The sequence below is a fragment of the Cervus elaphus genome, chromosome 22 (genome assembly GCF_910594005.1).
Source record: "Cervus elaphus chromosome 22, mCerEla1.1, whole genome shotgun sequence".
Lineage (NCBI taxonomy): Eukaryota > Metazoa > Chordata > Mammalia > Artiodactyla > Cervidae > Cervus > Cervus elaphus.
In genome coordinates, this window is record NC_057836.1 from 1,742,714 (window position 1) to 2,027,707 (window position 284,994).

Here is a 284,994-nt window from a genome sequence, read left to right on the forward strand (position 1 = left end):
GATTGGAAAGGCCCTGTAGACATCTAGCACAGAAATGAAAGGCTCCTCACGTGAGGCTGGCAGCAGAGCAGAGACCACGCTGTAACCTTACTTGCAGAAAAGTTGGCTCAGAGGGTGGAATCAACAAGACTTGGGGTTTCTCAACAACACAACAGGAATGCAAAAGACAGTGATGTGCCTCCTTTGAGTCAGAAGGAAACAGTTTCTAACCAGAATTCTTTACCCAGCCAAACCCTTCAGTATGTTTTAATAGTCAACAACAAAATAAAATATGTAGAAAAAGATAAAAACCACTTTGGCAAGAAGACTCTAAAACCACTGCTTCCCTAGAGTGCTTTCTTGGGAGGCTCGGGAGGTTGTGAGCACCTGGCTGATCGCAGGAGCCCACTGAGGGCTCAGGCAAGCAGACATGCAGGGCAGAGTGTGGCTGCCACCCTCGGGAGGCAGGTGAAGGCCTCTGTGGACGGCCGTCCCCCAGACGCAGAGGTCACCACGCCCGGATCGGAGGGCATCCCTGTCAACGCGCACTTGGAGGCCCACTCGGGGGCCTCACTCCGACCATGCCAGCGTCGGACCCACACTCTGTGCCCCTGAACTGCTGACCCGGGTCCTTCTCTGTGCCATTCCTTGGCCGTGTGCGTGGCTCACCTCCTACCGGGATTCTGCCATCTGAGGGTGTGCACCCCACTGCACAGACGGGGCTGCTCGGGGCTCATCCCGGGAGTGGAGGAGGGTGGGAGCCGTGAGCACAGCTGTGGCTCTGGCCGTGGCCGTGCTCCTTCCGGACACCAGCTCCTGGTCTGCACTACAGCCTCTGCAGGGGCCCCGCACGGCGAGCCCAGGGTCCCCGCCTCGTTCACGGCCTGCTCGGGGCACTCTGCACAGGCCGCACTGACCCGCCGGGGTGCCAGGCTCCCCGACACTCTGCTGAGCGAGTTTTCCCCGGGTGCCGCCCCTGAGCGGCGGCCACGGTTCTCTGACCTTTACACTCAGCTCCCTGACTGCTGCTCTCACTATAAACCCGGGTATGTTCTTAGCTTACCAACTCTTAAAACTGTAAGAATGTGATTTCCACAGAGTCAGGGAGATGATGGCTCTGGGGAGAGGGCGGAAGAAGAAAAGATTGGGGCGAGGTGGTGGCGGCTTCGTCAGGCCTGGGGAGGCCCCGACTCTTCCTGGAAATGCTGGAAGGATGCGTGTTTACTGGGTTACTGCTGTTCGCCTGCATCGTTGAGTGAGTGGTGTGATACATCTCACAGTAAAGACATTAAAGATGAGAGAACTCTAGAAACACGTCTGTCCTAATAAATGTGCAAACTAAAGTCAACCTGAAAAGTGTCTGATAAACTATAACTTCCCAAAAATGACCCCCAAAGAAACAGCAAGCCTGAAAAGACCTATAAGAGCTAAAGAAACTGCACGGGTATTTTAAAGGCCATCTAGCCTATATTTTCCATTTAAAAACAGGCACAGATAGTTTTATGGGTGAATTCTACCAAATAGTCAATGAACAGAAGTCATTCCAATTTCATAAAGAATCATCCAGACAATAAAAAATGAAAGAACTCTTTTTATGAGGTATCGTCTTGATCCCAAGTCAGTGAAGGACAGTATAAGAGTAACGTAGGTCAATATAATTTATGAACATAGATTTAAAAATCAAAGTGTTAACAATTCAAATGTGGTAACCCATTAAAAATTACTCATGATCAAACTGAGTTTTCTTAGGAATAAAAGGATGCATTAATACCACATGTATAACTCACCACTTAAAAACATGCAGTTATGAGAACAGAGGCAAGAAAGTGCATTTAAAAAATTTAACTTCATTTTTGATAAAAGCTCTGAAAAAGCTATGAATAGGAGAGGACTTCCTTAAGTTGATATAGGTTATCTATAAAAACGGACCACAGACATCATGCTTCAGTATAAAACTTCTAGACACACTCCCTTTAAAATGTGGGACAAGTTAAGAGTATTTCAATTTGGTGGAGTAAAACAAGATAAATAGGAAAAGATTTAAAAGGGAAAATGTGACAGTACTGCCAGGCAATTTTGTGGCATCACAGACGTGTTATTCAAAATAAGCTTCTCAAAGTTGCTCTCTGCAAAACCTAGAGGAATGAACGCTTAGTAGATGAAAACCTGTTAAGGAGAAAATATCACAATGACAATGAAAGACAATCAGAAGATCTAAATAAATATTTAAATAAACATTATATTCATTTATGTAAAGTCTCAATACCTATAAAATGCCATAATCATTAAGTTCAATGCACGTCTCATTAATATTCTAATATTTTTGGTAGAACTAGACAGAGCGAATTTAAAAAGTTTATATTTGGATATGTGGTATTTACAACAGTTGATATTTACAGGGCACAAATGCGACACTTACAAAATACACATTTATTTCAAATCAATACAGTACATTCACTACGATAGATCATACAATGGGCCATCAAACAGGCTCCATTTCAAAGGGCTGAAATCATACAGAATACTTTCTTTGACCACAATGCAACTAATTTAGACCTCAGTAACCCTAAAATATCTAGAAAATCCCCCAATATTTAGAAGTTAAATAACCCATTTCTGAACAATCCATGGGTCGAAAATAAATAACCAAGCAAATTAGAGAAATACTCTGAACAGAATGATAATGAAAACACAGCAGACCCACACATGTGCGATGCAGCAGAACCAACTCTGGGAGGGAGATTCACAGCTTTAAGTGTTTACATTGGAGAAGAAGGAAATCCAGGACCAGACACACAGACGTTCACGTCAATAAGGCAGAAACAGGAGTGCAGCAAGCCCAGAGCAGGCGGAAGACAAGGAGAGACAGGAGCCCAGATCAGTGAAGCAGAAAATAGAGGGGTTCGTGAGGGCGGGGGTGAGGCAGGACCAGAGGCGGCTTTGGGTCTGGTGGGCACGTCCCTTACATTGACTGTGGGTGCTGGGAGCTGAATCGTGCCCCCTCAAAACCGCTATGCTGAATCCCCAACCCCCAACGTGGTGGTCCTTGGAGGTGGAGCCTTTGGGAGGTATTTAGGGTTGGATGAAGTCGGGAGGGTGGGGCCCTGGTCCTGGGGGATCGGTGACCTTCTAGGAAGAGACATCCTGTCTCCCTGTCTCCCTCCATCTCTCCCTCTTTGCCTCCCTCCCCGCTTCCCTGCCACCCTGTGAGTTCACAGAGGCAGCCACCTTTAACCCAGGGGGAACACCCTCCCCAGGAGCCCAACCAGCCGGCACCTCCATCTTGGACTTTTCAGCCTCCAGGATGGTGAGAGATGAACCTCCTCCCCCATCAATGAAGCTACTCTGCCTGTGGTTTGTTCTTACCACGGCCACAGCAGACTGAGATGGGGTGATGGTTTCAATGGTGTGCATACATGTCAAAACGCTGACATGTTCCACAGTTGTATGCTTAAAATATGTGCACTTAATTGCACATCCATCATAACTCTGTGTGAGCTTCCCTGATAGCTCAGCTGGTAAAGAATCCGCCTGCAATGCAGGAGACCTGGGTTTAAGCCCTGGGTTGGGAAGATCCCCTGGAGAAGGGAAAGGCTACCCACTCCAGTATTCTGGCCTGGAGAATTCCAAGAAGTGTATATAGTCCATGGAGTTGCAAAGAACCGGACACGACTGAGCGACTTTCACTTTCACAACTCTGTAAAGCTGCTTTTTAAAATGCCACCATTTGGTTTCCTTGCTCTTCCCTATTACTTACTCACTTCCTGTTTCACTGATCTCTGCCTCACCTGTATCACCTTCTTCCCACGTACATGGAGTTTGCTCGCGTGCGTGCATGCTAAGTTGCTTCAGTTTGTCTGACTCTTTCCAACCCCAGAGACTGTAACCAGCCAGCCTCCTCTGTCCATGGGATTTCCCAGGCAAGAATACTGGAGTGGGTTGCCATGCCCTCCTCCAGGGGATCTTCCCAACCCAGGGATTCAACCTGCATCTCTTAGGTCTCCTGCATTGGCAGGCGGGTTCTTTACCACAAGGGCCACCTGGGGAGACCCTCATGGAGTTTTCTCTGGTTTCTTAATGAGAAAGCTGATGTCAATCGCTTCAGACCTTCCCCCTTCCTAATATAATCTGGCTACACTGAGGAGATTTTCAGTGTAGTGTGTTTTTATTTTTATTCAAGTCAAAATGTTTAAATTAATTTAATTAAACATGTTAAGTTCACAGTTTTTCTTACCTCCTGGATTGTTTAGAAGGTATTTCCAAGTATTGGGGAATTTTCCCGATATTGTTTTCTGATTGATTTCTAACTTAATTCAGTCGTGGTCGGAAAGCGTGTATTATATGATTTTCGTTTCTTGAAATTTTTTGAGATTTGCTTTTTGTCCAACACTTGGTCTGTCTTGGATCATCTTCCATGTGTCTTGAAGAGAGTATGAGTAAAGTTAGTTCATTAGAATGTCTAAAGTTAAAAAAGTCTGATCAGACATGTACAACTACTTTTGAACAGAGTTTAGTAATTTGAGAAAATACAGGTACACAGCCCTACCAGGGGTCCCGGCACTTGCAGGGGCCATTCTGTTGGTGTAATTAGGTACTGGCTGATCTTATCTGAGTCATCCATGGCCTTACTGATTTTGTGTTTCTTTCATCGGTTACTGATGGCGGAATAATGATATCTCCGTTTCTAATGGCTATGGTCTCTGAATTTCCTTGCAGTTCTGTCCATTTTGTTTCATGTACTATGTATTCATTTTCAGGCACATATACATCTATAATTATTTTATTTTCCTGATATGCGGACACTTTGTCATTATTAGACTCCATCTCGTCTATTATTGCTCACAAATCCCCTCTCGACTTCTCACGCCTGTTGTCTGGATGGTACACGTTGTCCATTCTTTCACTGTGTGTGTTTTCATGTTAGGGTTTGTCTGCATAAAGCACATATTTTGTTCTTATTGTTTCACCCCATCTGTCCTATCTTGACTTTTCATTGGAGTTTATTCTATTTACATGTAGCTGCTGCTGTGCTTGGGTTTGGGAGCAGCTCACTGTCTTTTCCATGTTCTCAGCTCGTGTTTCTTTCTACAGCCTCCCCTGCCTGCCTTCCTGGGCTCACCGCTTCCCTTCCACTTCCGACTTTCTAGGTGAAACTCTGCTTTTAGCAGTTGCACAGTGGATTATACTATGTTATCATACCTAATTTAAGATTAATATTAAGTGACTTCTGAAAAAATAGGAACTTTGTAACAGAATATTTTCTATCTGCAACCATCATCTTTTGGGCTATATGCCTTTGTACAAGACAAATAAAACCTCTGTACATTTGAAACCCAACAAAATGTATTTTGAAGAAATTATGAAATTGTGTACACATTACACTTGTTTGTATTTATATGATACCTGACCATTTGTTGCACTGCAAGGCTACTGGCAAGGAATTTTCTTGGCCTTATTTTACTGGAAATGTCTTTATTTCACATTCTATTTTGAGGGGTAGTTTATCTAGAAGTAGATTCTTTGTTTGGTAGATTTTTTTTCTCCTAGACTCTTGCGACATGACTCTGCAGTGTCTGACCTCCACATTGGTTTTCTGTTTGCTTTTTAAAAGAATGGAATTATGGCTGGTTTTCAGTGTTGCTAGCTTCAGGCGTGCAGAAAAGTTATTCTGTTATAACATAAATACTTACATGTTTATAAATCTATCCTGTTTCAGATTCTTTTCCCTTATAGGTTACTGCAAAATATTGAGTATAGTCCCCTGTGGTGTCAGTAGGTCCTCGTTGGTTATCTATTTTGCACGTAGGAGTGTGTATACGAACACCCCAGCCTCCTAACTGACCCCCTCCCTCACCCCCTTGCCCTCTGGTAACCATACGTTTGTTTTCTATGTCTGTGGGTCTGTTTTCGTTTTGTAAATTAGTCCATTTCTGTCATATTTTAGATCCCACATATAAGTGACATCATACGATATCTGTCTTTCTCTGACTTACTTCACTTATTACGATAATCTGAGTCCATGCATATTGCTGCAAATGGAATTATTTCATTATTTTTCATGGCTGAGTAATATCCCCTTGTATACATATGCATGCGTAACACCTTCTTTACCCATTCCTCTGTCCGTGGCCTCCCTGGCCTCTGACAGGACGTCAGCCACGAGTCCTAGCACTGTCGGCTCTGTGAAATGGCTTGCTCTCTCTCGCTGTTTTCAAGGACGTCTCCTAGTCTTTGTCTTTCAGAGCTTTGACTAACACGTGCGTCACTGCGGTTTCTTGTGTTTGCTCCGCTTTGGGGTGTTGACCTGAAGGATCTGCGTGTTCATGTTTTCTCCAGATTTGGGAGGCCTTGGCCAGCATTCCTACAAATGCATCTTCTACACCACATTTCCTCCTCTCATTCCAGGAACTAATTCCACCTCTCTTGGACAGTTTCACATCATCCCCAAAGGTCTCTGAAGCCTTCCCATTTTCCTTCTATAGTTTCTGTCCATTTTTCAGATTGCCTCACTTTTACCGGCCCATCTCCAGGCTCACTGGCTTGCTCCTCTGCTGGCTGCCAGCTGCTATTGAGCCCATCTGGTCAATTTTTCAATTTGCTTCCTAACATTGCACTTTTCAGCCCCAGAACCACCATTCCATGTGGCTGTAGCTTCCTTTGTTGGCCTTCTCTGCCTCTCTACCAGTCAGTACCACATGGCATGGCATGGCGTCCACGCTCGGTCATGTCCAGCTCTTTGAGGCCCCAGGCTCCTTTGTCCATGAGATTTTCTCAGGCACGAACACTGGAGTGGGTTGTCGTTTCCTCCTCCAGGGGATCTTCCCAACCAGGGATCGAACCCTTGTCTCTTGCCTCTGCTGCATTGGCAGGCAGATTCTTTACCAGCTGAGCCACAAGGAACGTGCCCTGATACCACATTGTCCTTTAATTATTCGAGCATCTTCATAAGAGCTCTTGGAAGTCTCTGATAAATCCAGCAGTAGGCTGGTTCTGAGATGATGTCTATGTGTAAACTTTTTCCTGACTACAAATCACACATCCCTGCTTCTTGGCACATCTGATAAATTTAGGTGGAAAGCTCAAAGTGGTATGTTGTGGGCACTCTGAAACGCGCTATTTTTTGAGGGTTGTTGCTTTGCGTTACACTTGGCAGTTATTTTGCCTGCACTCAGACTGTGAAATCTGTCTTCCCTGAAGTGAGGAGCAGCTGATGCTTCTGCTTCGAGCTCTTGTCTTCTGGGTTCGTTTCGTGTTCCTTGGTTTCCCGCTCTGCTCACTTTAAATCCTGACTCCACGCGTGTGTCTCACACCCGTGTGGTCTAGTGTTCAGCTGAGGATTTGGGGGAGTCCACTAAGGTTTGGGGGCTCGCCCACTGTCTGGGCCTTCGGCTTCTGTCTTCCTTGGTCGCCATGTGTTCCTCCTTCTGATGCCTCAAGCTGGAGCATCTCGTCCGGCAGCAGCCTGGACCGTGCAGGTCGTAGAGTGGCCTTTATCAAGGGCACGGCCTTCCCGTACATCATCACAAGCCTTTGTCTCCCGTTTCTGCCCCAGGTGCCCTGTCGCCTAGTGACCAGCCAGGAACGCGGGCAAACTGGATACGCAGTCTTGGGTCTGGACCCATCTGTGTCCCCTGCTCACAAAGTGCTCTTTCCTCACCTTCCTGCTGCCTTGCCCTCCGAGGCTGTGCGTTTTCATTGCCGCAGCTGGGGGTGGGAGTGGCCCCAGGAAGAAAGCCATGACGTTGCAGTTTTCACCTGATCAGCAGCAATCTTCTGAAAGTAAACTCTTCCCCGTTTCTTCCTGCCTCTGTTCAGTGCCTTCGGAGCACTGTGTTGGAGAACCGGATTCAGGTTTTGTAGCTTCTTGGAAAGAGTTGCCAACCTTACCATTCTCCAGTAACCAGCATCCCACCTCCCCGGTCCGTCTTCCTTCCTGAAACGCCACGATTCCGGCCAGTGATCTGCTGAGGCCTGTCTCTCGAGGCCTGGGAGGGTGGTCTCCTCTTCGAATTCCTCATGCAGGCAGCTTGGCATTCCCCTTACGGAAGAGGAAATGTTTGAACAGGGCCCAGGAGATGATGCTCTGAATAGGCGCCTTTTTTCTGCCAAGGGCGCGGGGCGTCTGCAGCACAGCGCGTGGTGGTGACCCTGTGGGTGTGGCCGTGGACTGTCCAGCACGTGTCCTGCCGGTGCCCTGCAGTGGGGGGCGCCGACCAGGGCTGGTGCCAGGAGAGGCCACGTCATGTCACACCTGGGGTGCCGCCATAGGACAGGGCATCACCTAGGGCCGGGTCTGCAGGCGTGTGCAGTGGGTAGGGATGATGCTGGGCGTGGTGCGTGTGTGAGCCTCAGGGAACAGAGGGCAGGTCTAGACCCGACTCTCAAAACACCTGAGTGGAAAGGAGGGCAGAGCTGAGCTCCAAACCTCCAGTTCCCCCCATCCAAACAGAAGGCTGTTCTGGTTCAAGCCTTCATCCCAACCAAGTCAGGACAACTTAGGCTGTGATGGGCCCTGACCCCCGCATCCAGCAGTGCCCTCCCCACATCCCCGTGGCCCAATGGTGACGACGTTTACCCGTCTGCTTGCGGGGGTCGTCTTCCCTCCCCTCCCCTCCCCTGCGGCAGAGCCTGGACCCAGCACTGCATCTGCTCTGTTCCCCCCCCCCCACCCCCGGGCTCGTCCCGCGCTGGGTGGGCTGAGGTGAAAGCGCAGGTGAGTGAGGGAGGGAGGGGATCTCAGCCCTGGGAGCCAGGAGCCGCAGGAGCCGGGGAGGGCTGGACCTGCCCAGGCGGCGCCCAGGTGAGCTGGGGGCTGGGAGCCGTGGCCACAGCCCTTGGTTTCCGTGCGCCTGTTCCCTGCAGCATCTTCCCTTTGCACATGTTTTCTCTGTTTTCTGGAAAACCATGGTTCATCTGGAGCCCACCCCTGATGCTGCGTCCGTGCTCTGGGGCGGACGCTGCTGTCGGACGTTTCTGGGCCCCCGGGCACCCCTCCCCCGTGCCTGCTGGACTGTGGGACTCGTGTCTGGGGGACCTCTCTGGATGGGCCGCGTGGCCGAGTAGAGGGGTGTCCGTGCAGAAGGACGCTGGGCTGGGCCCTGCCCCACACTGCGCCAGGCCGGGAGCACCCTCCTGTTGCTGAGGAAACTGTGCTCCCCTGAGCCAGGACCCTCCTCCTAGGGATATCATCTGGGGCCGGACACAGACATCCAGGCTCTGACACACACTGTGGACACTCCCACAGACATATATGTGTGTGCACACATTCACACACACACGCACACACACACACACACATCCTGGGATCAAACAGCAGCTGAAAACCTAACTGGGAAAACAGAAATCTCTTTGACCATCTGGCAAAGCAGGATCCCATTAACAGACACCCCAGTTTAGCATCTGAGCACAACCTTCACCCACTGCTGTGGAATATTCGCATTTTTATTGCCCTCCTCCAGGCAGGTATGTCCCTGGAGCCTCACCGCAAGGGCCTCCGGGACAGCACTGACCAGCACGGGGAGGAGCGGCCCTGCTGCCCCCTCGGAGCTCCGCACAGATCCTTGCCCCCTCCGTACTCAGCTCTGCCCTGCAGGACACTGCAGCCCCTCCTCGACACAGAGTACATGCCCGCCTCCCCCGAGCCTGTGCTCCTGGGGTCGCTGGGGCTGACGGCTGCACCCTGGGGGCTGGAGAGAGGGTGACCACCCTGGGGCCTGAACGGCCTCCCCAAGCCTTGACCTTGACTTCACCTTGACCATAGAACACAGAGCCAAGTCACCTGATCACAGCAAAGGAGATCTTTTCTGGATGAAGGAGACTGTTCAGAAATTCCCTGGATGGGAGCAAAGTCCAGGAGCGTGGATCCCAGTGGCCACGTGGTCTCCGGGGGGCAGTCAGAATGCTTGCTGTCATTCCTGTTTCTTGTCTTCTTGTGAAAAGAGTGTCTGCACGTAAGGGGGCGAAGCAGGGCTGACAGGGTCTGGGGGAGCCCCACACGTAGGAGCCTGAGTGTCTGTACCTGGCTGACCCCCACCAGGATGCACCCCCCACGCCCGCGACACAGACTATTTCCCCAAAGGGCCGGGCCTCCTCAGGCCGCAGCTCACCCCCAGATGATTGAGGGGCTCTCACAGTCGTAATTAAGGGGAAGTTTATGAACCCCAAGCAGAAAAGTAAGTTTAATTATTTGCAAGTCAGAAGCTCATTCTCTCTGGGTGACTTATGACAGCCAGCCTCCAGCCTTGGGGATGAGATCGGTTCCGTTTTAGGCATTAAATTGATAACTTGACCAAATCGATTTCATTAGCGGCTCTGTCATATCCGCAGTTACTGATGGGCGCTCAGCCCCGGGAGCTGACCACAGCCCTGCGAAAGCGGGAGGAGGCGGCGGCTCCACACAGCTGGTGGCCTGCGTGGAGACACCCCTGCTGGACCCGCGCTCATCGCTGGCTCTGCCCTTTGCCCCCAGGTCACCTGGGGCTGCTCTTGTCCTCGGGGTTCACAGGCCCGAGGCAGTGGGGGCATCCGGTGGGTCCCGGGCACCTGCTTGGGGTGAGGCAAGGACCTGGGCCCCTGAGCAACACGGATGCTCCTGTGGGGACAGCGGCCTCCCCGGGCGCACGGCGGGTCTGAGCCGCTCCTGGACCGTGTGGATGCTGGGATGCAGTGCTGTGTTCACGCTCCTGAGCGCTCAGCCCGAGGTCCTCCGGCCTCCTCCTTCCACCTGCCAGGCTGCACGGGGGCAGGACCCCCTTCCATGTCCTGGGAGTCCCGGGCATGGGCTTTAGGCCCCGCCCGACGTGGCCCCACCCCCCCGAGCCAGTCAGATGGTCCCACGGTGGGCTGTGGGCCCCAGTGCGTTAGCTGACCCAGGCACGACGTGGCTTTTCTGGAACGAGATGGAGCTGGCGCACGGGGCCACGGACCCCACGCGGGCTGGGCTCGTCTGCGTCTCTCAGAAGGGAGTCCAGGCCGTCCACCTGTCTGGCTGGGTGAGGCCTCGTCCCTCAGAAAGGTCCCGGGAGCCCTCACTGATGGGGCCCAGGGTGGGAGGTGCAGCCGGGTCATCCTTGGCATGTGGGGCTGGGCCTGGACGTTCCCACTGGGTCACTGGTCACTCAGGGGCAGGCTTTGCTCCAGGGGGTGCAGCCAACCTCTGCCCGAGGACTGGCCCTGCCAGGGTCTGCGCAGTGTCAGACCAAGCGTCACCTGGAACATGCCTCTGGGCGACCCTCCTCCCTGCTCTCCCCGGAGCGTTGGGAGCCCAGTAGTGATCGCGGGCTCAGCAGGCGTCTCAGTATCTCCTTGGCAACAGGAGCGTTTCCTTCCTTGTCTGTCTTCCTGCAAGTGAGGCCAGGCTCAAATGGGAGGGCCGCACTGTGGAGGGTGGTGTGGGAGGTACCATCTCCATGCTCAGAGAGGCTCACGACCAAAACGCTCCCCCTGACCGAATCTGGCGCTCAGCCAGCCTGGCGTTGGGATCTCACGTGCGACCTCAGCACGCCCGTCTTAGCCAGAGTCCTGCCGTGTCAGTCTCGGGGGCCCCACCTTGGCTGACACGTCTACAGCAGGAACTCCCAGCCCCTCCGTGTCCAGTCCTGGCCTCCTGTCCACTCTGCTCCTTGGCTGTAAATCCCCAGCCGTCCGTCCGCTCTGCTGGGAGTGGAACCTGACCTCCCCTGTTGCAGTGGTCCTTGGTGGAATCTTCTTGACTGTTTCCACAGGCCTCAGAGTGAAAGTGTTCATTGCTCACTGGTGTCCGACTCTTCGCAACCCCATGGACTGTAGCCCTCCAGGCTCCTCTGTCCATGGGATTTTCCAGATAAGAGTCCTGGAGTGGGTGGCCATTCCCTTCTCCGGGGGATCTTCCCAACCCAGGGATCAAACCTGGGTCTCCTGCATTGCAGGCGGATTCTTTACCATCTGAGCCACGAGGGGAGAGTGACTTTTCCTTAGCGCTCACCCTCTGCAGAGCTGAGGTGCTGTGAGGCGGGGACACCTCCACGGTTGGGCTCCTTTCTCGCCTCCCAGGCTCACTCCCTGTCTTTACCATGGGACTGGATGGTGCAGCAGGCATAGATGGGCAACTTCTGGGATCCTCTTGCCCTGGAATAAAGCCCTCTCCTGGCGAGGGGCCCCCAGGGATGAAGGGCCACCGACATCACAGGCGGGTCCACTGGGTGCCGCCCCAGCAGAGGGGCCCCTGCACCCCACCAGGAAGGAGGCGGGCTTCCTCCCTGCGGTGCTGGCAGAAGGAATAAATGAGCTGACATCTATAAACGCAGAAAATAGTGTGGTTATTATTTTAAAGCAATTCCACGACCCTGGGTGCAGAAGAAGAAATAAAAGATGACTTAAGATTCAGTGAGTCCCCTAAGAAAGCCAGTGACTAAATGGAGAGGACACACGACCGGGAGATCAGCTGACCAGCCAGAAGGGGGCACGCGGGTCCTCCGGGCAGTGAGGCCAGGGGTCCCACCCCCACCTTCAGGGGGGAAGCCCGACGCCCAGGCTGGCGCCCGGCAGGACTGGAGGGGTGACGGCCCGTGCGTTGGGTGATCAGGCCCTGCCCTGGCGGTCTGGAGGGTGGCTGAGAGACAGAAGGACAGATGGATGTCTGGAACAGACCAGGGCTGTGAGCTCTGACCCGACCAGCGGAGCTGGGGATGCAGGGCAGCACCTGTGAAGGTCCGCACATGGTTCCTGCTCTGGGAGCTGCTGGGTTCCCCGGTTAGGACAGAGGGTATGAGCAACCCCCGTGGAATGAGTGCATCTTAGTGGGGGGCAGCCAGCAAGTCCCGGTGCGGGGTGAAGAGTGCCGGTGGGCAAACACGGGACGTGTCCTGGGAGGTCAGGCTGCTGTCCTGAGGTCCTGGAGCTGTGCTGAGAGACCCGGACACCCGTTCTAGCCCCTCTCCTTGCCCCCCGCCCCGGGGCCCCTGAGTCCACTTCCTCCCACTCCTGTCTGCCTTCTCTAGCCCTCCCTGAGTACCCACAGCCCCCATCTCCGCCAGGAGCCCCGTCCGCACCCCGGTGTTGCCTCTCTCTGGGCTGGGCTGACCCGGCCACTCAGGGAGCCTCCTGAGCCCTGAAGTGGGTCCTCTCGGTGGCACGCGGGCGCTGTCTCGGGTTCTGCTGGGGACACCAGGCCCACTGTCCGCTCAGACCAGCAGGACGAGAGGTGGCTCCCACTCTTCTTGCTGAGCCCAGCACCCTGGGAACCTCTGGGAACCTCCCCAGCTTCACCTCCACAGGGGGTTTCAACAGATGCACACTCTGGTGGGCGCCAGCCTCTCTGGGTGATGGTGTGTGACTTGGACCCCTGACCTAGGAAGTGCTCTGCACACGAGGGTGAGCATGAGAACAGGCACGTGTACACACACACACACACACAAACACACGTGCACACACAGGTGCACACACTCCCCACACAGGCATGTACAGCGGTCCTGGTTGGCTGGTCCAGGAACTGACCGTGGAGGGTGCGCCTGATCGCTGTAGAGACAGTCACGGTGGGATCGGCTTAAGAAGCCCTGCCCTGCCCCTGCCCCAGAACCTCACCTGCCCCTGTAGGCAGGTGCCCCCTGGACCCCATCACCCGCAGCCTGCTTCACTCCTTCCAGGAGGCGGAGCTGCAGGCTGATAGGCGGCGGTGGCACAGGGTTCTGGGAGATGGGTCACAGTTGGTGGCCCTGACTCACGGAGTCACCCCTAAACCAGCACCGTCCCTCCTGTTCGCTCAGGCCGCCGGGCGCCGGGTGATTCGCGTGCTCCCCCTCAGTCTCCAGGAGCCGGGTGAGCTCCGCCCAGCTCGCTCTGTTCCACCAACGGGAAACCCGAGGCCCAGAGCGCAGGCGCATCCGGGCTGTGCTGGCAGCGGGGCCAGGGCCCCCTCCCAGACTCCGGCCCCTCCGGACACACAGCCGGGCGGCCTCCGCAGGCCAGGGTCGTGTTCCTGGGGAGCATGGCCCTCCAGCAACGCTGTCCGGCAGGGGCTGGAGAGCAGTCCTTCCCCTCCTTGGGACAACGTCCACGCCCGCCCAGCCTCAGGTCACAGCCCAGCTGGGCCCAGGCCCCGTGGGGGGAGTGTGTGACTGTCCCCCACGGGGGGAGGCGGGCCTCACATCCTTTCCCCACCATGCAGGTGGGCAGCCGGGAGACCTGTTGCCTTTGGTGGGTCAGGAAACTGAGGCCAGGAGCTCAAGTCAGCAGACGACAGATGCAGAGCTGTTATGGAAGAGCCAGACTTGGCCCAGCCTGGGGTGGACAGGGCAGAGGGGGCGTGGCTGGGGCGTGGTCGAGACAGGGGCGTGGTCGAGACAGAGGGGTGTGGCCAGATCAGGGGAGGCATGGCTGGGGCGGGGGGCATGGCTCGGGGCAGAGGGGCGTGGTCTGGACAGGGGGCGTGGTCAGGCCAGGGGAGGCAAGGTGGGGCAGAGCAGGCGTGGCAGGGGCAGAGAGGCGAGGCCAGGTGAGGGGAGGCGTGGCCAGATCAGGGGAGCGAGGCCGCCGCCAAGGAGACAGGCAGACGCTGCTTCCACGTGGAAGGCTTTGCAGTGGGTTCTGGATGCCCGAGGGTCCTCACATCACGGAGGCGCGCTCGCGGGGCACCCTGGCTTGTGGCGGGAGGGGAGAGTCCTGCTGATGGGAAGGTCGGCCTCAGAGAGGTCGGCTGTCACTGCAGCGCCCCCCGGCCTGATCATCCGGAAGCTACACCAGGCTTCGCTTGGAGATGAGGGGCTGTTTTCACGAACCCTGGTGGTTACGAAGCTCTTTCTCTTTTCTCTGGCCTCACCATTCTGTTTTCCCCTGCTGTGCCCAGAAGGCTCTGGAATAGCTACGGGTGCACGTGGCTCTGGGTGGGGGAGGTTACACACCCCCTGCCCCCTTCCGGCTCATTTCTCCCTGCGCACAGAGGGAGGAGGAGAGGGCGGGTCCCTCTCCCGGCCACACTGCCCTGCCCGCTTGGACTCTGATGGCCAAGTCCCCCAGCTGCTTCTTGTCCCCGGAAGGCCCTGTCTGGCATGGACGCCCAGGCCCCCGACAGTGTAGGACACCCCTGGGAGGCCCTGTGGTGGCAGCCAGGCCTGCATTTTGTCCGTCTTCCTCCCTCTCGGGATGAGCCCGGCTCCGTGTGGGAGGGCGGGGTCTCCTTCACTCCCTGGAGCGGCTTCAAAGGCCAGTGAAACCTCCTTAAATCTAGCACAGACTTCGAGATGCCCACTGCCCGCCCGCCAGGCTGCAGGTCCCAGAGCTGAAATTTTATCAAGAGCAGTTGGAAGCTGACGGTCACAGTCTGCCCCGATTCGGAACACATCGAAATCTGCTGTTTGGAGATCCGAGCGGATTTCCCTGGAAAGGGGGGCCTTCAGACAAGGGTCTTCTTCTGGAGCCCCGAGCGGGGTTCTGCAGTGGGCCTGGGGGCATGAGCAGACCCGGGCTCACAGACCCCGGGGAGGGGTGAAGGCAGGTGGCTGTCAGCCTTCCCACGGGCTTGGCCGGGCCTGAAGCAGTAGCTACTGGTCAGGTGCTGCTCGCCTGCCCGGGGCTGGGCGTCCGGACCCTCCGTGGGGCCAGAAATGCTTGGGGGGCTCTCGCCTGCCCGTGGTCACAGGGCGCCTCCCGGGAAGGAGGCCCTGTCAGCACTGGCACCCTGAACGCTGTCTCTGCCAGCCACGCTGGCGAAAGCCCCTCCCAGGACACCGCGGCCAGCGAACAAAAGCCATGCTTATCAAAGGAGTTTCTCTTTATTTTCATAATTTAGCTGAATCAACACAAAACTGAATACTGTAAAACAAGGGGAAAAATGCTGCAACATATCAAACTCCCAGTCTCTGCCCTCAGAAGGTGTCTACACCCACTGTCGAAAGAAACAGGTGAGGGGGGAGGTGGTGGGGACGCTGGCAGGCAGGGCAGAGGTGCGCTGGGCCGGGGACCCTCCCCAGGCCTCCCTCCCCACTCCTGGAGTGACCACGGGTCGAGGAGCCTGGGGCCAGCCTGGGGGGCCAGCACCCTGTGGCCGCCTCCTCTGTGATGGGAAACGCCACCGCCAGCCATCCCTTTCACCCCAGGATACACGTGCCCGTGAATCTGTGGTGACTGAATGTAACTAAATACTCATGGACGTTGGAATGGGTCTTAAATAAATGGAGTTTCTCTCCTATCTTTAGTCTATGGGTGGCTGGAACAACTTCTATATAGATTTTTTATAACTTTTTTTTTTTAGTAGCATAGACCTAGCATAACACTCCTGTTAATTGGACTCTTAGGTAGTATACTTCAGCTGAAACTCAGGAAGATAAAGGGGGCTGGCACAGGGCAGCCGGGGGAAGGTAAACCTAACTGTCCCTTATCCGTGGGGCCTGGCGACCCCGCCTCGCAGGAGGGACATGGGAGATGCGGGCTCGGCCCGACCCCCACTGTCTCCGCCTTCTGGCATGAAGACTGAGATCACAGGGGGCATCCGATGGGGAAGACAAGTTCGGCTGCCAACTGCCCTCCAGATCTGTGAACGTGAGAGGGGTAAGAAAACAGGAAACAAAATTGGTTGGAACAGGCGTGATCCAAGGACTGGACACTCCCAGGACAGAGGCCCAGGGGGCAGGACCATCCAACCCAAACCAAGAGAAAGGCCACCGGCCCTTCTGTGTCACCGGCCAGCATGCCTGTGCCGCCCAGACCTGGTGCTCAGCCCGCTGCCCCCAAGTCCTGCCCCCTCCGCACACTGGGCGCCCCTCTGTCTGGGGGTGCAGGTCCCCAACACCCACCCCAAACCCTTTGGGAGGCTCCTGTCCCGGCCCGCCTCTCAGGGACGCCTGGGGCTACCACATGAATTGTTAAATAGGATTTTCTACAAATATACAACATATAAAAACTGTTAAATATATAACTTTCGGCTTTGCAAAATACATTTAATGATCTCTTTCAAACAAGTGTTACTTTCGCTTTCTTTAATTTGCTTTCTGGAGCTAAAGGGCGGTCGGATGAGACAGCAGTCATGGGAGACCCAACATGCTCTTGCAGATCCTGGATTGTCCCGCTATCTGAATGGGGCGGCGAGAGGTGCGTCGAACTGGTTAAAACAGAAAGTGATTTTAGTAGGAGAAGGTCCACCTAAGTACAGAGGAGCAGGTGTGCGCGGCGGGCTGCGGTCCCCAGCAGGCGTGCCCGCGGGGTCCACATGGGGACATCACAGGCCACGTGTCCTCCGGCCGCGTCCTCCGGCCGCGCGGGGCGGGGGCGGGGCCCGCAGTGTTCGTGGGGCGGGGGCCGCCTGGGCACGTCTCTGCCCCCGTGTACCCCCCGTCGAACCCAGGGACTCGGATGGTGAGGGCGAGTCCACGTGAAAATAGATTTTGCTCTTTGGTCTATTGAATATACTGAAAGGATAAGAAAATAAAAGCGATTCGGACAGTCTGGGGCTCGAGGAGAGGCCACGTCTGCGTCCGAGACTCAGTCCTCCCGGGACCCGGCGCTGTCCTCCACTCCCGGGCTGGCGGGGCTTCAGTCTCGTCCTCCTCGTCCTCCTCCTTCTCCAAGTCCAGGCCAGGAGGGCGGCCAGGCCAGGCTCCAGGGGTGCCCGGCAACGCGGCCCCGCGGTGTGTCCCCGGCCTGAGTCCTGGGGGAGGCCGGACAGACTCAGCGCGGGCGGCCGAGGAAGCAGGCTGTCCTTGACGGGCTAGAGAAACGGAGGGTGGGCGGATGGCAGAGGGTAGGTGGCGTCCACGACGGGCCGAGGACTGTGGCTGAGCTGTGGACTCTCCAGGGAGCCGGGGCCACTCCTGGCGCCCCTCTGGGGCTGCGTTTGTCAGGAGACCTGAGAAGCAGAGAGAGGAGAGCCGTCAGCCTCCACACTCACCAAGGGTCCCCGTCAGGAACGGCAGGAACCCAGGGACCCCACGAGGCTGGCCTCACTCAGACAACGTGCTCAAAAGACGCCAGCAGACTTTCTTGAGGACAAAAACTAATTTTCAGACCCAAGCTGGAGGAGAAAGCTATGCTTGCCACAAGGAGAAGCCCCTGGGAACACCCCCTTCCTCCGGGTGGGAACACCCCCTTCCTCTGGGTGGGTCCCTGCCCCCAGCCCTTGGCCGTGACGAGGGAACATGCTGGAACTCTCAGCTGCTGGTGTGAGCGACGTGTCCTTCGTCCTATGCTGGCCAGGCCCTCGGGTCTGGGTTGCATCGACCTGTTTCTTTAACTATGTACACAGAAGGCGCTGCATAATTGCACAGAGCAGAGCGTTGGAAACAAGGGTGCCTCACCCCCACAGAGCCCCTGAAGGGATGCAGAGCTGGGGTGAGCATGCTGGTTGGGGGGTGCACAGCACCCCGATGTCTCAGGGACACGGCAGAACATGCCAGGTCAGGGCCGTGAGGGCAGAGGGGTCCCCAGCCCCTGCTCTGCAGTGGGAGTGTCACGGGTGAGACAGCGGACACAGGACGGGGGTGGGGGTTTCCCCGGGGCACCCCCGCAGCCTCCCACCCAGTGTCCACGTCCACGCCGGGCCCACCCGCTCGGCAGAACGGGGCCTTCCAGGGGCTGCAGGAGCAGGACTGGTGTGGGACCCCAGGGCTGTGGGCATGTGTCCAGAGGGACAGTAGCCCCCGAGGGGAGCTCCAGGCGCCGCTGGAGAGGGGGATGGGTATGACGGCGGGCAGCGGGAGAGAGGCTCGGAACCCCTGTGTCTCCACTGATGAGGCCCAGCCCAGGAGGGGGGCGGGGAGCAGGGCCAGGGTGGGACACAGCCTGGGGTCACTGTCCAGACCGGCACAGGGTCCTGGGGGGTCACTGTCCAGACTGGAGCAGGGTCCTGGGGGGTCACTGTCCAGACTGGAGCAGGGTCCTGGGGGGTCACTGTCCAGACTGGAGCAGGGTCCTGGGGGGTCACTGTCCAGACCGGCGCAGGGTCATGGTTGCATGCTTCTCCCCATCTGACCAGCTGCCTATCAGCCCCGGGACCCGGACCCCAATCCGCAGCGAGCACCCCTCCCCTGGCTCTCCCACGTTGGACAGAGGGCCCCGTGCGTGCTGTGCTTGGCGCAGTGTCCTGGAGGGGTGGTGACCCTCGCCTGCCCGGGACTCTGCAGGCCACGTCCAGCCCACCCTCCACTCTGCTGTGCACAGCCCAGGGCAGCCGCCCCCCCCGACCTGTCCAGTCACGTCCATGACCGAGACCGTCCAGCCCGGTCACTCACTGGCTAGCTCGAGGGGCTAACCAAGAAAGGAAGCACCGAACCTACTTTTTCTACATAGAAAGTTGTATAAATTCTTATTCATGGATAAATGGGAAAACATAGGAGCATAAACAGAAAATAAAAATCCACCCACGTTTCTGCACCCGAAGGTAAATATTTTGATAACGTTACTGCATTTCCTCTGCACTCTGTAACAGCTCACACTCTCTGTGTTACAGCGACGATGAGGCTGGGGCTCGGCATGAACACTCGCGTTTTCCGGGGGCAGGCCGGCAGCCTGTCTGGGGGGTCGGCGACCCCTGGCCACGTCCGTGCTCACGCGGGACAGACCAGCAGGGACAGGGCCGTTTCAGCGCCCCCCCTCCCAGCGCTGCCTGGGCCGCCGCTTCTCACTTCTGCGAGCTCAGACAGCAGAGGCTCCCACGCCCCGTCATCCCACCGAAAAGAGGCCGGCTTTGGTCGAGGACTCCTCTTCACTTCTCGTGCCGGTCAGAGGAGGGGAACACGCTCACATCTATGTCAGTTTGTCTGGCCGGGCCGTGCGTTTCTTCCTGATCTGAACAGGGACGCGTGTTTCATCACGGGCAGGCCGGCAAGAGCCCCCGGCACGTGCCCGTGGGCCTGCCGCCCAGCGTGCTCCACCCGCGGCTCTCGTCTGTGCCGTGTTGTGGACACCCAGGTTTTCTTTTCAGGGAGGGAAGCAGGGCTGGGAGTCCATTCGGGACGCCCTCACGGCTTAAAGCGACCCAGTCACTACACACCATCCTAGGGCTTGTCACAGGGGGTCCCCCATCCTCAGGGGGTCCCTGCTTTCCCCCACACCCCTTGGCCTCTGGCCTTTCCTGCCCCTGGGTGGGCAGGTGGGTGGGGAAGTGTGGACACCAGGCCCCTGTCCGCTCCAGCCAGCGCCCCCCCATGGGCCCAGCCTGGAGACAGAAGCCAGGACAGAGGGACACGGGGGCCTGTCCAGCTTCCTCCCGAGCCCAGGGTGTCCCCTTCCTTCTGCGGCCAGGCCCACGCTGAGTGGGGGAGGGAGGCAGACCCAGAACCACCGGAGGGGAGGGGCTGCAGCCGGACCAGCCAGGCGGGGGCTCACAGGTCTGCAGCCTTTGTGGTCAGAGCTTGGGCTCAGCAGCCTGACCTCGGCATGGCCATCAGGAATGGATGGGCAGCCCGACATCCTCAGCGGCTGTGGTCATCTGGGACAAAAGGTCCGGCCCACCCAGCAGCACCCATGGGTGGGGACTGCCAGCTGGTTCCGAGGCCCAGTGACCGGGAGAGAGGCCGGGGAGTCGGGTCTGCAGCCCGGGAAGGCGGTCGGGAGCCCGGGGACCAGCTGCAGCGGGGCCGACAGGGCTCTTCTGGCCCCAGAGCCACGCTTCCGGGCGAGGGATTTCACGGCCAAGGCCCGTCTCAGGGTTCCCGCTCAGGGCCCTGCGCTGGTCCTCACGGCACCCGGCTGGCCCCTGTGGGCGGCGGGAGGCTGCTCTGCTGGAAAGTGGGTCCTCTGGTTCCCAGCATCCTTCCCTGGGGACAGGTGCCTCGAGACAGTAGGCCACACCCCCCAGGGGCCCCGGGATCTCCTGGGGGGCTGCCCCACGCCGGGGGACCACATGCCTGAGCTCTGGGGACACAAACGAGAAGGGAGGCAGGCCTGAGCTGGGGGGTCTCAGCCCCAGGGCCCCCTCCTCACACCTGCTCAGGTAGAAGCAGGGTCAGTGACCGGGACCCCAGGCTGGGCGGGACGTGGGCTCCATCCGCCAGGAGCTCGGGCAGCGGTCTCTCTGTCTCTGGGGGGGTCCAGCCTGGGGTCCCCTCCACATCTGTGCACTGGGGGCTGGTCTGAGCTGGCACTGTGGACCCGCTGGGGTGCCCATCCAGGGGAGTCTCTCCCACCAGCCGGGGAAGCCCGCGTTCCGAGGTGATGAGTTGGTTTTTCTCGGTGTTTGGAGACTATAAAGCTTTGTTCACAAAACACAGGGATGCTCTCCAGCTCCATGAGTCCATGGAGTTGCAGTCTCGGTTCCTCTGAAAGTTCCCACTGCCTTCCGGGTCTGGATGAGCCTTCTGTTCAGGAAGCGCGAGGTTCTGGATTGAACGCAACGCCCTGAGCAAAACGTCCTGATGAACTGCAGAAACACGGAAACCACGGGGCCTCGAGACGACCGTGGGCTGTGCAAGAGGGCTTGACCACGAAGGCTGTTACCGCAGAGAAAGTAAAAGCCTGGGGAGAAGCTTCTGGAAAGGCTGAGCATCGTCCCGTCCACACCCGGCCAGCCGCGTGACTGCGGCTCTGGGACCGTTTCCTGACCTCACACATGAGGGGTGTCGTTCACTGAGCCCCGAACCCGGGAGGTCCCAGACGCCCGAGGAGGGAGGGGACACGCTCATTCCCAGAGGCGCACAGATGCTCAGACGTGGCCCCCTCTGCCCGGGCGTGAGGGAGGCGGCCACCTGGAGACCCAAGTCCGGGTGAAAACTCACAGTGGTGGCTGGTGCCTGGGGCAGACAGGGCGGAGACGGGACACCGCAAACGGCGGGGCTGCAGACAAAGGCCAGGGCAGCTCGCGGCCTGGGGACGCCTGGCAGGAGGCGGCGGGGCGCCCCTTGGGGACCAGTCTGACTGCCCCGATCGCAGCTACTGGTCCCCGCGGCTGCCCCCAAGGCTGCCTGTCCCCGGCCCACCTGCCCCCCCTGTGCCTCCCTCAGGGGCTGCTGGACAGCAGGAGGGTGATAGCCACGCCGCCTCCTGATACTTAGGGTCCCTGAGCAGGCAGGGAGTGAAGGGCTTCATCCCCTGGAGCCCACAGCCCCCAAAGATCACATGAACTGCCCCAGACCAGCGGGGACACCCGTGATGACATGCGGCAGCACGGCCCGCGCCTGGGAATCTGTCCTGGAGGCTGCGGGGTGCGGGGGTCTTGTGGGACCTCGCAGAGCCGGTTCTGAAGGGCCAGGCCTCCACGGTGCCCCTGACGAGAGAAGCCAGGGAGGGGAGGCGGCCCGGCAGGGGCAGGGAACGCCGGGGCGGGCAGCTCGGTCCCTGCCCTGTAGCCTCCAGGCGCTGCCCCTCGTGCCTATGGAGCGGTGTGGGGTGGCCACCCCTCCCTGCATCAGGGGACTCAGATGGGCCGCTCCGCACATCACATCCCCACAGCACCCTGGGGGCCCGGGTCTGGGGCCCAGCCGACAGGGAGAAGCCGGGTCTGACCTCAGGGCCCCCTCCCCTGCTACCCTCACACCTCGGCCCCTGGCGAGGACTCAGGTGACCACGCCTGCCCTCCCGGGCTCAGCAGCGGCCGTGCGTCTCCCCTCCTGGGGTCTCTGGCTAACAAAGCCTCTGCGTGGCCTCAATCACCCCAAGCCGCTGGCCTTCCAGGGCCGGGGAGGCAGGCCCCACCTCTGGCAGGGCTGGTCAAGAACCAGCCAAGGGTGGGAGGGCGGGACGGAGGCCGGCACCCAGCCCTAGGCGAGAATGCGGGAGAACTGTGTGCTCAGCGGCCTGCCCCGGGCAGAGCCGACCCTGCGTGTCGGAGCAGAGGAGCTGATTTAGCACTGGCTTACCAGGGCGAGTCTGCTGCCCCGGTCACAGTGGAACCGGCCCTCGGGGGACAAAGCGATGTGTGTGTGTGGGGGGGGGCGGGGGGCAAACGCCGGGAGGGGCTGAGTGCTGACGAGGGTGTCCCAGTGGAACAACGAGACAGAGAAGACGGACGCGAGAGCCAGCGCTTAAAACACGCCAGGGGCCCCTCCCCGCAGACCTCTCTCCCCGCACTGGTCCCACAGGCCCGTCTCCCCAGTAGGCAGTGAGTGCCCGGCACTAGTCTCCCCAAGGCCTGCCTGAGGGAGGCGGCGGAGAGACCTCCGCTCCGCCCAGGGGAGGCCGGGACCCCGGCAACATCCTGCTCAGCTGCTGCCCGGCTCCTGCAGGGGTGCCCCCTGGATGGGGCCCCCAGGCTGAGACGGCGGGTAGGCCCCCACCCCAGCCCCCTCCAGCTCTGCACTGGGTGGTCCTCGACCTTCCCACCTGCTCAGCTGCCCCCAGAAGGGCCGGCTCGCCAGGCGGCTTTTCCGAAGGGAGTCTGACAGCTCTGGCCTCTGGTCTGTCTGCTCTGTCCCTAGGCAGAGGCAGACTCTGAAGTCCCTGCTGCCCCCCTCCCCGCTGGCTCCGCCAACGCCAGCATCAGAGGGCGACACATTTGGCCAACCATTGCTTGCAGCCGCCCCGCCATCCCGAGGTCCCGGCGATGCTGGAGATAACAGGGCATGGCGGGGGGCCTGTGAGGGGTGTCAGGCAGCCTCTCTGGTGCCTGACTGTCCACAGGGTGTGGGGCCCCGCGTGCCCGGGGAGCTCAGGGTGGAACCCCGACTCCACTCTGCCTGCGTGTCCGCTTTCAGCAGGTGGGGAGTCACTGCTGGACCCAGGCCGCGTCCTCAGGGGGACACGTGTCTGCAGATGGTGCGGGTGCCCTGCCAGGCTGCTGTCAGTCAGAGGCGTCTGGGGAGCAGGCCGAGGATCCGGCCAAACCCTTTGTGGCTCAAATATCCATCCACGTCCATCTGTTAAAAGGAGCTTCACTGAGGGACAGCTCACAGCCCACAGGTGCCCTCTGACGGGGTAAACTCCTCGGTTTGGTCCGTTCAGAGCCGGGCAGCCATCACCACGGTCAGCTTGCAGCACTTGCCAACATTCCCCAGAGTGCACCCATCAGCAGTGACACCCCCACCCCATCCCACCCCGGGGAGCCCCCAGGAGAGGGGTTCTGGGTCACGTGGTCTATGCATCTAACTTTCTGAGCAACTGCTAGACCGTTGTCCAAAGGCGCTGACACGTGCATCTCTGACTCTCTTGATGATGCACTGCCCAGCACTCTCCAGGAAGACCGGCAAATTCACACACCTCCCAGCATCCTTCGTGAAGCTTCAAAATGAAGCTAAAGGAGATCAGACCCAGCCCAGGGGCCCCGGGAGCCGCGCCCATTGGCGCTGTGGCGGCCGACCCCTGATGGAGAACCTCTCGTCACATGTTCCATCCACATTTCAGGCTTTAGGAAGTTTCCACCCCGAGCTGCGATCCTCCCCGTCTGCCTGCTACCCTGTCCCAGGCTGGGAACCAGCTCCCACTGGGCAGGCCCCCCACGCCCACCTTCCATCGGCCTCGGTTCTCGTGGAGGGAAGCTTGACTTTCAGAAGCTCAGGGCATCGGGGCTGCCCCTGAGGACGGGCCCAGTGTCGGCCTCCTGGTCTCTGGTGACCTGCAGAGGCCTCAGCTGTAAAATGGGGTGACAACAGTCCACGGTGACCACCCGCCTGGACAGGGGCCCCAGGGCATGTGCTCAGAACAGCGTCAGGGGTGTCTGCCGTCATCACTGCTGGTCTCTGCTCGAGTTCAGGCTGCTGGACCATTTCAGCGTCCTTCCTCCTGAACTCAGATGCCCACCTGGCCTCATCTCCAGCCATCTCATGGTTTCCGGTGTCTTATTTTAGTCTGTAATCCATAGGAAATTTAATTTGGGATGAGGGGTGAGGTAAGGGTCTCACTTGAATCTCCCCCAAATATAAAGTGGGTGTTCTCAGCATCCACTGTTGGGGGCCGCCCCTTTCCCCGGCACCCCTGTCCACGGACACCAACATCTGGGTACGTGTTGGCCACGTGGTCTGGTCCTCGGCTCAGAAAAAGCATCAGAAGAGGGAACACTTTCGTGGGTGGTAACTGGATCCCAGGAACTTCATGAAGCACGGTCCCGTACGGACTCACGAGGCGGGTGAGTGGATCCTGGGAACTTCATGAAGCACAGTCCTCTAGGGGCTCACGAGGCGGGTGAGCGGCAGAACCAAGCTGTGGCCGCACTGCCCAGCGCTGATCAGCTCACAAAGCTTTTTCACCCCCATGTCCCTCCCCAGCAGGAGGTGGACCCTGGGGCAAGTCCCAGAGCCTTGTTCCACACCGTGGCTGAGTCCCACCCGACATGAGACATGAAATCATTCTGTAGTGTTCCAGAAAAATTTCATTGGAGATTTGATTGAAATTGTATTAAATCTAAACATCAAGTCTGAAAGGACAACGTCATAATATTTAGACAATCCCTACCTGATCAAAGTGTGTGACATCTTTCTATTCATCTCTGCAAGTCTTTGTAAGTTTCCCATGGTGAGGCTTTGTCATGATCTTTATATGTGATTTTTCTTACTAGAGTTATTCCCAGTTATTTTATGTTTGCTCCTGCCATTAACAGAGAGCTCCTCTCTCTCACTTTCATGTCTTTATTAACTGCAATGAAACCATTATGCTTTCTGCACACAGCTGCTTGGAGGTAAGAACACATAGGCTTTTTTCCAGTCTCTCCCCCACGAGCCAGTGGGCGTGCTTCTTCCTTAAAGCTGCCTACAGACTTCACATTCTGTTTCCACCTCCTAAATGACCCATGTCTAAGCGACTGTGACTCTGTGCCCCAGCCCTCAGGGCAGATGCGCCTTTATTAATCAAGTCTGGGCTTGGCAAACTCGTGCTACCAGGGGCCAGGCAGTGTATATTTTCAACTTTACAGGTTGTAAGGTCTCTCTGCAAAGACTCAGCTTTGCCATTGCAGTGCGAACACATCCCTAGGTGATATATGGGTGAATAAGCCAGGCTGTGTGCCCATAAAACTTTATTTACAAAAACAGGTAGGGGGCCAGATTTGACCAGCAGGTGGTAGTCAGCTGGCCTCTGATCTAGACCAGAGCTTGTTCCTATCTATGAAAGTTTACAGCTGAACACAAGTAAAGGAACTTCTATGTTCCTAGTTGGTCTAATTTAACAAATTTTTAATTCATTTTCAAGACATTCAGGTGATCCTCTAGAGTTTAGGAAGTACCTGTTTACTTTCTGTAGGTAATAGTTATTGCATTTTCTCATATCAAATAGTTTTATGAGTGCATTTGCCAGAACTTCCAAAAAGTAACCAGTTCTTGGGGACTGTAGGCCAGCCTCACGACAGCCGCTGGCCCTCAGCCCAGTAAGGACAGGGTGGGGTCCACCTGCAGTGCAACGTCAGCCCTGGCTCCAGGGGGACACCAGGTTCTGGGAGGACCCACCTTCTCCTCCAGGTTAGCCTAGAGGGCTGCAAGCATCGCTCCTATAATGTTTTTTCTGAGGAATAAATACAGGGTTTGACTGCTGTCTTTTCCCGCATCTTCTGAATTAGAACACGTGTTGTGTTTGATCTCCTGACAGATCTTGTTGTCCTACCTGATTCTGAAATATTGAAGTGTTTGCATCTCATATAAATCTGCTGTGTGGTGGACTGCCCTGGGTTCTTTTGAAGGCCTGCAGAAATCAGCCTGCTGTTATTTTATGTCAGTGCCAGCATAAAATCACCCAGTCACCACTCACACCAGGGGCAGGGATCCCCGAGAAGCATGTGCACCCCAAAACAACGCTAAGTCCCAGAGGGCCTCGGGCACTGGCGAAGGGGCTCAGTGCTTGGCACACCACCCAGCCCACATCACAGACGCAAGACTCTCTACTGAACAAAACGACTCTCCGCAAGCTTTAACTTTGGGGACCTTTCTGGCACCAGGGTTTTACCAGCTCCTAAAATGACCTGGGTAATTTACTGCATTTTCCGATTTGGGGGAAGAGACACCTGTGTGCAGAATGCTTTCAAGAACATGCCAGTTAAAACATCTGGAACTTTTCCAGGAAAACATTAACATTTCCTACTCCTTTGGTTACTTTTGTTAATCCCATGCCCCCCAAAATATGATATATTTAATCAGATTTCCATGTGTAGTGATCAGTGGCCCAGCTATGCACACACTCCTGAATAATTTGAGGCCCCATTACAGGCTGATTTTTCTTTCTTCCTTTCAGGCTTATGTTCTAACTTTTAAAAAACCTATACATGACAGAAGTAAAAATGCATTTTTGTAGTTTTGCCAGAGATGCAATGATCAATTCCCTGTCTTTAAAAAAAAAATCATTAATATTTCTTTTTCATCTTTACAGGTTTTCTCCTCTCCTTTTGAAGGTGGCTTTTTCTATAGCTTGGGTTCTTCATTTTTCTTCTGAGTTAAAAACAAAGTGATTTAAGCCACAGTGTATTGACAAGCCCATCTTTCCCTGTGCCCACAGGTGCACTGGGCTGTTCTCATCACATTCTAAATGAGATTTAACAATAACTCAGATGTGTACACTGTACCATCCGGTAAGTGCCGGCCCCACATGACGGTGTTCATATTCTAACTTTCTGAACCCTTAAAGCAGCCCTGGTGGGGCTTCCCCGGTGGCTCAGATGGTAAAGAATCTGCCTGCCAACGCAGGAGACCCTGGTGCGATCCCTGGGTCAGGAAGATTCCTTGCAGGAGGGCATGGCCAACCACTCCAGTGTTCTTGCCTGGAGAATCCCACGGACAGAGGCGCCTGGTGGGCTGCAGTCACATTAGGAGTCCCAAAAGAATTGGACACAACTGAGTGACTAACATTTTCACACTTTCAGAGCAGCCCTAGGGATCAGGGAATAGCATTTTGCCCATTTTTATAGATGCAGAAATGGAAACGCAGAAATGGAAATTCAGAGAGCAAGGTCACGTGCTCTGAGTTAAGCAGACCAGGACTGCTCTGCCAGGGAATTGAGTGGGAAGACTGACCTCACACGCACATGACTCATGGGCGGAGCTTCGGGTTTTATTTCATCCTTGACCAAGAAGTTATAGGAAGGTCCTGGTTGCTCGGGTTATGATTATTTTGGGGGGTATGGTTTCAAACATATGCTATCGTGATTGGAAAAGAAGGCTGGCACATTCCTCCTTTTCAGTTCAGTTCAGCTCAGTTCAGTCACTTAGTCGTGTCCAACTCTCTGTGACCCCATGGACTGCAGCACACCAGGCCTCCCTGTCCATCACCAACTCTGGAGCTTGCTCAAACTTATGTCCATTGAGTCAGTGATGCCATCCAACCATCTCATCCTTTGTCATCCACTTCTCCTCCCGCCTTCAATCTTTCCGAGCATCAGGGTCTTTTCCAATGGGTCAGCTCTTTGCATCAGGTGGCCAAATTATTGGAGTTTCAGCTTCAACATCAGTCCTTCCAATGAACACCCAGGACTGATCTCCTTTAGGATGGACTGTTTGGATCCCCTTGCAGTCCAAGGGACTCTCAAGAGTCTTCTCCAACACCACAGTTCAAAAGCATAGTTCTTCAGCACTCAGCTTTCTTTATAGTCCAACTCTCACATCCATACATGACCACTGGGAAAACCATAGCCTTGACTAGATGGACCTTTGTTGATAAAGTAATGTTTCTGCTTTTTAATATGCTGTCTAGGTTGGTCATAACTTTTCTTCCAAGGAGTAAGCATCTTTTTATTTCATGGCTGCAGTCACCATCTGCAGTGATTTTGCAGCCCCCAAAAATGAAGTCTGCCACTGTTTCCACTGTTTCCCCATCTATTTGCCATGAAGTGATGGGACCAGATGCCATGATCTTAGTTTTCTGAATGTTGAGCTTTAAGCCAACTTTTTCACTCTCCTCTTTCACTCTCATCAAGAGGATCTTTAGTTCTTCACTTTCTGCCATAAGGGTGGTGTCATCTGCATATCTGAGGTTATTGATATTTCTCCTGGCAATCTTGATTCCAGCTTGTGCTTCAACCAGCCCAGCATGTCTCATGATTTTGCTTCCTATAAACTTACTTTAATCAGTATGCAAAGGTTTATGTGACAGTTCCACTAGTTTGAACTGCAGTGAATCATTTTGTGTCAATAATCACATGCACATATGTGTCAATATATGGCACCATATTGTCCACTTTAATCATTTTACCTGGATTCCCAGATGGCTCAGACAGGAAAGAATCTGCCGGCAATGCAGGAGATTGCAGGTTCAATCCCTGGATGGGGAAAATACCCACTCCAGTGTTCTTGCCTGGAGAATTCCATGGACAGAGGAGCCTGGCAGGCTACAGTCCATGAAGTCAGAAGAGTCAGACACGACTGAGTGACTAATACACGTTCACCTACTGATTTCTTTTCCATTTCATTTGCCTAGCATCTTTATTATTTGCTTTTAAACTTCTGTTTGTAGGAGTGTCCTTAGAAGGCAACACATATTTGACTCTTTAAAGAAACCTGATTAGATAGTCTCTGTCTTTTAGCAGAAGAGACTAACCCGTCTACATTTATTGTCACCACTGAAGCGGCATTTCTGCCTTGAGCAGCAAGTTCCACAGAGTTTCTCTTTCTGCTCCTTTCAAGGTTCTTTTCCTTACACACGGTCTTACTTGCTTTTCCTTCCACATTGGTTTAGAAGAAATCATGTTCTTGTTTCTACTAGTGGTGGCCTTTATGTTAGTCAAGTGCACTTTTAATGATTAAGCCATTTCCTTAGTAATGGAAATTCCTTCTTTCCACAAAGAAACACTCAGTGACTTTTTCTCTGCAGTTACCCCCCTGCAGCTGTTGTCAAATTAATCAGAAGTTACAAATCAGTTTATTATTACACAAAAATATTCTTCACAACATATGGAGCATATTAAATAATAGGTTGTCAATTTTGTGTTCAATCGTGTAACCACTGTGATAGGAATAATTTATATCTAAGCTCCGTGGAGTTAATTGGCGTCCAATCCCCACTGGTCTTCCAACCTACGACCTTTACAGTCATCAGCCATTCATTCGCATTTCTTTGATGGGCTCCAGGGCATCTTTTATTGACTCTTTCAAGAAAGGTATGTGAGTGTACACTTTCCAAATTCTTACAGATTTAAAACTGTCCTGTTTACTTCCTTTGTCCAAAACCACAGAGATAGAACTGAACCCACAAGTAAAGGGGAGCGACAGCGGACGAGATGGTTGGATGGCATCACCGACTCAATGGACATGAGTTTGAGCAGACTCTGGGAGATGGTGAAGGATGGGGAAGCCTGGCGTGCTGCAGTCCGTGGGGTCGCAAAGAGTCGGATGTCACTTAGCGACTAAACAACAACAACAACACAGATAAAACTATTTTTCGACAAAACCCTGGAGATGGTGCTCAGAACTTCCCTCTGGTTCTGGGTCTCGTAGGTTCAGAGGCAGATTGTCTACACCTTTGGAGGGAGGTCCGTGGACTTTTCCTACTGCTTTTGTTTTTTTTTTTTTTTGCCAATACAAACTGGAAGATTAGAGAGTTTCCCTTCCTTCTGCCAAGTCCAGATACTGCCATGGATGGTTGAGTTCCGGATGCTTTTGTTCTGCCTTAACTGGGGGCTCCCTGGTTCTTGACCACCCTCTCTTCTCACCTTCACTTGGCCTTGATCTCACCATGTGGCTTCCCCCAAGGGCGTCCACTTCCACAGGCTGGATTTCCGTCCTCTGTCCTCACAAGTTCTTTCTCTTCGGCTTAATTTCCTCCATCTCTTATGAAGTGTCTCTTGGTGTAAGATCGGTCCAGGCCCCCGTGCTGACCCTCCGCAGCGACACCTCTGTCGTCTGCAGCTTCTGGACCCATCTCCGTCCACTCTGCTGTCTTGGGCCCCTTTGTGTTCAGCCGCCACTTAGTCCTGCAAACTTTTGGGTGCTTGCCTGCATTTCATCCCAGGCTGTCATTTCCTCCAGGCTCTTTGCTCCTGGGTTGCGGAGGTCACAGCCTCTTGTATCTGTCTGATGCCAACAAGCAGATGGTTCCCAGAAGTCTCACATTTACTGCAGAGCCTATTTCCAGAGCTAATCTGCCTTTAAGTCTCCAGAAAGCATTCCCTTCCACAGAGAGCTGGCGTTCTTTTACAGCCTTCTGTTTATATTTTAGACGTGATGCTTTTAAGATTCCTTTTTAAACAGGCAGAGGCTGATCCCACCTGGGAATGTGTCAGCAGGCTTGGGAAGAGCAAGTCTGATTCTCTGAGCTTTTGGGGCCGTGGGAGGCCCTGCCTGCCCCAGGCTGGCCCGGAAGGTTGGGGCCATGTGCAGAGACCCCAAATCTTCATTGGACCCCAAAGGCAGCTCCCGGGGGGGCCTGTTCCCACCTGGGAGGTCACACTTTCTGTCTAAACGGTAGAGTTTTGAGAAGGAAGGACTGAGGGGACGTCACAGCCTTGGTGTGTTGGGCAGGCTTCTCCTGCCCCAGGCGAGAGGCTCTTCTGGCTGATCATGCCCCTTCCAGGGGGCTCACCTGCACGCTGGCATCTTCTAGTCCTGCTGCTGCAGCCATGTACTCACAGAGTGAGCTTCCCCCACCCATCTCTGCCCCTGATGGGTAGGCTCCACTTCTGCCTGCTTGTTGGGTCTCTAGGTCCAAGGTGAGGTCCAAGCGTGAGGAAGAGACCCCAGGCTCCACACCTGGGGGAGGCCTTCTCCTCCTTTATCTCCCTTTCCCCACACCCCAGGACCTGTGAGGTCGGACGGGGGTGTGCTCCCCTCCGACACTGGGGAAGCTGAGGCTCACGGAGGGGAAAGTGGCTCCTGCAAGGCTGTGCGTCACACGGGTCCCGCCTGCAGGAGGTGGGTGGGGGGACGGACCTGTCTGGGCTCAGCCGCGGAACAGGACTGGACAGACGGGGGGCTCGTGAGGTGTGCGCCCACACAGGTCCAGGTGAGCCTGAGATCACGCTCTGGTTCAGGGGATGACGGGGGGAGAGACGACCTGGGGACAGGACCGCAGGGATGGCAATGGCAGGCTTGGTACCAGCCCAGCACCTACGTCACCCTGTGGACCTGTTCAATGGGGAGCTGACATTTAAAGTGATCTAGATTGAGACACAAATCCTTCTATTTCATTTTTCAAGGCTGATCTGTGCCAAATGCCATATTTCACGCCCACTGCAGCGCCCAGAGGCCATCAGAGCTGCCATGTGGGAGGCGGAGCCGGGTGGGGATGGGGGTCACACCAGCCGCAGCGGAGGGCAGAGCAGGACGATATGACCACAGGGAGAGGTTTGGGGTGACCCGACCAGGCCCTGGGCGCGAGGGTTAGGCCAGGGCGGGCAGAGGGGAAGCCAGGGGCCTGGCTGCATCGGAACTGGAGCTGCGCTGGGTTAGGAAGAAGGTCAGCACCCTGACGACTTCTGTTGCGCTCATGCCGACTTAACTTCCGTCTTGAATATGTGATCTGACTTTTCACAGAGCAGTTAAGAAGGATCAGACTTACCTTTGTCTTTTAAGAAAAAATAAATCACTAGGCAATGAAATGCCACGTGTAAGGTTACAAGGACATCGTAAACCAGCAGGAAAAAAACGTGTTTTCGATGACTTTGCCAGTATTTCTGCCCAATTAGTTCATGAAACGTGGAATCAACAAACAGTATTAATTCCAGCAGCTCTGCTGGGACCTGGGGATGACTCTGAACTTTATCCATCCTTATCAAAAGCTCACGTGGACAAGATGAAAACTTGCATGCTTGCAGGACCTCAGGTCAGGGGCACTCCTGGCCAGGAAAGAGGGCCAGGGGGAGGTGGAAGGCCCTGGGCAACCATGGCGAGCGTGCAGGCTGGCTGAAATGGGCAGCGTGCTGGGAGCCATGTCTGCTCACTCTAGAACCACTGTTCCGATCATCGAGAGGGCTCTCTGCAGGTTCCTCTGTGGGGACACACGCCGCCAGGCTTCCCTAAGGGTCACTGCGATCTGCGACTCTGGAATTCTCAGATCCCCACCCTTACATGAGTCTGAGCGGCGGGACTCGGGTACTTGGCTATTGCCCACTGCCCCCCACCCTCGCCCCAGGTTCTGCAGAAAGTATTCTCATCTGTTTGGTCAGCAGCCACTTGACCTCATGTTCCAAGCACCGATCATCCCTGCAGCCCCTGAAGAGGCCCCTCCAGGGTTTCCTGAGGGGCACATGCTGACGCCCTTAGATCCGGGGGCCATGAGGGCTGCACCCCAGCATCCAACACAGCCCACAGAGGCGGGCAGGGCAGTGGGGGGGCGGGGAGGAGCTGGCAACACTGCGAGCTGATCACGTGACCCAGAGGCCCGTGCGGTGCGAGGAGGGGCCACCCCAGGGCCTGCTAGGCGGGCAGAGCTCGGCTGACCCCGCCCTGGCCCGCTGCTCTCTGGCAGGCCGCCTGTCAGCTCCGTGGGGTCAGGAGCACCCAGCCCCACTCGGCCGCCCGTCCAGCGCCCACTGGCTCTTTCCACTGGACATGCTTCCTCTCGTTTCAACCCTCACCACTGAAGTATTTAAAATCAAACAACGACTCTTCTGAAGAACACTGACGCTCGCAGCACGATTACGGTAAAGAGCCACCAGCAGGAAACGCCCCCTATTTCAGAACGGGCCAGGAGTGCCCAGGAAACACGGTGGGTTTGGTCAGACCCGCTTTTCGGTTCGGGGGCGCATTTCCGCGGAGGACATGAAGAATGTCAGTGCTCACGACGCGATGGTGCCGGGCTGCCATCTACGTTTGTGTTTACACACGGAATCTATTAAAATGTCCAGCTATTATCGCTGTGATGAATAGCAGTGATTCGAATGAACACAAAATGGATTGCAGACAGGGATTGGAGTCACGACGGGGTATTTTTCATTGTTTGGCAGAAGGAAGAATCGGTGAGGGGCAGGTACCAAGTTCCTTCTGCGGGGCACCCACCATCTGTTTGCCTTTTGACGGGTCAACCCCAGACCTCCTGCACAAAGGCCTCTCGCCCTTGGGAAGGTGTCTTGTGCACAACGAGGAGGGCTGCAGCCTGACCTCCCTGCTGGGCAGCTGGGTCTGCACGGACCCCAGCCTCCCCCTCTGCCCCCGTCTCTCTGTTCCAGCACCACCCAGGACGCAGTGAGGCATCTGGACCCAGGACCAGGTCAGAGGATCCCAGCGTGTGTTTCTCGGAAACAGAAGAGGCAGGAAGCAGGCCTAGGTGCGGCAGGACCCTCAGGAGGAATCCCACCTGCCAGACACACCCTGGGGGCCCGTGGGCCCTCCCTCCCCAAGTAACCTACCTCCGGGGGCTGCACTGGGCAGAGGGCGGCAGACGAGAAGCCCCCAGGGATGGGAGGTCCTGGAAGAGCCCTTGGCGCACAGGGCTAGTGGGGCCTCTGCAGACACCCGCCTGGCTGACCCTGGGAATTCAGGACAGCCCACCTCTTCCCCAAGGAAACAGGAAAGACAGCCCCAAAGCAGCTCACTGTGGCCTCTGCTCAGCAAGGCCACAAATCACCTTGCTCCCGGCTCAGAATCAGTTTTGTTTCATTGATTCTCAGAAGAGCAGTGGGAAGGTGGTGATAGAGGATGAGAGGGTTGGGTGGCATCACTGACTCCATGGACGTGAGTTTGAGTCAACTCCGGGAGATGGTGATGGACAGGGAGGCCTGGCGTGCTGCAGTCCATGGGGCCGCAGAGAGTCAGGCACCAGGACCAGACTGCACCAGGACCTCAGTCTGAGCGACTGAGCAACAACAAAGTGGGAAGGCTCAGCGACAAACGCTTCTAACTGCTGGGCCGGCCCGCTTGGGAGCAGAGAGGAAACTGACGTCACGAAACGTCTGCAGGAGCCCTGGCTGGGCCGGGACAGCCCCGTCCGTGGAGACCCACCCCCAGCTGGGAGGCTGAGGCCCGGAAGCCCTGGGTTGTGAGACAGGCCAAGCGCGTGTTCCTCCGTGAAGGGGACAGAGTCCACTGCTCCCGGGGCCCGGGGTGGGCTGACCTGGGCCGACAGTGGACGGATGGCCAGATGGTGCGGGAGAGGGCCTTCAGCTGTGACGGGATTGAGGCCTGCAGGGTGTCAGTCCGGGGAATGACGCACCGCCCACAATGCCCCCAAAGTCCTGGCCCGGGGGGACAAGGCCCTGCCACCTTGACCGTGGAAGGAGCCCCCTTCCCAGGGAAGGAGGGAAGGACTCACACAGGAGACAGCAAAGCAGCAGGTCACCCCCAGACACCACAGCGCATCAGAAAGGTGGTGGGAGCTCCTGGGTGCCCAGGGGCCTGGGGGGTGCCTGGGAGGGTTGGGGGCACCCTGTGGACCAGACGGGAACCCAGAGCCCAGTCAAGCTGTGCTCTGGGGAGAACGCGAAGGCACGGCTCCCCGGGGAGGCTGGGGATGGGGCAAAGGGCACAGTGCAGGGCCCCCAGGCCCTGAACCACATCCTTCACCCAACGCGCGGTCAGCCACCCAGGGTGGATGTCAGCTGCCAGGACCTCTGGGCTCCCTCCAGGACCACGGCCGCCACCTTCCCTGCTCGGGGGCCTCCACGCCGCCCCCACAGGGATGCTGAGGACCCGCCACCTGGCCGCCTCTGTCCTCAGTGACTCTTGGTCCTTGTTACCTGTGCATGGCCAGGCCTGCTGTGTGCAGCCAGGAGGGGTCAGGACGGGGCCACCCGACCTTCCTGACGCTCATCTCTCCTCCCCACCCCTTGCACCCGCTGGGTGCCCCTGGGTCTCCTCCTGGGCACCACAGAAGTCTCTGTGCTGCATCCTGGGATGGTTTCCCTTCTGGTTTTCCTGGGGAATCTTCAAGGTGTTCCACTGCCTGACTCCTGTGCATGAGGGGTCTACCCACAACTTTCTGGAAGCATCTTCAGGGTGGCCCACACTGTCCTCCCAGGAGGAGCCCTCCTGGGGCCTGTCTGGCCGCCGTGGCCTGTGCTGGGGGTGCATGGTGTCCCGGGTTCCCTTCATCCTCATCCCCGTGGACCACTTCATCCACAGCCTCCCGAGGACGGGGCTCCCAGAGTGGGGAGCAGGCCCACGGCTCCTGAGCCCGGGAGGACCGTCCCAGTTACGGACTCCAGGCTGGCGGCCCCCGCCCCGCCCCGTGAACTCAGGGCTGGCGTGGAAATCCACCGGGTCCCCGCTCTGGAAGGTCTGGGCTGCTGTTTTCCAGCTCCGAGCGCTTCAGCTGAGAAGCCAGATCCACTCTGATGTCTGTATCTTTGTAAGTGACCTATTTTTTTCCCTCTGAGTTTTCAGGACGCTGTTTTCATCTCCACGGGCTTGAGATTTCACGCTGACACGCCTCGGGACGGGGCTTTCTTCACTCATTTCCGGCCGGCGGTGAGTCCCTGCACACTGGAAACCCAGGCTTTGAGTCCTGGGAATTTCTTTAGAAAACACTTCTTTGATAATTCCTTCTTCATTTGTCTCTATTTTTGGATCTTGTAGTCTCTAGACCCCCTGAATCGATCCTCTAATGTATTTTTTTTTCTTTCGTACTTCCTACTTCTTTTTTTTTTAAGTTCTCCTCCTGGCTTTATGAGGTCTCTTCAATTTTATGTCCCACACATTTGCCAGAGTTTTACCAAATTCTGTTACACACGCACACTCATACAGGTAGGTGCTGTCTGCAAAGACAGATACACTCATCACGTGTGTGTGTGCAGGTGTGTGACCTGAGTCTCACAGTTCTCGAAGCAAGTCGTCCTTCCAGGAAGCCGCAGCCTGCCACGGGCGTGGTAGGGGGTGAGCGCCCTCGGCCGCGAGCCTGGCGGGCTCACCACGCATCTGGTGTCTGAGCCACCTCTTCTCCGTGGCCTGGGTGCTCCTTCTCCTCTGAGCCCTTCGCCCCCGCCTTCAGCTTCTGTGTGTCTGTCCTCTCTCTCCTCCCACTGGTGAGGATCCTGCCGCTTGAAACTGAACAAATGGATGCGGGCGTCACAGGGGGCCTTGGGCCCCAGCTCTCAGCACCCAAGCTTCTGCACTGGTCTTGGCTGGCTGGGGGGTGGCAGAGAGTCCTCCTACCAAGTTGTCGTCCTCCCGGAACGTCAGAATACGACCTTCTTCGGAACTGGGTCTTTAAGACGGAGCAAGTTAAGGACTTTGGGATGAAATCACCCCTTGGGGAGGGTGGGCCCCACATGTGATGCTGGCGTCTCTACGGGAGGAAAGAGGGGAGCTCAGCTGCCCAGGGAGGAGCCGGTGCCTTCGTGGAGGGACGTGGCCTCAGCCCGGGGCCACAGGCAAACCTCAAGATTGGAAGGACTGTTGACCTTGAACCTGTGGCCTCCACGCTGTGAAGGAAGGTCTCTGCGGCCGTGGGTCACCCAGCGTGGTCACCGGCCACAGCAGCGGTGGGAAGCTGAGACCCCGGGTTTGCTGGAAAGAGGCCCCACGCCCTGCCTGTGTCCCTGGGAGCGGGTGGGTCTCACATCTCGGGATGTTCCTCTTCACTCAGCGCTGGCCTTCCGGGGCCCAGAGGCGGCCACCTGTGAGTCATCCAGGCATGAGCCTTTTGGGGTCCAGGCTCCCACGGGGCACACAGCCCCCGGGCTGGTGCCTCCACTCCACAGGCGGGGGCCCTGCATGCTGGCTCCTGAGGCCGGGGGTCCAAGGGCAGGCCCGGCCAGCAGCTCCTCGGGGGTTCAGCCCCCTGGGTCCCCGAGATCACGGGCCTGCCCTGCTTGGCTTTGCGGCTGCCCCATCTCCCACCCGCCCCGAGCTGGGGACTGTGCCCCCACCCCACGTCCCTGTCCACCCAGGCGTTCCAGGGCATGGAAGTGGGAAGCGCGCCTTTTGCTATCATGCTGAAGAGAGCCTGGCATGGGCAGCTGCAAAGTGCCCCCGAATGCCCTTTGAGGGCCTGAGCCCCTGTGCGCGGGGTCCAGGGCTCAGGGACCCGGAGCCTCCTTGTCCTGCGAGTCCAGCCCTGACGGGGGGTGGCACACAGACCCTGGCAGGTGGGAGGCCTGAGCCACTGCTGCCCCGGACAGGCCCCAGCCAGTCCCTCTCGGGAACCTCAGTGGGGGCCACAGGAGACACACATGAGCCCTCGGTTGGTACATTTTGAATCCAAGGGTGCAGACGTTTCCAGGTTGATGCTGGGCTTTCCGAGGACTCCCAACTGGCCCCTTGCAAATGCTCTGAGCTTCAGAAAAAAGAGACATGAGGTCCTGGGATGAGGGGGTGCTGAGCCCAAGGGTTCCCAAGGCAAGAATACTGAAGTGGTTTGCCATTCCCTTCTCCAGTAAAGAGAGTAAAGCTCAACATTCAGAAAACGAAGATCATGGCATCCAGTCCCGTCACTTCATGGAAAATAGATGGGGAAACAGTGGCTGACTTTATTTTTTGGGCTCCAAAATCACTGCAGATGGTGACTACAGCCATGAAATTAAAAGACGCTTGCTCCTTGGAAGAAAAGTTATGACCAATCTAGACAGCATATTAAAAGGCAGAGACATTACTTTGCCAACAAAGGTCCATCTAGTCAAGGCTGTGGTTTTTCCAGTGGTCATGTATGGATGTGAGAGTTGGACTATAGAGAAAGCTGAGTGCCGAAGAATTGATGTTTTTGAACTGTGGTGTTGGAGAAGACTCCTGAGAGTTCCTTGGACTGCAAGGAGATCCAACCAGTCCATCCTGAAGGAGATCAGTCCTGGGTGTTCATTGGAAGGACTGATGCTGAAGCTGAAACTCCAATACTTCGGCCACCTCAAGTGAAGAGTTGACTCGTTGGAAAAGACCCTGATGCTGGGAGGGATTGGGGGCAGGAGGAGAAGGGGACGACAGAGGATGAGATGGCTGGATGGCATCACCGAGTCAATGGACATGGGTTTGAGTAAACTCCAGGAGTTGGTGACGGACAGGGAGGCCTGGTGTGCTGCGGTTCATGGGGTCACAAGGAGTCGGACAGTTCAGTCAACTGAACTGAACTGAGCCCAAGGGGGAGGCCTGAACAAGGCTGGCTGTCATTGGGATGGTGAGGACAGACGACCGGAAGGGCTCCCCCTCTCCCGTGCTGGGCCAGCTCCTCAGTCCTGGACCAGGGCTGTGGAGGCTGGATGCTCGGTGTGGTTGAATGACAGCAGGATCGGTCTGAGCTGGGATGACTTGGGGTCAGTGTGCAGGGTGCTCTGGCGGAGAGCGTGGCTGCCTGGCCCAGGGACGGTCGGTTCATGACAAGATGAGGGATGCAGGGTGATGACCCAGAGGCCACTGGGCTCCTCTCCTGGCATCTAGGGGAGCCCCCTGGGCACCTGACCACACCTCACCACCATGCACTCCAGAGTCAGGGACACCTGGGCTCAGGCGGAATTCGGATGCCCAGGGTGCCTCCTGGAAGTGCTCTTGGTGTCAGGAGTTTCCATGAAATCCAAGGCCCTGAGCAGACTGTTCAGACCACACCCCCCTCAATCCCCCAGCCAAGAATGCCGCTCACCCCCCAACCATGGTGTCCACGCACCACAAGATTAAAACACGGAGCTTAATCGCTGATTTGAGAGACGAATTCAACCAGCTGGCCTGTCCTGGTCCAGCAGGCGCTCCTTAGAGCAGCTACCAAGGCGCAGCTTCAATACGGAGACAGCGCACGTGGTGGACGGAGCACAGGTCACATTGCCCTGAGCGCCGCCAGCTCGCAGGCACTGCTTCAGCCACTCACGTCCGCGCGGAAGCCACGAAAGGGCGGGGCGCTCACGCCCACCGGCCCCAGCCCCGCCCGCCCCTTCCGCCTGCCCAGTCAGCTGCTGTCGGAGGCTGTTTGGTTGCCAAGGAGAGGATGCTGCTTGTGACCTTGGGAGGGCCAGCGATTTCACTTTGCCCCATGCGGACCAGCGTCACAGAGCAGAGGCAGGTTGTGAAGGGAGCCCCTGGAACAGGGATCACAGGAGAGCCACAGGAGCCAGGCTGCCCCCACCCCGAGTACCCCCAGGACCCGGGTCCCCAGGTCTCCATGGCAACTGGCCCTGGTACCCGCAGTGACCTCACCCAGGGGCCCTGTGTGCGTGTCACCCAGCAGCTGTCACCCTCAAGACGTGGATGCACCCGAGCAGTTTTATTCTATTTCTTCCTCCTTCTTTTAATGCTAGTCGTGAGCCACTAAATTAATTTCACGACCCACTAATGGGGTGATGACCTGCACTTTGCAAAGCAGTGATCCAGGAAACGCAGGCATCAGCATGCGCCCGGGGCCTGGGTTCTGCTAATCAATTCATCAATTGATCACAAGCATCTACGTAAGACCTGAACGGGGGATGGGGATGGTGAGACCCCCAAGCTCGTGCCTGCCCTTGGCTTGCTCACAGTTTGCTGGGGACACGGAGAAGGGAGCAGCCACGGCCACATGGAGAAGAAGCTGGGGCATGACCAGGTGGGACTGGGGGCTGGCGACTTGTCGACACAGCCTGGCTGCAGGGAGCTGGGCTGAGGACCTGGCCGCTGGGGTGGAATTAGCAATCTTGTGGCCAAGCAATCCTGAGGTCTCCTAGAGCCTCGCCCCCCCAGTCCCTGCCATGGAAAACCAATTTAAGGTAAAATGTGAAACTCCACAGCGTTAATTTGCCAGCTGTAAGAGGCCTTCAATTCGATCTTAGAAGAGGATTATGTGCTCCAACTATAAGGCCTTTGGGTCAAGAGCTCGGGCCTTCCCTTATAACTCAGTTAGTAAAGAATCCGCCTGCAATGCAGGAGACCCCGGTTTGATACCTGGGTCGGGAAGATCCGCTGGAGAAGAGATAGGCTACCCACTCCAGTATTGTTGGGCTTCCCTGGTGGCTCAGCTGGTAAAGAATCCGCCTGCAATGAGGGAGACCTGGGTTCAATCCCTGGAGAAGGGAAAGGCTACCCACTCCAGAATTCTGGCCTGGAGAATTCCATGGACTGTATAGTCCATGGGGTCGCAAAGAGTCGGACCTGACTGAGCGACCTTCACTTTTCACTTTGGGTCAAGAGCTCAGGTAAGCGTTTAAGACAGCTTGGAAAACAGGTCTCCGCAGGCCGAGGTCACCTCTGCAGACTCTTGGGAAGACGACGGAGCCCACCAACCCCCTAGGGTCATCGCCCAGCCGCTCAGTGCGACCTGCCAGTGCAAGGACCCAGAGCCCACTTCCTGGGCGGGGCTGTGACACTCAGGGCCAGCACGTGGGCGGGGGTGCCTTAGAGTGAAGGCCCGCCCCCCAGGAAGTCGAGGGTCCCTGCGCGTGCGCGCCCCTCCCTGACCGGCCCCATGCCTGCCGGGTGCTTCCGCCTGCCGGGTGCTTCCGCCTGCCGGGTCCTTCCGCCTGGGCTGTGGGATCGGCGTGCTCCCCCCGGGTCTAGCACCAGGCGCCCCCCACCCTCCAGGGAGGGGGGCTACACGGGCCCCAGGAGACACGCAGGGCTCCCGCAAGGCCAGGGCCGCGTTTGAATTCCGCAGACCTGGCAGATTCAAGCCTCAGCTCCACGGCCCACCGACCCCTGGCCATCGGCATCTCTATCTCTCCCAGTTGCAGTTTTCACGGCTGTAAAACCGAGATGACGGTTCTGAGCCCGGAGGCCTGGGGGATGGAAATGAACGCGTGTCCGCACCTTCTCAGCAGAGGTCTTGGAGTAAATCAAGGACTCGGGCTGTGCCCACGGGGAGGGGCCAGCCTCAGAACCCCCCCCCCCCCCACCCCGCGGTAGGGCGCCTGGAGGGGTGGGGGCTTGATGAGAGGGGCGCCCGATTCACCGTGACGACACAGACAGGTGCTGCCCGGCGCATGCGAGGGAGCCTGCGGCAGCGCCCAGGGCCTCTGGAGCCCTGCCCGAGCGGCCCCTCTTCCGGTGTTCATTCAAAACCCCCAACACAGCCTCACCCGCACCAGGGCTGGCCCAGGCCCGGGCGCCCACTCATGGACCCCCGGCCCCACGGATCTGGGGCTGGTGGCCCGGGGGTGCCAGTCTGCTTGTCCCCAAGGCTCCGTCCCACAAAGGGCTCAGCACGCAGATGGGGACCTTGGAAAGGTCACCTGCCTCCAGGACTCTAGGGGAGGTAGCAGCCCCAGCTCAGAGCCCCTTCCCCTGCGGGAGCGGCGAGGCAGGTTCAGGGAAGGGGCTGGCAGAGCCTGGCACACCTCGCGGGTGTGGTGACAGTCCCCGCCTCCATGCTAAACACAGATAAACAAGCGCAGCTGACGCTCAGACAAGCTCACGGGTGCGGCTCCAACCGGAGACCCAGGGATGCTCGCCGCAGCCCGGCTCCGACACTCATGAGGGGCCGCCCTGCTCAAGACTCCCGCCACCCAGGCCTGCGAGGGGGAGGCTGCCGACAGGGCCCCCAGGCCCAAATCCCCGCAATCACAAGCGGCTGCCAAGGCATCCGTGGGACAGCGGGGGGCCTGCATCAGCTTTACAGCCCTGACCTCGGAAGGTGCCCAAGGGGCCCAACTCAAGCTCAGCGCTGACCTCGGGGCCGGCCATGGGGCAGGGACCCACGGCTCCCCGCAGAGCAGCTCCCCAGACTGGTCTCTTGATGGAGCTGCTGAGAGAGACTCCCTGCGACTCACTTGGAGGCCGCGAGAGCGGGAGGGGTGGGTTTTCTTCTGGTCTAACTCCCCAGGGGCCGCGGCCCCCGCCTCTCTGCCTGGGGATGCCAGCAGAGAACTTCCAGGTGCTTCCATGAGGCCCCGGCTCGCTGACCTAATGCTCCCCGGCATCGAGGTGAGCGTTGTAGCCTGGAGCCCACGCCAGCCCTCAGCTTTCTATGGAAACCTCAGGAGGACGAGCCCGGATGAGGCGTGATAATTGGCTCGCTGAGGGTGCTGGGCCTGTGGAGCCCCAGAGCGGTCCCAGTGGGTCACGGCCAGGCTCCCCAGCTCCCCTGGCCCTCACCGTCCCAGCCTGTGCTGGGGGAATGTTCGCTTGGAAAAGGAATCTCAGAGAAAACATCCCCGGGACCGCTCTGCCGTTATCAGACTCCCAGCCCACGGGAGTGAGCAGGGGACCCAGCACTCCACTCAGTGGGGTCCAGGAGGGACAGGGCCCTCTCAGAGCCTCTGCTCTAAATGCCTGCCTGGGGCCGGGGGGGCACCTGCATCAGACCCACGGCTCCCCTTTCTTTCCTCTTAAAGGCCATCTGCCCAGAGGTGGGGTCTGAAGCCCCTCTGTGGGTTCCAACCTTTCCTGCAGCCTGGGGCTGGAAGGATATCCCCCCAAAACAAGACAACCCCCCCCCACAAGCTTGTGTGGGCTGAGTGGCCTGGAGGTGCTCTGTGTGGCCTCTCGGGCCGACGGGCCCTCAGTGACCCCCTGATGCTCTGAGCAGCCAGGGGACAGACCCATGTGGCCGCAGAGCTGGCAGCCCCCCTGAGTCAGGAAGCCAGGGGCCGCCTTCTCGCTGTCGCCGGTGTGGGGTCCACCCCGGCCCGCCTGCTCGGCCCCCCCGAAGCCCCGCACCCCAGGCCAGCCCGGGGGCTGCGTACATACCGTGGTGGTCTTTATCCGCCCGCCGGGCTGCGTGCACGTCCAGCCTGACCGGTTGATCAGCAGGTCGCAGCCCTCCCCCTCCAGACACGGGAGCATGTCACACCACTGCTTCGTCCTAATGATCCGCGCTGTGGACAGAGGACAGAGGTCAGCGCCGGCCGGGGGTGGGGGGCTGTTCCCACGCTGCCCGGTGCCCAGGCCCAGCCTCAGGGACGGGAAGGCCGGGTGGGCAGCCCCTGGGACCCATCAGGGGGCCTGGCCAGGCGCCGCCCCTGCCCTGGCTCCCAGTCACCCACTCGCTGTCCGGGGACAGCTCTGCCGTCGGTCACTCGGTCACTCGGTCAGCACTCATCATGTTTCTCTCTTCCTGGGAAACCCACCACCTTTCTGTGGCTGTGGGCGGGGGGGCTGCAGCTGGGGACCCCTCACTGATGGAAACCCTGGAAGGAGGAGCTATGTGATGGAAAGAACACAGATCATATTCATGGACATGTCGTTAAAGGAACCTGGGAACTGCGGGTCGTTTCTGAATTAGGACCAAGTGACCCTCGTCCTTCCGGAGTCGATCGCTTTGGTGGCTGCAGACACGGGCAGGCAGGGCGTAGCCCACAGGGCCCCACGCTGCTCTTCCTGGGCCTCGACAGTCTTAGGAACTTTTAAGGCATCCTGCACTTCTCTTTGCAGAGGCCACCAGGCATACCACCAGCCCTGACGGCTGTGACTGTCCCTGCATAGGCGACAGGGGGCCTGGGGGGCCTCACCCCGTGGGGGCCTGGGCCTTGGGGCCTCTGCAGGGGAGCAGGATTCGGTGAGTCTTAACAACAGGTGCCCTGGGAGGTGGTCTGGAAGACAGACAAGGATGGTATCCCAGGTGACCCCTTGGTGCCAGTTCTGACAGATGAGCAGGAGCTGCCTGAACGCAGGGGAGAGCGTCCTGGGGCCAATTAGTGGTGCCCGCCCTGGGCACAGCGGAGGGCCCTGTGGGCTGTGCTGCCCCACGGCCCCACCCCGGGTATCTCACTGTCCACGGTTACTGGTCAGTCATCCTGAGACCAGCTCCTTTCTGGGCCCAGCTATGGACGGAACTGCGACCCACCACAGTCACAGAGTGACCCCAGGGTGGCTGGGCTTGGAGACGGGATCTTCAGCGATCCCATTCAGCTGAGGTTAAACGAAGTCACAAGGGTGGGGCCTCCCCCCACCGCGTTGGTGCCCTTAAAAGAGAAGCAACCTCAGCGAGACCAACCTTCCCCGTGCGGACACAGTCAGGAAGAGGTCCTGCCAGGGGCCCGTCAGTGGCCCTTGCACCACAGCCTCCCGTCTCCGGAGCTGCAAGAAAAGGAATTTCTGCTGCTCGAGCCCCACGGCCTCCAGTTGTCACTGCAGCCTGAGTGTGAGCACAGACGGCCCGGGAGACCTCACGGCTCAGAAAAGCCCCTCATCCAGCTGAAGTCAGAGCGGAAAAACAGTCCAGCTGAGCGGCAGCTCCTGCGGAGGAGGAGACGGGCTCTGCTCCCCCAGCGGGTGTGGGGGGCCCCAGAAACGGCTCCAAGACACACGACAAAGGCCACCCACCACCTCCTGCCCCTCAGAGCCCCCAGACCGGTGGGGACAGACGGCTGCGCTCCCCAGCACGTCCCCCTGGGGCCTCCTCTCCTCGTCTGCCCTTCATTCCTGCGGAAGTCCCCAGCCCAGTAAAAGATACACAAAAACCTTGTCATTGCAACAAGCGCAAACCTTAAACCCATGAAGAAGCAACGAGATTGAAACACACACCCTGCCAATCCCTTGAAGTCCTACGTGCACAGCACAGAGAAGATGGAGACGAATTAGAGAAAGAAGGGAGGGTTTCTCTGGGATCAACCAAGACAGACTGGGTGACAAGAGGCTCATGTGTGGTTAGAAAAGTCTGAATCTGTGCTCCCCTCTGTGTCCCGGGGCTACGCCCAGGGAGACGCTGCCAGACCACTGTGCCCAGCTCAGAGACCTCCATCACAGGGCGGGGTGGGGCGGGGACCCAGCCCCTGGTGTGCCCAGGGACCAGAGCAGGAACTTGGCCTTCTCAGGCAACAGGCCTGCTCTCCAGTTGCAAGAGGGACATGTGGACCTGGAGGCAAGGAGGCTGGGGTCGGGCCCTGCTTGGAGAGGCCACAGCCATCCAGAAAGCAGTCATCGCACACCAGGGGGCAACATCAGAAGCCTGGTTCTGACGTCGATGCTGCCCTGGCTGGTCTGCAGGACCAGATGACGGAGAGGGGATGGGTTCAGTCTGCCCTGCTGTGCCAGCCGGGACCTTGAGCCCGGGGTGCCCCCCTCAACCCACCATGGGCTTCATCCTCCCCGGGAAGCTCAGCAACCGTGGGGATACAGGAGAAGCCGGCCCAGGGCTCGGCCAGTCCACGCCCCAGACACACGTCCTTCACTGTCGAGTGAGGACAGAAGCCACTCTCGGCCGCTGACCATGGTGCTGGAGACGTTGGACAGATGCTGGGGGAGACAGAGCCAGCCTCCCCACAGCCAAGCGCTGGGACGCCCGCTGGTCCCCTGGAGGCCGCCCCCAGGCTGCAGTGGGCACAGCTCCAGGCCCTTGGTCAAGGCCATGAGCCCCGTTCATCTTGCCTGAAGCTCACGTGGGGGCTGCTTACCCCAAGCCTGCATCCCCTTTGGGAGATGGGGCCACAGAGCCCCCACGGTCATGGGGGAGCCCCACAGACATGACGGGACATTTGAAGGTCAGGGGGAGGGAGGAACGCTTGCGGGGCGGGGGCCCCAGGGCCTTAAGGTAGGGGAGGGACACAGGTCCTGCCCAGGCTGCAGGCACAGAGCCGGGACACATGTTCACACACACACACTTGCACATGTGGAAACCGGCACAAGGATGCAGGGTCCTAGATGGAGCACATGCACACGCCTGTATGTGGGAAACAGCTCACGTATGCACGGCTACATGCACAGACATGCACACACATGCACATGAATGTGGGGGCTTCCCAGCTGGTGCTAGTGGTAAAGAACTCGCCTGTCAAGGCAGGAGATGCAAGAGACATGGGTTCAACCCCTGTGTCGGGGAAGATCCCCTGGGGGAGGGCATGGCAACCCACTCTAGGATTCTTGTCTGGAGAGTCCCATGGACAGAGGAGCCTGGCGGGCTGCAGTCCGCAAGACTGCAGAGAGTCGGACATGACTGAAGTGACACAGCTTGCACTCACACACACGGATGCTTGAGCACACACATCACCACCACACATGCGGGGCCACCGTGTGGGCCTGCCTGGCAGGCAGCAGGCACATGGATGTGTCTGCAAGACAAACAGACACACTGATTCCCTGACCACCACCCCGTCCCCACCCAGCGAGGTGGCCTGGGGTGTGGGCACTGGCCCCGCTGAGGGCGCTGGCCGGCCAGTACCGACCACACAAGGCCTTCTGTCGGCCTTGGGAGGTCGGCTCAGCCAGCCCCAGCCCACTTCCTGTGGGGGGAGTCAGTGGTGCAGGGCTGGGCCACCGTGTTCCAGGGACAAAGGGGCCTTTCATGCCCACACGTCACCACCTCATCTCTGGTCCTGACGTCATGGCAGCTCTCAGCTGGGGAGGGCATTCCCTGGGGCGGAGGGGGTCCAGCGAGCAGAGTGACGTGGACGACAGCTGGGCAACACAGAACAGCCCATTCCGGTGTCACGACCGGGGGCCCTCAGCCTCTGCAGGCCCAGGGCGTGGGTCTCCTGTGGCTGCATACCCAGTGTCTTTCCGAGGCACAGGGGAGGGTGGGTCCGTCCAGGCTGGGCCTCGGGGCCCAAGACGGACCAGCTCTGCCAACCAGAGCCTATGACGGGCGCTGCACCCGGGGACCTGGTCACACTCCTCTCCTTCCGCCTCACACACACACATTTGCACATGCACACATGTTTGCACACAACGCACCACACAACTGCACATATACTTGCACTCACACACATCTGCATGCACACCCACATGCACTTGCAGACACACTTGCACACATTTGCATACACACAAATGCTTGCGTGTGAGCACACACATCTGCAAACACACGTCTGCACACACAACACTTGCACATGCTTGCACACACATGTCTACACATGCTTGCACAACACACATCTGCATGCACACACACTTGCACACCACATGCACTTGTGCACACAATTGCACACATGTTAGCACACACCACACACATTTGCACATGAGTACACATGTCTGCACATGCACATGCGTCTGCACCGGCAGCACTTGCACATGCATGTCTCACATGCTTGCACAGCACAGTCTGCACATGCACACACAAGCACTTCTGCACATGCACTCATGTCCACAGGGTGCATGTGAGAATGTCAGCCTGCAAGGTCACCCTTCCCTCCTGCAGCCGTGTGGGGGCAGGCCGAGACTGGCTCCTCCTCTCCGAGTCCCCCTCGGTGTGAATACCCAGGTAATTCCAGGCCCAGAGCCTCCTTCCCAGCCTCCGTCTTCCTAGAAGGAAGCTGCCCCTGCAGCCCCGGTGCTCGTGAAGGACAGAACACACCTCCTGGGACACAGAGGGCCAGCGTCTGGGGCAGGGAGGGACCTGGAGCCTGGGAGGGGAGCAGGGCAGGGCCCGGGGTGTCCAAGGCGCTGAGAAGCGGGTGGCCCGGCCTGGGGGCAGGTCGTGAACACATCACGGACTGGCTGAGGCAGGTCCCGGTCAATCGGCTAAAGGGCCAGTTTGCCAAAACTGTGGGGGTAAACCGTGCCTGGACTCAGAGACAGACCCCAAGGGCCGCAGGGTGACGGGGCCGCAGAGGGGCCTGTGGACGTCTCCAAGAGAAGATGGAGTGCTGCAGATTCAAGGGACAGGGCAGCACAGGGCCCATGCAGAACCCAAGCGGGGACCCTCAGGACAGGTGCCCACGCCTGGGGGACCACAGGGACCCAGCACACCTGCCTCGGAGCCTCCTGGGGGAGCCAGCTCCTTCCTCCTTAAGAGATGAATGTACCTCCCACCCCTGGAACCCCCACTCTGAAGATCAGCCACCTGGGATCAGCAGAATTTGGGGCCAAATTCACTCAGATCCGTGGCCAGCCCGTGAGAGATGGGGCTTTTCTTGAGAGCATTACACCCTAAAAAGCTAGTGGGGCTTCACACGTGCCATTTCTCTGGAACCTGCGGAACACCCAGAGTTGGGCTTAACCAGCAGAGACTAGCAGCATCTCTCCTGGGAAGGCCCATGAGACTGAGCCTTTGTCTTATCTGCAGACAGCTCCTGAGTGCTTGCCCTCACCGGGCCCGTGAGGGGTCCCAGCTGGCTTTGGAGTGGCAGTGTCCACCCTTCAGGGCCACCACTCTGGAATTTTCCATCTCAGGAAAAAGGACAGCCCACGTGAGGCAGAAAAAATGTGGGAGGGGCCAGGACTGAGGCAGAAGCTGCAGGAAGGACCTGAGCCCGGACTCACTCTGCTCAGAGAGGACCCTGAGCTTTCCCCAGCATGCTCCTCGACTGGGCCAAGCACCCCCTTTGACTGCTCTCAACCCTCCAGACCACGGTCTCGAGGATGTGAGGAAGGTCTGAGTGGACCTCAGACCAATCAGCTCACCAGCCATGAGAGCCTCCTATGGAGGCTGTGTGTCCAACTGTTGACCCCAGTGGGTGTGTTTGTGTATATGTGTGTGTGTGCGTGCGCGTGCACACACCCATATGTGGTGTGCACAGATGTGCCCCTGTGTGACACCTGAAGCTCTCTTGCAGGGATGAGCTGCATGGATTTGCAGCCCCTGCCCTTCCCCACCAGGACATGTGCAATTCTGGAACCCCCTTCTGCTCACAGCACACACAAGCTCCAAAGACAGGGAAGCTCAGAAACGCACCCCTTCCAGATGCCCTTGCTGGCCCTCCCCCCGTCCGCTCCCACAAAACTAAGGACCTGGACAAGCAGGACGACCTTGAAGCCACCCGGGTCTGGCGGCTGGCACGCTTGCTTGGACAGCAACTGTGGCAACGAGCGTGCCGCTCTCCGGAGTCTGGACAGATGGACGGGGACGCGCGGCGCTAATTGGCCCGGGATCACAGAGACCATGCTGCTCCGCTCGACGCCCGCGCCCTTTGCTGCTCATAAATTGCATGGTTCCCTTCGGAATAAACTGTTTCTTCATTTCCATTAACACACGAATCTGCTTACTTTACTCAACAGCTCGGAAAAAATGCATCATCCAGAACAAAACCAGTGGGATTCCAGAAATCTCCGGCCACACTCTCAGATGCAGTCATAAAGGGACCGCGTCTGTCCAAGATGGGGAGGCTGCATCTAGCAGCGACATCCCTGGCCCCAAAGTCCCCCAGGTCTCGCTGGTGATGGAGGGGTCAGGCCACATCCACACGTGGGGGAAGGGGCGGCTGGCATTTAATATGAGCATAGAGACACTAACTGTATACACACACAGCCCATGGGGGTCAGACATAACTGAGATGTACACAGGTTTCCAGAAGAGTCCACCACAGGAGGGGCTGGCACAGGCCCTGAGGATGGAATCGAGATGTTTTGCTGCAGGAATATTTGGAGGGTCCCCAGAAGGCCCGTCTTTCTGCTCCTCAGGGCAGCACGTGAGGGCCCCTTCTGGGAGGGTCACCAGCTGTGGCAGGAAGGCCTGGGGGGTTGGAGGTTAGAGGGCACCTAGGGGGGGTGTTAGAGGGTGCGGGGGGGGGGGGGCGCTGTTTAAGGGTCTTCCCTGCCAGGCCACTGTTGGGCCAGCCCTCCCGGGGCAGGAGGAATCCGAGGAGGGGGCTGGAGGCCCGCACAGGGAGGCCCCACCCGGCCTGGGGAGACGAGAAGGCCCAGCTGGGCCTTCCGATGGGCTCTGGTCTCCCTGCACCCCCCGGAGATGGGCGGCCCTGGGCTCAGGAAAACTCCAGCCACCGTAACACCCGCTGGGACCTGCACGCTTCTGGGAGAGATCCATTGTACCCTCGCCCACTCAGAAGCAGCCTCTGCCTTCCAGAAACTCCCGTTTGAAACGTCAAAGCCCAGGCACACCCAGTGAGCCCAGCTGGGGGCCGAGCAGGCCGGGTCTCCTGGGGGCTCCGGATGAAGCTGCGGGGCCTCGCGGGCTCTGCTGACCAGGGGGCCGGCTTGCTGCTCCTCCCAGGGATGCACAGGCTCCCTTGCGGGTGGACGGACGGCTGGCCATCACTCACGAGGAGGCGATCTGTCCGATTCCCTCATCATGTGTGGGGACGCGGGAGCTCAGAGAGGTCAGGACCTGTGCCCGGGTCACAGAGCTGCCAGAGGGGTGAGGCGGGGACTGGAGTCTGCTCGGCCTGACCGCGGGCCCCTCTCTCTGACTCCACATGGACGAGGCCAGGACCGGCTCCCCGGGCGGGCCGGCCGGCAGGAGGAACGTGACCCGCCCAGAGGGAAGGCCGGGGCGTTCAGAGCCCGAACCCCCTCCCGCCCACCACGCGGGGCCGAGTCCCAGCTCTGCTGCTCACAGCCGCGCCCGCGGGAGAGCCGCCTGCCCCGTCTGGGGCCTCCGTTTCCTCACCGCCCGTAGGATGAAGGCGCCTAGGGGGTGGGGGTTGGGGGGCTGCTGCAAGGATGGAGCTGACGTAAGAGCCAATCAGAACCAGCTGGCCAGGGCACCCCCGGCCTCCCGCCCCGCCGCGGTCCATGCTCTCAGGGTCATCACAGGCTGGGACAGCAAAGATAGCGGCCAGCTCACAGCGCCAGCTCCTGCGGGCGGGTGGCTGGCAGGGGCGGGGGGCACCGGGTCCTGGCTGTCTGTGCCAGCGTCCCACGCTCTCAGGGGCAGCCCAGCCACAGTGAGGACGCCCACCCCCGCCCCCAGGCACGGTTACGGGTCCCCACACAGCCGCCTGCCCCCACCTCCCCCCGCCCCAGCTCTGCTGGCCCGCGGTCCTGCTCCGCGGAGGCACCGGCCAAGGCCAGCTCAGTCCCCTCACCGTCCGCCACGCCGTTCCCGAGAGAGAGCAGCTCAGCTCGGCCCTCATCACAACATCCCCCTTGTTTGGAATTCTTTTCTCAGGACGCACTCCTGAGAGGGGAATGACGAGATCGAGGGTCTGAGCATCTCCACGGTGCTGGACATGTGTGGCCGGGCTGCCCAGCAGGTGGATGAGACCCTGCGCGTGCCTCGGACGACCTTCTCGGATGTCTCAGTTGCGGCCGGTCAGGCTGGAGGCCTCTCCGTGTCCTCCGTCCCCTGTCCCCGGGGGGAGCCGGCACTGAGTCGCATCCGGCAGGCGGGTCTGCGGCCATCACAGGAGGGGGTCGGGAGCAGCTTTACGATGGCCTCGGGCCTGAGTCAGTCTCGCCACAGAGGTGCACCCTCTCAGCACCCGCCTGACCGCAGAGCTGTGGGCAGAAACGGGGGTCCCTGCTCCTCACTGGGTCAGCCCAGGCCTGGGCTCCGGGGCTCTGCACGGTGGGGCGGCCCTGGCAGGGGTCACAGGCGATCCGGGAGGCCTGTGTGTGAGCACCCTCCCCCCATAGCACCCGGGGCTGCCGGGCTGGGGTGGTGGCTTGTCCCCCGCTCTGTTCCCAGAAGCATCCCGACGGCAGAGGACGGATGGGGTCCAGGGACTCTCACTGCGCTGGACCCACAAGAAAACCCAGGGGCCTCGCATCTCCAGGGGCCTCCAGGCGGGCTCTCCAGAGACCCAGGTGCCGGCTCGGGCTGCTCCGGCCTGGGGCCGGCTGGGCCTGGGTCAGCGGCCCGAGGACAGGGAGTCGCTTCCCAGGCTGACCGCTGGGGTCTGCGCTCTGCCTGCCACCCCACGAGGGTTTCCGGTGTTCACGCAGATGATGTCCACGCCACACATATCAGGAGCTTCTGGGTGCTCCAGGGCCCCGCTGGGTCCCGGATAATCAGAGCACACAGCAGGCGTCTGCTGGGTCTGCGATTGTGAGCGGGCTGAGCTCACAGCCACCTCAGTTCAGAGGACTGATTTCACCCCCCCACCGCCCCCAGCGCTGGGCTGTGCCGATTCCTCTTGTGGGAACCGGGTACGCGAGATTGCCGCCAACGGGCCCAAAATAGGCTCCGGGCCTTCGCCACGTTGATTACGGCTGACAGCCGGAAAGGGGGGTCTGTGAAGGCACCGTCGCCTTGAATCACAAGCCCCGGCTGCCCACCTGGCTCCAGCATGTTCTGTGGGTCCAGACGTCCCTGCTGGGAGCGTGGCAGGCATCCTGATGCATTTGGCGGGGGAGGGCCAGGTCTGGGGGGCGGGTGGCAGGGCTGTGGGAGGGGGTGGGAGAAGGATACAGAACCCGAAGGGACCCGAGACCCTGCTGTCCTGGCCCGGGGCCCCCTGGGTGCACCCGAGGGATGGAGTTCTGGGCAGAGAACCCGTCCCCCCCGCAGGGCCGGCCCCGCGCACGCCTGCTCCAGCCCCCAGCTCTGGGGCCCACCTGGTGGCCACTGGACCTTGGCCCCAGGATGGAGGGACACGGGGTGGACCGTCTGTGGGCCCACAGGGGAGGTGTCGTGGGTTCTGTTGGAAACCGCGCAAGGAGGCAGAGGAGAAACAGAGAGTGCCCTGGGCGGGGATGTGGAAAGAGCTGACGCAGCCACACGTGGTCACCAAGCGCACGTCTTTAAGGGACAGCACGGGTCCCCGTGATGGTTTAAAGGCCCCTGTGCTGCGGGGCACAGAGGGGTCCCTGTGGGCCCTGTCCTCCCCCGGTACCGGGACCAGCCCATCAGAGAAGCAGGCGGGGCGGCAGAGGGCACAGCTCAGCTGCTGGGACCCCTGGGCTCAGGTGGCCTGTCAGCCTCTACCCCCCAGGTCAAGGGGGCCAGGGCCGCTGGCGCAGGCTGCGCTCAGCCCACCTGCAAGGCTCGCCCAGCTCGAGCACGCGGGCCTGCGCTCAGGACCGACCGGCAGGCAGGGAGACCCACTGTCCCCGGAGACGCCCGGGGTCCAGAGGCCCCAAGGCAACGCTCCGCCCTCCCTGTGGGGTCTGCGACAGAGGCCAGGGTCTTGGGCCTCCCCAGGCTGGCACACGCCACACCCAAGACTCGGGGATTTGAGAAGAAAAGGCGAGTCCTCCTCCTGGTCACTCAGGCTGAATCTTTTAATCATCCGGCAAAGAAAAATCTGCAAAACCCAGATTATGTTTTAAAATTAGACAAAAATTTTCTTTCGACAACTTCTAGACAGCGTAATTTAGCAAGCACATTCTCGATAATTATTTTTTCTTTAAATAGTTACAGTAGAATGGATTAATTTCCAAGACAAGTCTCTGATTAGCGTGATTCATTAGCTGCCTGGGTGATGTCCGCACCAGAGTGCAAGGTCGGAGAAGTCCCCTGGAAGACTGGACACCGGCCCACGCCCGCAGCAAACTCTCCAGATTTGGGTAATCAAATTAGATTGAGAGAGAAAAACCACAGTTGTCGCGAGCTACCTGCTTCATTATCTCATTAGGATCAAGAAATGTACTTGGAGGGGGAGGAAAACAATACTCCGGGCATCTTTCTTGGGCAAATTCCCATGAACTGACAGAAGCTCCTTGGGAGAGCAGACAGGAGAGGCAGCTAGGTTTCCAGTTTAACTCGTGACGGGCAGAGCGTCCCTCCTGGTTCCGGAGGCCACGGGGCTCCTGGTGGGTAGCAGGGGGGAGTCAGGCCCTGGCTGTGTGGGGACATCACACATCCGTGAGCGGAGATGGACACGCCCTCGTTTAGGGCGGCCACAGGGCTGGGGGCTGTGCTGGGGGCCCGTCTCCAGAAAGTGATGAGGCTGCAGTCCAGGGGACACGTCCTGCCTCTGCAGGAGACACTGGACATGGTGGGAGATGCTGAGGCTGAGAATGCCGGCATCCAGGGAATCCAGGCCCCTACTAGGACTCAGACCTATTATCTTCCATGGACGACAAGGCCCACGAAATATCTAGAAAACCACACTGCCCACTCATCTCTCCTCTTGTCCATCCACCCTCCATACATCTACCTATCCATCTACCCATCGATTTATTGACCCACCCACCCTCCCATCTGTCCATCCATCCACCCATCCATCTATCCATCCATCCACCCACCTATCCATCTGTCCATCCATCCTCCCATCCATCTACCTATCCATCCACCCATCCATTTATCGACCCACCCATCCATCTGTCCATCCATCCACCCATCCATCTATCCATCCATCCATCCACCCATCATCCATCCATCCACCCTCCCATCCATCTGCCTATCCATCCACCCATCCATTTATCGACCCACCCACCCTCCCATCTGTCCATCCATCCACCCTCCCATCTGTCCATCCATCCACTCAGCCTCTAGTGTGTGCAGTACCATGAAAGTCTTGAACTTGCCTTCCTTTGCCCGACGGTCATGCCTACTGAGAAAGGCCAGATAACCCAGTGCTCAGGGACCCCTTTTCCTCCTGCCCCCCGGAGCAAACTTCAGAGGGAAGCGGGGAGGGGGACATCAGTAGCTGAGTTGACCCTAGCCTGCCTCCCTCTGACTCCTGCAGCGCGCACAGCGGACATGTAGCCAACACACGGCGTCCCAGACTTCCTGCCTCTCCCTCCTCTCCTCTGGTCCATGGGGAAGGCCACTCGGCAGTGACAGGAGGAGCCAAGACAGCCCGTGGGCACCTAAGACTCTGCCCAGGCTCTCTGCCCCCTGATGTGAAGACCAGCTCATTGGAAGAGACCCTGACGCTTGGAAAGACTGAAGCCAGGAGGAGAAGGGGGCCACAGAGGATGAGCTGGTTGGATGGCGTCATCGGCTCAATGGGTGTGAGTCTGAGAAAACTCCAGGAGATGGTGAAGGACAGGGAAGCCTGGCATGCTGCATTCCATCGGGTCGCAAAGAGTCGGACATGACTTAGCGACTGAACAACGACAATTGTAAACAGGGAACCAGTGAGTTTTCACCCATGAACTGGAGGTCCCAGAGGCTTGGAAGGTTTCCTCCAGAAGGCTCTCCCCATCCTCCAGCATCTCCTCCCTGATGGGGTCAGAGCCCCTCTCCCTGTCCCCGCAGGAAGGCAGGCTGAGGCCTGGGGAAAGCAGGGGTGGGGAGACGGAGCCCCAGAGGCGGCTTGCAGCCCTGCAGTCCTTGCCTCCATCCGCACGCGGCCTGCCTCTGCAGCCTCTGTCTTCACGCGGCCTCTCCTCCTCCCATAAGGACCCCGCGCTGGAGCAGAGCCCCCCCGATGACCCCGTCTTAACCAGTCACCTCTGATTACACGGCCACCTGAGGCCACAGTCACAGGCCCATGGGTTAGAACTTCAATGCATCTCTGTGTTGAACCCAACCCACTACAGATGCCCTTCCTGGGGCGCAGAGCAGGGCACCCAGGGCAGGCCACGTCCCACGTCCGTGTTCCACGTCCCACACCTAGGAGTGAGCAGCACAAGGCCCCCCGGCCCCAGGAAATGGACTGAACTGTGGGCAAGCTGCCAGAATCCAGAGTCACGTGAACTCAGCACGGAGCCCCCGAGCCGGAGGGTGTGGGTGTTGGATCAGGCACAGGGGAGACGCTGTGTTCAGACGCCACGCCAGGATCGATCAAGTTGGCAAGAAGGATAGACTGCTTCCACACACGCGTTTTATCTTAGAATTTGGGAAAGGTGTCTCCACTGGAAGCATCTCGCCTGTGTTAAGATTTATAAACCTCGATTTACGGAGCGGGAAGGAAGCCTCTCCTGATGTCTGTTTATCCACTCGATGCTTTGAGCCCCTCACGGTCCGAGAGGCTCCGAAGCCGGGCAGACTCAGCCTGGGCATTCGGATGCGGTTTCCTTGGTTACCACTTTGATCTGCGTCCCCAAGTCTCCCCATAACTTTGGGCTCAGTTTTGGTCCAAGCAGAGGGCTCTGCTTGGCATTCCTAATCTTGCTGAAATCCCCCAAGCCGGGAGGCTGCGCTGTGGTAACGGTGAGGCCCTGCCAGCCACCCGGGGCGGGGGTGGGGGGGTGGGGAGTGGGGGCGAAGCTGCTGAATTAGAAAGAAAAGGCCCAGGGAGTGCAACGCCCACAGGAGATACTGGAATCAAAGGCTCTGGGTTCACAGGCTGGGCTGGAGTCTTCTGGAAGCCCCGGGGGGCTCACTGAAATGAGCCCCGTGCCCCGCCCTGCCCGCCCTGGGAGGTGGGGCTGGCGCAGGCCGGGGTTCTGGGGGGTCCCCATGCATCACGCTCCTAGGGCTGTGGCCGCTGTGTCCCCCTCCCGCCCCAGGGTCCCCGTTCCGGGCTCTCCTCACTGTTCAGGGCTGTCCCGCCTCACTCAGCGCAGGCTGCCTTGACCACCTTGGGGAGCCCACGGCTGGAAGGGGTGAAGCGCCCAGGGTCGCAGGAAGGCGGCTTTGGGCAGCAGGGGGGCTGGAAGCGAAGCCCTGTCTCTGCCTTTCTTCCTTTATCTGAGCCAAGAATCCAGCAACTGCTGATGGCCACCTGGGCAGCTGGATGAATGGCTCCCGGCCTGGTATCCACGGAGCTGCAAATTGGGCGTTATTTATAGTCTGCCTCCGCCAGGGTCAGGGTCTGGGGAACGGAGTGGGTGGGACCGAAGCCTCGGAAATGGACTCCCATCCCCTGCCTGGGGCTGGACCACCGCTCCCTCTCGGGGCAAACGCCGTCAGATCCCGCTGCAGAGGCGAGGCCGGCTCGAGGCCTGCCCAGGCCAGCGGGCTCTGTCCTGCCTTCCTGCGGCCCCCGAGGCTCCTGGGGACAGAGCCACCCTGTATCTGTCTCCAGAGCCTTTTCAGTGAGTCAGGCTTTCATCCCGTGGGCCGTGCTGGAGACCCCCTCTGACTGTGGGACCGAGACCCCCGGGCCACGTGCCCTGGCTGCCCGCCTGCAGCCTGTCCCCCACCCCCACGGCACGCGGGTGCCCCCCACGCCTCTCAGGCCTGACCTTCCCTGGCAGAGGCCTCTCCTGCCCCCTCCACTGACCACAGGCCCCAGAGCCTTCCTCGGGAGCCCTGACCCTCCACGAGGCCAGTGACACGCAAATCCAAGTGTGGATTCGGGGAGTCTGTGCCCCACAAGGGGCTCCGTGAGGGTGGGGCCGGCCTGCTCAGCCCCCTGGCACAGGCCCTGCACAGCTCCTGGTGCAGAGAAGGTTCTGGAAAGAACCCCTAGAGGGTGGGGGAGGAGGAGCTGCTCTGGGAGCACTGCTGTTTCTAGAACATTCCACATCCTTCCATCACCAGGCGTGGCTGGGCCTGGCCGCTGCGGCCCCGGGAGTCGAGTCTCCCGGGCTGACCTGTGTCTCATTTCCAAGCTTCCAGGAACGTGCCCGGCTTCTGCTGGGCTTGTCCATCGCTGCCCCTTCTGGCAGCTGCCCTTGTTCAAAGGCAGGACCAGCTGCTGGCTGTGGCCACAGGGTGGGCACAGGGTCAGCCTTCTGCGCCTGGGGTCCCCGCTGCCAGGAGAGTCAGCAGGAGGCGCTAGTTTCCGGGTTTAGACGCGACGCCAGGCAGGGGCAACCTCCCCACCTCAGCAGGTGGACGACGCCTTTCCTGTCCCTCCTGGGCCACCACAGACAGGGCACCTACACACCCCTGAGCTTGTGCCGGGCAGCTGGTACCCGTGGGTGCAGGGTGGGCGCGGGCCTTGGGCCCCCAGGATGCCGGCTCAGCGCCTGAGAGGACGGCCCAGCCCCGTGCCCCAGCAGCGTCAGAGCAAAGGGGTCAGGTTCTCCCCCAAGGGGGCTCCATCACCCCCTCACTCTTGTTGGGCTTCCCAAGGCTCAGAGTTCATCCACCCCCCACTCTGAGGGCATCACTCTGACATGCCTGGCTGCAAGTTCAACTGGCTTGGTTACAAAGGTCCTCAAACCCATTTCCTCCTTTCCCGGCATATGTAGCAAGAATGCACTGGAGGCTGTGGCTCAGCCGGAGGACCTCAGGGAAGCCGAGAGGCCCTATCCAGGCTCGGCCCAGAACCCGCCTGCCCTCCCCAGCCACACGTGGTTCCTGCAAGACGGGGGTCCCCAAGGTGTGGGGGATCCCAGGCCAGCTAAACAGGGGAAGCCCTGCTATGATCTTGTGGTTGTTGTCTGGCTGCTCAGTCGTGTCTGGCTCTTTGTGACTCCATGAACTGTGGCACGCCAGGCTTCCATGTCCTTCAATGTTTTCTGGGGTTTACTCAAACTCGTGTCCATTGAGTCGGTGATGCCATCCAACCATCTCATCCTCTGTCGTCCCCTTCTCCTCCTGCCTTCAATCTTCCCCAGCATCAGGGTCTTTTCCAATGAGTCAGCTCTTCACATCAGGTGGCCACAGTATTGGAGCTTCAGCTTCAGCGTCAGTCCTTCCCACGAACACTCAGGGTTGATGGAATAAAACAAACTTGTATTACAGGCTTCATCATCAGCAAACTTTTCTTAAGCCAGAAAGTGTCCCTGGAGGCTCAGTGGTAAAGAATCTGCCTGCAATGCAGGAGACCGGGGTTTGAACCCTGAGTTGGGAAGATCCCTTGGAGTAGGAAACGGCAACCCACTCCAGTATTCTTGCCTGGAAAATCCCATGGACAGAGGAGCCTGGCGGGGTCCCAATAGTCGGACATGACTGAGTGAGTGAGCACAGATGCCCAGGACGTCTCGCAGCTGTAGCCCCAAATGCGGTCCTGACACCCCCGGAGGCTGAGCATGGAGGGGACCCCGTGAAACTCTGCCAAGCCGGGCCTGCCCTGAGCAGGGCGGACGCCTTAGCAGAGCCCAACTCCCCTTGGGCTCAAGGCCACTGCCCAGCAGGCACGAGGAGCAGGGTGTGGAGGCCTCTCTCCCACAGCCTTTCTCTACATGGGGGTCTCTGCGGGGGAGCAGGCTGGCAGGGGACCCCCACCCTGTCCCTGATCTAGGAGTCGGGGTGAGCCACGGGCAGAGACACCCAGGAGGCCAAGATGCAGGGTCCGGCTCTGATGTCAACTCAGGGACCTCAGGTTCTGGCTCTGCCCCCCGACGCTGTGCCCTAGTCGTGTCAGAAGCCTGCACCCCACAAAAGCCCCGTGATGGGGGGAGGTTTCCAGTGTCGGACGGTTGATCAGGCCCCCACCTGGGCTTCCACAGAAGCTGGACAGGTCCAGGGGCCCAGGGTCAGAGCACCGAGGCCCCCACTCCACTCATGACCCTGGTTCTCCCCGCCCCCTCTGCTGGGCCACGTCTCAGGCAGACGGTGATTAAGGCCTGGGATGCGGCGCCTAACTGCATTGACCTGGATCAGCCCCAGCGCTGATGCTGACGGCGCAGTGTGCAAGCCACACCCTTCAGTCCGTGAAGCCACAGTGACCTTTGTGGGAACCGGAAGGATGCACAGGAAGGTCACGCCCATAAAGGCCGGGAAGGCGCCCTGGAGTCGGGGAGCCACGGGCCTGAAAACTGCCCCCCTGCACCTTGGGCTCAGGTGAGGGCGGGTGTGGCAGGCAGGAGGGGCCGCAGACGCAGACATAGACACGACGAGAGGTTCAGCTGCGTTTACTCCCCGGCACTCACAGCCGCTGGGCCGGCGTCCCAGGAAGCGGGAACAGGGGGAGCCGTGACCACAAGTCCACAGTGAGAGCCCGGGGGCTGGGTCCCCATGAAGTCCTGGAGGCCAGCTCACCAGGGAGGGGCCGGTCCTCCCAGCCCCCGCCTGGTACCCACGAAGCATCTACTGCAACATCCAGCCCCACATCAAGCCCTCAAACGACCTGTGGGCTGGCCAGATGGGGAGGTGGGCACATCCACGGAGAATTGCAAACAGTGGCCGTCAGAGCCTGAAGCAGCGCTGGCCCTCGGTCACCCCATCTTTCTGAGTCCCTCCCCCGACTGTCTCACACATGAGCAGACCTTCGGAGGCTCAGGGGCTTTGGCGAGGAGGAGACAGCCCACCTCCAGGACGTGTAAAGCTGTCCTGGCAGGGCAGTGACAGGGCACCCATCCTCCACCCAATGCCTGGTACCCGAGAGCTGTCCCATTCTCCAACTTAGGGGACAGGCTGCTGCGGACGCAGGGGACCCCAAGCCGTCCACCTGGGCAGTGTCCCAGTGCTCCCGGCTCAGAAAGAGGCGGACGTCTGAGGGCAGCCACAGGCTGGGGGCAGGACCGAGAGGAGCAGGTGGGAACCTGCCCCGGAGACAGCACAGAGCAGAGACCACGGTCGGCCCATCTCGAAGGACCCCTCAGAGTCACATGGATGGACACGGCTCACGTGAAAGGAGAGTGGACTCTGGCGACGGGGAAGCAAGGTCACAACAGCAGCGCCCTCAGGAGTTGGAAGCTGCATCGTGAGCGGGGAAGGCAGGAAGGACAGAGGGCGCTGCAAGCGCCCGGGTCTCTAGACCTTCTCAAACACCCCCGTGCCTGGGAGCTGAGCTTCTCAACGCTGAGAGCAAGCAACAGGAAGGAGCAAGGCGGAGGCGGGGCTGGGGGTGATCAGAGATCATACAAACGTTTCCCCAGCACATCTGGAGTCTCCAAGGGCCCGCCGAGTGTCGGCACCACGGGCTGTAACCCAGGGATGCCTCTGAATGCAGAAATTCCAAGGAAAGTTTCAAAAGGCTCTGGGAGGGAGGGGAGGAAGGATGCCCCGGGCGTGGGCGGGCACAGACACAGGACGCCCAGCCACTGAAGGTGTGAGCGGCCCGTGGACGTGAGCAAAGCCTGGGGAGCCCCGCAAGGAAGTGAACCTGAGCCGCGATTCTGCACCAGCCAAGACAGCACCCAGCACAAGCCACTCTGCAGGAGACACGTACCTGACTCGCAGCCGCGTCTCCCACACGTGGGTTTTGTTCCCTGATACATGAGGAATACAAGCACTTTCAAAAGAGCTAACAGCAGTATTTTTTGCAGGGGGGTATGAAAGGAACATCTCCATCTTCTTCTTCTGTCCAAATGACCTACCACAAATAATTAACACGCAGAGCTAGTTTTAAAGATAAGTGTTCAAGGGGATGGTCGTTTCACAGGCCAGTGCAGGCAACACAGGTCCACAGACCAACCCTTCCCGGGTCCATCAGTCACGGCCTGATAACCGAGTGCGGAAACACAGGTGAAGAACAGGAGTGTTTGCGGTCGAGGTCTGGGGAGGGAAATTCACGGGCGAAAGTTTTCAGGTGAGCCCAGACTGACAATCACCACCCCTCAGTCGTGCCACTTCTGGTCCTTGAAGCGGGCCCTCTACCCACTTGATGGATGGGAAAGCAGACTCAGGAGGCTTAGGAGTTTCTTCAGAGACACACGGTTACTCTGCAAGAATGATGACGGAACCCAAGGGACCACATCACACTCTGGGCTCACCCCCTGGTCATCAGAGATCATTGAGTCTTGGAAACAGGCAGCTTCTTTTTCTTCCTGCGAGCCTGGCCAGGGCTGCAGGAGCCAAGGGTGAGTCGCAGGTGCGGCTGGCTCCAGGACACAGAGATGCTCGGGGAGGGACCCCCGTCATAGGTCCTATGCGTCCAGGGTACTTATGGGTCTCATGGGACTTGGGGGCCTGGGTGGTTCCCTGACAAACACACCTGCCCGTGTAGGGTGTGCCGTAGGGTCATCCCACGGGCCGCAGGTCTTCTGGACGCCGCTCTGCCCTGAGAGCAGAGTCAGCACAGACCCCGAAGGCCTCGTGCCCCCCTGCTCGGGTGGGCTGGACATCCTGAGCCCCCTGCAGGAGTGGAGCTCCCGCCCGCTGTGGTCACGAGCCCGGCAGCCCCCTCCCTGTCCAGCTGCAGACTTCTGTGCTCCTCAGCAGAGCACCTCAGGTCCGGGAGAAGAGAAAGGGGGCCTTACCAGAGGTGCCCTGGGTGGTCAGGTCTCCAGTTCAGGACGAGAGGGTGGCCCTGCAGCGGTGAGCGGACGGCGGGGAGGAGCTTGAGGTCGGGCCCACCTCCCTGCTGAGTTGCCTCCCACTTGGCTCATTCCTTGGGGAGCCTGGCCGGGGAGGACTTGGTCATGGTCATGTCACCAAGGCTACGGCTCTCCCAGCTTCTGCATCACAGACATATCAACCTCCAGATGTAAGCAGTGTGACCGAATAGCAGGCTCTGGTCCTCCCAGGCTCACCGCATCCCTGGGACACGGAAGCTCTCCGGTGTTTCACACTGGACGCCAGCAGGTGATGTTCCCTGGGCCCCTACTTTACGGGTAATGTGTGATGACAGTCTGACTCCCCGGGGTTTAGGGTTTTCATCTGAACAGATAAGTCAGGACCAGCTGTCCCAGCCTCTGGAAATGGTGCTTTCCCGTTGTATTTATGACCCAGGACAGTCACCAGAGGCCCGTAAAGTCCGCTGCGAAGAAGCTGCTGTTAATCACCGTCTCCATCACGTAAAACCTCCCTCCCTCGGCATGGGAGGTGCCTCCTTGCCGTCAGGACCGTGACAAAATGCCCCGGCCCCACATTCTCTACTCCTGATGAGCTGGCAAGTCTGCACAGTTGCTACCCAGGGGCTCCGAAGCGGCTCCGTCCTACCGGGAGCTTTGACCGCGGTGCTGCCCCGGCCCGGCCGCCCCCGGCAGACTCCCCTCCCTTCTCGCCTCTCGAGGTTCCTCTGCAGGGCCAGACTTGGACAGGGGGCTGCCCTCAGCCAGCACTCTCCTGGATCCGCACTGACAGCGGCCACGGAAGGTGGACAGAGCTCACTTGGGCGTGTTTATCACGTGTGCACTGGACGGGTCTCCCAGCAGCTTCTAAGTGGTCTGTCCACGGAGCCCTCCTCCAGCAAAACCCTCCATTAAAGAGAGCTCCAGACATCTCTGCGAGCCGAATCAAGACGCCCCGTGCAAGGCAACACCGCCCTGCATAACGGACTGTAACCAATACGGCATTTATTTATCGAAAAAGCCACAGTCAAGGAAGACCACCCTGAGAAGTGCACAGCGATTAGCAACCAATTATGGGGTTGAGGGCGGCTGGCCCAAGGGCACATTCAGAGCCTGGAGCTGCCCCCTCTGAGAGGAATGAATGAACAGTCCAAGGCCAGAGGCGGGGCGTCTGACCCCTCAAGGCCATCCTTCATCTTCGCCTGACTCGCACAGGCTTGGGCCGCTGACCAGGGCAGCCTGGCAGATGGAGCAGGGGCCAGAGGTCAGGATCCTGCATTCCCAACAAACTGGACGCAGAGGCCAGCTCGGGGCAGGAGGCAGCTTGCCTGGGGGGTCTGCGAGATCTGGCTGAAACCTGAGCTCCGTGAGGTCCTGCTTTTGGTCACCGGTGGGCAGGGACTCCCCGTGTGCAAAGTCCAGGAGAAACAGGGCTGGAGGAGGGGGCTGAGGGTTGTGGGGGACAGGATGGGGGGAGGGGGCTGAGCAGGGGGACAGGACCGGGGGAGGGGGCTGGGGGGGGGACAGGACCGGGGGAGGGGCTGGGGGGGGCAGGACCAGGGGAGGGGGCTGGGGGGGAACAGGACCAGGGGAGGGGGCTGGGGGGGGACAGGACCGGGGGAGGGGGCTGGGGGGGGACAGGACCGGGGGAGGGGGCTGGGGGGGGGGACAGGACCGGGGGAGGGGCCTGGGGGGGGCAGGACCGGGGGAGGGGGCTGGGGGGGGACAGGACCGGGGGAGGGGGCTGGGGGGGGACAGGACCGGGGGAGGGGGCTGGGGGGGACAGGATCGGGGGAGGGGGCTGGGGGGGACAGGTCGGGGGAGGGGGCTGGGGGGGGGACAGGACCGGGGGAGGGGGCTGGGGGGGGCAGGACCGGGGGAGGGGGCTGGGGGGGGCAGGACGGGGGAGGGGGGCTGAGCAGGGGAACAGGACCGGGGGAGGGGCTGAGCAGGGAACAGGACCGGGGGAGGGGCTGAGCAGGGGAACAGGACCGGGGGAGGGGGCTGGGGGGGGACAGGACCGGGGGAGGGGGCTGGGGGGGGACAGGATCGGGGGAGGGGGCTGGGGGGGGACAGGATCGGGGGAGAGGGCTGGGGGGGAACAGGACCGGGGGAGGGGCTGGGGGGGGGCAGGACCGGGGGAGGGGGGCTGGGGGGGGCAGGACCGGGGGAGGGGGCTGGGGGGGGACAGGACTGGGGGGGCAGGACCGGGGGAGGGGGCTGGGGGGGGACAGGACCGGGGGAGGGGGCTGGGGGGGGACAAGACCAAGGGAGGGGGCTGGGCGGGGCAGGACCAGGGGAGGGGGCTGGGGGGGACAGGACCGGGGCGGGGGAGGTGGCCTAGGGCAAGGGATTCATCGCCCCCCAGCAGCTGCTCCGAGACGGTGCCGCAGTCCTGCGCCCTGAACCGCGCGTGTTCAGACAGAGAGGCTGCAGTACCAGCTGACCCCTGGGAGGGGCGCCAGAAGGACACCGTCTTGTGGGTTCGTTTCCAAGGAACCTGCCAGGCGGAGCCTTGGGGACCCTGCTGGCCTGGGGCAGGTCACGGATGCTCCCTCCAGAGGTGACCTGAGGCTCGTGGGCGGTGACCGTGACCCAGGTCAGCCTGAGGGCACCCTGCCTGCTCTGCTCAGGGTGGCGCCGGGCGAAGGTCACCAGGAGGGAGACAGAGGCACACCGCCCTTCCCAGAACGACTAGATCTCCTGGAGGAACGTGACTGGGCTTCAGTCAGGGACCCCAAGTGCCTGCGGCCTGAACCGGTCTCTGGGTTCTGGCCAGGTAAGGTCCCGGGGGCTGAGCAGTGGGTCCCACTCTCCTTTCTCAAGGGTTTTGGAGATGAACCTACGCCCAATTAGACCTTCATCTCCGTTCATCCATTAAGGTTAAAGTTGGGACTTCCTGGGGCTGGGAGTCAGGGTGCCGTGGGCTTGGCCGATCCCAAGGACAAGGTCAAGGAGGACGGGGTGCAGCCCCCAGACCAAGACCTCAGGGCACCTGGAGACCCAGCTCTCGGAGGAGACTCTGTGGCCCTGGCAGCCAGAAGCCGATTACTTTTGTCAGTGGAGTCAGAACAGAAGGGAAATTGAATTAAGCGGGCGGCGAGTTATAATGCAGTGCTGGCGTGCTGACGAGCGTCGCCCTCCCAGCAGAGCCCGCGAGGTAACAGCGTCAACAGGACAGAGCGGCCGGGCTGGGCGGGGGTCAGCGGGACGACGCTGCTCACGTGCGGCCCCCGTGTCAGAACCAATACGGTGGCAGGCACGTCACCAGCACGGGCACGGCTATTTCAGGAAACGCAATTGTGTTAGAAGTTTTCCAATCTCTTCTCTCGCCTCCTAACTCTCGGGGGCTGCGGGCCCTCCTCCTGCAGTATGGGCATGTCTCCTGGAGAATTTCGCCATCTGGGGGCGCTAACAGGGCCAGGAAGGGGCGATTCTTGCTCCCAAGTTGGCCCTCTCGGGCCCTGGACTACTGGAACCCGGCTGCACACACAGGATGCCAGTCCGGGGCTCCGTCCTCCAAGCTCCTCATGGGGCAACCAGCTTCTGCCCCATGCACCCGCCTTCCAGGCACCCCTGCCCTTCTGGGCGGGCACAGTGGCTCTGCCCTGCTGCCCACTGGCTCCCAGTGCTCAGGGCCCCGGTGGGCATTCCCAGACAGACAGGCTGCCAGTGTGGACAGAAGCTTCTCCGGGAGCAGCTGGCCCAGGGGTCTCTGCAGCCTGGAGACTTTTTCCCAAACTGGCTTGGCAGCACCTGGGCACGGGCCACAGTGGGTGCTCTGGGCGAGGGGCAGGGGGCCAGGCCCCACCACCCACCCCGGGGGGCTGGCAGACGCTCAGTAGGGTCTCTGGACACACCGGGTCCCCCTGTCGTGGTGTCCGGCTCCAGCCCTGGCCTGACAGCTCAGCCCCAGAATCAGCAGCTCCTGCGAGGCTGGCTCCTCCATGGGGCCTGGGAGCTGGGAGGGTGGGCTGCCCTCGGGGACACAGACTAGGTCAGCTGATTGCCTCCCATCGCCCCGGCTTCCTGGCGTCAAAGGGAAGAAGTGGCCTCTTACCTGCCTTCCTGAGGACCTCCAGGGGGACGGTGCCCATCTCAGTAGGTGCAGGCGTACCCTGGGTGCCAGCTCCCTTCCACCTGCCACAGGGACCCCCGTCTTGGGGAACAGACCCCAGAGTGTGGAGGGGTCCCAGCTTGCTCCGACAGCAAGCTCCAGGGCAGAGCGACCATTGTGGCCGACGCCGTCCCCGTGGGTCCCTGACATGAACTATTTGGCAAAACCCGCCTGATACAAATGTGGACTTGGGTTAATGACAGTCTCTCTCTACCAGCTCCTCAACCGGAGCAAAGGCACTAGCAATACTATTCTTAATGCCAATAAGGGGGGCTTGGGGGAGCTGGGAACACTCTGTACTTGTTGCTCTATTGTTCAGTAAACCGAAAACGTCTCTAAAAATAAAGCCTATTAATTAAAAACAGACGAAGGAACAACACGGGCTCCAGCCCAGATGATGTGGAAGAAGACACGTGGCCCGATCCTCAGTGGGAGGAGAGACCTGTCCCCTCGGAGCACACAGCCCGGAGCGCCCAGCTCCGGGTCCTCGCCAGCCACCCGACCACACGGCCAGAAGAGACCGTCCCCCGCCCGTGGGTGCAGCGTGGCCCCAGGCCGACGGCCCAGGATGGAGGAACAAGCCAGACCCCGCTCTCTGCCTGTCTGTCTGTCCTGCCTTCACGCCAAGAGTGCAAGACGGCCAGGCCAGGGTCCCTCTACGTGGCCAGCACCTCACCCCGTAGAGCCTGGCCCTGCACCCCCATGGGAGGACCCACAGGCCAGGACTCTCTGGGGAACGAGCGGCGGGCCCACCACTCCCTCCCGTGGATTTCACCCTGAGATGCTCATCAAGGTGGAGAAGGACACAGAGGTGCCGTGGGTTTGTGAGCGCTCTGGGTGCGGGGAGGGGGGAGGACACACAGGGACGCACGTGTGACCTGAGCCCCTGCTCCCAGTGATCAGACTGCAAGAGATGTTTAGCTAACGAGGTGCAATACAATCAGAGGCATGACCCAGCTCTTCCACTCTGCTTCAGAATCATGTTTTAGAACTTCACATAATATTACCACGAGTTCCAAAGACTAGAACTTTTCAGCAGTGACACTGGAACTGAAATCTGAGCTCCATCTGAGACCACATAAAACATCAATGAGAAGTGTTCACACACCCACAGGTGTGATGTGGACGGCAGAGCTCGTAGAAAGACATGAGGCACCAGCCCCCGACCTGCAAAGCACATGGCCTAAGAGGAGAGACCGGTAAAAGAGACCTGCCTAAAACAGGAATTCCTGTTCATCCAGAAATTGCCTGGGAGCACCCGTGCCCCGATTGCTGGACACCTGTGGCACTGTGCGGGGAACAGTCCTGGGTGGGGGTCTGCACCAATCCACAGATCTGCAGGCCGTCTCCACCCTGCCCCCCTCCTGCAGCTCAGGGACATCACAGACCCCCATCCTCGTGGTGGGTGGACACACGGGAAGCCGGTTGACCACACCAGGCTGGGAGAAGATGTTAGCAGGACAAGCCCTCAAGGCAGGAGTCGGATGCAGAATAAAGAAAAGAGCTGCTGGGAATCAGCTGCTCAGCAAGCCTGAGGAATCACGCTCACCATCACTGCTCAGCAGAGAGACGCGTGTCAGCTCCAAAGCGAGACACCACCTACACCCCGGAGGATGGCGGAAGTAAAAAGACCCACAGGAACAAGTGCTGACGAGGACACAGGGCAGAGGCAGCTTGACTGTGTGGCTGGAGGCGGGTCCAATGGGAAGCACTTCGAGAAGCACTTCGGCTGTACCTACTATAAGTGACCGGCATCCCTGCCAAGTCCTGGGTGCACACACTGGGTATATATGCCCACGATATATGAGTGTGCACCTTACCAAGGCACACACACGTGTTCACAGCTGCTGTACCAATAATGATGAAAAATTCAAAATAACCCAAACACCCGTCTTCATTGAAACAGACAAATTACGGTATAATGATGCAATGAAATTCTACACAGCAGTAAAATAACAAAATATTACTCCACACAACAGGGTCAAGCTCACAGACATGGTGAGTGAACAAAGCCACACACAAAGGTCTACCTCCTGCCTGGTTCTTTTCGTGGGAGGCTCCAGAGGACGGGACGCTAGGGATGGGAGGTGGAGGGAAAGACCGCTGTCGGGGAGAAGCACCCATTCCCGGCTGGCCAGTTGTGTGCAAGCCTGTGTGTGTGTTCGTCTCAAAGTGTTTTGTTTTTTTTTTTAAAGAATAAACACTGGTTTGGGACTTCCAAATCCTACACAAGGTTATGGAATCTTTTCTGCACTTGTTACCCAGGCACACTTATGCATTTGTAACTGTACAGACACAGATTCCTTAGGTGCTGGAGAGGAGCCCTCGCAGGAGAAGGGGCCGCGCTCACTGCTCCCTGGCCTTGGGACACCCCGTCCACTATTCAGGCTCCCCAGGCGCACTCACGGTTAAAGGGGAAGCATCTCTTTACACACACACCTGCACCTCTGGTTTGCTGCCCCCTGGGGAACTCTGACCGCCAGGTACCAGCTGTTGTCACAGGTCCACACGGGAGGGACCCCGGTGCTCAGGGTGGAGGTGAGCGTCAAGGGAGGTCACACGGGCAGCTGGGCTCAGGACGTGTGAGGACTCGGGTACGTAAGCCCCCTGGGGCCCGGCGGCTCTGACTCTCAGGGGCGGCACCCTGCCCCCCAAGCTGCGGACCCAGCACGTGAGCGTCGTGTTCCGGATGAAAGCTGAGTCAGCTCAGCTGCTCAAGTGTCAGCTGAGGACACTCAACAAGGTGAGCGTAAAGCCAAACAAAGTGCGGCTGAAGCACAGGAGAGACCCCTCTGGCCGACCCAGAGGACCGCCCGCCCTGGGCGCCTGCCCTGGGGGCCCACATCCCTCCCGAGGCCCCTCCGACCCCCAGGCCCCGGGCCCCTTCTCGCCCATCAGACAGGCCGACTCGGCCTGGTCCTGCCGGGCCACTGAACAGTTAAAGGGAGAACTTGACTCACGTCTGTGGCTCGCTGACCAGGGGCCTCCTTGCTGTGCCGCCAGCCGCAGGGGGCAGGAAGGGGACACTGGCCCCTCAGCCCTCCGCGCCGGGCTGTGAGTGGCAGTCACCACCTGGAGTCAGGCTACCAGGCCAGCGGCAGATCTCCATCCTGAGCCGCCTCCCTGCTGACCTTGCACCTCTCCCCACCAGCCAGGGGAGCTCCCCGAGCCTGCCTCCAGGCCCCTGGAGACCACCCGCTCCCCCGCCCACAGCTGGGGGGAGACGAAACTGCCCAGGCCAAGCCCAGGTCCTCCCCGGTCAGCACAGACCCCTCTCTGAGCTGAGATCCCTGTGACACTGGGCCCTGCCCAGGTCCGCAGGGAGCCCCCAGGCTCCGCCCAGGCCGCTGGGGGGCAGGCCCAGCTCCCTCCCAAAGGGGCCCCCACACCTGCACTTCTTGGCCAAGTCCTGCCCTGTAACTGGAACGGCTCCTGGGTCCACTGCTCTATGGAAGCTGGGCTCCCAGGGAAAGGGCTGGCCTCCCTGGGAGGGGTGGGACTCTCCCTGGGAGGGAGGGGACCCTCGGCGTCCAGCTCCCACGACCCACCCTCGGACTCAGCCTGGATGCGACTAGGATGGAAGGCTGGGCGGCCTCCACTCTGCCCCTCCTTAAGGTCGACCCCAGGCAAGGCCTCACGGTGGCTGGGGTACCCCGAGGCAGGGGCCCAGGGAGGGGCGATGGACCAAGGCTGAGGACAGCCCCGGTCACCAGGCTGAGCGCTGGTGTGACCCTCTGCTGGGCACGTGGGCAAGGCGTGGGCAGCAGGCGGGGTCACTGCCTCTTCCCTCTGCAGCCACCACGCCAGGAAGGAAGGGGGACCCTCAGCCACAGGCTCTGCGGGGCACGTCTCCCAGAGACTGTGTTCACGACAGTATTCACGGCCTAGCAGCCGGCGAGCACCCTGGATGTGCTGCCCACCGACGCCCGCCTGCTCCTGAGAGCTGCGGCCCCGTGATGAGTGCTGGTGTCACCTCCTCCAGGAAGCCTTCCCTGGTCGCTGCAGCCTGAGTCCCTGGTTCCCTCCCCTGGGGTCTCATGCCCCTTCCAAGCCTCTCGGGGTAGGTCAGGACCCTTGGTCCCATCTCCCCGGGTCCTCGATGAGGCCGCCAGCCTGGGCCATTCTTACTCTGCACCCAGGACTGGACCTGCTCAGCCCTGCTGGGGTGTTTCCCAGGGGGAATTGCGACTTCCCTGGTGGCTCTGAAACCCTGGTGCCCCCACAATGTGGCTGACCACGCAGGGCAAGCTCCATCACCCAGATGGCCCAGTCTTCGGTCTTTAAAGGCGGGCGGAGGACATTGCTTCTCTCCATGGGTGTTTGTGGAAATTAAACCAGTGATTCATTTAAAGCTTCCAGCAAGGACCTGATACCCTTCTGAGGCCCGGGCATGCTGGCCTTAGGAACTGCTTACAAAGCTTTGTCACCCCCATGTCAACCGTAGCTTGGCTTTGGGGGTGCTGAAAAACATCCAGATTGAATGTCCATCCAGAGTTAGGGGGCTCCAGAGCTGAGGACCCACTTCACCCTCCTTCCCCGGGGGAGACAGAGACTCAGACACCTCAGGGCTGTGGGCCTTCCCCCAGCATCCTGGGCAGGGCCTGGGGGCTCCCTGGGGACCTGGGCAAGCCCAGGGTACCAGGCTCTCCTGCCCCCCTCTCCCACCACGAGGACGAGGGTCTGTGATGACCCTGAGCTGCAGGAGCTGGGCAGCAAGGAGGCGGCCTGCAGATCTGTCAACTGCGGCAGACCCCACCCCGGCGCCGTTCCCTGAATAGCGTGGCAAGTGCGCCCGCAATCAGAGCACCAGGGCTCCCACCGCTCGCCGGGACACAGCGTCGCCTGCTCCTGGAGAGAGTTTCCTCCAAGATGTTGCAAAGATCTTTCTTCTCTACGTGCTGATTATCCTCAAACGCTGATGAAAATGTATAAGATGAGGGAGGCGGCGTTATTAGCTCTGTTTTATAGCTTTCGGCGCAAGAGTCTGGCACTTCCATTGAATTTATTTTTGAGTATTTCACTCTTTCTGAGGCTCCTGTAAATGGAACTGTTTCCCTGAGATCATTTTCAGAGTGTTCACTGCAGAGTATTTCATTGCAGACACATTCCATTGTTTTGTAACCTCACCTTGTACCCTGCGACCACGCCAAACTCTTATTACTTTTAAGTGTGTGTATGTGTGTGGATTCCTTCAGATTTTCTTTGTAAAAGGTCACATGGTCTGTGAATAGACAGCTTTGCTTCTCCCTTTCCAATCAGGGCGACTTTTACTTACGTTTCTTGTCCAGCCACCCCGGTGAGGCCTGCAGGACAAAGCCAGATACCGCGGACAGAGCAGACGTCCTAGTCTTGCTCCTGATTTGAGGGCAGATGCACCCAGTCTTCCTGCTGAACGTGAAGCCCCCTGACGGCTTTCACAGATGCCCTGCGTCATGTGAGACATTCCCTTTTGTTTCCAGCTTGCTCAGTGTTTTTATCCTGGAAGGATGTTGGATTTTGTGAAGTGCTTTTTCTGCGACTATTGGCATGGCATAGGACTTTTGATCTTTATTCTATCAATACCAAATATCAGCAATTTTCATTTTTTGAATATGAAATAAGCTTACACCAAAAAAAAAAAAAAAAAAAACCAAATACCACAGCTGCTGGTTTGTTATGTTGAGCCATGCTTGCATCCTTGAGATAAATCACATGTGGTCACGACGTATAATGCTTTCCCTATGCTTTTGGACGCGGTTTGCTAGTCTTTTGTGGAGGGTTTCTGCATATATATCTATAAGGTCTGTTATTTAGTCACTCAGTCGTGTCTGACTCTTTGTGACCCCATGGACTGTAGCCCACCAGGCTCCTCCGTCCATGGGATTCTCCAGGCAAGAACATTGGAGCGGGTTGTCATTTCCTTCTCCAGGGGATCTGCCTGACCCAGGGACTGAACCCACGTCTCCTGTATCGACAGGCAGATTCTTCACCACTGAGTCACCTGAGACGCCCGCTGCAGTCTCCTTATCAAGTCTTTCCCTCACACTTTTGCTCTCAGGGTAAACCCAGCTTCATGGAGCAAGACAAGAAGTGTTTCCGCTTATATTTTTGTTGGGAGAGTTTGAGAGGAATTGACACGAATTCTGGTCTGAAGCAGGTAGAATTCAGCAGTGGCACCATCTGATCCTGGGCATTTCTTGCTGAGATGCTATTGGGTGATTACCTCACTGTCTTGTCTACACAGACTTTCCATTTCCTCTTGAGTCAGTTTTTGTCTTTTCAGGAAGGTGTCCATTTCATCTGAGCTTCCATTTCACCCGAGTCACCTAATGTGTCGGCAGTTCAGCTGTTTCCCAATTCGCAGTTTAAGCCTTTTTCTCTCTCTGATCAGACTAGTTAAAAATAAAATTTTGATATTTTTGTTTACCTTTCAAATAATTAACTTTGGTTTAGTTGATGTCCACTGGGTTTCTTCCTATTCTATTTCATTTATTTCCATTCTAATTTTTATTATTTTCTTCCTTCTACTTGATTTGGGTTTAGACTGTTCTTTCTTTTTAGAGTCTTAAGGTGAACATCTTTCTTTGGTATCTTTCTTTTTAGTATCATTTATGTACAGGTAAATGTAAATAACCTGCTTTGTGATAATGGCTGTGTGGGGCAGTCAGCTCACAACACTTCTGAGCATTTAGCAGACGGCCCTCACGGTCACTGCCAGCCTGCGGGGCACAGCATGGGGCGGGGCTCACGGGTGCCAGAGGGCAGGCGGCCCCGGTGAGGAAGCGCTGGGCGGGGCCGGAGCCCAGCGGGACTGGGCCTTTGCTCACCTCTGCTGTCCATCTGCCCACAGCTCAGAGAGCTTAGCCAGCCCGCTGGAGGCCACACAGCGGCATAAAACGCACATGCAGGCTTTAAACGCACACCAGAACTCACTTATCTAAGTGCTGAAAGACACACCAGTTGTCCCCCGAGACGGGGGCCTGCTGTCCACTCTGCACGTCCCCTTCAGAGAGACCGGGTCGGGGGTCTGCGCCGGGATGGCCATGGAGGTGGGGTGGCCACTCACGCACGCCTCCTGTCACAGGACCTCTGGGAGTCGAGCACAGCCAGGGCCATGGAGCGTGGCCGCCTCCCTGGGTCAGAGGGCCCAGCTCCTCCAGGAGGCCTTCCTGGATTTTCCCGGCCACCTCTGCCCGGTTCAGCCTCCGTCAGGCTTGTGCTGCCCCGTGATGCCCCCTCCTCTCACCTCACGCCTCTGCCTCTGGGCCCCACCCGAGCACTCCTGCATGGACACCAGGGAGAAGCGAGGTGATCGAGGGTTGGGGGCTGAAACGCCAAGGCTCCAGCCTGATGGAGAACCCGGGGTCACTCCGGCCTCCCAGGTACGGGCCTCCCGCTGGGCCTTTGCCTCCTCCCCGAGGCGGCCCTGGCCCCACTCCCAGGCTTTTCCTGGAGATTCCCAGCCCCGGCTTCTCTGTCTTTCTTGGCTCCCCATCTTCTTCACCCGCATCTAAGTGGCCTCACGTTTGCTTCCCTTTTGCTTCTGAGCATCTTAGCCCCGTCCCGGCTTCCTGCCCCTTCACGGGCCGTGATCAGGGGGCACTGACCACACTGCTCTTCACTCAGGGGGCCGGTGTGACAGGGAGGGGCCACCCAGGCTCCGCTGGACCTGTTCTAGCACAGAACACACTTGGACTTGAACGCTCTCTGCAAGTTTGTTTCCCAGATACGTGATTTTTACCACATCCTGCAAGACAGATGCTGGGCCCTGCCTTCAGTTTAAGGAACGGTGGTCTACACTCGCCTCCCCTGTCAGACCTTCTCCAACCTGAGTTCCAACCCAGCCGGGCTGCAGCCCAGCCCTCGTCCTCACCCCTGACCCTTGCCTCTCTATATGTTGGTGGTGCCAGTCCCGCACCGTGGTACAAGTCTGCCAGGCACCCCCTTCCCAGCTCGCCCTCCTCATCTACTCTGTTCACGTGTGGTGTGGTGGGGGGATTCACACATCTCACAGTTCCCGTCTCAAAAGCACACACCCTCAGCGGTCTCAGCGTGTGCGGAGCCGTGTGTCCACCACGCCAGTTTTAGGCCTGGTGGTGCAGACAGTAAAGAATCTATCTGCAATCCAGGTTCGATCCCTGGGTCCAAGGTCCCCTGTAGAAGGGAATGGCAACGCACTCCAGTATTCTTGCCTGGAGAATCCCACGGGACGGAGGACGTCATGGACTCCACAGGGCAGCAAAGAGTCGGACACGACTGAGTGACTAACACTTTCACCCCCCCCAACCCCCCAAAAGAAACCCTGTTCCCTCACCTGTCATTCCCCAGCCCCCCGCAGCCACTGACCAGCCCCTTGTGCCTCTGAATTGGCCTATTCTGGAAACTCCACGTGCGCGGAATCACACACCACGTGCCCTTGGGGTCTGGCTTCCTCACTGAGCGCCACGCTTCCCAGGCGGGTCCACGCCGAAGGTGTGACACTTCTCATTCTTTCCCACGGCTCAACAGCACCATTTACGGACACCCTGTGTTCAGCTGACCCGTTTTCCCACTGGCGGGCTGTTTCCGCCTTCTGTCCGTCGTGGCGAAGGCTGCTGTGAATGCGTGTGGACAAGTTTTTGCGCCGCCAGCTACAAACGGGCATTTGTCATCTACCTCCACAAGGATTAAACTGTGAGCACCTGCAGCTGCTGACCTTCCGCACTCCCCGAAAGGTGCTCAGGGCGGAGATCAGGAATGGGGTGCTCTGCATCCTGGGAAAAGACTGGCAGAAAAGGTCTCGGATGGTTAGGGTGTTTTCAGGAGGCTTTACGAGCCCAATTCTTGCATCTCCTTGTATCTAGAAAAGCACTGTAATCCTTCCTGGTGATGCCTGCTCTTTGTGACCAGCAGAAACCTTCTGCAAAAAATATGTGCTTGATCGCATGTACTCCCCTTTTCACCAAAATCACACAAATACTGACCTTTCCCTCTACCTCTCTGGAGCGAACGGTCTCTAGGAGCTAACTGAGGGCCTGTCTCCCAGGCTGCGGTCCTCATTTTGCCCCAAATAAAACTCAACTCACAACCGTCACGGCTGTACCTTCTGCAGTCGACACAGGGGAGGTGTGTTTTCATTCCTCCTGGAGAAAGAACTGGGATTCCCCTGAGAGTGGGGCTGTCAGCTCACAGGACAGCTCTTGTTTAATCAGGACCATTCTTCCGAAGCAGCTGCTTCCCGTCACCTCGCGGCACCGTGTATGAGGCTCTGATTACCCACATCTTTGGCAACACTTGCGATCATCTGAGGCCCAACTGCAGCCATGCTGTGGGGTGTGCGGGGCGTCTCATTGTGGGTTTGACGTGCAGGTTCCTGCTGACTCACGATGGCTGGCATCTTTTCAGGGACTTATTAGCTATTCATGTCCATCTTCTTTGAAGAACTGTCTACTCAGGTCCTCTGACAATTTTCAAAAAATTGTGTTAAGTGTTTGCTCATTTTTGAGTGGTAGGAGTTCTTTATATGCTCTGGATAAATGTCCCTTATCCGATCCACAATTTGCAAATGTTTTTTACCGTTCCGTGGACTGTCTTTTCGCTTTCTCCATGGTGTCCCCTGATGCCCCAAAGCTTTTCACTGGGATGAAGTCTCATCTAATCGATCTTCCCCTGCTGCTTGTGCTCCTGGCGTCCTACGTAAGGATCTTTTGCGAAACCCAAGGTCACAAAGAGTTCGCTGTTTCCTGCTACAAGTTCTGACGTCTTAGCCCGTGAGCACCGAGGACTCTAATCCACCTTGAGGTCGTCTGCGTACGTGGCGTGGGGCAGGCAGCTGACTTCATTCTTCTGCATGTGCAAATCCGGGTGTCCCAGTGCCGCCTGCTGAAAAGACGCCTCATTCCCCGTTGAGTGGTCTTGGCGCCCTTGTTGAAAAGCAGCTAGAGTGCCGTGAGGGTTCATTTCTGGACCCTTGACTCCTTGCATGTACCCACGAGGAGCCTCCTAGGGCTCCATCCGGAAGCTTCTCCTGGGTCTTCACCTGATCCCGAACCACAGCAGCCGTCTGGGCCCAGACCCCTCCAGGCCCACCTCCGCACGCCACGCTGACTGTGCAGGGCCCCCGAGGCCACGTCCGGACCCTCGAGCCTTTAAACAGCCGGGAAGGGTGCCAGCGGGCCCGGGTGGTGGCCGAGGCTGGAACAGCCACCGAGCGCAGGCCTCGGAGCCCCAGCAGCCCTCCCATCCACGGGGCTGTGACGCTCTACCCCGACCCGCGGAGGTACATGCAGGCACGGCAGGTGAGCGTGCACAAGGCCGGGGCTCCCCGGGAAGGAAAGGCCCACGACGTGGCCTGGAGGCATCCGGCCCCTGCTCGGGAGCACAGGGCGTGGTGCCTGGCGGACAGGTGGGCTCCCGGCAGGTGTGGCGGGCAGCAGCCCGGCCAAGGGCCCCTGTAGGGCCTTTGGACAGCCTGGCTGGGGACACTCCCCAGGCCGCGCCAGCCCCGGCTACAACCTCCTGCTGAGGGCCGCAGTGGCCCTCGTAACAGGCCTGCCCCCCGCCGCCCACAAGGCTCCGGTGTCCCCGCCGGGCCCGCCTGAGGCTCTGCCCTCGCCTCCCTGCACGGCCGAGGCAGCGCGGCTCTGGAAGCACCTCCGCCCTCCCCCCTGCCCGCGCCTGGCCCGGGCACCATGTGGCTTCCCCTGCTTTGATTCCTTTCAAAAGAGTTCGGGAGAATTCAGCTGGTGCGGGGAGGACCTCTCTTTATAAGGAAAGAGGCCAGTTCAGGGAGGCGGGCTGCTCGTGGATGGACGGCCTGCTGTGTGCTGGGTGGGGTGCTGCTTGGGGACGCGGCCTCGGTCCTCCCAGGGGTGCTGCGGGGGCATCGGGGAACCTGCTGGGGGGCGGGGCCCCCGGAGCCTCCGGGAGCAGCAGGGCTGCGGGAGGAGGCGCCCACCAGAGGGTGGGGGGTGCAGCTCTGTATCTGCAGGGACGGTGGGTTTGTCTGCTTGAGAACCTCCCTCCCTGACGGTTCCATGAGTGGGAGCGACCCCAGGCGGGGGCACTGGGTCACCTGGATTCAGGATTCGGGGGGGGGTGGTTTCAGCTTGTCGGGAAACAGTTCAGGCTGTGAGACATGGCCGGGAGCGCCCGTCTGACCACCAGCCTCTCCTTTCACACAGAGATGCTCTCCTGGTGAGCTCCTGTCCATCCTTCAGTACGCTGCTCACATGTTCCCGTGGAGATGCAGCTTTGCCGAGGTCGCACGCAGGAAGAGATGGCTGCACTCTGGGGTCCCACAGCCTGAACCCCAGCGCCCCAGCACCACACGTACTAGGTCCTGGGTACCCCAAGAGTCAATCTCCCTTCCAGCTCCCCTCCCTCCAGGTGCAAACGCCTCCTCTGAGTGAGTGAGTGGGTGAATGAATGGATGATCTAACAAATCAGTGAACGGAGGCAGCTGGGCTCTGGCATTTCAAGGCCCCATGTTTACTGAACTCGGGGTAGGGGGAGGGTCAGCACAAGCCCTCCCTCCCAGTTTAAGCCCCGCTCACACCGACCTCCAGTGCCACCCCCCACCACACACACATGCAGAGTGAGTTTCCTCTTCACCGACACAATCCACAGGTGAGGAAACTTATTATGCACACAGAGCAAGCAAACAGAAAAGCAAAAATTAAATTAGATGGCAGCCTGGAAATGCCCACTGTGCAAAAAAATGCCAGCTAACTGGTTTGCGTGGCCTCCACTGCAAACGGCCGGGTTTAATTTGGGTCTCTGGGACCCGGCTCCTGAGGCGCGGGGAGCTCGCAGGAGAGGGGTGCGGACGCGGTTTCGGATGAGCAGACCCGGATTCAATTAGTAATCAGTTCCGACCCGACTCCCTGGTAGGCGCGCAGAGCTAACGAGCAGAGTGGAGGGGAGCGGGGCCGTGAGCTCCCGCCAGGCCTGCGCCTCCCCGTCCCTGCCTCCCTCCTGGCCGGGAAGAATCCATCAACGTCAGCCAGAAGGCACCAGAAGGCCCTCCGGCCGCCTCGAGTTACAGGAGCTGCAGACACACAGGATGCGGGGGCTTAGCCCAGCTCGCTGGGGTCATGACGATCCACCCAGGACCCGAGGGGCTGACCAGGTCCAGGCTTGGCGTAGCGGCCTTGCGGAAGCCAGGTGTGTCCTCCCTCCAGAGCCCTGGTGATTGTTTCTGAGAAGGGTCCCAAAGGCGAGGATGCTACTAGCACCATGCACGAACACCTGGCTGCTCAATCACAGCCCGTCCACGGGATGCTGATGGGTTTTGATGGTCTTAACAAAGACAGACCAGGCTTCTTAGAGATAGAACCGGTTCCAGACTCTCAAAGGGTGCCAGCAGCCCCGGCAGCATCCTTCCACTCTCTCCAGCCCCAGACATGGCAGGTCCTGACCCTCCAGGCGCCCCCGACGGACAGGGTCCTGACCCTCTAGGTGCCCCCAACATGCCCAGGGAGCCCTTCTGGAACAGCGGCCATGGCCACAGGCCTGAGGGAAGTGGGGTGGGGCCTGGGGATGCGGGGGTGGTCCTAGAGCCCTGCGTGCCTCCAGGAAGCTTCTGGACACCCCAGGCTCTGCGGGTGAGGCCCCTGCAGCCAAAGGCGCACAGGGCACCGGGGCCTGGACCAGTGAGTCCTCACCGAGGGCTTCCCTGTCCTGCTGGAAGCCCGGTGGGGCCAGAGCTCCGGGCCTCAGAGAGGCTGCTGCTGACCTGGCGGGTTCCTCAGTCGGCCTGTCCCTGGGTGTGGGGCTCAAGGCTCTGCTGGTCCCTTCCTTGGGGGCCTTTCTGTCTGTGGGGGCCGCCCTGGGACCCGCCGGATCCTCAGAGAGCCCCCCACTGGGATGACGCGTCTCCACTCCCGACGCAGGACTGCCCCCACTGCTGGTGAATCTCTGGCCTCGGTGCCCAGAGCTGGCCCGTGTCTGCATGCCTGTCCCCTCTCCATCTCCTTCACCACCGTCCCCGCGGCATGGTCAGAGTGGGGCGGGGGCGCGGAGTGAGCACTCGGGTAGGGCCAGGAGACTGAACCAGGGGGCCTCCCCATGCCCCGGGTCAGAGCAGGGGGCTGGGGGGAGGCACCACTCTGGGGGGGTCAGGAGACTGAACCAGGGGGCCGGGACCCCAGAGCCCACGCAGAGGCCCTAGGGGAGCGAGGGCTCAGCCGGAAGAGCCCGGGTCCAAGTCCAGCTCCGGGTCCGCTGCCCCCGCGGGATGGACCGGCTGATACCTCGGAGCTGGCCTCACAGACTGCTGTGACCACGTCTCCCCCAGCCCCCTGCAGAACCAAGGCCACCCACCCGAAGGAAGCCGGACCAACACAGCAGGCCACAGGAGCCCCCAGCCCACCCGGAAGAGGGGGTCTGCCCCGCCAGAGGCACGGGGCAGGCGGGTCCCCTGGCCTCCCAGCTCGCCTGCTGCCCCGCCCCCTGCTGGTGTCGTCAGCAGACCCCTGCTGGGCCACCGCATTGGCCTCGGAATGCCCAGGTCTCCGGCTGGGCCCCCTGGGTCAGCGCTTCGCACCCCGCACAGCACCCATGGCATCCCCTGCATCAGGGGGTGCACCCACGTTGGGGCCTGACGGAAGGTGAGGGGCTCCTCTCTCTGTGAAGACCGAGGATGGTCCCCAAGGCAAGGATGTTAGCAGGACACATCTCGACCCCTGACGGCTCAGCCTCTGGGGAACCGCCAGCCCATCTCCCGAGTGCGTCGAGGGTCCCGGGAGCCCAGGGGACCTGCCTCACCTCACTGGGCCTGGGGCGCCTGACACCTGCCAGGCCCAAGGGCGACTGAAACCACACGGGCATTCGGGCCCCCTCACCGCACGTCAGCACCTTGAACTGCTCCACCCACAGCAAACCTGACCGGCCAAGAAACGCCCTCGGGCCACGTGGGGACCACGGTGCCCCAGCCCCCACGCCCACAGGCAGCCCAGGGCGCGGCTGCCACAGTCCTGCTGGGGGCCCCGTCTGGTGAGCAGGAGGCCTGTCCAGCGAGCAGGAGGCCTGGGCAGAACGTCCTGGACGGCCGGGGCAGGCGCCGGGGGCCCTGGGCTCTTACCGTCCACGCAGGCGGGCCGGGCTCGGGTGGTGCCCGCGATCTGCCCCTTTCTGCAGGCACAGCGGGCCGTCTGCCGGGCGATCGTCCTCCGCGGCTGGCTGCTGTCGCGGTCCAGCGTCACAATCTCACAGGTGCCGGCGGCCAGCTGACCTGCAAGAGATGCACAGGTGGGCTGAGCAGACGTGCCCTGGGGACCAGCCCACGCGGTGCCCACATGTGCCCACACGGCGCCCGCCCCACGGGGAGGACCCAGAGCAGCGAGGGGACGGAATCTGCTCCCCAAAGACGTCTGAACCGCCGCCCATGATGCCGTCAGCCCTACCCTGTGAACCCCACCGCGCAGGATACCCCAGTGACCCAACCGATCACGCGGTGGGGCGCTGGAGGCCCTGCCCTCGCAACAGGACACTAACTGTGGCCCATCTCGGTCACAACCAGAAACGAAGGAAGGAAGGGACTGACCTCCGGTCCTGAGTCAGGAGCGGGGCTGTGCAGAGCTCGGCGATGGGGGCCTGGGCTGACCTGGAGTGGGGGACCAGCCTGGACCCTCTCCCAGGACCTCTGGGGGCTGCGCTGGCCGCTCTGCGGAGAGCGGCCGCACGTGGTAACTCCCAGGCCAGGCCGCCCAGGGTCTCCTCTCCACCCCTGGTGGGCACACACACAGTTACACAGACGGTGCAAACACATACACTCCACACGCCAGGCGAGTGCACACGGGACAGCGGACACGGGTGTGGGGCTGAGGTGTGAACACGCCAGGGCCAAGAGGCACACAGACGCGTGTGCACACACACACTCACAAACACACACAAACATGCACACACACATTCTCACACACACACTCACACACACACACAAACGCACGCGCACACACACAAGCACACACATTCTCACACTCACACTCACTCACACACACGCACACACATGCATACTCACACACGCACACACACACACTCACACACACGCACACACTCACACAGACACACACCCTCCAGCGAGAGCAGCCGTGGCTCTGAGAAGCCGGCGTGGCCAGTGTCCCAGCAGCAGGGCCCGCCCCGTGACCCGTGAGCCCGGAGCGGTCACACTGACGGGCGGCCCAGCCGCTCGCCCCACGGAGGCCACACATGCTCCCTGAGCTCCGCCGGTGCCCCAGGTCATCCCCGCCGCGACCCCAGGCACCGCAGAGCTCCTGGTGACCCCCCAGGGCCCCCCACGGGCCAGCTCCCGCCCCGCCACGTGGCCACGGCCTCCACCAGGGCATCCACCCACTCTCTGCCTCACTCTCATTCCATCAGTAAATAACAAGCACCTACTGTATGCCGCCTTCTGCGTGGCCCTGGGACCACCATGGGAGAAAGTGGGCGGGACGCAGCCCCGAGGGGCCCTCCCAGCTCGGGGACATGGCCTCCTATGGATCCCAGTCCACCTCACGAGCTCGGCAGGGAGACAGGTCAGGGTGCACGCCGTAGCTCACGACAAGGGAACCACGGGGAGCTGACGCCCGGGAGAGGGGCCCCACCTGTGGGGGCGGGGTGGCGGAGTCCACCCTGCAGGCGACCAGCTGGTGGCCCCCTGGGGGCGGGCAGCAGTGTCCCCAGCCCTGGGGGTCCTTCTGAGGCACTGCGTCACTTCCGGGCCCCTCCTCCTGGCAGCCCCCATCCTGCCCTTTTGTCCCTGCGGTCACCTCCAGGTCTGCAGCCCGGCCTGGGGCCGGGTCCAGGGCAGCATCACATGAGCTGGCAGGACAGAGCCACCAGCTCTGCCAGCCAAGAGCTGCCAGGGCCGCCCTGACCGGGGGGAGCCGCACCTGGGTGTGACCTCACCCAGGAGGCCCAGGGGTGTCTGCATCACCCGGCCCAGGGCTTGGAAAGGGCCGTGCGCTCTGACCCCAAGCCAGCCTCCCAGGGCCCGTGGTGGGCACTCACGGGGCCACACAGGTGCAGGAGGAGGGACGCGGGGCCCTGGGCACCTCCTCCCCGACTGTCGGGACGCCCCCTTTCTGAGAAGAACCTGTCCTCAGGTCAACACTGCACAGCCTCCTGAGGCTGAGGCTGCGGTGGCAGGTTTAACATGCTTGAGCTAATTACCTGCAAAATCACAGAGAACAACAGGACCAGGGCGAAAACAGACAGACATGTTTGTCAGTCAGCAGACACACAGAGGCAGCAGGGAAGCGTCCCGAGAGGACAAGGAGGGCGCGTCTGGTGACAGGCGGGGCACAGCCTGCAGGGAGTGGTCACGGCGCTCAGGAGAGGACGCAGGTTCGCGGGCCAGCCCCACACTGCCCTGTGTGGTCGGCCGTGGTGCGGGCTCTGTCCAGCTGTTATTTAAGCTCAGTGGGGCCGCTCCAGTATCCCTGGTCCTCACTGTGGCCCACCCGGGCCCCAGGCACCTCTGGCCAATGTCAGCGGCGGGCAGAGGCCCGCGTCTCCTGGGGTCCTGAGCCCTGGTCGCTAACTAACGAAGCAACAAACTGACCAGCCACACACTCACCACCAGAGCTGTGACCTGACCAGGGTCTGGCCTCGGCAGCCCAGCACAGGAAGCCCCTGCCCTGGGCCCCTCATGCCTCTGGGGCCTGGACCCTCAATGTCAGAGGGTGGCCGGGCAAGACCACCACTGGCGGCTGGAGAGGGTTTCCATGTCTGTGTGCCCAGCCCCAGGTGGCCGTCAGCCTGACCATCAACCCCCGCCACCCCCCACCCAGACCTGGAGCTATGACCTTGGACCACACCCCATGGAGCTGGGGGAGGGGATGTCAAGGCCGCCAACGGCCCCACCCTGATTCCTCCGCACACGCAGCCACGTGGAGATGAGGCAGAGCGTGGGGCCACGGGCAGCGGTCCGTGTCCGGGACCTGGTGTAAAGAGCAGTGACAGGCTGGGGGCAACCCCCCGGAGTTTTCGCCAGCATGCTGGGGCTGTGCGTATGTAGCCGCGGCATCAGCAGGATGGCCCTGGCGGGGGACCGTGCTGCTCCCCGGGGCCTGGGGGCCATCCTTGCCTTGCAACCCCGGAGGACCCACGTCTGCCCCCAACATCACAAGGCCTCCCGGCATCCTGCTCTACTCATGAGGTCACTGGGCACTGGATGAGGGTTCACTTAACAATGTCAGGACTTCCCTGGTGGCTCAGAGGGTAAAGCGTCTGCTTGCAATGCGGGAGACCCAGGTTCAATCCCTGGGTCAGGAAGATCCCCTGGAGAAGGAAATGGCACCCCACTCCAGTACTCTTGCCTGGGAAATCCCATGGACGGAGGAGCCTGGTGGGTTGCAGTCCATGGGGCCGCAAAGAGTCGGACACGACTGAGCGACTTCACTTCACTAACAACCTCATCTTAGCTTGACCACAGCTGCAGAGACCCTATTCCCAAAGGCAGCCACCTCCCCAGGGACCAAGGCCCCCTGGATGTATTTTCAGGGATGCCATTAACCTCCAAAAGCAGGGAACCCGCCTCTGAGTGTAGAAAGCCCAAGGGGAACAGGCTGACCGGGATCCGTGAGCACACGCTCCTCTGTGCGCCTCCGGGAGACCACAGGGCCGGTTTATTGATTTATTCCCAGCGCAGAGCCAGGCACACACCCTCCGCCGTCTGTACCGGCTCTCCCTCTGCTGCCCCGGGGTCTCCCACCCTCATTTTCACCCCTCGATTTCACATTTGGGGTTGGCTGTCTGTGGACTCGGATTCCGGGCTTTCGCGTGGGCCTCAGCCTGCACTGAGACCATCCTCCCTGCTGGGCTGGGTCTCAGATCTCGTCCCTGACCGAGCCTTGGAGAACCTCACGGAGAAACGCTCGAGCCCTGCTGCCTCACCCCTGGTGACGCTGGCAGGCAGCACGCACTGAGGCTCCCCTGGGTGCGGCCAGGACTGCTGGAAGCAAGCGGCCCACGTGAAGGGCGCGGGGGCAGGGACACGGTGGGCCAGGACCAGCACACGGGCCCAGCACAGAGGCTCCGAGAGACCCGAGGCGCTCGGGGGGCTTGCAGGAGGCAGCTCCGAGAACCCCCGGCCACTGTTCCTGCAGCTGCTCCCCCCCAGCCCAGCGTGGACCCGAGGCCCTCTGGGGCTCTGGGGTGAGAGGGCCTGTGTGTACTCATGCATGTGCCTAGGGGTGTAAGGGGTGGCAGGCTGCTTCTGTGAAGATGGAAAGAAACAAGTGTTTGCGAGGAGCCAGGCAGCAGCACAGTCCTTTAACAAAGACCAGACGCCAGAGAGAAACGTAAGGAAAGAGTGCTCATCCCCCAGGGACGGGGCTGCCCTCCTGAAGCGCCCCACTGGGCCCCTGGACGGAGGCTGCAGTCAGGGTGCGCGTGGGGAGGTTGTGCAAACCCGCAGTTCTGCAGCCTGGCTTTGTCCCCTGACACTCGTGGGGACCTCATTCCAGGAAAAGAGCTGGCCACTGGACACTACCCTGGACACTGTAGTCTCTGCCTGCAGCTGGGGACCCCCTGGGACAGTCTGCTTGGGATGGAGGAGCGGGAGGCACCCCAGGAGAGGCCAGGTCACTTCTCAGCCCCATCATGGCCACCGACACGGGAGGCAGCCTTGCCCAGCCAGGGGTGCAGACGCCCCGTGACCTGCAGGGCGGGGGTCTGTGTGGGGGCCCAGTCCTCACCGCAGAGACAGAGAGAGGATGAACCACAGCCGCCGGGCGGTGGAGGCTGAGCCCGAGGAGGGAGCCCTGCTCGGGAGGGGCCCACCCCGTGGTGCTCACGGCCCTGTGGCTAAGTGATCCAGGCAGCTGAACGTGACCCCAGAACCGGGGGCTGGTAACGCCCACCACCCACAGGGCCCCGGGGGCCAGGAGCCCAGCAGCGCCCCTGCCGGCCCGGCTGGTCCCCGCGGTGCTGGGCTGGAGGGGTGAGAGCTGTGCCCGGCCCTCGATGGTCCCGCTGGGCGGTGAGCGCCGTCCGCACCCCCGTCTCCACAGGTCTGGACAAAGAGCTCACAGACGTCACGCTCAGCCCCGGGGCCCTGGCCGGGTGCCTGGGGCTCGGAAGGGACCCCGGGGAACATTTCTGTGGACCAGGCCCCCACCCTCGGGCCTCCTGGTTCCCGGGATCCTGCTGGCTGTGGACAGTCGTTGCCTTCTGGGTATTGAGGGGCGTAGCCTCCGCTGCGATGTTCTGGCCGAGTGAGTCAACTTGGCCAGGTTTCATTTAGTCCCTGCACCAGAGCAGACAAGATGGCTGGACACCAGGCCCTCGATGTCCCCAGGATGGTTCCCAAACCAGGGCGGCCACCACCCAGACCCCAAGCCCAGCCACTGGACGGTTCAAAGGCCCGTGATGCCAAACTGCAACGCAGGAGTCACTTCTCAGGGACGGGAGCGCTGTGTAACCTGGTGGAGGTTTGGGGGGACGGGTGGTCCACATGGAGAGGTCAGCCAATGCCGGCCTGAGGGGCGAGGGCTCCGCGGTGGCTTGGCTGGGCCGGGTCCTCCCAGCAGCGCCCGCCCGCCCCCAGGTCATTCCAGGAGCACCCACCCACCCACGTCAGCCGCTTTGTCCAGGCTGCACCAAAATCCATCTTGGAGGGTGTCCTGCAGGACGGATGATGGCACAAAGGTTCAGGCCGCCTTGACGGGCACTCAGAGAGGACGGCATTCAGCGATCACGGACGTCAGCCCGTGCCTGCATGAGGCCGAAACCAGGGCGGGCGAGGCAGCCGGTGGGGCCGGAGCTGACCCCCGGCTGGCTCACCACTCACCACACGCGTGGCGAGGAAGACCACGGCCCGGGGCAGGTCCCCGACAGGAGGGAAGGACCCGGGTGACGAGGCAGCTCTGCCCTTGGAGAGGGTCCAGGTGTGCCGGGGCGCTGGCTGTGGGGCTGGCCTGACCACCCCGGGAACTCCAGACCCTGACCCCGCCGGTGCAGGGGCCCAGAGGAGAGGGGGCCATGCCAGGGGTCAGCGGTCAGACCCCAGCCTGCAGAGGAGAGGCTGCCAGCCACTCCCAACGGCCCAGAAGCACGGAGGACCAGGTGCCAGCTGGGTGGGCGGACACGCTGCCACTCAGCGCCAACTTGACCTTTCCCCTCTGACCCTCTGTCCCACCGCCGGCCTCGGAGGCAGGGAGTCCGACGGTCCTGGCCACACCAGGTGGTCAGCACCTCTGCCCCGTCCTGCCCCAGTGACCCTGCCTGGCGCTGCTCCACCGGGGACCCATCAGGAAGGGCGGGGGTAATCGGGGGACAGGCCACGCTGATGGACAGACAAGCCTCAGGGCTCAGAGCATGACAGCCGCCTTCTCCCAGCTTAAAGACAAACCTTTGAACGAGCTCACCCCGCTCTGCGGATCAGCCCCTGGCCGCTCCCGTCAGCACAGCCGGGAAGCATCATCAAGGCTTTCCCAGCAAAGCCTCCGATCGTATGCAAGCCCCCAGCAGCCCGCTGACGACCCATCCCAGCCGGCTCCCCTGGTCTCCGCCCCTCCTGTCCACAACCACGTCCCGCCCCAAGCCCAGAACCCGAATGGGCTGGGACGAGGGTTTGTGGTGGCCCCTCCCATGGCCGGCGCACCTTCTGGAAACTTCTGTGCGAGGAGCCCCCCACGTGCCTCCCAGCCTGTCCCGCAGACTCCAGACACGGGAAGGACCCCAGGGGAGAAGGGGGAGGAGAGGGTCCCCTCACGGCCGCCAGCTCTGGGAGTGGCCTTTGCTTACAGACGCCCGCCCAGCAGGTCCTTCTGAGATGCTCGCCCGGGCGCCCCGAGGGCCCGACCTTTTCACCTGCAGGAGGGCGGGTGCAGGAGGGACCTGGAATACGAAGGGAAGAAGGCAGGCTGCGAACCAGCAGGGAAGCAGGTTCTCTGGGAACGAGACCAGAGCCTGCACTCAAGATCCCCCCAGCGGTGCCACGGCTGCCCCTCCAGTCAGCCAGTGTCCCACCCCGGCTGAGCCCCGAGCCCCCAGCACGCAGGCTCACCCAGGCTCACAGAGAAGCTGCAGGGGTCTGAGTGACCCGAGCTGGCGGAAGCCACTGCGGGCCATTGGAGACCGCCCCTGCTGTCTGCACCACGGCCAGCCGGCCGCCTGCAGAGGGCAGGGCGGCGCCCAGAGGCAGGATGCACGTCCTTGGGATGTGAGATCGCAGAGCCGGCTGCCAACGGGGCCTCGAGACGGAAACGCAGGAGCCGATGGAGGCCCCCAAAATGCCCCTGCAGCCAACACGTGGGGCGACGGACGCCTCCACCAGCAGCAGCTGTGGGTTCCTGGTTCTGGGCCCTCAGTCAGGCAGGGGAGGGTCATCAGAGGCGGCCCCGGCCGGGCCTGCAGAGGGCAGACGGCTCTAACGTCGGCTGTGGGCGTGTGGGTCTGTGCTCTGCCCTGGAGAACGCTGGGTGGGGACCAGGCCCGCCAGGACTCACAGGCCGGGCACTGGCCCCTCCCTGCCTGCATCGCCGGCCTTCCCGGGCCCCTGGCCTGCCCTCCTTGCTGTCAGAGCCCTGCTCCCCTCAGCTATGCTCCCTATGGGGGTCCACACGGGGCCTGCCCCGCTCACAACCACGGGTCCCCATGGAAAGGACACTTGCGGGCGTGCACCTGGTCACCCCACCTTCCAGTCCTCCCCGCCTAGCTGGGAGGGGACGAGAAGGCCAGGGAGAGCACTGGTGGCCATGCAGCCCACCCTCTGTGTCAGGACAGACTCCACAGGGGGGCGGGCGAGGCCTGCAGGTCAGAGCTGGACAAGCCCCCCAGGCGCCCTGTGACCTCTCCACCGGAGGGGCCATGTGAGCCTGGACGCCAGCAGCCAGGTTGCCCCGGGGGCCTCCAGGCACGTCTGGTGGGTGCTCTCGCTGTCTCCTGGCCTGATGCTGAGCGGGGCAGACCCCACCCCTCCACCCCACACTCCCTGGTGAGCCCGCAGGGCCCATGTGGGGTCACAGCCTGGTCGGTCGGAGCAGACTCCTTGGGGAAAAGCCGTGGACCCCCAGTGGTTAGGGTGATGAGGATGTGCATAAGCCATTCACTGCCATGGGCCTCCTCGCTAAGGTCATGCTGCCCGACGGGCTCCAGGGCCACAGACAGCAAGACCCAGAACTCAGTAAAGGGGTTACAAATGACCCCATGTAGCCAGGAGAAATACGGCCCCAGAGAGGCCCATGCCCTAAACCCTGGAGCCTCACGCAGGCGAGCATCACCTTCACTGGCGGAGATGTGAGTGAGGGTCCCGAGTGTGGCGGTAGTGCTGGTACCCGTGGCATCGCAGGGTCCCTCGGGGGGCGGAGGGAGCCTGACCACAGAGGGAGGTCAGGTGACGCTGGGCTCGGGCGTTGGAGGCAGGAAGCGGCCATGAGCCACGGAACTAGGGAAACACAAGGGACAGACGCCCTCCTGGGCCTCTGGGGGGACCCAGCCCTGCCTGCACCTTGACTTCGGCTCAGGGAGACCCATGTCCACTTGTCACCTGCAGGAGAGCAAGCGTGTGGTGTGTTCAGTCTGCAGCCCCGGCAAACAGGCCCCGGCCAGTGGCCACACCACCGTCGCCAGACCCGGGACCACTGGGGCTGGGCCCGGTGGGCGAGGCTGGCCGGCCGGGGGGAAGGGCCTCCAGATGTTGGTTCTGGGAGGCAGAGCCCGCGGCGAGTGGGCCAGTCCGTGTAGCCCACATGGCCCCCACTCCGGGTTTTGCTGGGGGTGTCAGAGGCAGAGGAGCCCCACATCTGGGTCCTGGAGAGCTCCCTGCCCAGCTTGGAGACACTTCCTCCCGGCCAGCTCCTTCCTGGAAACACGGGGAGTGGGTGTGGCCAGCCCTGCCCCCAAGGACAGGTGGGCAACAAGGATGGAGCTGGTCAGCAGGACGTGGTTCTGCCAGGAGCCAGGTGGCCTGGCAGAGGGGCAGCACCCCGGAAGTCTCCCTGGCAGGTCTCGTCCACAGCAACAGGGCTCAGGGGACCCTCAGAAGTGGCTGAGGCTCCAGGGACCCGGTGAGGGAGCAGAGCGGGGTGTCTGGGGACTGACCTTCCCGGATGTCCCCTAAGGGGACCACGAGACCCCTCTGTATTCTGAGCACAGGCCCCCGGCTGGAGACTCTGCAGGGCTCCTGTCTGCCCCACCCTCCCGCAGCTTGCCGGATCTACCTGACATCTCGTGTGTAACCTTCCCCCCACCGGCAAGGGGGGACGGTCCAGGGTCCGGTCCACGGCTCCCTGGGCTGGTCCTCGGCCTGGCTGCCTGGTTTCAGGCGGAGAAGCAGGGAGTGAGAGCCTGCTCCCTGGCAGACTGTACTTTCTGCCGCTCCCCAGCACACTGCCTGCCTTTACGGACAGTGAAGGGGGCCGAGCACGTCCACCGTTCTCCTTGAGGCAGCGCGCACAGCCCCGAAACGTCCGTTACAAAGCGCCCGGCTGGTCCAGCTGGCTCCCCGTCAATTATCCCCGCGGTTGTGTTTGTTAATGAGGCGAGCGCGGCTGGCGGGTCCCTGCGGCCCCGGGGGCCCGGCCCGAGCTGGACCGGAACGCTGTTGGCACAGCATCGTAAACATGGGGTAATTACGCTGCAGTTTACGACTTCGCAAAGGTCGATAAAAGGCACGCAGCATCACTCTGCATTGGAGCAGCCCAAGCCAGAGACGCCCGAGAACCAGGCAGACCCCTGCCTCGGGGCCCCACCCCTCCAGGTCTTGCTCCCCCGCCCCCCATGGCGCCCTGTGCCAGTCAGAGCCAAGCCTGGAGACGCCATGAACCATGGCCTCCCCTGCAGCCAGGAGCCCAGCACCGGCCTGCCAGAGCAGCCCCGGAGAAGCGGCACCTGCTGTGTCAGCAGATGAGGGGAGACCTTGGCTGGGCCTCTGGGCTCCGGCCCCGTCCCCACCCTGGTCCCCCGGGGCCCTCACCTCGGGCAGGCTCTGACCTCTCCTGGCCCCAGGCCCCGCACCACAGACAGGACACCCCGGGACTCCAAGGCACCTGGAGCCCAGTGGAGTCACAGGGTCACGCTGGGCGATTCCCTGGATGGGGCTGGGTGCCCAGCGGGACCATCCAGCTCGTCTCTGGTGAGAAGAGGCCCTGCGAGAGGTCCCCCTGCCCCACCCGACCAAATGCTGCCGCCCCTGCCCTTGCTCCTGGGATGCATTATCGCTGTTCCCAGGGACCGCCTCCGCCGTGAGCAGGGGGGCTTCTGGCAGGTGATGGGAGGACTCGGGCCACGAGGTCCCCGTAAGAGGGTCTGTCCCTCCCATCCTGACCCAAAGCTTCTCCTTGGGGTGCTGGCCTCCAAGCGCCCCAGCTCAGCCTGTGGCCCAGGCAGAGCCAAACTCCTTTTCCAAGAAGAGGAAACAGAGAAATGGGCCCAGCCGCCCCCAGAGGCTGACCTCAGCAGCCTGTAGATGCACCCCTGCTGTGGGGTGAGGCCCCCCTTCAAAGTCTCGGCTACCTGAGGAGAGTCCACAGGGTTCTGATGCATCGGGATGCTCAGCCACCCCCAGCCGCCTCCAGAATCGGGGTCTCCAGGGCGGCCTCAGCCGCATGCATGTTTCAGGTCAGAGGTTGGAGCCTCTGCAGCACCTGGCCAGCTGGCCCCACAAAGACAGGAGAATCTGAGGACCCGGGGCTGGGTTCACTTCTTGTGCGGCCTGGGGCGCTTAGCAGCTGTCACAGCAGGGCCTCCAGCTCGGCAGCCCAGGAACAGGCCCCCAGGGAGCCCATCCTCCCCGCCTGCGCCCTGGGGTCCAGTGGCCTTCGACCTATGCCTGCTCCCAGGTCCCCACCCGCCACACAGTCCTCCCCACGGGTGTGCTGCTGAGCCTGCCTGCCACTCAGCAAGCCTGTCTGCTCACTGCTGTTGGCACAGAGCAGGGATAAATGGATGGGTGGGTGGATGGATGAATTGATGGACAGATGGATTGATGAGTGGATGGATGAGGGATTGATGGACAGATGGATGGGTAGATGGATGGACAGATTGATGAGTGGGTGGATGGATGGATAGATGGATGGGTGGGTGGTTAGATGATGGATTGATGGACAGATGGATGAATGGGTGAATGGATTGATGAGTGGATGGATGGATGGGTGGATGGATGGATGGATGGATGGGTGGATGGATGGATGGATGGGCGGATAGATGATGGATTGATGGACAGATGGATTGATGAGTGGATGGATGAGGGGCTGATGGACAGATGGATGGGTGGACGGATGGACAGATTGATGAATGGGTGGCTGGATGGACAGATGGATGGATGGGTGGCTGGATGCATGGATGGACAGGTGGATGGATTGATGGACAGATGGATGGATGGGTGGATGGCTGGTGGACAGACGGATGGGTTGATGAGTGGATGAGGGAGGAAGGGGAAGCAGCTGACTGTGAGGTTCTCTGAGGGTCCATCGTCTCTGACCCAGGCCTCAAGGCTGGAACAGTGTGGGGCTCCCAAGAACAGGTGCTGGATAAATAACCTGGCAGGACCAAGATCCAAACCCCATGGGCTGGCTGTCTGGAGTCCCCGGCTCCCCTGTAAAGACACCCACACGAAGGGCTAGGAACGCCCGCCAACCATCACGGGTGGCCACAGCCTCCGTGACTCGCACTTGGGGATCAGATTCAACTGTCCTCTGCAAGAACAACAGAGCAAAGTCAGGAGCCGAGGAGGCGGCCACAGCGGGTCCTCCGTGGAGAGATGTCAGAGGCGCCCCAGCCTCTGCCCACTGACCGCGTGCAGCGCCAGGCGAGGGCAGCGCTCCCGGGCAGCAGCGGCGGGCAAGGGCCCCTGCAGCAGGTGGCACTCAGAAGAGCAAGGGCGGGCGTCTGCGGCAGGGCTGGAAGGCTGGTCTGGACCCATCAGACAGACCTGTCTGGAACCTGGGTTTGGGGCTCAGCCGCGGCGTCTGCTCTTGGGGGGCTCTGAGCCATCAGTCATGGGACAGAATCCAGCCTCTGGAGCTGGCGCAGGCACAGAGCAAGAGGAGGAAACGTCCTGGGGCAGAGGTGCTGGGGTCAGAGGCAGGCAGGGGGGCCTGTCTCCGCCCGTCCTCCAGCCTGGCCGCCCCGAACCCAGGCTCACTTTGCTTCCTTTTCTTTCTCCGTTTCCTGTTGGATCTGACATGGGGGTTTGAATAAGAGCCTGCAGTGCTGAGCCCCACAAACACCCAGGCTGCAGCACCCAGGGCCCTGGGGCTCGGACATGAACAGCTCAGAGACACGGGAAGTGGGATCTGACTTCAAGGAAGAGGGCTCTGCCAGACAGTGTGCGGCTGGGCCGGTGCTAAGGCCGTGTCTCTGTCCTGATGCTGCCCCTCAAGTGGACGCTGGGGCTGGCCATCCCTGTGTGAGCGCCTGCCTAGGTCACCAGTGTCCCCCAACTAGGCCTGGGACTCGGGGGTCCCGCTGTGTCCTGCACCCCTGGCTGCACCTGACCATGACCGTGGGAGAGAGGGCACCTCCAACACAGAACCTAGGTTTCCCAGGGCATGTGCCAGGGCTGGCTCGAGGAGGGGCCGTGGACTCCTCTGACCAGGAATGAGGACGCTGAGGCTGGAGGCAGGTCGCTGCCTCAGGAAGTCCTGACTCACGTGCTCATCCTTCATCCGTCTCTGCTTCGTTCTGCAAAGATCAGCAGAGCAGCTCAACCGGACAACTCGAAGCCCACCACCCTCGTGGGCAGGGGCGGGACGGCGGCAGGATGGACGTGAAGGAGCCTTGCAAGCAAAGGGGCTGGAGCACCCACCTCGCCAACCAGGGTCCGCCAACGGCCACAGAGACCAGGCAGCCCAGCTCTGCCCGCTGCCACGCACCCGAGCGGCCGGGTTGCTAACGACGAACATTAAGCCGGCCGATCAATTACTCATCGCGGGGCAGAGCCGTCCAGGGTATCTTTACAAGCAGGTAAATCCTGAGCTTGTTCCAATAAAGTATTTACGAGGCCTCTCGCTTCAAAAGCGCATGACGGCCTTTTCTAATGCAGTTGACGCGGCAAGAGTAAACATGAAGACGTGAGTTTGGGAACGCTGACATGGGGCGCCCCGAGCGGACACGGCGCCCGCTGCGGCCTGGGCACCTGGGAAGGCCGCTCTGTGCCCACACGGAGGGGCAGCCCCAAGGCCGGCAGACAAGCCCGCTCCCCTCTGAGCCCCTCGTCAGAAACGCCGCGGCTCCCTCTGCTGCGGACGCTTTCACACAGCCTGGAGGTCAAGCGCCAGGCCGGACTCCTTGGGTTTGAAACCTGGTGCTGCCTCAGTTTCCCTAGCTGAGAAATGGGCAGAAACAGCACCCCCGGGAGGAGGTGATCACTCACCAAGTGCTCCCCCCAGCAGCGATCTGCAGGGGCCTTCATGTGCCAAGCTGCTGCCCCCAGCGGCTCTCACGGTCACTCAGCCTAAGGAGCAATGGCCAGGGCTGGGGGTGAGGGTGGGGGTGTGCAGGGGCCCAGATCAGCTGTGTATGAACCTCTGTGGCTCCTGCAACAGACGGCGCCACCGCCAGGGAGGCCTCCAGCAACAGAGAGGACAGCCCCCAGCTTCCACAGGCCCCTGGGCCCCTCCCCACGGAGCTCGGACCCCTGCCCCCATCGTCCCAGCCACACGTCCTGCTCCGTGAGCTGCCTGCCTCCCTGTCAGTAGGACCCGCAGGGTGGACCCAGGGTACAGCAGTCGGCCAATGGCCCGGGGCGGGCACGGGTCAGGGCAGGCCCGAGCTGGTCCTGGCGCCGGTCCCCCCACCAGCCCCCACGGCTACAGTCGGCCACGACCTTGGACGTCAGATGGAGGACGCGCATGCCTGCCTTACAGAGAGATGCCACTCTGCCTGCCCTGGACGCCCCGACCCCAGACTCCAAGGCAGGTGAGGGTGCTGGGACCGTCCTTCCGGCAGCAAACGGCGTTTCCACACTGGGGTCATCGAAGACTTGGCTCTGTGGTCCGAAGGGCTTTTCTGTAACGAGATGGCAGATGTCCTGACTCTGCAGCCGTGGGCACCCAGGGGCTGCTCAGCGCAGGCTGAGGGGCCGAGGGGGCCCCAGAAAAATCACGGACGGGCCTGGGGTGCTCAGCCCACCCGTCCCTAGAGCTTTATTTGTGGCCGCTGCAACTTGAAACTCATGAAAGTGTCAGTTGCTCAGTCGTGTCCGACTCTTTGTGAGCCCGTGGACAGTAGCTTGCCAGGCTCTTCTACCCAAGGGATTCTTCAGGCAAGAACCCTGGAGTGGGGTTGCCATTTGCTTCTCCAGGGGATCTTCCTGATCCAGCAATTCGACCTGGCTCTCTGGCATTGCAGGCAGATTGTTTACCTTCTGAGCCACCCTCATTAGATGTTCTGGTTAAGTTCTTCAAATATTTCAAGGTGTGAGTAACAATTCTTATCTCATGAGGCTTGCAGGCAGGGTCTGCCCTCGTGGCTTTGCCCGCATTTCTGGGGGGCCGGGTGGGGGCCTGGAGCGTCAGCTCCCCTTCCACGATGCTGCTGCCCCCAACGCCCGTCAAACCAACAGCCCTCAGCGGAGCAGGCTTTCTGAAGGGGCTTCTGCGCTCCTGGTGGTGGGCTTGTTTTTCTAGTGATTGCACCTGAAGTCTTCTCCGTGCGGGGGTCACACACGTGTCACCGACAAGTGCCCCTCCTTCCTGGACCCTGAGGACCCCTCTGTGGTCTTTTCTGCAGGATGGCGGGGTGGGGGTCCTTCAGGCTCAGTGGGCAGCAGATCTCCAGGGCCCACCTGTTTAGAAGTGACGCCGTCCTGATGTCTACTAGACCCTCTGTCTCAGTGCCTCGCTGTGCCAGCCTACTGGGATCTCTGCCCTCCTCCTGAGTCAGCCCAGACTTCACCTCCACCAGGAAGCCCCCCACTCCAGCCCCAAACGTGGATCAGCTGCTAGCACCTGAGTTCCTGCGTCAAGGACCTGTGAAACCAGACGTGCCAAACCCCGCCTCCTGCCAGAGAGGGTCTCAGGGGAGGAGGAGCCTGCCATCAGACCTAGAGGTCACTCCCAGAGTCTGAGAAGAGGCCTCAGGCTTCTGTGGGACAGACTGTGCTCTGAAGGGACGGGGGGTGACCACTGCAGTGGTGGGCTGCTCCGGGCGGCCTCCGAAGGTCAGGAGGGCGGGGGGCACCTGGGCTGTCGGGCCGTGGCGGCGGGGCTGCCAGGGTGTGGGCACCCGGTCCTGCCCTTGCAGGGCATGGCAGCCGCCCAAGGGTGGGGTGGGCTGGGGGGCAGGCTCTGTGTTCACAGAGAGCTGAGAGAGGACGAGGATCCAAGCTCCCTGGACCCCGCAGGACCTCCACGTCCAGCGCGGAAATGCCCGGGCCTGGGCCACCCTTCCTGGAGCCTCTGGGCACGCGGGGGGTGTGGGGAGGGGTGCAGCGTCCTCCACTGTCAGGCCACAGCCTCCACTCGGGAAGGCAGCGCTGCCCAGGGTGCACGAGCCGCCTGCAGCCCCGCACCCTCCGCTGCACCTCGCTCCGTAAGTGCTGCCAGCTGGGGCGCTCCGCCCCCACCCCCAGCCCAGGACACACAGAACATCGTCCGGGGGTCCAGGGGTACCCCAGACTTAGGCCGGTGGGCCTCACAGTGGTGCCTGCGAGGTGCGGGGACAAGGAGGTCAGGGGGGCACCTGCCCTAAAGGTCGACTCAGACCCCACGGGGAGCCTCCGGGGTGAAAGGCTGGGAGCACCCACCTCACCCCACAGGCACCCACTGCCCTGCAGCGCTGAGAGGGGCCCCGCACCCCACTAGCAGGAGGGAGGCTGGGGGCTAGGGGCAGTGTGCACACGGGCCTGCAGGCTCAGGGGTGTGACTCTCTGGGGAGGCGGCTGTCCTCTCCTTAGTCAGTTAGCTCTTATCCCGGTAAAACGCACATGACAAGACTCTTTCGGAACCAAGTTTAAGCGCGCAGCTCAGCGGCATTAAGCGCATTCACACTGCCGTGTGACCATCACCTTCATCCTCTCCAGAACTTCCTCATCTTCCCAAAAGGAACTCTGCCCACACTGGACACTCACCCCTCCCCCAGCCTCTCCCCTCCCCTCTCCCCACCCTCTACCTTCTGCATCTGCGGCTTCGACGGCCCAGGAAAGAATCAGGCCGTCCCCACATGTCCGCGTCCGTGTGGGTGCAGGTAAGATGCAGGGTGAGGGGTGACGCCCCCCTTGGGAACACGGTGGCCAAACCCCAGAGCAGAGGCAGCAGCTAAGGCACTTTTTAATTGCTGCGTTTTTGCAATTACAAGGAAACATGATGTTTACATAAACAGAAGAAAGTCAGAGAAGAGAGAAAACAGATTTCAGAGATACTCATGGCACCTGAGGAAGCCGCCACGGTGGGCTCTTCAGCACACGCTCTCCCCGTGTTCCGGCTCTGTGTCTCACACACACATCCATGTTTATAAACACGGGTCTCCGGGGTGACCCTGGGGGTGTCGCACCTATGGCATAAACCCACTTTTCTTCAGCCTTGAAGGTATCACCTGTGTTCCTGCCTCCGCAGTGGGGTGGGGGCAGGGGGGGGTCTCTGTGTTAGAGATGCTGGGGGACCCTCCCCCTCTGCCCTCAGATGGGTTCCCACTCCCACACGACCACGCCAGGTCCCAGGGGAGCTGTCCGTGTGTCCCAGGACCAGCTCCCTGAGGCAGGATTTCTGGGGCAGATACCTTGGACACAGGGCACACACATCCCAGAGGCTGAGCCCAGGGCTCTGTGGCTGAGTCTGCAGAGGGCGATCAGGGTTCTCCCCGACCTTCTCACCCTAGGTGAAGGACGAGAGTGCTGAGGCCTCCTGAGGTCTGGCCTGTGCTCACTCACCGGCCACAGGGCTGAGCCTCCCCTAACCACCGCCCTGCTCTGTCTCCTGTATACAGACCCAGCATCCTACTCGGCAGGGAGGCTGCCAAGTCCACTGCCCAGAACTGTGATCCCAGAACCCGAGCCTTGTGGGGTTAGCGGCTGCCCGGGCCTGACCTTGTGGGCACTTCCGCCCAGGGTTAGCAATGCTCACCCCAGCGGTGGGCAGGGCCCAGGATAGTCCCATCCAGATACTGACCCCTCAGGGCTCCAGACACCAGCAGCCTCTCCTGCCACTCAGGCCAAATAAACAGATTATAATTATTTCCACTGTGTGCCTTGGAGTGAGAAAGGGTCTAATTTTGGAATCAGTCAGTCTCAAGTTGACATTTGAGGCCTGCCAAGCTATTCATGTTGAACCTTGGGAAACGTACTTCACCTCTAAATCCTCAAATACCTCACCTGTAAAACAGAGGTAATACCTGCCTTCAATCTACCAGGGCTCTTAGGATTAGAGGAGGTGCTGGATGAAAGGCACCTAGACATAGATTGGTTCCCACCACCATCACCATCATCATGATCACCATTGTTGTTTCGTCTCACAGTCACATCTCTTTAAGACCCCATGGACTGCAGCACACCGGGCTCCTCTGTCCTCCATTATCTCCCAGAGTTTGCTCAAACTCATGTCCAATGATCATTACCATCACCACCATCATGACCGTCATGACCATCATCACCATCACCACCATCACCACCATCACCACCATCACCATCACCACCATCATCACCATCATCACCACCATCACCATCACCACCATCACCATCATCATGACCATCACCATCATCACCACCATCATGACCATCACCACCATCACCATCACCACCATCATGACCATCACTACCATCACCACCATCATGACCATCACCACCATCACCACCATCACCATCACCATCACCACCATCATGACCATCATCACCATCACCACCATCATGACCATCACCACCATCACCACCATCATGACCATCACCACCATCACCACCATCATGACCATCATGACCATCACCACCATCACCACCATCATGACCATCACCACCATCACCACCATCACCACCATCATGACCATCACCACCATCACCACCATCATCACCATCATGACCATCACCATCACCACCATCATGACCATCACCATCACCACCATCATGACCATCACCACCATCACCACCATCACCACCATCACCACCATCATCACCACCATCATCACCACCACCACCATCACCATCACCATCACCACCATCATGACCATCACCACCATCATCACCATCATCACCACCACCACCATCACCATCACCACCATCATCACCATCACCACCACCATCACCACCACCATCACCACCATCACCACCACCACCACCATCACCATCACCACCATCATGACCATCACCACCATCATCACCATCACCATCACCACCACCATCACCATTATCATCCCCATTACCATCATCACTACCATCAGTCTCACAGACATGCGCTTCCTGGGCTGGCCAGGTGCCACTGAGCCTCTCCCACCTCAGGCTCTGCTCCTTGCCTCTCTCCTCCCAGATGGCCTGCCTCCACCACTCCTGAAGCCCTGCCTGTTTCCTCACGGGTCCCCTGCCCTGGCCTTCTCTCCACCCCTCACTCCTGTGCCACCCTAGGGCAGGGGCTCAAGAAGAGTCCACTGGAGAGGCCCCAGCTCACAGCGCTGGCATACTGTTGGCACAGAGGGGAACAGTAGGGGAGAAGAAGGAAGCCTCTGCCAAGAAGTCACCCATCCCAGGCTCAAAGAGTCCACAGCCAAACCCTCCTTCAGCCCTGGATGTGGTCTCCATGACAACCTTGAGCAGCTTGCCACTGAGGAGCACCCAGCGGGCACCCTGTGGGTGTGGACAGGCTGTTGGTGCCCAACAGGGACCAACTTCACCCCATGGGACCAGGTGCCCCAGTAAGCCCATGTCCTGGCACCACCAGTGGTCAGACAGGAGGAGGCAGGACCGTCCTACGTGCCCCAGGGATGCACCAGGCATGTCCACAATGTGTCACGACCCTGCCTGGCCGCGGGCCTTCTACTCGGTCAAGGACCCCAAAGCTGGGTGACCTCTGGGCTTCAGTGACCCCAGTATCTGCGAGGCAGAGGGGCCCAGCCTCAGGACACCCTGCCCCAAAATGCATTCTCCCGAAGCGACATCTGGAGCCCGTTCATCACTAAGGCCAAGGGCCCGCTTCCCCGTGGGGTGCGCGTTGCTGATCATCAGGGTGGCTGAGCCGTCACAGTGAAAATCGCCGTGTGTCCACCACGCCAGTTTTAGGCCTGGTGGTGCAGACAGTAAAGAATCTGTCTGCGATCGGGGTTCAATCCCTGGGTCAAAGATCCCCTGTAGAAGGGAATGGCTACCCACTCCAGTATTCTTGCCTGGAGAATCCCACGGGACAGAGGACGTCATGGACTCCATAGGGCAGCAAAGAGTCGGACACAACTGAGTGACTAACAGTTTCACTTTCATCCCCCCAAAAGAAACCCCGTTCCCTCACCTGTCACTCCCCAGCCCCCCGCAGCCACTGACCCGCCCCTTGTGTCTCCAAATCGGCCTGTTCTGGAAACTCCACGTGCACGGAATCACACACCACGTGCCCTTGGGGTCTGGCTTTCTCACTGAGGGCCACGCTTCCCAGGTGGGTCCACGCCGAACGTGTGACACTTCTCATTCTTTCCCATGGCTCAACAGTACCATTTACAGACATCCTGTGTTCAGCTGACCCGTTTTTCCACTGACGGACTGCAGCCCTCTGCCTGGAAGCCCTCACACCCAGCGTGTCCTCAGACACAGGAGCCAGAGCCAGGGTCCTCTGCGCCCCCAGCCCTTCGGGGTTCCCCCTGTGGTTGCTCAGATGGCAGCCCAGCCACAGGAAGACCTGCAAGAGAGGCCTAGAGCCAGAGTGAAAACCGCGGATGATAAAAGCTATGTTCTAGGAAATGAAGCCTCCCACCCATGAATACAGAGCGGCTGGCGGGTCTGGGAGCTGGTTTGGGTCAGCTCAGGGCCTTCTGCCCAGGTATGCCCTGTATCCAGGGAAGGTGCCCGCGAGGCACCTTTCTCCCAAACTGTGTGCGAAGTCAAAAGTGTTACCTATGTCAATACAGCACCTGCTCAGACACACACACACGCACACACACCCCACAGTAAAGATATGTGAATGCACGCACACGTGTATATGTACACATATGCACTTTTAAAGGACGAAAACCAAGGGTGAACATGCCTCATGGGAAGCACAGATGTGGCTGCAGAGGCCGCCGACAGCCTTGCTCATCTGCAAAAGCCTTCAAGCAGCCTCTGCTCTGAAGCACATGGCGGGTCCCTATGCCCCACCTGTTGGGACCCCTCCCTGGGCTGCCGCGCCCTGGAGACCCTGTGTCCCTGCACACCCCCCTCCTCCCCAGCTCCAGGCTGTCCCCAATGCCCCTCCAGGCCCCTTGCCGGCCCGCCCGCTCCCTGGGGGCGCCCCACGGTCACCAGTGTGGACCATGTGCTCACTGCTGCTTCATTCCACCGGAGTCTGGAGTCTGGCGGAGACGGGGCACTCCAGGGCCGCCCCAAGAGGAGGAGCACGTGACAGGGGAAAGCCTCGCACGTGGCCGTGCATGGGTAAGGGCCCAGATGACCGGCAGAGTGCCCCGCCTGCACAAGGAGCTGTGGGTGTCCCCCACCCCCAGGCAGAGGTTCTGGACCCAGAGAGGGGAGCAGGGCGCCTCGGGCAACACCTGCGGACTCGGGGCAGACTGCCGCTGGCCATGAGGGTGGGCACCAGGGCTGCAAGCCTCGATGACAGGATGGCCCCCCTGACGGGCACAGTGCCCGGCCGAAGCAGACCAGCCCGGGGGAGGGGACGGCACAGCGCTTTCCCACCGGGAGGCCACCGAGGCCCCTCCCCTGGACCGCGGACACCTTGGCGGCTGCTCGCTGAGCACGCTGTCCTGGCACATGTGGGGCTGGGAGCCGCCCCAGGCACGCCACCGCCCTGGACTTCCGAGGGGCACCCAGCCCGTCAGGCTCCCCGTCCACAGGCTGTGTCATCAGCAGAGCCGAGCTTCCCTGCCCCTGATCCCCGCTAACCTCTACCCCTGCTGATCCCCGACTCCTGCTGGCCTGCCCTGAGGGCACCTGTCTGGGGATGAGCCCATCACCAGGCCCCCGGATGACCCAGTCAGGTGGAGGCCCGAGCAGAACACAGGGTGACCCCATCCCGGCCTGAGGGCTCACTCCCCGTCCGTCCGAGGGAGGTGGGAGACCGTCTGGGTTGAGAAGCAGAGGGGAGGGCCGTCCTCTCCTGAGAGGCGGGTCTATTACTGGCCCTTCACAGGGAACAGTTATGTCAGCACCGCTTTCCAGTGTTAAAGAAAAAAGCGGTTGTAAGATAAAATGCTGGCGTCTCAGCTGTATCCTGTCCTGGGTCATAAGTGCCACACTGCAAAGCAAGGCAATAGAGATACAGCCTGGTTACCGAGGAGGGGTGATCCTGAGTCCCCTCCCGTCCCCGCCCCCGGGGACCCCAGGGAGTGCTCATGGACATGGCCAGGGCTCAGAGAGGCAGGCGCTGGGCCCAAGAGCTGCAGCCCGATGGCTCGTGATCAGAGCCCAGTGGTCAGACGAGAAGATGACAGATGACAGAGCAGGGGAAACCACCCTGGGCGACACACAGCAGTGGACACGGGTCGCCGTCCACCTGCCAGACCACGGAGCGCACACCAGCAAGACGACGGAAGCCCCAGGAGAACTGCAGGCCCGGGTTAAGAACAACTCAGGGACGTCAGCTCATCACTCGTGACGGACACCTCCCCCCAGGTGAGGCGAGGAGCAGCATCCCTGCGGCGGGAAGGCGTGCGGGGGTCCCTTTCCATCTGCTCAAATCTCCTCCAACCCTAAAACTGCCCTTGTAAAAAGGGGACATCACATTTTTTTAAGTGATAATATAACTACATGGCTGTCGCCCTTTGACCGAAATGAGAACATGCCTTATTTTTTTTTTTATTGTGGTAAAATGCACGCACAGAAAATTTACCATTTTAACCATACAGCTCACCAGCATTAAGCACCTTCACGCTGTTGTACGACCATCTCCAGAACTTTCTCATCTTCCCCAACTGAGACTCTGTCTCCATGAAACATCCTTCCCCCTCCCTGCCTGCAGCCCAGGGCCCCCACTGCCCACTATCTGTCTCCAGGGAAGTGACGGGTCAGGGACCTCACGTCGGTGCAATCGGACGTGACCAGTCCTTCTGGGTCGGGCTTGTTCCCCCGAGTCACACGGCGCTCTCAAGGTTCATCCGTGTTGTACCAGGCGTCGGGATTCCATCTTCTTGAAGGCTGTACAGTATTCCCTCGTGTGCCGAGACCTTGTTTACCCACTCATCTGTGGAGGCACGTCCAGAACGTGCCTTTGGACGGAGCCAGCGAAGCCAGTTCCCCACCCCGGCTGTGTTCCCCAAGCCCAGCACCAGGTCTTAACCCTCGGTGACCAGACAGGAAGGCCAGCCCAGGTTCTCAAAGGCCGGGTCGCCCCACATCCCCGGCCCTCCCCGAAACAACTTTATCTCAGTAACTTTCAGGAAAACAACACCTTTTTTTTTTTTAATTAGATGAAGAAAAAAAATCTGCTGGCACGCGACCAAAATATCTACAGATTAGTGGGCTTTGAAATCTCTTGTGCTCGCTCCCTTGTTAAACCGGGGAAACCAGGCACTGCTTTCAAGATACATTTCAAAAGCTTCGCAACGTGCCTTCTCAACACAAAAGTTAAGATTTAAACAGTAATACCACTAATTCCCCCGCAATCGAGCTTAAATAGAGCCGAATGGGAGATAATGAATGTCCTGTAGGAATCACATGGAAACTTGCATTATCACACGTAACGATTTTTTTTCCGCATAATCTTGCCACTTAATAAGGCTACACCATACCGCGCAGGAGGAGTTTTAATGGATGCTGCTCAGAACTCAGCTGCCGTTGAAGACTGTCTCTGTTCTTAAAGGATTAGTGCTTGGCGATGTTGGGGGCCTTGTAGACACTAATTAACCAGCGCGAGGAGGTGGGTGGGTCCCGCCAGGCTCCCAGGGGCACAAGATTCGCTGGTGCTCACTGATGCTGAGACCCACCACCCGCCCCCCGCCCAAAGAACACCGCCATGGTCTCCGCAGCCCCCACGGACTTGGACGTGGCCCAGCGGCTCCGGGCTCCCCTCCCTGGAGGATCTCTTTCCTGCCAGTGGAGACGCGCTGATCCTCAGGACAGAATGCATCCACCTCCCCAGCTTTTCCGTGCGGTCGGACCACCCTCACGCCATCAGCCACCTTCACTCCTGGAACCCGCCAGCTGGGGCTGATGGCACGATTGTGACCCCTGCCACCCCGGGGTCCACGGGAACAGAGGCGCCCGGGGAGGAGACAGTGACTGGGGGACAGGCAGTCCCCTGGAGCTGGAGCTGATCTCCTCTCAAGACCCCTGGGTGGTCCCCTCAACCTGGGAAGGCGGCAGGAACACCCCCATCAGTTGGGGCAGTGAAGGTTGGCGAGGCAGATGCACGGGTGGAAACACTCCTGGGGCCCCGGGGCTGAGTGCGGCCCGGCTCCCCATGCGCCTGGCACGGGGCTCAGGGAAACCCTGAATTCCAGACTCGAGGACCTGGGGCTTGTGTGCCCAGGGCCGATGGGGACGGCCGCTCCAGACAGGCCTGCAGCCGAGCCGCCTGTGGCCGAGGGAGCGCTCAGGCACGCCCGGGGGCACTCAGCCCACCTCCAGCTCCACCCCGAGGCTGGAGGACCAGCTGGAGCGGGTTCTGTGGTCTGAGTGGTCAGAGCCCCACGCCGAGGGGTGGGCACGCCCGGGGGCACTCAGCCCACCTCCAGCTCCACCCCGAGGCTGGAGGACCAGCTGGAGCGGGTTCTGTGGTCTGAGTGGTCAGAGCCCCACGCCGAGGGGTGGGCACGCCCGGGGGCACTCAGCCCACCTCCAGCTCCACCCCGAGGCTGGAGGACCAGCTGGAGCGGGTTCTGTGGTCTGAGTGGTCAGAGCCCCACGCCGAGGGGTGGGCACGCCCGGGGGCACTCAGCCCACCTCCAGCTCCACCCCGAGGCTGGAGGACCAGCTGGAGCGTGTTCTGTGGTCTGAGTGGTCAGAGCCCCACGCCGAGGGGTCCACCCATCACCTACAGCACTGCCTGCATGCTGGGCCCACACAGGCGGCAGGGACCCCGAGGGCTCTCTGGACGCCCACAGAGGCAGCAGGATGTCCGAGGCAGCTGCTGGCAGGAATGGTGGACCCCCCACAGCAGCCCCCCGACTACTGGGAGGAGCCCTGGATCCCCAGGCGCCAGCCTGTGTTCAGATAGACACGCACTCATCATGGAGAAAACCAAGAGGCTCCCTGCACGTGTAAGGCCTGCAAGGCACCCCCCACCCCGCGTGCCCCCGGCTCATCTCATGGGCCTTCTCGAGGGGTCAGACACACAGAGGCCTGCCGTTTTCTGGGCAACCCACAGGGCCATGCCTGGCCGGGTCCCAGCCACCCCCGAGGCCGCGGGGGCCCCTGGGGGTCGTCCCGGTGAGTCCCCAGCACCCCAGGGACACAGGCATCCCTCCGTGGGGAGAGAAGGACTGCTTCCAGGGCCTGGGGCGGGTCTGCAGGCCCCCCACACACAGCGGCTGGCAAGATGCTCCTGTCTTCTGGCATTCATCATCATCAGCCTCCTAGGAAACCATGGCTCTTTGAAAGAGGACTTGGGTAGACAAGAAAAATAACAAAAATAGCTAAAAAGAAGAGCAGCGTGGATCGAGGGCATATGCGATGCAGGCGTGGTGGTGTGCACTCCTCCCCCTCCCAACCTCACGCCACAGCCGGGGGGCAGCCGGGAGCACCCCCTTTTACAGACTGGGAAGGGGGGCCCAGGGAGTGAGCCACGGCCGCAGCTGGATGGTGCCCAGGCTGGCTGGTGGGGAGGACCCCACGGGGCCCTGTGGTCGGGCTCCCAGCTCCCCGGGCACCTGCCTTGGAGGCGGCGTGGAGGCAGGGGCCTGGGAGCAAACAGCACGTTGTCCTTCCAGCAGTGGGGCCCGCTCGGTCATGGGGATGCTGACCAGAGGGTCCGATGGAGCGTCTCTCTCAACCCGGTAACTAGACAGACTCAGCCCTGCCGACCCAGGCCCCAGTCTTTCCCCGTCCCTCAGCCCACCTGCACAGGCCCCCAGGCTGGTGAGCCCGTTCAGGGCCCCCACCGGTCACATGCGTGGACAGCCCCCGTAAGCCTTCAGCTGCACCCGTCTCCCCACCAGAAACCCACTCCCGACACTCGCCAACGTCATCCGCTGAGACCCACGCAGCCCTGGGCAAGCCCCTGCCCGGCTCAGCCCTCAGTTTCCCCATCTGTCCAACGGGCACTCGGTCCCACCAGGCAGCCTTCAGCACCTCCACCTCCAGCGTCTGGGGGAACCGGTCCTAAGGCTCTCTTTACAAACAAGCCCCGAGCCTGCCGGGGACACGCGTGTGGGCCCAGGCCGGCCTGTGCGCACGGGGCTCCCCAGGGCAACTCCACAGGAAACAGCGTGCACGCGGGCGACGCTATGGGCCAGCCGCCTGCTCCACTCCGGATGCTCCCTGGGTCCGCGTGGACACCCCCAACCGTGGCTGCAGGCAATGAGGCTGTCCTGCCTCCCCTCCCTCACCCAGCAAGCTCCCAGGACGACCCCGTGTCCAGGATGCCGAGGGTGGAATCTCCACACAGGGACCAGATTTCACACGAGATTGCCCCAAGGGCTCTGACGGCGAGCCCCAAGACAGCAACCCCCCAAGATCGGCCCCAGGAAACACAGGTGGCCCAGGGCTGGGGTAAGAGCATGGGGAACGCTCCCTTCGATGCGTGTCCTGCTGAGTTCTCCAGGAAACTCTGCTGACCCTCGGGCTCCCACGCCCCAGAGCCCCGGGGCCAGGTCCAGCCGCTCCGCCCCCAGAATGCAGCCGCGTGAGGGCTGGGGCAGGGCGATGCAGGGAAGCCCCCGGCGACCACCTGCCCGCCAGCCAGGGGCCGTGTTGAGAATCTTCACCCCAAGGTGGGGGAGGGGGCACAGGTGGCAGGGACCCCAGGCGGGGCGGGGGCCGGACCAAGGGCGGCCCCTCCCACTCACTCACTGTCCCGAGCCACGGGATGCTGGGGGCACCTGCTGTCCGGACCCGCCGCCGCCCCGGGCCCAGGCAGACAGCGGCAGTGCTCACGGGCACAGACCGGGAGGAGGAGAGCCCCGACTGGACCGAGAAGCCACGGGCTCCCACCCAGGACTCGGGGGTGCGGAAGTCAGTGCCAGATCGGACTGGACAAGCTGGTCTCTGGACGGAGGTCGGCTCAGGACCCAGAGAGCTTCACCCCAGGGCCCCGTGGGAGCACTCCCACCCCCCAGGGAGCCCACCACGCCTGCAGGCGGGCAGACACTGGCTATGCCTGGGCCACAGGCAGCGCCGGCCACACCCCCGGTCACTCCTCCAGCAGCTAACGGGCGCTCCGGACTACGAGTCTCACCTGACCCTCCTCATGGCCACCTCCTGGGTTCCTGTCCCCACCCCAGGCCAGCAGGAGACCTGTGTCCCCAGTGAGGGCACCCTCAGGACCTCCCCCACCTCTGCGCCCATCCCACTGCACGGTCAGAGCTTGAGGCATCTCCGGCCGCCCTCCAGGTAGACGGCTGCGTCAGAGGCCGTCTGATGATGGGGAGCAGGACCCTGGGGGGCAGGCTGTGATGGGGCCTGGGTGTCCCTCTCCTGCTCCCCAGCCTCTGGCTTTAATGGTGCTCCTCACCCAAGAGGAACCACCTTCCCTTCTAGAAGATTCCTCAGGCAGAGTATCCCCCCCACCATGAACACCTTCCCAGCCTCAGTGAGAAGATAACTGAACACCCAGAAGTTTGCTCACAACGCCAAGACACACACTTAATGAAAAAAAAAGAAATACGGAGGTTCAACCAACGTGAGTCAGCTCGTTAGGATGACTCAGAGAGTGAAGAGAATGAACGATACAAGAGACACGTTTGAATAACGTGCTGGGAAACTGCTAAGCTGGCAACCGACTATTCCAAGTGGAATCAAACGTGCCTCGTGGGAGGCCAGGCACCAATGCCAAAGTGGCTTTCACAATTTTCTTTAAAAAATGAAAGAAAAGAAAAAACAACTAAATTTCACACGTGCCGTCCATGAATAGAAGCAGAGTCCTGGCCCTGTGCGGTCAGCTCAGCCTGCAGATGGCCGGCCCCAGGGAGGGCAGGACACCAGGGCCTCTGAGGGCAGGATGCAGGGGTCTCCGGGGGCTGCCCCTTCCATCAGGGAGTGATGGGGTTCAGCGGGAGGAAGCCCCCAGCCCCCAGGAGAACCCCAAACACAGGCAAGGCCCAGGCTGGAAGGGGGCTGGTGCTTGCTGCATTAAGGTCTGCAAGGCCTCTGGTCCTGGGTGATGGCATCAGAGCCCAGTCATGGATGCATCATCTTCCAGCTCCCATGTGGTGAGCAGAACAGTGGACTCCAAAAGTAGGTCTACCCAGAGCCCCGGAAGATCTACCCAGAATCCCGGAAGGTCTACCAAGAACCCTGGAAAGTCTACCCAGAACCTCGGAACATCTACCCAGAACCCCGGAACGTCTACCCAGAACTCCGAAAGGTCTACCCAGAACCCTGCAAGGTCTACCTTACCCCAAAGGTAGGTCTACCCAGCACCCCGGAGGGTCTACCCAGAGCCCTGGAAGGTGATCTCATCTGGAGTAAATGTCCTTGCAGATACAGTGAAGCTCTCAGGATGAGGTCATCTGGATGCAGGTGGGCCCGAAATGCAAGGGCCTGCGTCCTGATAGAGAGGAGCAGGAGAAGGCCATGTGACACAGGCAGAGACTGGAGAGGCGGGCCCCGAGCCGGGGGAGCCAGGGCTGCCGGGAGCCACCAGAAGCTCGAAGGGGCCTGGAAGGAACCCCTCCCCCACCCCCGCAATGTCTCGGCCTAGACTTTCGGCCTCCAAAAGGAGGGGACAGTAAACGTCCATTCTTCAAGCCCCCATTGTGGGCCTGTGTCCTGCAGCCCCTGGAAAATGACTGCCCTCCTCTCTCTCCAGCGTCCCACATTGGAGGAAGGCCCCTTCGTTCTCCGTCGGCCTGGACACCAAGTAAGTGACCATGGCTATTAGAGTGCGGCTTGCAGTGACCCTCACCCACCTGCACGACCCTCCGGGGCCCCTGCTGCCCAGAGCTTCAGCCCCGTGCCCACCGGCCTCCTGCTGCCTGGCTCAGCCTGTTTGCCGGGCCCAGCGCACAGTAGGTGCTCCATAAACACGCGTCCCTGGGGCTCACTGCCTCCACCACGACCCCCCCACGAGCATCCCTGTCTGGCCGGAAAGGAACTCTCCATCTTCTGTGAGCAAGAAGCCAGCCCCATGGCCGTAAATAGAAGGTAACCATAAAAATAAACACACGACCGTTAAAATGAAAAATGCCCACCCAAGCCCACATAAAGTCATCTCGTATGCACAGCCTACGTGCCCTGGCTTTGGGAAACACTGATTTATGGATGGAGGCGTGTTGAGGACTTCCGGGCTGCCCCCAACCCCCACCGCCGGGAGACGCGGCTTCTGCCTCAAGCTGGGACTCAATGGCTGTCGCCTCTGTGGGCCCAGATGCCAGACGGGAGACCACGTCTTTGCCCGAACACTGACGGAGCGTCTGCCCATCTAGGCCTCCCTGGGACAGAGGTGGTGAGACCTCCGCTCCCCGGCACACGTGGCCGGGCTCCTCCAGGCACGCACCCCTCCATCACCCACGTGCGGCCTCCTGGTTTCCTGCGGCCGCCGTAACAATGAGAGCAAACCACGGAAACTCATCCCGCCAGTCCTGGAAGCCACAGGTCCAAGGTCAAGGTGTGGGCAGGGCCGGCCACTCTCTAGAGCCTCTGGGGGAGGGTCTTCTGCCTCCTCCAGCCTCTGGAGGTGGGCATCCCTTGGCTGGTGGCCACATCGTCCGTCTCTGCCTCTGTCTTCACAAGACCTCTCCTGGGTCTCTTCTCCTCTAAGGACACTTCTCTCTGGATGCAGGGCGGGCCGCATCCAGGACGATGGCACCCAGAGAGTCTTACATTAACCTCACCTGCAAATCACACCTCCTCCCCAACCAGGCCGGCCCACAGGTTCTGGGTGCACGCTTCCTTTGGGGGGGCATTGCTCAGCCCTCAGCTGTGTGCTTCTCCAAGAGCCCAGCTCGTCACGGACAGGGTCCCACGGGCACCAGCACACGGCCTGTGCCTGGCATACTGCAGGCGCTCAACGTGTGCACCACCCTGGGCCGGTATGTCCAGCAAGGCTGTCGCCCAGGCAATCGGCCCCGGGGGCTGTGGCCTTGCAGGGGCTCCCGGGGAAGGGGGGCTCAGGACGATGGCGGGGGGCGGGGGTCCTGCAAAGCATAGCTAAGCGTCAGCGAGACCGGGGCTCCTGTCTCAGTGAAGCGTGCGGAGCCTGTTCAGCCGCTCCTGCGGTCGGAGGAGAAGAGAGGGAACTGGCTCATACAACCCGCCTTCTCCAGGCAGAGGCTGACTTTGAAAAGACCGTGTGTTTGAAAGGCTGCACACCCTCCTCCAGACTTGGGAAGAACACAGGGCTGAGGGTGGGCATGTGTGACTGGGGTTGGGACTTCCCGCAGGGTCCTCGGGGACCTTCCAGAACCAGCCTCCTGCCCGAACCGGGGGCCCTGGGGACAGCGGGGCAGCGGCAGAGTCGGCCGCGCACGAGCTTCGGCATCAGCCCCTTGTAGGACCCACTGTCACACCAGGAGACCAGGGCCCAGACCAGCCGCTGGGACCCCGGGGTCACAGCTCCATCGCTGAGATCTCACCCCAAGTCCGGCAGGGTGGGGAAGGCGGGCACCACCATGCCGTCCACCCCGCCTGAGACCTCAGACGCTCTCCCGAGCCAGGGACCCAGCGCCCATGGGACTCACCAGGGCCACAGCTGGTGGACTGAGCCCTCCGCAGTGACCACCCCAGGCCCAACAAGGACCAAGTCATTATTGGCCAGGACACCAGGGAGCCCCGTGTACTGAAGGTGGCCCTCCCAGGACTGGCCAGGCTCCCCCAAAGCCTGCCCGAGGTGCCCCCTGACTGCCCACACTGTCCTAGGGGTGGCCAGCACGTGGCTGGACAGGCACCACCCTGACCATCCCATCCCACCCCAGGAAGGCCTGAGACGGTTCAGGGTCTCCTGGCCCCGACCTCCACCACCAAGAGCACCCTGGCCTGGATGCCGGAGGTCGCATCACACCTGCAGGGTTCTCATCAGACGGGGCAGGCTGCATCTTCTGGATTAGACACAGAGAATAAAAAGGGCTCCCGTGCACCCTGGGAGGGCAACAGACAAACATGGGCCCGTGGATGGGAAAGACTGATCCCAGGGTCACTGCCCTACGGGTGGGCTGTGACGACCACTGGACATACCCACAGCCCTCGGTTCGGCCTGGTCACACATGTGACTCTGTCCACGGGGCTGGGGGCTCAGCCAGGACACCTCACGTGGGTTCCCGGAGCACGGTCTAAGTCTGTGACTCACTTTCTCCAATCACATGTGGGACCTTCCTACTGAAAGTGGGGGTGGTCTGGGTGGTGCCCCCCGAGTTCCCCGGGCGGCCAGAGGGGCTGGGGCACAGGGCGGCCTCCCTCCTGCTCCTGCGAAGTCGTGTTTGGACAAAGGGCCACGTGATCCACAGGGGACCATCTGTAAATCACCACGGACACCATCAAGGTCACCCAGCTGAGGGCGGCAGGGTGCATGCTGGTGTCCTCAGAGACAGCGCGGGACAGGGCAGCCAAGCGCACGGCCCAGCTTCCGCCCTGGGCCGTCGGGGCACTGATGATGGGCAGCGGCAGAGGCTGTGGGGACGGCAGGAAGTGGACTGCCCTGCACAGCCAGGCGACCGGGGGCCACCCACCCACCTCCCACCTGCCAGCGTCTGCCCTTCCCCCGCCAGAAAAGTGACCCTGCTTCCCCCCCACCCGCACAACCACCCCCCAGCTCCACAAAAACACACCGGAGCCTGGAAGGAAGGGGCTGCTCAGGTCACTGCCAGGGGACCGTGTGGGCCAAGAACAGCCTCCGTCTACCGCCAGCCCCCATGCAGCCAGCTCAGGGGGTGAGCCTCCTGGCCGGCAGCCTGGGTCAGCCTCGTGGACAGCATCTCATCCCCAGGCCTGCCCCAAAGGCTTCCCGCCCTCGGGACCACGGAACACAGAGGAAGCAGGCTGGTCCCGGCCTTCCTGCACCGGACTCTCCGGGGCCACGTGGGGACGTCCCTCCTCCCCCGGGTGGGGGTCGGGGCAGGGCTTCACTCAAGCCTGGTCAGCGGCCGCCAAACCCCTGGAGGCTGGGGGCCACCCCAGCCCACCAGGATGTCAGGGCCCAGGCCTGCTTCTGGCTCCTTCCTGGACCGCCTCTGCCAGGAACACGCCCTGACCCTCGGTCGGACGGGTCCCGGAGTGGCCTGCGGGGCTGGGCGTGTCCCCTGCCCTCAGCCGTCCTGGGCTCCCATCTCCCTTGGGAAGCCCCTTGCCTCAGAGACGGTTCTGAGGGGCACAGGTTGGCTGGGTGGTCAGAGCCCTTGTGAGGGAGAGATGGAGGGCCCTGTCCCTCTCTGGGAACTCCCCGGAGCAAGGCCCAGTGTCCCAGCACGTGCTGGTGGCCGTGGCTGAGGCCTCCCAGGCGGGGTGACCCGGGGAAGGAACCTCGGGGGGCAGGGAGTGGGCGTGGACCGAGGCTGCAGCCTGAGTCCCTGGAGCAGCTCCATCCGAGACCCGCGTCCTCTTCAGCTCAGGAAACACGGGCTGGACCACCCTGCGTCTCAGGCCTGCGACCCTTTCCATCCTGCCAAGGAGCCTGGGGTCCCGGCGCTCCAGTGACTTGCCTGATATCACATGTCCACCCAGCCTCCCAATTCCAAAGGCCATTTGCCCAAGCACGTGTGAGCCACGAGCCAGGTGCGGGTCAGCAGGGTGCGGGATGTGTGAGGGGAGGTAGGTATGAGACTCCCGGGGGCCGCCGGGCTCCGGATCCAAGCAGAGAAGGAGAGGCAGTGAGCGCACACACCGGCCCACGTCCCCCTGACCTCTGTGACCCAGGCCTGTCCGTGGGTGTCGCCGGGCCTCACTGGATGTGGCCGCTCCCGACAAGGCGGCCCCAGGGTGCTGGGGGCAGAGACGGGACCGCAGGGCCTCTCCCCTGCTTCCTGCCTCCCGGCTGGGCGCTGCTGCCCACGTGTGCCTGCGTTTGTGTGTGTGTCCATGCACACACGTGTCTACATGTCTGTGACCATGTTGCCTGTGTGAGACAGGCTCAGGAGGAAAGACAAAAGGGAGCGGGCACAGCGGGCCGGCTGGCCACCAGCACAGAAGGACAAGGACTCCAGGGTCCCTGCGTGCAGCCCCAGGAGGCTCTGAGTCCATTCCCTAAACGTGTGTGAACAGCAGCAACGTTACACGCAGACGCACGGAGACAACCTTGACGCGTTACCTCACACACGCTCACGCTGCACCCTGCATCGCCTGTAACCAGCTACTGACCAGTAAATGCCGAGAATAAGGGCGGCTTCCTGATCCAAGAGCAGGCTCTCAGGGTGTCTCACTCACTTCACGTGCCTACGGACATAACCTGTGGTGAGCGTTTAGTGAACGTAACCACATCATCCAACCAGTCCATCCTAAAGGAAATCAACCCTGAATAGTCAAAGGAAGGACTGGTGCTGAAGCTTCAGTACTTTGGCCAACTGATACAAAGAGCCGACTCACCGGAAAAGACCCTGATGCTGGGAAAGATTGAGGGCAGGAGAAGAAGGGGGTGACAGAGGATGAGCTGGCTGGATGGCATCACCGACTCGATGGACATGGGTCTGAGCAAACCCCGGGAGACAGCAGAAGACAGAAGAGTGCTGCACTCCATGGGGTCACAAAGAGTCGGACGTGACTTTGCGACTGAACAACAAACCACCATCTCCACACACATACACACACACGCACATAGATGCACGCACATGCACACATACACATGCACACACACGCACAGTTGCACGCACATGCATACACGCACACACGCACACACACACATACGTGCATAGACATATGCACAGACACAAGCATGCACATGTACACACACATGCACATCCATGCACACATGTGCACACACATATGTACACACATATGCACATAGACATATGCACACACACAAACATGCACATGTACACACACACACACCCATGCACACACATACACATGCACACACACATACACACGACTACATCAGAGGTACCCCATTGCCAGGGACCCACCACCCGCTGCCTCCCGCAGCCTCGGCGGCCCTCCCCCAGCGAGGGGTCCTGGCCACCCCACACTGCCGGCGCCCGTGCACAGGGCTACGTCCCCAGGACAGGCAGAAACCCTGGTGTAAAAGCCTGGTGTGCACAGATGTGTAAATCAGACCCCGGAGCTGGCACTCACACGGTCTGCTGCAGGGATCCCCGATGCCCGGCTCAGGGTGGAGGCCAAGACGGGGCCTGAAAAGCTTGCAGAGATGAGGGTGGAGAGTCCGGGCAAGGGCAGCCCTCCTGAGCCTGCACGCTTGTGCCCGGCCCCGGGGCTGTGACACCAGCCAGCCAGGCCCGGTGCCCCGGCACCCCGGCAGAGTCACCCGTGAGCAGTCCCCCTCCGCGTTCACTCTGTCCAGCTGTCAGACACTCTGCAACGAGGTTCCCGTTACGGTGAGTGCAGGTTTTAGACTCTGCCACGCGGAAACGATACTACACGACGATGAGGAGCCGGGCTATTTTGATGCGGCCCCCAAGTGCCCCCCAGCCGGCCCCACGCCCCTGGCCTCAAAAAGGAACCCCGCTGAGGGGAGAAAAGGCAGTGTGGCCGGGCCCCTCTGGACGCAGCCGGAGGCTCCGGGAGAAACAGGCAGGCAGGGAGGTCCGGGCGGGTGGTCGGAAGAGGCTGGAACATGGGGCGTCTCAATCTTCTGCCGATGTGAACACCAGCCCCAGGCCTCTGTCCCGACCCTCCTTGGTCATCACAGCCTCTGAGAACAATCTGGGCACAGCCTGGGCCCCAAAACTCTCCTGTTCTTGGAAGCTCGACACGGGGTCCACAATCCTTCCCAACCCACGAGGGGCTGCCCAAAGGCGCCAGTGCCCTGGAGACCCCCGTGTGCGTTGTAACCGGGGTGATTTTCTGCTCCAACAAATATGTTTCTGATGGACCCCTGGGTGCCAGGAACTGTGCTCTGTCCACTTTTTAAAATAAGCCCACAGACGTAAGAGGCAGAGTTAACCCTGGACTCCTGACCTCAGGACGATGACAGTGATGACCGCCCGGCGCGCAGTCACGGCAGCTCACAGGAGACGGCGGAGGGGCTTCTCGGGGGTAAGCGTGCTGCTCCCCAGGCCCGGGCTCCCAGAATTCTGCTTCACTTCCAGAACGAGGCGCTAACTAAATAAACCAAAGTTGAATCCTGTTTACTCAACAGTCGGCCCTCAGAGCAGCTGTCCGATTCAGGAAGGACCTCCGGAATCAATGCCGGGTCCACGGCAAGCGTGTCCGGACGTACACACTCATCTCCTGAGACGTGCTCTCCCGCGGAGGCTGTGAATCACACACCCACCCACCTCCCAGCTCTGCGGCCCCCAAGGAGAGGGAGACGCAGACAGACCTCAGACCCACAGCTGCAGGAAGAGCGGACTGTTACTGCTCCAGTTACATCAGCAGCGGCCCGAGGACCTGAATCTGCGTGGAGACTGAAAGGCTGGGAGAAAAATACCTTCAGGTCTTTGGTAGAGGGAGATGGAAAATCTTTTTTTTTCTTTTTCCCCCAATTCCTGCCGTTTCCTTAAGGCCGTGTTCTGAGACCCAGCATCATCAGGGAGATAAAAGGAAGTCTCCCCTCTGCCCTTTTGGGGTACAGCACCACGCGGGCCCTCTGTCCCCCAGTTAAGACGTTGCATTTGAAATCGGCTCCCCAGACCGCCCCCCTCAACCCCCCGGACTAGTTCAGAAACACAGGGCGCGTGTGGGCTGCGTCCAGAGGCCAAGGCCAGCCGGAGCTCCCCAGAGGAGGGTTAGGGCGTCCCGAGGGGCAAGCAGGAGAAGGCAAGGGCACCCAGGTCCTCGCGGCCCCCGCCCCAGGCCGCGGCCCTCTCTCCCCCGCCCTCTGGGTGCCTGGGCCGGCTGGCCGCGGCGGGCAGGACGCTCTCACAAAGACCGGCCCGGCCAAGACTGCAATCAGGGACCACAATACGCCTCTCTCGTCCACAGCCCTATTCATCTTCGCCAACACGGGGAGACAGACTGGCCAGAGGGGGACGGATTAGCCACGGCGTGACCCGCATCTGCACACAAAAGGCGGAGTGTGGAAAAGCGGCTCCCGGGAGCCCCCAATTCTTCACCGCTGAAAAAGCCAGATTCAGGGAAATGGCCATTTAAACAGCTCTCTCCCACCCGTCCGCAGACAACAAGCCACAATTGTCTGTCCGCCTGCCTCGCTCCCCACCTCCTGGGGCCAGCGCGCCTGGAAGGAAGTGGCCTGGGGCCTGCAGCCAGAGGGCCCGGGGGTCCCGTGCATCCAGGGTGGGCCTGCCCCCAGTCCCCGGCCCCCGGCCCCGGCCCCCCAGCACCTGCCCAGGGCTCCTGACCCCAAAGGGGACAGTCAGGGAGGACAGGGTGCTTGCTCCCAGTATGACCTTTCAGAGAGACGGAGAGCAGGGCACTCCACCCTGGGAAGCAGGAATGTGACATTCTTTCAGGATGGACAGATGGCGTTTCTAAGAATTGTAGAGGGCTGTGCAGACAAACAAACTTCCCCCGAGCGCCTGCAGAGTGCGGACCTGCTCCGGGCCCCACGCCCCACCTCCCTGTGCCTACACCAGCTTCCAGAGCATCCAGGCGCCTCGCGGAGGTTGCTGCCCAGAGCAGGGCAAACGCGGAGGTTTCTGGGCTGGGCTCTCCAATAACCCATCCTCAGAAAACAGCACCCTCTCCAAGCAAGATGAGGCCCCGAAACCCTGCCCTGCCCTGCACCCAGAGTCTTTGAATCCAAGAGACAGAAACTCTTCTGTCGATGAAAACGTGTCTTGACCTTAAGACGTGGGGCCTCAGGAGGACGGCAGGGCCTCTGAAGACAGCAGGACCGGTCAGCTCCCACCGGGCGAGCGAAAGGCAAAGGCTCGGCCAGAGGCTCTCAGAGCTCCCTCTCTCACCACGACAGCTCTAAGATCACGGAGAATCTGTCTCTACACAGAACAACCCCCTCCCCTGGGGAACACACACACAGCCCGGCCCTTTCCACCTTAAAAGCAGTGAACTTCACAGGAGTCCCCCTTTCAAAAGAGATCCCTCTGAAAGCACAGCTTGGTGGGAAGGAAGGGTGAGGAACTGTGGTCCACTTGGTGGGCCCCAGAGTCCCCTGGCAGAAGGCACAGCTGGGATCAGCCTCTGGGTGGCTTGCTAAGCCCCCAGGGACCCCCCACCCCCAGCAGAGCCAGCCGCTCCTGAAGCAAGCTGGTGGTGGAGGGCGGGCCTCCAGTTCATCTGAAACTCACCGGGCCCCTCTCGGAGGGGCTGGGCCCCGGGGGGTTAGGGGGGTGGTGGGGGACTCCCCTCTTCCTTCAGGGCCTGGACCCAAAACCAAGGGCGGGAAAGGGACACCAGGCAGAAGAAGCAGGTGACGGGCGGCCTGGCCTCCCACACCTACCTGCTTCTGGAGAGCCAGAGGCAGCTCGTTAATTAGGCTGGAAAGCAGCTGAACGCTGCACACCAGCCCTTTGTGAGGGCCGGGAGCTAACGAGGATCTGCCTGCGCTCCAGGCCACGGCGGTTGGGAGATGGGCTGGCGGGCCCTGCCGGCCGGGGTGGCACCGCACAGCGCTGGGGGCAAGGGGCCTGGGGGCAAGGGCACGGCCGCCATGGCAGTGGGCGCTGCCCGGCCCGAGTGCCTGGGCCGGCTGCTCCACAAGCGCAGCCGGGCTGAGCCCAGTGCCCCCGGGCTGCCCTCCAGAGCAATGGCCTCCGAGCCAGCAAGTTCCCAGGAATGCCCCGGGTACTCGGGTCCGCACCGCCCCGCGAGCCCCGGGGTTCCTTCCCTGGACAGCAGGGGCAGAGCGGCCCCTCCCACAAATGCCTCCATCAACTTGCTCGACTCAACCAAGTCCCAAGAAAGAGACACACTGCAGCGGGAGCCCCGCTCTCAAGCAGGCAAGGACGGCGAGGGGCCGGACTTGGTGCGGGGCCAGGCGCTCTGGCGGGCGAGCCCCTGCTCCTGGAGCCGGAGGGCCCCGGGCTCGCCCGGAAGGCGGCGCGGAGAGCGGGGTGCGGGCGCGCAGGCCTCGTCCGGGGCTCCCTCCGCCCGGGCCCGCGCCTGGCCCGCCAGCGTGGAGCACGGGTGCCATCTACCGAGAGCCGGCGGACAGAGGCCGGGCGCCGCTGCCCACGAGCCGTGCGGGGAAGGGGACGGCACGGCAGCCCCGGAGCGGGCCGGGGCCCGGAGGCACCAGACGCACCGAGGCCGCCGCGCCCGCGCCGCCCGCCACCTCGGACCCGGGGCTGAGCACGGCTGCGGGATCCGCGCGGGGCCGGGCAGGGTGCGCGCCGGGCGCCGGGGCCCCGCAGTGGTGCCGGGCTGGCCGGGCCGAGCGCAGCGGCGGCGGCCGAACGTGCTGGAAGCCTGGCGCGCGGGGGTACAATTACCTTCTCTCAGGAACTGCGCGTGGATCACCAGGACGAGGAAGCAGCAGAGCGCGGCCCCCGCGAGTGCCCAGAGCGCCTTCAGGAGCTGCATCGCGGAGTGCCCACTCGGCCGACGCCCCCCAAGTCGAGCAGCGAAGGTCCAGGCGCCGCATCAGCGCCCCGCCGGGTGCAGCCGCCGCGGCCGCCCGCTCGCGCCCTCCATCCGCGCCAACGCCGCGCTCCGCCGCGACTGGAGGTGCCGCTCCGGGAGCCGGGCTGTGTCTTTTTGGGCAGGGGGAGGGGAGCGGGCGGGGGCGCGGGGAGGGGGCGGGCGGGGCGGGGAGGTTAGCACCGAGGCTCGGGCCGCGGCGGCCGCCGCTCCGGCCGCTCGGCCACCAGCGCGGGCTGCGGAGCGCCGGGGGCCCGGGCGCGGGGGGGTGGCCGCCGCGGCCCCATGAATCAGCCCCGCCGCCGCCCCCGGAGCCGCGCCGCCGGCAGGACTCTGACGGCGGGCCGTGGATTGCGCAACGGCCCGACCGCCGGTCGCCTGTCGCCTCCCGCCGCTGCCTTCCTCTCGCCGCCGCCGCGCTCGCTCCGGCCCGAGGCTCAGGGGGCCGCGATGCCGCCGCCGCCGCCGCCGCGGAGAACCGAGCGCGGGGCCGGGGCTGCGCGCCGGGCGCGGGGCCGCCGCACCATCGCCGCCGCCGGGGCCCGCGCGGCCGGGCCCAGCCCGCAGGCAGAGAACTTGCGCGGCCCGGTGGCCCTCGAACGGTGCCGGCCTCCTCGTTCCCGGAGCCTGCGCCTCTGCCGCGGCGGCCGGTCGAGGCCCGGCCCGGGCTCCCGCGGGCCGCCTGCCCGGCTGGGCCGGTGGCGGCGGCGGTGGCGGCCGCGCCGACAGGTGGGGCCGGCGACAACGCGCGCCTCGCCCGCGGGACGCCGCCGCTCCGGCCGGTGACGCGCGCCCGCCGCCCGATCGGCTCGGTCCTTCTGGGGAGGCGGCGGGAGGGGCCGCGCGGCGCTCGGACTCCGGCCCGCGCCCGCCGCCGTCTGCGCTCCTGCCTGCCTGCCGAGCCGCCGATGCGCACTGGGCCGCGGAGGGGACCCGGGGGACCCCTGCCGCCCTGCAGCGCCCCCGCCTGGCGCGCCGGCGGGTCAGGCGAGGCCGGTCCGGCCGAAAACCGCGGGTCGGGCTCCACCTAGGCGCGCAAGGGCCTCACTGCAGAGGCGGCCGAGGCGGGGGCTGACCGAGCGGGGATCGCGCCCCTGGTGCGCCCAACCTCCCCCCCACCCCGCCGTGCTCCGCGGCTCCCGGGGGACGGGGGTGGGGGCGGGGACCCGGCCCAGGACTGACCCGCGGCGGCTTCTGAAAATCTGCACCTCGTCCTGGAAACACACTCGCTGCACATTCCGGCCCTAGTAGGTGCCATCCTTCAGGCCAGCCCGCTCGGTGCGTCGGCCTGTCAATGCCCGGGGGCTGCGGTAGATGCAGGAGCGGGCCATTCCTGGCCCGGCCTCCTCCCACCTCTGGGAAGCGCTGGTATTCGCTACCAGCCCCTTTTCCTCACCAACTCTGAGTCCCAGAGCCAGGGTATCTGTGCCCAGTTCAGAGTCCCGGAGGCCAGTATCTAGGCCTCAAGGCAGTGGTTTGCCTGAATTGAATTTCAAATGCAATTCCAAATGCCCAGCAAAGAGCTTTGGCTGGGGATCAGAGTGGGAGCCTCTGCCTGATCTTAACCCCCACCGTGTGGGGTGGGTGGGGCACAGGAGAGGGTCCCCCTCCCAGAGGGTCTTGGGGAGCCTTAGGCCTGGAGAGCAGGCCCCAGGAGGCCCCAGAAAGCTGCTTTCTGCCTTCAGGGACATTGGTGGGCAGGAAGGGAAAGCGGCCAGTCCTGGGAGCGCTCCTGGAAGTCAGGTGAGTCAAGGCCCTCCACCCACACTTGGGGACACAGACACCAAGTCACTCCGGACCAGCACCGAGGTTGCCGCTGCCTACCTGGCCTGAGGTGTTGTGCCAGCCCCGGGTCGGAGGGGAGGCTGCCCCTGAAGCAAGCCCCCACACGGGCGGCGTCACTAGCCAGGACCCCTCCCTGGGGATGGTCCACGAGACAGGAACACCGGCTCTGAGTCCCTACCTGGAGAAGTGTCTGCAGCCTCAGACAGGCCAAGCAACTCAGACCCTGCCTTGCAGGTGGCGGGGTGGGCGGGCGCAGTCCTCTCTCCCCTTGCACGGACCCTCAGAGTCCTATTTCCTTTAACAGCCTCCTCCTTGGCCTTCACCCCCAGGCACTTTGCAGGAAACCCCCCCTGCAGCAGCCTCTGGGGAGCCACCCTTCCTAACAGAATAGAGCCTGACCTCCACCAAGGTCATTGGCGTTCAGTCCTCACCTGGTGTTGCGCTGTCCCGCTCAGAAGGCTTGAGGATCGCCGGGGGCTTACTACACACACACACCCCCGAACCCAAAGGGACCTCAAGCAGAAAGCAAGGCCAGCCTCCGACATCCTCTGTGCCCAGCCAGGTGGCTACTACTGGAAATTTTGAAAATTGCAAGTATTCTCCATTCCCCAGGAGAACTTTTACAAACTAACCATTTCGAAGCTCCTTCTGTAAAGAGAACTAAGAGAAGAGAGTTTATAAAGAGAACTATGGTGTAAATTTATTTTCAACAAGTGCAACAGGAGGGGCTGTGCCGTGGGGACCAGATTATCCTCGGGCTCCAAGACCCTCCACGGGCAACATGTGTGGCATTGCTTGTGCCCTGAGAGGAGGTGAGAGTGAGAACCGGGGGCCCCGTGACAGGCGTCCACAAGAGGGGATAGCCATGCACCCCGCAGAAGCCCACAGTGCCACTGGGAAGCGAGTTCAAGGTGTCAGAATGAACACCATCCACACCGCAGGAGGGGACACCCAGGATCTGGCCAAAAAGATGCATCAAAACAAATGATAAAGCCATGATGGTGTGTGTACGCATGCTCAGTCACTTCAGTTGTGTCCAGTTCTTTGCAACCGAATGAACTATAGCCCGCTAGGCTCCTCTGTCTGTGGGGTTCTCCAGGCAAGAATACTGGAGTGGGTTGCCATGCCCTTCCCCAGGGGATCTTCCCGACCCAGGGATTGAACCTGCATCTCTACTGTCTCTTGCACTGGGTGGGCTGTTTACCACTAGCACCACCTGGGAATCACCCCCCGCCCCCACCACAACCGGGACTCAAATTGAGGACAGTCTTCAGGCTAGGAAGTGTGGGGAGTCCTGGAGCCACTTGCTGGAAAGAAGGGAAGAGGCTGTCGCCAGCGGTGTTGGAAGGATGTCCAGGGCTCCAGAGCCAGCACATGTGACCCCAGAGGAGGAGGCAGCGCCTCCGAGGAGCAGAGGCCAGGCGCTCACAGGTGGGAATTGTGGCGCACGCTGCTGTCAGGCAAGCGTTGCTCAGGCCAGAGCCACAAGCGTGCTGTCCGAAGAGGGAGGAGTCGTCTGCCTGGGGAGGAGCCCAGAGGGCTGGAGGTGAGCAGTGGGAGTGGAAGACACGCCTTTGGTTTGATGTGTCTCTAACTGAACCCTGACAGTCCCTTCAGTTGGGCATGTAGGCAGTAAACACAAGAGTTAGGTGTAACTGTGATTTCTGTAGCTACCAGAAATTGCAGGAATCTTCATATCACATTACAGCTCATGCAGATAGCTTGAAATATCACCCTGACTTCCAATTATGGTTGTCCCACTGCCAGACATTTTTATGTAATGTTTTAATAAGGAAGCAAACATATTACTGTATCAAAATAGGTTTCCCAACATTTGATAAAACTGCATTTCGATATAATTGGTTTTCTTTAGTAATCTTGTATGTTTTTATGTTGTTCTGAGAAGGGTTTCGTAAGCATCACCAGATTGCCAAAAAGGCCCATGGGACAAACAAAGCCTGGGGTCTCCTGATCTCCTGAGAAAGGGAGAGTGTGAGAGAGAGACAGAGAGGGCAGAGTGGACATCTCTGGCCATCCACCGCAGGCAGGGAAAGGGGTCAGAGGCAGGACCATCCCCTGGGAGGGAGATGCACAAACATCCCCAGGCTGCAGCCGGCCATCATCAGGCCAGTCGGGGACCTGGCTTGCCCACCAGCTCCGCTGCCCCTTCCAAGGGTGCCAGTCTGTCCATATGCCCTGCCTGTTCCCAGAGAACCTACAGTCAGCTCTCCTGGTCAAGCAAGAAGCCTGCTGGGTCAACAGGACAAGAGTGACACTCAGTGACCAGTGACTATACTCACTTCAACATTTATTCCTGTAGAGAGAGGACCTGGCCAGGAGGGCCACCAGGCATTTGCAGAAAGAGAAGGAAAACCCAGGACATGCATACTCTTAACACATGACCCTGGGTCGGGGTGGGGGTGTGGAAATCACTATTGACTCAGAGAAAAGTAAAGTAATAAAAATAATTCAAATAGCATCATTCTAGAAGAAACTGGAGAGAATGTGCACTAGTGAAAGAAAATAAGTTACCGTGAAAAAAAGGGAAAGAAAACAAGAAGGAAATCTTGTGAATCAACAAGACTAACCCACTTGGGGCTCCAGGGGATACCCTGAGAAGTGAAACGGGCATGAGTGGGAACCAGGCGTGGAAAGTAAGGGATGCCTTGCAGAACAGAGTAGCTAGAAATAGATGAGAGGGTCGGGAAAAGCTGAAACAGGCAAGGTGTCAGACGTCTATCTACAGAAAGTGTAAAGGAGAAGAAAAAGGGCAACAGAGACGGAAATTCAGACAACTGAACACACAGCCTTGGATGGCAACCCCCAGACTCAGAATAAATCTGACTCAGCCCAGGACCCGTGAAATGCAAGGGACTCCGAGAAGCCGGCAGAATGAAGAGAAGAAAAAAGGTATGTTCTGGGAAGTCAGACACAGATGGACGCTGGGGTTTCCATTAGCCACACAGCTTCTAGAAAACCCCGGAGCAGGTCGTTCGGCACTAAAGAGAAAAGTTTTGGCACCTAGAATTTTATACCCAGCTAGACTATCAACGCGGTTCCCCATTTGAGGGCGCACAAGACTTTGGTTGACTGGCCACGTGTCCACAGCAGTAAAATGACCTAGGGTGACATCCCAGCAGAAAAAGGAATCAAGGAGTTGGATGTGGGAATATGGGACTGAAGAATATCTCGCATATTTGATTCTTTAGATGTGAAATAAGCTGTAAAGAATGTGCTTAAAAACACATTAGGCCCTCACACTTGGAAGAATCTCCTTTAACTAGTAACACCTTCGCTATAAAATGTTACATCTCTTTCTTCATACTGCTGGTCACAAATTTGCTATCTTTGCTGAACAATATTCATAAAGTAGTATTGTAAATGATACTGATCTCTTTGTTTGTTTTAAAATCTACAAGTAGACAAAACTCAGAAAAATGTTTACGGTAGAAAGATAAATACACATCTTAAATCTTGATTTTTTAAAAAAATTGTATGAAACAAGGGAAGGTGGTGTTGATGTGGGCCTTCTGATTTCTCCTGGCCCAGAGTGAGAGGTGCTCAGGCCCTGCCCTAGAACTTGCACTAAACCATCACGCATGTCTGAATATTTCCTGACAAGGCTGATCAGAAGCAGCGAGTCAAGGGGTAAACATTTAAGGAAGCACTTACCGCCACAACACTGGGCAAAAATAAATAAATTAAAATCACAGCAGGAAGGCCCAGATGATGAACAGTTTTGTCTCTGGGGAAAAGGTCAGGGTGTGGGAAAGACCGAGGCAGAATCTTGCTTTCCATTTGTTATTTGATTTTGTTATCTCTAACATGTGACCCATTTAAGCTCTGTGATTTGAGAAAACCTAGTATTATAAAAATACTGTAAATGAATCACATTCTGTCCATATAATGTAATAGTCTGCACTTGTTGAAGAGAACGAAGTGGTATTTATAGAGAGATATAAACAAAATAGAGATGGTCACAGCTATGTTTTTAAATATGTGTGAACACACTCTAACAACTCAAGACCACGAGAGCAGGAGGGGCTGGAGGGCTGGCTGTGGCTGGTGGAGAGAGGTCACCTGCGTGGAAGGGAGGCCCGTGGCTTTCTAGGAGGGCGAGGAGCTGGGAGACGCGACAGGTGGGAGGCTCAGGGCCAGGAGACCAGGGTCCAGAGTTCTCAGAGGGGACTGAGTTGCCAGTGAGCATGCCAGAGAAGGAAACGGGAGGCAACAGGCAGAGGAAGCCACGAGGGGAGCACTGGGGTCAGGATGGGGGTGAATCCAGTGCAGCCTCGGGCCGCTGATGCTGTGGGAAGGAGTAGGACTCTGGGCTGAAGTCCCGCCTCTTCCGGGCCCAGCAGGCGAGAGCAGGCCTGGAGGGCAGACTGGGCCCAGAGTCGGAGCCTCATCCTCACCTGGGACCAAAGCCAGGGCTGGGGGACCGCTGGAAAGTGACCACCACTGTGTGCATGGGTAAGCCTCTGGGTGACTTTAGAGGATCTAGCCCCAGTCAGCAAGAAGAGTTAGTTAACGCAACAAGGGGGCGGGGGAGCAAAGAGCAGTCTTTCGCTGGACGCACCTGCGGCCTGGGGGTGGGCTTGTCTGCCGAGGAGGGGCCGTCCTGCTCACGAGGGGACCCTGAGCTTTACCATCCCCCCGCCCCACCCAGGGCCCCGGTGTCCTTGGGAGACCCCAGCTTTACCACCAGACATCCATCCCAGTCGTCCCAGAACAGGGGGCGGGGGGCGCCTGGACCCAACTGCTGCTCAGAGCACACGGCCCCTGAGCGCTGAGGGCACGGAGAAGGGGGAGGGGAGATGCAGAGCGGCTCAGCAAGGGTGGGGCCGTGCTCGGGAATCCCGGCTCAGCCCTCAGGCCGCCGAAGCCTAGGACTCTGAACTCCTGGCTGAGCCGCAGCAAGGCTGGAACAGGACCACAGTGGCCGTCCTGAGGAGAAGACAGCCATCTGGAAGCCAGGCCTGTGTGTGTCCAAAGTGGGGTCCTGCTTGCCTCAGCCTTGTCCCCACCTTGGTGACTGCAGCCCCCCACCACCCCCAGGCACCCCTCAGTCATCAGGCCAGGCCAGACCCTCCTCGGGCCGCGTGTCCCCATTATCCTCCGAGCAGAGGTCTGTGTGTCCACCAAGCAAGGCCACACGGCCACTGATCTCCTGTGACGACCCCTCCCTGAGTACCCGTGGCCACCCTGCACCCTGACCATGTCCCAGGACTGTGCTAAGCGCTGTGCGAGGCGCCCGTGGGTCCTGCAGATGGGAAGGCTGAGCACTGGGGTGGGGCTGCCCGTCTCCACGCCCACTTACGCACTCTGGGGTCAGGCAGGGACGGACCCGCACCCAGCTGTCCCTCTCAGATGGCGTTCAACCGTGTGACCCTGCTGGGGACACACTCCTGCCCTGGGGAGGGCCATGGTGCTGGGGGAGGGGTCAGGCCAGCACCCAGGGGGGCCTTAGCTGAAGAAAAGCGCTAGGGGTCTGGGCGGGGGGGCCCCGGGCTCAGGTCAGCGGCGGTGGAACCACTGGCCAGCTGTCAGTCCCTCTGCCCCTCGATCCCTCACGAGTGCTCGGGACTCGGACTAGAGCTAATTGGGCAGATGGCACCCCTGGACTTGGCTCCCATCCTTCCGTCCCCTTCCACACGCATGGAAGGGGTGACACCCGACCCCCAGGGAGGCCGGGGCGTGGGCATCGCTGGGGGAGCCCCAGCAAGATGGGCCAGGCCACGCTGGTCTGGAGTCGCCCCGGAACGCAAGCTGTGAGCGCAAGCTGTGACCCCGTGTGGAGGGCAGATCCCCCGGCAGGGCCACCTCCTCCGTCCTTTATACCCGGCGTGGGGGGGCAGGCGGGGGCGTCCGGACCGTGTCTCTAGAGCAGGAGTGAGCGGAGCCGATGCAGGCTGGAGAGGGGGACATGGTGGATGTGAAGGTCGCTAGCGAGCGAGGGTGGTGGGGACGCTGGGGGGGGGGGCTGGGCAGGGGCTGGGCGGGGGCAGGGGCTGGAGGGTGTCTGCTTTCCGCGGGGCTTCAGGGCGGCCGGGGCCAGGGGCCAGGCTCAGCCTCCACCACACTCAGCCCTGTGTGGTCGGGAGTGCTTCCTCTCTTGGTCTCATTTCTTCTGTGGGCACCCAGCACCCCCAGAAGGGTGTGATCTCAGCAAGACCCCCCTTCCCGTCACCCACAGGCCGGCGCTAAGCCCCGGCGCCTGGCGCCACGGCCACTCACAGTGAGCCCCCAGGCCCTCATCTCCCTGCTCGGGGACTGCCGTGCTGCGCCCCTGGTGTCTGAGCTCGCCATCGGCCAGGCTCAGGCAGGAACCGCGGGCTGAGCCCTCCTCCTGCGTCCTCCCCCAGTCCCCAGAGCTGTGGCCGGGCCTCTTGGGAGCAGGGCTGAGTCCTGGAGCTTTGCACCTCATGGACCTCCCCACCGGTGCCAGGCACCGAGGAAGAACTCAGAGGATGCGATACGGGGGTGAGGGCTGGGGAGGCGGGCGGCAGGCTGGGGCTTCACGGAGGGGCAGACGTGCCCCCTGCAACAACAGCCTCCGGGGCTCAGCAGCTCCCCTTCTCCAGCCTTGCAGCAATGCCCGTACGGTCCTGGCCCTGAGCCCTGTGGTCCCGTCCTCTCCTGTGAAGCCCCACCTACTCTCCACACGAGGTGGCCCTCACTCTCACCCTAGGTGAACTTGATACCTCCCCTTTGCTCAGCGTGTCTCCTGATGAGCCCGGAAGGGAACTGCTGCCCACGGGGGAAGCCTGGCGCTCAGGGTCCCTGGAACAGCTACACACAAGCTGCCCTCCTGGGGCCTCGGGGGCTGGAGGAGGCCGGAATGTGGCCGAGCTCACAGCATCCAAGTGAGTGGTCACCTGCCACTGTAGGAAGCAAACAGGGAGGTTCTGGTTTCATTTAAAAACAATGAGTTCCTGTTGAAGAGTCCTTGAGGCAATATAGTCAAATTCAAGATGTCCCAAGCCTAAATCTAAAAGTCACATCCTCAGAGCACCTGGAGCAGATTGTGGGTGTCCAGCGAGGCACACAGGACTCGGGAGAGCCTCTCTTTATTAATAACAAAACCTCTGAAACGAAAAACCAGCAGGAGCGCCTTCCTCCAGGGAGGGGTGATGGTTGCAGCAGAGCCACGGGACTGGGCGCCGCGTAGCAGGTAGGAAGGGGGCAATGGGATCTATCGTGCCAACAAGCATGAGTCTCCAAGTCACAGAGGCAGGCAAACAGCAGACGGGACAACCCCCAGCGCAGGCAGGAGGACCGTGGCCACAGCTGGAGCCCTGCCCTGGGCCCCTTATCACAAGTGGTCCTCACAGTGACCTCCTGAAGCAGAGGTTCCCCACTTACTGCTGAGGAAACAGAGGCTTGGGAGCTCAGGTCCTGCCTCGAGCCAGGCAAGGAGGGGCTGGGCTAGGGCTGGGCCACCTGGCAGCCCTCGCCACCCAAAGAAGCTGTAACATTCTCAGAGCCGCCTCATCTCTTCACCCACCCATCACATCCACCTGTACATCCATCAGTCCACCCCACATCATCCAGCTCTTCATCCTTCCATCCATCATCCCTCCATCTGTCCACCCACCCATCCATCCTTCATTCCATCATCCATCCATCCACCCATCCATAATTTGTTCCATCATCTATCCATCCATCATTCATTCCATTATTCATTCCATCATCCATCCATCCATCCTTCATTCCATCATTCGTTCCATCATCCATCCATCCATCCACCCACACATCTATCCATCTACCCATCCATCTTTTGTTCTCTCTACCCAACGGCACATCCTATATATCTGTCCATACATGTGTTCATCCTTCTGTCCATCCACCCACCAATCCTTCCATCCATCTAGGCATCCATTGCTCATCTATTCATCCATCCATCCTTCTATCCACCCATCTGTATTTCCATCCATCTGTACATCCATCAACCCATGTCCATCACCCATCTGTTCACTCATCCATCATCTATCATCCTGTCCTCCATCCATCCATCCATCTACCTATCCATCCATTTACCTATCCATATTTCCTTCTATCCACTCATCTATCCACCCACCCATCCATCTATTCATCTATCTGAACTTTCATTATAATATATCTATCTATCACACATCTATTCATCCACCCATCCATCTACCTGTCCACCAATCCATCCGTCTATGTCTCCTTCCATCCTTCTATCCACCCATCTGTACATCCACCCATCCCCTACCTGTGTCTGACTCTGGTCCAAGCAGGGAGCATCCAGGTGGGAATGAGACCCAGACCCTTTCTCCAGAACCTTCTCCTGGAGGAAATGGACGCTGGTCCTGGGCAGCCCCAGCCCCGGGAGGCACATGCTGTGATCAGGGCCAAGAGGGGCTTCCTGGCAGCTGAGCACGGGGCTGGGCGGGTGGCAGGACCGAAGTCTAATAGGGCTGCGATTTCCAGCAGCTGAGACCCCAGAATAACGAGGCTTCTGTGCGGACCGAAAGGCCTTCACCTGAGGGAGAAAAATGCCAGATTCGGCTCAAAGCAGGCAGAGCCAGCAGCGGTGCGGGGCTGGCCTGGCCTTCCGAGCGCTCCGGTAGCTGCCGCTGGGACTGTGTCTTCTGCTGCTCAGGCCAGAACCGGAGGCTTCCCGGCAGCCACTGTGGTGATGGGAGCTGGTCCGGGGTCATCTCTTCCGTGAACATCTGCGAGCCCGTCCCCGCAGCCAGGACCGAGGCGGCCCCCTGCACCTGGCCTCCAGGGCAGGTCCTCTCATGTTCCCAAGTCCGCCCCCAGCCTGAGTCCAGGCGCCCATCCCGGGGCTCCAGCCAGTCTCCCACCTGCCCCTGACTGTGCCCAGCGTCCCCCAGAGATGTTCCAGCCTGGCAGGGGCTGGTTCCCGCTCCACCCCCATCCCACCACCCCAGGCTCCAACCCCCGACGTGCACCCCAGCCTGGCCACTAGGAGGCAGGTGGCATTATACAGACACTGGTCAGACCATACGTGACAGCCCACCCTACGGACATCAGTGACCCTCCACTTCCCTTATTTCTTTTCCCGGATTCCATCTCAGAACCAACCTGAGGAGCCAAACATGTCCCTAACCACTCACACGGATGCCTCGCTCTGATCCGCAGCCCAGCCACCCTGGACCCGGCCTCTGACCAGCCCCTGGAGGCCAGCCTTCATTCTCCACGACCGCCGCCACTGCCCCCAAGGTGCCCAGGCCCTGTACCACAGTCTCTGCTCCTTCCCCTCGGGGGCAGCCTTCCTCTGCCCCACCAGGTGGAGCTCAGCCGTCCCAGGCAGGGAGGCTTCCCTCCGACTCACCGCCCTCCCTCCTGATGCCCGTCTACCACCCCCCAGCTATTCTCTCCAGTCACCCCCAAGACCATGTGCAGGTCCATCCTCGTCTCAGGCGGCTTTGGGGAGCCCAGGCAGGGTGCCCTTTCCAAGAAGCACAGCCAGGGAGCCATCCGCACGGCCCTCCCAGCACTGCTGGGCTCAGGAACCTGCAGAAAGGAGCCCGACGTGGTCCTGGCAGGGGCTGCCCATGACCACTTGGCGGGAGAGCCGCCTCCACACTCAGCAGGACACCAGACAGCCACTGCCCCACCCCGGGGGGCTCCGTGCCCTTGACCTCTGGGGCCCGCAGAAGCTGTCCATCCAGGAGCCGACACGCCTGCCACCCTGCTCAGCGAGCTGGAAGCAAGACCAGATGTCCCGGGACCACCGCTGCCCAGGGGGCGGCCACTCCTGCGGCGGGTGGGGATTGCTCTGGGTGTGGGGGCAAGAGGCGACGAGAGCCAGGCCCCGCCTACTCCCAGGAGAAGCCCCTTCTGAGCACGCAGCGGCCTGCCCGGAGCTGCTCACCTGAGGCTGTCTCCGGGATGAGCCGGCCCCACCACAGGAAGACACTGGGGGCATCAGTGCCCCAGTCCTGCATCCAGGGACTCGGGCGTCTGGGCTGGCTTCCCCCCTCCCCCGAAGAGTTCAGTGCTCATCCCCTGAGCTGCTGGTGGGGCCAGGCAGACCATCCAAGGCTCAGGACACTGCCCCTTTGTCCTTCCAACCTAAACACCCACCGCCATTCCGTCTGGAGAAATGTGCAAATGATCCCCGGGGTGAGGATCAGCCCCTTGTCTGCCGGCATCCTCACGGAGCCTGCACAAAAGCCCAGCTGAGACTGAGGAGGAGGTGGCAGCTGACACTGTTTGCTAAATGTCAGAGAAATGGCTGAAGGTCAGGGGCCACGGCCTGGCTGGGGGAGGGGAGGCCAGATCCAGCCCAACATCCAGTCTGGATGGGGTTCTGCCCCCGGGACATGGAGCTGGCCCAGGTGCCCGACTGAGGTACACCCAGGGCCCCCAGCACCATGCCCTGAAGAGAGGCCGGGTCAGGAGAGGAGAGAAACGCCTAACCTGCCTGGGGAGTCCCTCAGAGTCTGGGAGGGACCCTTTCTTGCTGTGGAGAAGCAGTCGGCCCTGTGCTGACCTCTGATGATCAGACCCACGCCTTCGGGAAAGGGTCTAGAAATGAGGTTCCGTGGCCCTCGAGACTCTGACCTGGCCCCAGGGGACCCTGGCCCACATCCAGGCTCTACCTCCTCGGGTGTGATGCCCACTCTGCGGGGGGGCTGGGATTCCCGCTGAGCTGTGGCCACTGCCCACTCCCCCGAGAGTCACAGGCCACCCTGTGGGGTCTGCAATCCTGCTGGGGAACGTCCCTGCCTCCCACACACCTCACTTTTCTGAAAGGGCCTCCAGGGTGAGGGTCTGGGGGTGTTAGCAGCAGCGGCAGCGGAAGCAACGTGCTGACCTTCACTCGGCATGTCCTCTGTGCCCGGGTCTGGTCCAGTTCCTGCCTCGGCCCCAGCTGAAGGGAAGTCGCTCAGTCGTGTCCGACTCTTTGCGACCCCATGGACTGCAGCCTACCAGGCTCCCCCATCCATGGAATTTTCCAGGCAAGAGTACTGGAGTGGGTTGCCATTTCCTTCTCCAAGGCCCCAGAAGGGAGTTACTATTGCTAGTTCCTGATGAAAAGAAATGGGGGCTGTGCCAGGCGGGACCCCCGGAGGCCATCTGCTGAAGCCCCCCCGCGGCCCCTCCCAGGTCCCCGGCAAACGGACAGATTGTACCTGGACTGCATGCTGTGGGCAAGGCCCGGGACCCGACCCTGAGCGGCGACGCCAAGAACCAGCACATCAGCGGCTAAATAAGGTCAGAGCCCACGTCAGAGCATCAGAAATGGCTTATTGATTTTAAAAACGTGGGGGCGCCTGCTTGGCGAACGTGCTTTATTACACCTGCTGCGTCTGGAACTTTCCAGCGGGACCATCTCCACCTCGGTAATAACAAAACTCCATCATCCCAGCTCGGGTCAGCCTGCTGACTCTCAGGGGAGCGCGTGAGGGAGTGGGTGTCAACCTTCTATAAAGTCTCAGGTTTACAAACTGACGAGGCTCCTGTTTCTCGTCCACGGCCCGCCCGTCCCCAGAGGCCACGGCCGGGTGCCCAGGATCCCAGAGGGGCGGGCGCCTCTGCAGAGCAGGGTAGGGCCCAGTGTGGACACCAGGCCCTCGCCACACAGCCAAAAGCACACCTGGGACCCGGCGTGGAGCTTGAAAGCCGCAGTCATGAACCAGAGCAAGGCCACGAATGAGCACACGATGCCCGCGAGGGCCTGGCCCACGAGGCATTGAGGGTCAGGGTGCGTTTTTCAGCTCGGTGTAGGAGAAACGCGCCCAGGGCTGCCTGCATGCTGGGGGCCGACACCGGCAGCCCCCGCTCACTTCTGGGTCGGCCTCACTGTCCACGGGGCAGACGGAAGGTTCCAGCATCCTGCCTTGGGACCACGGGCGCCCAGCAGGGGCCGGTGTGCACGTAGGGACCCCCGGCAAGGAAGCTCCCGCAGCCCCGCAGAAAGAAGGTCCTGCTCCCCATGCGTCGCATCCACTGCAGGCTCTGTGTTTCTACCTCTGAGACGGAGGACGCTCCGAGTGCTCCACCTGGACAGGCCCGGAGCAGCGTCAACATCCCGCAGAACCGCCGAGAGGAGCACACGGACCCCAGGACAGGGCAGGCCACGTGGGCTGGACAGGTTCCCGATGAAAGGGCAGGGAGGCGTCCACTGTCCCTGTCCTTCCCGATGAAAGGGCAGGGAGGCGTCCGCTGTCCCTGTCCTCCCCGATGAAAGGGCAGGGAGGCGTCCGCTGTCCCCATCCTCCCCAAGGAGGGGCAGGGAGGCGACCGCTGTCCCCGTCCTCCCCAAGGAAGGGCGGGGAGGTGTCCGCTGTCCCCGTCCTCCCCAAGGAAGGGCGGGGAGGTGTCCGCTGTCTCGGTCACATGCACCTCCCCATCCAGGCTGCCCTCCCAGGACCCACGTCTGATGCTGCTGAGTCCTGCGACGGCCACGCCCACAGGAGCCCACTGTTTCCCACAACGGCCCGTCCCCCGGGACGCAGGGGCGGGCTCAGGACGGAACCCGTGTGTCCAGGAACCACAGAGAACGCAGGAGCCGGGACAGCTGTCACGGCCCCCCTCGGGTCTCGGGCCTCGGGTCTTGGGCCTCGGGTCTCGGGCGCACGCTCTGCTAAGTGGTGGGGGCCTCGAGTCCACGCTGGGTGGCACTCCCCCGGGCTGCCCCGCTCTGCTCACGCGCCTGCCCCTCTGGCTCCCAGGGACCCGGCCATGGCCTCTGAGACGGGGGTTGGGGGGTGAGGATGAGAACTCAGGTGCTCTGTCAGGGTCCTGACGGATCAGGTGCTGAGGAGGGCAGCTGGACAGATGCTGGGGGGCCTGCCTGGGACCAGCCTGGAGGGCCACGGGGACTACGGCCCCAGGAAGCGGCGGGCTGGGAGTTAGGGTCACGGCACCCTGCTGAGACGATGGGGACGCCCCTCCCACGGGGGTGCACTTGGGCTCTGCGCCCCCACCGTGAAGGCACTGCGGCCAGGCAGGTCCAGGGTCCCAGGAAGGAGACTGTGGACATCGCCTGTCGCCCAGATGCTCGTCTGTGAGGCTCAGGGGCCTCGTCCCTCTTGCAGCCCCGAGGCACTACGCCCGTGGCCTGTGCCCGCTCCTCGGGACCTCACTCTGGTCACCCCAGTGCTCCCGCCAACCCCCAGGGCGGTCCGCCCGACCCGCCTTCCTGTTCACGCCGTGTCCTCGCCTGGGCCCCACTCCATGTCCCTGACTGCTCCGAAGGCTCAGCTCAGACCGGTCCCTGGCTCCCGGGACAGTCCAGCCCTGGGTCCCAGGAGACCCCTCTGTGGTCTGCAGGGGCCGCGGCACGAGGCCCTGAGACCCTGGGAGGCAGATGGAGGCCAGTCACCTGCTTGCCTGGAGGCGGGGGGTGGGTCTCTGCTCCCTGGGGAATCGGGACCACCATCCTGACAGCATCCATCATTGGCTTTGGAGTGGATCCACTGCTGGGGGCCCACGTCAGGTGACAGAGCGCCCACCGCCCTGGGCAGCCGGCTGGGTGACAGGCGGCACAGATGGGGCTCAGACGGCCGGCTGCCCCTCTCACCGTCTGGAGGCCCGAGGTCCAGGCGCTGCTGGCCTGGTTCTGGGAGACGGCTCTCCTGCTGCGCCCCTGCTGGCTGCACACTGCTGCCTGTCTCCGTCAACCCTGGCGGGGTGCCCACTGCAGGGCCTCGTCCCCTCCCACTGCCGTCACAGCGGGGTCAGGACTGCAGCCTGTGACTCTGGGGACGCGACGTGGTCCGTACACAGCAGGTGCCAACTGTACGCTCTCCCTGAGCAGCCACTCACACGCCCTCCCTTGGAGCCTGGTGGCCGAGTGGACGCCCGCAGGCGGACCTGGCCTCTGCGGTCTGTCTGGCCCACGTGGCTGGCAGGCAGGGTCTCTCTGGACCTGAAGAGTGACCAGCCTGGCCCGGCACCGCTCACCCCGCGGTCCCTCCCACCCAGTCCCCGCGCCCCCGGGGCCTCGCCCGCCTCCCGCTGACGTGAGCACTGCCAGACGGGTAAACACTCACAGGACAAGACTCCTCTCCAGCCACCGCCGGTCCTGACAGCACCCTCAAGCCCTCAAGCCGGCCCCAGAGGGAGCGTGGAGAGGACCCATATGGGCCCCGACTCCGACTAATAACTTCATTATGGACTTTGAGGCCACGTCCCTGTAAGTAATGGGCTGCTCGGAAATGCAGACGATCCCGGCTCCGGCACCCCGAGAGGCGCGAGGGTGATTAGCGCCCATGATGTCAGCTCCGGAGAGGGGCGCCTTCATGTCAAAATTTAATTTGCCTGGTGGAAAACGCGCGACTTTCAGAAACACCCAGGGCCAGGAGCAAATGAGTGTGTGTCACCGAGGAGCCGGCGACGATTTGCCAGCTCCCGGCAAATTGAGCATAAGCTCACATTACAATGCAGCCGCAGAGAGTGGGACGCAGTAATGACGGCTGGGATGGTGCGGGGCGGGAGGGATCGGGCACCGGCCAGCCTCCGTCTGTCTGTCCGTCTGTCTGTGCATCTGTCCGGGAGTTCTTGTCCGCCCACCGAGCTTCCCCAGGACCGTGTGCTAATCCTTCGGGTGGGCGGGCGCCCTCTGCCCGGGCCGGGTTAGAGGCGGGACGCTTCTGCTGGTGGGATGGGGGTGGGGTACTCTTCCCTCCAGGAGCCACAGGCCGGGGGAGCGGGTTGAACCACACACACTCACTGTCCCCAGTCGAGGAGGCTGGGATCCCAGGCTGGTCCCTGCTAAGGCCTCTCCTGGGCTGGAGACGCCGTGTCCTCCATCCATCCCCACCTGGTCGGCCCCCTGTGCGTGCGTGCGTCCCAACTCTGCTTCTAACAAGGGCACCGGTCCTGTGGGGATGGGGCCCCACCCCTCTGTCCTCATTAGTCACCTGTGAAGGCTCGTCTCCGTCTGAGTCTGGGGACACAGTCAGCCCACGAGTCCTGCCCTCCCGTCCACGCGCTGTTCCTAGTGCTGTCACCCGGCCGTGGACACAGGGGCCCGGCTGGCTCCCGTGTGCTGTCTTCCTCCAGCCGGGGAGCCACTCACTGTGCGGGCCTCTGCTCCCCCCACAGGACCGAGCCGGGCGGGGATGCATGACCCCCAGAGCCGAGAAGGGCCGCCTGGGGGTCCGCAGTGTCTCCCACACCCGCTCCCCCAGGGACCAGCGGGATGGCCAGCTCCCCCTGCCTTCCCTGGGGCTCCTGGACTCCGCCCCAGATTCCAGTCCTGACGGCCTTCTCACTCTGCGAGGGTGTTTACTGCACGCTGGCCATGCTCGGAGCCGGAGCTCCCCTAGTGCCCGGGAGAAGGAAAGGTCATGCTGCAAGGTTGCCATGAGGACTCACAGAGCTGAGGGCGGCCCAGGAGGCCAGCCACGAGGGCGCCCTGCCCTCCTGCCGCCCACCGCGCACATGCAGCTCCCCTCGCCGCCTCCGGGGGAGATGTGCTGGTTGTTTTCTGAGAACTTGAGCCTGGGATCCCAGGCTACCCCCCCCACAAGGCATCAGGGGTCTCTCCCACAGCCATCTCCCCAGGTAGAGACCCTCAGAATGGCGACACGATAGCAAACATGTGCCAGCCTTTCTGCCAGAGGACCTGGCTCTCAAAGGAACCCCAGCCCCGGACACGCAGGGCTCCTCCCCACCCCCCTGGCCTCCCACCCCGCAGGCTGGCCTGGGGGCGCCCCAGACTCTCTGGACGGCTCACCCCTCCCCCGTATCTACAGAGCCCCTGCAGGGCTGTGTGGGTGACACAGCGGATCCGGCCCCCAAGGACAGACACGTGATCTCACAGGGGCACAGCACGGCCCAAGGCACCGGCCAGCGCTGGGCCGTGAGGTGAGAGGGCGTGGGCCCGCACAGCTGGAGGCGGTGAGCGGAGGCTGGGGCGGGAGGTGGGATGCCCCCGGGGGGCGGCTGGCCCTGCGTCCCTTTGGCAGTTCTGGGGAGCAGGCAGGCACAACAGGAGCGCGGAAGCCGCCGGTGAACCACCGGCCGTGATGCCAACGGGGCCACCAGATCCCCGCCCCAAGCGGCCCCCTCCCCAGCCCCACCGATAGAAAGAGCTGACCACAGCCTTCACAGGAAAGACCCCCACCTCACACCTGGGCAGGACCCTCAGACTCAGATGCTGTCAGCCTGGGCGCCCAGAGAGGAGCCGCTGGCTGCGCGTCCGGATACAGTTCTGTGCCGGCCGTGAGGTCCAGTGGGGGCCCTAGGGCTGCACCCCTGTTTGCATCACGGGCCTGGGCTGGCCACTCAGAGGGGGACCCACGCGCAAGGTGCCTCTGCGTCCTGGAACCTACCTGGTGTCCGGGTCGCAGGTAACTGAAAGAGTCCTTTTAGGACCTGTGGCTACTTCCCAGCAGTGACCAGCACCCAGAGCTGGGAGGAGGGTGACAACCAGCTGCCCGAGCGAGATGCCTCCTGTCAGATGCTGACGCGAGGCCCCGGTGGGCAGCACGCGGAGCCGGGACCTGCGGGCAAGGAGACCTAGAGGGCGGGAGCCCCCGTGTCCCTGTGGCTGATCCCACCATGGATCTGTCCCCCGAGCACCGCTGAGGGACCCGCATCCCGGAACACCCCCGACTGCCCCCCACCCGGCTGTCATGGGAGCAGCGTCCGCTGCGCAGGCTCACGGCCCCATCCCGCCCCTGGGAACTCAGCCCTGTGGCCCCTGGTCTCCTGCCAGCCTGGCCCCCCTCAGGGATTCCCAGCTTTCCCTTCACAAACCAGAGGCATCTCGACACAGCCCTGCCTGGGATGCGTCCCTCCCTGGATGAATACAGATGGCAGAGGCTGATTTAAATAAATCTATTAATTATCCACAGCTTAGCATGTGTGTGTATGTGTGCAAGCTACGGCTTCTAAATAATGTAATTCCGGAAGCCCCGGCATCTATTACATTTAATTACCTCTTCCTGCGGTGCTCGGGATCGAGATGCACAGATAGCGCGCCGCCCCCTGGGGAACCTATGGACCCAGGGGGCCGCTCCGCGGGAGGTGCCCACCCCCTTGCCCCACCTCCACGCGGCCCCGGGCCTGGGGCCGAGCGCAGGGGCTGGGAGCATGTCCCCGAGGGCCCCTGCCTCCTTCCCCGGGCCCCCGGGAGCCCCCCAGTGGCCAAGACACTCATCTTCTCTGCCCCAGACCCCCTTCTGCGCCCCGCCCAGGCTCACAGTGACAGACCTTCCACGGGTGGTCCCCGAGGTGACGCTTTCAAAGCTCCCAACACACCTGACCGTCCTGAGGAGCCTCCGAGTCAGGTCTCAGCCAGGACGGCAGGTCCGAGCACCTGCACCCCCAGCGGGCGGTCTCTCAGGCAAGGGGAGTGCAGGTCCGGCCTGGGGTGGGTCTCACAAGCAGGGGACCTCAGACCAGCCCCCCTGGACGTCTGACCTCAGACCAGCCCCCCTGGACGTCTAGGAGCCTCAGTCTGGGAGGACGCGCTCCTGCTCCTGGAGAGTTGGACGTGACCCCAGGCCACCGGCCCCAGGCAGGTCGCCCACGGCCCCCTCCCCAGGATCCTGGGCTCAGGGGAGGGGCTCAGACAAGGCTCTCTGAGTCCTTTGGCGAGGGGGTCATCTGGCTGCAGGAGAGCTCGGACCAGCTCAGGGCCTGGGGTGCTCCGGCCCGGGGGCACTTCTGGGGTGAAGCATCTCCTGCTTGTCTCTGCCTCTCCCTCCGGTAAAGACGGGTCCAGCTGAAGACACGGACACCCTGGAACTCACGCTGCACGCAGGGAAGGATGCCAGACAAGCCCACCAGGATGAGCTAGAGCTGATGCCCACCCCTGAAGCAACACCCCAAGACCCCAGAAGGCAGGGCCTGGGCCCCTGGCACTGCTGGAGAGGAGGGGCTGCTCTGACCTCACAGGACGGTGACCTGCATGTGGTGGGGAGGAGAAGCCAGCCACATCGCAGGGCCACCAGGAGCCCGCAGCCTGCAGTCACCCGAGCCAGCAGGCTGCGTGCCGCCCTCAGACGCTCAGAGCCCCACCTGCCCGCCTACACCAGGCCCTGGGCAGTGCCCGGGAGTCAGCAGTGAGTGGACGGTGGCAGGCTGCCCAAGGGCTTGGGTCTGGCGATGGGGAGCCCCGGGCCCTCCTCTGATGCAGGTGGCTACTTGAGCGTCCCCCTGCCTCTGCCTCCGTCTCCGCTGACCAGATGGAACGCCTGCCCACAGCGTCTCCACAAAGCCCAGCCCAGAAACTCGGACATCTGGGGACGAGTGTGCCCACACGTTTGTGAACGCGAACGCATGGGGGAGGGCGTTCCAGGCACGAAGGGGTCCCCAGCATTCGATAATTCTCAAATTACACCCCAAACACCTGGGAAGTTTGAAATAACAATCATTTGGTGGTCTGATCTGTTAAAACAATAGGTTTTAATATTCACTTGTTACTGGCAATAAATGGCCGTAATAACTTGATGATTAAGCTGCTGTGACCTTCACCGAACCTTGACAGTTCTCATTTGCATCCTCATTAAAATGACAGTTTCCCTCTCATTCTTTGAAATCCGTAATACTCTCCTTCCCAGAATTTGCAAAGCCTCCCTAAAGAGTAATTAACTCATGTGATTAAAAATGTAATATGTTGGGGACATTTTTTACTTTAGGAAGGTACCAGGTTAAAAGTTTTAATATGCACTGTATTCATCATAAATCATTTTGATTTAAAAAAAAAAAACCCTCCCAGAACGAGAAGTAAATGGGAAAGCTTCATTGTCAATGTTGGATTATGATAATTTCTTTCTTATCCTAATTTTTATTAATGGGAAAAAATGATGAACTAAACTAACCCGTCAAACTTCTGTACCTTCAAAGCCGCAGTCCAGGCTCCCAGGCGCTTTCCCCCAGACCCCGCCTGGCTCTGGTGCCTTTCAGAACATCTGGAAGTCACTTATCTCCCCGTTCTTCAAAGGCCCCTGCAGGCCCCCAGGAACCTCTGAGTAGCCCCCAAGGATGAGGACGGCTCCAGGGACGGGGGCTCCAGACAGAGGGTGCTCACCGCCTGCCGTCCTTGTTGCCCGGACACTCACAAGCTGAGGACCGGGCCTGGACGACACGACTGTCCCCCCAGACCCCACGGGTCCAGTGTGTCCCCCACAGGCCCTGACACCCGCTGAGTGCCAACTTCCCGGCCGGGTTCCGGGACCCCAGATGCCCTCTGAGTGGGATGCCCGAGCAGAGGAAGCTGCTGCAGTCCAGGCCCAGCCCGGGGTCCCCTCTCTCCGTCTGCCTGACTGTGGTCACCCCCTGACACCCCTGCGCCCGGCGGCCTCCACCCAGGGTGGCGCCTCCCACTTTCCCGTCCCCACAGGGCCCGCAGGGGAGGTTCTCGGGATGCCGGGAGAATGCACGAATGAGCCAAGGAGCTGTGAAGGATGGCCCCTGGCGGGAGAGCAGAACTGGGCAGCGGCCCCCTCCAGGCCAGGCCAGGGCTGTGAGCCGATCTCCCAGGACCCCAGTTCTCAGCCTCTTCCCTCGCGGCCGAGCCCAGAGGCGGGAGTGGGTGCCATGCAGCTGGACAGACCCCAGTGTGCACGATAAACATTTACTTAAGGTTTTTCCAGTTGTCAGTGTGATAAACGGACCCTTGACAAAATCAATGGATCAAGTAAGCCGAGTTAATCTACAGGAGACCCTCCTGAGGGCATGTCCCCCTCCGCCTGTCACTCAGAGCGCTGCATGGGGTGAAGGTGAGCTCTGTGGGCTCCGGGGCTGGGGGGCTGGGCTGAGAGGGGAATTCCCACCTGGGGCCAGGACGGGGCAGAGGGATGGAGCCAGGACAGGGCTGGTGCAAACACGTGTCTCAGGAACGCAGAGATCCTGATCACAGGTGAGGTCTAGCAGAGGACCAGCTGCTGGCAGGAGAGGCTTCCTGTCCCAGAACGGCCGGGCCGGGCCAGAGCCCCCGGGATATCGGGATGCAGAATCGGGGAGACCCCGGGGAGCCTGGGCCATAAGGATCCCTCCCTCGGCAGGGGCCAAGTCTGGGCCCAAACCTCACCCACGCGCGCTTGCTTCTATAGGAGGCTAAGTCAAGTCCAGTTAATTTCAGACCAACTCAATTATATCAACACAATTCAGTGGAAACCATGTGATCTGACTTACAGATAAAAAAAAAAAAGTCAAAAACCTCTCCACCACATTCCATCCTCCAGATTCAGCACCGCCTTCCCATCCGTGGGGCCCCCGTGGCCCCTGAAATGAGCCGACTGCACCCCCCACCTCTGCGGACACAGCGGTCCCCTGGGCGCATCTGTCCCGGAATGGAATTACTCCATCTCCTGCTGCCTGCACGAGGCCATGGCCTGTCCTTGCAAGTAAAGTTGCGTGCGCCTGTTCCTCCCGGCAGAAGGCAGCAGGTGGATGGGGCGATGGGGCTCAGGCCAGACCGCTCCCATCTGGCGGTCGGTTGACTCGCAGCTGCAGCCTGGGCTCTTCATCCCTGGAGGGAAGGGCCTCGCCTGGGTCACCAGCTCCCGGCCGGGCCAGCAGGTCGCTGTGCCCCTCCCCCCGCCCCAGCACTGCCCAGAGCCCGGGACCCCGAGCGCTCTGGGAGCCTGGCCTGAGGGGCCACATCTGGGGTGGGGGCTGTAACCGCTAGCCCCCACAGTGACGCACGAACCCCGCGTGGCCTTCCCGGGGCGGAGGCCGGGCCCCGTGCCTTCCTGCAGAGTCTCTGGCCAGCAGTCTGGCAGGGCCCGGGAGCCCTTGGCAGGGGCTGCCATCTGTGTCCAAACCCGTCCCAGGGGCCGCGGGCGTGCCAAGGCCCTGCCCTGACCTGAGACAAGAGAGGGGAATTGAGACCCAGAACAGGGAGGCCCCCCGCCGCCAGACACGTGGCTGAGGGCCCAGGAAGTCCAGCCTTCGTGGGGGCCGCTGGGCACGGAGGACTCAGGCCTCTGAGGGGCTGGGATCACAGGACCCCGAGCCGGGTCAGCCTGTACGTGGCTACTTTCCAGACAGCTCCGTCCCAGGAGGAGGGCCCTGGGGCCTCCCACCCTGGGGGGAGAGCCCCCTGGAGACAAATGGGATCACTTGCTAGCTCACAGCCCCCAGGCAGTGTCTCCTGGCTCCCAGCCCTGTCCTAGGCTGACCCAGGAGACTCATTCAGCCAGCCGCCCCCCGCTCCCCGAGCCTGGCCTTACCGCCGTGGAGACCTCACACACTAAGGCATCTGGTTCCCAAGCAGGGCAGCCAGGCCCCCTTCCCAAGACCACGCCCCCGGCCCCCCACCCCTGCCCCCACCGGCAGGACCTAATCCACACCCCAGCCCCTGCTGAGCGGGCAGTCACTCCGCGCCCCTGGTGGACCGTCCTGGCACAATGATGGCTCGGGGGACAGAGGCCGGCCTGGCCCTGCCTCAGCGGTCAGAGCGGCCGGCCTCCCCGAGGGTCGGCCCAGCCCCGCCAGGCCGCCCCTCCCCCCTGCAGGAGGCAGCACTGGCCTGGCAGATGGACCGGCCTCTGGGTCCCCGACTTGGGGACCCTCCCGCCGTGGCTCTGTTGGGCCCTGGAGGCGGAGAGGAGTCCAGAAGAGCCAGCAAGTCCCCAGGGCACCAGCCCCCCGGCCGTCAGGACTGGGAGCGCAGTCCCTAGGGGTCCGCCCCACCACCTGGCCAAGAAGGCTCTCAGATGGGCAGGACACAGATGGAGTGCCCTAGGCACTGCGGGTTCCTGGCTGTGACCCTGGGGGGCAGGCCTGTGACCCAGGGGCTCCTCTGATGGAAGGGAGGAGGCTGGCGCTCTCGGGGACCCCACACCCAAGAAGGGGACAGAGACATCTGCAACAGCAGCGGGCACGCGGCCCCCGGCCACCGGGCCTGTGAGTGCGTTGGCCACGAGGACCGCGCGCATCGCTGACCCCTTCCAGCACCAGCTGGAGAGTCAGAGGGCTCAGTTTCCCCCGAAGGTCCCCAGGCGGTGCCACCCTCCCACATGGCCTCACGCTCTTCATCACGCTGCCTGCTGTCCCCTCCAGCGTCCTCAGCTGGCCCCGAGGCCTCCATCCTGCAGCTCCACATGGGCAGAAGCGGGGGGGGGCGCTGGGGCAGGGGTCGCCCCGGCCTGGGGGGTGGGCCAAGCCGGCTGCCTGGCTCTGCTGGAGTGGCATCCCCAGGAACGTCCTGCCCCAGGGTCTCCGGCAGCTGTCTGTCTCCTTACGAGATGCTGCAGGGTGGGTGTGAGGGGGATAGCCAAGCCCTGCCTGCCTGCTACTACACTCGCAAGTGATCACACACACACACACCTCCCAGACGACATGGCGTGACGTAGCCCTGCGGTCTATATTTAGAGCTGAACTTTAAGTCAAATATCAAGGAGTTCTGGAGCGGAATTCTCGATGGGCTCGGAGCACGAGCCAGGCTGCTGTCACCCGCCTCACCTTGGAGGGGGGCGGGGAGCCCTGCCCCGGACTGTCAGAGAGGGCACCGGCTGTCCTTTCCCTGGGAGGCCCTCAGGCCAGAGGGGCCCCTCCTGGTCACCGAGACCCCTGTCCCCCAGAGCGTGGAGGGCTTAGAATGACGCTGGACAGGGGCCTGGAGCAGCAGCGGTGGCCGCAGGGACCGAGGGCCAGCGGGTGCGTGGACCCTCCTCACGACGGCCCGAGGCCCCAGCACCGGCGGAGACCTGAGGGAGCGCTTTCAACAGCCGCTGTTTTCTGCACAAACAAGTGAGTCCCCTGGTTCCCGACACACTTCGGTCTGGAAGTTCCTGCTTCCAAGGAGACGGTCAGAGGAGGTGTCCCCTAAAGCCGAGGGCCTTGGACCAGGATGCATTCTTCCATGCTCCAGGCCCAGCAAGGCCTCCAGCCTGGGACTGTGGGGGACGACTGAGTGGGCCTTCTTGGGAGGAGACCCTCCTCTCAAGCCGAGCGTATGAGTCAGAATCGGGAGTCTCCACGCTGAGTCCCTCCATCAGATGCATTTCTCTTCCTGGTGGAGAGGAGGACAGGGAGCCCAGACCTCAGCTGTCCCACCCACAGCTCGGTGGAAGGTGGGAAGGGGCTCGGTGGGGGGGCCCTGCACCATCTCCAAGGCAGCCCTGCCGAGACCCCCATCTCACAGCAGGGCAGATGGGCTGGCGCTGCAGAGATGTCATCCCCTCAGCCCAGGAAGAGCGAGCAGAGGGAAACCGCCCGATGCCCAGCGCCTGTGGGCCTCAGCTCTGCGGATGGCGGGGGAAGCTCCAGGGTGACACCCAACCTCCCAGTGACTTCTGCCCTGGACTCGGAAGGACGCCGGCTAAGTAAGATCAGCCCCTCCACCTGTCAGGGCCGCTGGGCAGCCCCCAGCTCTGAGATCAAAGCCGGCACTCAAACACCACCTTGATCGCCTCAGCCCGGCGCCAGGGCGCTGTCCAGGGTCCCAGGCCCGCCTGCCTGCTGCCCTGAAATAGCAAGGGCTCCAGGGTGGTTCCCCCATCTGCACCTTCAGCAGACATCGCTAATCCATCTCCTTCCGGGCCAAGAAGACGCCAGAACCCCTCCTGCGGGGCATCTGAAACCAGACTGGCGACCGCAGGGGATAAATGTGCACCACGGTGGACACTCACCACCCACCGTGGCTTCCTGTCCACCCCTTCCTCTCCCTCACCCCTTGCCCTGAGGCGTGTACGTGTGTGAGTTGTGCTACAATAAAAGCCAAAGTCGCTGTGTCCTCCCATGGCATGGCCCTGCGTCCCCGCAGTCAACACGGGCAGGCTGGCCGTTGGTCAACCCAGCAGCGACAGTCAGGACTGCACTGGCCGCAGGTCACTGCCTGCGCTTGGAACAGCCCACAGAGGCGTCCGCTTCTGTCACTCGAGCACACGCCGGCCACAGCATCTCTGACGACCTGGACTGGAAAGTCTGAAGTCCTGATTCCAGGCCTCCCGGGCCAGTCGGCGACGGCAAGTCTCCTGAGGGGCTCGTCCCTGTAGGCCGCCTGCAGGGGGAATGGACACTTGGAGAGGTCTCCTTAGGCTGAGATCACTCTCCTTTCAAAGGCCGTTTTAAGACCTTCCTTCCAGCAGCTCTGGGAGGGTTCCGGCCTCCTCCTGGGGCTGGGACCTCGGGAGACCATGTGCAGAAGCGTCCACTCCTGGAATCAGGAAGCACCCACGTCCCCGACTCGCCCCAGGCTGGCCGGACTCCAAAGTGCCAGGTCCTGTCCCGGCCCGGGGGACGCAGCCTCGTGTGGGGTCCCTTGGGCGTTCAGAGGGGCCATGAGCTCACACTGACGCCCCTCGCGTGGGGTCCCTTGGGCGTTCAGAGGGGCCATGAGCTCACACGGACGCCCCTCGCTTGGGGCCCCTCGGGCGTTCAGAGGGGCCATGAGCTCACACGGACGCCCCTCGCTTGGGGCCCCTCGGGCGTTCAGAGGGGCCATGAGCTCACACGGACGCCCCTCGCCTGGGGTCCCTCGGGCGTTCAGAGGGGCCATGAGCTCACACGGACGCCCCTCGCCTGGGGTCCCTCGGGCGTTCAGAGGGGCCATGAGCTCACACGGACGCCCCTCGCGTGGGGCCCCTCGGGCGTTCAGAGGGGCCATGAAGCTGACATGACTCTGAGCCTGTGGTTCCTGCCGCTGCGTGTGGTGGCCCGGCGGTGGGAGGTCTGGGGGAGGCCCTGCCCAGCAGCAGCGGGCCCTGTGGGCATCCTCACGGTGCTGGCACCGAGGTCGGCTCTGAGACCAGCGGGCCACGTGCTCGGTATGTACGCCCTGTGGCTCCGTTCCTCCTCGGGAGAAAGGGGCTGTGAGAGCGCCTCGTGGTGGGGGCGCCTCGTGATGGGAGCAGCAGCCGTGAATGAGTCACTCGAGGAAGCCGCCAGGACCCACGCCTGGTGCGCAGTGAACTGCCCCGGAGGGTCCGAATGTGGAGGGCACGCGCCCCGTGGTGGGCTCGGCCCCGCGGTCCCTGGTGGTGTCCGGTCCTCACGCCTGGGTGGGGGCCTGTGGCTCGTTCACCGTTCGAGGCCGCACGGGCAGTGGGGGCCACAGACGGATCCCAGCGCCAGGCGGTGGTCCCCAGGCTGCTGCGTCCTGGCCCCGCTCCGGCCGCGTCCTGCCCCCAGAACGCCCGGTCAGGCGCCTGCAGGTCAGGCCTGCAGGCGAGCGGACAGCCTGGACGCATGAGAGCCAGCCCAGGCCCTTGGGAGCACCAGCGCGCCGAGTTCCTGTAGCCTGCTCAGCACGGCGGTGGGTCCCGTCTCCAAATGCCGCTGCATGAACAGGATGAACGCGATTTAAATTCAGATGAGGGCCCCTTTCTGAAAGGCACGCAGAAGCGCGGAGGCACCAAAGTTCAGGATGAGCACAGTCCGGAACCACGAGTCCACCTCCGGCTCTGGGGCGAGAGGGACGTGCCCGCCGTGGTACACTCTGTTCCCGGCATCGCTGACGGGCCATGGGCCGCAAGCATGCAGGGGTGGCCTTCGGTATCAGGCCGGCAGCACGGGCGTGACCTTCACACCCCAGACCCCTTGGCCAGGAGTCTCTCTAACATCTGGAGAGAGCAGAGAGGCACTCTGCCCTCGGTGTGGGGTGGGGGGTGAGCCTTGCATTTGGCAGAAAGAGTGAGACCCGCTCCGGTCGGGAACGGACTCTGCGTGTTTCCATTTCAGAGACAATTTTAGACGGGATGGGCACTGCCGTTTCATGCCAATGAATTTACATTTGAAAACTTCTTGGGGTCAATTTGATTTCTATAAAGGAGGTCGCTTTCATCAGAAGCCTCCACGCGGGGGTGACGGCGCTGTGTCATCTCATTCCCAGAAAGACAATGAATTCAGAGAAAACGGCCAGCTCCCGGCTGGATCTCAGGCCCGCGTTAAACACCTGCCGTCTGACAGACGCCCCAGGGGCTGGATGGAGGGGCCAGAGCCGAGGGCAGTGCTGGGCAGTGGGGGAGAGGCCCTGCCCTCCCTGATGCCGTGCCCCCGGACGGCCTGCATTAGCCAGAGGGCTGTAGTGCCCTGGGGCCTGGCGTGGGCCCCTGGCGCTTCACACACAGAGCAGCCCAGAGGCTGGGGCCCGGCCTGCTGAGGGGTCCACAGCCCTGTCTTGAAGGCCTGGTCTGGGTCCAGGCTAGCCCGCAGCAGCTGACCCCAGACTCGCAGCTGGGACCACGCAGCCGACCCACAGACCCTGCCTGCCGTGCTGAGCCCCTGAACTGTCGGCCTGGCACCCAGCACCCCAGGGCAGCAGCTAGCTGAAGCAGACCCTTAGTTTCGAAAGCAGGCTAGCCGACACGCCAAGACAAGCTGACCCGAAGAAGGGGCAGGCCACCTCCAAGTTACCGTCTGTGATGGGAGGCGGGGGCAGGGGGCCAGAGAGAGTGTGGAGACGCGTGGCATCTCAGATCGTCTCTGGAGACGCGGCTGAAATCCCCAGCGTCTTCCTCATTACTTTCACTTGTGAGCAAGGAAGTGAGCATCCTCCCCAGGGATCTCCACCCCAGAAGCGCTGACCTGGTACATTTGGGGAACCCACTGGGGGCCGCTCTTGGCGCTTCCTCAGCTTGGAAGCTGCCCCACCCGGCGGCAGCACCAGGGCCCACGTCGTCCCCTGGGACAGACTTCAGGGTCCCCACCCCCGTCCAAGGACGTCAGAGGATCCAGCAGGGAGGGCATACAGAGGGCGGACATGGCAGGACACGAGGGTGTCTGCTTCAGCCCTGGAGGAGCAGACAGCCTTATCCTGCTCCCGTTTCTGTCGTGGACGAGACGTCAGATGTCAGGCAAGTCAGTTCATATCGACTTTCTCAATTGTCCCCACCCAGAAGACGGGATGGGGGACGTTATCCACTGTGGGGCAGCGACTTTCAACCTTCCATGTGCATCAGACCCCCCCGGGGAAAGATGGGGGAACCGGGTCCTACTGGGAGTCTCTAATTCAGGGGGTCTGGATGGCCCAGAGCCTGCATTTCTGACTGGCTCCCGGGCGAGGCGGAAGCCCCACTCTGAGGACCACCACCTAGACAGGGTCGTGAAGGTTCAAGGAGCTGATACCGTGAATGGCAGACGGAGCTGGCCGGTGACACAGAGCCTCCAAAGGACGGTCGCTGCCACCTCCACGGGGGCCACTGAGGCAAAGTCTGCAGGCCACCCAGGTGCAGCTGAGTGACCGGCGTCAGGTTCAAGGTCCCCTCTGCCCCTCTCGCCACAGCTCCCGTCCAGGACTGACATCTCAGTGTTTGGAATGTCACAGGTGCATCTTGAAAGGAAAGGCCTGGGATGGGGGGTGGTCCCCACACCCAAGAGCTCCCTGGACAGGTCCAAACCGTGGGGCCAGCATCTCCGAGGGGACAGCTCAGGGATCCCTCCATCCAGAATGCCGAGGGGTCTCCAGTGGGGCACCCCCCACACCCCACATGGCAGAGGAAGGGGGGCCCACCCCAAAGCGCAAGAAGCGCAGGAGGCGAGGTGGCTCCCAGGCTGCAAGGGGCTCGGCTGGAGGACTTGCTGCCTTTTCATTTGAAAATAGAGATACCATCAGACGTTTTGATCATTTCTATTTTCGTTTCTACGCCTCAATTTTGGCAGTTCTCTCCCGGGAGCTGGGGGGTGGGGGGGAGAAACACATTTTTCTCTACCATTTTTAATCTTCTTTTATTTATCAAACTTAGCTCCTCTTTTGGTGGATTAAAACAGACTTGGACAGAGTCTGGAACAACAAACTCTTCGGAGACAAGACGAGGACTGAGTCTGGCCAACTGGCTGCTCGCAGCCCTCTGGGAGCTTCGTGTGCGTGGGAGTGGGCCCCCTTCCTCTGCCATGGGGGGCGTGGGGGGTGCCCCGCTGGAGACCCCTCGGCATTCTGGACGCAGGGATCCCTGAGCTGTCCCCTCGGAGGTGCTGGCGCCGAGGTTTGGACCCGTCCAGGGAGCTCTTGGGTGTGGGGCCACCCCATCCTAGGCCTTCCCTGGGGCTGCGGTGGGAACAGCGGCTGCAGGTGCCCTCCTCCTCCCCACGAGCCCCGGGGGCTTCCTGGGAGCCTCCAGGACCACGGCTCCTGGAGCCAACCAGCCTGACCCCAGCACTGCGGGGGCGTCTTTCCAGAACCACAGACGCCTCTGCTTGGAGGACGGGCGTGTTGTTCGCTGGGCACCAGGGGATACGCACGGCTCGGGTGGCCCTCTGACCCCCCGGCTCCTTGGGGAAACAGGACTAGAGTGTGAGACCCCCTTCCCCATCCCAGGCTCGCGGGGAGCCCCGACGGCGGCGTCAGGGAGACAGAGGGCCCCACCCAGGCGTCCTTCCTCTGAGAGCCTGAGGCGGGCGGTGGGCTCTCAAGGGCCTCCAGGGACCGTCCACACGCAGGACAAGGGTTTACGGGTGAACCCAGACTCTGGGCTCGAGTCCCCGCGGCCCGGGACAGGTGAGCCCAGAACGAGGAGAGGAAACCCAAGGAGCGGCCGTGGGACGCTGTGCACCCACGCGGGGCTGCAGAGGACAGGCGGGGGTGCAGCCGCGGGAACACAGCGCCTCTCCGCAGCCGGGAGGGGCTGCCGTGTGTTTACACGATTAACACGCCCTTCCCACAGGCCCACACTAGCGTCCGGCGCAGAGCTTCCACCAACACTGCCTCCTCAGACGTCACCGCGACGGGGGTCTATGGCATCCCTGGGAAGTCCTCCAGGACAGCGGGCAGAGGGTCCACAGCCCTGATAGGACCCCCATCTGCAGGGCAGGGGTTCCCACTGGCCCCCAGGGTGAAGCATGGAGGCCACCAGGCCCAGACCAAGAGTTCCGGGCAAAGCTGGGGGCCTGGAGGTGCTCGGGAATCCTGGAGCCCCCGGAGGCTCTTCCTGCGGGGACCGCCGACCCCTGCCTCTGGATCCTGGCCTGGCGGGTGAGACCACTGCACGCCGGGTCGGCCTCTGGCGCACAGCAGTTTGGGGCTGAGTGGTCTCAGAACTCTCTGTGCCAACATCTCAGGACCCCAGGTGGCTCACGCAGGCCAGACCTCCGCTGTCAGATTCCCCCTCGCGTGGGCCACCTGGGCAGGGCCAGTCCAGCCTCCTTTAAGTGCCAGGGGCTGAGACGAGCCTGGCCTGGCTGCTAAGGGGCCAGTCCCCGCCGTGACACTCGGCCCCACTTCCCTGCAGTTCGGGGTCTGCTGGAGTCCTGGGGGCCACTCCAACCTCTCCTGGGGGGGGGGTGTCTCGTGGGCCCACAGATGCCAGCTGGAAGGGAGCCGCCCTCCTGGCCAGGGCCCACCTAACAGACCCCTGAGGGCCACATCTGAGTAAACCCGGCCCAGCCAGGACAGCGCAGGATCAGCCCAGGAAGGGGAGAGCGGGGCCCGCCGGCGATGAGAAGGGCGGGAGGCTGGCAGGCTGCCCCCCAGGGCCACTCCTGGTTCACAGCGAAGCTTCTGCCCCCAGTCCAGATGGCTCCTGGCCACAGGGCAGGGCCGGGCAGGGTGGCCTCGGGTCAGGGAGCACCAGGCAGGCAGGCAGGCTCTCCTCGGACGTAAGACCCCTCCACCTGCTCTCCTGGGTGACATTTCCTCCAGAGGAACCGGAAAGGTCACCTCCTGTCCACTCAGGCCGGCTTCCCGGGCAGGATTACATTTTATGATCCGTTTATGAACATTTTGTCTTTACGTTCCACAAATGTTATTGTGCAGAATGACTGGGGCCCGACCTCCTGCCCTGGGGAGGGTGAGTGTCTTGACTGATGGGTGTTGGGTAATGAGAGTTCATGATGCTCAGTCCTTGCAGCTGCAGAGCCAGAGGAGGAACTAAAGGCAGGGAGCCGCGACCCTGATGCTTCCCTGGAAGGAGGTGCAGGTGCCTGGCCTGGGCCTGGAGGCAGAGCCGCTCCCCCGAGGCTCGCCGGGGTGGTTGGGGTCTGTAATGGGCCGGGACGCCCCCCCAGGCAGGAAGTTTTGATGGAGGAGACGGGGTGATTCCCGGGCGCCCCTCAAAGCAGAACAGAGACGTGCCGGCCACACAGGGCTCCCCGCACCGAGGAGGCTGGGCTGCAGCTGGTCCTGTCCCCCGCCTGGGGGTGGGCTGTAGGTGCCTGGGCCTCCTGGAGGCTGGGTGGCCACCCCTGGCCCAGGGCCCACCTGGGGCTCTGCCCTGCATCCGGCCCTTGCACACGGCTTCATGTGATTGGGGGGCTCTCCTTTCCTGGGAGGGAGGGACTAGGGGAAGGGCATGGCCACCTTCCCGAGAGCACAACTGAGCATCCACCCCTGTGTCCTTCGAGGTCCTTCCCCTCCCGAGGCCGTCCTGACCCACTCGGGACCACCCTCACTCACCTCCACACCCTGAGGCTGGGGTCCCGCTGAGGCCCTGGCAGTGGGGCTGCTGGGAAAGCTGCAGTCCCCCCAGCTGGCTCATGAGGACCCCTACACCCTGGAGGATGGGGAGTGGGGCCCCACCACCGACCCCTGTCACATGGGGCTGATGGTAACACCGGACGGGTCAGCTCTGTTTGAAAGTAACAGATGTCACCTTCCAGCCAAAACGCGCCTGCATCACCTCCCAACAGCCAGAAAGGGTGGTGCTGTCCGAGGAAGCAGCAGAGACGTCAGCCTGCCTTGATGGGCTGAGTTATGTCCCCTGAGAGAGATTGAGTCCTGACCCTTGGAAGCCCCTGGCGCCCAAATGTCTTCATCTGGAAACAGGGCAGCTGCAGACCTGGCTGGTGAAGATGAAGCCTTCCTAGAGCAGGGAGGGGCCCGATCCAATGAGACTGGGTCCTCGTAAGAGAGGAGACAAGAGACGGAGATCTCCCTGCGAGTTCAGAGGCAGAGCCTGGAATGATGCAACATAGGCCGAGGTGCCCCGTAAGCTGGCAGAGATCAGACTCGCCGCCTCTCAGGCCTCCAGCCTCTTCTCTGAGCGCGAGACGGTAAAGCCCGCTGTCTGAAGCCACCAGTCAGCGGCGCTGTGTCACAGGGGCCCCGGGAAGCCACACGGACGGCTGGAGACTGTGGAGCCAGGCAGGATGCCCGGGCAGCCTGAGCAAGTGGGCTGAGCGGAGGCGCTCAAGAGCCAGTGGACACACGCCTCCGGGGGCCAGGGCCCCGCCGGGTCACTCGGGTTGCAGGGAGTGGCCTCCAACCACAAAGGAGCTGCCTGCCTGCCTGACTGCCCGCCAGTCCCCAGGCTGGGAGCAGAGCCCCACCTTGAGGGGCTGTGAGTCTGGGGCCAAGACTGGGGGGACCTGAACCCCAACACAGGCCGCCTGCAGGGACCCCCAGCACCTCCATCCTCACACTGGCCGACAGGTAAGTGTGGCCACATGCACAGACAGCCTGCCCGAGACTTTGCACCTGGGCCAGAGGCCGGGCCCGGGTCAAACAGGGGGTGTCCTCCTTAGGAGAAGCAGCCCCCGAGGCCCCCGATTCTGCATCTTCCGGCCAGAAAAGCACCAAGACCTCATCACCATTCTGGGTTCCCGCACACACACCCACAGACCTCGGGGGGATGGACCCACGGGTCCCTGCGGGAGCGGGGACGGGGGTCCGCAGCCCTATGCACCCGCTCCAGGAGGTTCTGGGGGGAGCGGTCCTGACCGCGGCCCCGCGTCTCCCCGCACGAGGGTCCTCGGACCCGCCCCTCAGCCCCGGGTCCCACCTCCCCGTGGGAGACGCTCTCAGCACCGGAGCGTCACACCCACAGGTAAACCACCACCAGGCCCGACACGACCTGCTGGCTTCTGATAAACGGCTGCTTCTAACATTGGCGGTGAAAAACAGGCCGCCAGGCAAACACAGAACAAACCCGGACACTGGGAGCCACAAATGTCCACCCAGACGTCGGAGAGAAGCCGGGGCCGGGGCCGTGTGTTCGCGCACGTTAGTGACTAAATTCTGAACAGCACCACGTTGTAGAGAAGGAATGACTGGCGAATTACAAGATCCTCACAGTCCAGTAACTTGAGGGAGAACTGCAAGCAAGCACACGGAGGCTTAGACTCGCGGAAAGAGCAAGGCGCATGCTTGAGGCCACACCGGGGCCGCAGGAGGGCGCTCTGCTGGGGGTCGGGCAGCGGCCGCGTCCCCGGCCCCTCCTGGGGTCCCCGGGTTTCCTGCTGTGAGCACCCGTCTTCCGGGGCACCTGGTCCACACCCGGCGGCCCCACCAGCTTCAGCCCGTCCGCCCCCTCCACGTCCCGCCTGCAGTCCTTGGGTCCAGACAGGCTTGTCCAGGCAGGACACCTGTAGTCTCCCAGGCCCGGACCCAGTGCTGGGTGGGGAGGCCCTGGCCTGGGTCCCGCTGAGGGGCTCGCTGGGGCCCCGAGGGAGCCGCCCAAGGGGGCGAGACACGGGCAGCCCACCTGCTTCTGGACCCGACGCCCCTCCCCGTGCCGGCCGCCAACGGCCCTCCGCGGTTAAAGCCGGGGTGTGTCAAAGCTCTCATCACCTCTGACCTGGAGCGTCTCCGCTACCACGACCCCCTGGGCAGCCCTGAGCGGGGCTGGGATGAGATGTCACGGACTCCCCCCTCCAGGGCCCACTTCTCCCCTCGCCAGGCACCGCCAGCTGCCCTGACTGTCCCCTCTGCCTCCCCGCGGGCCCCACGCCACCTCCCACCACCACGGCCCGATCGCCAGCAGCCCCAGGAGCCTTCAGAGGCTGAATCCGGCTGCCTTCCTCCGGAGGCTCCACTGCACGTGGAACCAAACCAAGGCCATGTCCGCCCCCAGGACTGCCTGTCTGCACCCTGGCTGCACAGGGCAGGGGCAGGGGCAGGGGCAGGGGCCCCCCACCCACCCGCCCCCCTGGGATGCCTGCACGGGGACCCTGAGGGCCCCTGCCCCGCACGCTGTGTGCGTGTGTGCGGGGACCCGGGGCTTGGCTTGAGGCCTTTGCGTTTTTCTGTCCTGAGGATGCAGGACCCGTGGCCTTGGAGGCCGCCTCTCTCAGCAACCTCACTCCTGGACGGGCTGATTGTCCCCGTGGAAGACCTGCTTCCTGCCATCCAGCCTTTAGCAAAGTGCCGCCTCTGGGGCACGGCCCTCCCCGAGCACCCACCCCTGCAGCCTCCGCACCACCATCAAGCTCCTGTCGTGATTCTCTGAAGGGACCGTCCAGGGTGGGATGGACCTGCTACGTGCTTGTTTATCTGCTTCTGGCTTCTCCTCCAGGGACCGGGGCCTCGGGTGGCCAGGCTACGGGTGAAGGAACCTAGGCTTTGCAGAAGTGCTGGCACCACCAGGGCCTCGGGCAGCCCTGCCCGCGTCACAGAGGCAGAGACCGCGAGACCAGGCCCCGCCGGCCAGGCAGCTGGCAGGGACCCACACGCTGTGCCCCCAACAGCCGCTAACCTCCATTCCTCATCGCTTCCTAACGCGCTCACATCCTTCCTAAACGCCGTCCCAGCTCCGAACAGAAAGGCGGAAGGCGGGGAAGCAAAGCTGCAATGACAGACGACACCCTCTCGACGCAGCGCCGTCTTTAGGAAAAGTCCACACGATGATTCTGTTTCAGACCAGGCGCCCAGAGGGAGATCACGTGGCTTTTCTTTTCGGGGATGCGGTAACCGCCACTTCGGAGGAGGCCGCCCGCCAGGCCCGTCCTGCGGGGCCCGGCCGTGCAGTCTACCCCAGAGTCCGTGTCCTATTACAGCGCCTTCTGTGCCTCTGATTACCTGGCAAATAAACCAATTTGGGGGCCCACCGGGGTCTTTCTGGCCGCCTCTCCAGGGCCCTGCCTTCATTACCACAGAGCCAGCATCTGCCGTGAGACACAGAAATGTCATTATGCGGCAAGAAAGCAGGGCCTGAACGCAGCAATTACCCGGCAGGTCACGGAGGGCCCCGGGGACTCCGCTCGGTGGAATCCAGCCGGGCCTGATCAGAGCTGCTCCCAGGACGCTCCACACCCGAGGCACTGCGTCTGACTCGTTACCGAAAGTGAACGTGTCCCCCTCCAAAATGTGTATCTATCCATGCCTGAGCACAGACATCTACTCCACAAGTTACAGAACACACCCTGAGAAGAGAAAGAAGGAGATGAACACGAGGGGGCTTTCCCTCTGGGCCCCGGGGCTCATCTCTGCGGCCCCAGAGGCCGCCCTGAAACCCCGAGCCAGGCTGTGCAGGCCACACGCCTCCCCCGGTGCGTCACGCGATCTCGGCCCTCTGGCGCTGTTCTAACCCTTCAATGATGTGAAACCCACTCCTGGTGGGTGCTCAGTACCTCAGCCGCGTCCGACTCTTTGCGACCCCAGGGACTGAAGCTCACCAGGCTCCTCGGTCCATGGGATTCCCCAGGCAAGGACACTGGAGTGGGTTGCCATGCCCTCCTCCAGGGGATCTTCCCGCCCGAGGGATGGAACTCGGGTCTCCTGCATTGCAGACAGAGTCTTTACTGTCGGGCCACCTTGGAAGCCCAGCTCCCTGCAAATACAAAAGCAGACCACGGGCAGGAGGGCCAGGCAGTGGGTGATAATGACACCTGTGTGCCACCTGGAAATCACGGGGCGTCCACAGAGACCCCCCGCCACGCCCGTCCTGACCCCCCAGCCCCCCTCCCGGCCTGCGGAACTTCTTGGGACCAGCAAGCCCGGGGTCTGCTCCCCGATCCCCCGGCCACGTTCACGCAGGCAGGCAGCAGCCACTGAGGACAGGATGCTGTTGACAAGGAACGCCCAGGCTAACAGCTCCTTGGGCGGCGTTTGAAATGTCACATGTTGAGAACCAGGCTGGAGTCCGGGTTCCTCCTGGGCAGGGTCGGGCGCGGCACGCCGGGCCACGGACCCCTGAGGACGCGTCACGTTGGCGCCCGGGGGCCCGTGTTTGCTCGTCACCAGGGGGTCTCTGGGCTCATACACCGTCAGCACCGCAAGGGCAGCTGCTGGGGGTGCTCCCTGTCCCGACCTGGGCTTGCAGACGAGCAAAGGAGACCCCTTACTTCCTGGCTCGAGGGAGTGGAAGCCCTAGGAAGGACATGTCTCCTCCGTGCGTCCCTGCAAAGCCTGGGCTGCCTGCCGGCCCTGAGCCGGGGTGAGGTGGGAGGAGTCCAGGCCCCGGGTGTGTGTGCGCGTGTGTGCACGTGTGGGCATGGAGGGGGTGCAGGCGATGCGCAGACTCAGTCCCTCACCCACACACACACGCTGTCTCTCCCAAGTTCCCCAGAAGAAAACCACCAGATGCTGCAAAACCCTGCTGGTCCGTCGTCAGCCTCACGGGTGGAGCAGAGAGCCGTGGGCAGCCCGCCCCACAGGGGTCGTGCATGGGGGTGCGTGTGCCAGGGCTCAGCGCACACTCACACGTGATCCAGTCCGAGCAGCCTTCGCACACGTGTGTCTCTGCTATGCGTGTGTGATGTACACACAGCCACACAGTTGAGTTCAGATGGTTCACCCCCACACAAAGGTGGGGCTTCCCTGATAGCTCAGCTGGGAAAGACTCTGCCTGCAATGCAGGAGACCCTGGTTCGATTCCTGGGTTGGACAGATTCCCTGGAGAAGGGAAAGGCTACGCACTCCAGAATTCTGGCCTGGAGAATTCCATGGACTGTATAGTCCATGGGGTTGCAAAGAGTCGGATAAGACAGCGACTTTCACTTTCACACAAAGGTGGCCGAGGCTCTTTGCTCCCTCTCTGCATGCACAGGGCTCATGAATATTTATCTACACACATATGCATGCATGGGTTAGATAATTTAAACTACCTGTGTGTGTAGAAGACACGCTCTTCTGAGTCACGGGCACGTCCAGTGGGACAGTCACCATCACACGACCCTGTAGAAACGTCCTGTCTTCTCAGGAGCCGCAGCTGTGCATGTTCACACACACAACCAGGACGAGAATGTTCCATGACAAAGGCTTGATTCCTGCCCTCGCGTCTGCTCCACCAGGCTGGGAGCCTGGCCAGGGTGTCTTCAGGGAGTGCCCTGCCAGGAACACGGGCCCAGGGGGTGGGAGCCCCGCATCCAGCAGACGGAACCAGGGAGGGGCCTCCCGGGTGGGGTACACGTGGATGGCAGGGCCTGAGCAGCATCTCCGCCTGCCCCCACCTCCCTGGCAGGTGGACAAACAGCATCGCCTTCTCCACGATCTAAGTGCTTCCCTCTAGATGGGTGGCCCCAAGGTTTTCGGCCGCAGGGACTGTCTCACGGAAGATGGCTTCTCCAGGGACAGATGGGGACGACTGGGGCAGGAATGGAGCGCTTCGCTCGCCTGCCCGCTGCCCGCCCCCTGCTCAGCAGCCCAGTTCCTGACAGTCCACGACCCGGGGATGGGGGCCCCGCTCAAGACACACGGGGCGACCACACTTCCTTCCCAGCGGCCCGTGTGGAGCTGTGCCCCTGGAGTCATTCTGGAGACAGAAGTGTGAGCGGGACACCATGCACTCTGCCTGCCCGCCCCACTCTGCCTCCCGACAGGCGGGGGGCCCTGTGACCCTCTCTGGGCGGGGCAGGGAGCCAAGACCCACTCAGGCCAGGCTGAGCCCGAGAGGGGCTGCCCACGACCCCAGGCTGTGGACGCACCTGTGGACTTCATGCTCTGCGGCCCACGCTCCTTGTGGGCAGAGAGCAGTCCCCGGCCCTCCCTGACGCATCGTTGCTGACTCGGCCCCAGGGTCAGCATTTAAACCTCCCCAACGGCCTCCTCCGGGAGGCCCCTTACATCAGGGGCAGCAGCCAGGCCAACCGCGGAAGCCCCTGGGCTGAGCGACACGGCCGGGAAGGGGTGGGCGGAGGGGCCGGGGCTCTTCGGAGCCGTGCGGGGGGACGGAGCCCCCGAGCCGTGGGCCACATCCATGCACACTCTCATATACACATGCAGTATACACATGTACCTACCATCTGCACACACTCCACACACAAACATGCACATTCACGCACACACAAATGCTCTCAGATGCACACTCATGCGTGCACACAGGCGCACACGTACACACATGCACACTTGCATGGGCACACACGTGCACACACACTGGGACGTCAGCTTTCCCCCACCATGGAGACTCCGGGGCCTCCAGGGGAATAGGAGCCATGTGCCCACGGGGGAGAAGGACGCTTTGCCAACTGGGGCCCCTGACAGCCCCCTAAACCCCAGTCCCCCAGGGGGACCAGGCGCACGGCTTCTCCCAGGAGCCCAGGAGGGCTGCCCACCAGCTGCGTTCAGTCTGGAGAAACCAGCCCCCACAGGTGGCTTCCACCCCCCGCCCCGAGCACCGGCCACCACATGCACGGCTGGCCCCTGTGCCCTCGGGGAGGCCCATCTCTGTCCAAGACCCCACAGCAAAGGCAGCCAGGGCAGGGCGGCTCACCCCTATTGGACGCACGGCAGGAGGGTGGAGCCCACCACGTCGGCTCTGGTGGTGGTCCTGGCGTCCACCCTCCCTGCGGAGCTCTGGCGGGGGCCCGGGGCCTGACACATGGTCAGCCCCACCAGGGTGGATGCCAGGACCACCGCCACACCCGACGTGGTGGGGTGGGGCCTTGTGGACGAGGCCCAGGGGGACCCAAGCATGCTTCTGGGGATCTGAGTTTCCTGACTGTGTGCAATGACCTACGCCTCTCCCTCACTCCAGAAAAAGAATGACTGAAACCTAATCATGCACAAAGCCTGTCCTCCCTGTCCCCTCCTCTGAGTTACCGCGGCCTCTGAGCCGTGACCCCTCCCGGGCTCCCCTTGGGCCCGGGGGGGAGGTGGCCGGGGTGATGCCGGGGTGGGGGCTGCCTGCTGCCCGCCGCAGCATCCGGATCAGGGCGCGCTGGGGATGTGAGCAGGGCGGGGGCCCGGCCCGCACCCTCCCGACTCGCAGTCTGAGCCACCCTCAGGTCTGCCTTCTGGAAGGTTCTGGGTTCCAAGGCCAGGCTGGCCGATCCTGCAGGCAAGAGGAAGGAGGAAGGACAGGAGGGACGGCCTGGGGGCAGCTGGGAGTGGCACCCGCCTCTGCTCGGAGCCCTGGGGCACACTGACCCCTGTTCTGGGTCCTGCGTGGCCTCTGGGATCCCGGGGTCTCCCCAGAAGAAGCTTCTGGGCGAGAGTGGCCCTGAAGGGATGAGGCGGGAAGGCTCCCGGGGGCTCCCGGGCAGGAAGCCACAGCTCCCTGGCCACCCTGCATTCATTCATTTGCTCATTCATTCATTCATTCATCCATCCATTCAGTCGTCACCCACTGGTGCAGACAGACATCTGTGTCCATGTAACACAAATGCATTCGCTCATCTGCTCTTGTGTCCCAGGAGGAACTCGGCTGGAGGCTCTGAAACACCGCTCTCTGGGAGGAGAGCTAAGAGGGCAGGTGGCCCGCACAGCCCAGCTTGGGGCCTAAGTACCCCAAGGCTGGACCCAGTCCCACAGTGGGGAGTGGAGACCCTGGGAGGGGCCTTCTGAGGCCTGAGTTCTCCAAACGCACACACCCGCCTTCCACAAAATGAATAAATACCGAAGTTACGAGGGGCCTTCATCACGAGGGAGGCAATATTTAAAGGCAAAGAAATTGTTCCGCAAAGTCACAAGGACAACATGTCCCTTTCAGAGGCGCGTAGCCCATCTCGCAGTTGATGTCACTGTTAATTTTTTCTAATGACACATTCAAGAAACAAAGCAAAACAAAAGAACCATCAACTCAGCATTTAGAACAACATATTTTGACAGCGTATTTTTAAACGAATCCCCTCTTCCAATGAAAGTGCCGTCTTGCAATCTTTGAAAGTCTATTCAGTATCTACCAACATGATTATCTCATTCTTCCCACGATAAAAACTCCCAGGTACATAATGACAGCACGATCAACATGCAAATGCATTCACGGGACACGGCCTCTTCCTGCGGGACCAGGAGGGAGGAACAACGCGCGATGCCCCCGGAAGCTCCCGCAGGCCGCCGTGCAATGCCGGCTCGCAGAGGGTTAAGGGGAACGAGAGGCGCTGTGATGCCCAACCCGGTCCTCAGGGCCCAGGGCCGGGGCTCGGGGCTCAGGGCCCGGCGTGCCACCCTCAGATGGGGCTGCAGGCGTCGGCTCCCGGAAGGCTGGGCCGCTGCACCTGCTCCCGCCCTTCCCATGGAGAGCTCTGGCGTCAGGCATCCCTCCACCCGAGGGCCCTGCAGCGGGAGCTGCCCCAGGGTCCTGGGAGGCTGCAGGGACGCCCGCACGGGTGCACGCACAGCCGGTGTCTCTGTCACCCGGGAACACCCGGGCGAGGCCCTCACAGCTGCGCCCTGTTGCCCACATGCACCAGGAAGCCGGTGGCACGGAGCCCTCCCACCCACCAGCCCCTGGAAGGCGGGTGCAGGGGTCCCTGAAGACCTCCGAGGCTGGCAGCCAGGCCTGCGTTCCCCAGGGCTCCCTCGGGGCCGCCTGGTGCCCTCACCCGACAGGGAGCCGAGCTTAGCCAGACGAAGCACCCTCAGGGGCCCCCAGGTGATGGCATGGGCCCAGGGGGCAGGAAAGGCTCAAAGGACCCCGTGTCATCAACCCAAGGATGGGGGACCCCACAAGCACCGTGAAGGAGAAAGGGCTGTGGTTCTCAAAGTCGGCATCCACCCCCAGGAGGGAAGCCCTGCTTCTGAGGCCAGGTTGCTGCAGAGACCCCGGGGGAGGAGCCCCCAGCAGAGAGCCCCCCCATCCCCCGGGGAGCAGTGTGGGGCTCCAGCCACTGAAAGGCCGTTTTCCATCCGTCGGGAAGCCCTGGGGTGCTCGCGGGTCACAGGACAAGCCTGCAGGCGGCAGCGGGTGGCCACGCCTCTGACCCAGGAGGCTGGACGCCAGGTCTCAGCCACGGGTTCGCCCTGTGTGTGCATGTGTTGAGTGCAAACGTCAGGCTGGGTACCTGCTTGGCGTGTGTACGTGGGTCGTATTTGTGCCCAGACGGGTGTGCACCGTGTGCATCCGTGTTGCCGGCACAAACATCCCTCCTGTCTCTGAGGGGCGGCTGTCACTGCGGCTGAATTCCGGCCAGGCGGGGAAGGGGGTCTTGCCACCTCCTGCCTTCCGCTCTGCGTCCCCCCGGCCCGCCCTCTTTTCTGAGCCTTGTCACTATCCCCAGGCCCTGCCCTGTGGCTCTTGGGGGGCGTGCTGGTCCCAGCCTGTGCCCCGAGCCCCGCCCCACTCGCCCCTGCAGGGTGGCACCTGAGGAAGCCAGCTGCCCAGGGGTCTCCTCACAGGGTCAGGGTCAGCCCTCCCCACAGCGAGGGAGACGGGGTGGTGGGGGGAGACGGAGGTGTCAGGGCGCCCGGCAGGGCTCTGGTGAGTGGGCGGGATGGACAGATGGACAAGCAGGTGGACAGATGGACAAGTGGATGGAGGCCAATGGAAGGCAGCCTGTCCAGGGCCACACTCGAGAGGATGGACGCTCTGCTCTTTGGTCGCAGGACAGATGTGACAGCTGACTGTAGACACAGGAGGGACCTGTGTGTTCTGTGCTGTCCTAGCCCAGCCCACAGGCCGGGCGGCTTGAATAGCAGACCTGTTCTGGCTCAGGCTGGAAGCCCAGCAGCGTGTTGGCCGGCCGGCTCCTTCCGAGGTCGTGAGGGAGCATCTTTTCCAGGCCGTTCCCCTGCCGCCGGGGCTCAATGGCCATCTGCGTGTCCCCGCCAGCCTGTGCGTTCACACCCCCGGGCGCAGGCCCATGGGGGCTCTGGGTGTCCCCGCCACGCAGGGCTCTCGTGAGGACATCGGTCACCCCGCATCAGGCCTCATCTTGACCAGTCATCCTGCATCAGTTCTCTTGCCAAGTATGACCCCGTCCTGAGTTCTGGGGATATGACTCAAGCGCCTAAGGATGGTCAGCCATCTGCCGAGTGAGTTCTCAGTTACGCGGCCGGGCGGAGACGCTGCGCCCGACACCGCAGGGCCCACAGAGCTTGGGCGAGTTTCTTATCTTTAGAGAAAGTGAGCGTGGAGTCTGATTCCGGATGCAAGATTCTGGGGAGGAGAAGCGGTATCACATGTGAGCCAGACCTCACGGAGCTGCCGGCCACAAAGCGGGTGGCGGTCTGAGTAAATATGCTTGCATCATTAAAGATGATCCTGACCCACCGGATTGATTTTACATCAAGGCAGGGTCACGAGCCACAGTTTGACAAGTGCTGGGCTTAGCGGATCCTGGGGACGAGGGACTCCTGGGGTGTGGGGGAGGAGGGCCTGAATTTGGGGGGTTCTCCTAAAGTCTATGCACCAAGATGTCAGGGTGGGAAGACTCTGGGTGCTGTGGGTGATGCTGATGGTGGAGATGACACACGGAGAGACAGAGAGAGAGAGAGAGAGAGAGAGAGAGAGAGACGGGGAGACAGGGAGACAGACACACAGACAAGGGGAGGCAGAGGGCCTGGGGAGACAGAAGGGTGCTCCTCAACCAAAGATTCAGCGCGAAGCCCACGCCCTGCATCTCCCCTGGGTGGGCCAGGGTGGGGGGCCGGGGCTGCACTCTTGAGCCCCCTGGGGTGCCTGAGGGCTGGGCTACCAGCCCACACGTGGGCATCACGGCCCCGCCAGGGTGAGTGAGTCCCCACCAGTGTCTACCGCGCTGCCTGGCCTGGGCCCGTGCGCTTTATCACCCTGTCGGACCGCTGCCAGGCCAGCCTTCAGTGGGAGTCGATTAACTCACTGGTCATACCTCCCATCCATCCCACCACAATGCTGACGGGCTGACGGGTCTGACACGGGCCAGACCTGTCACGCGACCACCTCCCAGACACGGCTGCCCGGGCACAGGGCAGGAGACAGGCCTGAAGCCGCCCGTGCCCCCAGCGAAGGCGCAGAGAGCACCGCCCTGCCCCCCCACCCCGCCTCGAACCACCGGCGCAGAGACCCACCGCCCCGAAGGAGCCCACCCGGCACTCTCGGCCAGAGTCATGCTCCCGCCGCGCTGACCCCGCAGCTTCGAAGACACACGGCCATGGCCGCTGCTGCGCCAGGACAGCTGGGCCCCAGGCTGGGGTCAGGTCGACCAGGCCGGGGAGTTGTCAGAGGACCGACCCTCGAGCCAGGGGTCTCAGCTCTCGGGTGGCCTGTGGCCCCGGGGCTGGAGCCGCCCCCCAGGCTGTCCAGTGCAGCCTCGGTCGCCCTCTGGGAAGACCTGCCGGCCCTAGGTCCTTCCTGCTGGCAAGGAAGAGCCATGTGTCCCCAGCCCTTCTGGGGTCCTGCTGTCTGAGCACCTGGGACTGCTCCTGCTCTCCCCAGGCAGGCCGGTTTTCCACCCCCAGGACAGGCTGGCCGCGAGCCGGCCCCAGGGGTCGCTGAAGGCCACTTCCGGCCTCATGGGGCCCCGTTTGCCCCGCTCTCACTACCACGCAGTCGCCTGGGGTGGCAGGCACCTGCCCCCGGACTCCGCCGGGTCACCCACAGTGAGCGGACGCCCGGCGGGACAGACTTGGTCTCCAGGGCCTTCCTGCATTCTGTCCGTCTCTGAGTCTCTGAGCATCTCACCTTCACTGGGACTTGATGGGGTGATGCTCCCAGGAAGATATAAGCCCACACGCCAGGCAGAGCTGGGCCCTCCTCTCCTCCAGGGCTCCCACGCACCCTGTAGCATCATCTCAGCAAATGGAAGAAGTGTGGCGTTTCATCAGCCTGAGCCCGTGCTAGAGAGGGAGACAGAAACCCAGACGGTGCGGGGATGGAGCGGCCCCCGGGCCTGGGGCTGGATGGGGGTGGGGGCGGGGGGCCTGCACCACCCTAAGACGGGCAGGAGGGATGGACGGGCCTTGCCTTCAGAGACCCCATCAGCCCCACGTCAGCTCTGGGCTGCTCACCCCGCTCTTTCACGGAAAACAAGGTCCGCCCGCTGACACCACTGCTGGTCAGATGCCGTCACTCCCCAGGGGCGTGGCAGGAAGTGACCGGAGCCTGGGAGGGCCTGGAGCAGCCCTGGCCCCTGCTCCCACCCGCTCCCAACCCCCCGCAGCCACCCGGCGCTGCCCGGAAGCCTGGGCTCCGTTTCTGGGACAGAGCTTCCCTCCAGATTCCCCGGGCTTCCCTCGTGGCTCAGGGCAAAGACTCTGCCCACAACGAGGAGACCTGAGTTCAATCCCTGGGTCGGGAAGATCCCCTGGAGAAGGAAATGGCAACCCACTCCAGTGTTCTTGCCTGGAAAATCCCATAGACAAGAAGAGCCTGGCGGGCCACGGTCCACAGGGTCACAAAGAGTCTGACACGACTGAGCGACTTCGCTTTCTTTTCCCTCCAGCTGGGTCCAGGGCCCTCTTCAGCCAAACCCAAGGCCCCTCTGGGCTACAAGCAGAAACAGAGATGGAACAGTCCGTCTCCCAGTGGTGGGCGAGGAGGGTCTCAGACACCATCCCGAAGACACAGACACAGGCCGAGGCCACCAGGGACGAGAGCGATGCTTCATGGCTAACCCAGTGCTGAACGGACAGCTCCAGGCGGGAGTTTTATCAGTACATCCTCGCAGCCCACTGCCCAGGCCTCACGGCCAGGTGTCTGCAGCCGCGCTGCCATGGGGCCGCTCCAGATCCCCAGAACCCCACATCTGTAGAAACACCACTCATCAAAGACACTCTGGAAACACAGCTTGGGAGTATCTTTGCTTTTATCCTCAGCTTAAGGATGACTAACACCCAGGTGACTTCCTCCTGCTCTCTCCTTGAGGCTCCGGGAACAAACAGCAGCATCAGCTCCTAGAACAGGACAGGCAGTGGGTGATGGAGTCGGTGGGGACAAGTTCAGGGGCGTCTGCAGGCTGAACCCTGAGGGCCTGCAAGCCGTGATCTGGAACCTTCCGTCCCTCACTGTTTGATGCTGCAAATAAAACAAACCCAAATCGGGGAAAAGAGTTCCCGAGATGCACTCACATTATTTTGTAAAAGTGCCCAGATGTGCATTTAAGAGCAGCGTCCTGCTGGGTAAATAAAGCAGCGGACTGCACGCCAGCGAGAGGCAGTAATTGCTGAAATGGGCCGGAGGAAACCCACTCACAACCCTGTTTCCTTGCCCTGGATTCTGCTTTGCTACAGCCCAGATGGGATGAATTCACCGGACAATTAATTTCCGAGAAAATTCCATCCACGCTCACGTTCCCCCACAAACAGACTTCTCCGTCAGTACAGGATCCACAACCCCCATCCCCCTCACTGGGCTCTTCCAGGAGCTGGGGTGGGAGCCGGACATAGCGTGTAGACGGGGTCGTGACCTCTGGACACCCACCCTCTTTGCACTCCTCTGCACCCAGCCCAGCCCAGCCCAGCCCGGCTTGAGATCCGATGGAGCCAAGGCAGGCTGGCCCTGATGGAAACTTCCAGACCGGGGTGTCTACATGCTCCTTTGAGCTGTGACCTGCCCATCCGTCCCTGGCCATCCAGTGAGCTCCATGCAGCCCTGCGGCTGGACCTCCCCCAGCACTCAGCAGCCCTGGGCAATTCGAAGTGACCGTTCCTGCTGCTCCTTCCCCAAACAAAGCTCAGGGTGGGCCCCGCTGGGTGAGGCCAGCATGGTCAGGAGGGCGCTTTCCAGGAACGTCAGGGAAACTGGCCACACCCCAGCCTCCAGGCTGTCCTGTCTCGGCGCTCCAGCCAGGGCGCCCCACTCAGCCTCTCCCGCTATCCACATCCTGCAGTGAGGCCCCCACCTCAATTCAGGACCACTCACGGGATCAGCCTTGAACCACAGTTCCACCTCCAGGGATAAGCCACACGCCCAGAGGTGGTCCCTCCAGCTCCGACTCCCCAGGGATGCTGTCCACCTAGGGTCCCACCCCAGACATGTCCTCAAGCTGCGTCGTCTCACCCAGCAGTGGGGGTCACTCCGCCCCGCAGAACACGAGCTGTGGTTGCTGGCACGACCCTGCCCCTTCCCTGCTCCACGGTGTTCAGACGTGGACCAGGGGCTCAGAGCAGAGCTGTGACTGGCCACGGCCCCCAGGAGGGATGGAAATGATGAGTCAAGGAGGCATGGATGCAGAGAACGATTTCCACAAGCTGCCGTCTGCCTGGTTCCCACACTAGCACACAATTGGCACCCTCCGGCTTCCCTGGTGGCTTAATGGTAAAGAACCTGCCTGCCAAAGCAGGAGACAAGCGTTCGATCCCTGGGTCGGGAAGATCTCTTGGAAAAAGGCATGGCAACCCACTCCAGTAACCTTGCCTGGGAAATCCTGGTGGGCTACAGTCCATGGGGTCGCAGGGAACCAGACACAACTGAGCAACTAAGCAACAACAGGCCAGCCCTGGGCGGGAGTGTCTGCCCCTTGGGGGCGGCCGCCGTGACGGCCCCAGACGGCCCAGCAGGAGCTCCGCTCATAGGTCAGCGCTCCTCCACCCGGGGCCTCCCCCCGGCTCTGGGGCGCGCCGGCAGCCCCGGCGTCCAGGGCTGGTACATGCATCGCTCTCATCCCTGCCTCCGCCGTCCCATGGCTTTCCCCGGGGTCTCTGTCCTCCCTTCGCTCTGCAAGGACCCTAGTCACCAAGTTCAGAGCCGCCCTTCTCCAGTATGACTTCCCCTTAACAATGGACACCTGCAAGGACCCTATTTCCAAAGACAGGCACACGCGGAGGTCCCAGGTGGGCATGAGCTGAGGAGGGGACACGACTGAGCCCACCAAGAGGCCACCCTTGGCGGAGGGGAGCCCACACCCAGAGAGGCTGAGCAGCTCGTCCAGGCTGGCACAGCTGCTGCGTGGTCACGGCAAGACCGACCCCGGCCCTTGTCCTCAGGAGTTCAGCCCTGCGGACGGGGACACAGGGCTGAGAAGGGCGCTGCTTGCGGACAGTCACGCGGTGTTCGGGCCAAGCGGCTCCTGGGACGGGGGTCTCCAGTCTGCTCCCCTCCCTGGACCCCAGCACAGCCACCCTTCAAGACGCGGGACAGTTCCACGGACGCCCGAGGGGCTTCTGGGAGCGTGAGCCGTTTCGCCCCTGCCACACGACCGCATAATCAATAGATTAGGGCATTAGGCGCCCGAGTTATTAAAAGTGAAAGATACTCCATGAGAAGGCGAGGGACGCTTGGAGCCTCTGTCTCCTACAAATATGTAATGAAATTTAAATTGAATCTGGTTTAAAATCATTTACCTTTTGACATCGTGTATCAGTGCACTAAGCATCGGCTGAGAAAGCAAATAACCTTTCAAGCAGAATGAAAAATTACTCTGTCTCTTTTGATTTCATGTTAATTTTCAAATTTAAACTACCCCAGGGCGCTCAGCTTGGGGTCAGCCCCTAAGAGCCTGTAGCTTGCACAAGGTCTGGGCCATCGCAGGCAACCCCTGGCCTGCTCTGCAGACCGGGGCGCAGACTGCCCTGGGGAAGGCAGTGACAGTCCTGGTCACTTCAGGTGACTGTCCGCAGAGGCTTGGGAGACCCTGGGCGGGTCTATTAGAGTGCCTGGGGAATCACTTTCTACTGGGGACCTCAGCTTCCTCATCTGCACAGAGGCCATCGCCACCTAGCCAGCCCACCCGGCCTCCGGAAGACCCTGGAGGCTTTAGGAATTCCTGGACAGGACTGTGCGGGGCCAAGCAGGAGGCGGGTCCAGCAGGAGGGGTCCCAGGGTCATCCCGTCCACAGCCAGGCACTCTTGCAGGGACCCCAGGTCTGGTAAGGTCACGGCAGTGATGGAGCTGGTGGGGACACGGCTGGGCTGCCACTCAGGTGAGACGGGGCGTGCTGAGCCCAGCACTCACCTCTGTTAACCTGCTGAGGCCAGGAGGTGAGCCTTGGGGAAAAGTGCTCCTGGACTCCTGCTCCCATTACACAGACCGGTACACCGAGGTCCCAGAGGGCGAGTAGCTCACCCAGTCCCGTCATTGCGTCTGCAAGCTGAGGGCTGGACAAGCTTCCAGGAGCCTGTGGGTCACGGGGCCCAAGCGCCAGAGCCCGTGTGTGTCCGGCGGATTCCGCGAGGTCGGAGGCCTTTCATCTCCAAGCAGATCAGGATCTGTCGGCCCATCCTCAGCTTTGGCCACAACTGAAGGCAGGGGAGAAAGGCTGGGCTCCCTGGGCAGGCCCTCCGAGCGGCGCACGGCCCTGCCACTCCCAAAGGCCACAGCGGGAGGTGGGACCCCCAGCAACCGCCACGGATGCCACGCGAGCCTCGCCGAAGTCCCTGGTCCCCGCCCCTGGGTGCACACGCTGAGCAGACGGGAGCGGGAAGGGACGCCTGGGGTCAGGGGTCAGCACACCAGGACCACATCAGGCAGATGCAGTGCAGAGACGGCGGCCCTGCTGGTGGTCCGCGCCTCGAGGGTCATGGCAAGGGCCTGGGAGCAGCCTCTGCCCTGCGGCCTCTGAGGCGAGCCCGCCCGGTTTCCCAGAGAGGAGCATGGGGCCTCGGGCGCGGTGCCCGGCCTGGGCTTCCAGTATGCATGGAGCAGTGGCCTCAGACGCTGGGCCTACTCCCAGGACCGCGTCGGCGTCCGGGCTTGGAGGAGAGGAGGCAGCCACTCACTGACCGGGGCCGGGAGGCCCCCGGAGGCGGCAGGACGCTCGGGCGTGCCTGGAAGATTCTCCGGGAATCCTGCTCAGGCCCTGGCCGTGCCTGTCCAGCCCTTCGGGACCCTGGCTGACGTCCAGAGAGGACCTGGGGCTGGGCCCCCTTCGAGGCCTGCTGCTACTTCTTAATTAGCCAGACCAGACAAAGGGGCTTTTCACGGGCACTGTCCCCTGCGCGGTCACATGTGGGCACCGCTGGGATGGAAAACAGAGTGAGCTTTGCCAGGCTTCACCCCCACCGAGCCTGCCCACAGAAGGCAGGCCGGGAGAGGTGGCACTGAGGAGGGGGCCGCCTGGGCCCCCAGGCCCGCCCCGGGCTGGCCAGGGCAGAGGGCCCCGGCCCCGGGGGTCATGCGGCAGGCCCCACTGCCGCCACTCGGGTGGGGCATCCGGGTGCCCAGGCGGCAGAGGCCTGGGGGCCACCGCTCCCCAGCGACGGGCTGCTTTCCACCGGGACACGGTTCAGGGCCCCCAGGCGGCCCGGCGCCAAGCCGCTGGGCAGAAGCCCCGGACGTCTGCATGCTGGGCTCCCCAGGAGCAGTCACGGCGCTGGCCCGGGCCTGGAGCCAGGTCGGAGTTCGCTGCTGTGGCAGCGCGGGGAGCCCGGCCCACGGCCGACATCTGGGCAGGGAGGCGGGAAGCAGGGCCAGGCGTGCACCCTGGGGGTGGGGGGTGGGTCACGGGGTGCCTCCACCGTGCATCTGCTGTCTGCAGGCGGGCCTGGGCACCCCCCCCCCCGGGGCAGTGGCCGATGCCAATGTGATGTGGCCTGTCGGACGCCCCCAGCACAACCATGCCCCGTATTCCTCCCACGGTCCGCGTGTCTGGGCAGCCGGGTCAACGCCAAGGTCTTGGTTTCCGTGATTGTGAGCCTCCAACTGTGAGGAACCGAGGGTCTCTCGGGCTTTGCGTCACCAAGCTGTGAGTCTGGGGGTTCCCGGGGTGGGCAGAGGGGGAGACAGGAGTGCCTGCTTAGAGTGCCCGGGGTTTCCTCCTGGGGCGTTGGAGGTCATGGCGACGGCGGTGGCAGGACACGCGGAATGCCAACGAAACGTGCGCGGAAAGCGGTTGGGTCTGTTATGTGAGTTTCACCTCAATAAAAAGTAAGACAAGGGAACATTTTAAAAGGCCGTCAGAGCAGCCAGAGTCTCCCTGAGAGAGCAGGAGGGAGGCCCGCTTGCCGCGGAGCAGGCCTGGATGAGGAGCACACACTTGCCGGGGCCCCCGCGGCCCCCCAGCAGGGTCTGACACGCGCCCGTGCCCCAGCACACCATCCGTGGGGCCATGCGCGCTGCTGGGACGCAGGGGGTGGGGGACCGGGGGGCCTGGCCGGGCTGCAGCCACCGCCCCCAGATAAAGCTCCGGCCTCTTGGGGGGGCCTCCCCTCCCTCTTTGACTGAACATCTGCACTGCCCGAGCTCAAAGCCCCCCGGCCGGGGACACGGCCCCAAAACAGGAGGACACCCGCGCACAGAGAAGGCCCACAGGCTGTCGGCACGTCACCACGGAGACAGCCATCCCCGGGGTCCCTGGGCCCGGCCAGGAAAGGCCTGCCAGCTCCGCATGGCCTCCATCCTGAAGGTCACCCATGGCGGTGACGCCCACGCGGGGTACTCTGCCGGCTTAAAGGACATCCAACCCAGATGGCCCCGAGGTCTTGGGGACAGGGGCCCGGGCACAGCCCACACGAAGCGGCCCGAGAGCTGTGAGCCCGTCACCAGGAAGGGGTCCGGAAGGGCCGCTCGTACATGCGTAGAAGGTTCCTAATCTCCACCAGCACACACCGTGCCACCTGACTCTGATCGACTTAAATGTACAACCGACTCCACACCCCCACCCGGGGCCCAGCGCCATCTGGTCTCATCAGTCCTCGGGCGGCACACGCAGCGCTGACGGCGGCCCACCTCGCCCACCTCACCTGGGGGGTCGGGGCCGAGATCAATGGGGACGCGGCGGGGAGTGCGGAGGGTCAGGGCCGAGGTTGCTGGGGACGCAGCGGGGGGCGCGGGGGGGCAGGCCTGGAGGGGGGCCTGGGGCGTGAGGCTGGACGCGGGAGGTCAGCCGCCTGGCTGTCCTGGGCAGGGAGGGGTCTCTGCACTCAGCCCCCAGAGGACGCATGCCTGTCCACAGGCTGGCAGAGCCCTCGGGTGGCCCCAACCCATTTCCCCCGCCAGGCCACAAGATGGGGCTTGGCAGGGGTGGGCAGTGCTCCCAAGATGGATGACAGAGAGGCCAGCCCGGAAGAACAAGGCTGGCTGCATACAGGCAGGAGCGCCCATGGGGAGTGGGGAGTGGGGAGGGCCGGGGAGGGGCCGGATGAGCCGAGCCCTGGTACCTCGAGGCCTCGGAAGGCCTAGTGGCTGGCAACTGCAACAGCGACCTTGACAAGTTCGACCCCTGGGAAGGAGCCCAAAGTCCCAGAGAACGGGTGATGGGCCCGTGGCGGTGGGGGAAGACGAGGGCATCCGGCCTGATGCCCAGGTGCCAGACGGTGGGGTGGAGATGGCCCAGGAAGGGTCAGGCAGGGCCCTGGCAGCACCGGAAGCTGCAGTCTGGGGGGTCCATCCCCGCGTGGCCGCCGTGCTGGAGTCTCACCAACCCAGAGCAGGTCTGCCCCGCGGCTCCCCGGCCTGGGAGGGCCTGACCCCTCTCTCGGGGTCACATCCACCCTGCCCCGTGAGAGGCCCCTCTTTGGGCCTCTCTGGTTTCAGCCTAAGACTGGGAGCAACACTGCCCACCTCACCCAGCTCTGGAGGCTGAAGGGTGAGTCACCGGGATGCCGGAACAGCCAGTGTGATAGCCGGCAGCTGGCAGCCCTGTTGGCGTCATCTCAACCTTCTGAGCTGAATCCCTAATGGACACTCAGAGCCCTAAACCCAGTGGATTTTCCCCTTTTGTCTTGTCTGCCAGAAAGCTCAGGGCTGAGCTCTGGGCTCAACTTCAGGGGCTCCCCTTGCCTGGGCCAGTGAGTCTCAGCTAGGAGGAGTCACCCGGCCCTGCAGGCTCCAGCTCTGCCCAGCCTGGAAGTCACCCAGGGAGATCCAAACAGCCCCTGAGACCTGGGCCATGTCCGGGGAGACGGGGCTGATGGAACAGACTCCTGTGCACTCCTGTAGGATGACAGATGGCTGCCAGGCAGGCTCACGCTCCCACTGTCAGCGCCCAGAGAGCCCACACTCAGAGGTCACAGGAAAGTTATCCCCAACAGCCCGAATTAAATTTATTAAGAGGTAACGTGTTTTCAGCGAATTTATTAATCAATTTGACAATGCCTGGGGACTGTAATATAAAAATAATCAGTTGGCCTTCTCACCAACGTGAGACGCCAGGAAGGTGTCATTTAATTTTCTAATGCCGACTGCCACCTTTCTGAGCTTATTGTTGCATTAATTGAGATGAAAACTTTGCAATTTGGAAGTCCAGAAGAGCATGTGTTCACTCCGTCTGGAGCCTGTGCACACAGATGCCCGTGACTCGGTCCGCATGGGGTTCCTTGCCCGGGGCGCAGGAAAGTCCCTGAGGTCTGCTGTAAGCTCAGGTCAACAAGGTGCATCCAAGAAGGGGCGCAATCCCCCTGGAGCCGAGCGCCTCATGAAAGGGAAGGAGGGCCGGGTCTTCCCTCCATCCTGCCCCACCCATGGCAGGCAGCTGTGAGCCCTTGTCCACACCAGGCCCACCCAGACCAAACCTCCCTCCCAACGGCCCCCAGCATCCCCGGGCCAGAGGTCGGCAGACAGATGAGGCTGTCCACACAGCGAGCCCTGACAGGACTAAAGGGCACCACGCTGAGACACGTGTGGGCCCCCGGGAGAGGCAGCGCAGAGACCACAGAGGCCGACTCGGCCAGGGCCCGGGATCAGCCGCGGCTCGGACTCGGCTCCGAGTCAGGGTCTCAGCCTCCTCGGCCTCCCTGCTGAGTCCTCAGGCTGACCTCCGGGCTGGGGAAGCCTCCGGTCCCCGGTCAGGAGAGGAAGGTGAGCAGGTGCTGGGCCCCGGGGACCCACTGGAGGGAAGAAGGGCACATGGAGAGGGGTTGTGTTAGGACCCACGCTTGTGCCTGTGCACAGAGACATACACACAGACAGACACACACAGAGACACAGACACACACACACAGACACACACACAGAGACACACAGACACACACACAGACATATAGACACACACACAGACATACAGACAGACAGACACACACAGACACACAGATGTATACACATACACACACTCTACAAACCATCTGCGTTCTGACACTGTCCTCATCTCAGACTTCGTCATTTCCCTGCAGGTCTCTATTAAAGTCGCCTCCTCTGAAATGACCGCCTGTCTCCGGGAGCAGAGCAAGGGACGATTTCCCGCTGGGGCGGCCGTCACAGGGAGACGGAGCAGAGGGAAGGCACGGGTCACCTTGCCGCCTGGACCACACGGGTGCAGGTGCGTGCGCGGGCGGGCCCCAGCCACCTTCCCCACGTCCAGCCTGCACCGCGCCCACCACCCCGGGTCAGCTCCTTGCAGCCCGCCAGCCACGCTGGGCCCGGGGCACCCGCCCCTTCCACCACCAGCTGCAGCCTGGGGATACCCAGCGGACACACCTCTCCCTTCCCCGAGCCACACAGCACCTGAGGACTTACGGGAGCCCCCAGCTGCGAGAGACCCGACGGCGGCCACCACAGGGGGTCGGGGAGGAGGCACTCAGAGGCAGCTTCCCGTCCCGCACCCCCAGCAAATCGGCCCCTGGCACCCGCACAGGCAGGGGCCGTCCCGAGACCCCACGACACCCACTCAGGGTCTTCACGAGCCCGCCTCATGGTCGGCGCTCAGAGCTCCAGGGGTCCAGCGGGCCTAGCAAGCGAGCTGGCCGGGCAGGGTCCCTACCATCCCGGGGTCAGCACTGAGCGTGACTTGGCCTCAGGAAGCGCATGCTGTGAAATTCACAACGATGAACAGTTTCTCTGCAGGCCCAGGTGCGGCTGGATCGAGCCATCTTCCAGCAGGATGGCCCTCGGGGCTTTGCCAACTGTCTCCCCAGGAACGACAGGCCCCTCGGGCCTAAAGGCACCCAGGAGGGCTGGACCCTGGACGGCACCACCTCCTGAAGCCTGAGCCCCCCAGCCGATTAAGCCAGGGCAGGAGCCAGAGATGCCAAGCCCGCACCGGGCACAAAACCAAAGCTCCTGGGGTGACGGGGCCGGGGAGCACCACGCCCAGCGCGCCCCAAGGCTGCCCGCTGGCCAGCTGGCTCCCTCCAGGGCAGCTCCGGCTGCTCCCAGTTCCCAAGACGCTGCAACCTCCGGCTCCCAGTGAATGCAGGCTCCTGGCCACCCCAGGAAGTGCTGGGTGTCACCCCACAACAGACGGCAGCCGTGCCCGTGCTCACGTAGGGGAGGATGGCCCGAGGACCCAGGTTTTATTTCTTTGGTCCATGTTGTACGACACACCCTCCAGCCTCTCGCACACCGGGCGGTTTGGATTCCCTCTTCCCTCCCCCGATCCTGCCCCCGCTCCTTCCCTCTCCTCACTGACAACCACCGGCTGCTTCTCTGTATCTGTGAGTCTGCTTTTTTGTTACATTCACCGGTTGTATTTTTTAGGTTTCAAATAAAAGTCATATCATACAGTATTTGTCTTTCTCAGTCTTACATTTCACCGAACACAATACCCTCCAAACCTATCCATTTCTCTGCAAATGGCATTACTTCATTCTTCTTTATGGCTGAGTACTATTCCATTGTGTATATGTATGTGCCACATCTTTATTCATTCAACTGTTAACTGCTTCCATATCTTGACAATTATAAATAATGCTGCTATGAACATTGGGGTGAATGTGTCTTTTTAAATTAGTGGTTTTTTGGGTTTTTTTTTTCAGATATATACCCGGGAGTAGGATTTTTGAGTCATATGGTAGTTCCATTTTTAGTCTTCTGAGGAAACTTCATGCTCTTTTCCACAGTAGCTGCACCAGTTTTCATCCCCACCAACAGCGTAGAAGGATTCCCTTTTCTCCACGTCCACACTAACATTTGTTATTTGTGCTCTGTCTGGTGATAAGTACTCTGACACGTGAGAGGGGGTATCTCACTCTGATTTTATTTGCATTTCCCTGATGATTAGCGATCTCTGTTCGTTTCCAAGGCAGACCATTCAATATCACGGTAATCTAAGTCTACGCCCTGACTAGTAATGCTGAGGGAGCTGGAGTTGAATGGTTCTATGAAGACCTACGAGACTTTCTAGAACTAACACCCAAAATAGATGTCCTTTTAATCATAGGGGACTGGAATGCAAAAGTAGGAAGTCAAGAGATAACCAGGAATAACAGGCAAATTTTGCCTTGGAGTACAGAATGAAGCAGGGCAAAGGCTAATGGAGTTTTGCCAAGAGAACGCACTGGTCATAGCAAACACCCTCTTCCAACAACACAAGAGAAGGCTCTATACATGGACATCACCAGATGGTCAATACTGAGATCAGATTGATTATATTCTTTGCAGCCAAAGATGGAGAAGCTCTATACAGTCAGCAAAAACAAGACCAGGAGCTGACTGTGGCTCAGATCATGAACTCCTTATTGCCAAATTCAGACTTGAATTGAAGAAAGTAGGGAAAACCGCTAGACCATTCAAGTATGACCTAAATCAAATCCCTTACAATTATACAGTGGAAGTGACAAATAGATTCAAACGATGATATCTGATAGACAGAGAGCCTGATGAACTATGGATGGAGGTTCATGACATAGTACAGGAGGCAGTGATCAAGACCATCCCCAAGAGAAAGAAATGCAAAAAGGCAAAATGGCTGTCTGAGGAGGCCTTACAAATAGCTGAGAAAAGAAGAGAAGCTAAAGGCAAGGGAGAAAAGGAAAGATATATCCATCTGAATGCAGAGTTCCAAAGAATAACAAGGAGAGATAAGAAAGCCTTCCTCAGTGATCAGTGCAAATAGAGGAAAATAATACAATGGGAAAGACTAGAGATCTCTTCAAGAACATTAGAGATACCAAGGGAACATTTCATGCAAAGATGGGCTCAATAAAGGACAGGAATGGTATGGACCTAACAGAAGCAGAAGATATTAAGAAGAGGTGGCAAGAATACACAGAAGAACTATACAAGAAAGATCTTCATGACCCCAATAACCACGATGGTGTGATCACTCACCTAGAGCCAGACATCCTAGAATGTGAAGTCAAGTGGGCCTTAGGAAGCATCACTATGAACAAAGCTAACAGCGGTGATGAAATTCCAGTTGAACTATTTCAAATCCTAAAAGATGATGCTCTGAAAGTGCTGCACTCAAATGCCAGCATATCTGGAAAACTCAGAAGTGGTCACAGGACTGGAAAAGGTCAGTTTTCATTCCAGTCCCAAAGAAGGGCAATGTCAAAGAATGCTCAAACTACTACACAATTGCACTCATCTCACATGCTAGCAAAGTAATGCTCAAAATTCTCCAAGCCAGGCTTCAATGATACGTTAACCATGAGCTTCCAGATGTTCAAGCTGGATTTAGAAAAGGCAGAGGAACCAGAGATCAAATCGCCAACATCCGCTGGATCACTGAAACAGCAAAAGAGTTCCAGAAAAATATCTACTTCTGCTTTACTGACTGTGCCAAAGCCTTCGACTGTGTAGATTACAACAAACTGGAAAATTATTCAAGAGATAGGAATACCAGACCACCTTACCTGCCTCCTGAGAAATCTCTATGCAGGTCAAGAAATAACAGTTAGAACTGGACATGGAAGAACAGACTGGCTCCAAATTGGGAAAGGAGTATATAACTTGCTTATTTAACTTATATGCAGAGTACACCATGCAAAATGCCAGACTGAGTGAAGCACAAGCTGGAATCAAGATTGCCGGGAGAAATATCAATAACCTCAGATACGCAGATGACACCACCCTTACGGCAGAAAGTGAAGAACTAAAGAGCCTCTTGATGAAAGTGAAAGAGGAGAGTGAGAAAGTTGGGTTAAAACTCAACATTCAGAAAACTGTGATCATGGCATCTGGTCCCATCACTTTGTGGCAAATATATGGGGAAACAATGGAAACAGTGACAGATTTTATTTTGTGGGGGCTCCAAAATCACTGCAGATGGTTATTGCAGCCATGAAATTAAAAGACGCTTGCTCCTTGGAAGAAAAGCTATGACCAAACTAGACAGCATATTAAAAAGCAAAGACTTTACTTTGCCAACAAAGCTCTGTCTAGTCAAAGTTTGGTTTTTCCAGTAGTTATGTATGGATGTGAGAGTTGGACCATAAAGAAAGCTGAGTGAAGAAGAATTGATGGTTTTGAACTGTGGTGTTGGAGAAGACTCTTGGGAGTTCCTTGGACTGCAAGGAGATCCAATCAGTCCATCCTAAAGGAAATCAGTCCTGAATATTCATTGGAAGGACTGATGCTGAAGCTGAAGCTCCAATACTTTGGCCACCTGATGTGAAGAACTGACTCAATGGAAAAGTCCCCTGATGCTGGGAAAGACTGAAGGCGGGAGGAGAATGGGATGAGATGGTTGGACAGCATCACCGACTTGATGGACATGAGCTTGGATAAACTCCAGGAGTTGGTGATGGAGAGGGAGGCCTGGCGTGCTGTGGTTCATGGGGTCGCAAAGAATCAGACATGACTGAGCAACGGAACTGAACTGAACTGAATTGACCATAAGTGTGTGGGTTTATTTCTGTGCTTTCTATCTCATTCCATTGATCTGTGTATCTGTTTTTGTGCTAAAGCCATGCTGTTTTGATAACTGTAGCTTTACAGTATAGTCTGAAGTCAGGACTGGTGATGTTCTTCTTTCTCAAGATTGTTTTGGCTATTCAGGGTCTTTTGTATTTCCATACAAATTTTAAAATTATTTGCTCTAGTTCTGTGAAAACTGCCATTGCATTTTGATAGGGATTGCGCTGGATCTGCAGATTGTCTTGAGTAGTACAGTCATCTTACCAATATTGCTTCTTCCAATCCCAGAATGTGATATATCCTTCCATCTGTTTGTGTCGTCTTCAGGGTATTTCATCAGTATCTCCTAGTTTTCTGGGCACAAGTCTTTTGCCTCCTTAGGTAGGTTTAGTCCTAGATGTTTTATTCTTTTTGCTACAATGACAAGTGGGATTTCTTCCTTAATTTTTTTCCAGTATTTCATTGTTAGTGTATAGAGATGCAACCGATTCCTGTATATTAATTTTGTATCCTGCAACTTTAACAAATTCATTGATAACTTCTAGAAGTTTTCTGGTAGCATCTTTAGAATATTCTATGAACAGTAGTATGTTGTGTGCAAACCATGACCGTTTAACCTCTTTTCCAACGTGGATTCCTTTTATTTCTTTTTCTTCTCTGATTTGCCACGGCTAGAACTTCCAAACCTATGTTGAATAAAAGTGCTGAGAGTGGACACCCTTGTCTTGTTCTTGATCTCAGAGCAAACGCTGTTAGCTTTTCGCCATGGAGTATGATGTGAACTATATGTCTGTCATATATGGCCTTTATTATGTTGAAGTAGGTGCCCTTTATGTCCACTTTCTGGAGAATATTTTTTTTTAATCATAAAAAGATGTTAAGTTTTACCAAAAGTTTTTTTTTCCATTTATTTTTATTAGTTGGAGGCTAATTACTTTACAATATTGTAGTGGTTTTTGCCATACATTGACATGAATCAGCCATGGATTTACATGTATTCTCCATCCCGATCCCCCCTCCCACCTCCCTCCCCACCCCATCCCTCTGGGTCTTCCCAGCGCACCAGCCCATTTCTTCAAAGAAGACATACAGATGGCTAACAAACACATGAAAAGATGCTCAACATCACTCATTATCAGAGAAATGCAAATCAAAACCACAATGAGGTACCATTACATGCCAGTCAGGATGGCTGCTATCCAAAAGTCTACAAGCAATAAACGCTGGAGAGGGTGTGGAGAAAAGGGAACCCTCTTACCAAAAGTTATCTGCATCTATTGAGATGACCATATAGCTTTTATTCTTCAATTTGTTAATGTGGTATATCTGCATTGATTTGCAGATATTGAGAAATAAGTAAACCCCGCTTGACCACGATGTATGATCCTTTTAATGTATCACTAAAGTCAGTTTGCTAGGATTTTGTTGAGGATTTTTATGTCTATGTACATCAATTACATTGGTTTGTAAATTTTTTGTGTGATATCTTTGTCTGGTTTTGATATCACGGTGATGCTAGCTTCATAGAATGAGTTTGTTAAATATTCCTTCCTGTGCACACTTTTGGAATAACTTCAAAGGGACAGGTATAAACTCTTCGCCAAACATTTGGTAGAATTTGCCTGGGAAGCCATCTGGTCTGGAATTTTGTTTGTTGGGATTTTTTAAAATTACTGATTCAATTTCATTACTGGCAATTGGTCAGTTCATACTTTTTAGTTAATAATTTTAACTGGAGGAAAACTACTTTACAACACTGGGACGGCTTTTGCCATACGTCAACATGAGTCGGCCACAGGCATCCATGTTCCCCTCCCTCCTGAATCCCCCCCACCTCCAGGCTGTCACAGAGCACTGACTTTACATTCTCTGTGTCATTCATCAACTCCCACTGGCGATCCATGTTACATGTGGTAATGTATACGTTTCAAGGCTATTTTCTCAAATCATCAAAACCTCTCCTTCTCCCACCGAGTCCAAAAGGCGGTTCTCATGTCTGTGTCTCCTTTTATTCCCTGCACATGGGATCACTGGTACCATCTTTCTAGAATCCACAGATATGCATTAGTATATGGTATTTGTCTTTCTCTTTTTGACTTCATTTTGAATAACAGGCTCTAGGTTCTTCCACCCCACTAGGACTGAGTCAAATGTGTTCCTTTTTATGGCTGGGTAATACACCATTGAGTGTATTTCTTACCCATTCATCTTTCTTACCCATTCACCTGCTGATGGACATCTAGGCTGTCTCCACGTCCTAGCTGTTGCAATTAGTGCTGCGATGAACATCGGGGAACAGGTGACTTTTTCAGTCCTGGTTTCCTCAGGGTGCATGCCCAGCAGTGGGATTGCTAGGTCGCATGGTGGTCTTATTCCTAGTTTTTCAAGGAATCTCCATAGCGTTCTCCACAGAAGTCGCATCAGCTTGCATTCCCACCCACAGTGTAAGAGGGTTCCTTTTTCTCCACCGCCTCGCAGGTCGTATTTCCTCTTTCTCCTGGTTAGGATCGAGGGGACTGGAGCCTGCCCGTCAAGTGGGCCCCAGCAACCACTCAGGCCCCAGGGCTCAGGTAAGCTCCACTTGGTGACACCCCAGGCGGTCCCACGTCCTTGCTGGGGAACTGAGTCCCTTCTGTGCCACCCTGGTCTCTCCTGGAGGCCGTGTCTCTGTGGACCTGTCCCTCCTGCCGATTTAATCTGGGCCCTTTCAGTCTAACAAGCCATCCCCATGACTGTCACAGCTTTCCTGAACCTGAGGATGGTCTCAGAGACCCTGACCCACTGGGAGAGGCAGCGGTCTGCACCAGGGATGCTGAGGCTGACGGTTCTGCCGACGTGGTGCCAGACGCCAAGGCTGCTAGGCTGCCTTTGGGGAAACACCTGCCCTCAGTCCCCAGACAGCACCACAGGCGCGGTGTGGCCCTGGTCAGGCAGCTGGCAGCCGCCCGATCCCACACCTCGGGGGGCAGCAGCTGTCTCAGAGGTCACCAGCGAGACCTAGAGCCAAGGAGTCCTGCGTGTGTGCGTGCTAAGTTGCCTTAGTCGTGTCCAACTGTGCAGCCCCATGGACTGCGGCCCCCCAGGCTCCTCCATCCATGGGATTCTCCAGGCAAGAAGACTGCAGTGGGTGGCCGTTTCCTTCTCCAGGGGAATCGTCCAGACCCAGGGATCAAACCCACATCTCTTATGTCTCCGGCACTGGCAGGCAGGTTCTTTACCACTAGCGCCACCTGGGAAGCCTGAGGAGTCCCGGACCCAGGTTCACCTCCCAGCCTCTGCCCACGGCAGGAAGACTGGGAGTCACGGTGGGAAGACTGGGAGGCCTCTGAGAGCCTCACTTTTTTCTTCTATAAAAAGGAAGTCACATTGCCCATCTCCCACTGGAAGGACTGGATGTCACGAAGCACAAGAAGTGACAGGCACCTGTCTGACACCCAGCAGCGGCTCAAGAAATTTCCTTCCTGGGAGGGCTATGGACTTTGTGCGGGTTCCTGAGCGCTGGGGCTTTCTAGATGCAACTGGTTCAACTCCAAAGGCAAATGTGTGTCCCAACTGCAAGCAGAGATGCCCACAGAGGGGCACGGGGCTCATAACTGCCCTGCCCAGTGAGCTCACGGGAGGCTTGGGGCAGGAAGTCTGCAAGGCACGCAAGCACCCAAAGTTTCCCTGGTGCACACCCTTGGCCCCAGCCTGCCAGCTGGAGGGACCCCGCAACGGCCTCCGAGATCCCATTTGGGAGCCCCCGCTGTGACTATGCTCCCCTCCCCGATCTCTCCCCCGCGTCACCCATCCCCTCTCCAAGCCTCCCGGGCCCCCTGGGACCAGGCTGGGGGCCCCAGGAGAAGGTCCTGCCCGGTAGCCACCTACCCTCACTGGGACCCTGGGTGCACCCCCTGACTTCCCTGAGTCCCACTCTCCTCTAAGATGAAGAGAAGGATGAAGAGAAGTATCGAGCTGGGAAGGTTGCCAGGTAGACCCAGGAGCAAGTGGACACTGTCTGCTGGGTGCCTGGTGGTCTGTCCGTCCACCAGGACTGAAGCTGAGCGGCACAGGAGGGCCGGTGCCCACCTCTCCCAGGACGGCCCGTGGGAACCAGGCAGCCTCACTGCGTGGACAAGCCCTGGGGTGATGGCACGCGGCAGGTCCAGCCTCGGTCACCAAAGCCCTGTGAGCTGGAGTCTGCCAGGCTTGGGGAAGGCTGGGCGCTTCCTGCGGGACCCTGGGGTGGACCCTGGAGGCAGGCTTCCATGTGGGGATCTGGATGGGGCAGGGTGAGAGGCGCCGCAGAGGGGAGAGTCCAGTGGCAAATGAGGCCTCCATCGGGGTTACAGGCAGGCAGAAAGACGAGGCGTCGGCCATGAGTGCCCCGGGGCCTGGACGACCTGTCTCCTCTCGGAACTTCATTGGATTAAAAAGTTGCTAAAGGACCTTTCCTCATGCAGGTAAGGACACCTGCCGGAGCCAGTCTTCCAGGTCAGGGTCAAAGCAGGTGGGCCACCCCAGGTCCACCCCGCCTGCCCCCGTCAGCTACATTCGCATCGGAGCCTTGTTCATACACACGTGTGAACGGCTGACCACAGGGTCAGCCCAGGTAAGTCACCTGCAGCAGCTGCTCTTTGCAGGCCCTGGCCCAGCAACAAGGACAGCATGACCACGGGGAAGCCCAGGTCCTGCCAGAGCGGGTCGCAATCCAGGGTAATCGCAGAGCCCACACGGCTAGGAGCCGGCGGGCCCAGAGCCCCTGCCTCCGGGCAGCTCCTGTCTGCTGCTGTGAATGCAGACGCCGCCACCTTCCAGACCAGCCCAGGTCACAGGAACGAGGCCTGGGCCTGCTCACACGTGGCCACGCTCGGCAAACATGGGCCCCGAGGACCCTGAGTCCGAGCCCACGAGGCCCTGCAGGGCCGGGCCAGCTCCTGACCCTCTCGTGTAGTGTCTGTCTGATCCCAGGAGAGGATGTGCTGAAGCTTCAGCCACTCCGATGAGAATCTGACTGGCGAAGGCCCTGGCCACCCAAAGCCAGAGCTGCGTCCTGCCCAGAGCCGGCAGGGGACAAGGCTGCACGGAGCGTCCACCGTCACAGGTGGCCTGGCCCGCCCAGGGAACTTTCTAGGCCCCAGAGAGTCCATCCAGGACACTCCGGTCTGTCCTGTCTGCTCAGCAGTGCGCAATCAGGCTTCTCTATTTCTCAGAAGTGCCTGCCCCTTCATGGCCCCAAGAAAACAGGGGAAGCACACAGGGAATCAGGTCTGAGGGGCCAAACCGGGGCCGTGATCACAAGGGACGTGCCTGTAGTGTGCAGACTGTTCTCTGAGGGTCCCGGCCCTGCAGGCAGGCTCATGGCCAGGAGACAGGGCTGACATGCTGAGGGGACAGAGGTTTCTGGGTGTCCTGCCCACTTCCCAGGGTGCCACAGACAGAAACCTTCTGACCACCTGAGATGGTGATGGCAACTAGAGTGTCTTGCAGATCTCCATGACGACGGCATCCAGTGAAGACATGTGCATCCCCTCCACACGCTCCCGGCTTTAGAGCTGGAGGCAGCCGGCTGCCACCCCACCACCCAGCATGGGCTCCTGCTGCCCCTGCCTCTAGAAGCTGCCCCCTTTTCATTCCGGAACCTTACGATGAACACTGAGCTAAGACAGACCGAACACCGACGGCCGCCAGCAAATGCATTTCTGTTGACCACAGAACACTAATCTCGATTCGGTCGGAGTCTCTGTAAAGAGGCACAGGGGCTGCCACATCGCTGGGACCTTGGTGTCGGGAGGCCTAAGCCTGCGAGAGGGTTTCAGAGGTGCTGGGTGCCCAGGCCAGCCTCCGCCTCCCCGCATGCCACCCCGTCAGGGCCCCAGAGCCCCCTGCGTGCGTAGGACGTGACGGATGCAGGGAAACTCGGGGCAGACCCGGCCTGGCTCCGCAGCCAGCCTGCTCCAGCCACCGGTGCTGCCGCGAGGACCATAAATTAGCATCAATTAATTAACACGAGCCCTATCAACCCATTAATGGCATTTAGTATATCCGGGGAAGTGCTACCAGGTAATGGAGCTGCTACAGAGAAACATAATTTAGAGACAGAGCCAGACAGAGGCCGCTCACCTGCGTCCAGCGGCGTCCAGGGTGGCGCGGACGCATCAGCATTTCAACTCTGCAGCATCCTCACAGGAAAGGCCTCCGGAGAACGGCCCAGGTTCCCCCAGACCCAAGGCTTCAGGCCGTGGGTGTGCTCTGAAACCACCTTCCTCAACGCTCAGCAGTAAGATGTGAGTCAGGTCCTGGAGAACCGGCAATGCCCTTCTGCCCCACGTCACCCAGGTACCTCAGGGCAGGAGACTCCGGACCTGGCCCAGCTCCAGCCGACCTGCTCACGGTCAGGTCAGCCAGGCCAGGAAGACCGGCCATCACCCCGTCATCAGTGGATTTTAGTAACAAGGGAGCTGAGATGAGCGTAAGGCTGGTGCTGACTTTCCGCAATGTCAGATGGACTCTCCCAAGTGAGCTCAGGAGAAAGCCGCCCGTCACAGGCCGTCAGCAAGGACCCCGGGGGCACCTGCCCCACCGCGTGAACCAGCCTCTCTTGCTGGACATTCGAGATGCCAAGATGGGTAGACAGGACCCACCTGGACGATGGGGTGCCCTGAGAAGTGCGGGGCCCTGGCTCCCCACACTGCCTCTGCAGGGACCCCATTCTGCCTGTTCTCTGGGAAAGCCATTATGCAGCCGTCGGGAAACCAGAGGTGCTGAGCTGAGCACCCCGCCCTGGAGAGGCCGACTGTGACCGGGACACGGGGGTGGGGCTGGGGCCGGCATCGCGCCGGACACGGAGCACGTGGACGCGCAGAGGAGGTGGCGTGCTCAGGGAGGCTTCCTGCAGGAGGAGGTCTCCAACATGGGTCCGGGGGTGTTCCGGAGACCAGCCCAACTCCAGGTTCCTGCCTTGCACTCGCGACAGCAGAGTGGGCAGTTACTGCGGGAGGGGCCCCGGGGCAGCAGAACATTCCCATGAGACCAGGTGTGAAGGAGAGAACTAGCTCACACACACGTTTCCACGGAGGGAGCCCAGGGTGCAGGCCCCAGAAGGACTCCGCCAGCCCAGGACAGAGGGGCGCAGAGGACCTCCCTGGGCAGGAAAGGTCAGCGGGGACGGTCAGGGGCCCGGAGTGATGTTCGCAGGGAGGAGTGGAGGGTGCGGCTCCATTCTAAGGGGAGCCGCGGGGGTGCTCCCGGCGGCCAGCCTGGAGGCAGTGGCCCTCCGAGAATGACGCTGATGTGTGCAGGGGGACTCCGCTGACGGTCCTGCAGACAGACCTGGAGGATGGCGAGGGGTGTTTTGGAGAAGGACTTCCAGGAGGCTGGGCACAGGGTCAGAGCCGGAGGCTGTCCTCAACACAGGGGCCCTGGTGGAGACGGGCAGGGCCAGGGAAGGCTCCAGGGATGGAAGGGGATTCAGGGCCAGAGCCTGGGGCCGAGGGGCTGGGATGGGCTGTGACCTGAGAGAGGCCGGGCAAGGACCCAGAACGGGGTGCCCGGCCCACCGGGTGCCCCCTCCTCAGCTGCCTTGACGTGGTGTGGACCATCTGGCGCCCCCGGGACGCGAGCCCAGGAGGCCACCATCTCGCCCGTCGCTGCGTCCACACACTCCCCAACTCCACGAACGCACAGAGGCAGAGATGCAGGGGCTGGCTCTGCACCCCTCCTGCTTCCTTTAACACGCTTGGAAAGACAGCCGGGTCCCCGGGTGGAGTCCCTCCAAGGCCAGCCCTCTCGGGGGAGGCTGACCCCACAGCGGGACCCGGGACCAGGAGGCGGGAACACCGCGAGAGGACTGCAGCGTCCCCGGGGCCATCTCACCACGGCACCGCCATCCCATCAGACCCAGGCCCCATGCCGAGGACACGGCGAGACCCCGGGGGAGCTGGAGTCCTGCCGGCCTCAGTGGAGACAAAAGCGACTCCACGCCCAACTCCTGCCAGCTGCTATCACGGATAAGGAAGCGCTCCAAAGCCTGCGGGCGCCCTCCACCACGTTCGCGGGGTGAAGGAGGGATGGGGCTGGCTGCCCAGATCCACTGCCAGCGGCCAGGACGTTTGCGGGAAGCCGGGCCACAGAGACAGAGTGTGCGGCCTGCTGGGAGCTTCCATCAGCGCCCCTGCAGTGCCCGGACCTGGAACCCGCGCTGAGGGGCGCCTGGAGGGAGGAGCAGGCAGCCGCTGGAGGCTTCCCGGGCGCTGTGGGCGCCCTGGGCCAGGCCGAGCAGTGCTGGCCCAGCTCCAGGGCCTACGGATGGCGTAACAGGCTGCAGGGACAGACGGACCCCCCACCCCCCAGGCACTCTCGGCCCCGGGAGCCAGCCCAGGCCACAGTCCTCCAAACACACACAGTCCGCAGGCCCGAGGCCGCCCCCAGGCACACGGGAACCTGCCCCACGGCCCCCTCGTCAGCCGCTCTCCCCCCCCCCCCCGCCACTCGGCCGGCACCCAGGGCTCTGGGTGACAGGTGGCATGCGGTGGAGGTCATTAACTCCAGAGCACCACCGCTTTAATGCAAAAACAAGCCCTTCTAAATCAACGCAGCTGCGGAGCTATATAAAGAAATGGGGGTTTTAATGTTTTGCTTTTCTTCCCTTTTCTAGTGCCACATTATCATAACATTTTCCCATAATTACGCCCATAAAAGTCACCTGAAAATACTTCATGCCACAGAGACCGGTCTCCATATATCACTCCGGCAATGTCGAGGGGCAGGTCTGGAGCAAGGAATTCCAGGGCACGGGTCAGCCCGGACGCCTGGTGCCCAAGGCTCGGCTGGCAGTGGCACGTGGCCTCCTTCCTGTGTGTGCTGATCCCTGGATTCGCTGCGAGGGGTGAGAGGCCATTCGGGGGAGTCCTGCCAGGGTGCGGCCCCTCCTGGCCCCGTCTGGGGGACTAGGGGACCGAGGGGAAGGGTGGGGGAGCACCGATCTGCCCGGCTGGCTTGCGGGGGCAACCCCGCCCCTCCCCACGCCCATCCTTGAGCATGGAGTTCCGCTAACACACAACCCACCAACAGGTAACCTATCTCTATGTGGTTGAAAGAAATACACGGGGCACATCTTCTCCTGCCAGAAATTCATCAAATAAAAAACTCTGTAGGAGGGAAAAAAACCAAAAAGACAAGAAATAAACTTCTGAATGGCATCACTTCATTAACTTTCCAGTACTTTCAATTTTACCTCTTGGAAAACCCCAGAAATAAAATGTGAACAGCAGGAAAGTGGCCTAATCTCTCCTAAATATGCAATAAATTGTATTTGTAAAGAACACGCAGCACCAGAGAGCCTACGCTTGGTTGGTATTCTAATGGATCAACAACAATTCAGAAGTTGTTTGTAGTTTCTTCTCGTAGTTGTGTGAGAACCATGACGTGAGATTTAACCTGAAGCTACCATTCAATCCTGATGAGATTTATTCAGAAAACAAAAGTCAAAACCAGAGCCACACTGCCTCTCCCACCCTGCTCCCTTGTACTTTAAAATACAGACTTTCCTCCCAACACTTACACGCTAGGAATGGCTGGCCATCACACCCGTGCAAACAGGGGACTCACAGTCTACATGAAAGCACAGCCTTCCTCACCTTCGGATTAAATGCCGCACACGAATACCGAGTCAAGGCTTAGGGTCCTAAGGCAGCCTCTCGCTCACCACTCTCCCCTCTCATTGTTATTACAGCCTGATGCGACGAGCTGACTCATTGGAAAAGACTCTGATGATGGGAAAGACTGAAGGCAAAAGGAGAAGAGGGTAGCAGAGGGTGAGATGGTTAGATATCATCACCGACTCAACAGACACGAATCTGAGCAAACTCCGGGAGACAGTGGAGGGCAGAGGAGCCTGGTGTGTTATAGTCCGTGGGGTCGCAGAGTCAGACACGACTTAGTGACTGAACCACAAATGCTGCAAGCTAGCACGAGAGACGGCATCTCTGAGGTCTTAGGATGAGCACGGCATACAAGCAAACCACTCCGGTTTGGCCAGAGCTGTCCCACCATAGCCAAGAACTGAGTCCAGACAGACCTCTTGGCTCTGGATATGCTAAGGGGAAGAGGACCTAGGCCAGCGCTTTCCAAGCCGCAAGGACAGAGGTCTCCCCAGACCAGGGAGAAGGAGAGTTTCAGGGTCTCATCCGAGCTCTTCACCTCCCCAGGACGCCTCTTTGCCGAGCACCCAGTCCTGCTGTGACGGGAATGTACACAGACACGGAGTACGAATCTTGAAAGAAAGCCATCGAGGGCCCCATTCCCCTTTCTGCTTCTCCTTGCAGTTCTTCCCCAACAGGAGAAAATGACAAGGCTGTGTCACTATAGCAACTAACCTAACTGGTGGACTGCAGGTCTTCCTCCAGCCGGAGGGTGGAGCCCGTGTCCTTAAACATGAAGCTCAGCAGGCTGCAAAAAAGCCAGGCTTTCAGGGGCCAAGAACAGCAGAGCACCCCTAACTGAAAACCAGGCCAGGAAATATTCCAGTTTTCTTTCAGCCGTGCCAGGAAGTGAACACCTTTTGTGCTGCAGCAAAATGCACAGACTGAACAGGCAGGATAACTGAACCCTGCATGGTGAGCTATCCGTCTCCCTAATTAATGACACAGATAGGTCTCCAAAACACAACAACATTGCGGGTAATAAAAATCCCGACTGATAACAAAAACAATTTACAAACGCGGATGCTAACTATTCTTCTTCATCCCAGATATACTGGAAAAGAGAATGAAATGCAACTGTTCCATTTGAATTTTATTTGCTTTATCAATTCTAAAAAAGAGAAGGGGGGGGTTCTTTTTCCTCCAAGACTGATGTTCCAAGCTATCAATTATTATTATGTCTATTTCGTATTTTAGTGCCATGCTTTAATTTCTCCAAGTGCATATGTCTACTTTGTATTTTACCGAAAGGTTTTAATTTCTCCAAGTGCCTTCTGGTGTAATGGGGTGTGTCCACAAACGTTATCTTATTGTCAATTATCGCATTCCATGGAGACAACCATAAAAATGTGGTGAACCCAAGCTTCTGCTATTAATGATTTCTGCCATTCTGGATAATAAGATTTTTTTTTTTTTTTACCACATGTCCTCATCCTGGTAGAAGAGCTGTTTCTAGAATGCCCGGGAGGCTTCCGAAAGGCAGCCTGAGTGCCCCACGGGACCTCAGGTTCCACCAAGTGTCTGAGCAGCGGGCGCCGTGCACTCTGACCCCCCCGGGAGCAGGCGGCCTCTGGCAGAGGTGTGAGTGTCAGGACGGGCAGAGAGAGGGTCCCCCTCAGGTTCCAGCAGTGTTGGCGCGGGGGCGGGGTGAGCAGAGGCTGCACGCAGAGCAGAAGGCGAGAAAGGAGGGCCCTGGCCGGTGCACCCGAGGTGGGAAGTGTTGAAGCCATGGGCGGAGGTGTCACACACTTAACAATTAGCAGTTGTTCTTTTCCCCACCCAGAGGGCTGCCTCCCCAGTCAGCCTGTGATTGCTGCGTTCTCATAGGGATATCGTCCCCAGAGCCAGCAAGGGACAGCGGCTGGCAGTCGCGGACAGGGACACAAATCGCCTCCCAACACGGCGGGTTGTGGGTGTGCCCCCTCCCCGGCCACCACCAGGAAGTGCATCCACATGGCACCTCCTCGGGAGTCGAGTCTACCTGCCTGCGGGACCCTGCCCCAGGGTCCCGAGATGGCCGCAGGGAGCTGGGGAGAGGACACAGGCCTCCTCCCTCAAGCCCCAGACCCCCTCCGCCTCCAGGCAGCCAGCCCGGGAACACACGGGGAGAGGCCCTTGGGGTGCACCCCGGGGATGCGGTGCCAGCGGGGCAGCAACCTTCCTGCCCGAGACCCCTCCCCACCGCTGCCTCAGCGCGCCGGCAACTGTGGGGAAATGCACAAGCCGGCTCAGACCGGCAGCACCATTCCCGCTCTGAGCACGGATTCCCCAGGGTTCCGGGCTGGAGGCGGGGGCTGTCCCAGGACTCGGCACCCTAGCGCCCAGGGTCTCCATGGCCTGCTGCGGTCCCATTTTGGAGAGCGCGAAGGCTCGGGCTGGAAGCGAGGAGGCCGAGGGAGGGCTGCGAGGTGGTGGCGGGGAGCGTGGTACACCGCTGGCCTCTCTCTCTCTGTTTTTTTTTTGTAAAGAATCCATATTTTTCCATCGCCTCCCGCGCCCATGGCAATTCTCCATGACAGGTGTTCCTCAGCGCCTGTCCCTTCCTCCTTCTGGGGTGGGAAGGGACCCGGACCCTGTGCCAGGCGGCTGGTGGGGGAAACCCACTCCACCCCCAGCCCTCGCCATTCCGGCTGGGAACCCATGCCCGGACGCTGACCACTCCCCACCCACCCCAACCAGCCGCGAACCCATGTCTGGAGCACTGACCACTCACCCCCACCCCAGTCCTTAGGCTCAATGTCCGACCACCTCCCATTCACGCAGTGCCCAGCCAGTGCCCCTGACACAGCGCACCCCGACGCACCCAGGCAGACCCCAGCCTGTTACTGGCACCCCAGCCCCAGCCTGTGCCCCGGGCGCCCACCAAACCGTGCCACCCCAGCCCCGAGCCCGCGGCCCCGCGCCAGACCCACGGGGGTCACCCGGCTCGGGTCCCCGGACACTACCCGCGAAATGCCGGCGGCAGCGGGCACCCCACCCCTCACTTCTCTGTTTTTAGGAGAGCGCCGGAGAGCCTGCTTCCCTGCAAGGCAGCAGCTCCAGCCGCGCGTCCTAGCTCGAGCCCCGCTCCTGCCCCGGGCGCCCCGCTCCGGAATCGGCCGCCGCGTCCCCCCGCGTTCCCCGCGCGAGTGTCGCCCGCGGAAAGCCCCCGGCAGGGCGCTCCACCGCCACCCCCGGCAGCGCTACCCGCCCGCCCCAGACCCTCCGCCGCCTCCGGAGCGCGCGGCTCGGCCAAGAAGCCGCCGGCTCAGCTCGGATCGTGGGCCTGGGCCGGGAGCGGCGGCGGTACGCCGGGCAGCCGCGGGCATCGCCGCGTAGGGACGCGCCGCGCCACCCGGGGCCTGGCGCCCGGGCCCTGCCCCGGAGTCGGGGGAGGGAGGCTCAGCGGCGGCGCCGGCCTCGGGAAGTGCCGGACCCCCGTCCTCCTGGCCCAACGGAGGACCGGCCGGGACCCGGGAGACCGCGCGCCCTGAGCTCGCAACTCTGCACGGACTCCGGGCGGCCCGAGGGGCGCCCCGCCGGAGCCACGGCCCGGGATCGGGGGCCAGGGCCGGGACCAGAGGGCCGGGTGGGGGCCCGGGCCGCGCGGTACTCACTGCAGTAGGCGATGAGCAGGCTGGCCAGGATCATGAACGCCCAAAAAGTTGAGGACATGCTGGGCAGGGCGGTCGCATCTTGCCGGCTGCCGGTCCTGGGCGATGGCGCCATTGAAGCCGCGGCGCCCGCGCGGGGGGCAGCAGCGCGTCTCAGCAGCCGGCCCTGCCCGCGCCCCCGCGCCGGCCTCCACGTGCGGGCCCCGCGCGCGCCATCCTCCGCCGCCGCCGCCGCCGCCGCCGCCGCCGCCGCGCCGGGCTCCGGCCCACTGCGCCCCGCGCCGGCCCGCCCCGCGCCGAGCCCGCGCCCGCGCCCGCCGAGCCCGGGGACGCCGGCCCTGCTGCTCTGGGCGTCGCTGCGCGCCCGAGCCAGGCGCGCGGGCTACCGAGGCGAGGGGCGCTCCCGAGGCGCGTGCCCGGCGCCGCGGGGGCCCAACGCGGGCCCTGATACAGGCGGGGGAGGCAGGCGGCGGAGGGGACGAAGCGCCCGAGCCGCGCCTCTGGATGGCGACAAAGACGGCCCGCCGCGCCGGAGTCCGGGGCCCCTCGCGGGGAAGACGGGCGGCCAGCGCAAAGTTTGCGGACCGGGCCGGGTGGCCCGCCAGCCCTCGGCGCCCGTATCCTCCCCTGCCTGCGGTGCTCGGTCCCCTACCTTGCGGGGGTGGGGGGTGGTGGTGGGGGGGCCGGGCTTCATTCCAAGCACAGGGGTCTTTGGACCCTTGCCCAAGATGGGCCTTATCATCCCTGCTCGGGGTTGAATGTTGGTGTCCTCGAATCCCCGGACAGCACAACCTTGGCCCCGCGCAGAGTCAGCTGAGTTCCGGCACCGGGAAGGCCGTTCCTTTCTGCAGGTGGGACTGGGCACACGTCCCAGGAGCCCCCCATTTTGCCCACCGCCCTGGCCTCGGTGAGTCGTCTTGGTGCCCACCGTTCACAAGAGCCCAGTCCTGGGTCTCCAGCTCCTCCTCCGGAGACTGACCGCCCGTGTTAACCCAGAGGATGGACCAGGGGCGTCCTCTGAGTTCAGTGTGGCCATCCCCACTCCTCCCTCTGCTGTCCCCTCAGCGGGACACGCTGGCAAGTCCAGGTGACCTCAGGGTTGTCCTTCCGCCCTGGGAGGCTCTGGCCCTGCAGCGCCTAGACTCACTGTCCACCCCAGCGCTGACTGCCCGCCCCTTTGTGGACCTGCTGCAGGAACCATCCTTCCTGATTCCGAGGGTCTTCTGGGTTCTGCATGAGGAAAGGGAGCTGGGCACCCACGAGGTCCCAGTGGAGCTGGAGACCCTTTCTCAGGAGCCACTGGAGGGCCGGGGCACTGACTGAACGGCTGGGAGGAGCGGAGGTGGAAGGTCACCAGTCCCCCTTCAGCCTGAGTCCTGGCTGGGGAGGCCCCCGAGGAACCAGGGAGCCTGCCGTGAGGGTGTGAGGATACGGCTCTCCCAGGACCATGCACACGTGCACACAGCATACACACACATGCACACCACGTGTGCACACACACACGTACACCGCACACAACATATATACACACATGCACGCCACACACACATGTGTACATACAGCATATACACACATGCACGCCACACATGTGTGTGTACATACAGCATATACACACATGCACGCCACACACATGTGTACATACGGCATATACACACATGCACGCCACACACGTGTGTACATACAGCATATACACACATGCACGCCACACACGTGTGTACATACAGCATATACACACATGCACGCCACACACGTGTGTGCATACAGCATATACACACATGCACGCCACACACACGTGTGTACATACAGCATATACACACATGCACGCCACACACACGTGTGTACATACAGCATATACACACATGCACGCCACACACACCCTGTGGGGGACCAAACAAGCAGAGAGGAGAAGGCTCAGGCCAGGTGGTTTGTCCGGTCCCAGAGGCCGGCTCCGTGGGCGCCTGGGCCAGGGGCTTGGACGAGGCTGGTGCTGAAATACGGTTGTGTCCAGGCAGAGTTTCTCCATGAATTTTCTGGTCTTGGTTAATCACATCCTCTGACTTCCCATTTCAGGGTCTTCCCAGCTGCAGCTGCCCTCTCCCTTAGCTGGCAGGGAGGTGCTACAGAACCCAGACCTCTGAGAACTCGGGGGACAGGAGGGCAGCACCTCGTGTCTCCTCTGCCCCCAACCCAGGGAGGGGGTCCCTCAACTGGAATGCAGGGGGCCGCCATGGATGCCTGCATCTCCACCTTCACAATTCATTCCTTTGATTTCAGCCTTTCATCCTGTTAAAAGGGTGTAGAGGATAAAAACCTTGCACCTTGCATTTCATCGTGTTCTCTCTGAACATCCTGGACACTCCTTTCTTCAAAGTCTGTTTGCTGAGCACCTGCGAGATGCCAGGTGCTGGAGGAGTGGGGGAGGAAAGTGGGGCAGACGCGCCCTTCTTGGCCCCTGCAGATGTCTGCTGATTTGGGAAAGCAGCCATCACGGTCCCCTGTGCAGCGATGGAAGCTGAGAGAGCTGCCTGGCGCAGAGGAAGGTCGCCCCAATGCGGGCTGTGGGCTACATACAGTAAGGGCGTCCCAGGAAAGCTTCCAGAAGAGCAGTCTTCAAAAGTGCTGTCCTTAAGACACACACACTCACTCACACACACAAACCCTTGAAATGAAAGTTTCACAGAACAACACTTACACCCTCGGCACTCTCTGACATGTTCAATTCTATCCTAATTCATTTCTTAAAATGCTGGTTGCCCACCCAATAATTTTGCTGACTGTAATTTTCTTTGCTTGACAAACACGGTTCCAGAGAGAGATGTGGTCTGTGTTGAACCTGGGCGGATAAATCGGGGCTGTCCTGCCAAAGGATGTAGGGGACGGCAGGATGGCTGGGGAGGGGCCCCCAGGCAGTGGTGGGGGCACACGGAGATAAACAGCCTCCTCCATTCTGAAACTCAGGCCTCGAGAGTTTTGTGCCCGCAATGTTAGGAGTTTGACATGTTAAAGATAAAAAAAAAAAATTCAAGGACTCTTGTTAAAGATGGTAAGGCAGACTTCATTCAGGACCATCACAGCATCCATGGGGAACACTGGGACAGGATTTTGCCATTGAGGAGGCAGACGGGGCTCCTTGCTACATGCAGCATGGTGAGTGGGCATTTATAGCCCAGAGCAGGGAGGGGTGTCAGGAGATGGGGAATTACTGAGAGGAATCAGCAGGGCTTCGGGGGTTTCTGGATAAACTGACCCGACAGGATTCTTGCCCCAGGCAGGCCAGGTGGTCAGAATACCCTGGTGATGGGGGGAGGGAAAGGAGCCTGATCAGATACGGAGGGGCTAGTTCTGAATAAACAGACTTGGTAGGACTTCCCTGGTGGCTAGGTGGTAAAGAATCCACCTGCAGTGTAGCAGACGTGGGTTCTATCCCTGGGTTGGGAAGATCCCCTGCAGAAGGGAATGGCTACCCACTCCATTTTTCTTGCCTGGAGCATTCGAAGGGTGGAGGAGCCTGGCGGGCTACCGTCCACGAGGTTGCAAAGACTAAGACGAGACTTAACAACTAAATGACAAAACAAGGATTCTTGCTGAAATTGGATCCTACAAGGAAGTGGGTCCTAGAGAAGGTTCTGGAGGCTGGCTAAAGATGGAGCAAAGAATCTTTATCAGGTGGAAAACTTTAGGAAGTCAGAGTGGATGGATGAGTTCACACCCGTGCGCTGGAAACTCTTACCAGGAAGAGGCAGGGGAATGGGGTTCTTGCTACTCATGACTCGAATTCAGGGTGACGGAGAGGCTAGGACCCAGTGAGGCTGGAGGGGGAGGAGGTGGGGCGAGAGACAGGCGGGGCCTCCTGACCTGGGCCACCAGCCCTGAGCTGATCACAGCAGTGCAGCCAGGATGCAGCCCCACTCCAGCGGCAGAAGCTGGAGGCTCCTGCAGTCCTGGTGAGAGACCAGGATGGAACTTGAGGACGGGGATGAGCAGGGCGCTGAATTCTGTTGCTAGGAAACAGAAAGCTCAGTCCTGGAGCCAAGTGTGCTACCCAGTGACAGTTTGTTGCTCTTGATTGGCTGCTTTTGATTACTGGCCAGAACTGATGGAACGTGAAATTTTGAAACACGGATAAGTTTATTAGAGAATCACACCACCTCCTTCACATCCCTGGGTTTTGCCCCACATCAAGCCGAGAGTCACGGGGCTGTGGAGACGTGGCCAGGGGGTATCCTGCCCAGTGGATGGCTCAGGTGGCCGCGGAGGCACCGGGATTGGACAGACCTCCTTGTGGAGGCTCACTGAGACACTCCTTCCAGGTCTAGGCAGGAACCCTGGCTTCTCCTCTCGGGGTGAGTGTTTCCCCCACTCTGCTTTTGAATCCAGGGACACCAGCTGTGGTTGTCCTGTTCACTCTGGGGGCTCTATGCTGGGTGGACTCTCCCAGTTGCAGCGAGCGGGAGCTCCGCTCCAGTTGTGGTGCGTGGGGCTCTCACTGGGGTGACCTCTTGTTGAGGGGCACAGGCTCAGTTGCCCCGCGGCAGGTTGGATCATCCTGGACCAGGGACTGGACCCGTGTCCTCTGCCTCAGCAGGTGGGCTCCCAACCACTGGCCCCCAGGGACGTCCCTCCCGTTCGCTTTTCACTGCTCCACTTTGGGTGTGATGTTTGTCACCCTAGTCAGGGGCCGCCAGGCTGGCCAGGAGGGCCCAGGGGGCCTGAGCCGAGTGGGGTGTGGGTGAGCTGCTGGATGTCGGCGGGGGCCATCGGGGAGGGAGGAAAGGCAGCCCTCTTTCAGGGAGAAGACACGTGGGTCTGGGTAGAAGGCAGCTAAAGGGCTGGACTGTGGTCGACCTGGCTCTTCCTCCTCTGGTTTCCCTCTGAGGGGCTGGAACAGGCCACACAGTCTCCTGTGTGCGTTTGGAAAGACATCGCTTCCAAAGTGAGTGTGGGGTGGGGAGGGGCGAGGGGCTGGGTGCAGATGGCAGCTGCAGCAGGTGCACAAGTCCGCGTGGGAGGCAGGCTGTCCAGGAGACAGCATGGAGGCGTGGGTGCATTCAGGGGCTCTTTAGGGGGTGGGCTGGGCCCGCCATGGGAACCGGGAGGCGGGGAGGTGGCACCTTGATGGACGTGTCCCAGGTGACTCCAAGTTTCTGCCCAGAAACCCAGGAATAGGGTAGCTGTGTCTCCATGTCTCCTCGGAGAGGCACCGGCCAGGCGCTGTGGACAGATGTCAGCGAGGTCAGCCGCTTCCTCTGCACGCTCTCAGATGGTGGGAAGCTGTAGCCCAGAAGGAAGCATCGCGGGCAGAAGATAGAGAAGCAGGAGTGGGCGCTTCTGCTGGTGCAGACTGTCTGCCCCGCGGGACCAGAGACGACCCGGCAGCACTCTCGGCTCCTGGAACAGTGCTTTCCAGGGACTTGGTCGAGGGAATCTCCATCTTGGTTTAGTGGACAATCACCCATCTTACCAGTTCAGCCTCAGTCACGGTAAGTGGTGTTTCTTCCGTGCCGTGTGCCAGGCACTGCTCCATTCCGGGCGGGCACGTGTGGTTGCCTTCGCCGGCGGGACCCATCCCGGGATGGACAGGTGGGACGGCTGGGCTGGGAGGAGCTGGGGCGCCCCTCCGGGCTGTGTGCTGTGAGGGCTGGCAAGGCTGGACCCCGCCGTCTCCTTAAGCGCTGCTGCTCCCCTGCTTCTCCTTGCTCAGTTAAGTTCGTTTATAGAAAGTTTTGTAAGACAGACGGATAGGTGGAAAGAAAATCAGATGTTCCTTCCTTCCACCACTCAGAGTTAGCCACACTTGGTATTTTGTTGGTAACTTATACGTCTCTGTTTGCACATCCAGTCCATTGATCTTTCCTTTTTCTTATTTTTGTCAAGGCTTTATATTAAGATAATTCACAAACCATAAGATTCACCCGTTTAACCGGTGTGTAATTCAATAATTTTAAGCATTTGTGCAATCAGTCACAGTCAATTGTAGAACGTTTTTATCACCCCAGAAGACGTCCCAGACCCCCTGTTACCCCAGAGCCCTTCATACCATTCCAGCAAGCCCTAGACAACCGCTAATTTACTCTCTGATTTGTAGATTTCTTTATAGATTCGCCTAATCTGGCATTTTGTATACGCGGAACCCTGCCACGCGTGGCCTTCGTGGCTGGCGTCTCGCCCTCAGCAGAATGTCTTCAGGGCTCATCCATGTTGCAGCCTCTCCTTCCCACGTCTGAGTACTCGTCCACTGTGCAGCTCGACACCTTTTGTTTATCATTCACTGATTCATAAATATTGGGCTCTTTCTTCCATTGGGCTGTGACAAATAATGGTGCTGGTGACTTTATGAAGAAGTTTCCATGCAGCCTTGTTTTCATTACTCTTAGATACACAACTAGCAGTGAAATTGCTGAGTCTGTCGTTATTTAGTAAACAGGCTTCTTATATACAGCGGGTGTCATTTCATGGCACCGTGTACTCTTCCAGAACATTCTTTCCATGCAGTTGGAATACAGTAGTGCATAAATGTCACCGTTTAATTAGCAGTTCTACTTTGGGGCATTTAAACTACTTCTAGTGCTTTACTGTTTTAAGCACTTCAGCAATGAGCACACTTGTACTTATATCATTTCCTTTATTGTAGAGCCAGATTTGTTAGGTCAAAATAAGGATATCAGTTTAAGGACTTGAGATATATATAGCCCCATGAATTTCCAAGTAATGTTGTATTAATTTACATTCCTCTGGACAGTACCTGACAGGAGCCACTTCAGTCAACTCATGTCAGCCTGCTTATTATTATTGACTCAAGTTTGTTGGACAATTACTTAATTGATAAAAAAATTCTTAGTTTTAAAATTTGCGTTTATTTGCTCTAACAAGGGTTAACAATATGTATATGTCATTTTAACATCTTTTGTGAATCAACTTTTTATATTGTTTCTCAAGTTTCCTCCTAGTGTTCTTATCTTATTATTGATTAATAACTCGTTTAACTTTGGAATTAATTTCTTTCAATTTTTTGAAATGTAGCATATACAGAAAGGTATAAATAAGACAAAAATGGGTGCCACCAATCTTACACATACATTATAAATTATTTTTTCAACTGTTGAATGAATCATGGGCCATTCATTTTTTGATTTGTAGATTTAAATATGCTGTCAATGGAAGTATGGGTTTTCATCTTTTGTATCTTTTGATATTTTTAATAGCTTTACAGATGTGGATTAGTCAGCATTCTCCAGAGAAACAGAACTATAAGAGAGAGGCAGACAGAGAGAGAGACTGAAATGTAAGGAATGCTTTGTGCAGGTATGGAGGCTGGCAAGTCCAGGATTTGCGGAACAAGGCAGGCTGGGCACTCTGGGAAACATTGGCATCACAGCTAGGACCCAAAGGCCATCCAGAAACAGAATTCCCTCTTCTTGGGGGACCTCACACTTCTTTCTCTTAAGACCTTCAATTGACTGGATGAGACCCATGCACATAATGGTGCATCATTTATTTTCTCAAAATCTGCTGATTTAAATGTTAATCATGTCTAAAAAACAAACAAACAAACAAACAAAAACACCTTCACAGAAATAAGTAGATTGGTGATTGATCAAAGAATTGGTCATCATAATCCAGCCAAGTGATCATGAAATTAATCATCACAGGAGATGCAATTGGCATACAGTAAGCAACACGCATTTGCAGTAGACATTTTTATAAATTTTGGCATCTGTATGCCTATGAAAAGGCTTCCCCGGTGGCTCAGTAGTAAAGAATTTGCCTGCAATGCAAGAAACACAGGTTCCATCCCTGGGTCAGGAAGGTCCCCTGGAAGACGAAATGGCAACCCACTCCAGAATTCTGGCTGGAAAATTTCATGGACAGAGGAGCCTGATGGGCTACAGTCCATGGAATAACAGAGTCTAACATGACTGAACACCTGTGAACATGCGTATGAAAAGTCATCACAATCAAGAGAATAAATGCATCCACACCCATCTGCCCAAGCTGTTTCCACTGGCCTTTTGCAACCCCTCCATCCTGCATCTCCCCATCCACTTCAGCCTGTGTTGGACTCATGATACATTAGTTTTCATATCCTAGATACATATTAAAAATGGACTTATACAGTGTATCTTCCTTTTTTCTGGCTTGTTTTACTCAGTAAAATTATTTTGAGATTCAACCATGTTACTAAAGCTCTTAGTAAATAGCTAATTCCTTTTCACTGCCAAGTAATGTTCCCTTACATGGATACAACGGTTTTCATGAATTCACCTCTTGAGGGGCATTTGGGTTGCCTACAGTTTGGGCTATCACAAATCAACCTGCTGCAAGCATTCGTGTGTAGTTTTTGTATAAGCATATGTTTTCATTTCTTGTGGGTAAACATTCTGGAGTAGAATGGCTGGATTGTGTCTCAGCCGCACACGTACCTTTGCATGGAATGGTGAACCCTTCCGGCGTGACCGTGCCACGTAACGTCACACCAGAAGCGGAGTTCTGTGTACTCTGGTTTCGCCTGTCCTGGTGTCTGCTTGGTATCATCCTAGTGGGTGTAAATCAGTGTCTCATACGGTTTTAGTCTGCATTTCCCTAATGACTAACAATGTTAAGAATCTTTTCAAAGGCTTGTTTGCATATGTGCAAGTAAATACTTCTGTGGAGAGGTACCCACAATTTTTACTGAATTCTTGGTTTTCTTGATTTTTGGTAGTTCTTTATTTATTACTACATAAAGCTCAGTTGGTAAAGAATCCACCTGCAATACAGGAGACCCCATTCCTGGGGCCGAGAAGATCCCTTGGAGAAGCGATAGGCTACCCACTCCAGTATTCTTGGGCTTCCCTTGTGGCTCAGCTGGTAAAGAATCTGCCTTCTATGCGGGAGACCTGGGTTCTCTCCCTGGGTTGGGAAGATCCCATGGAGAAGGGAATGGCTACCCACTCCAGTATTCTGGCCTGGAGAATTCCATGGAATGGGGTCGCAATGAGTCAGACACGACTGAGTGACTTTCACTATATATTAAGATGCAAGTCTTTTTATCATACATGTAGTTTGCAAATATTTTCTCCCAATCTAGAATTTGCCTGTTCATTCTCCAAACTGTGTAAAATGAAGAACAGAAGTTTTTAATTTTGATTTCTTGTTCATCAGTTTGCTTTATAAAGTACATATTTTGGTATCCTATTTAAGAAGTTTTTGCCTAACTTCAAGCCAAAAATGTTTCAGGTATGTTTTCTTCTAGAAGTTTTGTAGTTTTGGGCTTACATTTAGATCTATAATTTATTTTGAGATAGTTTTGTACTTGGTGTGAATTACACATACAAATTTATTTCTGAAAATGAATATTTCAATTGTTTTGGCAGCATTTGTTTGAAAGACTATCCTTTCTCCACTGAATTTTCTCTGTAACTGTGAAAACTTGCCTGGCAACATTTGCATGGGTCTATTTCTAAACTCTCTTCTCTTCACCACTGATCTATTTATCTATGTTTATGCACAAACTTGATTACTGTAGCTTTACAGAGTCTTGAAATGAGATAGTGGTGGTTCTTTACTTTTTTCTTTTAACTTTTCTAGATTATTTGCATTTCCACGTGAGTTTTGGCAATAGTTTAGGATGTGATTGTCAGCTTAATAATTTTGAATTTTGACCCACAGACACTGTGTCTTTCCATTCAGATTTTATTTAATTTCTCTCAGCAATATTTTGTAGTTTCTAGTATACAAGTCTTTTAACCTTGTGCCATATTTGTCGTACTTTGTTAATTTTTAAGTAATTTTGATTTCAATTTTTGACTGTTCTTACTTTATAGAAATTCTTTTGTTTTTTTACATTGATTTTTGATACTGAAAACTTGATAAACTCAGATATTAGGTCTAGTATCTTTTTATTTATTCCATCAAATTCCTACAGAATCCTAATTTCTGTGAACAAAGACAGTTTTAGCTCTTCCTTTATAATCTGGATGGATTTCATTTATTTTCCTTGCCTTATTACATTGGCCAGAAATGCCAGCACAGTGTTGAATGTAAGCAGCTGGAGCAGACAGCATCATCTTATTTCTGATCTTAGAAGTAAACCTTTATGTCTTTTCCATCATGCATCGTGTTCACTGAAAATTTTGAACAGGTGCTATTTCAGGTTGAAGAAGTTTCCTTCCATGCCCAGGTTTTGGAGTGTTTTATCAGAAATGGATATTACATTTTCTAAATATTGTTTCTGTGTTTCCTGAGACAATCACAGCATTACTTCCCTCAATTACTGTTTTAGTTGTGTTTTCATTTCCATTCAATCCACAGCACTCTCTCATGTCCCTTCCAATTTCTTTTTTGAACCATGAGTTATTTAGAAGTAGATTATTTAGTCTAAACATTCAGAAGATTTTCTAGAGATTTTCTTTTATTGATTTCTAGTTTAGTTCTATTGACAAAGAGCATATCTGACTGACTTGAGTCCTTTAAAATAATCTGAGATATGCTTTATGCCTAGAATAGGGTCTATGATTGTAAACGTTTTCCTGCGTTCTTGACAAGAATGGAATACTACTCTTGTTGGGTGGGATGTTGGACAAAATTCTACCACGCAGTTAGTTTTCAGTGCTCCTCACATCATCTGTATCTTTAATGATCTGTCTACTTGACCTATGGTTGTTCTGCAGCTGCTCAGTTGTGCCCGCATGTTTGCGACCCCATGGACTTCGGCACGCCAGGCTTCTCTGTCCTTCACTGTCTCCCAGAGTTTGATCAGATGCATGTCCATCGAGTCAGTGATGCCATCCAACCATCTCATCCTCTGTCGTCCCTTTCTCCTCCTGCCTTCAATCTTTCCCAGCATCAGGGTCTTTTCCAATGAATTGACTCTTTGCATCAGGTGGCCACAGTATTGGAGCTTCAGCTTCAGCATCGTTTACTGAGAGTCATTGCAATCTTTGCCTATAATTGTGGATTTGTCTATTTAAGCTTGCATTTCTATCAGTTTTTGCCTCAAGTATCATATTGTGAAATTCTGTAATTAAGTACATAACCACTTAGGATTGTTGTGTCCTCTTAATAGATTGAGTCTTCTGTCATTGCAAAATGGCCACATTGGTTCCTAATAATAGTTTGCTATGAAATCTACTCTTCCAGATAAACATTCCCACTCTATTAATGCAGCATGTCTTTATATTAATGTAGCAGGTCAGGATGCTGTAGGGTCTCACTTTTTCTATCCAGTCTGGCAATATTTGCTTTTTAGTGGGGTATTTAGACAATTTACATGTAATGTGAATATTTATTAGTCAGATTTAAATCTAAATATTTTGTGTTTTTCTCAGCTTTTCTTTTTTCCCATTACCTCTTTTTCTGCCTTCCTATGGATTAGTTGAATATTTTTATGATTCAATTTTATATTTTTAGTTCTGTTATTTTTTTTTTTGCTTTATTATATTAGTGTCTGCTTCTCACAGTGTAGCTACATTGTACCACACTGAATGTGTATTATTACACTACTTCATTTACGGTGTAAGTATCACACATACTAGGTGATGTCCTTACTTGAATAGATCAGTTGTTTCATTTGGTATTATTTCTTTCTGCTTGAAGTACCACTTTTACCATTTCTTACAGAGCAGATATGTTGGTAAAGCATTCTTCCATCTCTTGAGTGCCTTAAAAAGCCTTTGTTTCACCTCCATTCTTGAAAAAAAATTTAAGTGTAGGATTCTAGGTTTACTGGTATCTGCTCACTTGTGTATCTTTTTCTTCAGGTGTCTTGTCCGGGTCTTCCCGCCCGCGCTGTTTTCGGCAGGAAGTCTGCTGTCTCTCTTAGTGCCCTTCTGTCTGTGACGCATCCTTTGTTTCCGCCTGCCCTGCGGGTTTCTCTTTATCTGCGTTAGCAAACTGACTATTATAATATGTCTTGGTGTTGTTTCCTTGTGCTTGGAGTTCTCCGAGTTTCCTGGCTCTGTGCGTTCAAAGTTTTCCTCCAGTTTGGAAATCGCTTACCCATTATTTCTTTAAATATTTGTTCTATTTATATTCCTGGAGGATTACCATTACACACTGCGCAAAGCTACCCCACTGCCTGATAATTCTCTATTTTAAAATTATTTTCTCTTTGTTTCCTTTTGAATGGTTTCTACTGCTATTTCTTCAAATTCATTAATCTTATCCCCCTTCATTTCTAATCTATCATTAATCCCAACAGTGTAGTTTTCATTTCAGACATTATATTTTTATCTCTGGAATTTCATTTTGAGTCTTTTAAAAATATCTTCCATGTCTCCACTTAGCTTTGTGACCATATGGATTACTGTTTTAACATCTTTTAAAATGCTTTGTCTGCTAATTCTAACATCTGTGTCAGTTCTGAGGTGGCTTCAATGGATTGGTATGACTCCCCCTTATATGTTGAAATGTCCTCTGTACAGCGGTCCTGGTGGCTTTTAATTGGACAACAAACATCAGGAGTCTTCCTCGTGGAAAGAAAAATGAAAGTGAAGGTGTCAGTCAGTCAACCATGTCTGACTCTTTGTAATCCCATAGACTGTAGCCTGCCAGGCACCTCTGTCCATGGGATTTCCCAGGCAAAAATACTGGAGTGGGTTGCCATTCCCGTCTCCAGGGGATCTTCCCTACCCAGGGACCGAACTTAATCTCCTGCATTGCAGGCAGATTCCTTGCTGTCTGAGCCGCAGTGGATATTTTTGAATTTCTGTGGATATTCTTGAGTTTTGTTCTAGGCTGCAGTTCACTTGGAAGCAGTCTGATCCTTTCGAGTCTGCTTTTGGAGATTATTTCAGGTGGGACAGGAGCAGTGGATGGTCCAGGGTTATTTCCCATGTGCTGTGCTTTGCTATGCTTAGTTGCTCAGTCGTGTCTGACTCTTTGCGACCCCCCGGACGGCAGCCCACCAGGCTCCTCTGTCCATGGGGATTCTCGGGCGAGAATACTGGAGTGGCTTGCCATGCCCTCCTCCAGGGGATCTTCCCGACCTCAGGGTCAAAGCCAGGTCTCTGGCGTTGCAGGCGGATTCTTTACCAGCTGAGCCAGCAGGGAAAGCCAGGAGTGCTGGAGTGGGTAGCCTATCCCTTCTCCAGGTGATCTTCCTGACCCAGGGATTGAACCTGCATCTCCTGCATTGGCGGGCACATTCTTTACCAGCTGAGCTACCAGGGAAGCCAAATTATCTCCCACAGTTAAGGCAAATCACAGATTCTGAGCACTCTACCCATGGCTCCCTGAACCTTGAGGTTCTGTCTTCTGAAACAAAATATTGGGAACAAGCACTAATACCAGGCCCTGTGTGGACAATGAAAACAGTTACCTTGAATCCTCCTGTGGCTCCTCCCCTGGCCTGGGGCAGTTTCCAGCTGCCTGCATTGGCTAGTTCTCAGGGGAGCACTAGAGGGCAGAGGCTATGTCAGTCTCGGGGTTCTCCCTGGGCAGACCTCTCCTCCTGGGCATCCTGTGGGTGGTCTCTGGCCATCCTGTGCCCTCTGTATCCTGGATCCGTCTCCTCCATTCAGAGAACCAACGGGCTCCACCGGGCCCTGCTCCCTGCAGTCCAGCCTGGGACCTCTTTCCAGGCAGTAAGGTGGGGCTCCCCTCGTTTGTTTCCCACCTTTCAGGGGTCACTGTCCTTTGTTGCCTGATGACCAGTATCTTGCAGACCCCTGTTGCATGTACTTTGGCCATTTCCCAGTGGATTCGGGTGGAAGGGTCTATTCTATCACTGTTAGTCCATCATTTTTGAAAGCAGAAGTCTTCCTTTTGGTAATTTGAATAATGAAAACGCACGACCCTGTAAAATATATGATGAAATAGTAATCCTTGCAGTTACTCGGCGCTCAGTGCTGTTCTGAGCCCTGGAGAGGGACCGTCACCAGCCCAGCCCCTGCCCCAGGGAGAAGCCACGGCGGGTGTGACAGATGCTTCCGCAGCCCACAGGTAGGCACGTGGGGGTGTTGACACAGCAGCTCAGAAAAGGCTTCCAAGCAGGAGACACTACTGGCTGTTTCCAGAATGGATGAGAAAGTTCTGCTGAGCAGAGGGCCCTGAAGACAGAAGCAGCCGCCACGCAAAGGCCCAGGGGCAGAGGGGTGCACGTCCAGGCAAAGGTAAACCATTTGGCAAGAGTGGAACTCAGTGTGTGTGGGAGGGAGCAGCAGGATTTGAAAGCATCTGTCCATTTGTCGTTGACCAGAGTTAGTCCTGGAGGTCCTGTGACCTCCGTCACGTGTCCCGCCCGCGGTCAGACAGGGGTGCCCACAGGCGTGCTTGGTGGCTCGAGGCCTGAAGGAAGTCCCAGGAGTCAGGATGAGGGGCTCTGGGAGCAGCCTTCACCCTGGAGGTGCCCCTACGCCAGGTGTCAGAAGACGTCATCACGGCTAGATATTCAATAGTATCCGGCTATTATTTTATTAGTTGTGATTTGGTTACTGATTTTGTAATAAATGTGTCATTATTTTAGAGGCATCTACTGAATTGATCAGAGGTAGTTAACAGGATGCCGGAGATTTAGTGGAAAATGTTACAGGGGGAAAAAAAAGAATGAATACATACATCAATAAATGAGAGAAGAAGAGTAGATTGGTTGGTGAGTGTTGAAGCTGGATCCAGTCCATCCTGGCCAAATGAGCCAGCTCCTGCTGCCCTGCCCTCTCACCACTGTCCACCCCTGGGATCGTGGGCTGGTCATGCTGTGCTGCATAAATCCCAGAGCTGGGCATCTGCGAGGATCCGTGTCCAGTCCTGGACCCGAGGACCAGGGGCCCTCAGAGTCTCCCCACTGCTCCCAGTCCCCCTCTCTGTGGCCAAGACCTACAGCATCACCTTTGCACCTGGGAGGCCTCCACCCTGACCCACTGAATAACCCTCGCAGGCCATGTGGGACTCCTTGGTGTGGTCCACATTGCCTCGTTGGTGGGTCATCTCCTTGCCTCTAGTGGGCGATCAGCGCTTCTCAACTATTCTTCGGAGTTCCATTTTGAGCGTTTCCAAGAATATGAGCCCTTCCCCAAAGGGCTCCCGCCCACTTTGGCCCATCCAGTTTGTCCTAAGGCCCTTCCTGCACTTTCCAGAAATGGCCCCAGCACTGAAGCGGTGGACCAGCTTAGGTTCAGAAGCTCCGCAAAGCTGAGGACTTGTCTGCTGGGGGCCCTGGGCCCCATCCAGGGTGGAGGTGTGAGGACAGCACTGGAAAGCTGCCTGGCCTGTGGGCCCACGCTGAAGAGTGGACAGCCCTGCAAGGGTGTGTTCTCCCACAAGTGGCTTTTATTGAGGACTTTTAAAAAATCAACTCTTAAATTTTAAAAGACTTTCCGATTCACAGAAAAAGGTGATAATATTAGAGAATCCTGGGGCTTCCCTAGTGGTCCAGTGGTTAAGAGTCTGCTTGCTAGTGCAGGAGACACGGGTTCGATCCCTGGGCTGGGGAGATCGCTGCAGGGCAACTAAGCCCGTGTGCCATGGCTACTGAGCCCGTGCTCTAAGCCAGGTGTCAGAAGACAGTCCTCAGCCACGTCATCACTGGCTCTAAGAGCCAGGGAGCCGCAACTACTGAACCAGCCACGTGCCCTGGAGCCCAAGCTCTGCAATGAGAAGCCGGTGCAATGAGAGAAGCCAGTGCAATGAGAGAGGCCGGTGCAATGAGAGAAGCCCCTGCAATGAGAAGCCGGTGCCCGTGACAACAGCGTAGCCCCCGCTCGCTGCAGCTGGAGAAAGCCCATGAGGCAATGAAGACCCAGCACAGCCCAAAATAAATAAAAACAGAAAAATAATAGAAATAAATACAGAACCCCCATACACCCAGCATCTTGCATTGCTGCCATGCGTTCATTTCCATGTGGATACCTTAAACTAAAATCCATGTTTTCTTCCAATCTGCTTTGTTTTCATCCAAGGCCTTGTAAGCTTCAGGCCTTCTTTGCTGATTGCTTGGTCCTGGGACCCCCACCAAGGTTCTGCGTCACATTTGGTCACTACGTCTCCTTAGGTCACGGGGTCACGACTGTTTCTCAAACCTGCTTTGCATGTGTGACCTCAGGAGCTTTGAGGCACGCTGGCCAGGAGTTCTGTAGGTGCCCCGTCTAACGGGGTCTGTCTGGTGTGTTTCTCGGGGTCCGGCTGGGGTCCTGGGTTCTGCGGGAAGGACCTCCGAGATGAAGCGTCCTCGCCACATCGCATCAGGGCACGAGCCGCCCCCTGGCTGGCGGCAGGGCTGTGGCCTCGGTCACCTGGCTCAGCTGTGCTTGTCGGGCTGCTCCTCGTTCGCGCCTCTTTGGAGGCTGTCCCTGGAAAAGGCCCACTCTTACGGGCTGGAGGTTCTGTTCCGGCTCCTAGACCATGAAGCGTCTACAAACTGTTTAGTATGTTTCTGCCTGAGAGACGTGTCCCTTGTTCTCTTTATTTCCTCAGTTATGTATTTATATTAGCACAGACTCGGGGCTGTTTATTTACGCAGGGTGTGATTTAATGGTCCATGGTTTATTTCATTCTTCTGGCCGACGGGCACCCTCTCAGCAGCTCCTGAGTCCTTTTGGCAAACCCTCATCACAGCAGGTGTTTTGTCTGTAATGGCTTACTGAGAGTTCTCAGGTTATGTTTTTACCTGTCTGTCTACCTGTCTGTACTCAAAGCATCTGTGACAAGAGGAAGACAAGCTGGGAGGGGCCCCTGCATCCGGGCGGCCCCAGGAAAATCTCCACCGGTTTAGTGTCGACGGAATTATGTTTCTTGCTGGGCTTTTTCCAGCTCGTGAGACAGAACTGGCATATGAAACTGTGTAAGTGCAAGGGATAGAGCGTGGTGATTTTATACATGTACATATTGCAAAATGATGATCACAATAAGGTTGGTTAATATAGAGGTTCCTCAAAAAGTTAGAATCCAGCAATCCTACGTCAGAGTATGTACGCCAGGAGCTGAAATCAGCATCTTAAAGAGACACCTGCATCTTCGCCCTCACTGCGGCCCGCCAGGCTCCTCCGTCCATGGGGTTCTCCAGGCGAGAATACTGCAGTGAGTGGTCTTTCCCTTCTCCAGGGGATCTTCCCGACCTGGGGATCAAACCCAGGTCTCCTACATTGCAGGCAGATTCTTGACTCTCTGAGTCACTAGGGAAGCCTGGATATGTTTGCATGTACAACTCAATCACTTCGCTGTATCCCTGAAATGAACACAACGTTGCAAATCAAATATGTTTTGTTGTTTTAGTCATTTCAGTTGTGTCTGACTCTTTGCAACCCCATGGACTACAGCATGCCAGGCTTCTCTCTCCCTGGGATTCTCCAGGCTAGAATACTGGAGTGGGTTGCTATGCCCTTCTCCAGGGGACCTTCCTGACCCAGGGATCGAAACTGCATCTCCTTACAGGCAGATTCTTTACCACTGTGCCATCTGGGAATCCTCGTACATATGAACAATGGAATATTACTCAGCCACGAGAAAGGACATCTTGCCATGTGCAACAGTGTGGATAGACCTTGAGGACATCATGCTCAGTGAAACAGGTCAGACAGAGACAGACCAGTGTTGTACGGTCTCACGTGTGGAATCTGGTAAACAGCAAATTCAGAGAGACTTGATTAGTGGTTTTTCCTCTTTGACATGATGAAAAGAGACCCCAGCTCCATCACCAGCTTCCAGACCCCCAGCTTCAGGCCTCCGGGCAGGGCTGGAGGACAGTCCCAGATTACTGCTCTGGGGCGGCCTCCAGGTGGGGGTGTCCGGGACCTGAGTGCCAGGCACTTCTGTCTCACACAGACTGGGGTGCCCTCCACACTCTCGTTTATTTGCACTATGATGGAGGCAGGGATACGTTACCAGCTTCATCCTGGTTCATACCCACCCAGAGTCTAGGGGGTTCATACCCACCCCGCAGAAGGGGGATGGGAGGGACTCAGCTGGCCGAGAGGCGCCGCGGGCCGAGGGTCAACCTCCCGTCGACAGGGCAGCTTCTACTATCTCTGAGCCTGGAGTGGCCCTGAGATGCTAAATGTGGAAAGGCCCAGAGCCGCCGCTCTGAGTGCCTCCTGGAGGCCTTTCCACCCTGCGGTGGACGTCGTCCCCTTGCTGTCCAGTCCTGCCTCCTACTTACGTTTTTAAAGTTTTTTTTTTTTTTAATTTTTAATTGCAGGATCATTGCTTTACAACATTGTGTTGGTTTCTGCCATATGTCAGCATGAATCAGCCGTCGGTATACATGCGTCCCCTCCCTCTTGAATCTCCTTCCCATCTCCCAGCCATCCCACCGCTCTGGGATATCACAGAGCACCAGATCTGAGCTCCTGCACCACACAGTAGATTTCCGCGGGCTGTCTGGTTTCGCGTGTGATGATGTGTATGTTTCAGTGCTACTCTCTCAGTTGTCACAGCCTCTTCCTCCCTCGCCTGCCCCTCCCACAAGCCTGCTCTCTCTGTCTGCGTCTCCACTGCTGCCCTGAAAATACGTTCATCACAACCATCTTCCTAGATTCCATGTTTTCGTTTTGTTGTTGTTTTAGTTGCTCAGTCGTGTCCGACTCTTTGCGACCCCATGGACTGCGGCACACCACGCTTCCCCGTCCTTCACCATCTCCCGGAGCTTACCCAAATTCATTTCCATCGAGTCGGTGATGCCATCCAAACATCTCCTCCTCTGTCGTCCCCTTCTCCTCCCGCCTTCAGTCTTTCCCAGCATCAGGGTCTTTTCCAGTGAGTCAGCTCTTCGCATCAGGTGGCCAAAGTATTGGAGCTTCAGCTTTGGCATCGGTCCTTCCAGTGAATATTCAGGGTGATTTCCTTTAGGATGGACTGGTTTGATCTCCTTGCAGTCCAAGGGACTCTCAAAAGTCTTCTCCAGCACACAGTTCAGAATCATCAATTCTTTGGTGCTCAGCCTTCTTTATGGCCCAGCTCTCACATCTGTACAGGACTGCTGGAAAAACCAAGCCTTTGACGAGGCTATGCTTAGTCACTCAGTTGTGTCCAACTCTTTTGCAACCCCGTGGACTATAGCCTGCCAGTCTCCTCCATCCATGGGACTAGACAAAACTTTGTGGGCAAACTAATATCTCTGCTTTTTAACATGCTATTTAGGTTGGTCATAGATTTTCTTCCAAGGAGCAAGCGTCTTTTAATTTCACGGCTGCACTCACCATATTAGAACCCAAGAAAAGTCTCTTACTGTTTCCATTGTTTCCCCATCTATTTGCCATGAAGTGATGGGACCGGATGCCATGATCTTCGTTTTTTGAATGTTGAGTTTTAAGCAAGCTTTTTCACTCTCCATTTTCACCTTCATCAAGAGGCTCTTTAGCTCTTCTCTGCTTTCTGCCATAAGAGTGGTGTCATCTGCATAGCTGAGGTTATTGATATTTCTCCCAGCAATCTTGATTCCAGCTTGTGCTTTATCCAGCCTGGCTTTTCACATGATGTATTCTGCATATAAGTTAAATAAGCAGGGTGACAATATATAGCCTTGATGTACTCCTTTACTGATTTGGAACCAGTCCATTGTTCCATGTCTGGTTCTAATTGTTGCTTCTTGACCTGCATACAGATTTCTCAGGAAGCAGGTCAGAATTTCCCACAGTTTGTTGTGATTCACAGTCAAAGGCTTTAGCATAGTCAGTAAAGCAGAAGTAGATGTTTTTCTAGAATTCTGTTGCTTTTTCTATGATCCAACGGGTTTTGGCAATTTGACCTTTGGTTCCTCTGCCTTTTCTAAATCCAGCTTGAACATCTGGAGGTTCTTGGTTCACGTACTGTTGAAGCCTGGCTTGGAGAATTTTGAGCATTACTTTGCTAGTCTGTGAGATGAGTGCAGTTGTGTAGTAGTTTGAGCATTCTTTGACACTTCCTTTCTTTGGGATTGGAATGAAAACTGAGCTTTCCGAGTCCTGCGGCCACTGCTGAGTTTTCCAAATATGCTGTCATATTGAGTGCAGCACTTTCACAACATCATCTTCTAGAACTTGAAATAGCTCAGTTGGAATTCCATCACCTCCACTAGCTTTGTTCATAGGGATGCTTCCTAAGGCCCACTTGACTTTGCATTCTAAGATGTCTGGCTCTAAGATGAGTTATCACATCATTGTGGTTATCTGGGTCATGAAGATTTTTTTTTTGTATAGTTCTTCAGTGTATTCTAACCATTTCCTCTCAATATTTTCTGTTTCTGTTAGGTCCATACCATTTTGTTCTTTATTGTGCCCATCTTTGCCTGAAATGTTCCCTTGGTATCTCTAATTTTCTTGAAGAGATATTTAGCCTTTCCCGTTCTATTGTTTTCTTCTATTTCTTTTCATTGTTCACTTAGGAAGGCTTTCTTATCTCTCCTTGCTGTTCTTTGGAAGTCTGCATTCAAATGGATATTCTTTTCCTTTCTCCTTTGCCTTAAGCTTCTCTTCTTTTCTGAGCTATTTGTAAGTCCTCCTCAGACAACCATTTTGCCTTTCTTTTTCTTGGCGATGGTCTTGATACAGTGTTATGAACATGATATTTGTCTTTCTTTTTCTCACTTACTTCACTCTGTATAATAGTCTCTAAGTTTTTCACCTTATTTAAACTGAGTCAAATGCATTCTTTTTATGGCTGAGTAGCATTCCACTGTGTACATGTATCACAGCTTCCTTATCTGTCCATCTGTTGAGGGACATCTAGGATGCTTCCATGTCCTAGCTATTGTAAACAGTGCTGTGATGAACACTGGGGTGAGTGTGTCTTTTTCAGTTATGCTTTCCTCAGGGTCTGCCCCCTACTTCTGACAGTGCCAGCCCCACTGCATTCTCCCAAGGGGATTACCCCCTTGTCTTTGCCCGTGGATTTGGGAGGGGCTGGTCTGTGCCCCTAACCTGAAGTTGGCAGAACTCCTCACGAACCAGTGATTGGTTCCTATACCAGTCAGTTCTAGGGCTTTTGCAGAAATTATTGGGAAAGGAATTGTTCACAGGCACTACCACTCATGTGAGGCCCGCACACGCCCAGCGCTGTGGAGAGGACTCCCCCGGGACCGTGTCACCAAAACCCACGTTGGGGGCGTGGAGGGACCACAGGAGATGGTGATCAGCCCTCAGTCTTCACAGCCGACTCAGCCTGGAAGGAGAGACAGCCTTTCTCTCTCTTTTTTTTTTCCAATTGTGCAAATACATTTCCCTTTAGGAAGGAGTGGGTTTGAATGAGGTTGCTCACTTCCAATGAAAGCTTCCTGCCCTGAGAGGCTGGGCCCAGAGACCCAAGCTTGGAGAATCCAGGCTGCCTCTTCCCCCGCCCACCACGCAGGGGGAGGACGCACCCTGGGCATCACCGCCTCCCCATGCCGTGAAGACCCCCTTTGCTCCCACCCAGCCTGGAACACGTTCTCAGGAGGCTGTTTCACTTCTTGGACTTTGAGACCAAGAGATTTATGGGCTGAAGTTTTTTTTTTTTCCAGGGGAACTGTCTTTTGAATGATCGTGTAATTAAGATGCTAATGGCTGTTTATAGAACCTTCCCCTTCTGAGTCCAACTGCTTTCTGAATAACAAGGACGGTCCTCTTTGTTATGGTGGAGAGTAGCACTGAGAGCAGAATCCTTCATTAAATCACGGTTTGCATCTTTTCCCCCTTTCACGGTTTGCATCTTTTCCCCCTTTCACGGTTTGCATCTTTTCCCCCTTTCACGGTTTGCATCTTTTCCCCCCTTTCATGGTTTGCATCTTTCCCCCCTTACACTAAAAGGAATTTACTAATGCTCATTAATTTTTTGTGGTGTGAATAAATTGCAGGGAACACTTCTGCTCACAGCCCATTTCCTTTGTGAGTGAGGATAAACACCTTCCTTCCCTCCTTGCTGGGCCTTTGGAAGGTGCCCGAAGAGAACAGCTTCTTAATCAATGTCTTAAAAGAAGATGCTTCGCGGACCTCATTCAGGAAAACATGTCGTGAGTCGGGGGCGGGGGTGGGGGTGGTGCGAGGTCAGCCTGTGGTCGCGGCTCCAGGGCTGGAAGCAAAGCTCACCCGCAGCTCAGCCCTCCCAGGACCGGCTGACCCCCCAGGGGCAGGCCCTTCCTCGCCCGCGGGGCCCAAGGCCCGCATCCTGCTCCTTCTGGGGGCGGGTCTGAGGCCAGGGGGCCTGTGAAGGTGACCGAGAGCCCCCGGCAGGCCCGGGCCCTGTGCCAGGCCCCTTCACCACCCCTCCATCCTGAAGAGGCTGCCACATTTCGTTAGAGTCAAAGCAGTCACGTCCCTTCTCGAGTCCTTCTCCCTGGCTGCTTCCAGCCCAAACCCCACCACGGGGGAGGCAGCTCACGGTCACTAGCAGGGCTGCTGAGTGGTTTTATCTGACCAACAAAGGCCCAGTGAGCAGGGATGCAGAGACGGACAAAACCTCCCTGGGGCTACTATGTGTGCAAGGGGCCCCACCTACTCCCGGAAATGTGTTTTCTCCTGGCTCTGGAGCCAGAAGGCCTAAAGCAAGGTGTCAGCAGGGCTGTGCTCCCTCGGAGGCTCGGGGGAGGGTCCTTCACCTCCTCCAGCCTCTAGAGGCGGCCGGGGCTCCTTGACTTGTGGCCACAACACACCGGCGCAGGGCATGCCCAGTGCTGAGGCTTAATCAGTGTTCTGTGACCTCACCTCCCGCTTCCTTCAGAAAGCTTCCACTCTTTCAAAGGTTAATGTTTTTATTTACCCTTTTTTTCATTATAAATATAAGGATTTTTCTAATTGGTATACCATTTAGCCTGTAGACTTTGACCTATTCTTGCAATTAGAAAAAAAAAATCACCTGGACATTAAATACAATTCTTACTTCACTCTTCAATCTACCCAACTATCCCACACTCTTGAATTCCTGTCATTTTAGCCACACTAAAAATCAAAGAGAAATTTACCTAGAATCCTATAACGCCTACAAATTTTTCTTCATTTTTCTAAGTTCTCTCTCAGGTTCCATCCATACACATGTATAATTCTTATTATTATACATTCATTTTGCACTAATTCTGTATTACTTTTCAGGGCTTCCCTGGTGGCTCAGTGGTAAAGAATCCTTCTGTCAATGCAGAAGATGTGAGTTCAATCCCTGGGTCAGGAAGATCCTCTGGAGAAGGAAATGAACCCACTCCAGTGTTCTTGCCTGGAGAATTCCATGGACAGAGGATCTTGGCAAGCTGCAGTCCATGGGGTTGCAAAGAGTCAAATGTGATTCAGCAACTAAACAATGACAAATAAAAACTTAATTCTACAAAAATAACCATTCACTATTTTTGCTTTATAGTCTTCACAATCCTTTTTTGCTTGAAAAGGTCTGAATAAAAGACAGAAATATAAATCAATTAAAATCCTATCGTTTAAAAGCAATCACAGGGATTTCCTGCCAGGACAGGACGAGGTGTTTGTGTTTCAACAACTCCCTCTGCTCTGCACTCACAGAAGCAGTGGACAAGGTGTGAACAGAGAAAATGTGAAGACATCGCCTCTGAAACCAGGAGACACACCTGTGTGGCTTCACTTCAGGAGGGGGCAGGGGACGTGTGGCTGTTGAGAGGAGCGATCGAGGGCTGCTGGTCTCCAGGTCTACACAGGCGGACGAGGCTTGACGCCTGTGAGTAACGAGGCCAGAATATCAGACCAGAGGGAGCCAGGCTGTAGCCAAGGGGTGGCGAGGGGCCTGATGAAACAAGACTGGAAGCGACTTGCTCTAAGATCCAGCAACCCTAGTTGGAGTGGAGCGGCAAGCCTGGGGACATGACAACAGACAGAACCACGCAGCTGGGATCTGAGCCTGGTACCCGCCAGCATCTCGGATGAGCCTGTCCTTTCTCCAGCATCCTTGCCAGCCCAGCACATGATCCTGTGTAAGACCTGGAACCGGATCTGCTGCAGGTGGAGTGAAGGCCTGTTCTCAGATGGGAGAGGTGAGTGCAGGAAAAAGGCAGGAGGGGAGGGAGGAGAGAGAGACAGGAACAAAGGGAAAATGGCCCCAAACACTTGTGCTCAGATCTGAGGCCAAAACTAAGAAAGGTCTACAAAAGTGTGATTCTGAGAAATATAACCAAGAAAATGTAAAAGAAACCAACCCTGGATATTCTTTGGAAGGACTGATGCTAAAGCTGAAGCTCCAATCCTTTGGCCGCCTGATTCAAAGAGCAGACTCACTGTAAAAGACCCTGATGCTGGGAAAGATTGAGGGCAGGAGGAGAAGGGGACGACAGAGGATGAGATGGTTGAATGGCGTCACCAACTCAGTGGATATGAGTCTGATCAAACTCTGGGAGATAGTGGAGGACAGAAATGGTGTGCTGTAGTCCATGGGGTCACAGAGAGTTGGACATGAAGAAACAGATGCTTGTCATATCAACTGTGGTTTGGGGAGAAGGAAAATAGAAGTCCCTCTGAAAATCCGTATTTAAAACTTCTTGTAGGGTTTATGGCATGAATGAGCATTTTCTGTAGGGTCCTACAGCACTGCTGGAGGAGGAAATGGCAACCCACACCCCTATTCTTGCCTGGAGAATCCCATGAACAGAGAAGCCTGGCGGGCTACAGTCCATGGGGTTGCAAAGAGTCGGACGTGACTGAGCAGCTAACACAACACACAGCACTGTAGCTGATCCTTTATTTTTAGACCAGGTCCCAGGCTCACAGGCTGGAAGGTCCTGGCCGAAAAAAATGCGATAGTCTCCACATCACACATCCACAAAGCCAACCTTAGGATCTGCCCAGCGAGTGACCCATAAACACACAAAGACACAGAATACCACTGGGTAGAGATGTACACACACACACACGTGCAAACACGCACGCACACACATGCACACACACATGCACGCACACACATGTGCACACACACATGTGCACACACACATGCCCATGCACACACACACATGCACACACACACAGACGGCAGCAGCACCTTCCTACAGACTTCAGATTTGGGGCACTGGCAGACAGGGATTGTAAATACATATGTGTTGTGTGTTCAGTGTAGGAGGCCATGCAATTTAAAACACAAAATTGATTTGAAATGTGTGTGTGCTCAGTCATGTCCAGCTCTTTGTGATCCCATGAACTGTAGCCTGCCAGGCTCTTCTGTCCATGGGATCTTCCAGGCAAGAATATTGGAGCGGGTTGCCATTTCCTTCTCCAGTGGATCTTCCGCACTCAGGGATTGAACCCGCGTATCTTGCATCACCTGCATGGTGGGTGGATTCTTTACCACTGAGCCACCTGGGAATGTGGGCAGGGAACTAAACACTGCTAAAAATAGGAGCTTAGTAATCAAGCAAACAAAAACTCCTAGGTAATCCTTAGAAATGAAAACCGCTGCAACTAACATTAAAAGCCGAATGCAGGAATGAAATATCAGAGAGCTGGAGAAGGAGACGGATGTGGAAAGAGAGGAAAGAGCAAATCAAGTGGGAAGTGACATCAGGAAGGTGGATCCCACTGACAGATGAAAACTGGTTTCTGGATTTTGGGGGAGGGACCCGTCCACACACTTGGAGACGCGGTGAAAGCAGGTGGAGGGGCCCTGGGGAAGTGACGAGTCTTTCAATGCACCTCAACTCTCAGCTACGTTCCTGCTCTGGAAAAAGGGAAAGGCTTCTCACTGTACCCTTATCATATTTGTTTAGAAGAGTCCTGCTTGAAAACCCCTCTGGAAAATGAGGACACAGTTGCCTTATAAACTTTATTTGTGAAATATAAGATAAATTTTTGTTTATATTTTATATATATATTCTTTTTTAAATTAATTAATGTATTTTAATTAAAGACTAATTACTTTACAATACTGTGGAGGTTTTTGCCATACATTGACACGAATCAGCCACGGGTGCTCATGTGTCCCCCATCCTGAAACCCCCCCCACCTCCCTCCCCATCCCATCCCTCAGGGTCGTCCCAGTGCACCAGCCCTGAGCACCCTCTCTCATGCATTGAACCTGGACTGGTAGTTTATATATATTTTCTTAAACCCAAATTCAACTTTAAAACACTGCTATGATGTTTCAGGTTATATGAAGATTTCCTCAAGTGAGGGGCGTTTTTCAGGACTGGCGTTTCTTGGACACATGGACTGTCTGCCCTGACCGACGCCCTCCCCAAGGCAGCACTGATTTTACTCATATGCCACCTGCAGCGTATAACAGTTCCTATGACTTGCAATCAGATGGCTGAAAAGTGGTGGATTTTCCTTATTTTTGCTTGAATTCCACTACTTTTGAATACTTCTGAGCACCTTTCATGTATTCAATGAAAAAAAAAATAGTCACTTCAGTTGTGTCTGACTCTTTGAAACCCCATGGACTGTAGCCTGCCAGGCTCCTCTGTCCATGGAATTCTCCAGGCAAGAATACTGGAGTGGGTAGCCATTCCCTTCTCCAGGAGATCGTCTCTGACCCAGGGATTGAACCTGGGTCTCGTGAATTGCAAGCAGATTATTTACTGTCTGAGTCACCAGGGAAATGCCATTAATTTTGAATAATGCTGAGCATCCTTTCAGCATTCAACAAACCTTTGTATTTCTTTTATCTGAAAATTGCCTGTTTTGGTTCTTGGCCTGAATTTCTTTTGGGTTCTTCATCTTTTACTCTTGGCTTGTACATGCTGTAAATTGTAGCACCACCAGGCACTGGTCATATATATTGAAAAACATTTCCTTCTCTGTTATTTGTACTCTCTATTTTCTTCTGACATTTTTAATCTTAAAAAAATGTATAGTAATGGTGCACCTTCCTTGCGTCTTTGTCTAAACAAAAACAAAAAACAGTAGTTCATCCATGTAAGGGTTTGATCCTAGACTCTATTCTGTTCCATGGATCTATTTGAATATCTTTATATCAATAGGAGAAGGAAATGGCAACCCACTCCAGTGTTCTTGCCTGGAGAAATTCATGGACAGAGGAACCTGGCGGGCTACAGTCCGTGGGGTCACAGAGTCAGACACGACTTAGTGACTAAACCAACTATATCAATAGGATACCATCTTCATTACTATAGCTCTGGAGTGTGTGTGGATCACAATAAACTGTGGAAAATTCTGAAAGAGATGGGAATACCACACCACCTGACCTGCCTCTTGAGAAACCTGTATGCAGGTCAGGAAGCAACAGTTAGAACTGAACATGGAACAACAGACTGGTTCCAAATAGGAAAAGGAGTACGTCAAGGCTGTATATTGTCACCCTGCTTATTTAACTTATATGCAGAGTACATCATGAGAAACACTGGGCTGGAAGAAGCACAAGCTGGAATAAAGATTTCCGGGAGAAAGATCAATAACTTCAGATATGCAGATGACACCACCCTTATGGCAGAGAGTGAAGAGGAACTAAAGAGCCTCTTGATGAAAGTGAAAGAGGAGAGTGAAAAAGTTGGCTTAAAGCTTAACATTCAGAAAACTAAGATCATGGCATCTGGTCCCATCACCTCATGGGAAATAGATGGGGAGACAGTGGAAACAGTGTCAGACTTCATTTTTGGGGGCTACAAAATCACTGCGGATGGTAACTGCAGCCATGAAATTCAAAGACGCTTACTCCTTGGAAGGAAAGTTATGACCAACCTAGACAGCATATTAAAAAGCAGAGATATTACTTTGCCAACAAAGGTCCATCTAGTCAAGGCTATAGTTTTTCCAGTGGTCATGTATGGATGTGAGAGTTGGACTGTGAAGAAAGCTGAGCACTGAAAAATTGATGCTTTTGAACTGTGGTGTTGGAGAAGACTCTTGAGAGTCCCTTGGACTGTGAGGAGATCCAACCAGTCCATCCTAAAGGAGATCAGTCCTGGGTGTTCATTGGACAGACTGATGCTGAAGCTGAAACTCTAATACTTTGGCCACCTCATGCAAAGAGTTGACTCATTGGAAAAGACCCTGATGCTGGGAGGGATTGGGGGTAGGAGGAGAAGGTGACGACAGAGGATGAGATGGCTGGATGGCGTCACCGACTTGATGGGCATGAGTTTGAGTAAACTCTGGGAGTTGGTGATTGACAGGGAGGCCTGGTGTGCTGTGATTCATGGGGTCGCAAAGAGTCGGACACGACTGAGCGATTGAACTGAACTGAATTGAGAGTCAGTCTTTAAGTATTAAAATCAGGTAGTGCAATTCTTCTAATTATGTTCTCCTCTTTTGAAAATGTTTTTAGCTATTCTGGCCCCTTTGCTTTCTTATATAAATGTTAGAACAGGCCATAAAAATCTCTGCTGGCATTTTGATAGCAACTGTATATAAACCTATTGATCATTTTGGGGAGATTAAAATCTTTATTATGTTAGTCTTTCAATCCATTACCAGTGTATATCTTCCCATTTTGATAGGTCTCTTTTTGATTTCTCTAATCAGATTTTATAGTTTTCAGAGTAGAGTATCTCACATATATTGTTATTCCTATGTATCTTATATTTTTGCTGCTTTTGTAAATGGTGTTTTTAAATTTCAACTCCAGAGGTCCTTGCTAGTATATAGTAATGACATTCATTTTGTGCATGCATCTTATATTTTGCAATTTTGCTAAACTTACTTATTAGTGAAGGAGTTTCCTATAAATTCTTTTCATGGTGGTAAATTCTTTCAGCTTTCAAATGTCAGAAAAAAATTTTTCTTTTGTCTTCATTTGCAAAAGCTGTCTTGACTTGATGCAAAAATCAAGGATTATACTTTTTCTTTTATTATTTAAAAAATGCTGTCCTCCTGACTTCTAGCTTGGATGTTTACTCTCATGATAAATCTGCTGTCATCTTCATCTTTGTTCTTCTGTATGTATATGACTTTTATCTGGCTGCTCTTCAGATTTTCTCTTTATTGATAGTTGTAAACAATTTCACCAGTATGCATCTTAGAGTTTTCTTCTTATTTCTTTAACTTGGGGTTCATTGCACTTCTTGGATCTGTGGGTTTTTGGTTTCCATAAAATTTGCTTTTTTTTTTTCCATTTATTTTTATTAGTTGGAGGCTAATTACTTTACAATATTGTAGTGGTTTTTGCCATACATTGACATGAATCAGCCATGAATTTACATGTGTTCCCCATCCCGATCCCCCCTCCCACCTGCCTCCCCACCTGATCCCTCTGGGTCTTCCCAGTGCACCAGCCTCGAGCACTTGTCTCATGCATCCAACCTGGGCTGGTGATCTGTTTCACCCTTGATAATATACATGTTTCGATGCTGTTCTCTCGAAACAACCCACCCTCACCTTCTCCCACAGAGTCCAAAAGTCTGTTCTGTACATCTGTGTCTCTTTGTCTGTTTTGCATATAGGGTTATCATTACCATCTTTCTAAATTCCATATATATGCATTAGTATACTGTAATGGTGTTTATCTTTCTGGCTTACTTCACTCTGTATAATGGGCTCCAGCTTCATCCATCTCATTAGGACTGGTTCAAACGAATTCTTTTTAATGGCTGAGTAATATTCCATGGTGTATATGTACCACAGCTTCCTTATCCATTCATCTGCTGATGGGCATCTAGGTTGCTTCCATGTCCTGGCTATTATAAACAGTGCTGCGATGAACATTGGGGTGCACGTGTCTCTTTCAGATCTGGTTTCCTCAGTGTGTATGCCCAGAAGTGGTATTGCTGGGTCATATGGCAGTTCTATTTCCAGTTTTTTAAGGAATCTCCACACTGTTTCTCCATAGCGGCTGTACTAGTTTGCATTCCCACCAACAGTGTAAGAGGGTTCCCTTTTCTCCACACCCTCTCCAGCATTTATTGCTTGTAGACTTTTGGATAGCAGCCATCCTGACTGGCATGTAATGGTACCTCATTGTGGTTTTGATTTGCATTTTTCTGATAATGAGTGATGTTGAGCATCTTTTCATGTGTTTGTCAGCCATCTGCATGTCTTCTTTGGAGAAATGTCTGTTTAGTTCTTTGGCCCATTTTTTGATTGGGTCATTTATTTTTCTGGAATTGAGCTGCAGGAGTTGCTTGTATATTTTTGAGATTAATCCTTAGTCTGTTGCTTCATTTGCTATCATTTTCTCCCATTCTGAGGGCTGTCTTTTCACATTGCTTATAGTTTCCTTTGTTGTGCAAAAGCTTTTAAGTTTCATTAGGTCCCATTTGTTTATTTTTGCTTTTATTTCCACTATTCTGGGAGGTGGGTCATAGAGGATCCTTCTGTGATTTATGTCAGAGAGTATTTTGCCTATGTTCTCCTCTAGGAGTTTTATAGTTTCTGGTCTTACATTTAGATCTTTAATCCATTTTGAGTTTCTTTTTGTGTATGGCATTAGAAAGTGTTCTAGTTTCATTCTTTTACAAGTGGTTGACCAGTTTTCCAAGCACCACTTGTTGAAGAGGTTGTCTTTTTTCCATTGTATATCCTTGCCTCCTTTGTCAAAGATAAGGCGTCCATAGGTTTGTGGATTTATCTCTGGGCTTTCTATTCTGTTCCATTGATCTATATTTCTGTCTTTGTGCCAGTACCATATTGTCTTGATGACTGTGGCTTTGTAGTAGAGTCTGAAGTCAGGCAGGTTGATTCCTCCAGTTCCATTCTTCTTTCTCAAGATACTTTGGCTATTTGAGGTTTTTTGTATTTCCATACAAATTGTGAAATTATTTGTTCTAGTCCTGTGAAAAATACCATTGGTAGCTTGATAGGGATTGCATTGAATCTCTAGATTGCTTTGGGCAGTATAGTCATTTTGACAATATTGATTCTTCCAATCCATGAACATGGTATATTTCTCCATCTGTTTGTGTCCTCTTTGATTTCTTTCATCAGTGTTTTATAGTTTTCTATATATAAGTCTTTTGTTTCTTTAGGTAGATAATACTCCTAAGTATTTTATTCTTTTTGTTTGCAATGGTGAATGGTATTGTTTCCTTAATTTCTCTGTTTTCTCATTGTTAGTGTATAGGAATGCAAGGGATTTCTGTGTGTTAATTTTATATCCTGCAACTTTACTATATTTGTTGATTAGCTCTAGTAATTTTCTGGTAGAGTCTTTAGGGTTTTCTATGTAGAGGATCATGTCATCTGCAAACAGAGAGAGTTTCATGTCTTCTTTTCCTATCTGGATTCCTTTTACCTCTTTTTCTGCTCTGATTGCTGTGGCCAAAACTTCCAAAATTGTATTGAATAGTAGTGGTGAGAGTGGGCACCCTTGTCTTGTTCCTGATTTCAGGGGAAATGCTTTCAATTTTTCACCATTGAGGGTAATGCTTGCTATGGGTTTGTCATATATAGCTTTTATTATGTTGAGGTATGTTCCTTCTATTCCTGCTTTCTGGAGAGCTTTAATCATAGTTCAGCCATTGTTTTTTCAAATGTGCTTCCCTGTCTTCCCTCTGTGGGGATGTCTCAGGCTGCTGAAAGTTTTCTTACAGTCTACTGATGCCCTGTCAATATTTTATGTCTTTTCCTCTATACATTTCAATTTAGTTTCTATTGCCATATTCTCACAATCTCTAATACTTTCTTCTACAAATTCTAACCTACCATTAATCCCATTTTTTTCCCTCCTGCATTGTAGATTTCATCTCTACACATTCAACTTGTGTCTTTTTAGCATCTTCCATTTTTTATCTCCTGCATTGTAGATTTCATCTTTGTACATTAAATCTGTGTCTTTGTAGTATCTTCCATATGCCTGCTTAACATGGTCAGTCTTCAGTACTTAGAACTATGATATGCAGTTACAACGACTACTTTCAAGTCCTTTTCCATGCATCCTAATATCAGTGTTACTTATGAGTTGGTTTCCACTGACTGGTTTCTCTCTTCATCTGGGGCTGAAATTTCTGCTTCTTTGTATGCCTGGTCATTTTTGATTAGGTGCCAGGCATTATTAATCTTACCTTGCTGAGTGTCAAATATTTTTATATTCTTAACATGGTCTTGAGCTTGGTTCTGACGTATAGTTATTATACTTGGAAGCAATTTTATTCTTTCAAGAATTATTTCACATTTATTAGGCAGGACCAGAGCATCACCAAGTTAGGGAAAATTTCCCCTATTACTGGGGCATGACCTTTCAGAGCAATCGTCTAATGCCCCATAAATCAGGAGGTTTTTAGCTGACTGCTGGGAATGGGTAATGTTCCTGGCCCTATGTGAGTTTTGGATATTTTCCTCACTGCTGTCTTTGAATCATTCTTCCCTGAATTTAGGTAGTTTCCTCACTCACACGCACTGATCAGTATTCTGCCCTTCCTTTCTGTGTTACTCTGTTAAACACTGTCCTACAAACTCCAGCTGCTACAGTCAGCTTGGCTTCTAGGTTCTGTCTGCTCACCTTGGAGCATGTGCCAGGCTCCCTGTGGCTCCCCCGTCTCCATATTCCCCTTGGCAGGACACCCTCTAGGCTGGAACAGTTTAAGGGACACCTCACTGTTTCCTGTCTCTCACGGACTCCTGTCCTTCATTGCCTGATGCCCAGTGTCTTGAAAACCATGCTTGACTTTTTTTTTTTTTTTAATTTCTATTGCAATATAGTTGCTTTGGGCTTCCCAGGTGGTGCTAGTGGTAAAGAACTTGCCTGCCAATGCAGGAGACATAAGAGATGAGGGTTCGATCTCTGGGTGGGGAAGATCTCTGGAAGAGGGCACGGCTACCCACTCTAGTATCCTTGCCCAAAGAATCCCAAAGACAGAGGATCCTGGTGGGCTACAGTCAGTCCATAGAGTTGCAAAGAGTCAGATGCAGTTGAAGCGACGTAGCACACACACATAGCTGCTTTACAATGTGCATTAGTGTCTACCATGCAGCAAATTCAATCAACTATGCATAAATACACATGTACCCCCTCTCTTTTAGGTTTGCTTCCCCGTTAGATCACCACAGAGCATTGCCTAGAGCTCCCTGAGCTATACAGTAGGTTCCCATTCATTATCTATTTTACACATAGTGATATATATAAGTTGATCCACCATGTTTGTTTTTATTTATTTATTTTATTTATTTTTTTTCCTTGTTTGTTTTTAATTGTTCATGTATTGTCTGGTTTTATTGTTAATTCAAGCGAAAGGTTAAATCTGATCCCCTGTACTCCATCTTGGTCTTAATTGAACACTGACTCTACCTTTCATGCTGAATTTATTTTTAAGATGTGATGATGTAGAAAATAAACACACATGAGTCTTCATGGATGTGAATGAATGAATAAATAAACAAATGGGAGAGAAGAGAAAAGTCTTCACTGGAGAAGAATTCCAAGCACTGTATGTAGGTGATCTTCCCTCTGGAAGGTAAAGATTCATCCTCAAGGGTGGGTTAGGCTCGGGGACTGGTTCCCAAAGACTCGGCCGGGAAAGGAAGAGCAGTGAATGTACAGTGAGAAGCCTGGCAGGTTCTGCCATGGCCAAGTGATGAAGGTCAACATCGCCAACGACCAGTCGTGTGATAGCACTTGCCCTTGATGCGATGTGATGAGCGGGGCACTTCTCTGCACTATTATCTCCAGAAATTCATAGCCCTGTCTCATTACGAGAGAAACCACAGAAAAACCCAGGTTCAAGGACACTCTACAGGGTACATAACTGAACTCTTCAAGACTTTCAAGGTCATAAACAACAAGCAAAGACAGAGAAACTGCAGCAAACAGAGGGCTGGGGAGACAGGATCACGAAGCATCACGTGGGATCCTGGATTATATCCTAGAGCAGAAAGAGGACATTAATGTAAAAATTGGTGAATAAGCCAGAGTTTCATTTAAAAAAAATAATTTGAAACACAGCCCAAACGGCAGCACAGAGAGGAAAGGACAGACTCGCCAATAAATGGAGTGAGATCAATTGGATATCTGTATGGATTCCTATTCTTTACCTTACATGAAAATCAATTTCAGATGGATTACAGGTCTAAATGTGAGAACAAGGACGCTTTTAGAAGAAAGCATAGGAACATATCTTTACAATCTTAGTGTAGGCAGATTTCTTAACCAAGACCTAAACTGGGAAAGTGGATGAAGTGGATTATAGTGAAAATAAGAACCTCTGTTTATCAGAAGATCCCATGAGGGGAGTGAGAAGGCAGCTGGCGGACTGGGAGGAGATATTCACAACACACTTGCCCAAGACAGGACTCATATCTGCACTACGGGAGAACTTCAAATGAATAGAGAAGAGAAGGCAACCCAATAGAAAACGGCACATTGGTTCACAAAAACGGACTTCCAAGAGGCCGCTGCAACTTTGGTGAGTTCTCACGGTCTGTGCACCAGAATGGGGAAAAGTCCGAGCGGTGGGGAGGACATGGGGTGACACCGTCTCTTACTTGCTGCTGTGGAGGTGTGCCCCCCAGTTGCTTTGGGAGACCACTTGGAAGTACCTACTGAAGCCCCAGCTGAGAACACTCTGTGGGGGAGCCATTTCATTCCCAGGCATGGACCCAGTAGATACACGGATGTGTGTTCATCAAGAACCGCATTCGGGAATGTTCAGAGCAGCTTCTGGCGTCCCCCTACAGTTGGTGGCTACCTGCTTTCTCATCAACAGAATCGGTGCAGACGTGGTCTACCCCATGATGGACCCTTTACAGCATTAGAGTGGATGAGACACAACTTTGCCTAACAACATGTAGAGATCACACCAATACTCCTTTCAGGAAAAGAAGGTGGACATAAAAGACATATGTGTTGGAGCCCGTTTGCCTAAAGCGTAAGTCATGAGAGAGCAGTCCGTGCTGTAACAGGCAGAGTCAGGTACCCTTAAAGGGCGGGTGGGTGGTGAGGGAACAGAGAACCGGGGTCCCCTAGGGGAGTGGTGGGGTGACCGTGTCCTGCTTCTTGATCTGAGTCTTGGTTCCGAGGGTGGATACTATCTGTGAAAATTCAGCAAACCAGACCATTTGATACCTTTACTTTTGTGTAGCAAAACATTGTTAGAAGAGACTTTTTAATGTCATACTTTGATTTGCCAAAACTTGGTTGAGAGTCCAAGGATGTTTATTATTTTCCCCTGTATTTTTGCCCTACATTTGAGATAGCTTTAATAAAATAAATACACAGAGAAAATGAGCAGTGAAAATTTCTTATCTTTGTATTTGCCTAACTCTCTCTCCCAATCTCTCTGAAAGGAAACTTCAGACATTAATTTTGTGTCCAGAATTCTGTCTTTTTCTCTGGAAATTCTGGTCATATTAACACAGACTATTGGAGTTTAGGGATATTTTAAGTATTGCTTAATAAAAATTACTCCCCTGGTCCATGATTTCCAAACTGTATTTTCACTCTTTACTTCCTATGATTTTTAAACAACTGCAGATCACATGAAAAGATGGAAAGCTTAATGTCCAAACTGGATAATAATAGTAAAGGAAGAAACAAATTATATAATTATATGTTAATTTCATTTCTACATCTAGATGCAAAAGTCTTCAAAAAAAAAAAAATGTAGAGATGAAATCAAGCCCATTAGTGTATTTAAAAGGGTAACCACTCCTGGACAAGCACTGTTTGTTCCAGGAGCCGAGAAGCTGGTCTCGGGGACGCCACTCATCCTCACCGCTGCTCCTCTGAACAACTCAGCCACGCCCCGTCCTTCCTTTCTGGATGAGATGTGGTCTCTGTTCTGAGATCTGGTCTCTGCTCTGGTTCCTTTCAGACTTCAGCAGCCACGAGGTCTGGCTCAAGCCCTCATCCAGAGTAGCCCTTCACCCTGGTGGCATCTCTGATGGGCTCTCAGGAAGTTCATGGTGGGGACAGGTGCCCTTGGCTTCTCTTGATTTTCTGTCCCCTTCTCATAACTGCTCTTCTAGGTCCTGCCAGGTCAGCCCAGAGCTACTGTGAGTCAGAGAGCAAGGGCAGAGGCTCGGGGCTGCAGGATCTCTTGTGGGGTGTTGATGACTTGCCTTCAGATGCCTTGGGCATCTTCCCGTGAGACCTTGAGTCCAGCCTCTGGAGTGGGTGACAGCCCCCCACCCCGGCGGCTGTCCACATCCCTTCATCCGCCCAGCTCTGCGTCACGTTCCCCGGGGCAGGGCTTCCCCACTGGGCTCAGGTCTGGCCCTTGGCCACGAGCCGGGGAATCATGGCCCCGTGTCCCCAGGTAGTGGAGGGACCCCTGCTTCCTCGGGGCCCCCCTTTCTCTTTGCCTGGCCTGACAGCAGTACTGAGTCACGGTCAATGTCAGAGCACCTGGCCTTCAATCCTGGCATTTCCCCTTCCCACCCACAAGACGAGGGCCAGTCCCTAACCCCTAAGTGGCTCGTCTTCCTCATTGGTCAGTGGAGAAGGACGAGAGCCCCCACCTGGGGGTTTCTTGGGAGGATGGAGCTGTGCATGGTCCTCAGGCCAATGCTGGCAGGTGGCCCAGATCCCACAGGGTCAGCTGACCCCATCAGGGTCAGCCAGCATTGTGGTGTCCCCTGCTGCCCCCAGCCCTCAAAGCCCATTTTTCCCCGTTAGGCTTTTTCAGGCCCAAACAGCATCCAGGCTCTGTGCTCCAGTTGGAGGGGTCAGGGGCCAGGCCCACGGCTGTATCTCTCCAGCCCGTCTCCTGTCTCTTGGGCCCCAAACCCTAACCCCACCCTGGGATCCAATGACCACCCCCCCCCCCCCCCCCCGCATCTGAGGCCCTCCTTCAGTTCTCACCCACAGAGCGGGGCGACAGCAGAGGGCCTCGTCAGCCTGGGGCTCCGGCATGCACTCACTTTTCGGGTCAGGGGGAGCCTGTGTCCTCTGGACCCTCCCAGCTGAGTGAGCAGCATCATGAGACGGATCGACTCTCATATCTCACCAAGCCTCAGAGCCCTTCCCCTGCCGCATCCCAGGGTGGTCCTGGCACTTCATGCTCACTGAGTTTCAGCCCCCCAACCAGGCAACCCGGGGAGCTGTATCTTGCATCCAGACTCTCTGCTAGTGGGCCCATATCAGAGAATTCAGCCTGGTACAACTTTATGTTCCTTCCACCACTATCCACACCCTTAACTCCCATTTCCACACATAGCCCCCAGTTTCTGTCTGTAGAAGTTGGGAGGATGCAGTAGTTTTGGCGTGCAGTAAGCCCACTTCGTTTGGTTTATTTTCTGAACGTTCCCTTTTGGGATCTGTTTGGCCTTGGGTCCAGTCCTGGGTCTGGAAGCCATGAGAAGCTCTCAGGGGTGGGGGGTCCCGAGAATCAGTAGCGCCTTGCAAAGCGATCACCTCTTTCCCAATCAAGGTTCTCACTTCAATAGCAGACCCCCTGGGGCATGGGGAATTCAGCTTTTGTTGTAACGTGGCCACTGGCAGTGTGAGCCTCTGGGTTTGGTTTTAGGAATCTCAGCTCTGTAGCATCGGGATCCCTTTCTGGGCAGATGTGGGGTCTTCTGGTTGTGTGTGGTGTGTGAAGCAGGAGGTCTCTCTTCCTACTTTGCTGAACACGATTAGGAACAACCAGTCAATCTTGTTACCCCATTAGCTCGACAAAGCATTCTGAAGTCTTAAGTCACAAGTCACCCAGAGCCTGGCCCCTTGTCCATGTTTGCTCAGGGGCATCCAATCCTGATGGCTTTTGTGTCTCTGCTGCCACATTGCACCACAGAGATAGACCTGGTAACGCCTGTAAATCAAATCAGATTCGAGAAGCAGCTCCAAAAGACCTGGAACCTGTTCAGAAAACTTGTCCTTAAGATTTCATTCCTCTAGAAGCACTCTTCATTATCAAAGCTTGTGTTGGTCAGTGTTCTCCCAAAAAAGACAACAAACAGGACAGGAAATGATCCTTCACGTTTATAGGAGGGGGCCACACGACGGTGGGGCTGGCAGGTCTGAAATCCAGAGGGGCCAGTAGATGAGGGACCCAGGCGGGAGTCAATGCTGAACTCTTGAGGCAGAATTTCTTCTTCTGCAGGAAAGCTCAGTGTTGGCTCTAAAATCCTTCAACTGATTAGATGAGGGCCACCCCCACAGCCAAGGGTCATCTTCCTCCTTGGAGTGAACCAACTGTAGATGTAACTACATCCACAAAACATTTGTACAGAGGAGCCCAAACTCATGTTTGATAACATACCTGGGGACTGGAGCTCAGCCTGCTGACACAGAGGACTCCCCTTCACAGGGACTGATTCTGAACATTTTATTGTGTTCCATTGATCTGTTTGTCTCTCTGTGAAGATGTCAGACTGTTGTGATTGAAGGAGTTATTTATACTTCATGCTAAAAATAGCTATTCTGGGAGAGTCTATCTTCTATTTGCAACTTTAAATCACTTTGTCCTGTTCCCCAAAATACCACATTAAGGATCTGATTGCAATACTAGTTAATGCACGACTTACACAGAAAAGACCCATGCTCTTCTGCCAGCCACACGATTGCATTGCTAGAAAACAAGAGCCTGCACTGAGAACACCATTAAAATCACCCAGGATGTGGCAAAACAGCTGGAGGACGAGGTGAGTGAACAGAACACACTGTTTATCAGAAACATCCAGTTGTAAATGGAGGTACACGGAAAATTCCACCCAAGATAACAAAATAACTGTACAATTTCTAAGAATGCATTTAACCAGAAGGTGAGGCAGTGACACATGGAATATCACGCTGTTGTTGTTTGCTCACTTTTGTGACCCTGTAGACGGGAGCCCACCGGGCTCCTCTGTCCATGGCACTTCCCAGGCAAGAATATCAGAGTGGGTTGCCACTTCCTTCTCCAGGGGGGTCTATAACATCTGACTAAATGGCGGGAGATTTCTGAATGGTGGGTGCTGGGTGTCTGGGCTGGCAGACACTCAGGCCAGGGATGACTCTGGAAGCTCACTCGCAGTGGGACGGATACACTGGCAGGGATGCTGGAGACAGAACAGGACACTCTGCCCGTGGGCCCACGAGGCTCCCCGCAGCCTGTGTGTTTTGGACCCAGTTCTTTAGACTCCATGGATCTCAGTGTTCTTCCTTGAAAAACGGTCCCCATAACACTTGCTTCTTTACCTGTATGATTTTTCAGGGATTGAGTGGGATATTTGATGGAAACCATTGTGTAATCTGCAAAATAAGCTTCCGTGGCTGGAGTGCCGACGTCATGCTGGCGCATCAGACAGGGGTCTTGTCACTTGGTGTCTGCCTGCGTGCACGTGCCCGTGGGTGTGCATGCTTCCCTTAAAGAATGTCCCAGTTAATAATCCCTCCTTACGATTTCTCAGGAGCAAGCTTGGCGCTTTCCAAAGCCATGCTGTGGAGACCATTCTCTGGACATTTATTTTTTTATCAGCAAGCATCTTTTTGAGGCTCCCAACCTGCTCTACCAAGGGAACATTTCACACAAAGATGGGCACAATAAAGGACAGAAACAGTATGGATTTAACAGAAGCAAAAGATATTAGAAGAGGTGGCAAGAACTCTACAAAAAAGATCATAATGACCCAGATAACCAAGATGGTGTGATCACTCACTTAGAGCCAGACATCCTAGAATGCAAAGTCAAGTGGGCCTTAGGAAGCATCACTCCAACAAAGGTAGTGGAAGTGATGGAATTCCAGCTGAGCTATTTCAAATCCTAAAAGATGATGCTGTGAAAGTTCTGCAGTGAATACGCCAGCAAATTTGGAAAACTCAGCAGTGGCCAAAGGACTGGAAAAGGATTTCATTCAAATCCCAAATAAAGGCAATGCCAAAGAATGTTCAAACTACCACACAGTTGCACTCATCTCACACGCTAGCAAAGTAATGCACAAAATTCTCCAAGCTACGCTTCAACAGTATGTGAACTGAGAACTTCCAGATGTTCAAGCTGGATTTAGAAAAGGTAGAGGAACCAGAGATCAAATTGCCAATATCTACTGGATCATAGAAATATCAAAAGCATTTCAGAAAAACATCTACTTCTGCTTCACTGACTTTGCTAAAACCTTTGTGTGGATCACAGCAAACTGGGAAATTCTTCAAGAGATGGGAATAGCAAACCACCTGACCTGCCTCTAGAGAAACCTGTATGCAGGTTAAGAAGCAGCAGTTAGAACCAGACATAGAACAACAGACTGGTTCCAAAGTGGGAAAGGAGTGCATCAAGGCTGTATATTGTCACCCTGCTTATTTAACTTATATGCAGAGTATTTCATGTTAAATGCCAGGCTGGATGAAGCACAAGCTGGAATCAAGATTGCCAGAAGAAATATAAATAACCTCAGATATACAGCTGACACCACCTTTATGGTGGAAATTGAAGAGGAACTGAAGAGCCTCTTGATGAAAATGAAAGAGGAGAGTGAAAAAGTTGGCTTAAAACCCAGCATTCAAAAAACAAAGATCATGGCATGCAATCTCATCACTTCATGGCAAATAGATGGGGAAACAATGGAAACAGTGACAGCCTTTGTTTTCTTGGGCTCCAAAATCACTGCAGACAGTGATAGCAGTGATGAAATTAAAAGATGCTTGCTCCATGGAAGAAAAGTTATGACCAACCTAGACAGCGTATTGAAAAGCAGATACATTACTTTGTCAACAAAAGTCCATCTAGTCAAAGCTATGGTTTTTCCAGTGGTCATGTATGGATGTGAGAGTTGGACTATAAAGAAAGCTGAGGCTGAAGAATTGATGCTTTTGAACTTGGTGTTGGAGAAGACTCTTGAGAGTCCCTTGAACTGCAAGGAAATCCAACCAGTCCATCCTAAAGGAGATCAGTCCTGGGTGTTCATTGGAAGGACAGATGCTAAAGCTGAAACTCCAATACCTTGGCCACCTGATGCAAAGAACTGACTCCTTAGAAAAGACCCTGATGTTGGGAAAGATTGAAGGTGGGAGGAGAAGGGGATGACAGAGGATGAGATGGTTGGATGGCATCACCAACTCAATGGACATGAGTTTGAGCAAGCTCCGGGAGTTGGTGATGGACAGGGAGGCCTGGCGTGCTGCAGCCCATGGGGTTGCAAAGAGTCGGACACGGCTGAGCGACTGGACTGGACTGAACTGACCTGAATCTGCTTGCTGTTTCCCTGGTGGCTCAGTGGTAAAGGGCCCACCTGCCAGTGCAGAGACCTGGGTTTGATCCCTGGGTTGGGAAAATCCCCCGGATAAGGAAATGGCAACCCACTCCAGTATTGCCTGGGAAACCCCATGAGCAGAGAAGTCTGGCTGGCTACAGTCCCTGGGGTTGCAAAAGAGTCGGGCACAACACAGCGACTAAACAACAATAAACCTGCCCGCCGGCTTTTCCTGCTTCCTTGAGATGCAGTTGAACTGACCAGTTAAATACACTTGGGAGGTAGCTGCTTGAAATGCAGACTTAATTCGTGTTCCCAAAGGCTCTTAAATTATTCAGGTAACCTTGGACGAGTCAATTAACCTCTCTGGGCTCACTGTCTTTATCTGGAAGACGAAGGGGCTGCGGGAGACGGACTGTGTGACGGTCCATGAGCTCCCGCCTGGCTTCTGGGCTACGACGTGGGGTCCAGGTCCCGGGGTGTGTGGACTCCTGGCGCTGATGGCACAAGGAAGAACCACAGATAAACTGCTTACAATGAGAAGATGTTGTGAGACGAATATGCACCTTCAGGTAGAGAATAATCACCATCTTCAGTGGACAAGAAAGCTACCTGATATGATAACAAATTCAAGCAAATCCTACTTTGATTATGAAGCAGGGAATATAATTCAGCTCTGGCTTTCTCGGGCTGCAACATGATACGTTATTAGGGCCTCGGACTAACAGCAGAGAGTGTGCACCTCGGGCTGCACGCCTTTCGGAGGGGAGCTTGGTACCATGGACATCTCTTTGCCAGCAGGCGCGAGGAGCCGCGCTGGAAGATATTTAATACTGAGCGATAATAGGATTCAGCGCTCATTATTCAAGAGCAGGCACGGGTTCTGGCCCACGGTAATTATTAAAACCATGTTTATGCCAAGTAATACAATGAACGTCACCTATTTTTGACCCGACTGAGCACAGGAGATGGGGGAGGCGATGTTTTACATCTTATCAATTGGATTTAGAGTGTGCCTGTGCTGGGGGCAGGGAGTGGGGGTCTGTCCGGGGTGATCAGCGCATGGCTGGCGGACAGATGGATGGCTGTCAGGCTGCCCACCATTTCAGGTCTCAGGGGACGCCACCTTCTGCCAGAGAGACCTGGGGATGCTGAGCCGGCGCTCACTTTAGCTACAGGATCAGATTCCAGTCTCCTAGCTTGGTCAAGATCCTTCCCTGCCAGCTGCCATCTTGCACTGGGTCCATAGCACCTAATATTGGTGCGTCAGTTTGCATCATAAAGGTCTCCAGCCCCGGGGGTGGGAGACCAAGGTGAGCTCCTCTCCAAGGGCCAATGAAATGTTCACTAGACCCCAGGAGAAGCAAAGCTGACCCCTGCTCCTGCACGCAAACCTTCTCACTTTCTCCAGCCAGAGATATGGGATCGGGGCCCTGACAGGGAAGACCCCAAAGTCCCTGGCCCTTCCCCCACCTGCTCACCAGGCCCCCGAGGCACCTTTCAGAGCTGTTTCCAGGCATTCTTGTGGCCTAGAGGGTCAGACTCTGCTTCCCCGCACAGCTTTCTGCGTCCCCGTGAAACACCAATGGTTGGTTGGGCCAGGGGCTCCATTTCTGTCCCCGGCTGGGCTGCGGCAGCTGGAATATTCTGGACCTGGCTGTCTGCCTCAAAGATGCATGAGGGCCCTTTCTCCCACCTCCTGGCACTCAGCCCTCTGACCTCAATGCGGAGCTCCTGGGGCACCAGAATTTCAGGCTCCCAGGAACCCTCAGGAGTCCCGCTCATCCTGGGACTCTGGGGGCGCTGGGAGCTGGAGGCGGCCTCCTCCAGCTAGCTTCATCCCTGCTCATCAGCCTGTGCCCTGGGGTGGGGGTCTGCTCCCTGAGGCTGGGCTCTGTGCCCACGAAGGCTGCCTAGCAACTGGACCAGAGGGGACAGGGCTGGACCAGAGGGGACAAGACAGGACCACAGAGGACCAGGAGACGTCAGGTGAGAGGACAGACAGACACCCAGGTTGCACATCTGCAGAACAGCTGCCCTGCTCCCTGTCCAGGTCCATCTCCATGCATTGGGAGTGCCTGGGACTCGGCTAATCGTTGGAACCTTCCCCGGAATAGACAGCCTCCTCCAAGGTCCATGAGGTGCCTCTCGAGACCTGAGCGCGTGTCCTCATTACTTGCAGGAACAGCCTATCTGGGTGAGTGCAAATAGATTTTTGTTTTCAGCTACAAATCTGCGATTCCAAATTTCTTCAACCTCATCCACTGTTCTGTTTCAATTCTTCTGTCAAAGGCCTTTGTGGAAGGAGTTTGACGGCCGAGGGCTGATGAACCGGCAGATTGAGTGCTGGGCTGTAGAAAATTTCAAACGTGTGCGGCCGACTCGTTAGGGAGCAAAAGAGACTCGAAGGCATAATGAAAAATTAGATTGAAAAACGTGCTTAATTTATAATGCAAAGTAGATTTAGTATAGATGGTGGCCAGGAAGCTCACTGTGTTCCAAGTGCACGCGTGTGTGTGTGCGCGGACCTGCGTTTTTTTCTGCTTTTGGACGACTGCTTTGTGTTGCTTGCTCATTACTCTTTCAAGACCATCTGGCGGCCCTGGACAGGGCTCCATGAAGATGGGGTTTGGCAGTTCGGGGGGGACCGGGTGAGTGCAGGTGGGGCTAGATGCCTGGGGAATGTGTGCCCTGGGGCTGGCGTCACCAACACAGAGACCTGGGTGCCCCTGTGGGCACCGCACACAGACGTCCGGGGTCCTGCTCCTCCAGCGCCCCGGCCTGGAGCATCTTCGCCAGCCCCCAGCCCCCACAACCTCTCCAGGGCCCAAGATGGCAGATCCTGCAGCCCCCTCCCCTGACGAGGTGAGAGGCCTGGGTGGTGGTGGGAGCAAGGGCCCTGGGAAAGGAAAACAAAGCCCTGGACAGCTGAGGCTGGCCGGGTGGGGCGCAGAGACCCGTGAGGGCCTGAAGTGAGACAGGCTGACCCAGAGACAGGCCCTCCCAGCGCACAGAGGACGCGCTGTCATCCGGCATCCCTGTCTCCCCAAACCCCCTGGTGGGTGGGGAGCCCCAGGGGGTAGACTCCACTGTTGCCTCCACCCCCGGCCAGCAGGCACCTCTGGTTTATCATCTGTGGGGGGGGGGGTAACACGAGGGCCCCCAGGACCGCCGGGTGTGAGCTGCAGCGGGGAGTCCATAGGCTGGCCCGGCTCTTCTCTCCCCAGCCTGGCAAGAGCCGGGCAGTGGTTTTTCCATCTTTCTTCCAATGCTGTTTGGAGCATCGTGACTGTGATGAAGGAAACTCATCAAAGCTGGGCGATTCAGCTCCGAGCTGCCAGAGAGCCGGCCTCAGAGTCGGTGCTTCGGGCCTCACTCCCTGGCTGGCCTGCAGCAGGGCCGAGGCGGTGCTGCTGGGTTCCCACTGGCTTCTCAGGGGCTATGAGCGTCTCAGAGCTTGCTGGCCCCTGCCCTCCATTATGGGCTGAGCGGTGTCTGCCCAGGTTTCCGTGTTGAAGTTCTAACCCCCATGACCTCGGAATGTGACTGCATTTTGGAGACAGAGTCTTTAAAACGTATTTAAAGTAAAGTGAGGTCACAGAGGTGGGCCCTGATCATGACTGGTGTTGTTACAAAGAGAGGTGATCAAGACCCAGAAGCTTCCCAAATGGCTCAGCTGTAAAGAACCTGCCTGCAATGTAAGAGACAAAAGAGATGCGAGTTCCATCCCTGGGTCGGGAAGATTCCCTGGAGTAGGAAATGGCAACCCAGTCCCAATATTCTTGCCTGGGAAAGGTCGTGGACAGAGAAGCCTGGTGGGCTACAGTCCATGGAGGGGCAAAGAGTCAGACACGGTCGAATAAACACCTACGATCAAGACCCAGAATCACACAGAGGGATAACCTCATGAGGATACAGGAAGGAGACACCCATCCACACGCCCAGGAGAGGCCTCGGGAGGGACCAGCCATGCTCCCTACCAGAATCTCAGACTCCAGACTCCAGGGCTTGGAGAGAATCAGCTTGTGTTGTCTAAACCCCCCAGTCCGTGGTTTTTGCAGCCACCAAGCTGCCTGACAGCATATCAGGTGTGGTTTTGTCGCCTGCACAGTGACCGACCTGTAGTGACAGACAGGCTTGTAAGGGCTGGCGCGGGCGGAAGGCAGGTGCGACTCTGGGGCGGCCTGAGTCTGGATGTGTGAACGTCTGCCTCGCCCGGGCTCCCCGGCCGCGGGGTCTGGGGAAACCCCAGGCTGCTCTCCCATCTCCAGTCTCCCCCTCCTCGCCCCCTCCTCCAGCGAAGCCCCCAACCCCAGAGAGCCACGTGTGCCTGTTTCACAGCGCCCCCGATCAGACGCCGAAGCTTTCCTTGACCCTGCCGTTCATTCTCAAGCAGCTCCTCCTTCCCCATGGAAACTTTTAATGAAAAAATAATAAAGATGCTAACTATAGAAATCAGATTAAAAAAAAAAAAGGAAGTAAGACACCAGAGCTTGTTGCTGATCAGGAAAAAGTTCAAAAATAGATAAATATTATACATTCCATCAAAAATTTACAATTAATTACCATTTTCATACCATTGAAGTTGTCAGCAAGTTTGATTACTATTCTCAATTATAGACTTTGCAAATGTCCCCCTCCTTCCCAAAGTACAAGTGACATTTCTAATTGCTGATCTAAGACTCCGCTTCCCAAAATAGATGGAGAAGACAAAAATAAGTGTGGGGATGATGGTGTTTCATCACCCGGTGTTGGGCAAACTGTCATGGGGGCGGCAGCGGGAGGGGAAGCTGGCCAGTCCAGCAGCCTCAGGAAAGACCCACAAGGCCCGGCCTGTCCGGCCTGGGAAGACCTGCCCCTGCCCGCCTCCTTCGTTTCATTTCCAGCCCCAGATGAGGCCCCTGGAGGGCAGGTGCCTCTCCACACTGGAGGGCGGGTGGTCCTCAGGCAGGGAGGGTGGCGGTGGGCAGGGAGGTGGCCCCTCTACTCAGGACCCTTGGATCACTGGCCACGGCCGCACCTCTGAGCCGTAGAAGTGCCCACATTCACCCCATCGGGTGGTCAGTCTGTTCCATGATGGCCCCCGGACTCCATGAGCATAGTCACGCCCCCTTCTCCCTCCTCACACCCTTGGCCAGGCTCCTGGTCCATGCCCCGTCTCCCAGTTCTGCACGCCCGGCGTGGTGGACAGCCCTGTCCACCCCCCAGTTTCAGGACTCTGCTGGGCTAGGCCTCTGTCACATGTCTGGACTCCCCTCTTCCCCCACTCAGGGCCCTCTGAGGTCAGAGCCATTGGCTCATCTCCAGAGAAGCGCCCCAGACTCAGGAAGCTAGAGGCCAGGCTGAGGGACACAGCCAGTGATGGGCAGAGCAGGGACAGAGCTGACCGCCCAGCCGCTGCTTCCGCGGCCGTCTGTCCTCACAGCTAGGGTGAACAAAGGGCTGCTTTCGTACACGTGGGTCTCCCTGGCCAGGCAGCGGAGGGCATCCACCCTGCGGAGGACGGGTGGGGGTCCAGGCTGGGGTCACAGAGCCCCCAGCGGGAGGCGTGGTCCAGGATCACGGGAGCCGGGGGAGGAGGATTCTCGACCACGGAGAGCTGGCTGCTGACCTCGGTGCTCAGATTTGGAAAGGATACAGGTGATTGCTGCTGCGTGGCCTGGATTTAATAGCCCTTCAAGGGAACTCTGACCTCTAGAATTCAGGCTGCCTCAGGTGAGCTTTTGGAGAAGGACATGGCAGCCCACTCCAGTACTCTTACCTGGGGAATCCCATGGACAGAGGGGCTGGGTGGGCTACAGTCCATGGGGTCACAGAGTCAGACACGACTTGGGGACTGAACAACGCGGAGCTGTGCCCGAGGGTCCGGAGTGGCCTTGGCTGGGCCAGCCTCTGCTCTGCCTCTCAGCCCCCAGGCATCTCTGACAAGGGACCCGATCTCCCTGGCGGTCAGCCTTTGACACCTGGGAAAGGGGATGGTGATGCAGATCCAGGTCAGTGCCGCGATCCTCCTGTGAAGGAGGATTCACCCCCTTCTCTTCACCACGTGGCCGGGGGCTTTCTCAGTCCCCTGCAGAGCGGCTTTGCTCCTGGATTATCCAGACGGAGCATCTCCGACAACATCTGAATCAGAGCCGGCAAAGGCACCCTTGCCGTCTGTGTTCACACACGTGTGGGTTCATGTGACGGGGGGATGCTGACCTGGACCTGACCCGACTCCCACCGGTCCCTGAGACAATCACTTGCTAATCCCATTGGCCGCCCTGTGTCATCATGCCATCTCTGTTTCTCAGGGGAAGCCATACGAGTGTCCGTGAACTCTTGGCGGGGAGAGAGTCCTCCCATCACACCATCTTGGGTTGCATGCATGGCACACGCCGTGGCTGGTGTAGAGCTTGTGGGATGGGAGCCCAGGGCAGAGACCTCCGGCCACGAGGACCGTGCTGTCCCCAAGGCCAGTCTGAGCTGAGTGTGGTGAGGATCCCGGGCTGGAGGCATCCCCGGGAGCCAGTCTCCACATTCTGTGCCTTCCCAGGGTGGATGCACTGCTCCGTGTGGTGGTTAATTTGCATGTCAGATTGGCCCCGAGTGTCCAGGTATCGGGTTAAACATCAGTCTAGACATGTCTGTCTGCAGAGCAGACGGTCCTCCCCAATGTGGGGGCCTCATCCAATCCATTGAGGGCCTCATCCAATCCATCGAGGGCCTGCATGGACCCAAAGGGGGCGGAGGGGAGTGTCCAGTCTCCTGAGCTGGGACATCCATCTTCTCCTGCCTCCAGCTCAGATTTGCCCCTGGGGTCCTGGTTCTCAGCCACCAGCTTGGACCAGAAGTACAACCCCGGCTCCCCTGGCGTCCAGCTCGCAGACTACACGTCTTGGGACGTCTCAGCCAGTTCCTGTAATAAACCTCTTTATGTGTCTATATTCTGCTGGTCTCTTTTCCAGGGGACCCCCGACTAATACACTCAGCTAAAGGAGACTGAAGACCCCATATACTGGGGGAGGATCTGGGTGGGGGTCAAGGTTCCGGTTAGAGGTCACAGCCCCTCTGCCTTGAAGGACACAAGTGACCCTTCTCTGCCCCTCGAGAAGCCTCAGCTGACTGGGGTGGGGGCTTATGGGGGCCTGTGGTCTGTCCACTGCGGTCACAGGATGGAGGATGCTCACAAGAATCAGGGGAGGCGAGCTCCTCTCGAGATGTGTAGCTAGGACAGCGTCTGTTTTTTATTTCTCAGCCGGGGTCAGCCGTTTCATTGAACATTAGAATTCCTGCTTCATCGTTACTGTGGCTCTGACTCATATCTGATGGGAGACTTTCATGATCACCCATAAATTTGAGTGCTTATTTAAGAAAAAAAATCAGTGGTGGAAATTTACGATTAATCGTGTAAATTTTTAGAACCCAGCATTGAGCTTCCCAGGGGAGAGAGGTCTCGGGTCTGGGAAGGGGCTCAGAGAAGCAGGGCCCCTGTGACCAGCCTCAGCACCTGCTGCTCGGGCTCATCTCGGGAGCCCCGAGGTGCTGGGGGAGGACCAGCCCCCACTCAGCAGGTGGCGTAGGACACGTCCCTTCATCGGCTCCGAGATCTGAGCTGGGAGGCTGTGGGCACTGGAGTCCCTGGTCCACCCCCGCCCGGGTGTCCCTGGGGCTCTGGGTGGATCCGCGGGTCCGGAGCACTGATGCTGCTGCTGGTACCAGCAGTGTGCCTGCCCCAGGAGCAGGGTCCCGGCCGCCTTCCATTAAATAGTGTAATTGTTCGTGCCGGTGGGTGAGGACGCACAGCTCTGCCCACCCGCAGGCCTGGGAAAAAGCCTCCTAGTGTCGGTCTTCTTGGGCTGGAGCCGTGTACCCAGAGCATTTGTCACCCTGACTTAAACTCATCTCCTGCCCACTCAGAGAAAGTGCAATTTTCCTTTTTATGACTATTGCTTATTTACATGAAAAAAGTGCACACCGGCCCCAAACTACCCGCAGCCAACGCTCCCAACCACCTGGCACCAGACCCGGAGACTCCCGAGGCCCCCAGAGACATGGAGAGGGCGGATGACGGCCTGGGTGGGGGATCCTGGAGGGCAGCGCCGGTCCCCCTCCCGCCCTGGCCTCAGCCCTCTCCCCTCCTCCGCCGCAGCCACCTGGCCCCACCTGGAGCGGCCGGCCGGCCGGTCAGGTCCCTCCTCTGGGGGAGCCGGTGGGAGCAGAACAGTCACTGCACCCGAGTCACACATGCCTCTGTCCCGTGGGAGGGGTCTCCCGGCTGTTTGCAGAGCACAGCCCAGCTCACGAGGCTGCGGGGACAGAGCCTGGAGCTGTGTTGAGGCGGGAAGGACCGCTCTGCCCACCACGTACCCAGCAGAGAGCTGGCGTGGGGTGGCCCTGAACTTGTGGCTCAGGGCTCAGGGCTTGAGGCTTGCACACAGCAGCTGGGGCGGAGGAAGGAAGGGATGAGGAAGCCCCCCTGAGCCTGGCTCCTCCCTTTCTGGGTGGTGGGACCATGTGGGGCTGCCCCTTCCTCACCTTTAAGAGGGATGGTCATCGAACCTGCAGGGGGACTGGGGTGGTAATTCAGGAGCAGGGAGGAGGAGTTAACGGGTGAGGGCCCAATAACGTGAAGTGAAATTGATAGTTGCCCAGTCGTGTCCAACTCTTTTGCGACCCCATGCACTGTATCCACCAGGCCCCTCTGTCCATGGGATTCTCCAAGCAGGAATACTGGAGTGGGTATCCATTCCCTCCTCCAGGGGACCTTCCGGACCCAGGGATCGAACCCAAGTCTCCCAGCTTGCACACAGATTCTTTACCATCTGAGCCACCAGGGAAGCCCCCAGTTTTGTGAATCCCCCGGGGAACTCCCCCCACAGGCCCTCATTGACTGCGTCCACAGGAGGTACAGGAGGTACATCTCCCCTCATAGACCCCCAGCCTGGCCCAGACCTCTCGCTGGGGTCTCTCCCTGAGATTTTCCAGGGTTGGGGGTGGAGACCGGTGAGGGGAGCTGGGGGCTGCAGTGGGTGCCTGTGAGATGCCTAGGAGCGGCCTGAGCAGTCCGGGTGCGGGTGGAGCTACATGGAGGTAAGGGGTGGGAAGGCCATGCATGAAGGGGAGGGACGCGCTAGTTAGCACTCCCTGGCCCAGGCCCTGTGCTGGGAACTGGGACAGCTTCAACCTAGCAATGCTATCAAGGTGGCAAGTGCCCAGGACGCAGGCAAGGGGAAATCGGCCAGGAGCCGGGCAGGAGCAAGCTGTACCCTCACTCGGAGGAAGAGGTGATGCCTCTGGAAAGGGCTTTCAGCTGGGACTGGTCTGTTCCCTCCCGGGGCAAGTGGCAGTGTCTGCATACATCTTGGGTCATCCAAACTTGGAGGGTGGGCTTTCCTGGTGGTCCAGGGGTTAGGAATCTGCCTGCCAATGCAGGGGACACAGGTTCGATCCCTGATCCAGGAAGATCCCACATGAAGTGGAGCAATTAGTCCTGTGAGCCACAACTGCTGAGCCTGCCTGTCCCAGAGCCTGTGCTTTGCAACCAGACGCCCCCAAAATGAGACGCCCCCACACTGCAACCGGGGAAAAGGACAAGCGGCATTGAAGACCCAGCACAGCCAAAAATAAATAAATACAATAAAATAAAAAAGAGTTGGAGGCTGCCACTGGCCCCCAGTGGACGGAGACCAAGGGAGCCGCAGGCCTGCAGTGCTCGGGAGGGCCCGGCATAGAGAGCGGCCCGCCCAACCCCGTGTCTCAAAGCTGAGGTGCAGAAACTCCATGTAGACCCCGGACGGGACTTGGATCTGCACTTTGGCAACCGGAGCTGGCGGATCCCACAGCACGCGGCAGAATGCAAGCCCACACCGAGGGGCTGCGAACGCGGACTGCATCATCCCAGGATTTACCAACACATTTGGGACAAAGGCTGTTCTTTTAACCTTCAAGTCGACCCGGCTGAATTACTGGAAGCCAAGTTCACACATCAAGAGGGCAGAAGGGGTTCTCAGCTGGTAACCAAGCCCGGACACCCACGTTCCCTGCCTCTCTGTCAATCAGCGTACCTTTTCAGGGGGCCAGAAGGGCTAGGGGAGGGGCTCCCACGGGTGGCCTTTCCCCATGGGGGCACGGTGAGCAGGTCGGGGGCAGCAGGTGGGAATCTTCACTGATGCCCCTCACGGCGTGGCCAGTGAGGAACCAGCCCCCCGTGTCACATGCATAGCTTTCTCCCGGCCGGGAGGGAGGAGAGGTCTGTGCAGGGGGAGAGGGCGGCGGGCGAGCAGGAAGGGGGTGGGCTGCGCGTGCGGCTGCCCCGGGACCTGATGAGGTGCGGGTCCAGGAGCATCCTCCCGAAACCGAGCGCAGCCTCGGAGGAGACAGCGACCGGCCAGTGCGGCCGCCGGGGCCCCAGCGGCGATGTCATCACAGGCTCATCGTCGGTTCTCCGCGGCCTCCGATGACGACGAGCCTTGGGACGCGCTAAGACGTTGCGGCAGAGAGACGGCACCCTACTCGTGAACATCAAACAGCGGGGACGAGGCGTCCGTAAATTATGTTTTACTTTTTAAAAGTCACCTCGGGGAGAACGCCTGGCGCACGCACGTGCTTCCTCGATGAGGCGGATGAAGCCGGGGAGGGGTCTGTGATCTGCTCGCCGCCACACGTGTCCGTCAGCGTCAGCCGCACTTAAACGTGGTGAGATCCGGCGCTCCTGCGTGAACACAAACGAGAAAAGGCAGGGAGGGGGGATTTTACCGCATGAGGACCACGGCGGACGCAGAAAGGTGCCCATCCGCTCCTGAAAGGAGGACGCGTGGTCCTTGTCGGCGGCCTTTCCCAGGGAAATCAAGGGGCCTGAGGGCTGGGATTCGGAGCACAGGGAACGTGGATTCCACTTCCTTCTCCACTGCCCCATGGAGATCTGTGAACCTGTGAGACCAAAGCAGCGCGTTCTTGCAGCAGAGACTATGGCGGGCAACTGGGGTACACATGCACCCCCAGGCCCAGAGGAACCCCGGGGCCCAGGTGAAAACAGCAAAGCGGGCTCTCAGCGTGGAGTTGCTGACCTGGAGAGGCCTCTGGAGAGTGAAAACTTGCTCGAGTTTCCGGATCAGTGTGTGTTGAGCCATAAACACTCACACTTCTCTGCCAGTAATTTCTTGTCTGGGAATTTATCTTCAGGACATGATCTGAGATGAACTCAGAGATGTTCACACAAAAGTATTAATTCCATCGACACTTAGCAGGAAAAACGGCCATGGCCTCAGTGTTTCCTGGCTAATGTCTGTCTCCTATTGTTTTATCCTCTCTGCCCACCTGTTTGTCATCTTCCCCATCCCTGGACGTGCGCCTGGGACGGTGGGGTCTGGACTGGCCACTTTCTTTTCTGCAAGAACAGCACTGGAAAATATGATTTTTGTTAGATGAACGAATGGCCAGCAACAACCATCAGTTATACCCTGAAGATCCTTAAGCAGCTATTAAAGTTATGTCTTTAAAAGAGTTCGAATGATGAGTGCAAATGTTTGGGTTGTTGTTCAGTTGCTCAGTCATGTCTGACTCTGCAACCCCATGGACTGCAGCACACCAGGTCTCCCTGTCCATTGCCAGCTCCCGGGCCTTGCTCAAACTCATGTCCATCGAGTCAGTGATGCCATCCCACCATCTCATCCTCTGTCGTCCCCTTCTACTCTTGCCTTCAATCTTTCCCAGCATCAGGGTCTTTCTCAGTGAGTCAGCTCTAAAGTATTGGAACTTTAGCTTCAGCATCAGTTCTTCCAATGACTATTCAGGGTTGATTTCCTTTAGGACTCTCCAGAGTCTTCCCCAACACCACAGTTCAAAAGTGTCAATTCTTTGGTGTTCAGCCTTCTTTATGGTCTAGCTCTCACATCCGTACATAACTACTGGAAAAAACAGAGCTTTGACTAGGCGGACCTTTGTTGGTAAAGTGATGTCTCTGCTTTTTAATATGCTGTCTTAGGTTTGTCACAGCTTTTCTTACAAGGAGGAAGCATATTTTCCTTTCATGGCTGCAGTCACTGTCCACAGTGATTTTGGAGCCCAAGAAAAAGTCTATCACTGTTTCTAGGCAATGCTAAAGAAAGCAGCAGGCTACAGACCTGCACAAAGTCCCAGGGATCACAGACACGAGACACATATCAGCCGGCGGCCCCAGGGCTGGACCAGCCCACAGACACACAGGAGGTCCTGGTGAGGTGAGCCTCGCCGCCTGCCATCACTCACCCCGAGGGGCTGGCCCGGGACTCCATCCTCTAGGGAACCTTGTCATTTCCCTCTGAGCCCCTGAAGCACATGTCAGGGTCCCGAGGACCACCCCTAGGCTCCATGATTTCCTGGAAGGACCCGTAAGACTCAGCATGCAGTCCTCACAGCTGAGACGTGTCAGGGCAACAGGACAGAGCGTCAGCAGAGGGTGGGCGCACAGCTGGAGCCCGTGTCTCAGGGCAGACACCAGGGTCCTGCCAGGAGAGCCACCCAGGACGTGCCCAGCGCCCACTGCTGAGCTGTGACTCACGTGTGAGGTGCTGTCTGCCAGGGGAGCCCATCAGAGGCTCCTGCCCCGGGGATGTGTCCCAGAGCTGGTCTCACCTGGCTGACTCCCAAACTCTGGACTCCAGGAGAGCCGGCACTCAGCACAAACCCCGGGTGTCACCTGGAGCCTGTTAGGTCCTAGCCTGTCTGCTAGATCTCGCTGCAAGCGGCCAGCTACTGGCACTCTGGGGTGGGTTCTGCGGCAGCCTCCTTCCCTCCCGAGAATGGAGAGAGTATCCAGAGCCCCCTATCCTTTACACGGGGCTCACACCTGGCACGCAGGTGGTCCCCAGGGTATGTGGGAGCCCCAAGAGCACCCACCATCGCTGGACCCCCACCCCGACTCTGGGTCCTCACCCTACTTCTGGGCCGCTTCTCCATCCCTGGATCTCCCCGCTTCCCTGAGTCTCCCCCCATCCCTGGGACCCCTCCCCATCCCTCTGTGTCCTTCGTCTCCCTCCTCCCCCACCCCCTGCTCCTGAACAGAAGGCCTGTACCATTCCTGTCTCTCTCCAGGTATCAGGTGATGGGGTTGAAGCAGTTCTAATATTCTTTGAGTCTTTTATTTTATTTGGGGGTAAAATTAGACGAGAAGAAAAGCTCCTCTGTGTAGCAGTCACTCCTGAAAGAAAAGGCAAATTAAATTATCCCTGGGAGGCTGTGATCCTTTCATGGAAGAAGAAATAAAATCTGTACCGAGCGCTTCCTCCCAGGACCAGGCCTGAATGTGAAGGAGGCTCTGTTCACTCACCACCTGCAGGACACCGTGGAGGCTGGGGGAGAACTAGCGTGTGCGTGTGTGTGTGCGTGTGTGTGCACAAACAGGTGACTGCCTTTCTGCGTTCAGGTGGGTGTGTGTGGGGGTGTCCAGGTACCCCCCTCTCTGTGTCCCTCGTCTCTCAGGACTGTGAGGTTAGCTGCCCACGATCCGGGGCATCTTGAATTGCGGGATGGCGTGCCGCGGGACTGCGTGTCACAGGGGGCGTGTCCTGCCTCCTCGGACGCTTTCAGGCTCTTGTCCCTGCTGGCATTTCTGGGGTCAGGCTCTGCTGGCCCGAGTCCCCCGGATGCCCTGACACCTGACTTTGGCATCCTCTCCGGGGGTCTTCCGTCTCCCCTCTCTCCCACCCCCGGGGTTCCCGGGGACCTCACAGCCACTGGTCCAGCCACAGCCCTGAGGCCATGGCTGCTGCCCTCCTGTCCCACCGGGCCTCAGCTTCTGTGCCCGCTTGGACACCCTCTCCTGTGCCCACAGCAGGCTCGGCCATCAACGCCGGCCTTGGCCGGTCCTCGCCCCCCCCCTCATCTCAGGTCCCTCCCATCAAAGCCGGGAAGGGCGTCCAGCAGTGCTCGGGGCCCCGCACCGCTCAGCCTCCCAACGCTCCTACTCATCAGGAGGAGGTTATTTTTGTGAAGTGCATCTGCAAAACACATCTGCTAATTTTCTGTATTTGTTTATCCACAGCAGAAATCTGAACTGTAACTGTTTCACATGGCAGCTCAGGAATAAACAGGAGAAAACAAGAGAAGAGAAGGACGCGGAAAGGATGTGCATTAATGTCTTCACGCAGGTGGGCAGGAGGTGGGAGACGGGGGGGGGGTGGGGAGGCGAGTCCCAAGACTCGGGGTGAGGGGGGCATGGAGACAGGGGAGGGGTGGACACATGGAGCCCTGGTTGGATCCTTACTGCCCAGCTTTGCAGAGCCTGAGGCCCCGAGAGGAGGGGGTGGTGAGTCCACCTCCCCACCAAGCTTAGCTTGGATGGAGCCAGAGACCGTCAGATGGCCCTGCCAGCCATCTTCCCTTCCCAGCTCTGGGGGGACAAGGACCTGATGATCAGGGGGACCAGCTTGTGGCCTTAAGGTTCCTGAGGGTGGAGACAGCCCCTCGGACCTGAATGCACACCCCTCGGTGAGGCCAGAGGCACCAAAACACAGCGCCCTCACATCTCTGCTCGGGCAGCGGTGGCAAGTGCGGGGACGGGGCTGACCCCGAGCAGGCGCAGTGCTGGGAAAGGATGCTGTCCTCTCGTGCAGAGGGAGAGGGGGACGTGGCACCTCATTCCCGTGGGACTCGGCACACTAATCCCCTTGTGGGGGCCCACCCTCACGACCTGGTCATTAATCCCGCTGTGAGGGCCCACCCTAATGACCTGCTAGCTGCCCAAAGATACCCCCTCTCCTGACACCCTCCTGCTGGAGGTTAGGGATTGTGCCCGATTCTCACATGGACGCCCCGTCCCCCCGTGGACGCCCCTTGCACGTCCGCGCCCTGACGCCCTGTCCTCACCCGGGCGCCCTGTGCATGTCTGTGTCCTGACCTACTGTTTTGATAAGGCTCGCCCACCAGAGCATCAGGACACACATGACCTCACTGTAACCTATTTATCCTTCAAAGCCCATCTCCAAACGCAGCCACATTCTGAGGCCCTGGGTTTGCAGTTTTGGGGGTGGGTCACCCTTTAGCAGCACGGAGGGTCAGGGGCCAGTTATATCTGATGGGGAGGATGGGGGTGCTTGTCCAGCTGCACTGTCTGGAGGGAGAGGAGGATGGTCCAGGGCTGGGGACACATGCGAGGCCCATCCAGCTGAGGACAGGGGCGGGGGTGCAGAGGCCTGGGAGCTTCCTGGGAGGAGGGGGAGGGGAGAGGAGGGAAGAAGTGTCCAGTGCCCACTCCTCTGGGGTCTGCAGGGCGGCTTCAACCCTGACTCTTCCCAGATCCCTGGAAGGAAGTGTGAGCTGTGACCATCCTGTTCGTGCTTAGGACTAGTTCCTCCAGAGCACACTGGCTGTGTGTGTGTGTGTGTGTGTGTGATAACAGTCATCGAATCACCAGACTGTAATATCATATTTGGCCCCTGTAGAGATTCCATTATCCATTTACATAAACAAATAGCACAGACTCATTAAGTTATTAATATCTTACGGAGGCACAATCACCCTGTTTACATCTTTGTGGAGATTTAGGAATAATACAACCATAAATCACCCTGCAACCAAGCATGCTGAGGGATGGGGAGGTGGCTTCCCCGGGCTGCTTTCTGGACAGAAACTCGTGCCCTCAACAGGGGTTTCCTGCTGTCCTGCGAACGGCTCCTCCGCCGTGAGGGTCTGGGGGGCCTTGCTCCGGGTGTTGATGGAGTCGGGCGCTGTCTGCTCCAGTGGAGGGAGTATGTGACCAACCAGCTCTTCTGGCAGGTTGGAGTTTGTAGTCAAAGTGTGGACCTGTCCAACATGACTCCCAGCAAAACAGGGGAAAGGGCCTGCTTCTAAGAGGGGCTGAGAGAGAGAGGGAGAGAGAGACAGGGAGAGAGAGAGGGAGGCGGGGAGGGTCCGCCCAGAGGTTCAGAGAGGGCACCTTGGGGTGAATCAAGTACGGAAACGCTGGCTCTGGGCTTCTGTTCAGCACCGCTGAGGGTTAAGCGCTGTTGCAGAGTGTGAGTCTAACCCACCGGGTGGAACAATCCCTCAGGCTCTTGGAACGCCCTTTGGTCCGTAAAGCCCAGGTCAATTGTGGAGCTTCCTTGCCGGATGCTTTCTCAGGACTCCTAGGATTACGTGGCCACGTGGCCTTAGAAGGCTGCGTGCAGGTGCGTGTTCCAAAGGACGCTGTTGCACCTCCTGTTGGGGTCAGAGAATCGCTGCAGCCAAGGACCCCTTTGTTGGTTTTTAATTGCCTCGGGTCTTTAATTTGCAGGCTCTAACAGACTGTTTCTAAAAGCCGTCTGTCCCTGAGCCCTTTCACACTTCTCAGACCGGCCTTGGTTTACCTGGGGGCAGACATGGGTGACTCTGAAGCTCGCTGGGCCAGAGGGGTTTGGACGGGCTCCCTGCCTGCCTTTCTCGGCTCACCTCTCCTTGTCCTGTGAACTCGCTGGGAGAGTGTCTCTCTGCTCACATCCTTTCTCACTGCTCCCGTGAAGCTGATCACAGCTGCCCTCTGCTCTTGAGATGTGCCCATCAGGCTTCCCAAAGCTGCACAAACCCCTACCCACCAGGGAGGGCTCTGAACCCCAGCACAGGCTTCCTCTGGGCCCCATGGCTTCTCGAGGCCTTGCGCCCATGGAGGCAGGTTCCCGGTGGACAGGAAGCCTCTGCTGTCCTGAGGCCGGTCCATCTCTGCCCTCCTGCCTGTCCCCCCTCCACCTTCCTGCCCGTGACTCTGCCCTGTCCCTCTTCCTTCTCCCCAACATGTGTTCTTTCTTTTTTAAAAGACCAGATGCCATCTTCCTGTTTCCATCAAAACTCACCCCCTCGCCAGGGTCTTTTGCTCATCTTTTCCATTTCCTTAAGTAAATTACGGTGGAAGCAATGATTTCCCATCTAACTGGATCTCTCCTGCTAAGAGTCCGTTACCTACTGATGGAAGGCCCTCCAGGCACGCGGCCCATCTCTGCAGCCTGCCTGGAGTCCCCCTGGGGGCTCTTGACCCTCTGGGCCGCCTCCCGACAGGACAAGGGTGCTCTGCAGGACAGACCAGAGTGGGGGAGGTGCTGAGAGAGCACGTGAGGTCCTCAGGAGAAACGGCCCGCCCTTCCCCTCCCTCTCTTCCTCTGTAGGTTGCTTGTGCCCAGCGAACATTCTTCTGAACTAAAAAGCAAAGCAGCAGGAGCGTCGGGAGCATCCTTCACACCTGAGATGCAGAATTCAGGCGGTGGGGGCTGCTGGGGGCTGCTGGGGGCCGCGTCTCACCTCCTGGGTGTCAGCGATGATGCCCGGCCCATCCATCACCACGCTTACTCACAGCCTGAATCTAATTACGCAAACCTGATCTCGGGTCTTAATTAAATTTTTCAAAATGTGGCCTGCTTTCTCTGGGAACCAAGCAGTGTCATTTCCACCCTGCTTCCTTGGTGAGCCACTCCTCCGGGGAGCGAGCTCTGGGAGGTGTTTGCAAGCAGAGGCCTCCAGGACGGCCCTCCTCATCCCGCCAGGTCAGCCTCGTCCTCTGATTGGTGCGGCCACGCACGCACCTTTCAACAGGAGCCTGCAAATCAGAGACGGGAGCCCGGCGAACCCTTGCTGTTTGTCAATTTAATATCCTAGAACAAACAGCCCAGATCTCTGTCAACAGCCATTACGCGGATTGTATTGTGTTTCCTTTTCTATAAATCCAGCTCATTACTCCGCGTGACGGATGTGGGCCGCTGCTCCTGTTTGCTGTGCTGCTCGTGGTTCCACCGACGCCCCTGTCCCGGGAAGCCCGCTGTTGGGGGGCAGGTGGCCCCGGGTTGCAGTCCTGGGCACTGCCTCCCAGACCCCAGACCCTCGCGGGACCGGGGTGGGATGCCGAGGCCACAGAGCAGCGGATGCAAAGCTCTGGGGCACACCCCTGCCCACCCGGCACTCCCGATACCTGGCCGGGTGGCTCCAGGGCCCAGGCCGCCCCGTGCGGCAGCCTCGCCGCGTTCCCGTGAGGCCTTCCTGCGTCCCTGGTGCTTTGGGAGCCGCTGGAACGTGAGCGGGGACCTGCCAAGCCGCGGATGATGCAGTGTCTCCCCCCATCTGTCTGATCACTCCCTCCCCTTGGCCCGCATCTCCCTCATCTCCTGAGGCTCCGTCCGTTCCGTGGCAGCCTTACCTCCGCTCGGGAGGGATGGGTTCTGCAGGAGAGGAAGGCTGTGGGCCCCCTGCAGACTCAGCATAGGCCAAGCCCACCCGAGGCCCCCCACCTCCCAGCCCCATGCACTTGCAGCCAAGGGCTGTGGGCCACAGTCCACCTCCTGTAGCCAGCCTGCCACCGAGGCACCACTCCTAACCACTGCTCGGGCACTTCTGGGAGGGGGTGGTGGGCGGGAAAACCCAGGGTGGCACCTCATGGCCCCTGGGCAGAAGGACCCTCCAAGTTCAGCTGTGTCCTGGACTCAGATTCCCTCCAAAGGCGGCAGAGGACAGACAGGGAACAGGGGAAACGCTTGGGGTTTTGTGCATTGAAGTTGCCCAGGGCTTGACTCACTCTCTCCACCCACCTCCCTCCTAGTCCTTCCCTTTTCCGATCACCCTCCTCCTTTTCTGAGCCCGGGGAACCCGCTCAGTGCCAGAGGCCCCAGGTCCTGGAGGGTCCCCAAGACCCAGGTTCCAGGACGTGGCCGCCTCCCGCCAGCTCCCGGCCCGCTCCCTGGGGTCTGTTCATGGAGCAGGGTGTGGTCCTCCCAGACACCAACCGTCAGCTCCAGGGGAGGGGGCAGCCCGGAGCTTTCCCTCTGCATCTAGCTGCTGTGGGGCGAAGGCTGCTCCCTTCCAGGCTGGGGACCCACGGACTCAACCTCCTGTGACGCCGGGTCTCCAGACACGGGGCCACGTCCAGGGGAGTGTCCCCAGAACATCCACACATGCATCAGCCTCAGGCCCCGGTAAAATGTCACCGCTAGGAGACACCCCAGACCTGCCGTGGGCCCAGTCGTCTCTGAGAACCTTCAGATTCCCTCCTCAAAGAGCCCCTGAGACCAAGGTCCCTCTGTGCTCAGGGACCCCGCGCCCCCCCCTCCCCCCGCTCCCCGCCGCCCCCTACTCCGCCCCAGCCCCCCACTCCCCGCCCCGCTCCCCACTCCGCCCCCCCCAACCCGTGTCGTGCACACCCCGCCCCGCCTCACCTGCTCCCCTGCTGCCTGGGCGTCACCCCTCTGCACTCTCAGCGTCCCGCTTTGGGTTCAAGGGCCGCCTCCAGGAAGACCTTGGTTATCCACGCGGCCCTGTACTCCCGCCGCCTTCCCTGCCCGACCTTGCTGCTGGACCAGCCGCTGTCCGCCTGTCTGGGCACTGCCGGCTCCTCCCGCTGGGTCAGCTGCGGGGCCGGGTCGGGCTGGCGGAGGTGGGCGCGCTCCCCGGCCCTGGGATCCCGGGAGCAGCCATGTGGGCCGGAAAGGGCGCTGCGGAAAGGAGCGGAGGAAGCAGTGGATAATGAAGCGCACGTCTGACCGCCGAAGGAAGGCAGGACCCCGAGAGTGGTTCGCGCTCGCTCTGGAGTCTTGGCACCCGGACTCCGGCCTCGTCGTGTATCCGGAGAGGCTTCGGCCAAGAGAAACGTCAGGGGAGCATGTGCTCGGCTCGGCCGCGGGAGAAACCGCCGGGTCCGGTATCCCGCTCCGCCTCCCAGGGGCTTCTCTCCGCTTCGTAAATCTAGCCCACAGCAGGGTTTCCGAAAACGTGTAAAGGAGAAATAAGGCTCCCTGCAGACGGAAAAGGCGTGGTAAAAATGAAACACTCTTCCTCTTGGGCCTTTGATGGGGAGGGAGGCGGAGGCCCGCCGCCATCTCTCCCCAGTCGGAGCCTCAGTCCTAAATCACCTTCTCGCCAGACCGACGTGAGCGGTATTATTCCAACGCACTTCTTGGTGAAATGCAGAGTATGCCATCATCATTATTCTAATGTCACTGGGGGCCTCTTGGTCAAGTGAAGATATTTCAAACACTGCATTTCCAAGTCAAAAGCGGCTACACAATATTTAGGGAACTCCACAGAAGAGTGCCCCAGCCATGAATCAGAGGTGCCGCACCCGAGTGCCTTTTACACCCAGACAGGCCTGAGAAAGAGCGGGAGATAAATTTTCATTCTTTGCATCACTCCGTTGTCCTCTTCATCCCGAGTGCTGCGCTGGGCTGTCCCCGGCGCTGTCCCCAGGCCAGGTTTCTGCTGCCAGGCTCGTTCCCGTGATTAATAACCACCAAGGTCGTCTCACAGCAAGGGCGCCCTCAATGCAGTCCGGAGCTCCCTGGGGACCCACGCCCCAGCGACTCTTTGCTGCTTCTTCCGAGAGCTGGAGGGACCCTTGACCTCTTTGCGCTGCTCCCTGGATGAGCCCCAAGGTCTCCAGGGCAGACGTGCGCAGACCCTGGCCTGCCGCTGCCTGTGTGTGAATAAAGCTTTATTGGCACAGGCTGTCCCCCTCTGCCCCCTCTTTGCCTGTGGCTGCTTCTGAGCTGGTTGCAAAGGAGGCCTTGTGGCCCTCAGAGCGGCGATGCTTGCTCTCTGGATGCTAAGGAGGTGTGTGCAGGTCCTGCTAAGGCTGCCCGGTGACGCCGTGGAGACCGGGGGAGCTCCCTGACTCCCGGCTCCTTGTTCTGCACGTCATAGCTCTCTCTGCAGGAAGGCCTCTGCCTAGGAGGCTCTTCCAGTGACACTGTTCGTCTTCAGGCCCAGGGCACGTGTCCCCCAGACATGAAGGGTTTTCTGACTCTGTCCCTGGGAGCCACTTCCTTTGCCTCCACTCTCCGTGGCTCCGCCCCTCACCCCCCGTGCCACCAGCACCTGGGCTGGAGCCCACCTTGCCTGACCTCTGTGGGGGTGCCCCACTCTCGAGGATGAAGGTGGAAGGGTACCCAGTGCCCCTGGGGAGGTCGCGCCCTCTGCTTCCTTCCCTCCCACCCAGCCCCGCACCCCCACCCTCTCCAGCTTCTCCCAGGATCACATCCCACGCAGACGTTCGGGGTCTGTCCCAGAAGATCCCAGGGCCCAGAAAGCAGCAGCCTGGGTCGATCTAGAGGCCGCCAAGCTCACCCAAAGCCACTGTGGCTGGAAGCACTGCTGCAGGCTTTGGTGTATAACGTCTCAGTCCCGGGAGACCCCAAGAATGACTTCTAGATTCCCCTGGAAACTGCGGACCTGGAGAAACCCACATGGGAGGGGATGGGGTCCCACAGGCGAAGGCTCTCTGGCCTGGCACCCGGGGCTGCAGGAGCCGGAGCAGGGAGCAGGGCAGAAGGAAGCGGGGAGTCTGGAGCGGGAGGCAGGACTGGGGAGCAGCCCCCTCGGACACGCACCCCCCCCCACTTTCGGTCATCACTGCTCCCAGCAAGATGCAGTCCAGCTCTCCAGTTCCCCTTCCAGTGTGGGTGTGGAGCGGTGTGATGGTCGGTCAGTTCTCGGGGAAAAGTCCAGAGCAGGAAGAATCAGTGTCTAAGGCTGACGGGGCCTGCCGAGTTTCCGGCAGAGATGAGGGGGAGCTCTGAGCATGGGGAGGGGGCCTAAGAGAGGCCCCGGGACAGGTAAAGGATGTCAGGGTGACATGCAGAGAGAAGTGGGGGGTGTTGGGGGGAGAGGTCAACGGTTCCTGCCTCTGGGAGTCATCCTTCCCAGACCCACCCTGGTGGGGGTGGCCTGGCTGAACAAGGGATGAACAGGAACCCCCTTCTTCCCTGGGGGTCAGGGCCCCGGACTCAGCTCCCGGAAAGTCCCATGGGACCCCTCGACCTGCCTGCTAACCTTAATGCACCAACCCCTGTCTTAACCCCTCAATTTGCTTTTAGGTCAAACAAACAAACAACCTCTTCCCCCTACCTCCCCCAAAAGAAAACCACCAGAAAATCTGGCATCAGTGTAAACAAATCCTGAACCACAAGTAACTCTGGAATACGTGAGAGGAATTTCTCACAATTTTCTTTTAAAATAAGAGAGACATATGGACTGCCCATTTTATTTATTTCATACTGAAAATTGCTGGTAGAAATAACACAAAATAAATGTGGCAAAGAATAAAACTCCACACAGAGAAGGGAATTGTGATCATTTTCATGAAATTTAACTAGAAAAACTTGGTCTGTGTAGAAATACTATATTTACAAAGCAAAGCCAGTGCTTATTTTTGGTATAATTGGCAGAATCTTGTATGGTCAAGCTGATTGTTGAACTAGATATTTGTTGTAAAAGTAGTACCCAAACACCCAATTCCCACAAAATTTCGTAAAATAAAAATGAAGATAAAACTATCTGAATTATGCAAAAAATAATCAACAAATTATAGCAGCTGGAAACATTCTGTTTTGACAAGTTTTAGATCAATAGTTGTAATTCTGTTTTTGATATTAATATTTATTAAAGTTTATTCAAATATCCATATGGGTTTAAAATACCCTCTTCCTGTAAGATAGCCATTCTTTCATCTGTTCGTCCAAGCCATACATCCAACCACCCATCCATCCAACCACTCATCCATTCACCCACTGATCCATCCACCCATCCACCCATCCATCCACCTACCCATCCTTCATCCATTCACCATCCACCCATCAAGCTATCCATCCACCCACCAAATCACTCATCCACACAAGCATCCATCCAGTTATTTATCCATCCAATCATCTCATTGTTCATCATGCAACCAGCCAGCCAGCCAGCCATTCATTCAGTCCCTAATTCACTCCACACAGTCTGAAGTAGTTTAGAAGAAAATATATTAATCAATAAAACCATCAGTCAGAATCTGGGAAAAAGCCATTGAAATCAGAACTCAGACCGGTGAGAAGAGGGGAAAGAAGCTCTTTAGGCCTTGAGTCCTGAAAGAAAGCGAAGCTGCTCAGTCGTGTCCGACTCTTTGCAACCCCGTGGACTGTAGTCTGCGAGGCTCCTCTGTCCATGGGATTCTCCAGGCAAGAGTACTGGAGTGGGTTGCCATTTCCTTCTCCAGGGGATCTTCCTGACCCTGGGATCGAACCTGGGTCTCCCACATTGCAGGCAGACTCTTTACCATCTGAGCCACCAGGATCAGCACCAAATTGGAGCCATAGATTCAGCTCTGAGCCTCTTGGTAGAAAAAGCAAAGACAGCCAGTTCCGTATCCTTACTGTCCCTTAAGAGAAAATACATGAGTGTGTCAAGGCAAGAAGATCCCTGCTTCGCTTTCAGATCTGTGATGGCATTTCCATCAGTGATGCCTCCTTGGGGCAATCATCCGGCAGGTGATACCTCTGAGTGTCACCTTGGGCCAGGTGAGGGTGGTCCCTCTGCGGTGGTGGACGGCACCCCCTCAGTGTGGAAAGATGCCAGGACAGGTCACAGCAGGAAAATGACCTCTGGGCTCATTAGATCTGTTCTCCAGAGCTCAAAATGATGGAGTTACATGTCTTTGTAAAATGCCATCATTCAAACTCTCCTGTCCCTGCGAGCGATCATTTCGACAGCGACTGAATTTGTGAGATGAGGTCAGATCTCTAAAGTCTTTCCTTGTCCTGGGCCTTCGCTCTGGTTCTCTTCTTAGTGTCCACCTCTCAGTCACGTTCCAGTCTTTGTGGCCCCGTGGACTGTAGCCCACCAGGCTCCTCTGTCCATCGGATTCTCCAGGCAAGAATACTGCGGGACGCAGGAGGAGAAGGTCACATGAGTCGGAGGAGGGGACTGAGGGATGTCCTGTGAGGACCTGAGTCACCGGGGCCGCCTGCAGCACCAGAGCCTGGAGGCACAGCCGAGGCTCCGTCAGGGCCTCCAGAGGGCACAGCCTGCTGACACCCTGACCAGGGCCGTCTGACCTCCAGGACTGCAGCTTGTGGTCACTGGTTATGGAAACCCCAGGAAATGAGTATACCACATGTTAGGGATTGATGCCTTCAGATCTGGAATGTCAAAGAAATCTACAACAGATAATTTATCTAATGGACTCACAGTCTCTGTAGGGAGATTTTCTTCTTCCCTCAAGTCCAATTATTTTAAAATAAGAACAGAAGACTCAGCAAAGAGAGAGAAACGGTCCCTTCCAATTTTGTTGTTGTCGAGTCGCTCAGTCGTGTTCGACTCTGTGACCCCATGGACTGCAGCACGCTAGGCCTCCCTGTCCTTCACTCCGGGAGTTTGCTCACATTCATGTCCACTGAGTCGGTGATGCCATCCAACCATCTCATCCTCTGTCGTCCCCTTCTTCTCCTGCCCTCAATCTTTCCCAGCATCAGGGTATTTTCCTATGAGTCAGCTCTTTGCATCAGGTGGCCAAAGTATTGGAGTTTCAGCTTCAACATCAGTTCTTCCAATGCCTTGGACCCAAAACTGATGACAGAAACCTTCTCGTGATGAGAACCATCTCCTAAGTGGTGTTGCAGGCTTGTGGTATTTCAGGCTTGCTGTTTGCCAGGCCCTCAGGGGAGGGGTACGGGGGGTGAGGGCGGGGGGGGGGGTGCTGATAAGGGCAGGGATGAGGCTGAGTGAGATGGGGCTTGCTCAGCTCAGAGGCGATCATGACCTCAGGCTGGCCCTGGATCTGGATGGGTGCCAGGGCATCAAGGGGGAGCCTTGAAGGTGGACACAGGGTGGGAATTAAAGGGACCACGTTTCCCTGGGTGACTTTTGGTGCGTCTTGAGGCTCCTGAGATTTCAGATGAAAGCTGTCTGAGCCTCAAGGCCTTCAGCATGCACCCCCACATCTCTGTTCCCCCAGGAAGGCCTTCTTTCCTCCACCCAGAGACGTTTTCTCCCCGGCGCCCACCGGGCCGCCTGCTTGGTCCTCATCCAATTACCTCTCTTCCATTAATGGACCTCCCTGAGCTTCATTTCTGGAACCATCAAGTTTTGTTGCTAAAATTACACTTGGCTCTCCTGAACTTGGTTCAATTATAATTCTCACTTCTAAAGATTTATTTCCTATAGAAAAGCTGCTCCAAAGCCCTGTGGAAAGATTCCCGCTTCCCCTCCCCGCTGCCCACTAGCGAGGCTGCATCCCCCCTCGAGATGGGAGCCCGGCCTCCTCGAGGTCCGATCAGGACCCCCTTGTCTTGGGGTTTCTGGTAGGTACACAGGGACATCCCTCAGACCCTCTCAAATGGAGCCTGTAAAATACTAGATGCTGTGTCCATTTGCTTCTCGTTTTACTCCCAATCCTCTTAAGAACAGAGGACTGGTGGAGTGAATTCACGAGCTTGTCCAGAACGCGGGAGACGATTAGAGTTTCTGAAGACAAGCAAGGGCATCGCGCTGTCCCCCTGGACGGCCCGGTGGCGACGGCTGCGCCCCGGAGGCCCTTCTAGTGTCGCGCGCTCATCACCTTCAGGACCTCACGCAGCTTCCGCACAGGTGGTGCTGTGTTTTCCCCAGAGGAGGCTCTGATGGATCGGTGTTCAAGATCGCGTTCACCAGAGGCGGGGTTTAAACGGGCCTGTCCAGCCAGGAGTCTGGCCCAACGAGCACCACGAGGTCCCACAGTGGAAAGTCCCTCTTGGCTATTTTGCAGAGTCACCCCAAGGAGCCACTGTGGAGCAGGCCGCCAGCCCTGACGGGTGTGGGGCCCCCGGCACGCAGACCCCGCTGTGAGGGCTGGTCTCACCCAGGAGGGTTTTAAATCTCCAAGTGATATCATGTGATATTTGATGATATCACTTATATGTGGAATCTAAAAATTAATGATGTAGATTCACTTTTGTACAAAAAAGAAATAGACCGCAGATTATGGTTGCCAAAGGGGGAAGGGGGAAGGGGTAAACTAGGAGTTTGGGATTAAACAGACACATGCTACTATGTATAAAATAGATAATCAACAAGGACCTCCTGTGGCACATAGAAAACTCTACTCAATATTTTGTAATAACCTATAAGGAAAAAGAATCTGAAAAATTATATGCATGTATATGTGTAATTGAACCACTTTGCTGTACCCTAAAACTAACACAACATTGTAAATCAACTGTAGTCCATATAGTCCCAGCCACGGTTTTTCTAGTAGTCATGCTTGCATGGATGTGAGAGTTGGACTATAAAGAAGGCTGAGTGCCGAAGAATTGATGCTTTCCAATTGTGGTGCTGGAGAAGACTCTTGAGAGTCCCTTTAACAGCAAGGAGAGCAAACAGCTACATCCTAAAGGAAATCAACCCTGAATATTCATTGGAAGGACTATTGCTGAAGCTCCAATACTTTGGCCACCTGATGTGAAGAGCCAACTCGTTGGACAAAACCTTGATTCTGGGAAAGATTGAGACCAGGAGGAGAAGGGGGTGGCAGAAGAGGAGATGGTTGGATGGCATCACCGACTCAATGGACATGAGTCTGAGCAAACTCTGGGAGACAGTGAAGGACAGGGAAGCCTGGTGTGCTGCAGTCCATGGGGTCGCAAATAGTCAGATCTAACTTAGTGACTGAACAACATGCTTCCATAAAAAAGTAAATAAAAAAAAGTCCAAAACATCCTACAATTAAAAGAATGAATTGAATTCATCACTTCATTATTAAAAAAAAAATAAATAACCCCTCCCTACACATCCAGACTCATATCATAGGGTCATGCTCCGAAACGTGATGTCCCAGAGAAAATGATTCTCCCTCTACACTCTGAGTTCTTGACTGAGACCCCCACATGGTCAAAAGCAGGTCAACGAGAGAAAAACAGAAATGTTCTCGCAGGTACCTCACACCCACGTCCTGAGAGCACCCCGGAAACTGGGGAACCCCCTGAAATGGAAATGGCGCCTGTCATCTTGAGCTGCAGACAGAAGGGCTACTGTGGGGAGTGGGCAGTGGCCGAGGCTCCAGGGGCGCACAGCCAACAAGGACGAGCTCCACTTACAGGTTTAAGTCGGGTCTTCTCGGAGGAGATCATCCTGCGGCTTCCAGTCACCGTCCTCTTCCCGGGGCAGTGCCGGGGGGTGGGGGGGCACTTACCCAAGGACAGCATCTCAAGCCGGGACATCTCAGACCTTCTCAGGCCCACGTCTGCCGCAGCTGAAACCAGCAGCTCACAATACCCCTTATGCCAGAGACACAGGTACTCCGCCCCCTTCAGCATGGTGGGCGAGTCGGTTCTGCAGGCAGAGCTGGGAGCAGACTCTGCGCCCCGGAGGGTTCCGGGCCCGGGAAGCCCCCTGCACCGCACCTGTGTCCCGTCTTCTCCCGCTGCGGCTGCACGCCGGCCGGAAACCACCATCTAATTTGGCCATCTTGCTTGAACAGCGTTCTTTTCTGTTCTCCTCATAATTCACCAGCCCAGGGTTGGGACACTCCCCTCCTGAGACCCACACCTCTATCTTTGAGCTCTGTCACCAAGAAAAATATTTGCACAAGGCTGCAGATGAGCGAGGGGCCACAGGCCAGCCACCATCGACAGGGGGGCATGCTGGCCGAAGAGAGGGGCGGGCACCGGGAGGATCTGGCCGGCCTGAGGGCCTCTGCTGCTCCTAGACCCGGTGCTGCCTTCCCAAAGCCTGTTGGGGCTCATTTAATTCACTGAAGGAGACCCCCTGCTCTGCGCTCTAGATGCAGGTTCCAAGCAGCCTGCCGAGATTTCTTCCTGGGGAGAAGACAAAGCAGAACAGAGAAAGGCCTTCTAGTCAGAACACCCCGCTCCGCAATAAGAATAAAAGGAGCTTTCTGTTCTGTTTTGACAATAGGAGATGCATTTACTATTTTCTAATTCATTAATCTTAGCCTAGGAATTTGCTAAAGTTCTCCGTTTTTATTTTCTTCCCTACAACACTCCCTTATGTCTATTCCTTCTAAAAGTTGCCAAATCTGTACTTATGCTTGAATGTTTACTCATGGAAACGCGTAGCATTTGAGGACATTGGAAGTTTCTAGTGTATCAGTGATCCCGAACTATCTGAATATGAAAATACCTCTTTAATTTCAAAACTACTGCAGATCTGTTCCAAGGATGTAATTACAGCACGGGGAGTGTGGTCAGTATTTTATAATACAGTTGTATGGGGGTATAAGCTATAAAAATATTAAATTACTGTGTTGTACACCTGGAAGTAACAATGTTAGAAGTCAACTATGCTTCACCAAGAAAGAACAAAGGGAGGAAGGGAAAAGGGAAGAGGGAGGAAGAAGAGAGAGAGGAAGAAAGAGAGAAAAAAGAAGAAAGAGAAAGGAAGGAAGAAGGGGAGGAAGAAAGAAGGCCCAGGTCAAGTCCAGCTTCTCCATCAAGCTGCGTGCCCTTAGCAGACTCTTGTCTTTATTCCTAAGACTGCTCACCTCCCAAGGCGGGTGACCGCTGGGTCTTCCTCGTGGGCTGAGACTTAAGCGGCATCAAGCATCACGGAGCCCGGCCCGAGGACAGGGCTCGGGAAGCGCCAGGGCCTCTGCTGCTGACCTGGGCTCTGCTCTCTGCCTTCCCCTCCTTGGTGGATGCACCCCGAGAGGCTGTTCATGAACTTGCTGGAGCGGGTCCTTCCCCTCCACGCCCCTCTCCTGCAGGTTCCGCCAGAAGCCCCGCCTCAGGTCTGAGCCTTGCTGGCTGGGCCCCGGCCCCTCCCTGCCCTGTCCTGAGTGCAGGCTCCGCAGTGGGCTTTCAGAGCCAGCCCCGACTCGCCGACTGGAAGAGAACTGCCTTCCTGGGCTTTATCTCTGTCTTTGTCCAGTGAGAGCCCCGGAGTCCAGGGTGCCTTCGTGAGCTCCCCTGTGGACGGTCCACTGTCCACCCAGGCCACGTCGGAGGGAAGGAGAGCCATCTCTCCTTCCTCCAGGGGGTGAGAGGTTTCCCTGTGACGTCAGGACTGTGGTCCACACTCCGCTCCCCTCCTGATGGACTCCTGAGTGCAGGCTGGACTCACAGGACCACTTGCTCACAGATCAAAGCCAGGAGAAGGGCTTGCCTTCTGCTTGCTCCGGAGCTGTTGTTTTCAACACGGATCCTCAGATGGTACAGGGTGCCTGTTGGGGACCCTGGAGTGAGATTTATCTGAGGTGTCGACTGAAAAAAAAAAAACAGCCCCACAGTTGAGGGTTATGTTTTATTCGGTGGGCAGAATTGAGGACTTAAGGCCAGGGACACAGCATCTCTATCACTCTGAGACACTGCTCGGAAAAGGCAAGGGTGGGAAGCCAGGGTGTATGGGGGGATTTACAACTAAGACCAGGCAGTGGGAACATCAGAAGATCACTGCTTAAGCAGACACTGGGAGCCAGTGGAGGACGGAGGAGCCTGGTGTGCTGCAGGCCGTGGGGTCACAGAGAGTCAGACACGGCTGAGCGACGGAGCAATGACAACAACAGACTGGACCTCTCGAGTTAAGGAATTCAGCTTTTTTCTACATATGGGAAGATAAGGAGCCCGGGCTCCCTGGAATCGCTCCTCTGATGCCGCTGTCCTGGCCTCCATCCTGTCTGCTCCCATCCTGAGGTCCCTCGGGGCTCAGAGAGGCTGAGGCTGCGACCTCCTTTGTTTGCTGATGCGGCAGGCAGCACTCTTAGCCCACAGACAATGCGGGGATTTGTGCTGGGCGTGGATGCCGGAATCTTTGTGAAACTGGAGTTTAATTCTAGGTGAACTATGAATGGAGACAAGTCTTGTTGGTGAAGAGAGAAAGCAACTGCATGTGGACCCTCTCTCTCTTTTTTCTGGATAAACTCCTAATTTCAACCTTGCAGGGCTTCCCAGGTGGCACAGTGGTAAAGAATCTGCCTGCCAACGCAAGAGTCTCAAGAGACACGGGTTTGATCCCTGGGTGGGAAAGATCCCCTGGAGAAGGGAACAGCAACCTGCTCCACTATTCTTGCCTGGGAACCCCACGGACAGAGGAGCCTGGTGAGCTACACAGACCATGGGGATGCAAAAGAGTTGGACAAGACTGGGTACACATAGACAGTGCTCATAACCCAGTGTGCATGCGGGCGTGTGTGAAGAGTCTGTGTATCTAGGCAGCTCTCCGAGCCGTGGCAAGCAACACAGAGCTCCAAGTCAGGAGGCAGCTCTGGAGGACGATGGTGGAGGATGGAGTTTTGGAGAAAAGGGCAATTTTTACATCAAACGGTTGCATTTATGAATCTTCAGGAAAATTGCTGCAGGAACAAATGAACTCATTTGAAAGTCGCCTGTCTTCTTGGTCTTCGTAAGAATAAAGCTCATCAGCTTGTGCCCCAGCTCTCTAGACTTTGTAAACTTGACATTGAATATGCAGAAAGCGAAACAATCAGCTCTGACTCCCTAGTGGCTTAGATAGGTGTGCAGAGCTGTGGGTCTGTAATTCACAGCTATTAAATCCTTCAGAGAGGTGATAAGAACTTTCTCTTGGGGCAAGGAAGTATGACAAGAGATGAGGAGACGTGTAAAAACACTCGTGCATGGGGGCTTTGATACAGTTTCGTGATGCTAAGTGATGCATAACTATCAGCCTGGAATTCACACCTAATCAACTCAATGGCTAATTGGAGGCACCATGCCTTCAGTGAAAACCAGAGTGGGAGGATTAAGGGGGAGCCAGCCGGGAATCTGTCTGGACTTTAGTCTCAATGTTCAGGGGAAGAAGGAACATATTTTTCAAATGGCAAGATATGTTCTTTATTTTTGGCCATTAAACCACTTCATGTAAAAACTTTATAAATTTATATGTCAAATTGCACCAAAAAACAAAAACAACACCTTGCCCTGTCCTGGAGACAATGACCCAACTCATTGGATAAACAGTGTATTAAAATAGCTCAAGCTGCCACCCAAGGCTGGGGATCCCGCCTCCCAGCGGGGGGGACCACGGTCCCAGCCCTGCCCGCACTGTCTGTCTCTCTCTGCAGCCTGGACGCAAGGGGATGAGATCAAAGACTCTGCACCCAGGAAGGACCTTCCCGCTAGAGTCTGTGCTGGTGCCATCCCCGGGCAGTTACCAACTACAGAGAGAAATGATGTCTTTCTCGATTTATCTGCTCAATAATCATGCTCTGACTTGAGATATATTTTGAATTTCATGTTTCACTTCTCAGGAAAAATCTCAACCCAATATGTTAACTGTGGGAGAATGCCACCAGGATGCATAACTTAAATGTTTCAATTTTTAACCTGAAGTTTCTGGATAAACAGAAGGATTTTGAATGTGCTATCATTCTTTGTTTAAACAGAGCTTGCTTGCTAAAATATGGACTAGAAGAGGCAATATATTTCTCAGGCAATTTGGAAAGTGGTTATAACAGAGACAGAGAAGAGGATCTTTAATTTTTATGTCAGTTTATCTCAGAAGATATCATGAAAAATACTTGAGTTCCTGCTCGCTGCCCATATCTCAGATCTGAGGGGGAGCTGGGGCAGGCCTGGTACTGACATTCTGGGCACTTGGAGCAAGAATACAGAAAAAGGCACCCACACGGTGTGTCTGAATATCTGAGTTAAGATTCTGTTAAGGCAGCGTTCTGCTGTAAACCCCGACTTAGAGGAATGTGCCATGGTAATGATCTAGAGGTGAAGGGTTGAATTTGAATTCTCAGATTCCCAGGAGTCTCATGTTCCTGGGTGGAGAAGCGGTCCCTGGCCTGGGTGCTGGCCAGCGATCTTTCTGCCCACTCCACTGGGCAGAACTCTGGGTCCTGGGATGCTGGACATGGGCTGGGAAGAGTGATACGCAGGCTCTGGGTAGAGATACCTGTAAGAGGGATGTCACCCAGAAGGGCGGGGGGTGGGGGCCTCTGAACTTCCTGGTCTAGTGGGAGAGCAGGACGGACCCTGCCTCTAGTTGCCCCAAAAGGAAAAGAAATAAGTGGCCACTGTCACAAGGGCTGAGCATCTCATCCAGGACAGAGGTCGTGACTAGGTTGGGTCCATGACTCTTGATCTGAAATAAACCCCTTTATTACCAAATTCTCGAGAGGGAGGGGTGTGGGGAGACCGGCCTCTCTGTGTGGACCTTTGCAACAACTCACTTATCTGTGAAAGAAACCAGTGGGGGTAATACCTAGTTATTACTGAATACGGTTTTGAATAGGGAACAGACTTATAGCCACTTATAGAAAATGGTTATGACAGAGACAGGGAAGAGGATCTTTAATTTTTAGATCAGTGGGCTTCTGTGAGAGCTCAGTTGGTAAAGAATCCACCTGCAATGTGGGAGACCTGGGTTCGATCCCTGGTTTGGGAAGATCCCCTGGAGAAGGGATAGGCTACCCACTCCAGTATCCTGCCCTGGAGAATCCCATGGACTGTATAGTCCATGGGGTCACAAAGAGTCAGACAGGACTGAGTGACTTTCACTTCATCACAGAAGACATCATGGAAAATACTTGTGTTCCTGCTAGCTGCTGCCCATAGCTCAGATCTGAGGGGGAGCCCGGCAGGCCTGGTACTGACCTCCTGGGGACCTGGAGCAAGAACACAGAAAGAGGCGCCCACACGGTGTGTCTGAACATCTGAGTTAAGAATCTTTCCTTAAATAAGAACTCTTTCTTATTCAAGAGAAGTGTCTTTTGAATAAATTTTATTAGAATTCCAAATCATATACTCAAACTTATAAAGAGAAACTTTCTATAAACTGGTGTCCATGTTGAAGAAGGGGTTCCCTGATATTTAGCCAGAAATCCCCCTCCAAGATTGGGTTGGGGTGGATTTGTGAGACTTCCAACCTGACTCTTCCAGGTGGTTGGCAGTCCCTGCCCCCAGCTCTGCGTAGCTCTGAGGATGGATTTTTGCAAGTATGATTATGGCATTATAGGGTACAAGCTCTTTTAACTCTCTTCCCATATATTACCAAATTGCTTTGCAGAGAGGCAATTCTAGTTGATAATTCCACCAATGGGGAGATTATAGCTATTTCACTCTAACCTCTTTAACATCAAATATTATGTTTCTAAATTGCCAATTTGAAAGATGGAGAAAAGTCCCATAATTGTTCCTATTTGCATTTTAAAATTACTTGTGAGGCTGAGCGCTTTTCATATCCTGGTGTTTCTATAACTTTTGTGTTCAAGTCATTTGTCTCCTTCATGGTAGATTAGCAGCTCCCCCCACCCCCAGAAATGCTAAGGGTATTAAGCCTTTGCAATGTTTGGTGTTAATATTTTTCTTAATAAGCTCTGCGTTTCAGTGGCAGGAAGAAGACAAAACATTATTTTGTGACAATAAATATTAATGAGTTAAGTTCTCCTATTAAATGGCACAGACTAGCAGATTAGAGCGAAATGTAAAACACACAGAACATACATAAAACAACGGTAATTAATGCCAGCTATTTTAAAGAAAAGGTTTCCATGTATTGGCTTTTAATTACTGGGTGGATCATGGGATACTTCCTTGGGGAAGCCTCTTTGATTGGGCTTCCTCCTCCTAAATGCTGTTACCACATACAAGAAGTATGTGTTTGTATTGATGGTACCTTTATGAAGTATGTACCCTCACATACTTAATGCCTATTTTCCATCCTCTTGGAAGTCCCTGCAAGCAGCGCATGTATTGCTTGCTCCTGGATTCCTACACGTGTGATGGGGGCTGGCACTCAAGTCCTCAGGTGGAAATCACTCCCTGGTGGACTCTAAATGCAGGATCTCAGTGAATCCTTACAGCAGCTCTGCAAATAGCTATTACTGCTCCCGAAACACAAGTGAGGGACCCGGCTCTGGGAGGTAAAGTGACTGTCCTAAGGTCATGAATCTCTTAAGTGGTGCAGCCAGAATGGAAGCCCTGGTCTTACTGATAGCAAAATACTGTCACTGCAGTGGGAAGGTTGGAGATAAAACAGCAGGAGAGATTTGGCACAAGCAAAGGGAAAGAAAGGCAGGCTGGCTCTGTTAATTTAAAATAAAGGTCAGAAAATCAAAACTACAATGAAGTATCATCTCGTGCCAGTCAGAATGACCATCATCAAAAGTCTACAAACCTTAAATTCAGGAGGGATGTGGGAAAAGGGGATGTAACTCGGTGCGGCCATGATGGAAAGCGGTGAGGGGCTCCTCAGAAAACTAACAGTAGAGCTGCCATACGATCCAGCAATCCCGCCACCGGACATTTATCCTAAGAAAACTCTAGTTTGAAAAGATGCACGCACCCCTGTGTTCACCGCAGCACCATGTACAATAGACAAGGCACGGAAGTGACCTAAATGTCCATCGACAGGGGAGTGAATAAAGATGCAGTAATTTACACAACAGAGGATGACTCAGTCATAAAGACCATGAAATAATACCATTTGCAGTGACATGGATGAGCCTAGAGATTATCATACCACGTAAAGAGAGTCAGACGGAGAAAGACAAATGCCACATGATATCACCTATAGGTGGAACCTAAACTGTGACACAGATGAACTCATTTACACAACAGGAACAGACTCACACACAGAAGACAGACTCACGGTTTCCAAAAGGGAAAGGGCAGAGGAGGGATAAACTAGGAGTCTGGGATTAGCAGATACAAAATACTACATACAAAATAGATAAACAACAAGGACTTACTGAATAGCACAGGGAAATACATTCAATATCCTGTAATAAACTGAAATATAAAGGTCACATTCAAGGACAGTCATTGACAAGTCATGACAAGTGGACAAGGAGGGTCGCTGTGTGTTGATGAGAGGACATTGTATCACTCAGTGAGGGTGGGTCAGTAGAATATTTTATAATAAATACCAATTAAATACCAATATCACAATATACAGCCAAACACTTTGAGAATTAACAGATTTAGGTGGGCAGAAACCCATTTATAGGAGATTATGTGTCAAATAAACAATGCACAAATGAGAGATCTGTTGAGTCTGAACAGCCTTCCTGAAATGCTGAATTAATGAATTTTTATCAAACATAGTATCATAACAAATTATTATTTCATCCTTTTAAGCTTCTATGAGACATTTGCAAAATAGTGATTATATGTTAGACCACAACAATAATATCAGTTAAGTCTAATGCATTAAACTAGAAATTAATTTTAAAAATTGCTCACAGAGAGTATGTTGCTCATAGTTTCTTTAAAAAAAAAAAAAAACCTCCCGTGAAAATGACTGGATTCAAAGGATCCGGGAAACCAAGCACTGAGGGCCAGCAGGACCGAGCTGTCAGCACCGCTGAGGAGTCCCCAGCCCAGAGCCGGGGGCGGAGGCACCCACGGCACCTGCTCAGAGCAGAGCTGCAATAGTCCAGAGACTGATCGGCCTTCGCTCTTTGAAAACCCTGCGCTGCTCTCATCAGGCTTCCGTGTACACTCTCAGCGTCTCACACGGGGAGAACTACGTCCCAAGTACCTTCTCTCCATTCCGGTTTCCTCCTCCTGCTCCTCTGGTGGCAGGTGGGGGCTTGGCCCCTTGGGCCTCGGTCCTCAGCTGGAGCTGAACCCCGTCCAGGAAGCGTCCCTGCCCCAGGGTCAGCCTGGAGAAGGCGCATCACGTCCCTGCTCGACTGGAAACGCTGCGGACAACCGACCATCAGAGGCACAAACCTCACAGCAGGTCGTTCTTTCTTGATTTCACCCCCTCCCGAAGGAAGCCCTTGAGAACACAGATCTTGACCTTTCCGAGTCTCCAAAGCCTGGCAGAGGATGGCCACGAAAGGGCTGAGTGGATGAATTAACCAACTAATCAATTGTCCTTGAGTGAGATCTAATAGTTACAGAAAAAAAACCATAACATATATGAATAGCAAAGACTATTGGGGTCATTTAGTTTCAGCTCCAAAATGTAAAGATCTTGGGTGTCATCATTCTCATCCTTACAAGAAACTATGGAAAATACGAAAATCAGCAATTTTGGGGAACCCGTTGGAGAATGGTGGTCAAAGGGCAAAGCCCCAAAACAGATTTCAAGAGAAAGGCGTATCTGAGAAACGCAGCTAAGACCTGTGTGCCTGCAAGGAGACCCAGCCAGTCCAGCCTAAAGGAAATCAGCCCTGAGTACTCACTGGAGTGACAGACGCTGAAGCTGAAGCTCCAATGCTTTGGCCACCAGATGCGAAGAGCCGACTCCTTGGAAAAGACCCTGATGCTGGGAAAGATTGAGGGTAGGAGGAGAAGGGGACACCAGAAGATGAGATGGTTGGATGGCATCACCGACTCGATGGACCTGAGTTTGAACAAGCTTCGGGAGTTGGTGATGGACAGGGAAGCCTGGTGTGCTGCAGTCCACGGGGTCGCAAAGAGTCAAACATGAACTTAGCAACCGAGCAACAAATTATTCTCTGTACAAATACCTAATCTCCAGGCCGAACACCTAATCTCAAGAATCTACCAGAAGCAGCTGTGATGGACCTGGCTGATGGAAAGCGTGTCCAATCCAGTGCCGTCCAGCCTTCCTGCCCGACCTGAGGGGCAGCCATGGTCCACAAAGCACAGAGCTTCAAGGAAACAGATTAGGCTGCTTTTGGGGAGCAGGGAGAGGGGGAGAGAAACACTTGGCAAGTATGTAGCCAAGGTCCACTCTGCCAGCTTCTTGAGGCCACCAGAACAAGGTGCCACAAATGTTCAGCTCAGTCGCTCAGCCGTGTCCGACTCTATGCGACCCCATGGACTGCAGTACGCCAGGCCTCCCTGTCCATCACCAACTCCTGGAGTTTACCCAAACTCATGTCCATTGAGTCGGTGATGCCATCCAACCATCTCATCCTCTGTCATCCCCTTCTCCTCCAGCCTTCAATCTTTCCCAGCATCAGGGTCTTTTCAAATGAGTCAGCTCTTCCCATCAGGTGGCCAAAGTATTGGAGTTTCAGCTTCCACAAATCAGGCATCTGTTCCCTCTCTGAAATCAAGGTGACAGGGCCGTGTTGCTCAGAGAGGCTCTGGGGAGGGCCCTTCCTTGCCCTTCCAGCTTCTGGCAGCTCTGGGTCATCCTTGGGGTCTAGACTGTGCCTCTGTCATCACACGGCCTTCTTCTCTGTGGGTCTGTGTCCTCGCCTCTCGGAGGGATACATCGCTGGATTCAGGATCCGTCTGATAATCCCAGACACCCTGTCTGGAGATCTGTGACTTCATCACATCAGAGAAGCTCTTTTTCCAGAAGAGGCCATGCTCACAAAGGGATAGGGTGTGAATATATCGTTGGGGCCACCATTCAGCCACATACCCTTACTAAAGTCTGAGACTTTATTTGGAAGATGACAGGACATTCTCTGTACCCCACACCCCACCAGCGTGCTGACAGAGCTCCGGTACAATGACAGTGAACTGTTCAGTATGATCACAGCTGAAGGGGCAGCAGGGCACAGGCCCGTCTGAGAAGGAGCCCTGGCATAAGGTCAAAGGGACACGGGGACACAACCAAGGACCCTGGACAAGCCCCAGACCTCCGCACCTGCAGCCTCTCGGAAGTTAAGCTCAGATGAACACAAATCCTTAGCGCCCATGATGTACACGGCCTGCTCAGCTTTCAACGAGTTACAAGTGACAGAGGGGAGACCGCGAGGGGACCAGGGAGTAGACGGCATCCGCCTGGGAGAAGGGCCTTTGGAGAAGCTGCCCCGGCCACACCTTGGTCTCAGACACTCAGGCTCCAGGACTGGGAGGGGATAAACCTCTGCTGCTTAAGCCACCGGGGCTGGGGGTCCTTGTGGGCACAGTCCGGCCCCCTGGAGGCACGTGGTCCCGGGCCTTGCCTGGGTGCTCAGGGGTGAGGGCCCGACCACGTGAGGGCTTTTCTGAAGCCATTTGGGAAAAAGAAGCTCCTGCCCCCAAAGATTCTGGAGCCGACCATGTGTGGGCTGGGGCAGCAGGGGGCAGTAGCCTCGCTCCTGGAGGACAGGGTCAGCCAGAGCGGCATGGGGACAGGGCGAGTCCCCTCGGAGACGGGTGTGTCCAAGTCCCCACGTGTACACGGAGGTGGGAATGTGTGGGGGCCGCGGGTGGTCCCCGGGGTCTGTCAGGCAGGGGCCGGATGCAGCCATGTGTGTGTGTGCGGCGCCTCCCCTCCAGGCCTGGGGCCCAGCGTGGGGGTGGCCCTCCCCAGGGGCCCGGGTCAGGTTCATATACCCACTCCCTCCTTGCCTGGGAGCATGGGCAGCTGACAGAAGGCAGGCTGACGGCGTGATGCGCTTCAGTCACGCTGTCTGACTTCTAAGCAAGTGGCCTGGTTTTCGTGGAACGTGGCTTTTCCCTGAAGGGTGGAGCAAGCCAATTTCTGGAGCTTGAAATGGCAGCCGTCATTAAACAAACGTTTCCCCCTCTGAACACCTCCCTGGCTGGTTCCTAAAGTGAGAAGAGTGGCCTGGCTGCATGCAGGTCCCGGCTGGGGAAGGGCCCCGTTTCTGGGATCCGTCAGGCTCTCCACGGATCGCTCCAAAGCCAGTTTCTGTCCTCCTGTCATATTTTCCTCATCGAGACAAACTGCTCAATTTTCCCATCATTTCAACGGGCTGTTGTGGCAGGACAGGCTTGCCAGAGAAAATTAAATCCCGGGCGGCATATTTTGGGGGGAGGTGAGAGAGGTAAGGATGATAAATATGCATGAGAATAGATGCTGCTGACGTAATTAAACACCCATTTCATTAAGAAATGCTAATCACAGAGGTGAAGAAAATCTCCTGGAACCTTAGAGGTTTCAGGTCAGGGGAGAAATTTATTGGAGGGAAAAATGGTCTTAGAAATTTATGAAAATGTGTGCTCAGATGCTGCTGGTGGTCCAATGAAGGCCGACCACAGTGGGTGGGGTCGGGGTGGGTCGGGGGCGTGCTGCGTGATCACGGGGTGCTGGGGAAATGGAAAGAGACCCCCCACCCCAGGACTCAGTCTCCAGCCTGCAGAGGCTGCGCTGTCTGCACCTTTGAGCCCGAGGCCGTTCATCCGGAACTCACTTAGTGCCCTAGAGGAGGTCTGTGCAAGCCTCCCCTTAATCTACAATCTGGGCTCCTGAAGACCCTGCAGCCTCAGAGGTCTCCGCCTCTCGAGGTCGCTCAGAGAGGTCGCAGCCACGCCCCGACCCCGTGGCACACACTGCCCTCCCCGCCCTCAGCCCCTCCAGAGCCAGGGGCCTTGGAAGGACCCTGCACGCCGTTTTTGTCCGGACATGGAGGAGACTTTCTGCGACTCAGCTGTTGCTGTTCTTTAGTCACTCGGTCGCGTCCGACGCTTTGTGACCCCACAGACTATTGTTCGCCAGGTTCCTCCATCCATGGGATTCTGCAGAGCAGAATACTGAAGTGGGTTGCCATTTCCTCCTCCAGGGGAACGTCCCAATCCACAGACTGACCTAGTGTCTCCTACATACTCAATTAGCAACATTTTAATAGCTGTGAATAGAACAAAAACGATGAGAAGTGGGTTTTCGGTAACCGGGATGAAGAGAGGCTTTGTTTTCACCTACTTTTCTTTTCTTCGAACTTCAACTCCTTATAAGACGCCTTCGTTCCTTCTTTAGACTATGTTCACGGAGTGCTGACCAGACGCTGAGCACGTGGGGAGACGGAGGATGAAATTCGGGGAAAAAGCAAAACAGAAGCACAGTTCCCCCAGGGTCGTGACTCACAGCCCAGAGAGACACAGAGGCCATCAGTCTTCCTCTTCCTTTCTCCCCGCCTGTCGGTCAGTCTGTCTGCCCTTTGCTGTTCAGTCGCTCAGTCGTGTCTGACTCTATGTGACCCCAAGGACTGCAGCACGCCAGACCTCCCTGTCCATCACCAACTCCTGGAATTTACTCAAACTCATGTCCATCGAGTCGGTGATGCCGTCCAACCATCTCATCCTCTGTCGTCCCCTTCTCCTCCCGCCCTCGATCTTTCCCAGCATCAGGGTCTATTCCAATGAGTCAGTTCTTCGCAACAAGTGGCCAAAGTACTGGAGCTTCAGCTTCAGCATCAGTCCTTCCGATGAATATTCAGGACTGATTTCCTTTAGGATGGACTGGTTGGATCTCCTCGCAGTCCAAGGGCCTCTCAAGAGTCTTCTGCAGGACCATAGTTTAAAAACATCAGCGCGCAGCCTTCGGCACTTAGCCTTTCTTGAGGTCCATCATCCGGTGATTTTCTCCACACAGGTGTGAGAACAGTGGATCTCTCTAATGGGCATGTCAGATGCATCTTCGATGAGGTTCTTGATGTGACGCCCCACCTGTGAGGTGTTCTTGTCAAAAAGTCAGGCGAAAGCTGACTGATCTGATGACTGACCTACAGGAAACCCACGGATGGGAGGTGTGTCAGGAAGCGGGAGGAGGAGGGTGGGTGTTTGAGCCAAGGCTCGTCTGCTCAGCTGACGATCACGTGACCTGGGATGAAGCCACTTCCTCCAGACTCTGAAGCTTCAGGTGTGAGGTGGCAGGGGGTGGGGTGGGCTCACCTTAGAAGCCATAACTCATTAATTTATTCAACAAACCCAGCGAGTGCCTGCTGTGAGCCAGCGTGTTCTAGAGACAGTGAAGGAGGCTATGATCCAGGCAGGGACCAGTTCTGCCCTTGGAGCTGACACCCTAGTGGGAGGGGGATCAGTGCCCGGGGCAGGGGGCATCCTGGGAGGCTGAGTGCAGGGGTGCCATTGTGACATCACGCTCACAGGATCAGCAGTGCCATTGTGACGTCACACTCGCAGGGTCAGCAACCATTGTGATGTCACGCTGCGCCTGTGGATGGATGTGACTCAGGCCTGCCATCTGCCAGGTGACCACCTACCCCATCGGAGGATGGACCAGGAGGTCATCCCCGATGGCAGGATCCCAAGGACATGTTTCCAACACAGAGAATCTGACAGGACCTGCGCAGAGTTGGGTTAGTAAATGATGGGCCGTCATCTGATGGAGTATTATGCAAGCATTCAAAACTATAATTACAAAACAAAGCACAAAGCCACATAAAAATGCGTATGGCGTAAAATTGCCTGCGTGTTGTGATTGACACTGGGTGAAAACTCTGCATGTGTGTCTGTGCACGAATTTCGGGAGGCAGCATGGACCCAGAACAGGGCCGGTCCTGGGCTTTGCTCCGTGGTGGGCTGCACCGCCCATCAGGGTCTTCCAGCCGCCTCAGCCCCGAGATGCCTGCCCCACCTTTACCCAAGCTGGGCTCCCGACTTGCCCTTCAGCTTGGAGCTAGGTGCTCACATCAGATGGGTCACCAAGGACACTGCTGCCCCCCACGGCTCCACTGGGGGCCTGGGGGGTGAAGAGGTGGCCCGCTGCAGAGCCGCCGAGGTGGCCCCAGGGTGACGGGGACTCCTGGCCAGGCGGCGGCAGGGCTGCAGACGAGCTGGTGTCCCGTGTTCTCTGGCCAAGGCGGGACATGTGGGAACATCAGGGCGTCACGTGTGCGGCTCCATGGGACCGTGAACCCAGGGACGGCTTCTGGTGGAAACAGCTCCGTGGAAGCAGAGAGGGAGGAAAATGCCAAATTGCCAAGAAAAAAAAATACTTTCGCCTGAAGTCTGGAAATTAAAAAAAAAAAAAAATTCTAAGAATGGAAAACAGGTGCTTTGTTAAAGAGCTAGAAGATTCTTTTCTACCAGTTTTCACCCCAGGCTAACGTGGTCCAAGCTCAGCAGACGGCAGAAGGTGAGAAAGGATCAGACTTAGGACCCAGGCTGCCTGGGACCCCATGTTCCACACTGTGTCCTGGGGTCCTTCTGTCTGATAAGGGGACACTTGCTTTTGGGGGGTGTAGGGAAAGCAACCCTAAAGTGGAGCCCTATGGAGACCCCACTGTGAGCCCCAGAGGACGCTGCCAGGGTCCCGAGCCTGTATTCCAGCTGTTCCCTGGTTTATGTTCCAAAACTACAACTTGGAAACGTCTCTGCCCCGGGACACGTGGCCGTGGAAATGATCAGAGTTAAACAGATCTTGAGCCCCGGGGTTGGGGGTCAGCCGGCTGCCAGAGACGGCCATCCTCACTCTAACGCCCACGTCTCTCTGCACACAGAGGGGAGGCACCCGGAGAGGAAGCTACCAGACTTGCAACACAGCGCCCTCAGATTGCTGAAGGTGTTCCCAGTGCCATGCACACCCTCGTGCCTCGCGTGTGACAGCATGTGCCGCGGGGCCGCCTGGGTCTGGGTCAGAATCACAGCGTCACTATTCACTTTGCACGTTTCCTGGCTTGGGTGGATACTGAACCCCCTGAATCGGGCTTCCTCCCCATAACAGAGTTGAGGAGAAGTGTGGAGAGGAGGGTGACCTGCTCGATTCCTCAGCGCTGGGGACCAAGCCAGGGTCATCGAGTAGTGTCCCTGCCCGTAGGTCCCCGCCAGTCTGACTCACTTCTGGTCCCACCTGGCTGTTCTCACGCTTCCTCTTTCACTGACCACCACCATCGTCGCCCACCCTCCGGGCGTGGTTGCCTGGCCTGGCCTTCCACACGGCCCGTTCAGGGTCCTGCCTGCTCTAGCCTATGTGAGCAGATGCCGCCCGGACGCCTGCAGGCCCCTTACCCTTCAGATCCACACTCTTCCCTGCCTGTGACTGCTGTCTGCTGCCCTGCGGGGACGGTCCTTGGGTGCTGCATCGTCTGCAAAAGGACGAGACGTGTCCGCGAGATGCTGACCTGGCCCCGCCCCCAGCCCCACCTCTTTAGTTCTTCACTTTCTGCCATAAGGGTGGTGTCATCTGCATATCTGAATATGATATGGTTAATAATAACAATACGAATACATATACATATGCAAAATGCATGTAAACATAAATTATATACTAATATATAAATTATATAAAACACAGATATATATAAATACATTATCTATAAATATTATATTCATTTAATATATATTTATATGTTTAAATATAATAATTCATATGCATTATATGTTTATATAAGCTATATATGCTTATATGTATTTTATATATGTACATAAATATGTATGTAAACATAACATATACATATAACTGGAGGAGGGCATGTCAGCTCACTCCATGATTCCTGCCTGGAGAATCCGAAGGACAGAGGAGCCTGGTGGGCTATAGCCTGAGGCATCACAGAGTATTGGACATGGCTGAAGCAACTAAAGACATGAGCACATGTACGTATAGATTATATACGCATAAGTATGTATTTGTATGTGTGTGCCTGTATATGTAAACAGACATACGTTATACATTCATATGTGTTTTAGATATGCATATATGTAAACATACACATTGTATATTAATGTGTTTTTATATGTGTATTATACATATATATACGTAAACACATGTACAAATAAATTATATATGTTTACATGTACTTCTATATATGTACGTAGTGGCAGCTTAGTTGCTAAATTGTGTCCGACTCTTTGTGACCCCATAGACTGTAGCCCACCAGGCTCGTCTGTCCATGGGATTCTCCAGGGAAGAATACTGGAGAGGGTAGCCTTTTCTTTCTCCAGGAGATCTTCCCAACCCAGCAATGGAACCCAGGTCTCCTGCATTGCAGGCAGATTCTCCACCGACTGAGCTACGAGGGAAGCCCTGTATATGTACACAGACCCACATATATACACATGGAATACACACAGCGGTTAGGTGGATGTAGGTGTGCACATATACACGCATACATATGCGTGTACATATGTACACGCATACATATGTACACACGTACACATATGTACATGCATACATATTCCTGTCACAGATGGAGGGAGCCTATATACATACACACACCTATCTGAGAATAGATATATTTTTCCTTCCACCTGCTAAAGGAACACACATATATATTTGCAGGCCTATATAATATTTATCCAGGTATCACAGCCAAACGAAAGCAGCAGCCCTGTGAGGCCTCTCATGAGCGGGGCAGCATACAGCAGAGGCGCGCTTACTGAGGACCCGTCTCGCTCGCGGACACACGAGACAAGCCGGGCGAAGCGCGGCTGCTGCAGCCGCCGCTCGCAGCTCTGGGGGCTCCTGGGAGGACGTGGAGGGGCTGCGCTCCCTGCGGGTGGCCCTGCCCCTGCGACGCCGTGGACAAACGCTGATGCCAGGCTCACCTTTTGATTTTCTCCTGAAAGTGAACATCTTTGGATTTCTTTTGGTCAGTGGAACAGGTCCTAATGCAGGTCTTCATAAAAGCGAAGTAGCAAAAAAAAAAAAAAAAAAAGAAAAAAGAAAAAAAAAAAGTGAAGTAGCATAAAGTGAACTTTTGAAAGGTGGGGGATACCTGTGTCTGTGTACACACACACACACACACACACACACACACACACTCACAAAGCTGGGTTTCCCAAGTGGCGCGAGTGGTAAAGAACCTGCCCGCAGATGCAGGAGACACAAAGGATGTGCTTTTGGTCCCTGGGTCAGGAAGATCCCCTGGAGGAGGGCGTAGCAACCCACTCCAGTATTCTTGCCTGGAGAATCCCTGGACAGGAGAACCTGGTGGGTTACTGTCCATGGGGTCGCAAAGAGTTGGACGCCACTGAAGCAGCTTAGCTAACACACACTCACACACATAAAGACAATAAATATACTGTATGTCTGTGTACATATATATATATATGAACAAACGCATTCTCTCTCCCCTCCTAAAGAATCTCTGATGATCCCTTCCATTTACTAGTTCAAATTATAGTTTCCTCCCCACCTCGTTAAGTGTGGACTATGCTTCATGACTTCTTCTAAAGAGGACAGGGTGGAAAGCTGGGAAGAGTAACTACCGTGGGAAAACCTGGAGGGCGCAGGCCAGCCAGGTGATCAAGGTTAGCATCCCAGAGGTCAGTCGTGCTAACAGCACCGGCCCTGATGTGACGGGATGATCAAGGCTCTGACCTCTACGGTCTTCAAGCCCCAAAGTCATAACCGCAGCTTAACTGTGGGGAAAAGGTCAGACAAATCCAAACTGAGGGATAGTCAGCAAAATGTCTGACCAGTGCCCCTCAAACCATCAGGGTCATCAAAGACAAGAAAACTCCAAAAAGCTGTCCCAGTATAGAGCAATCTGAGCCGAGGAAATGTCACGCCACATCCTGGATGGGATCTTGGGACAGAAAAAAGACATCAGGATAAAACTGCATGCGCGCCAAGTAGCTTCAGTGGTGTCTGGCTCTGTAGCCCGCCAGGCTCCTCCGTCCATGGGGTTCTCCAGCAAGAACACTGGAGGGCGTTGCCATTTCCTTCTCCAGGGGACCTTCCCGACCCAGGGATCAAACTCATGTCTCTTATGTCTCTGCAATGGCAGGTATTTTTTCTTTTTTTTTTTAACCACTAGTGCCACCTGGGAAGCCCAGGATAAAACTAATAACATCCAAATAAAATATGGACTTTAGTTAACAGTGATCTATCAATACAGGCTGATTAGTTGTGATGAAAGTGCCACCGTCATGTAAGATATGAACAATAGAGGAAATTGAGTGTGGGTGTGTCTGGGAACTCAATGGGCTATTTTTGCAACTTTTCTCTAAAGTCTAAAATAAAAAGTCTATTTAGGAACATCCGGTTTCAACCATGATGAGGAAAGCTTGAAAGTTGTCACTCTCCCCCTTACATTAAGAAGAAAAGCCGAACAAAATGAGAACCAATAACTTTTCTTGAACCATCAGAGAGCAGAGGCGGCAGGACAAACTACCGCCCAAAACCTGCAGAAAAAGAGAAAAATAAACGTGGCTGAGGTCAGTTTATTCTGAGCAGGGCCCTGGAGCTGCAGATTGATGGCAAGACTTCAAGACTAGTTTTGACAGATGTTAGAGGCTGAGTGCAGATAAGTCCTTGGACTTCAGCCCCAGGGCCCCCCACATTTCATGGGCTTTAGGGATCCCCGTTGGTCTTCACAGTGAGGGGCCAAGAAATATCCCCTAGTGTCTCCTTCAGGCTTCCTGGTGGCACTGGAGGTAAAGAATCCGCCTGCCGGTACACAAGGCGAGAGAGATGCGGGTTCGATCCCTGGGCCGGGAAGATCCCCTGGAGAAGGAAATGGCAACTCGTTCCAGTATTCTTGCCTGGGAAATCCCATGGACAGAAGAGCCTGGCGGGCTACAGTCCATGGGGTCACAGAGAGTCGGACATGACTGAGTGTCTGAGCCCAAATTCACAGTCTCTGCAGGGGGAGAGGAAGTAACCCTGTTGAAATGACTCAGAGCATTTTCCATAACACTTCTGACCCTGAAAGGAAATAGATTTAGCAGAGACTTATCTCATTTGGGCTGAAGGGGGAATTGTGATTATCCAGCTCCATCACCCTGTAGCCCTCCTCCGCCACCCAAGCGGAGAAAGCACGCTAAGAAACACTTGTGCAGGTCACAGCTCAGGACGCAGCCTCACTACAAGACTGGGACTTTGAATTAAGGCAAGACTTCCCCCTTCCTGGACCTTACACTCCATCAGCATGACTCCATCATAATAACAGAGGATTACTGTAAAGAGCAGAAATGTGGAGGCTCATGGGGAAACCCAGAGACATCAGGGAGATGGGAGCAAGGACATTTCAGGAACTCAAAGCCTCTGGTACCTAGAGCTGCAGTGAACGTTAAATACAGCCCAGCTCTCAGCTAGATTAACATAGCACCCACTAAAGATGGGTGAATGCAACTGGGATGAACGCATCCCAGTTTCTACCGAAAATACCATGTCCAGATCACGGCAAAAAATTATAAGGAATGCTAAAGGCAAGGACAAACATGGACTTAAGCTGCAGAATACAACACAGATTTTCAAATTTTCAGTTATTTAAAGTCACTGTGATTAACATGTTAAGGGATTTAATGGGGGAAAAAAGTTATCCCATGTAAGGACAGACGAGTAACCTAAGCAAAAAGATGGAAACTGCAAGACAGACTCAAAAGGAAATGCTAGGACAGTCACTCATTCTCTTTAAGGTATAATTGACCCACAATATTATTTTAGTTTCAGGTTATGATATAATGATTCAACATTTGTATATATTGCAAAATGATTTCTACAATGTCTAGTTAACATCCATCACCTCACATAGCTACAGAATTATTTTTCTTATGATGAGGACTTACAAGATTTACTATTCTGGGAGCATTCAACATGTAATATAGTATTATTAACTGTAGTTGCCAAGGAAGGCAGAAATTACTCTGATAGACTCAGAAGTAGAATGCTTCTGAGTCTGAGGGAAAAAGTAGACTGCTTTTGAGTCTGAGCCTGCTTCAGCAGACTGAAGAAAAAACAATCAGTGAGTTTGAAGAGATGTCAGTAGAAACTTCCAAATCTGAAATGCAAAGAGAAAAAATAATAAATTAAAAATGGGGGTGGGTGGTGGGGAGGGCAAGGAAGAATATCCAAAACTGTGAGACAATAAGACTATTATAACATATGCTTAATGGAAATCCCAGAAAAAGAAGAAAGAAAGGAGCAGAAGGAATATTTAAAGTTCTAATGGTTAAGAATTTCGCCAAATTAAGAACAGACACAAAACCATAGATCCGAGAAAAGCAAGATAAACACTAAAAAATCTGCATTTAGGCATCACATTTGAACTGCCGAAATTCAAAGACAAAGAAGAATATCTTGGAAGGAGCCAAAAGAAAAAATAGCAACTGTAGAGAAACCAGGATAAGAATTTCATGGTCTTCAGAAACCATGAGAGTAGGGAGACATGGAGAGAAGCATTTCAAGAGCTGAAAGGAAGAAATACCAACCTAAAATTCCATATCCAATGAGTTACCTTTCAAAAGTGAAATGGAAATAAAGACTTTCTCAGGCAAAGGCAAACAAAAACAAAACAAAACCCTGGATGCATTCACAGCTAACAGACCTTCCCTGTAAGAAACCTCCGGACCTCTTCAGGAAGAAAGAGGATGATGAAGGCCTTAAACCCAGAGTCACTTACAGAAAGGAAGTACACCAGACAAGGAATAACTAGAGGCAAAATAACTTAAATGTCTTTCGTTTTTAAACTGATCTGAAAGATAGCCATTGGAAGCAGCGCCAGTAATGACGTGCTGAGTGACCACAGCGTGTGGGTGAGTGGGATGAAGGCCAGCAGGGTTACGAGGGGCAGGGGGTGGGTTAGGAGTGATCTGTTATAAGGCTCCTCTGTCACATTTGAAGCGGTGTAGTGTTGGTTGAAACACTTACAGTCATTGTAATGCATCTTGAAAACACTAGGGAAAGTACTATAGAATTAAAAAAAGGGTTATGATTCATATGCTAAGAAAGGAGGGAAAATTGAGTCATATGAAACGCTCAAGTGAAACCAAAGAGGGCAGAAAAAGGAGAGAAAAACTAAGTACATCAAAGAGAAAATAGCTACAAACACGGTCGATACTGATTCAACTACATTAAGAATCACTGTAAATGTGAATGGTCTAAATATATCATTTCAAATACAGAGATGGTCAGAGTGGATTAAAAACACAAGGTCCAACCCTGTGTCATCTACGAGCAATACAGAGGCACAGTAGATTAGATGGATGGAGAAGGAGATCCCGTATCAGCACTAGCCCAGAGAAAGTCAGAGTAGCTACGTTAATTCAGACAAGACAGACTTTGGACAAGAAAAGCTCTCAGGGGTGAAGAGGGATCTTATATAATGATAAATAAGTCGGTTCTCCAAGAAGAGAAAACAACCCCTACTGTGTACACACCTGAAAACAGAATGTCAAAACAGGTGAGGCAACAGCTGGCTGAGCTTTGAGGAGAAGTAGAGAAATCCACCGCGACAGTGAGAGCCTTTGACAGCCTCTCCAGGAACTGGCCGACCCAGCAGGCAAGACCCATAAGGAAGGCGAACATGACCGTCTTCATCAACCCACTTGATCAAACTGACATCTATAGGACAGTCCAGCCAGAAACAGTACAATTACTCATCTTTCTTGAGAGGGCATGGAACATTCAGCAAGAAAGACCATATTCTGGGTCATAAAGCACACCTTCACAAATGGAAAATTGTAGCGATATTGCGAAGTAAGCTCTCAGACCATAGTGGCGTTAAGCTAGAAATCAAAACCGGGAATTAAAAGCTGCCATATCTCAAATATTTGGAAATTGAACACCGCCCTCCTAAGTAACAGATAGATCAAAGAGCTCTCAATGGAAATTAATAGACTTTGAACTAAGTGAAAATTCAACGTATCAACACTTGAGGGACACAGCAAAAACGATGCTCAGAAGGAAATTTTTAGCATTGAATATGAGCATGAATAAAGAAGAAAGATCTAAAATCAATTATTTAAGCTTCCACCTTAGACTAAAGAAAGGAAGAGCAAATTATGCCTAAAGGAAGTAGATGAGAAGAAATAATAAAAACTATACCAGAAAGCAATGAAATTGAAAGCAGTAAAACAACAGACCTCCAAAACCAAAAACCAGTTCCTGGAGAAGATCAAGAAAATCGATGTAACTCCAGCAAGGCTAATTAAAGAGAAAGAGATAGAGAGAAGACACAAAGCTTTACAGTCACAAATGTAAGAGAGGTAGTCATTATTGATCTCGTGGACAATAAACGGGTGCTAAGAGCATATCATGAGTAACATTCATGTGTCTCCAAATAAAATACTTTAGCCCTGCGCTGTGCTAAGCTGCTCAGTCATGTCCGACTCTTGGAGACCTCATAGTGAAATGGAAAATTTTCTTAATGGGAAAAATTTACCAAAACACATAGATGTGTTGAAAGTTTAGGAACAATGAAAACAGAAGTAAAACCAATGGATCACTGAAGTAATAATTAGTAAGTGTATTGTGCACACACCGAAAAGATAGCTAGTAAACACGGAGGATTCAAAACAAGAAGTGAGGCTCACAGGTATATGATTATAAAACAATTTACATAGTCTGAGTCATCAAGTGTTTATTCTTACACGATTGGTAACAATATGAGAACTTCCTTAAATGAAAGAGAAGTGTTTAGTGGTCACAGCATGTAAATTCTGGAAACCTTTTTAAGTTTTACTTACAATTTTCAGAGACATCAGTAAGAAGTGACCCAGGTCAAGTTAACCGCACTTGTCTTGCACAATAAGCTAAATTAAGTTCTGCTTGTATAACTAAGCTGATTTTGTCTGCTCAGGGAGTTCTCAAGTCTGATCTCCTTTTGTGTTTGAAATTAACAGAAGGAAAAATAGATGATTGGAATGGTCTATATTAAAAATTTGAATCAATAATTAATAACCTTCCATTACAGAAAATGTCAGGCTCAGAAGGATTCCCTGGTGAATCCTACCAAACATTTAGATAATAAATTATACCAATTGTCTAACATCTCATCTAGAAGTTAGGAGCAGAGGGAATCCTTCTAAAGTTGTTCTATAAGGGTCTCATTACCCTAACACTAAAACCAGATAAGATTATGAGAAAGGAAAACTTCAGACCAGTATCGCGCATGAACCTTGATGTAAAAATCCTCAACAATATACTAGCAAGTTGAACCCAACTATGTATAAAATAGATCATACTGCATGTCCAACTGGACTGTCTCTCAGGCATACAAAGCTGGTTCAGCTTTCGAAAAAGTCAGTTAATGTAATCTATCACATCTCTAGGGGTAAAAAAGAAAAGCCATATGTTCATGTCAATTATGCAGAACAAGCATTTGACAAAGTCCCTCTGTGATAAAAACTCTCAGAACCTAGGAGCAGACAGGAACTTTCTCAACTTTATAAAGACTACAAAGAGTCTACAGCTAACATCATACTTAATGATGAGAAACTTCATGTTTTCCCCCTAAGACGGGAACAAAGTAAAGATGTCTTCTCTCAAAGCTCTTACTAAGCGTCTTAACTAGTGCAAGAAGGCAAGATGGGGGGGGGGGGGGGCGGTCAGGAATACATATATTGGGAAGAAGGAAAATTTTGTTCACAAATGATGTGATTATCTATGTACATTCCAAAGAGTCAACATACTGACTTCTAGAACATGTGTATGATTATAGCAGGCTGCAATATACTAGGTTAATATATAAAAGTCAACTGATTTTTCATGTACCATCTATGAACAACTGAAATTTGAAATTAGTAAAACAAATATCATTTAATGGCATATCCCCCTAAAAGGACTCCAAATGAAACAGTTAGGTACGAGCTTAACAGAATATGTACAGGGTCTATATGTAATAAACTAAAAAACTGAAGAGAGAAGGCAAAATTCTCAATAAATGGACAGATATTCTCTGTTCACGAGTTGGAAGACTCAGCATTTTTAAACTGTCAGCTCTTTCCGATTTGATCTGTTGATTCAATGCTACCCCGATAAAAACCGTAGGAAGCTGTTTTGTGGACATTGAGAAAGTGACCGTAACGTTGGTGCAGAAAGGCAAAAGGCCGAGAGTGGCCCACACAGTCATGCTGGAAGCACCCGTAGAGGACACACACTGCCTGATTTCAAGACTTGCTGTGATCAGGATGGCGTGACCTTGCCGAGGGGACAGACACACAGATCGAGCAACAAACGGTAGAGAATCCAGAAAAGATCCACAAAATGTGGTCAAAGGAGCCTTGAAGAAAGGGCAGCGGCAAGTCACTGCAGAAAGGATAGTCTTTGCAGCAAATGATGCTGGAAAAAGTGCAAAGCAAAACCAGCGCATACCTGATACCTTCCACAAAAATTACCTGAATATAAATCATGGGTCTGGAGGCAAAAGTCAGAACTACCAGACCTCTCTTATGTCTAGGAGACATAAGACTCAAAGTGACCTTGCGTGTTGTGATGAGATTTAAGCAACAAAATAAGATCCATGAAGAAAAAAAAAAAAAGTTGAACTTTACTAAAATGACAAACTTCTCTGCATGGGACTAAGAAGATGAAAGGACAAGTCATGGGCTGGGAGAAAGTGTTTGTAAAAACATCTCTCATAAAGGAACTGCATGCAGAATATGCAAAAGACTCTTAGAACGTCAGTGATGAGAAAAGGACCCAACTGAATCATGGGAAAGCAGTTTGAACAGACACATCCCCTTAAAAAGCTACATGGGGAGTTTGCTGGTGGTCTTCTGGGTACGATCCAGGGCTTTCACTGCTGTGACCCAGGTTCGATCCCCGGTTGGGGAACTGGGATTTCGAAAGCTGCATGACATTGCCAAAATAAACCAAAATTTCAAAAAAAGCTAGATAGATAGCAAATAAGTACATGAAAAAAATGCTCAACATGATTAGTCACCATGAAGTTACAAATTAAAACAATAATGAGATACAAATACATCACATTAGAATGGTTAAACACACACACACACAACACACACACACATACAACACATGGACACACACAATATACATGCACACAACACATGCACACAGAGAACACATGCACACACAACACGCACATGCACACAACACACACATGCATACAACACATACAACGCATGCACACACACCACACACACATACAACACATACATGCACACATAACAATCCCGCCTCTCCTTCTGCAGGACGTCATCACATGATCCATCAAGAAATAAACCTGCCGTTTGGCCCCAAGTCAGCCAAGCCAGTGGCATTCGCGGGTTAGAGAGCCAGATCTGGAGCCAGCTCTCCTGGGGTGGAATTCCAGCTCTGCTCCTGCTTAGCTGTGTGACCTTGAACAAGTTACGTAACCTTTCTGTGTCTCAGTCTCCTCATTGGATAAATGGGGCCAAATACTGGCTCCACAGAGAAGCATGTGGAACATGCTTCACACACCCAACACACACAACACATGCACACACACCACACACACATGTGCACAACACTTGCACACACAGAACACACACACAGCACACACACCCAGCACACACACACAGCGGGCGGCCCTAAGTGCTGGTGAAGATGCTGACCAGCAGGAAAGCTCCTTTGTGGCCAGTGGGATGGGTGGCAGAATGGGACAGCAAGCTTGGAAGGCAGTTAAGAAGCCTCTCACAAAGCTAATTAAGTCTTACCACACAACCCAGTCATTATACTTAGTGGTATTTACTCAACTGATCTGGAAACTTGCGTCTGCACAGAAATCTGCACATGAATGTTTATAGCAGCTTTACTCACAATCACCCCAATCTGTAAGCAACTGAGACGTCCTTCAGTAGGTGAATGGATAAATAACCTGTGGTGTGTCCAGACAATGGACTATCACTCAGTGATAAAAACCAACAAACCAGGAAGCCAAGAAAGATATGGGTCAACCTCCAATGCATGTTACTAAGGGCAGGAAGTCAGTCTGAAAAACCAGGACTCTGTATAACGCCAGTTACACGACATTCTGAGATAGGCAAAAGCACAGAGGCTGTAAAAAGATCAGCGGTGGCCAGGATTTCAGGAGTGGGGAGAGATTTGAGTAAATGAGGCACAGGGGTGTTGAGGGTTGTGAAAGTCTTCTGTAGGACTGCTGCGTGCATGATCAATTATGTGTGTGATATGTATAAATGTGTGATGGATGAGAGATTCTGTGAATGGATGATATTTTGCATCTGTCAAAACTCATAGGACTTTACAGCACAAAGAGTGAAACGTAATGTATGCAAATTTGAAAAATCGTTTAGGACGTTATGGGGTCCCAGGAATAAACAGAGTGGGAGAAGGTAACTGTGTTGCGGATGTGTGCAACGGCCTCATGGCTGTGGGTTGGGGAGCTGCTGACCCATGTAGACCCGGACGTGAGCAGGGTCTATAAGTGTGAGAGGCGCCACCCAGGACCCATGTCCCGGCTGGTGGAGTCCCCCAGGGAGAATGGCTGGCATTCTGCGCCTCCTATATGTGCAGTTCTGCTCTTGGGCAAGTTCGTAAGTGGATGGCAGATGGAGGGAGCCAGGTTTGTCACTGTCGGAGTGAGAATCCACAGATAAACAAGGAAAGAGGCTGGAAATATTCTGCTGGTGATGGAATGGAGTTGGAGAATCGATACAAAGTCACATTTAACTCAATATAAATACAGATGGTCACAGACAGAAATATTTGTCGCTATGTGTGTACATAGGTACATAGGTTGGTGCACAAACATATATTTCTTTGCTCTGTCAGCTCTTGAAAGGCTTAAAGAAATAGCAGCCAGCAGCAGTGAGCACTCTTGGGGCCCAGATCTTGGTTTCTGACACTGTTTCCCAACAAAAGGACCAAGGCACCTTGGAGAGATGCCTGCTCCAAGTTGAGAGCAGGGGAAGGAAGTATGTGACTACAGTGCCCGCAGCAGAAAGTGACGATGTGCTAACAGACCAGACAAACGCCATATTTCCAAATCACAAGTGCACTTATGCAAAAATGCACCCACAAAAGGGTATTTCAGAGGGACATGGATGCTAACAGAAATTGCTCTCAAAGTCCAAAGGTGGGATAATTTGAGCACTTGACAATGACTGACTTATGCTTCTCTGTGGAACCAGTATTTTCCCCATTTATCCAATGAGGAGACTGAGACACAGAAAGGTTACGTAACTTGTTCAAGGTCACACAGCTAAGCAGGAGCAGAGCTGGAATTCCACCCCAGGAGAGCTGGCTCCAGATCTGGCTCTCTAACCCGCGAATGCCACTGGCTTGGCTGACTTGGGGCCAAACGGCAGGTTTATTTCTTGATGGATCATGTGATGACGTCCTGCAGAAGGAGAGGCGGGATTGTTAAAAAAAGCACATGCACATAGGGAGTTGTCTGAGTGTATTCTCATGTTCAAGAAGCAGTGACACTCTGAGGACCCCAGTCTTCCCATCGCTGTTCCATCTTTTGTTTGTTGGTTTGGTTTTCTTCTAATATTAAGTGAATGTGGGCAAGTTAAAGGGCATTGCCTCTTTAAGCCTGAGGATTTCTATAAAAGTGAAATAAAAGTCTCTACTTTAAAGGGTGTATTATTTAATGAATTAGTGTATTTGAGAGTACTTTTTAAATTGTCAAATGTTAGAAAAATGATGATGATGATGGCACTTTTATTATTTTTATGGCTGAAATGGAGTAAGTAGACTGGATGAAAACCTGGGGACACTGGAGGCAGGGATGGGATGGTGTAATCCGTGGCCACCAGGGGTGCCCGCAGGGAACTTTCAACTGGGCCTTTCCTGGCAAGCTCCCGCTTCTCACTGCAGCCCCAGGAATGAGGCAGAGAAGAGGGGAGGGCAGTTCAGGAGACCTCGGGGCGGTGTGCTGGTTAGCTGCTGCTGCGTAACACACCACCAGAGTTTGGGGGTGTTTGCTCGCGGCTTCGGCAGGTCAGCCATTTACACAGGCTCAGCAGGGACCGCTAATCTCTGCTTTGGGACGTGGGGGGCCCCAGCTGAGAAGACGGCAAGGGCTGGGGTGCTTTCAAGGCTGGGCTCAGCCGGGACCAGGGGCAGGAGCTCCTTCGAGCGGCCTTCCCCAGTGTGGTGGCCAGGTCCCAAGGGGGAGCAGAATAAGAGAGCAGATTTGGAGGTCATGTACAAGATAACACTTCCTGGGTCATAAAGCGATTGTTGTATGGATTCCTGGTAGCCTGTCTTTGGCCCCTGAGGGTGACCAGGTCCTCTGCCTGCTCATCAACCCCAGAGGTCCTCCCCATCATCAACCCCAGAGTTCCTTGCAGAAGCTGAGCTGCTTTCAGGAAACTGGGGGCCAAGTCAAGAGCTGCCATCTTCCTTCCCCCTGACCCCCACACCTGCCCTTCTCCCCCTCCTTCTGG

The 284,994-nt window shown here is 57.2% G+C and overlaps 1 protein-coding gene across 2 annotated transcripts; it reads right to left on the reverse strand.

Moving 5' to 3' along the window:
• Nucleotides 1-15,703: 15,703 nt before the first annotated feature.
• TAFA5 (TAFA chemokine like family member 5) lies at nt 15,704-189,163 on the reverse strand. 2 transcript variants are annotated; one of them, XM_043882177.1, is made up of 4 exons: nt 188,907-189,163; nt 80,147-80,296; nt 43,227-43,354; nt 15,704-17,794 (listed from the first exon to the last, which is right to left on the reverse strand). In XM_043882177.1, the coding sequence occupies exons 1-4, from the start codon at nt 189,016-189,018 to the stop codon at nt 17,786-17,788; spliced, it is 399 nt and encodes a 132-aa protein (XP_043738112.1). In that variant the 5' UTR covers nt 189,019-189,163; the 3' UTR covers nt 15,704-17,785. The 2 variants fall into 2 exon arrangements, with proteins under 2 accessions (XP_043738112.1, XP_043738113.1); XM_043882178.1 differs by lacking the exon at nt 188,907-189,163 and adding an exon at nt 117,676-117,940.
• Nucleotides 189,164-284,994: the final 95,831 nt, after the last annotated feature.

What these genes read in the sequence shown, in the direction of transcription:
- TAFA5 (XM_043882177.1), bottom strand. Translation starts at nt 189,018, where the DNA reads ATGGCGCCATCGCCCAGGACCGGCAGCCGGCAAGATGCGACCGCCCTG. An exon ending in CCTGCTCATCGCCTACTGCA is followed by an intron (nt 80,297 to 188,906) that starts GTGAGTACCGCG and finishes CATCTCTTGCAG; the next exon opens with GTCAGCTGGCCGCCGGCACC. An exon ending in CCGGCCCGCCTGCGTGGACG is followed by an intron (nt 43,355 to 80,146) that starts GTAAGAGCCCAG and finishes CTCTGTCCACAG; the next exon opens with CGCGGATCATTAGGACGAAG.